Genomic DNA, 248,363 nt, shown 5'->3' with positions numbered 1-248,363 from the left:
TTTGTAGAGTGCCCTGCACCTGGTACGTCTTCAATAAATGGTCATAATGATCATGATGGTGATGGTGATGGTGCTGATGGTGGAGGTGATGATGGTGATGGTGGTGATGATGTTGACGGTGATGATGTTGATGGTGATGGTGGTGATGGTGGTGATGATGTGGTGGTGGAGGTGATGTTGGTACTGGTGGTGATGCTGATGGTGGTGATAATGATGGAGATGATGATAATGCTGATGGTGGTGATGATGGTGATGATGGTGATGATGCTGATGGTGGTAATGATGGTGATGATGGTGATGATGCTGATGGTGGTAATGATGGTGATGATGGTGATGATGCTGATGGTGGTGATGATGGTGATGATGATGATGATGCTGATGGTGGTGATAATGATGGAGATGATGATAATGCTGATGGTGGTGATGATGGTGATGATGGTGATGATGCTGATGGTGGTGATGATGGTGATGATGATGATGATGCTGATGGTGGTGATAATGATGGAGATGATGATGCTGATGCTGATGGTGGTGATGATGGTGATGATGTGGTGGTGGTGATGCTGATGGTGGTGATGATGTATGATGGTGAGGATGTGGTGGGAGGGTGATGCTGCTGGTGGCGATGGTGGTAATGGTGGCGGCAGAGGTGGTGGTGATGGTGGTGATAATGAGAAGGAGGTGATGATGATGGTGGCAATGATGTGGTGGTGGTGACGATGGTGACAGTGGTGGCGGTGGTGACTGTTGCCAGTAGTATCGGTATTATTCACAGTTGTCTGATGGCTCATAACTAGGATTAGAAGCTACTTCAAACCGATGAAAACCAAATGGAGACCCAGACTGCTCATGCAACTTGCCCAAGATCCCCTGGCAAATCAGGGGAAAACTGGAATCTAAGCCAAGACTCCAGCTCCCAGACTGATAGGCAGAAACACCTTCTCCTCCCCTCAGAACATCCCTACAACTCCCGCTCCCCAATGCCTGTCCCCTTGGCTTGCTCTCAGAGAGGAAGGGGAACAGACGGGTGGGAAAGACAAGGAAGGAAGGGAAGGGTGCCAGCAGCGGAGGGAGAACCGGTAATTACCCCAGCAGATAGGGAGAGCGAGGTTGGTGGGGCACAAACCACTCCAAAGGGAAGTCAAGACCCTGCTTCAACCACTGACCAGCAAACGCCCACCACTACCCCCTTGGTGACCTCTCTACCCCTCCTGGAAGGGTTGGGCAAGACGCCCTTCCCTCCGTCTCCACCAACTCCTCCAACACATGCATCAGCACAAAGAGATTTTATGACCTAGCCTAGTGGTACAAGGGCCTCCCTAGAGTAACCACGCTGCAGTTTTCCAGAGGAATAATGCCAGGTGCTGTGGTGCCTCACATGGTCCCTGGAGACTATCTGGGGTGGCACCTGGACCCAGCCTTAAATGTCACGTAATCATGGAGTGCTGAAGTTAGTCAATTTTCCTTCAAACATCAAGAAGAAAGTCTCTGTTGGAGTAAAGCAGCTCTTTTAAAGCTTATTTATTTTGAGAGAGAGCAAGTGAGCATGAGCCAGGGAGGGGGGCAGAGAGAGAGGGGGGGGGGAAGAGAGGGAATCTGAGCTAACAGCAAAGAGCCTGATGAGGGCCTCGAACCCACAAACTGGGAGATCATGACCCGAGCCGATGTCAGATGTGTAACCAACTGAGCCACCCAGGTGCCCCAAGTTAAAAAAAAATTATTAAAAAAATGATGGGGAGCCTTGAACAGGCAACAGAGTCCAGTGAGAATTTAGGAATGTGGTTGGGGTTTCCTTGTATTGGCAGTTTTCTTCTATGTTTTGCTGTGATACTTGTTGTCCATTAGGAACTCACATGTATTTTAATGACCAACTGAATTAAAGTCCAGTCTTATTTAAATAATAAGAGAGGCGGCTGGATGAGGAGGCTGAGGGGAGAAGGTGGTTTGCTAATAGGAACACTACTTAGACGACTGGAAGTGAGGCCCAGCAGGGCTGAGCCGGCTCAAGGCTCAAGAGCACCATGGTCAAAGCAGAGCTGTCCACCAAGCCAAGGGCACCTACACAGACTCCCCAGGACTGGTGCTTTTCAACCTTGGGTCTCACTTTGGGCTCTAAGCCTGGCCAGCACTTTAAATGCGGCACGACTCTTGGGCTTGGAGGCTGGCCAGCCACTCTATCACTTCCCACCTCTATGACCTGGGGTAAGTCACTCCATTGCTCTGGGCCTCAGTTTCTCCATCTATAAAAGCAGATTGGACATCCCAGAGGGTAGGTAGCATTGGGTTCAATCACCGAGCAGGGTGATGTTCTAGAAAGAAGCGGACAGACCATCTTCCCCTTCCCAACACTGTGACCTTGGGGAGGCCATCCCACCTCTCTGGATAAGGGGGTAGGAGTTATGAAAGTTCAAGGGGATAAAATGCATGTGTGTGCCTTTCAGGGGAGGGAGAGAGAAGCTGGGGCAGGTAGGTCAGGGTCACAATGCATAGACTTTTTATTCCTAGGATTAGAAAAACTTCGTGGCCGTCCGCCAGCAAGTGAGATGCAGCCCCTTGAGTGAGGGAGAGTGGATTTTTTTAATCCTGCACCAAAATCAGCCTCTCCTGTGGGTTTGGCAGGATCCTGAGGGGTGTAATTCCAGCCAGGAAGCTGGGGAGCCCAGAACTGCCCAAGGCCCATGATTTTGCCTCTCTCTGGCTGCCCCAGTGGCTCTCTGGGCGTTTCTGACCTTGAAAAGCGTTTTGTTCTCCGGATAATGTGCTCAGTGTCACCTGGGAAAATCACGCCGACCGTCCAGGTGCCCAGAAACCTAAATGAGGCATTATAACCTGAAACCACATCCGGGCAGGCTCCAATTAGCTGGAATCCACCTAAGGGAAGCTTGAAAGGGGCTGAACATTTTCTCCTCCAGCTCAGCATCTAACTGTTGATGACGGTGGAGGATTCTCGAGCGCTCACTATCACAAAGCCCCATTTGAAACACTTTCGGTGCCTTAGGTCATTTAAGCCTCCCGGCCACTCTATGGCAGGTGCTGTTCCGGGAACTCGCGTTTTTACAGAAGACAAACGAAGGCTCAGGAAGTAAGTGGCAAGCCCTGCACTCGGGCTCAGGCAATTGGACTTCTGACTCTGGGCCCTAAGCCCAAAGTGATGCTAAAAGGTTAGTTTAAAAGTCAGATACATACCCAGCAGCTTCCTGGGCTGTCCAGGGTTAGGGCTTGGTCAACCCTCCCACCTGATCTGGCCAGAGAGCATGCATGTTCCCAGAGGAGCCACAGCCAGCCATAGCAGGCGGGGCTCTGGGACTCGGGAGGTTAGAGGTGGCTGCTAGTTCCTTGGTATGTCCCCACCGCCAAGTCCCTTTCTTTTCCCTGGCTTTTGTGTCCTTATCTGTTAACCAAAGGGGTTGGTCATTTGTTCACTCAACCTATATGTGCCCAGCCCTGTCTGACCCTCATGGATAGAGCAGTGGACAGAACAGAGTGCCTGCCCTCTAGGAGCTTTGGGTTTTGTGGGCAAGACAGAGAAACAGGAAAGAACAATGTGGTCCGGCCATCCATCCATCCATCCATCCATCCAACAAATATTTATTGGGTGTCTATTATGTTCCAGGAAGCATTTTAGGTGTTGTAGATTTAGTCATGAGGAAAATAGACAAAACTGCTGTCCTCACGGAGCTTACAGTCTAGAAGGAGAACAAGACAGTAAGGATATAAACAAGTCAGCATATAAGATGTCAGTTGTTAATAAATGCACAGAGAAAAGTGGAGCAGGGAAAGGAGATGCCATGTGATTGGAGAGGTCATGGAAAGCCATGAGAAGGTGACCTTTGGGCAAGAACTGAAGGGGGAAGCCAGGTGGGTTTGTGGGAGAGGAATATTCCATGCAGAGGAAGGTGCGGGTGCAAAGGCCCTGTGGTAAGCAGGTGCTTGGCAAGTTTCAGGAAGTCAAGAGGTGGAGGGATGGGGGAGAGTGGAGAGCTTTGTTGGCAATGAAGATCTTTGTCTTTTAATTTCTGAGTGAGATGCAGAGTCTGTGGATAGGCCTGAGCAGGAGGGTGAGGACCTATCTTATGTTTTACAGAGATCACTGCAGCTGCTGGGGGGAGAACCAGGGCGTAGGGAGAAGAAGGGAGAAGCAGTCAGCACCTTTAGTCAGTCAAGTGAGAGACGATGGTGGATCGGATAGGCAGGCAGAGAGGGAGGGAAGGAGAAAGGAGTGGTGAGATGCTGGATCTATATTAAATGTCAAAGGTCAAGCCAACCGGATTTGCTTACAGATTTGACACAAAGTGTGACGATACCTCCAGGGCATCCTCGATACCTGGGGTGGGGAGCCACAGGAGGAGCAGGTTTGCTAGGGGAGGAAGAGGTATCTAAATGTGATGTAGCCTAGGTCAGGTTTGGGATGTGTATTTTATGAACCCATCAATCAACAGATGCATACAGACACGGCTTCAGACCAAGAGAAAGCCCAGGGCAATGTTGGGCTCAAGCACAGAGGAGGGGCGCCTGATCCAGCCTGGGGAGCGGAGAGGGGGGCAGGTGATGTCCAGGCTGAGATCTGATGCACCGGTTGGGACTGGGGAGGACCTCAACTCCCACTCCTGTCTCTTCCTCCCAGCTGCCCAGCCGGCTGAGCCAGATTTCTGCTTCTAGTCTAGGCTGCGTTCCAGGTTGGCTGTGTGAGCTTTGGAAAATCCTGCAGTGTAATGGCTCTAAGCCCCAGTTTCCCATTGCAATGGATTGAATGGGTGTGTGCCCTCAAAATTCTTCTGTGGAAATCCTGCCCCACAGGGTCATTGGACTAGGAGGTGGGCCTTTGGGAGGTGATGAGGTCATGAAGGTAGAACTCTCGTGAATGGCATCAGTACCCTTATAAAAGAGGCCCCAGGGAACTCCCTCACCCCTTCGGCCACGTGAGGACACAGAGAAAAGATGGCCTTCTACGTAGTAGGAAGTGGGCTCTCACCAGACGCCAAATGTGCCTGCATCTAGATCTTGGACTTCCCAGCCTCCAGCACTGAAAAATTTATTTATAAGCCTCTCAGTCTGTGACACTTTGTTCTAGCGACCTGAGAAGACCAAGATACCCACCCTCAGAAGGATGGCCATGTCCTAGACCAATGGGACTTACCTTTGGGAGGTGACAGAGTCCTTTGAAAATGTGATTTAAAACTATGGATGCAAGGGTGCCTGGGTGGCTGTGTCGGTTAAGCATCCGACTTCAGCTCAGGTCACGATCCCATGGTTCCTGGGTTTGAGCCCCACTTGGGCTCTCCACTCTTGGAACAGAGCCTGCTTTGGCTCCTCTGTCTCCCTCTCTCTCTGCCCAGCTCGTGCTCTCTCTCTCCCCAAAATAAACATTTAAAAAATATATTTAAAAATAATATAAAAAAACTATGGGATGCGTTCCCCGTGCAGCCTTGTGTACACACACACACACACACACACACACACACACACACACACACGTTATTTCAGGGGCTCATGGACCCCTGAAGCCTATTATGGCCTCTGGACAAGACTTTCCCCTCTCTCCCCTCCAGATTCTTCCCTCCAGACTCACCACACTTCAGGTCAAAACTCTCCAATGTGGCCTCTTCTGCTCAGGCTCCAGCTTTGAACAGACGTCTATGACCCTGTAAAATGTTCCCTTTGAAGGAAACATTCAGGTTGGTGAATAAAGCCCAGGTGGGTGATAAGCTGGTGTGGGGTGTGTGTGTGTGTGTGTGTGTGTGTGTGTGTGTGTGTGTGTGCTCCTTAAATCAACAGGCTTTCAGTCCGGGCTGCTGGAGGGGATGGACAAGGAGGGAAAAGCCAACCACAAATCGGAATGGGGTATGGGTATGGTGTTTCCTGGGTAGGAGAAGGCATGAATAGGGATTAACTGATCTACAATTAAACAGCAGTTGTTGAAATTCGTGGCACTGTGCTTTCCCTTCTGCTTTGGTAATTCTAGTCCATGGAACAGACTTACATATTTCCCTGGGACCTGAGGATCTTCACTATAGCCTGTGAACTTCCAGAAAGTGGGCACCGGATCTGAAAATCTTTATCTTCAGCATCTACCTTAAGATTTCGCACAGAGTAGGTGCTGGTCTTGTCCTTTGCTGTGAGAGAATCATAATTCAAACTGGCTCAAGTAGAAATGAGAAATGTATTGGCTTCCATAACTGACATTTTAATGTTACAGCTTTAGGCACAACTGGATCCAGGTGAATAAGCAATATCTTCTGGACTTCTCTCTCCCCCATCTCTCAGCTCTGTTTTCTGCTGAGTTGGCTTCACTCACAGGCAGATTCTCTCTGGCTTCTGGCTTCTGGCTTCTGGCTTCTGGCTGGCCTTCTGAGGCCAAAGGAAAGCAATTCCAGAGAAAAGAAAGCTTCTCTTTATACAGAGTGGCAGCAAGTGTTGTGATGAACTCTTGTGGGGCAAGCTTAGGTTACATGCCCACCCATGAACCATTCATTGTGGCCAGGAAGGTGGGTTGTTCTGATTGGCCAGACTTAAGTCCTGTGCCCTAGGATTGGGGGTAGGGGGTTGGGGACTGGTGATATGGTAGGCATGTCACAAGGTTCAACCCCCTGGGATGACATGGACTAAAGGTGGAGGATGGGGTGGTTTCTAGGAGGAAAACTAAGGTTAGCAGAGGATGTGGGATGGATGCTGGGCAGGTGAGAAAAAGAGATATCGCTCTAATGCTGTAAATGCTACCATGACAAACAGGGACACACTGGCTTGTGCTAGAGGAAGCATAAGGGTCCAGAAAATTAAGTGCAGAAAATGTGAGTGAGGCCTGAGGCCGAGGTTAAGTCCCAGCTCTGCCACCTGCACTTAGTGTGACATTGGTCAGGGCATCTCTGCCTCTCTTGACCTCAGTTTCTTTATCTGTAAGATGGGCACATCTGGAGTTGATTATTGCTAGGGATTTCCCACTCATTCACTCAGTTCTTCATTTGTTTCTTTCTCTTTTTTAATATTTATTTATTTTTGAGAGAGAGAGAGAGAGAGAGCGAGAGCGAGAGAGAGAGAGTACAAGCAAGGGAAAGACAGAGAGAGAAAGGGAGACACAGAATCCGAAGCAGGCTCCAGGCTCTGAGCTGTCAGCACAGAGCCTGACGTGGGGCTCGAACTCACAAACTGTGAGATCGTGACCTGAGCCAAAGTCAGACGCTCAAGCAACTAAGCCACCCAGGCGCCCCTTCATTTTTTTCTTTCAATCAATATTTGTTGAAAGGCTTTGGAGTTAGGGAAAACTGGATCTGAATCCCAGTTCTGATGCTTATTGGCTGTATCAGGCTTGACAGATACACCTTTTCAGGTGTGCTCAGCTGTGTCCTTCAGAGCCCCCCAGCCACACTAGCCGCAATCCGGCCTCTGCTCGCCTCTCCCTGCAAGCAGCCGGGGTCCCTTGCTGCAGCCACTTGACCAGCTCAGCCTGCAGTGCCTGCAGTGGCCTGAGGACTGGGCCAGCCTCCCCAAATCCCCAGCTGTCGTCCAAGCTGATGTGACCAGACCGTCGGCAGTGGGGGCTCGGGTGCCTCCCCTTGCAGACTCAGGTACAGCTCTGGGTGGGAAACTGGCTTCCCTCATGGCTGCCCAGAGGCACAGGTGACACAACCCAGAAGTGAGAAGCAATTGGACCCAACCATGACCGACGGCAGATAGGAGATGGGATGTGTCAGTGCGTGCATGTCTTGCCTTTGGTCCCTGCAGTAGTTCACGTGGCCTCTCTGGAGATGCCCTGAGTGCTGGAACTCCCGGCTGGCTGTGTTTTCATGAGAGGCTCTAGTCAACTTCTTGTATGCTGTATGTGCTCACGCTCTTTCGTCGCCTCAGAGTCCCTTTCCTTCACTTTCGTTGGGTTGGGATTACGCTCCCAGCTAAAGCATTAGCAAGAAACTTTTGTCTCGGGCTCTGTTTTCCAGGGAACCCAGACTGAGATACCATAGCTGGGTGACCTTGAGCAATTTACTTAACCTCTCTGAGCTTCAGATCCCCGCATCTATAAAAGAGAGGGAACAATAAAGCATCTCTCACAGGATTGTTGAGACAGCCGCAGGCAAAGTGCTCGGCTCAGGAAGTGACAGCTTCCATTTGTATCCTTGCTGGGAACCAGGCGCTGGGTCATGTCATGTGAAAACAGTTATTCAACATTCAACTCCGTGGATATTTCTTGTGTGTCAACTTTGTGCTAGTCTCTGTTCCCAAGGAGCTCACGGTCTAGAAAGGCAGGGATGTGATTGGGCAATTATACTACAGTGTTATTAGCGCTTTAGTGGTGGGTGGAAAACTGGGGGACTGCAGTATGGTAGTCAGGGATGGTAATAAGAGGTGGCTCCTTGGAGGAGGTGATATTAAAGCTAAGATCTGAAGAATATTTAGTGGTTTCTGATGATGGGCAGGTAAAGGGCCAAGTGTTCCAGACAGAGGACATAGCATGGGCACAGGCCTGGCGTTAAGGGACAACATTTCAAGGAATATACTGGCTCCCACCCTCAAGAAGCAGGCAAACTACAAGGGAAACAAAATGGTTAAGTGTGAACCAATGAAAATGCATGAATATGGTCTTTGCCAAGGAATATGTGAGTCCTAGAACTATATGGTTCAATATGGTAGCCAGAGCCACATGTGGCTATTTAGATTAAAATTAAAATTAAATAAAATTTAAAATTCAGTTCCTCAGTCGCACTGGCCACATTTTGAGTGCTCATCACTGCAGAAAGTTCCATTGGACAGAGCCGCCAGAAAGTCTGAGAACAGAGCTGCCACATCAGGGCAGACTTCCCGGAGGAGGGGACAGAGGAGGAGTACCGGGAGAGTCGCTGGGTGGCACTGTCCTCTATCCCCAGGAACAGAAAAGCCAGGGGTAAAGCCAGCTAGGAGTTGGCTCTGGAAACAGTGTACAACCTGACACCTCTTTGGTCAGGGTATAATCTCTGGGTCTGTGCTGGCTGGCAGCCTCTCACCTGGATTGGAGGACCCAGGAATGCAGGGGGAATCAGCAGAGGAGGGGCTCAACCAGGAAGTCCTCCCGCTCTCAAGGCCAGGAGCATTCTGGGAGTTGTAGTTTGGCATCTCTGGGATGCCCTCAAAGGTTGACGGAGGCAGAAGCGCTGGTGCTGGACCTGGGCTGGGCATCTCTCGGGGGAAAGACCTGGTCAGGCTGGGAATGGATACCCCCGGGTTGGGGGTTCCTGCAGGTGCTGGCAGGAGGAGGACTGTGTTCTCCCCGCTGGTGCTTACATTGTGGGATAGAGAGGTGATGCCAAGATGGAGCACTAAGCTGGCTGGGAGCCAAGAGACATTCAGTTTAATTTTTTTTTAATGTTTATTTACTTTTGACAGAGAGAGGGAGAGAGAGCACGAGAGAGCATGAGCGGGGGAGGGGCAGAGAGCGAGGGAGACACAGAATCCCAAGCAGGCTCCAGGCTCCGAGCTGTCAACACAGAGCCCGACGCGGGGCTCGAACTCACGAGCTGTGACATCATGACCTGAGCCCAAGTCAGATGCTCACCTGACTGAGCCACCCAGGCGCCCCTGAGAGACATTCAGCTTAAACAGAACCCTCAGTCCACACATTCTGGTTAATCAAGATTTGCCCAGGAGAGACAGGAAGTTCCTATAAGGTTGGAGAGGAGAGGTGGCATATGATATGCTATCAGCTGTTGGTCATTTGTGCGTTTAACCCAGTATTTACTGTGCTCAACATTTATTGAGTGCTTACTGTGTGCCAAGCCCTGCTCTAGGCACTGGGAATCAGGAGTGAACAAGAGACAAAAGTCTGTGCCTCCAGGAGGTTTCCAGAAGGGAGCAGACAATAAACAATGAATTGCCTTTGCTTCTAGAACATACACCTGTCCTGTAAAAGCCCTGGATTAAATGTGCATTTTGACAGATTTTAACTTTCAATTCAACCATCCTCCCGTCTCCTACCCCCAGGGGTGGCAGTCATATTTAAAAACCACTGACTTGGGGCCTAACGATGATGGTGTTCAAGACATCCAGATGATAGAGGAGAGTGTCTTAAGGTATTAGATCCTATGGGGCCTCTACCTCAGCATTTTGAGTCAATTAGAGAGTGTTAGGCTGCTCCTTGGTAAAATGGTGGGGGGGGGGGGGTGGTCCTAACCTCAAAAGGACTGTTGTGGGAAAGAGTTAACAGATACGGTGTGTGTCTCCTGCAACAGAGATGTATTTCCTCACACACACACACACACACACATATCAAGATGAGGCAAGTGAGCCTCCCGTCAGTTCTCCCAAAGCCACGCAGTGTGTGATGTCCTTTTTCTCTCTCCTCACCTTTATCGAGGTCTAACTCCTCTTCAATAAATGCACATGATTTTAGATCCTCCAGTTATTCATGCCGGTGCATTTCCTTAGGAGACCTTGTCACCAATGCAGTTCAATTTACTTGTGCAATGTCCCACAAGAGCCTGGAGCTTGCCAGCTGCTTAGCCACTGGGTGCCCAGCACCTAGCACGCTGTAGGTGCTTAATAAAGATGTATGGGATGGAAGATAGCGACACAGGCGTTTTCTTGTTTAGGGGAGGCTTCCTACGATTCTCTCAAGTTGTCCAAAAGTCTTCACGGGTCTGGCTTCCCACTGCAACACAATGGCAGCGGCCGTCGCACGCAGTAGGCACCCCCACCCCCCTAATGTGCTGAACAGCTTCCCACACGCCCGAAAAAGGGGTGCAGTTCCCCTGCCCGCCGCGAGGGGGCGCTGGCGCCTCGCGCAGATCCTTCTTGCTCTGGGGCTGGCACCAGCCGCCGGGATGATTCAAAGGGCGAGCCTTTACCCAGCGCCTCCAGAGTTCCCGGGCTGCCTTAGGCTCTCGGGAGGGCAGGCCCGCGGCGAGCCGGTACCCGTTGCGGGGGATCCCGGCCGGGATCTGGGGGTCGTCCCGGGAACGCGGGCCGGGACCCCGAGCACGTTCCAAGCTGCGCGCCGCGGGGTCGCACAGGCAGGCGCGGAGCGCTTCCGGGAGGAGTGTTGCCGCTGCACTCGCGACCTCTGACCCTAGCCTAGGGGCCTGCAGGCGCTCGCGGGTCTGGCCGGCCGCGCTCCGCCCCAGGCCCCTCCGCGCAGGCGCTGCCAGCCTCGGTTCCCATGGCGACGGGGGCGCTTCCCCGCGCGAGGCCCCGCCCCCAGCAGGCTAGGCTGCGCGGGGCCGCGGCGGCGCGGGCAGGTGCCGCGGGCTGCGGGCAGGTGGCGGCGCGGCGCGGGCAGGCGGCGGCGGCTGCAGGGTAGGTTGTGCGGCGGCCGCCGGCGGTGGGGGCGGGCTGTCTGCCCCCAGTCCCCCGCCCGCGGAGGGGCTGGGGAGGCGGCGGTGGGCGATGGCCGCCAAGTTTCTGCTCGGCTGAGGCCCCGGGAGAAAAGTTGGCAAAGTTGGCCCGGGAAGAGGTGGGGACCCGGTGGATCTCCCCTGGCTCCGGGTCTGCGTGGAGGGAGGATCCCGATTTGGGAGCGGGGGGATCCGTCTCCCGAGACTTGGGAGTGGATCCCGCGGGAAGATCCCGCACTGGGCAGCCAATGGATCCCGCGCCACCAGGCTGAAGACTTGGGAGTCGATCCCAGGAGTGGATCGGGCACCGGCGGCCTGGGGTCCCTCCCATTCGATCTCCAGCCTGAGGATGGCGGGGGTCAGTGATTGGAGACTGGGAGCTAGTTGATCCCTCTCCCTCTCCCTCTCCACGCTTGTCCGAGCCGTGGCAGTGGATCCTGAGAGGAAATCTTGTAGCCGGGACCTGGGGGATCGCCGGAGATCCGGGGCACCCAGTCTGGAGCGGCTAGGATCTGGACGTCCGTGCGGGTTGGAGGCCCGGAGGTGGGCACTGGGGAACGGGGGTGTCCGCGAGGCCGAGCCCGGGGCGAGAGGAGTCTGCGGGCAGCGGGGGCGTTGAAGACAGCCGTGCGCGGGGCCCCTCGGGCGCCGGGGCTCCGGACGCACCCTCCCCGCGGGGCCTGCGCTCCCCTCCGCGCGCCTTCCCAGGGCTGAGGCGCCCTGATGGGATTAAGGCTCAGCCCCCCTGCTCCTAGGCTGGCTGGGAAGGCCCTCATCTTGCTGGTGGCGCCGCCCGGAGCCACAGGCGGGGCTCTTGGGAAGGGAAGTAGCCCGTTGACCCCCACCCGAGCCCGACCTCTCCACACCCTTCTGGCACACACTCGCTTCGGAGCCGGGGCGCCGCGCCCTGAAACCCGCTCGCGTCCTGTAGCGGGGTGCGTGACCTCCGCGCTCCGCCTAGGTGGCCTGGGCTTCCTGCCGGCCGGCACTGAACTTTCTCTACCCAGGAGCAGCCATTACCTTTTGGAAGGGAAAGGGCTGTACCTGTTGCACAAAGGAAGAGCGTTTTCTTTGCAGCTTCTTGTGACCTTGGGAAAAACACTTAACCTCTCTGAGCCCCGTCTCCCCTTGGAGCAAAATGGGGTAGGATTGGGAGGGAGATCAAAATCTTCTGAGTGGCTGGCGGGATTAATAGGTGTGATCGGTATGAAACAGGGACTCTGTAATTAATAAGTGGGCTCTTATTCTGTGGCCATTTCTTTTCCCTGCCCCATCCCCTGTACTTCCCATACAGTATCCCAGGGGAAGCTCCAGAAAGGCAGCTTGCTGTCTTTTTAAACTGCAGGATTAGAGAGATGGTTAACTTGGTCTTTGCTCCAAAGGGGTTTATTGCCCCTCTGATCCCCCTCGCAGAGAGAGAAGCTCTGGAGTTTGGCTAATCAGTAACCAGGGCATTTGGACGAGGCTTCTCCCTTAGCTCAGCTTTCCCCTTTCCCAATCCATGGAGGCTCCTGGACAAACACGCATTCACCTCTAGACACTGGCTTCTCATCCCTGGGACGGTTCCCAAGGGAGTTGTGTAGACACCAGTGCCCTCTTGGTGGTTCTAAGGGGAGTCCTTTTTAAAGGATTTGCGTGCTTGACGAGGGCGCAGTTACCCAAGAGAAGTGCCAGGTTCCTGTGCTGGACACATGAGGCCGCTGATTCAGTCCACCAGTGTGTGTATTTGAGTACCTACTATGTGGCAGACACAGGGCAAATTAGGATCTGCCCTCCTGGCATTACATTCTAGCTGTGGCCCTGAGGCAGCCGTGCTGATTCTTGATGTTGGGGTTGCAACCACACCCCAGATTCTGAAGGTGGAGGACCCCCACCTTGGAGGTTCCGGGGGCTTTTACTCAAGGCTGACCTTGGCAGGAAAATGGAACAGGCCACTGTCTGATCCTGAACATATATTCCCTCGCACCATCTCCAGAATACATCTCTTGACCAATTCAGAAAAAGAACCCCAGAGGAGTATTTTAAATATACTTCATTCATTCATTCATTCGCACGTGCATGCATACATGCAATAAATATTTCAAGACATTGTGTCAAAGAGGAGGCTAGCAGTCATAACCTTGAGGGGTAAAGCCTGGTGAAAAGAGGCAGTTGTCTAGAGGGGAGAGCTCTGATAATAAGCAGAGGGGGTGATGCCTGCCTTCTGGCATGCAGCGGAATGGGGGTCAGGGGGTTAGTTTCTTGGAGAACTTGCCAGCAGGACGAGGATGGTGTTATGGGCCAGAAAAAGGGAACAGAACGGCCTGAAAACACAGGAGGAAGCATGGGGTGTTGGCAGGAGATGCTGGCCGAGGCCAGGTTCACCATTCCCAGGGGTTTGGACTTTATTCCAGGGCTGCGGGGTGCTGTGGATGTTTCTCTGTAGGAGGGGCATGGAGTCAGATGTGTGTTTTGGGAAGCTTGCTCTGCTTTTCTGAGGAGGCTGAGAGACCAGTGAGAGTGCTAGAAAAATCCAGATGAGAGGTGGTCGTTGTCTGAACTTGCATAGAGACATTGGTCAGGATTCTATTTAGGGAGCCACTCGGGTGCAGACCCCTTCCTGGAGGCGTAGCAGCTGGGTAGGCTTTCTGAGTGCCCCTTGTCTGCCTGCCCAGGGATGGACATAAACATCCAGGTGCTTGGGACTTCACACTTGAACTCACCACCTTCCTGTGTGAGGGAACGGGGCTCATTATTCCCATTTCATAGAGCGGGAATCAATAATGTGGCAAGGTCTTTGCCAGTCACTGTGGCAGAGTAGGGATTTGAACTTGCTTCCAAATTGCAACTTGTGGATGTTCGGAGTCTGTGAGGTTGAGTACAGAAGCCTCAGGGTGGTGAGGTTGAGTCAGGGTGCAGCAGGGGTAAACCCAGGGAGGCTTCCAGGAGGAGACAGGGATAGAAAGGAGGGGGGGGGGGTGCCTGGGTGGCTCAGTCGGTTGAGCGTCCGACTTCGGCTCAGGTCATGATCTCGCGGTCCGTGGGTTCAAGCCCCGCGTCGGGCTCTGTGCTGACAGCTCAGAGCCTGGAGCCTGTTTCAGATTCTGTGTCTCCCTCTTCCTCTGACCCTCCCCTGTTCATGCTCTCTCGCTGTCTCAAAAATAAATAAATAAATGTTAAAAAAAAAAATTAAAAAAAAAAAAAAAAGAAAAAGAAAGGAGGGAGAAGGGAGGATTACTGGGGGCAAACCCTGGTCGCGCCTTTCCCGGCTGTGGTCTGGGACATCGTTCTTGTTTCGAGACCCAACTTCCTCATCTGTAAAATGGGCTCATGATAAGCTACTCCCCTCACTCCAAAGGGTTGTTCTGTGAGTTCAACGAGGCAGTACATGGAAGTGCCAGGCACAGTGTCTGCACCAGTCCGTGCTCACTAAGTCATGGGTATGATTATTATCTTTATAGCTTGTCATCGGGATGTGTTTCAGGCAGGCAGCGCCTCTCCCAACCTGGTGGGGGGGGGGGGAGGTTGGGGGCTGGGCAGCCACAGGTGACACTTGAGCTGAGTCTTGAAGGATGAGTAGGAGGCAAAGAGAGGACATTCCAAGCAGGAGGAGCAGCAGGCAAAGGCATAGCTTAAGCGGAGAATTGCATGCTAATTGCTATGCCCAGAACACAGGGTGTGCTGAATGAATGAATGAAAGACCATCGGCAACAAAAAATTCTCTTTACACCCCCGGCCACTCCCTAAGTATTCAAGCAGGAAGGCTTTGCCAGCTTTGGGATATAAAAGAGGGCAGGAAGATCACTGTCTAGGAGTTCAATATTCCTTGCCCCACTCACCTATCCGTATAGAAGTGTGACCCCAGACAAGCCACTTCCCTCTTAAAACCTCAGTTGTTCCTCTGTGAAATGGGATGATTGGAGAGAATGTAAGTAAAGCACAGAACACATCAGAATACTTGCTGTTCACTGAGCCCTTCCTGTGTGCCAGGCTCTGGGCTAAACTCTTTGTTCTTTTATTTTTCACGACAAACCTGGGCGATGCCTGTTTTGGGGACCCTTGATTTTGCAGTTTTTGAAAGTGAGCCCTGGGGGAGTCCTATCCACTCCCGCTACTCAAACTCTTTTATTTATTTATTTACCAAAAATATTTTAATGTTTGTTTACTCTTGGGAGAGAGAGAGTGCGCGCGTGCAGGCTCATGCAAGTGGGGGAGGGGCAGAGAGAGGGAGACAGCATCCAAAGCAGGATCCAGGCTGTCAGCTGTCAGCACAGAGACTGACGTGGGGCTGGAACTCACGAACCGCAAGATCAAGACCTGAGCCGCAGTCGGATGCTTAACCGACTGAGTCACCCAGGTGCCCCTCGAACTCTTATCATTTAAAAGGATGCTGATACACTGTTTCAATTGAGGGACACACACACACACACGCACGCACGCACGCACATGCACACACATTTTTTTCCTTTGTGTGATGAATATTTTATTAAGCATTGTATGTGGCAGTTCAAAAGAACTTCTGCCCTCAGGAATCCACTCCTCAGGAATCTGGTCGATCACATGGGAGGAAAAGTGGCAGAGAGGCAAAGGGAGACAGGTATGCAGATGATTATGGATTGACTTCTACAGGGTAGTTATCACTGCTCCCTTTGTAAATTGCTCAGTTAATGGACCTTTGAAATGTACTGTAGCCTTGTCTCTATTATAAATATGTCCTCAAAGCGTGATCTTTGGATTTTTGCGTCACTGAGTCAGAAGTGATACACACATGTACATTTGCTGCATATATACATTTTTTTGTATTGTGAAAATAACATGTAGCACACCAGAAACTTCAAAGATGGCCAAATGCTACTGTTTTAAGAGGCAAGAGAGTCCCCTCTGCCAGCCTTTATCACCCTCTGCTGATTATCTTGGGTTACTTTTATGTTCACTCTGGAGCCACATGGAAGGAATTGAATCTGAGTTCTGCCACGTATCGGCTGGGTGACCCTGGGCAGGTGACTTAACCTTTCTGAGCCCCAATGTCCTCGGTAGTAACCAGGGGTAAATTGTGGGTGGTGAGGGTTGCTGAGCTGAGTAAATGAGAAGGGCCTGGCACATGGTCAGTGCTCCACTCTTCCTTCTCTTGTTACTTGTTGTGGTAGAGGGGTGTTGCCCCCTCCCCCTAGACTTTATGCTCCAAAAAGGCAGGAACCCTGTCTTTGCTTGTTTCTTCAGCCCACAGTTGTGGAATAAACAAATGAATCAATATGTGTAGACATATTCTTTTAACAATAGCAATTATAAAACAGAATTTCATCCATAAATCAAAAATAGATTTGGATATGTTCCCATTTCAGAATGTTTGGACTTACCCTACTCTTAAAAAGCTGAACAACACCCCCAAAGCCTGAAGGTGCTATTAGTTGTTGAACAGATCCCCTGTGGATGGGCATTGAGTTGTTTGGGTTCTTGCTGTGGCACACAGTGGTGTAATCAACATCCCTGTTCCTGTGTCTTTGCACACTTTTTGCATTCCATTGCATTGCAGTCTTGCAGGACAGATTCCAGGATGTGGAACTGATGGAATAAAGGGTGTTTGGGATGTTGATTTGGCCTGCCCAGTTTTCCTCCTGAGCTGTTGATCTTTTCACATTCCTCCTAAGGCTGTGGGAGAGAGAACCTGTTGGCATATGTCGGAGGGAGGGAACAGTGGATGACTCTGATTGGTGGCCATGGGAATAACATCTGGCGTGACAGTAGGGAAGGTGATAGTCCCTGCAGGCAGCATACTTTGCAGCCCTTGGGTTTTCATCCAACCTGCGGGGCACCGTGTCCTGGAAGATACATGCCTATTATACATAAAAGTCCACCTGCTTCTCTCTAGAAACATGTGATTTTGCATTGGTCAGGTTTTCCTATGGTAATACTGTGTAACAAGCGTCTCTCCCATTGCAGTGGCCTTTAACGACACACCGTGTGTTCCATGTTCCCGGGTCAGCGGATGGCTGAACTGAACTTGACTGGGCTTGGGCGGCCAGGCCGGACATCAGGCTTTGAGTTGGGTGCGTGTCTGCCCTATGTGTCTTCATCTTGATGCCCAGGCTGATGGTGGCAGCCACTTTTTGGTGCTGGACAGTAGACACTCAGGAGCTCAGTGGACCCCAGCGGGCCCTCCGAAAGCCTCTGCTAGGAACCTGGGGGTGTCCCTTCTGTCCTTCTTCTGTTGGTCAAAGCAAGTCACATGGCCAAGCCCAACGTCGGGCGGAGAGACGCATACTCCCCCAGTGGAGGCTGAGAGGGAGTGAGTATATATTTTCTGAGCAGTAATAACCTGTCACAGTCAGTTTTCTGACGGGGCAGGATGGAATCTGGGTGGAGGGTCTGTTCAGAAGCGGGGCGGTGAGAACCGTGGCACATGATTTGTGTGGGATGCATCAGAGCCTAAGGAAACCTGATGAGACTTAATAACCCAGAACAGGAAGTTCACCTCTCTGAGCCTCAGTTTGCTCATCTGGAAAGTGGGAATAATATGCCCTCTCCGGCAGAGCTGCTGTGAGGCTCACACGTGGTATTGGATAAGGAGATGTTTCGTGTCTGTGACATGAGGTGCAAACTTGGGGCATGACTGTCCCGAAGGTGAGTTTTGCTGTGGATTTGGTTTACCATTCCTCAAGCTGTGGTACTTACTGGTGAGGCCCGTGGAGTGGGGGAGCACACTGAGGCCAGGGGGAGCCTCGGAGGGGTCAGGTTCACATTCACATCCCAGCTCTGCCCCCTGTGGGCCATGTGACCTTCGGCCAGTCTCATTACCTCTCCGAGCCTCAGTCTTCCAGTCTGTCAAGTGGATGTGGGGTCCGTGCTTGTGACCGTTGGGATGAAGTAGAGGAGAAGCACCTGGTGCCTGTGAGCATGTTGCTGAGGTGGTCCTGCCAGGGGTGGAATGAGGAATTCTGCAGAAATGGCTCTTCCCAATACCCCTTGGGACTATCGCAGGGGATCTGCATTCAGACTGCCTGGGTTCAAATCCCAGCGCCACCACTCTGCAGCTGAGCGAGCGGCTTTGGGCCAGGCAGTTGGCCCCTTTAGGTCTTAGTTTCCTCATGTGTGAAATGGGCATGACATGAGCTCCTGCCTCATTAAAGGGGCTGATACACAGCGCGCGCCATGAATGTACAGGCATCAGCTGTTACCGTCAGTATTATCTCGTATTATCGTTAGTCTGCAAAGGCCCAGGGAGGTTGCTTCTGGTCCTGGGGACCCCCAGGGCCTTGGGGGAAGGGAGTGAGGAGAGAGATACTTTTAGGACCTCTGCTTCTGAGCAGGTGCCCTGGCCCTTCTGCTGCAGCCAAAGGAGGGCTGTGAATGGGTCCCTGTTCACATGACTTTCTTTCCCCAGGGCAGGCATTACTTGGTGGGGAGGGGCAAGGTGCCTTGCCAACCATGCTGTGCTCCCAAACCTGGGGCAGCCGCAGTCCGGCCAGGAAAGAGGCCTGGAAACTCTTCGTTTAAGGGATATCCACACTGCTGGCGGTGAAGGCACTCTGCAGGCTTCAGGAGCCCATGGCTAGGTGCAGGGTGACAGGTTACTCGCTCACTCTTTTAGTCATTCACGCGATAAACATTGGTCCTATGTGGATCGTGTGCAGGGTCCTGGCTGTGGGGAAACTGGGAGTCTGCTGGGTGTCAGGGGTTGGGTTTCTGCAGAAAACTGGGTGGGGGAGGTAGAGATTCTGGGGTGCCCCACACATGGGATTCTTGTGTGGCCCCGGGCAGCTCACTTCACCTCTCTGAGCGTTTCCTCATCCATGAGGTGAGTCTCAGACAGACCAGGATGTCACCGGAGGTGGGAAAGGACAGCTTTTGACCTGTGTGAGCCAGGTGGCTTCTGCCCGGGCCTCTGTGCCTTCAGAAATTTGGGGTTGATGACTGAGGCTGCCTTTCCTCTCTCTACTTGCTGAGACTTGGCCTTTGGGCACACTGATGCTAGTTGTAGTAAAATAAAACCAGTAAGTAGAGAGCATTCATTCCCCCCTAGGCACCGTGCTCATCAGTGTTTCATTTCATTCTCATGCCCCCATTTTACAGGAGAGACAACTGAGGCTCAGAGAGGGAGTCGCGTGCCCAAGGGTCACTACTGGGAAGGGAGGATGCAGCTCTTGTGTCCTGACCCCCACCCGCTGCTGCCCACCTGGCGATACAGCAGGACAGAGCGGGGCATTTTGAGAATTCTGTCGCCTCTCCATCATGTCATTGCTGCGTGACTTTGGGCAAATGACTTGGCCCGTCTGAGCCTCATCTGCAGGAAGAAGATGCTAAGATTTTCCGTGTGGGGGTCCTTGTGGGATTGGGTAAGATGACTGTATACGCAGCCTCCTGCATATAGTAGGCACTTGAAACACAGGAGCCCTTCCCCATACAAGATCAGCTTGGGGGTTTTAAAACAAAGGTGTGTGAGTTGCAAAGCCCAGGAATTGCTTTATAAATCACAACGTAAGTCTCTCTTGCTTGGAGTAGCAGCAGAAATAGCGATGGTAGCAATAATGGTAACAACAGCTTGGATGGACTCTTTGTATTCCAGGACACGTGGGACACGTGGGTTTGTACATCACTTTATCTGATCCTTTCCTGTATCCTCTCTTCAGCCTATGGAGAAAGGTGCTGGTGTTGGTCCCATTTTACAGATGAGGAAACAGAGGTGAAGCGCCTTGCCCACAGCTACCAGCTAGTGGCAGGCAGGGAGCACTGGAGCCCCTTTGCGCGTGAATGTCATTGGCGGTGTCCCTCCCCCCCCCCACCCCCCACCTCCCTACCACTGGGGACCCAGCTGTATTTTCAAAGGCTCCAGGTCAGGCCGCAGCACCCAGCCGACTCTGTTTATATTTATTTTCTTTGTGTGTTGCGGCCTCAGTGACAAAAGGCCTTTCTGGAGCTGGCCTGTTTACCTGTGGGGTGGTGCGGCACTCGCTGCTGGGGGAAGGAAACCCGGGGGGTGCGGGGCCTCCCAGCAGAAGGGGACGCCAGCGGGCATGTTGGGTACACCGAGGTCACCGTGTGAGCTCGCACCTGCTGACCTGCCCGGACGTGAAGCCTGGGCCTTGGTAGGCACTGTGCCCGTTGAGCCCTGCCCCGGGCCGGGGCGTGACTGGTCGGGGAACTCCCAGGGCCCTTTGGCCTGGAAAGCTGCCCAAGATCATTTTAGGCCCCAGCCCTGGAAACTCTTGTCTTTGTTTCTGGAACTGATTGCCTGCATGCTGGGGACTGTGCTTGGCACGTGAGGGCATCCTAGGTCATGGGAGAGAACACAGAGTGTAGGAGCATGGGTTCTGGGCTGGACATTGGGACTCGGCGTTCCGGGACCAGCTTCTCTGCTGTGTGTCCTCGAGGAGGCCCCTGTCCCTCTCTGGGCCTCTTTCACCAGGAGAGGGGGACCTGGGTGGGTATCTCCCAGAGCCCCTTGCTCACTCAGCGTAAGGTAAAAGTGGCAGAGTCTGGATTTGACTTCAGGCCTGCCTCCTGCAAACCCAGACTCCCCCTAATAACACTCAAGACAGCCAGTTGCCTTCTCCCCACCTCCGGCTGACCCCGTGGGAAATCGCCTCTCTCCCCTTGGAATGTCCAGCGCCATTCTTTCCTTCTCCTGGGATGGTCGATCGTTTCCATCTTTGCCCTTTGCTAAGTGCCCACTGTGCACCCGGACCCGTGCTGGGCCCTGGGTGTCAGGGCTGCCTGGGACGCGGCCCCTGCCCTCTCCAGGGAGAGAGAAGAGGAGGCAGAGGGTGGTGTGATGGTGCGTGCAGACAGGGGCCCAAGGGGTGCTGGTCTCCTGGCCACCCCCCCTTCTGTCAGCTTTGAAGCCAGACTGTTTCCCGTGACGCACCCAGGAGTTGGATGCGAGAGGAAGTTTTGGGACCAGCAGACGCCACGTTCTTCTTGGAGAGGCGACAGGTGCCCGGTCGCGGTCGGCACTAACTCGGGAAAAGCAGTGATGGTGCCTCCTGGCATCGCCTTTGTCCAGATGCCTCAGTCACAGCCCCTCTGCTTTTCCTTCTTTCGGTTCATTCAAAAGGGGGTTTTGTTGGAAGTGGGGGGCAGTTTTGAAAAGCTTCGGAGGCATTTTTGGAGTGCCCAGAAGGCCGGCTGAGCCAGCAGAACAAGTGTGAGCCCTCTGCCCCGGCTTCTGTTGGGGTCAGCCGGGCTCCCAGGGGGCTCTCCGGGTGTCCCCCAGTTCCTGTTCCGAGGCCTGAGTCATCCCCAAAGGTGGCTGTCCCGTGGACCTTAGCAGCCCCCTGAAGACACTGCCCAGGTTTGTCACCAGCCACAGGAGTGGCTTCCCTTCTCTGCCTCAGTGTCTACACCTGTGAAACGGGGATGCCGACACCTTCCTCCCAGCTTGTCCGGGAGCTCTGAACGAGGTCACTCGTGTGAACATGGGGTGAACGTGGGGTGGAAGGTGAGTCGGTGTCCATCCTGTCGGGTGAATGGTGATGTTAGGTAAAGCCCCCACTGTGTGCATGTGTCTCTCTGGAGTGCTTCTGGTTTATGGCTGGTGGGTCCTCTGCCTTATAGGGCGCTCACCTCCACACCTGGCCTGTGGTGGCTTGAGATCACTGCTTGTCAAGTGGCTCTGGTTTCATTTTCCAGATGAATAATTTTTATTCTCTTTTTGTCCTCATTACAATACATTTACACTGTATACATTTACGTTATAATACGTTTTTCCATTGTTGAACGTGTATTTATTGTTAATGTTTATTTATTTATTTTTGAAGAGGGGGTGGGGAGGGACCGAGAGAGGGAAACAGAATCCCAAGCAGACTCCGGGCTGTCGGCGCGGAGCCCGATGCGGGGCTTGTACTCATGAACCGTGAGATCATCACCTTAGCTGAAATCAAGAGTTGGACGCGTAACCGACTGAGCCACCCAGGCGCCCCTCACTGTTGAACATTTAAAATACAGATAAACCAAAAGGAAAGTAGAACTCATGATCCGACTTCTAAGGTAGCTGGTGGTAATAGTTTGAGGAGTGATTAAAAAAAATTTTTTTTTATGTTTTATTTTATACTTGAGAGACGGAGAGAGAGAGAGCATGAGCAGGGGAGGGGCATAGAGAGGGAGACACAGAATCTCAAGCAGGCTCCAGGCTCTGAGCCGTCAGCACAGAGCCTGATGTGGGGCTCGAACCCACGAGCAGTGAGATCCTGACCTGAGCCGAAGTTGGACGCCCAACTGACTGAGCCACCCAGGGGCCCCTGAGGAATGATTTTTAGATTTGTCAGACACACGATGCATATGTACATGTGATTGAAAGATGTCAGCACCGTAATCTGGGGGTTCAGAACGTTGGCTTTATCCTCAGGTGGATTGGTTCAAATCCGGGCTCTGCGATGTCCTAGCTGTGGGGCCTTAGGCAGGTCACATCCCCTCCCTGAGCCTCAGTTTCTCCTCTGTAAAGTGCGGCTGTGTGAGGATTCAGTGAGTTAATGTATGTGAGGGGATTAGAGGTGCCTGGCAGAGAGCAAATGCGTAATTTTTACTAGCTATCATTTTATACGTATGCGTATTTTTTTTCTTGTGAGCGGTGAGCGCCTTTCCGGGAAGGTCGCAGTCTACAGTTGGTGGGTTCGGACATCAGGCTGGGGGGACCCTCAGGCCACCTCCTCCGGGGAGTGCCCAGCGGTGCTCAATTTCATTTCAGACGTGGGGGCTGCTCAGAACGGGGGTTGGGCCGGGTGTTTGGGCCCACACAAAGCGCCCTGGATGCTTTTCCGAGCCAGTCCTGATCTTTATCTTTATCTTTATCTTTATCGCTCAGGGATGTTTCCTGTCCCCACCAGGGCCTGGGCGTTGTCCAAGTTAAAGCGGGCAGATGGTCCCAGTGGGCTGGAAGAGGCCCCTGTAAAATGAGCTCAGCAGGAACCCTTCCTCCTCCTCCTCCTCCTCCTCCTCCTCCTCCTCCTCCTCTTCTGGCTGCAGCTGTGGCTTCAGGATGGGCTCAGCCACACCTGGAACAAGAGGCAGGGTCAGGTGGATACCTCTAAGAAGGTCTGAAAACTAGGGAGTCACCTGGACACCAGTGGGACCCGGAGAGCCAGAGAGCGGGTTAATGGTATTCAGAGGTGAGTTTAGGGTTGGTGATACCCATGGAGGGAAGTGATGTCGCCCCTTACTTGCTCTGTGACCAAGGGGAAGTTAGACAACTGGATCTGCCCTCAGTTGCCTGGTCTGTAAAACGGGGCTAATAGGTCTCACCTTATAAAGTTGTTGGGACACAGTGTGTAAAGGCCCCTGGCACAACCAGGCACACAGTTCGTGCTTCCTCCTCCGAATCGTCTTCATTTAGTTATGTTTATAACAAAAACGCTGACTGAGCACATCTGGTGCTGAGATCTTGCTGCGGTCATCACACTGAATCCTTGTAATTAATTGTAGTCGCGGGGCCCATGGGTGGCCCAGTCGGTTGAGCCTCCAACTTCGGCTCAGGTCAGGATCTCACGGTTCGTGGGTTCGAGCCCCGCGTCAGGCTCTGTGCTGACAGCTCGGAGCCTGGAGCCTGCTTCAGATCCTGTGTCCCCCTCTCTCTGTGCCCCTTCCCTGCTTGTGCTCTGTCTCTCTCTCAAAAATAAATAACCATTACAAGTTTCTTTAAAGAAATAAGACATAATACATTGTAGTCGCTATTGCCAATACTACTACTGTCTTGCTGTCTGATCCCGCGTTGCTTGGGACTACGTTTAACCAGAGCTCCACACCTTTATTGTGTGAGAAAACACTCAACACCCAGTACGTGATCAATAAAAATGGTGCCATAGTGGTGACTATTATTTTCGCCGGTGCTCTCGGGAGCTGTTTGTATGAGAAGCAGACAACTCACCCCAACCCAGCGTTTGTACTTTGAAGCACCTGCCTGGGTGGGTCTTCTTCTGGGGCTGATCCTAAAACCACCACTTGATGTCATTGTTGCCCCCCCCCCCAGTAGTGGTCCCCCCAGGCCCTGTTCCCTCACCTCCACTGCTCTGAATGGCCCTTGAATCTTAGGAGTGCCCTTCGGATTCTCCAGATTGAATATTGTACCCATAAAATGCACATCCCAAATCTCTCCCAAATTTGGAAGACTGTCATCTGGCGGTTGTTGTAGGATGTGGTACTGAATTTGCACCCAGAAACTGTGTTTTGGAGGGGTGTACCACGGAGGAAGGAGGCTGGCTTGTAGACGGTGTTGGGAGGTCACCTGGCCTTGTGCGCTCCTGGCTTGGGCCATGGCCTGGGTGTCTCCTTGACCAGGCTGTCATCTTCACGTGCCACTGTTTCCAGAGAGGTTTCTTTGACAAGCTTCTAGGGGGAGAACGATCCTGGGGAATTTTGGCTTCTGGGGTGTCTAGTGTGAGGGGGTAGAGGAAGGGTAGGCGGCTGAACCAGGCCAGGATCCCAGCTGGTCCCTGGGTTTCCCTTCTACTGAAAGCCAAGGTGATGCTAGAGAGAGGTGCTAAGCTCTAAGTGTAACTCTGTGGGTGGAACTTGTTACAAAAACAATATAGAATTTATTGTAGAGAGTGGTTCTTATTACAAAAAACAATACAGATTTGTGGTAGGACACAAGCAAAACATACGTGCGCAAAACACTCTACAAAAATCAGTCAAAATGTTAACCACCTAGACAGAGACTCCAGTGCTTATAACTAAAAGGGTAAGATTACTGTTTATTGAGCACTTGCTACGTGCTTTACGTGCTCTATCTCATTTCACCCATTCAGAAAACCATATTCATGAGGGATTTGGACTCAGGACGCTGTACTCGTGAACACATGGTCAGAACCACGCAAAGGATCTTGCCATCCATTGATTCTTCCACCTACCCTCCATCTGCTTTTCCAACCCTTCTTCTATCCATCTTTATATCTACCCATCCATGTTATTCTGTCCACCCACCCATGTACCCACCCCCCCATTAATTTACCCATCCAATCTGCTATCAGTGCATACATAGAGCATCCAAATATCCACCCTTTCCATCCATATATCCACCCATCCCTGTATCTACCCATTCATCCTTTCTTCCACCCATCCATCCAATCATCCATCTATCCATCCATCCACCCACCCATTAATTTATCCACCCATCCATCAGTGCATATGTTGTGTATTCATTTATCCACCCATGTACACATTCTCCCTTTCTTCTGCCCATCCATCCATCCCATGCAATTATCGAGCACCCGTTTGCTTTAGACACCCCTTTACTGAAGACACAACAGGATTCCGTGCCTTTATGGGCCAGACATTCTAGTGGGGAGAAGGAGGTACATGGGCTCATTAAAAGGCAGTTTTAGTTAGTGGTTAAGAGCAATAGTGAAAATAGAAGGTGATGAGAAAAACCAGTATCTGGTTTAGATAGGAATAAGGGAATGGTTCTTTGAGGAGATTTACTCTGAGCTGAGACCTAAAGGTGACAAAGGGGCTATCTGAAGAGCCTAGAGGGAAGTGTTCTGGGCAGAGGGGCTGACAGGTGCAAGGGCCCTGAGGCAGGAGCAAGCTGGAAGTGCTGGAAGAACCAAAGGAGTAGAGGAAGCAAGCGGGGAGGTTCAGTGCAGGGCGATGTGGGGTTTGTGGTAAGTGTGGAAGCCCATCATGGTGGGATGTGGCTTTGGGTTTTAAAGAGATTCTTCAGGCTGCAGAGCAGAGGACTGACTTGGGGTTGAGGCAGAGTGGAAGCCTGGAGGACAGTGAGGAGCCTGCAGTCTTGCTGGTGGGAGAGGATGGTGGCAGGGGAGTAGAGGGCAGCCCTCCCCGACCCTCCCCTGTCCACTCTTGCCCCTCTCAGCACATAACCCAACTTGCAGTCTGAGGATTCTGTGTGCATTTCTCTAGCGTCTGTCTCCTCTCTGGGCCTATGGCCCTCTGGAGGGCAGGAACTTTGTCTCGTTCACCGTCATGTTCCCAGGACGCTCCCTGGCATACAGGAGGTGCGCTCAATAAATATTTGTCCAGTGAGTGACCGGCGTGTCTCAAAGAAAATCTGGGTGAAAATAACAATGAGTAGAGTGAATGATCGTGATGCCCAGATAATAATGGCAGCGAGCCTGTGTTGAATGCGCCATGCTGGGCTCCTGCCTGCCCCCTTGCTGGGCTGTACTGTGGGGAATTTTGGCAGCTCCGGGAGGCCCTGTCACCTGGCGGGCCCTCAGCAAATCCCTGACTGCTTCACTTTCGGGGAAAAGACTTAACCAGCCTGGGTGGGGCAGGCTTGGGCGAGGCCTCTCGACTGGGTAGGAAGTAGGACTTGTGTGCCTTGAAGAGGGAGGTTCAGACTGTGAGCTCTGCTTTTCCCAGCCTGTGACCTTGGGCAGGCCCCACACCCTCCGTGAGCCTCAGTGGTGGTGACAGGTAACCATGCTGCCGTGTGTGGATCCCCTAGGAGACGCCAGACGCTGTGGTAACTCACTTCGTTCCCATGGTGGCTCCAGGAAGTAGTAATTCTAGTTGTTCCCATTTTCCAGATGAGAACACTGAGGTCCAGTGAAGCAAAGTCATTAATTAGCCCGTATGGCCACTCGGGAGGTGGCATTTGGTGCTTTGAAGCTCTAACGTTACCAATTCGGTGCTTTCCAAGTTCCAGTCACTCTTGTATCATCTCGAAAATTGTTCCTATCTGTGTACCAGCTGCACTGTCTCTCAGTCAACCCTCTTCTTGAACTTGACTCACCTTTTAAAATATCACTTTTATTGAGACATAATTCACATACGATACAATTCATCCATTTGGAGTATACAATTCAAATTACAATTAAAAATAGAAATACCTGGGGCGCCTGGGTGGCTCAGTCGGTTAAGCATCCGACTTCAGCCCGGGTCACGATCTCGCGGTCCGTGAGTTCGAGCCCCACGTCGGGCTCTGGGCTGACGGCTCAGAGCCTGGAGCCTGTTTCGGATTCTGTGTCTCCCTCTCTCTGCCCCTCCCCCGTTCATGCTCTGTCTCTCTCTGTCTCAAAAATAAATAAACGTTAAAAAAAAATTAAAAAAAAATAGAAATACCTTACAAACTTCCAGTTATAGAATACATAAATCATGGAGGTGAAAAGTACAGCCTAGGGAACATAGTCAATAATATTGTAATAATGGCATTTTGTGACAGGTGGTGACTATACTATGTTGATGAGCACTGAGTGATGTATAGAAGTGTCGAATCATTATGTTGTACACCTGAAGTTAAAATACTGTGTGTTAATTATAAAAAAAAAAAAAAAAAGAAATACCGTTTGACCCAGCAATTCCACTTCTGGGTATTTATCTGAGGAAAACAAAACCCTTAACTCAAAAAGATATCTGCACCCCATGTTCATTGCAGCATTGTTTGCAATAGGTAAGGTATGAAAGCCACTTACTCAGCCATAAAAGAGAAAGCCATTTGTGACATATTTTGATCTTGACGGCATTATGCTAAGTGAAATAAGTCAGAGAAAGACAAATACCATAGGATTTCACTTCCATGTGGAATCTGAAAAAATCTTCCACTTCTAAACAAACAAAAAAACACCCAAACTAAGTGCATGGATACAGAGAACAGATTGGTAGTGGCTAGAGGCAGAGGCTTGTGGGGGGTGGGGGGATGGGGGGCAGTTAGTCACTAAGAGGGGTGCTTGGGTGGCTCAGTCGGTTAAGCATCTGACTCTTGATTTCAGCTCAGGTCATGACCTCCCGGTTCATGGGTTTGAGGCTCTGTGCTGATGGTGCAGAGCCTGCTTGGGATTCTCTCTGTCTCTTCTTCTTCTGTCTCTGCCCCTGCCCCGCTCACATGCTTTGTCTCTCTCAAATAAACCTTTAAAAAGTTGCTAAGAGAATAGATCCTAAAATTTCTCATCACAAGAAAAAATTGTTTTGTAGCTATGTATGGTGATGGATGTTAACTAGAGTTCTCATGGTGATCATTTTGCAGTATATTGAATCATTATGTTGAACACCTGACTATGTTGAACCCGCAATTATGATGTTATATGCCAGTTTGACTTCAGTAAAATAAAGTAAATGCAAAGAAAAAATTTTTTTACAAAGTGTACAATTCAGTGGTTTTTAGTGTATCACGGGGTTCTGCAGCCTTCACCGTGATCAATTTCAGAACAGTGTTCCAACCATAAAAAGAAATCCTGTACCTATTTTTTAAGATTTTATTTTATTTTATTCATTAAAAAAATTTTTTTTAATGTTTGTTTATTTTTGAGAGAGAGACAGAGCATGAGCAGGGGAGAGGCAAAGAGAGAGGGAGACACAGAATCCGAAGCAGGCTCCAGCTCTGAGCTGTCAGTACAGAGCCTGATGCAGGGCTTGAACCCACGAACCGTGAGATTATGACCTGAGCTGAAGTTGGACGCCTGACCGACTGAGCCACCCAGGTGCCCCTTCAGATTTTATTTTTAAGTAATCTCCACGTCGAACGTGGGGCTTGAACCCACAACCCCAAGACCAAGAGTCACATAGTCCCTTGACTGAGCCACCCCAGGTACCCCAAAATTCTGTACCTATTAGCCATCATTCCCTGCTTCCCTCCAATTACCCCAGCCCTGGGTAACCACTAATCTACTTTCTGTTTCTGAGGATTCGCCTGTTTTGGATATTTCACGTAAACGGGGTCATACAATGTGTCATCTTCGCGAGTGGCTTTTTTCACACAGCGTAAGGTTTTCAGGATTCATCCTTGTCATAATGTGTACTAGGACTTCATTCCTTTTTTATGGCTGAATAATATTCCCTTGTATGGACGTACCGCATTTTGACTTAAACAATTTTTTTTAATGTTTATTTATTTTTGAGAGACAGAGACAGGGCACGAACAGGGGAGGGGCAGAGAGAGAGGGAGACACAGAATGTGAAGCAGGCTCCAAGCTGTCAGCACAGAGCCCGACACGAGGCTTGAGCCCACAAACCGTGAGATCGTGACCTGAGCCGAAGTCAGATGCTTAACCGACTGAGCCACCCAGGTGCCCCTGACTCTTTTTTTTTTTTTTAACTTAAATAAACATTGTAAAGATGTCTGATGGGCTAGTTATAGTTGATGTAATACATGTGGAAATAGATCATAAAAGAAAGCATATTTAGTAGCGTATCATGTCCCTGCTCCGGTGTACCTGGGACCTTGCCTTCTAAACTGAGGTGAGCGGTGTGCTTGTGTCATTGTTGTATTTGGGAGTGGGTACAACGGGAAGTGGCACTTGTCCCATGAATGAGGAAAGCACGTTCCGTTGGGCTCAGTTGTGCCAGCATTGACTGCTCTCGGGCTGCACACCGTCCCCGTCCACATATTGGGTCGAAACACGAGAGGACTGGTTTTGCAGGTCAAACGGCGTTGCAGTATCGCAGTTTCATATGCTACGGCCTCCGGATGACCCCACCTGGTGGGCGATGTCGATCCCATTCTCCAGATGAGAAAACTGAGGCTCAGAGAGGGAGGTGAGCCAAGAAACACAGCCGGGATGGAAAGAACTGGGACCCATAGTCTCTGCTCATTTCATTTGGCCTCCCTGGCCTCCCTTGGCACTCGGCAGCGACATTGCTGACTCACTGGCAGAGGAGGTGCACTTTGGTTTATTTACTCAGCAGTTGGGGATGGGTTCCCCTGCACCATCCACGCTCCCCTCGCTGCCGTGTGGCACCGGTGTGCCCAGCAGCCTGTACTGGTGAGGCAGCTGGCCGGGGACTGGACAGGTTTACCAGTCTGTGGTCCTGGGGTCCTCCGGCAGCCGGGTCCTCTCTCTCCCCGCCCTGAGCCAGGGGCTTGGCCCTGCCGCAGCCGGGAATGCTGAGCCGGTGCGTCCCCCAGGGGAGGGTTGGTCCCCATTTGGCAACGCCCCATTTGTGGGGCAAGACGGCAGAATCCCCAGGGGCGGGCATTGGATCCGGGCCCTAACAAGGCTGTCTGGATTTTCGTGCCTTTCCTTTGGAAGTTTTCCTTTCTAGGGGAAGGAACAAAAGGCTTGAGGTAGATGAGTGTTTCGCTCAAGGTCACACGGCCAGCTAGGAGCCCAGCCGAACAGAGACAAGACCTCAGGATCCCTGCTTCTTAATTCATACTTCTTGCCATGTGACACCCTCCCTGCGTCCCCTCGCCATCCCTCCTCCCCCCCCACCGTTGTTGGAGAGACCTGTCCATGCTGCCCCCCTCTAGCAGGTGTGAGCTGGCTTGGGGGCGCAGTTTGCTAAAGCTCCCGAGGTGTCTGGGCGGAGGCCTAACGCCCACCTGCTGCCCGCAAGCCTCGGGCATCCCATGGGTGATGCGGAGAGCCCATCAGGCAGGTTGAAACATGAAGATGCTCTCAACACCCGGCACCGCTGTGGGTAGGGGAATGGCTTTGGGCCCCTTCCCCATCTGTTCCCCTCATGCCAGGATCCACCCCCACCCTGGTCCGTGGCCATCTGCCTCTGGGTGGGCCTGAGCCTTCTGGGCTGTGCAGGGAAAATGCCACTCACTGCCTTCCTGCCTGCCTTGCTCTGGGTGGACAAAGCCTTGGGGGGACCCTGCCAGTCAGAGGTGGGGTGACAGAAATGGGATGAGACCCACTGGAGTCACAGCCCAGTGAGGATGACCACCGCTCCACAGAGAGACCGAGTTCTAGTCTCGCCTCTGGACAAGTCACGTGTGATAGCGATGCCTCCTTCAAAGGGCCGTTGAGGGATCGAGCACATAGTATGGGAGCTCGATAAATGGCCGTGCCACTGGGGAAGAGGATAGAGTGGAGCAGGTGGGGTCTTGTAGCAGACAAGTCTGGGTTCAAGGTCTTGTCTTCACCGCTTGCTTCTTGTGTGACTCCGGGGAAGTTGAATCCTCAGCCTCAGTTTCCGTGTTCGTACAATGGGAACGATTGTAGACTCGCCTTGTGCCAGGCCGTTGTGAGGGCGAACGGACACACTGCCTGTGGAGTTGTTCTTATGCTGGCGCTGGGCATGTCTTTGGCAGCTGGTGTAAGGACTGTTATTAATGACAATAATAATGTTTCCACAGTATCAGCATCAAACATATCTGTGTGCATTTATTGGACGATCGTGCAATATTGGGGGTGTGTTTCAGCGGGGCTCCTCCTGCAGGGATTTGGGATGAGACGTTTGGTCTAAGGCCAGGGACTCTGTGTCGAGGCCAGTGGCCCGAGTGAGGCTGGTTGGTGGATGGTGGGGGGGGCAGGGGGGGGTTCCACCCCAACTCAATCCCAGAGAACGGTTCCCAGGTCTGGCCTTGGAGCCTGTGGGGCAGGAACAGAAAAGGCCTGAATGTTTCAGAGATACTCTAACCCTGTGGCTCCCTGGGGGCATCCGTCGTCCCTCACCCCACCTCCGGGGTTCCGGTGGGGCCCAGGGGTCTGATGCGCTGATTGTTGGGACCAAGGGCTTGGCTTCTCATCCTTAGATTCCCAGGAGGCTGGGGCTGGAGGAGCAGGGGTCGCTGAAGCCCAGAGAGGGCAGAGAGTTGGCCTGCGTCGCCCAGCAAACCAAGGGCAGAGGGCTCTGGGCGGGGACGTCTTACTTTGCACCACATTAACCTCTGTCCTCACCGAGTTTGATTTCCGCACTTCCCCGCATGCGGCACATAGTCTGTTCCTTACTCATAAGCGGCACCTGATACTAAACGAACCACAAGGCCAAAGATTGATCCCCCTGGACCCACATGGTCACGGGGGTGTTCTCCAAGACCTCAGAGCTCCAGCAGGGTACTGAGGGGAATGGTAACACTACCAACCACTGCTGTAACGAGGCTGTTAACACATGGAGCACATGCTGTGAACTGGGCCCTCTGCTGAGCACTTTACATCGATTCACTTCATCATCCCGACGGCCCCGTGAGGCAGGTATGATTTTTATACCCGTTTTACAGATGAGGCAACTGAGGCACAGACAAGCACGTTAACCCACGTAAGGCCCCCTAGCCAGCATGTGGTTGATCTGGGATGTGAACCCAGGTAGCTGCGTGCCAAGACCAGGTCCTGGCACCAGGTTTTTTTAAAAGAATGTATTTATTTTTAAATTGTGGTGAGAAACATAGTGACAGGAATCTGCCATCTCCATTTTTTTGTGGCATTGAATACATTCACGTGGTCTGGCCACCATCCCACCCTGTGTCTCCAGAACTCTTCATCTTCCAAAATGGAAACGCTGTACCCTTTCAACCCTAACTCCCCATCCCCCCATCCCCCGCCCCTGGCTACCGCCATTCTGCCTGTGGTCTCCAGCGATCTGAGTACTTATTCTAGGTGCGTCTGAATCATATAGTATTTGGATTTTGTGGTGGACTTCTTTCACTTGGCATCTTGTCCTCAATGTTCAGCCATGTTGCGGCAGGTGTCAGACTCTGCCTGCTTTTTAAGGCCGAATGATATCCCCCCGTGGGCACTGACCACATTTCGTTCATCCATTCGTGCGTCGATAGACCCCGGAGTTGCTCCCACACTTGAGCGACTAGACGATGCTACAGTGACCATGGATATACACGTATCTCTCTGGGGCCCTGCTAGCAATTCCTTTGGGTGATGCTCACATGTGGGATTGCTGGATCCTGGGACGATTCTATTTTTAATTCTTGGGGGAACCGACATACCGTCCTCCACACAGCTGCGCCGTTTTGTGTTCCCAACCAGGGGCAGGCAAAGGGTGCCAGGGTCTCCACAGCCACACCAGATCTTGTTCTTTTCTGCTTTGTTGTTGTTGTTGGTTTTTGTTTTTGTTTTTGTTTCTGGAAATATTTTGCACATACCACCCCCCCCCCCCCCCAACCAGGTACCTGATTGTGACCTTTCGCGGGACATACCCAGGGCCCTACAAAGGGCTGACCTGGGTTAGATGCTGAGGAAATAATATGCCCTGACCCAGGGCATGCTCCAGCATGTGTCATTTTAGGAAGAAATGCATCAGGCCTGGGTCTTAATTCTTCCAGGATTCTCTCCAGGCACGATGGACCCAGCTCCTGGCTCACTGGGTAAGAAGTAGCCACTGAGTACCCAGGACGTGGCTGTTTGGAAGAAACCTTCCAGGGAGCTTTAAATAATATAGGTGCTGGCTCTCTGGTCTAGAGGCTCCACACTCTGGGTCTGGGTGGGGACTGAGCATCTGTATTAAAATAGAAATCCATCCCCCCAGGTGATTCTCATAGGCACCTGGCCCAAGAGGCCCGGCCATGTAACATATTCCTTGACCGCCTAGAGCTCAGGGATTTATCACAGATGTGTGTGTGTCTACATCTTTGCTTGAGCGAGCGAGTGAATGAATGTATGAGTCAGTGAGTGAATGAATGAATGATGCCGAGGCCCTCAAGCTCTGTCATCCACACACCATCCTGATTTTTGCTGTGTGCCTCCCGTGTTATTATTCGCCTGATGTTTTAATAGCATAAAATATTAATACTTTGTGTCGTTATTGTATATCGGAAAAAGCAGCATCTCTGGACATCAGTAGAAGTTTACTTTGAGAATACAAAGGCGGGGTGCCTGGGAGGCTCAGTTGGTTGAGGTCCGACTCTGGATTTCAGCTCAGGTTGATTCCAAGGTTGTGGGATCGAACCTCACGTCGGGCTTCACGATGAGTGTGCAGCCTGCTTGGGATTCTCTCTCTCTCTCTCTCTCTCTCTCTCTCTCTCTCTCTCTCTCTCTCTCTCTCACTCTCCCCCTCCCTCCCTCCACCCCTGTTTCCCGTTCATGCTGGCTTTCTCTCTCTAAAATAAAAAATAAATTAAAAAATTAAAAAAAAAAGAATACAGACAAAGGAAAGCAGACAGTGTCGTCAGGTTCCAACTACATAAATGCTGCCACCCCTTATGGATTTTGAGCTGGAAGCCTTGCTCTCTGTTAAAAAGGGCGATGAGCAAGTAGGTGTTAAGTACAGTGTAGACCCAGTAGAGACTTTCTCCTGGCTGGACCGAGTTTTCTTCTGTGAGTCAGTGCTATTTAACGTCCAGCCCTGGGACTGCATGCCGGCAGTGCTTTGTAAATGCAGAGTCAGGCAGTGAGGGTGTGAGGTAGGCAGCCTGGTGGGTGACAGGGAGTGTGGGTCCTGGCGGGCAAGGCCACTTTCTTGCATGGTCATCGCTGGAACTTCCCCGTAGCCCAAGTCTGGGGCATCCCTCATCCCACAGTGGCCCCAGAAACTCAGAGGACCAAAGCATTTATCTACAGGTTCATTGAGCTGAGACAGGTCCCTGCCAAAGAGGTCAAGCTCTTGGTCAGGTGCAGAGCCCAGAGGGTATAGGCCTGGCCCCTGGGGGAGTCAGGGGGAGGAGAAGGAGCCTCTTCTGCAGGGCCCAAGCCCTTGTGGGGTGGGGATCAGCATCCTGGCTCCTCGGATCTCCAGTGGGGAGGCCAGCAGTCTGCCTGCCGGTCCCTGCCTCTCCTTGGAGCATGACCTTGAGTGAGTCCCTTGACTTCTGAGCCTCCCTTGGTGCATCCGTCAAATGAATTCATTTGGAAAATACCACTGGATGGCTGCTGTGGGCCAGTTTCTGAGCTGTTTGCTGCAGGGAACCTGGCAGCCAAGATTCCTTCTCTCTGGGAGTTTATGAGCTGAAAGAGGGGTCAGAACCTTGCAAGACAGGGCGGGGGTCGGGGAGAGGAGCAGGATACTTGGAAGAAAGTCTGGGGGATGTAGTTTCTCTGAGGGGTTGGCTCAGGCTTTTCTGAGTATACAAATAATCACAATCTGGGTGACTTAAAACAGCAGAAATTTATTCTGTCCTGCTCTGGAGGCTGGCAGTCCAAAATCAAGGTTTCCAAGGGGCTGCACTCCCCCAGAGGTTCTAGGGGAGGACCCTTCCTTCTCGCAGCTTCTGGTGACATCTGGCAATCCTTGGTGTTTCTTGACTTGTATCTGTATATCTGCATCTTCTTTTCTTTCTTTAGTTTATTTGTTTTTGAGAGAGAGAGAGAGAGAGAGAGAGAGAGAGAGAGAGAGAGAGAGAGAGAGAAACTCAAGCAGGCTCCACACTGCCAGTGCAGAGCCCGAGTTGGGGCTTGAACCCACGAACTGTGAGATCATGACCTGAGCTGAAATCAAGAGTCAGTCACTCGACCAGCTGAGCCACCCAGGCGCCCCTGCATCTTCTTTTCTTTAAAAGATACCAGGGGCACCTGGGTGGCTCAGTCCGTTAAGTGTCCGACTTCCGCTCAGGTCATGATCTCACGGTCCGTGAGTTCGAGCCCCGCGTCAGGCTCTGTGGTGACAGCTCAGAACCTGGAGCCTGCTTCAGATTCTGTGTCTCCCTCTCTCTCTGACCCTCCCCCATTCATGCTCTGTCTCTCTCTGTCTCAAAAATAAATAAACATTAAAAAAAAAAAAAAAAAGATACCAGTCATTGGATTAGGACCCACCCGAATCCAGTGTGACCTCATTAAGACCTGTTTACATCTACAAAGACCACATAAGGTCATATTCTAAGATTCCAGGTGGACATAAATTCGGGGGTGGGGGGACACTGTTCAACCCACCACATAGAGGAAGGGCCATTAATACTAAGACCTAAGGGGCGCCTGGGTGGCTCAGTCGGTTGGGCGTCTGACTTCGGCTCAGGTCATGATCTTGCAGTCTGTGAGTTCAAGCCCCACGTCGGGCTCTGCACTGACAGCTCAGAGCCTGGAGCCTGCTTCGGATTCTGTCTCCCTCTCTCTCTGCCCCTCCCCTGCTCTCACTATGTGTCTCTCTCTCAAAAATAAAATAAAAACATAAAAAAAAAATTAAAATACTAAGACCTAAAGGCTGTGTGTTTGGCCAGGGGTGAGGGGGTGGGGAGAGAGTGTCCTTCCAGGCTGAGGGAACAGCATGTGCAAAGGCTTTCCCATTCAACTACAGCAGAGGCCACTGTGAATGGAGCAGAGTCGCAAGGGGGCAGTGAGGGCTGAGGGCAGAGAGACTAAGGGACCAGGCACAGAGCCATGGAAAGGGGATGGATTTAATTCTGAGCACCTGTGAAGATTCAGACAGGGGCACGATGTGATCGGAATTCCTTTTACAAAAAGGCCATTAACTACAGCCTGGGAAGGTGCCTGGTGGTGACTGACAGTGTGCATGCTTTAAGGTTTACTCCTGAGCACATTCACCTCCTTTGAGCTTTTTAATCTTCAGACCCCTGGGAGGTAGCTAGGGCAGTACTAATATTCCCTGAGGAAATGGAGGCGCAGAGAGGGCAAGCAGGTGTTCCAGGGTCACACAGCTGGGATGAAGAACGCCTGGGGTTCTGTCTTGTGAATGGTCAGTTGTGAGCATTGCTCCTTGTGAAGGTCCTTGGTCCTTGAAAGACAGCTGGGCTTCTGGGGTGGAGGAAATGCCCCAGAACAAGGAGCATTGATTTTACACATGTTCCTGCCTGTGCTGAGTTATCTGCCCAGCCAAGGGAAGGTTTAGCTACAGGATGGGGATAAGGTGGCCTCAGCAACTTGTGAGTGTGGAATTCATTCCCTCGGTATCTGTAAGCTGCTATGATCCTCCCCACTCAGAACTGACCTCCGGAGGAGAAAAAAGGAGGCAAAGAACAGTAAACACTGATGTGTCCACTAAAGAACATTTTGGAGGGTTGTGATAAAATCTGGGGCCAAGGCCTGAAGTGCCTTGGCAGGGTATAATTGAGACCATTCCAGAACCTTTCAGCCGATGTCTCTCTGACTTTGGGATGTATATTGGCATGGAAACGAAACTTTCTTTTTCTTGGGAAGTAAAAATATGTATCTGTTCAGATATAACATTCCAAAGAGTGAACATATCAATTTTCCCCCACTGGGATGTAAAACAAAGATCAGGTGCTGTCTCCCAGGCACTTGAGGATGCGTCCTAACAGACCAGTTTATTTGCTGGATCTGAGATTCCCAGTGTAGCAGCACAAGGCCCCTATTTCCTGCTTTAGTCTCTGGTTTTTTTGTTTTTCTTTTTAGTTCCCCCTTTGTCTCTGTGCTGAGAGCGGGGAGGAAGAAGGAATTACTCTGGAGTACTCTCTTACGGTTGAGGATTTTTCTCCAACTGTGTTTTGAGAAACTGTGGTGTCCTTTTGGACTGTGGCGGGGGGTTGGGGGGAGGGGAAGCTGAGCCAGTCATTGCTGATACCCTCTGCCACCCTGGGTGCAAGATGGTCCCCTTCCCCAGCAAGGTGGAGAGATGCTGTGTGTGTGTGTGTGTGTGTGTGTGTGTGTGTGTGTGTGTGTTTGGGGGTGGGGGGTGTGGAGCAGAGAAGTTAAATTTGGTTCCGGATCTGAGGGCTGGTTTCCTTCCTCTCCTGGTGAAAGGCTCTGTGGAATGAATCACGTCCTCCCTTTAGAGTTCTGGGCCCACAGAATGTCAAGGCCAGGCTGGTGCTGTTGGAGGGACGCCCGCCCAGGGGATGTCAGATGCTGGTTTGCAACTCCATGGAGGGCTTTGGGCTACCCTAAGGGATGACGCCTGTGACTTCCCTTGAAGTGTAGATTTTCATTTCATTCATTCATTCGTTCGTTCATTCATTCACCCACCCATTGCAATCCTAAGTGATGCTCAACTCCCTCCTGGGGGCGGGGCCTTGTGTTAATCACCCGCTCCTTTATTCTTTGTGCCCCTTCATTCTTTGTGCACCTTCATGTGCCTATAACCCTATTCAGGCCCCAGGGACCCATCCATGGGGATGACAGACAAGGGCCCACACCCTAGGGTAGTGGTGGACCAACTTCACCTGTAAAGGACCAGATAGGAAGTATTTTTGGCTTTTGGACCATAAGACAGAAGACCCCATCACTACTGCTGACTGCACTTTACTACCCTAAGCAGCCAGGGACGATACGTAACGGAGTGTGTCCTCCAATCATGTTTTATTTATGGACACTGAAATTTGATTTTCATATAATTTTTATGTGCTGTGAAGTATTCTTCTTTCCATTTTTTTTTTCAATGATTTAAAAATCACTGAGTTTTTAAGCAGAGAACTGAAGGTGGAGTAGGAGGCAACCCCTTGCTGCAGGCAGTGGGAACAGCAAGGGCAAAGGTCCTGAGGTAGGAAGTTTCCATGTACAACAAACAGGACAGTTCGTGTGGCTGAAGCATAATGAGTGCAGGGGAGAGTGGTGAGGCCATTTTATTTTTTATTTATTTTGTTATTTTATTTTTTTATTAAAAATTTTTTTAACAATTTATTGAGTTTTGCGAGACAGAGCATGAGCGGGGGAGGGGCAGAGAGGGGGGGTACCCAGAATCTGAAGCTGGCTCCAGGCTCTGAGCTGTCAGCACAGAGCCCGATGCAGGGCTCGAACTCACGGACTGTGAGATCATGACCTGAGCCGAAATTGGACACTCAACCAACTGAGCCACCCAGGCGCCCCTTTTATTTTATTTGTTTTTAAAGATTATTTCAAAGTTTATTTACTTACTTATTTAGAGAGAGGGAGCGTGAGCAGGGACGGGGCCGGAGAGCATCCCATGCAGGCTCTGCACGTCGGGACAGAGCCCGACGGAAGGCTCAAACCCCGGAAACGTGAGATCATGACCTGAGCCGAAATAGTCAGATGCTTAACGGACTGAGCCACCCAGGCGCTCCTATGGCCATTTTAGATTTTTGATGAAGACTCCCCCTCTCTGCGCCTCACTTTTCCCATGACGATAATGGCACCTTTGTTAATGAGAGGGAGGCGTAGTACACAAGAGGTGTTTAGGGGACGGTGGCAGCCCGTGACGGCCGCAGTGGTGTGGGTGATCACGTTGGCATCTTTCTCTCGTGCCCTGGGCCTCGCCTCACGTTTTGCCTTCTATGTGGAATGCATCACCTGCTTGGGTGGGGGCTCCCCCACATCAGACCCAGACACGGGGACTCCAGTGCGGATCGTTTGTGTGGGAGGTGGTCGCAGGAGAGTCTGCTCAGGGCAAGCCGCACGGGGCAGGGCAAGAGGCCACTTGTGGGTGTGTTCGTCAACAGGTCACCTCAGTGGGCGACAGGGGCTCAGCCCCACTGGAGACCTCCAGGGGCTGTTCAGAACGTGCATCTCAGTTATCACCCCGGGGGTGGGGGAGTCTCCATCGCTGGCCGAAGGCTGCTTTGGGGTGTTACCTCCTGGCCGCTTCTGGCCTGTCTTGCACCCAGGCCCCCAGGGTAGAGGAAAACCCTTGGGCAGAGTAGGGCTTTTGGAAACTGTTGGGAGTATACAGGGTTGCGAAGGATATGCATCACTGCCCTGGGATTTTGTGTCTCTTTCAAGATGTCTCCCCTGCAGACACTTGGCCTCTGGCAGCTTCTGGTCCTCCCTCCTCTGGTCTCCTATATCCTCTAGCCCCCAGGTAGACCCCCTGGGGGTCTTAGTGCTTCAGGGCTCAATGCCGTCCTTCCTTCTTGGTGTGTGCCTTGTTCACTTCTGTACCCACAGGTCTCTGCGAGTAGCAGGTGCTGTGACAGTTGCCTGGTGATGATGAGTTAAGGGTGATAAGCGGGACCCCTGCCCTCACGTGCTTGCAGTCCTGCAGGGAGGCGCATGAGTGACAGGTGGCCACAGTTCAGGGAATGAGAGCACCGGGAGCCTGTGTATGAAGTGGCTGGGCATCGGAGCCTTCCAGCTCCCAGACTGGTGCTTCTCACCCCTGGATGAACCCTGACATCCCTCTGGGATTTCTTGAAAAAAAAAAAAAAAAAATACCCGAGTCTGGGCTCCACCTGAAATTCTAATTCAGTCCAGCATTGCAACTGGCTATAAATATTGATCCAGTCCTTCTGGCTTGGGGTGGTGAAGGCCTCTGCATTCGTTTCCTGTGCCTGTTTCAACAAATTGCCACAGACCGCCTGGCTTAAAACAACTGAAGTTTATCCTGTCATAGTTCTGGAGGTCAGACGTTTCATCGTGCAGAAACTGGCTACTTCCAGAGGCTCTGGGGGGAGAATCCGGTTCCTTGCCTGCTCCAGTCTCAGAGCCAACAGCTCGAGCACCTTCAGATGGCTCTCTGTGGAAGCTGTCACGTGGCCTTTTCTGCAGGCAAGTCTCCTGTGCTTGCCTCTTACAAGGACACGTATGATTGCATTTAGGGCCCATCCGGATAATCCAGGCTGTTCCTCCCCTCTCAAGATCTTTAAGTCTGTCTGCGAAGGCGCTTTTCCCACATTGTAGTGGGGATCGTTCTTCGAGGGATTAGCACATGAATACTTTCTGCAGCCGTTCTTTTTTTTTTTTTTTTTAATGTTTGTTTATTTTTGAGAGAGAGGGAAAGACTGAGCATGAGCAAGGGAGGGGTGGACAGAGAGGGAGACACAGAATCCGAAACAGGATCCAGGTTCTGAGCTGTCAGCACAGAGCCCGACGCGGGGCTTGAACTCACAGACCGCGAAATTATGACCTCAGCCGAAGTCGGACGCTCAACCAACTGAGCCACCCAGGCGCCCCTCTGCAGTCATTCTTTAGGTCCTGGGAACGGCTCTCCTGAGCCCCCAGCCTGTACAGGCATTCCCCAACAGGCTGTCGTCCCGACTCCTTCAGGGCTGGGCTCCTCTGTGCTGCACAAGTGGGGAAACTGAGGCACAGAGCAGGAGAGTGATTTTTTTTTTTTTTTTCTGAAGCTGAGCCTGGATCTGAGCCTGACCTCATGGCCTCTGAACCCCAAGTTGTGTTAGTCTTTGCTCCACTTGCCTGGGGCAGGAGAGGGATGTGTCGCAGCCAGACGTGGACAGCCAGCCCTGCTCTGCCCAGCTCAGCGTCATCTGCTGGTCCCAGGACGGGTCAAGACTCCCCCCACCAGCTCCAGCCCGGGATATGGGAGCACGTTTGTTATTTTTTTTTTTTAATTTTTTTTAACGTTTATTTATTTTTGAGACAGAGAGAGACAGAGCATGAATGGGGGAGGGGCAGAGAGAGAGGGAGACACAGAATCGGAAGCAGGTTCCAGGCTCTGAGCCATCAGCCCAGAGCCCGATGCGGGGCTCAAACTCATGGACCGTGAGATTGTGACCTGAGCTGAAGTCGGATGCTTAACCGACTGAGCCACCCAGGCACCCCACGTTTGTTATTTTTCGGGTGTCTCTGTTCCAAACGCTCTTGATGGGGAGGATTCCCATTTCTCCTTCATGTGATCCTTTGGGAAGAAAGTCACTGTTTATGGCAGTCATTTAAAACTGGTCTTCGGGGCAGTTTAACTCACCTGAGAATTGCGGGCAGGCATCGGACCCGAAGAGGAAAGGGAGCTGCTTTGCACTGGGCACCGTACTGAGGCTCTCCAGGTCTGGTTGGACTTGGCACCATTATCCCCATTTCACAGGCAAGAAACTGAGGCCTGGGGAGAGGGAGTGACTCATAAGACCATACAACTAGTAAGTGGTGGAGTCAGGATTTGAACCCAGATCTCTCTGACTCCCGGTGCTTTGGGCTGGTGTTGCATTAGCAGGCCCAGTACACTCACTGCTTCCACGCTGTGGGGGGTTTGAATTGGTGTTTTCCGGGGTCCCTTCGGTTCTGACTCCCCTTGGCTTCATGTCGTGGGGGGTGGTTTCATGCTCTTCCTACCTTCTGTGTGGATGGTCCCAAGTCACATTGTCTCTCCTCTTTATCCCCCACCCACTGTCACCTACTGGGTCCAGGCCACCCCATCTCCCACCGGGACGTGGCAGCCGGCTCCTCTTTGGTTCCCGGCCGCCACTCTTGCCCTCCACAGTTTATTCTCCACGGGATGCCCCGCGTGAGCTTCCAGAAAGGTCACGAAAGCCCTCCAGTGACTTCCAGTCCCACGTAGGAGCCGACCCACACTCCTCGGGGGAGGCTCTCTGCCTGACACAGCTCCCGCCGCTTTTCAGAATGACTTTTCCTCGCATGGCCCTGCCTCCCAGGCTTTCTTTCTGGAACACTCTTTCTTTCCCTGGCTGTTTGCATGGCGGGCTCTTTTAGGTCTCAGCTCCGATGTCACCTCCTCAGAGAGTCCTCCTCGTTTGCCCTGCTGCCACCCCAACCCCTGATTCTTACCACATAGTCCTGTGGCCATCTCCCCGATGGTCCAAGCAGCACCCGGCACATAGTAGGTGCATAATTAATGCATATTTGTTATTGACTGGTGCTGGTGAGGAAGTCCAGGTTCAAGTGTGGACCGGCTTCCTTGGATGTCAACTCACATCCGCTCCTGGAGCTCAGTCTCCTTGCTGGTGTAACAAGGGATCTTGGGCTGTGTGGTCTTTAAAATGGAAGATTCTGGGCCTCCAGGCCCCAGGAATTCAGGGCTGGTGAGGACTCATGGGGGACACACTGGCCCCAGGCAAGAGTGTGGGAGGAAGGCTGACCCTGCGCCACAGGAAAGGGAGGGTCCCTGGGTGGAGAAGAAACTATTTGGGATGCGTTCCCGGGGCTTAGCAAGAGTTCCAGAGCCCCCCTCCCCGTGGGCCCCCGTGAAAACACTTGCTGTTGTCTTAGCTGCAGTATTGGTGCTGGGAGGGTGCACGGGGTGAACGTCCACCCGCCAGGGGCCTCTGCCAAACGGGCTTTTGTTTATTTGAGATTTGAACAAAAAAAGGGCTGTCCTCGGGAAAACGCAGCTCCAGAAACCTCTTTGGGGTTTTGGGATCTGGGCGGGAGATGGCAGTGAGCTTTCCTCACGCCTTGTTAAACATTAAAAAAAAAATTTTTTTTTGATAGAACGTTGTAAATGTCAAAGAGCAGGAAGAAGTATCATCCAGGGGCCCATCCCCACTGGACAAGCCCTGTGAAATCGTGGCAAGGGGGATTTGTGTACTTTTGAAGGTACATTTGTTTTTCATACAAATGGACTGTGCTGATCATAATTGCTGTTATTATTATTATTATTACTTTGCAAAACCCCAGATCTATACAGCTCGGCAGCTTCCTATTTTTCACTCAACATCATGCCATGAACTGGTTTCTTCCATCACCAGTGTCTGTAAATTTCCTCTGGAACAAGTGCAGAAAATTGCCGAAGGGTGGAATTCGTGGTCTGTTTAGCCAGTCCCCAGTGGCTGGTCATTTACATTGTTCCACATTTCTTCGGTTCATGTCTAGAGCCTCATGCACCTGGTACCCTCTGGCCCTGGGGTGTTGTGAACGTTCAGTTTCCCCCAAGGGCCTCCTGCCTCAGGACCTTTGCACAAGCTGTTCCTGCTGTCGTGCTGCTATTGCACCTTCCTGCTGTGCTCCCTTCCCTCTCATCAGTTTGTATTGACATCTGTCTTGGGTTTTTTCTCTTCGAGTTCTGCCCGTATCCCCCCACCCCTGACTGTGAGCCGCCTGAGGATAGGAGTGCTACCTGCCTACCATTCCTTGCTGTCTCTGGAGGGGCCAGTGGTGGGGGGTGGGGAAGACACTGTTAGTGTCATACTTCCCAGACGGTCATTCTTGAGTTGTACAGATGGCACCTTGGCTTCTTTTGTGTTTCATTTGGTTGAACTGGGGGTGAATAAATGTTATGACAGGGGTGGGAAATAAATTTGTATTTTGGCCCCCAGAGCATGAGGGAAAGGTGGAGGTGACCCCCCCCACAGACACATGACACCCCATTCAGTCCTCCCTTGACGTGCTGCACAGAAATGGACCCACATAATCAGGGCGGTTGCTATGGAGACCCACAGATGTCATTGTCGCCACAGTCGTAATAAGGTGCTATTACAGATCAGGCACCTAGGCTCAGAGAAGTGCCATAATTTGCTCAGGATCACCCAGGATACAAAGCCAGGCAGGATGGTTCCAGAGTCCATGCTCTTTTTTCTTCTCTTCTTCTTTTTTTTTAAGTTTATTCATTTTGAGAGAGAGAGAGAGAGAGAGAGAGAGAGGGAGAGAGAGAGCAGGGCAGAGAGAAAGAGAGGGTCCCAAGCAGGCTCCGCACTGACAGTACAGGGCTCAAACTCACGAACCGTGAGATCATGACCTGAGCCCAAATCAAGAGTCGGACGCTTAACCAACTGAGCCACCCAGGTCCCCCCCCCGCCACACACACTGCCAAAAGTCCATGCTCTTAACTACAGCCCTGTCCCACCACACGACCACACACACACACACATACACACACACACACACACACGCATACACGCATCCATCTCTGGGCACACAGACGGCTGCTCAGATCCGCAACTGTGTACCCAGCTGGCAAGCCCCCACGACTGCCCCCCACCCTCCCATCCGCTCCCTGTCCCTCAGCTACACGGCCATCTCACTCTCTTCCCTCCTTCGCAACTGTCAGGACACACAGGTGCCGTCACCGGCAGGGCTGACCCGTGAACCTTCATGCTGCTTGCTGTCGAAACGGCCTTGCCCCCAGGGTGGTTCACAGCCCACGTATACACCTGCGTCTTGTCCCCGCCCAGCCACCTGGACCCGTGCCCACCCATGCGTACACACGCCGTGGCCCTGGGCGCTGGCGTTGGGCTGAGCCCAGCCCCAAGGTGACGGGCCACCTCTGGGTGTCGACAGGCACGGCTCAGCAGGCCCCGGCTTGCACCCTGGCCGTGCCCTTCCTTGAGGGGCGGAGCCACGGTGGCCCTGTGGTGGCCTGGCCTGGCAGCGGGCAGCTTCCAGTGTGCTGGCTTCAGACTTCTGTGGCAGCCTGGATGCCGGATTCCCTCCTCACCTGTGGGAAGGGCCCGGGGCTCCTTGGCTGTGCTGGACCCTTTTTTTTTTTTTTGGCCCCAAATGTTTATTTTTGAGAGAGAGAGGGAGGGGAGGGGCAGAGAGAGAGGGGGACGAGGATCTGAAGCAGGCTCTGCTCTGACAGCAGCGAGCCCGATGTGAGGCTCGAACTCATGAAACTGTGAGATCATGACCTGAGCCGAAGTCCGGCGCTCAGCCAGCTGAGCCACCCAGGTGCCCCTCTGCTGGGCCCTTTTCTGCCTAGGTGGGGAAACTGAGGCCCAGGACACACAGCCAAAGTCACAAGCCAGGACCACTCTGCCACAGCGCCTTGCTGCGGGGCCAGCCCAGGCAGTGCCCGTCACTCTGGCTCGCTTTGGGGACCCATTCCTCTGTGTTTTCAGGATTGTCTCCCCTCTGTTCTTGCCAGTGATTCAGCCTCTTGGCCTCTCGTATGTGGCAGGATGAGTGACCTTGGACGAGGCAGTTAATCTCTGTAAGCCTCAGTGTCCCCCTTCCTCAAGTGGGAGAACTAACAGTAACCAGTGTCGCAGGGCAATGGTGACGAGGACCAGGAGGTACTTCTGTCGAAGGTTTGAGAGCGGCCGGCACATGCGCAGTAAGCCTGGTGGGTGGGGGTCATTCTTTCCACCAGCAGGGGGAGGTGCGGACCTCCCTGGGGTCCTGCCTCCTCTTGGCCCCTCCCCTGCTTGGCACGGCCGCGTCAGATCAGCGTTTTCAGACATGGGTCTGGTGGACCCTCCCCCTCCAGAGCCGGCAGGACGTGATTCATGCTCGCGCTGGCAGACGCCACCCTTGGCACTGACCACACCCGCTGCTAACCTCCCGAGAGGGTGTCTTTGGGGATTAGGGATGTTGCCAGTGGGTTGGGGGTTAGGGGCGGGGCCTGGGACCCTGACGCCACTGAGCCTGGCCCCTAGGGAGCTGGACTCGTGAAGCATGCCCTTGCTCGGGTCTCTGCTGGCAGACAGGAGTCTTAGCTTGCAGGGTTCATGTTGTGACTGTAGGCTCTGGGCTTTCAGTGGGGCATAGGGCCTCAGATTGAGGGATGCCCCTACCGTGTGCTCAGAGAGCCTTGACTTTGGAATTACTGACTTGGGTCAGCATCGTGTGTCTCCCCTGCTGCACCCAAGCCGGCCTCATCTTGTTCACAGCCGCCTCCTGTCTCCATGTAAGGTGCTGGGTGCATAGTAGGTGATCAGAAAAGTGGAATCAGTACAGAAATGGTGCCGAGTGCTTTTATGTTCTTAGCCGATCTCTCAGCTGCTTTTGGAAGTTGATAGGATTATCAACCCATTTGACAGGTGAGGAAACCGAGGCTGAGGAAGACCAGAAACTTGTCCCGGGTCACAAAGGCAGGGCTGGAATTTGAGTGTGTGTGTTGTGAACGGCTACCAGAAGGTTTCCCTGCAGCTCAGATGCCCACTTGCCAGAAGCCAACCTCGAAGTAGCTCTCCCTGCCTCTCCCTGCCTCTCCCTGCCTCTCCCTGCCTCTCCCTGCCTCTCCTGTCCCTGCCCTGAAGCCAGCAGTTCTCACCTAGAGGCACAGGATGGAGGAGGTGACATGTGAGACACTCTCCCCCTGGGACTGGGGACCCAGCAAGGCTCCTGGCAGGCAGGAGGTAACTCCACCCTCTCCCATTTGGGAAGACAGATCAGAATCCAGCGGAGGCAGGGAGAGGAAGGTGATTCTCCGAGAGCCCCGAACGCACTCTTGTCGGCAGCCTCAGAGCCTTACAAGATGTGCCCACACCCCCTTCTCTCCAGACTCAGGCCGTGCAGCTTTCCTCCACTTCGCTCTAGCCCTGCTAGCAGAAATTTCTCTTCCTTCGATGCCCTGAACTCTTTTCTGACCCTGGCCCTCATGGTCTTCCCTTGGCTGGCTCCCTCTGATCGTTTAGGTCGTGCAGCTGAAATGTCACCTCCTCCAGGAAGCCTTCCTTGATCCCCTAGCCTCTGGGGCCCAACTGCGACTGGCATCAGAGACCCCAATCCCGTCTCCTCCCTTGCCGCATGCCGCCATCTTTGTCCTGGCGTGTTGGCTTCTCCATTCCCTGTCTTTTTCACTCCCCAACTCTAAACTCTGTGTAAACAGTGACTCTGACTTTTCAGTTCTTTCCTGTGGCCCCATCACCAAGCACTGGGTCTGGCACACAGTGGGTCAGTACGTTTTCTTTTGAATAAATTGGTAAAAGAGCAACTTTTAAAAAGCTGGCCCGTGCAAACAGTAGAACCTCACATGGTCTCGGCAGTCTCTCGGGGGTTGTGGACCCATTTCACAATGGGTATGCCTCACCGCTGTGTCAGACACCCTAGAGGAGAACGGGTGTTCTGAGCAGATCCTTCTCTTATGAGTCAGATTCTGGGAATGAGGGGTGCCTTAAGTCGGGCTCCCCCAGAAGCAGAGCCTGAGTCAAGGACGCAAGAACAAGTGGCTTATTTGGGTGGAGGTACACCATGAGAATATGCTAATGAGCAGGTTACCCCATGGGCAGCTGGGGCTGAAGTGCCCTGGGAGCCTTGGGGAGACTGTAGAAAACGCGTCTGAATTGTAACACCACCAGTAGAAAGTTGTTCACCTCTGCCCAGCAGATTCGGATGAGGCTCCAACAGCATCTGCTGTGATGGGGCGGGCGCTTCCCTTGGTGGCTGACGTGCAAGACGTGGCCAGAGGGCGACTGTGGCTCAGGGGTAGTATAGCATGTGCTCAGAGGCTGGGACAAGTGAGAGGTTACTGGTTCCTGCTTCTGCCATGGGTCTGGGGCTGTTGCACAAAGTTGCCCAAAGTATCCTTTTGGACATCAAAGGATCTCTGACCCAGCGGGGTCTTTTTCTTGGGTTCACCTTCTGCTTTATAATAAACAGAGCTCCTGTATGCTGAGCGCCTGCTGCATACACGTTCCAGGTGTCTTTGCTTCCTTGTATTGTTTGAGACGCCGCACAAAGCCTCTCGCTGCTTCCTGCTGCTTTCCTGCACCTGTGCAGAAGTCCAGTGGTCCAACTCCGCACGACCCCCCCCCCATGCCAGTCTAAATGACGAATAATAATACTGTCGATGAGGACAGTATTATGGCGACGACTTTGCACGTGTGATCTCATTTAATCCTCACAAAAGCATGTGAAGTACATACCCTCAGCTGTACTGTACAGACGAGGAAGCCGAAGCTCAGAGAGGTGGAGTGACTACCCAAGGCCACACAGCTAGTAGAGGCTGACAGCCGATTGGACATCCAGCGGGTTGACTCCAGAAACCCACGCTCTGAATGGTCATACAGAGGGCCACAGACAGGGCAAGGAGACCGGCGGCTCTTGGCCACCAGTCCTGCATGCTATCCCCCAAACACGGTGTCCTCTGAGCTCTTAATAACCGGTGATTACGCTGGGCAAAGTAGGGTCTACCGACAGCAGGTGGTGTTTATCCAAATTTAGGAGATTGTATAGTGTTTTCTGTAACCTGGCCTGGTAAGCTGCCTTCAGGGGAGGGGCTCACGATGACTCATGGGGAACCGACCCCCGCCTGCCCGGGGGGCTGTTCTAAGAGCTGAAGTTTGAGCAGGATATCTTGGTGGAGGGCACTCTGTAGGCTCAGAGGGACATTTTAGAGCTTTGCTGCTGGTGGCTGGAAAGCAAGGATGTTCAGATGGGGTCCTTCTGAGTGTCTTCTAGAGATAAAGAATAAAGGGCTTTGGGAGCAGAGGGGAGAGCCCCCCCCCCCCCAAAGCATGTGGATGTTGCCTCTCCTTATGGCCGGGCTCCTGGCACGTCCGGAGGTCATGCACTGTAGACTTACATTCAGGAGGCAGTGCCTCTGCTGTCTGTACCCCAGGCAGGTAGTGCAAAGCCTTGGGTTCTGTGTCAGGTCAGGGTCCCAAGAAACAGAGCTTGAGATGCACATTGAGGAGGAAATTGACTGGGGCTGTGCTCTCAGGAGGAGGGGGCGTGAAGGAAGCAGGAGGGGGCAGAGCAGGGCTGTGATCTCTATCAGGTTGAGCCTTAGCCAGATTACCTGGGGACCTCTGCAGCCACAGAACAGATCCTGCCTGGGGACAGGGGGAAGCAGCCTTGTGTAGCCCCATAGAAGTCTGTCACTGGCAATGGATCTCCTTGGTTTTTGGGGGGCTTACAGGAAGGGGTGGGGGTCTAGGGCCTGCCAGTCGGAGGATAGCTCTCCTGGAAAAGGGTGTACCTGTGAACTGGTAGCAGACAGCCCTCCCAGTAGGTGAGGGAAGGGTGCAGCACTGTGAGGGAGAGGGGATCCCATAGGAGGAGGGTGCAACCAGGTCCCCTGGAGGTTCTGTGCTGAATTTGTCCCTAATTGGCTGTGTGACTTTTTGCAAACCACTTACCCTCTCTGGGCCCTATGTACACTGAGGTGTACATAGAACCATTATTTACTCCATCCCATTCTTATCCTCCCTCAGATCACTCATTTCCTCGTTCAGACATACATTTGTTTCAGCGAATGTTTATTGTGTACCTATGAGTGCCATGCGCCTTGCTAGGCTCTGGGGAGAGAACAGGGAGTGCCCCAGAGGGGTCTCAGCCCACAGGGGGCAAGGCAGACAAATAAGCTCAAAGCAGAGAGGTCAGTGTCCTAAAGATGCAGCGAGTTGTGGGAATCCTAAGTGGGGCTGGGGTCTGGGAAGGCTTCCTGGAGGAAAGAGGCGTCTAATCAGGGAGCCGTTGGCATTAGCATACGTGGGTAGTGACGTCACTCAGGAAGAAGGGAAGGTGATTGGCCAGTCCCTGCAGGTCTCTTTGCCTTCTGAGGGTGGATTTCTTTCTAGATCCGGACACCCTCCCTGTCAAAGCAAACTGTTCCCAGGACGAGTAAGTTTGGACCCAAGAGAGAAAAAGGTGGGGAGGATTTGGCACGAGATGAGTCCTGGGAGTGTACGGGGGCAGATGACGATCACACAGAGCTGTGGTGAGGGGTGTGGCTTTATTTGGTGAGCACCTGGAGGCTTCTGGAAGTTTTAGGCTTTGTTTCCTTAGCTATAACTTACTTAGGTAAAGTATACAAACCTTAAGTACAGACTGGATGCATGTTTATGTGTGTACATTACATGTAACCACCCCTCCTATCAAGATATAGAACATTTCTAGGCCCCCAGAATGCTCCCTTGTACCTGTTTCAGTCCACAAGCCTCAAAGATCATTGCTGTTTTGCCTTTAATCATCATGGGGTAGTTTTTACCTGTTTCCTGAACTTCATGTAAGTGCACTTGTGCACACACGCCCTTTCTGGGGTGTGCTCTGGTGGCTCACCGTAAAGTCTGGGGCATGTCGCAGTAGTTTGTCTTTTTCATTGCTGTATGATATTCCATCATCTGACTGTGTCAGAATTGATTTATCCCGTCTACCGTTGATGGACACTTGGGTGGTTTCCAGGTTTGGGCTATTATGAACGAAGCAGCTAGGAACATCCGTGTCTGTGCCTTTTGTGCAGCGAGCACTCGTTTCTGTTGGGTGCCCAGCCATGGGGTGGGTGTAGATCGGCCTTAGGGGCCTCTACCAAATGGTTTTACGAGGTTTAAAACCAGTCCCACCTTCTGCATCCTTGAAAGCACTTCCTGCTGCCTGTCTTTGTAATTTTGGCCATAATGGTAGATGTGGGGATAGTATTTCTTTTTTTTTTTTTTTTTTTTTTAATTTTTTTTTAATGTTTATTTATTTTTGAGACAGAGAGAGACAGAGCATGAACGAGGGAGGGTCAGAGAGAGAGGGAGACACAGAATCGGAAGCAGGCTCCAGGCTCTGAGCCATCAGCCCAGAGCCCGACGTGGGGCTCGAACTCACGGAAGCGAGATCGTGACCTGAGCTGAAGTCAGACGCTTAACCGACTGAGCCACCCAGGCGCCCCGGGGATAGTATTTCATTGTGATTTTAATTTTGCTTTCCCGATGACCAGTGAAGATGAGCGTTTTTTCATGTACTTATTGGCCATTTGGAGACTCTTTTTCTGTGTGTGTGTGTGTGTGTGTGTGTATTTGTATTTGTGTATTTTTGAGGTGTTCTCTCAAGCCTTCTGTCCTTAAAAATGAGCGAACCAACCAACCTGATTCCAGGTCCAAGTGGATGGTTTCCAGATCATGTCTGTTGTGTGGTCCTGTGCGCAGTTTCCCCAGGCTTCCTGTAGCTGGGAGAACCTGCATTTATAGACTCCTTGGGCCAAAGCAATTTCTGTGTCATACAAATAAGTATATATTTGTATATTACATAGATATGTATTATATAAACTATTTAGTACATATAAATGCATATAATATGTATGGTAATATGTACCACTCTATTATATATAACATATATAAGCAACACATAGTTTTATATAGTTATATATATAAGTTTTTTATAGCTCTATAAAAATTACATCATAAATCAGGAACCCCAGATTCTAGTCGGAATTCTGACTGGCTTGTGTCCAACCTCTGGGTAAGGAAAATCATTCGTCTCTCTGGCTCAGACGTACCTGGGATCACCTCTTTGCCATTTTCCTGTGTAAAATGGGAGGGGGGGTGGATACTCCCTGCCTCAGGTTGCAGGGAGAAATGAGTGCTTGTCGGTGGGGTGTTTCCCACAGAAACCAGCTACACATTTAATCCACAGAAGGTGCTCTGTTGTTACTAGAAACTGTTAGGAGGTAAAAAGAAGATTAAAATCCCCTGTGGTCTCATCCTCTTGCATTTAGGAGTTAACCTCTGTGAACGTTTGTCATACATTCTAATACTTAATGTATTCGTATATTTGTATTTATAGACCCATCCATGTGCACCTATATAAAACAAGAGTGGGATCTTAACGGTCCATATTGTACCTAAACATTTCAAGTTGTAACTTTTGCTTATTTATTTGGACGGGTAATACACTTACAAGATGTTACCAAAGTGGAGATGGTGAGAAATCTCCCTCCTTCCTCGTTCGCTCCATGTTCCCCCCTCCCCCTCCCCCTTCCCCTCTGCAACAGAATGGATTTCAAGCTGATTTTTAATTGTTTTTTTTTTCTCTGAAAGTCTTTGTAACTGCCTCTAGCTGAGAAAGTGTGAGTTGATTATACTCCTTATAACTCACTGTGTATGTCACTCAGTGACTCCCCAGAGAATTCCTTGCAAGTGGTAGGGGTTACCTTAGACATTGAACTGTGTTGGGGCGCCTGGGTGGCTTGGTCGGTTAAGCGTCCGACTTTGGCTCAGGTCATGATCTCACAGTTTGTGAGGTCGAGCCCCCGCGTCGGACTCTGTGCTGACAGCTCAGAGCCTGGAGCCTGTTTCAGATTCTGTTGTCTCCCTCTCTCTCTGCTCCTCCCCTGTTCATGCTCTGTCTCTCTCTGTCTCAAAAATAAATAAACGTTAAAAAAAAATTAAAAAAAAAAGAAATTGAACTGTGTTACCCTAACGTCTTCATCTGGTAATTCCGGCCCCCGTTGATAGAGACTTTCTTAGTGCCCTGTATGCCAGGAAATAGATGATGGATCTGGGCGGTCGCGGGGCCCACGGTTGATCCCTGGAACATCCTCAGTCTCAACCACAAACGCTTCATTCCCTGGAACCTCTGTTAAGGCAGAACCTTTTATTAACCGAGGCTTCTCCTCCACCCTCCTCGGGGCGCACCCTGCGTTTAAGGAAGAGGCTTAAGGAGGTCAAAATAAACTGTTGTCAGCCCTGCTAAGGTTCATGACTCCTTACAATGGGTGGGTCGTTTGGGGTTCAGCTAAAAAAGGTTGAGCCTGGGGTGGCCACGGTCAGCTCAGGGATAGTGCCACGGAAGCATTGAGTTCAAAATGGTATTTAATTTTAATTAACGGAAATGTAAATGTCGGTAGCTCCATGGCAAGTATAGTGCTAAGAACAATGGAGGCCTGAGCTTTGAGGTTATTCAGGCAGCTACTCAGCTGCATGCTGCCTCCTCCAGGAAGCCCCCCTCCCTTCCTCCGCTCCCTTTCTCCTCAGCCGCCTTAAGCTCTGTATGAGTTTCCTGTGACTGTTGTAACAAAGGACCACAGTTCAGTGGCTGCAGCAAGTTTGTTGCCTTACAGTTCTGGAGGTGAGAAGTGCAATATGGGTTGTCAGAGGTACATTCCTTCTGAAGGCTCTTTCCTTGCTTCTGTCAGAAGCTGCTGCGTCCTTGGCTTGTGGACTTGCATCACCTTGATCTGTTCTCTTCATCACGTTTTCTCTCTTTGACTCTGACCCTCTTGCCTCCCTCTCAGAAGGACCCTTGTGACGACCCGGGGCCCATCCAGATAATCCAGGGTAATCCTCCCCATCTCAAGAGCCCTCATTCAGACTGCAAAGTCCCTTCTGCTGGTAAAGGTAACAGATTCAAAGGTATGGGGGGTTAGGGCCCTGATGTCTTTGAGGGGCATTGTTTTGTCTGTTTTGCCTGCTCTAAGCTCTTTTTCCCGTGGGCCTCAGTCTCACCTCAACGTCTTGTGTCCACATCTGCCTCCCCCGCTAGCCTGTGCTTCCAGAACCAGTGCACCGCGCCCCCCAGACTTGCCAGAAATCTGCTCTGAGCTGGGCCAGCCCAGTGCCAGGTGGTGGGAGTGCACGCCCAAATGGCAGAGCCCCTGTACCCCGGGGACAGACAGCCTGAGTACGGTCCCAGGTCTGGTAACTTACGAAGCAGTTGATCTCAGCAAATCACCTTGCCTTTGCAACCTCAGTTTCCTTACCTGGAGAATGGGGATAATAACAGTGTCTGCTCCAGGAGGTCATTGAAGGGACTGACAGAAATTATGCACAGAGAGCCCCTGGGAGAGTGCCCAGCACACGGATGGCACCGCATAACACAGCAGCTCTGGACATTGCAAAGATGAACAGGGTGGGGTGGGGAGTGAGGCCGCCTGAGTTCAAATCCCGGCTCCACTCCTTGGGCAAACCGTTAAGCCTCCCCAGGACTCCTGGTCTTCATCCATCAAGTGGGGACTCGTCGTGCAGCCCACCTCAGAGGGTGGATTTTAAGGGGGGAAATGCATTCCCTGTGCCATCTGGCACGGAATCAGAGCTCAGTTAGTGTTAGTGATCGGATGTTGGTCGTTATTCATACCAGGCTTTCCCAGGGCTCAGCTCTTAAGAGGTTGGAGGGGCACACAACTGAATGAACTTGGAACGGCTCACTGGGGGTGTCTTCTTGGTAGTTGGGCCAGGTACCGTCATGCGGCTACGCGGAGGCCCAGCTTCTGTGCCAGCAGTGGGGCCTGTCTGTTGTGCCCCGAGGCCGTCAGCGCCAGGCCCTGACAGGTTTACGGGGGTGCTGGGAAGCTGGTCCAGGAGGAAGAGGCATGGGAGGCACAGTTATCCTCCTGGGAAAACCAGGAGGGGACATGCCAGCTGTCCCTGCAGGTTTACTGCCGGGGACGGGGACGGCTCTCCTATGACGTGGGCGGAATGGCTGGTGGGCGTGGGGTGCGGTGGGGCCTGGACACCACTGACATCCCCAGGACCTGGGTTTAGTCTTGACCATCCTCTCAGACCTTTCTCTGGCACCCTGGTTTCGGATGATGCTCTTGGGTATTTACATTGTTGTGGCACTTCCTCTGTGGTTAAATATGGATTGTGTGGGGTTTTTTAAAGGTTTTATTTATTTCAGTGATCTCCCCACACCCAACGTGGGGCTCGAACTCACAACCCTGAGATCAAGAGTCGCAGGCTCCACTGACTGAGCCAGCCAGGCGCACCCGCTCCTCTGTTGTTAATAAGGCTTGTGTAGACGACAGTCCCCTGTCGGATGTTAGGCCGGCCTTGCGAACGGTTGCCCATCCTTCCTCTCGCCCCAGGCGTGACAGTGGGTAAGGGTAGACTGCCCCGAATCACTGTCTGTCTCAAATTCCTTCAGTAGAGAGCTATTCCTTTAGGTCTTAAAGACTTTAGATTTCTCCGCTCACAAAACAACAACAACAACAACAACAACAACAAAACACCAAAAAACCCCAACCCACCAACCCACAAATACCTCCGTTAGGGCTTCAAGTTCTGTTTGCCTGTTTGCTCCTTCCTTGATCATGCGTTAACAGAAACCTACTATGTGCCGAGTCTCCTGATAGGTGTGCTATTCCTTTGATCATCAGAATCCTTCGAAGGGGGTATCACTGAACTTTACTTAACCTGTGAAGGAACTGAGCTTTAAGAGGTGAAGTGGCTTGGGGCGCCTGGGGGCTCATTCGGTTAAGCCTCTGACTTTGGCTCAGGTCATGATCTCTCGGTTCGTGGGTTCAAGCCCCGCATCGAGCTCTGTGCCGACAGCTCCGAGCCCGGAGCCTGCTTCGGATTTTCTGTCTCCCTCTCTTTCTGCCCCTCCCCTGCTCACACTCTGTCTCTCTCCCTCTCAAAAATAAACATAAAAAAAACTAAAAACAAGGAAAGCTACCTGAGAGCTTGTATCTTCATGCTTTGACTTTGATTCTATATTCTTTCCTTTTTACTAGTGATTTCCAGCCTCATGGGCTTTTGCCATATCTACATAACCCCTGTTACTATTATTTTCTTTGTAAACATTTTGCTTTTCCTAAAACTAAATAAATTGGTAAATTTATGGAAACCTGAAATTTGAACCTTTATGGAAATCTTTCTTTCTTTTCTGAAAAAGGAAATTTGAACCTTTTTGGAAGTCTTTCTTATAAATAGTAAACAAGTGTCCCTTGTCTCAAATAGAAAATAACAGCAAAATTAAATACAATCAAAATAAAATAATGTTTAAAAATCTACTGCTGCAGCTGATGGTCTGAGTTTTTGTTTTGTTTGGTTTTGTTTTATTAAACTGGGATATTACCAGATCATGGAAATGTAAGCCTTCAAGTCATGGTGACACCAGGCAGAGACCATCTCAGGGACTTTGTGAGAAGACTCCCGTGAGAATCAGATGGGAACAGCTTTCACACATTGTCGTTCATAGCGGCTTAATGCTGTGCCTGGACATCAAAGCATCCTAAGTGTTACCTAAGACCATCTTGGGTCCTACATGGGCTCTCTCCCACCTCTGGGGAACCCAGAACTCTCATTGTCCTTTCTCTACGCCAGGTATCAGCTAGGTTTGGGGAAGGAGAACTCAGAGTGGAAGAGTCTATGCCCTGGGTGGGGTAGGGTGGGGGTTCTAAATCTTGAAGGAGGAAGAACCTCAGCCTTATCTCTGATACAAAGCATTAGGATTAGGTAAATTGCCAAAGGTGGGTGGAAGTCACTTTGGCCTGGGAAGGCAGCCTGGGCTTCATGGAAGAGGTGTCCCTTAAACTGCTCTAAAAAGATGGCTGGGATTTGGGCAAATGGCAGTTGTCCTCTTTGTAAAAAGCTGTCTATGGAGAAGGAATAAGGGAAAAAGACACTCAAGTCATGGGACCCATTTGGGAATCTGGGAGCATCAGCAGGGCCTGTGGTATAGACCCAACTTAGTTTTTTTTTTTTTTTAATGTTTATTTATTTATTTACTTTTGAGAGGGAGAGAGAGAGAGAGCAGGGGAGGGGCAGAGAGAGAGAGACAGAATCCCAGGCAGGCTCCACACTGTCAGCACAGAGCCCGATGTGGGGCTCGAACCCTCAAACTGTGAGATCATGAGCTGTGCCAAAACCAAGAGTCGGTGCTTAACTGACTGAGCCACCCAGGCCCTCCCACCCCCAACTTAGTTTTTTTTTTTTTTTTTAATGTTTACTTACTTACTTTTGAGAGGGAGAGATAGAGAGCAGGGGAGGGGCATTGAGAGAGAGAGAGAGAGAGAGAGGGATTGAGAGAGAGAGAGAGAGAGAGAGAGAGAATCCCAAGCAGGCTCCATCTGCACTGTCAGCATAGAGCCTGATGCGGGGCTCGAACCCTCGAACTGTGAGATCATGGCCTGAGCCAAAACCAAGAGTCCAGTGCTTAACCGACTGAGTCACCCAGGCCCTCCCACCCCCAACTGGGTTATTTTTGGCGGGCCTTTGAATACCTTGCCCAAGGCAATGGATGGTGAGAGCCATTTATTTTAGAGCTGCAGAGAGACAGGATCACACCTTCCCAGGGTTTGAGCTTTGCACATAAGGCAGCTCTTGGGCCAAAGTAAGCTAATTCCTCCAGAAATGTATTTGTACTTGGAGGGAAAAAAATTTTTTTTTCTTTTTCTGAAATGCAATATGCACTTCTCAGCCTCCCTAAAGAGACACAGTGTGTTGTGTGCACGTCTTTGTGAGTCCAGCCGGCATTGTGCTGTGTATTGTGTTGAATTGAGCTTTGGGGTTGAGTTTCCTCTGCTGTGAACATCCGTTCCGGGGCTGGGTCTTCCTTCCTGCTCCCTCTTCCACTGCCAGGCTAGACACAGCCTCTGGGCTGGGCCCGGATTCCCCTCCCTATGTGAGCTGTTCTAATTGCCCTTGCAAACCTTATAGTCAAGTCTGTGATAATCTGGCCATAAATGAGAGCCTGTAAAGCTTCGAGTGAGGGCATGGCCAGCCAGGGGCCCTGGTTTATTGCTCATTAGACGTCTTTATTGGGTTTGCCCCAGGGGAGAGGTTGAGAACCCTGACCTCCTAAGCTTTGAATTAAGTCAGCATGGGATGTGTTTCCCTTAGGTGTGAAAGTCCATTCTGCATATATCAAAAGCTCTAAAAAAGGTGTACATCCTTTGAACCTGTCAGCCCACTTCTAGGCAAAATTTATCTTGGGAAAATAGTTGCATGTGGGTGTTCATTGCAGTGTTGGTTTTAATGGTCAACGTTTGGCAACAGCCTAAAGATCCTCTACTGGGGGATGGATTATCTAATGATGAGATACCCATATAATGGAAGGCTCCAGAAGCACTGGCAAGAACTGTGTAGGCTGTACAGTTATCAATGTGAAAGATGCTTATGACATGTTTCGAAATTAAAAAAAAAAAAAGAGGCAAGTTCCTAAATTGCACGTCTGATTCCATTTTAGTTTTGACAGAAAGTTCCCATTTACAGTGGAAATGCCGCCCAGGTTGATGTACATCAGAGTGCTAACAGGGGCTGGTGGGTGGTAGGATTTAGGATTATTAAAAATATTTTTGCTCATCTGTATTTGTGAAGTTTTCTGTCATTATGTGGAGCACCTGACGAGATGTAATGGAAAGGCGGGTCTCAGCCAGAATAGTGTGAGTTTTGACTTATTTAAAGAAGGGAATGTCACATTCTTGGGGAAGGTCCAGTCTCAGGGGACTGAGTGCTCCACAATCTAGGGCAGGGGTCCATAACCTCTCTCTGTAAAGGGCCGCATAGTAAATATTTTAGGCTTTCTGGGCCAGATGGCCTCTGTGGCAACCACCCAGCTCTGTCTTCCTACCTTGGGAGAAGCTGTACATAACACAGAAATAAAGGATCATGGCTGTGTTACAATAAAACTTTATTTACAAAAACATCGTGGGCCGGATGTGGCCTGCAGACTGTAGCTTGCCCATCCCTGATGTAGAGAAAAACAGAAGAAGCAGCTTGATTAATAGCTTCAGTGAGTGCTGCAGCCAGTCCAGAAATAGCACAAATAGTAGGAAGGAACAGGCTAATGAGGATTGAAAAGGCGGATGTTTAAATAGAGGCGTAAAGATAAGCTGTACTATTCTTTCTCCAGATCCGCATTTGCACCTGGACGAGGGGTGTTGTTGGGCTGAAGAAGTTTGGGTTATGCTTCGGGGGTGGATGTGTCCTGCCCACATCTGGTGCTGCAGGGCAAGTTTGGGAAAAGCCTCCTCGAAATCTTCCTGGGATCCGGGAGTCCGGAATGTCAGGTGTGCTGACCTGGAAGCCCTTGGAACTTGAAATTGACAGAAGTGGAGCCTGTGCTAATTAAGGCAGTTCTTAAAGAGATAGTGCACACTCACTAGGAAGCTTTACTGTCACTACTTTCGTCAGTAGGGGAGTAAAAATTTTATTTAGCCCTTTCACAGCCGTTTACTGAGCACCACCTGTTAGTAAGGAACCATGGGGGCCCAGGAGGTTTAGAATATGCATCTCAGGTTCCAGAAAGCTGGGCTCCGTGGTGGATGCAGGACCAAGCGCGGAGAGAAGTGGACAGTGCAGCCCTGAAGAGTCGGAATGGCAGAACCTGTAAAATCCCAGGGGATTTAGTGACCCCTCGTTCAACCTCTTGTTTCACCAGTGGGGAAACTGAGGCTCAGAGGGAGGCAGGGACTTGCTCAAGCTCTCATTTCAAGTTAGCAGAGGAACTGAGATCAACTTTAGGGCGAGGGGCATACTGTTGTGATTTCCATTTTTTTTTTCTTTTTTTGTGATTTCCATTTTTATGAAATACCCGTAAAGGGCAAATCCATGGAGGCGGAAAGCAAAAACCGTGGTTGCCAGAGGCTGGGGGGGAGGGGGAGTGGGGAATGACTGCTTAAGGGGTTCGGGGACTCCTTTAGGGGTGATGAAAACGTTCTGCAACTAGACAGAGGTGATGGCTGCCCAATGTGGTGAGTTTACCAGATGCCTCTGCACTGTATGCTTTGAAATGGGCAAGATGATGAATTTTAGATTATGTGATTTCTACCACAATTAACAACAAAAAAGTAGGATGATGGAATAATTTATCCTCCAAACCTGGGCGCTTTTTTGTTTGAGAGAGAGAGAGAGAGAGAGAGAGAGAGAGAGAGAACCCTCGCAAGTGGAGGAGAGGGGCAGAGAGGGGAGAGAGAGAATCTTAAGCCAGCTCCACACTCAGCATGGAGGCCAACGCGGGGTTTGATCCTGAGACCCTGGGATCATGACCTGAGCTGAAATCAAGAGTCAGATGCTCAACCCATTGGGCCACCCAGGCGCCCCCAAACCCAGGCACTTTTAAGGGATCTGTTCCAGAATGTGTGGTTACCTTGATGAAAACCCCCCAGTTCTGACTCCCAGACCAGTGGACTCTCCAGTGGGATTCTGACTCAAGAAGATGCAGGAGTTTTAGGAAGTTGTGCCTCCCAGACTTTCCAGCAAGATAGCCCCACATTGTCCCAAGGAGGACCATAAAATAGGCTCATGCTGTGACCATTTCTCCTGTACCTTTGGATCTGCGCACATGCCGTTTCCTCGGCTGGCCCTGACTTCTTCCTCTGCTCGGCGGACTCCTGCCAGGCCCAGTTGAGATGTCACCTCTTCCAGGATGGCATCCCTGACTTACTCCTCCCTTGGGCTTCTATATCCTCACTTTCTGCCCCCATCAGGGCACCCTGCAAATTTTATGGTGTATCATTCCTCCCTCCTCCACTAGACTGCATCACCCATTGTGATCAGGAGCGGGGTCTCCTTTGCTTCTTGCTACATTGCCAGTGTGAGGGGGCATGGCCCAGTGTGGGCCAGGAGGGCCTTTAATGGAGATTTGCCTGAAGCACACAGGTCCCCATGAGCTGAGTCCTATGGTAATTAGAGCTGAAGCATTAGGTTTTACTTTACATTTGTTTTTAGTTTCTTGTTTTTGTTTCTAAAGATCTTTATTTTAAGAGAGAGAGTGTGCGTGAGCGGGGGAGGGGAAGAGAGAGAGAGAGAGAATCCCAAGCAGGCTGTGCATTGTCAACGAGGAGCCTGACACAGGGCTCGAACTCCCGACCCATGAGATCATGACCTGAGCCCAAATCAAGATCTCCCCAACTGAAACTCTGTCCCCATTAGATACTAGCTCTCCATTCCTCCCCGACCCCCCAACCCCAGGCACTCACAATTCTACCTTCTGTCTCAACGAATTTGACTATTGTAGGTGCCTCCTAGATGGGAGATCATACGGTATTTGTGTTTTTGTGACTGGCTTATTGCACTTTTTATAATGTCCTCAAGGCGCATCCGTGTTGTCACGCATTATCAGAATTTCCTTCCTTTTTAAAAGAATTTTTTTTTTTACTAAAAAAAATTTTTTTAAACATTGATTTATTTTTGAGAGAGAGGGAGAGAGAGAGAGACAGAGTATGAGGAGGGGAGGGGCAGAGAGAGAGAGGGAGACACAGAATCTGAAACAGGCTCCAGGCTCTGTGCAGTCAGCACAGAGCGCAATGCGGGGCCCAAACCCACAAACCGTGAGATCGTGACCTGAACTGAGGTCAGACGCCCAACCGACTGGGCCACCCAGGTGCCCCAGAATTTCCTTCCTTTTTAAGGCCGAATGATACTCCATTGTGTAGAGATACCAAATTTTGTTTATTTCTAGACATTTGGGTTTTTTCTACCTTTTGGCTATTGTGAATAATGTTCCTCTGAACATTGGCGTGCTTTCAGGGGTGGGATTGCTAGGTCATATAGCAATATAGTGTCTTTCAGGGGTGGGATTGCTAGGTTCTGTGTTCAGTTTTTGAGGATCTGCCCTGCTGTTTTCCACAGCCTCTGCGCCATTTTATATTCCCACAGTGGTGCACAAGGGTTCCAATTTTACCACATCTTCGCCAACACTGCTTGTGTTCTGTTTTTTGCATTTTTTTTTTTTTATCATAGCCATCCAAATGGTTGTGAACTGTCCTTTACTTCTGAACATCATCAAAGCAGTTATTCTAAAGCCCATGTGGACTCTGGAAGAAATCTGACAATGAGGTGGGTGGGGTCAGCGAGACTCCAGCTGCCCCGCCCCCCCCTCCCCCCCAGGCAGGATGCTTCCTGCTCCGGCTTTATCTTCCTCATCTGTAAGGTGGGGGTCTTAGCAGGATCCGCTTCTGTGGTGAGACAGGATTCTCGTGCTGCTTGCTCATGATGACCTGGGCCGGCTGGACCCTGGAGGTCTGGTTTGCCTGCTGACGTTGCAACTTTTTTGATCTTTCAAATAGCCTAGGAGTCCCAGGGTTTTTTTCAAACAAGGGTTATGACCCTGAATCAAGAGTGGTTGTTGCTGTGCTTTTGCATAGATAACACTACAGTGGATACCTTTGCAGGGATGGCTTTCTCTTCCCTTAGGTTCCTTCCATAGGATACGTTTTTAGAAGCAAGGTTACAGAATCAAAGATAAGTGCAGGGCACCTGGGTGGCCAACTTCGGCTCAGGTCATGATCTTACGGTTTGTGGGTTCGAGCCCTGCGTGGGGCTCTGTGCTGACGGCTCAGAGCCTGGAGCCTGCTTCAGATTCTGTGTCTCCCTCTCTCTCTGCCCCTCCCCTACTTGCTCGCGCACATGTGTGCACATACTCTCCGTCTCTCTCAAAAATAAATAAACGTTAAAAAAATAAATGCATGCTTTGGGGGGGGTGATGATATTGGGGAAAAGCACTTGATTTGTATTCAGAAGATTTCAACCCTAGCTCTGCCCTTCCCTAGCATATGATCTGCCTCATTGTCAGGACTGTGTTTTCCTCATCTCTAGAATGGCGGTAATAATTCGAGAAACAGAGGGTTACTGAGAGTATTAGATGGGAGAAGGCAGAAGGTGCACAGAGTCACGTAGCATGGTGCCTGACTCTTGATGGAGTCTCAAAAAATATTAGTTGAGAGTGAATATTGCCAAATTGCTTCTATCCGTTTCCTTGGTCCTGGGAGCAGATAAGCATATCAGTTTTCCCACAGCCATGCCTACACTGGATGCTGTTACTTTCTTCTCTCAGGGATGGTCTCCCTTCAAATGCTTTTTCTGCCCACTGGCTTGATATCCCCTCTGGCATCAGGCCCAGGGATATAGCTGTGAACCGGACCCAGGACTCAGGTCCAGCAGTTGAGGGGAAGAAACAGAGGCAGTCACCACATGTGTGATCAAGTGCCAGGCAAGGTGGAAACACCGAGACTTTGATAGACTTTGAGCCCCTGAACCGCCCTAGGGCATCAGGGAAGGCTTCCTGGAAGAGGTGGCATTTTGGAGCTCAGGACTGAGGGATGAACAGGGAATGGCCAGGCAGTAGGAAATGGCAGTGTAGAGGTGTGGAGGCGAGGAAAAGCATAGCGTGTCTTGTGACCTGTCCAGGGGCTCATCATGCTGAAGTAAGGATGTGAGTGCGTGTGAGAGACAGACGGATGGACGGGGAGGAGGTGAAGGGGATCCGGCTCCTGCTGGGTCGCGGGGAGGGAGTTTGACACGCGTGTGCTCTGAGCAAGGCGGGGTGGCGTGATGGCACTCGCCTGTCATAGCCTCGTGCCACGGCTGCTGGACTAGATGGGAGGAGGCTCCAGCAGCCACGGGCGTGTCGGCCAGGAGGCGGATTTCAAATGTCCCTTCTTTTTGAATTTTCCCTGGCCATTAACCTCTTTATTGTCACTTGTCTAACTTTCTATGCACCTTGCTTATTTCCCATCTTCCTGATTGCCAGGGCTGTGGGGACAGGGCTTTCTCCACGTCTTATTCACTACTGTGTCCCTTGCACCTGGCCCAGAGCTCGATACCTGGTAGGTGCTCAGTAGTGGTGTATTGGACGAAAGGAATGGATGAATGAATGAACGGATGAGCTGGGGCCGTTGCCATGGGGACGGAGAAGGGAAGATACATACGCTCTGGTGACATTGGACGTTCTGGGCGGACGCGGGCATGCCCTTGGTGCCTGGCGCAGGGCACCACGCAGGGCAGGTTTGCAGATTTGGGAGGCCAGGTCACATCCCGGAAGCCACTGGAAGGTGTGTGGACTGGCCCACACCCCTCACCAGACGGTGGCATTCCCGGGAAACGGCACCCAGAGACGGCTGAGTGAATGACGGGTGAGCTCCCAGATCGGATTCAAGGGTGCAATTACGAAAGCTCTGCAGCAGCTGTTAGAATGGATCCACGCCTCTGAAGCTGAGAGAAAAGCTGCCAAACTCTTTGGTTTTGAATGGAGGTGTTTCTCTTGCCTTCTCCCTGTGTGGTTCTCTCGGGAGGGGGCTGTGAGCGCCGTGGCTGTGCCCCCGGCACCGAGCCCAGTGCCTGGTCTGCAGAAGGAAGGTCAGAAGGATGGTGCACAGATGCCCCGAGTGACTCCCGCCTCATTTCAGCAACTAATGGTCCTGGTGACTCAGTTCCCAGGAGAATGGGCTCCTTTGCATAAATTTGCAGGAAGTGGGCATTTCAACCTTTGGAGATCCATTCAGGGAGATCAAGCCCGTACACTGGGCAGGTTCAACGGCACGGACTTACCCGTTGCTACCCGCCCCCCCGCCCCCCACCAATGCTTGAGGTCAGACGGACATGCTCTGGCCCCTGATCTGCGGTGGCCTCCTGACCTCCCAGATCAGCCTGGATTCACAGAGATGCGCCCAGAGGTGGCTCGCACTCTGTGCCCCTTCTGGTTTCAGGGAGCCCTTGTTCACTTGGCTTTGGCCATGATGCTAATAAGTTTCAAAAGAACGAGCGGGGCCACACAACACACAGCAGCTGGCCTCTATGTGAGGGAGCTTCTGAAGTATGTTGGAAGAGACCACAGTGTCTTAAATTAAGCATGACATATGTGATGCATTTAAAGCGAGGTTTCAAAGCGTACGTTTCAATCGGTTTCCTGGCATTTTGTACAACAGGTTAAGTGAAACCCTGAGAGTCACGTGTTTCTAGGTTTGGGAGAGACTTCAAAATGTTAGTTATTAAGCTGTCCTTGGCGGTGCTTAAAAGACGTCTCCCCCCCACCCCGCCTTTGCTCACTGAGGTAGTAATTAATTCGTCGAATCGGTGGTGCAGCCATATTTACATACCAGGTATTTGCCAGGCATTTTAAATGGAAACTCGAGAGGAAGCCCAAGATGGGGAGATTGCAGATAACAGAGACACTGTTCCGGTTAAGAGGGTTACGGACCAAGAGTCTTTCTTCCCTTGTCTTCCCTGCGGTGCGGCCCGCGAGGTGGGTTCCAGGATCCCAGAGTAGGGCCACACGCGTGCGTCGCCGTTGATCCTAATTTAGCAGCGGTGGCTGTTGGTGACTTCCTTCCCAGGAAAAGCTGTGCAGAGAAGCGTTCATCCCACGCTTGGGCAGATGAGCCGGTGACACGACCCGTGACCGCGTGGGGTGGATGTGGTCACAGCAGGTGTCTGACAGGCGCCTGTCCTAGGCAGTCGAGCTCCTCCCTGTGGTCCGGTGACACTCGCGGGGCTCTTGGGGAGGCAGGCAGCCTGAGCTTCCAGCTGGGCTCTTCACGGCTCTTCGGTTCCGTCACCCGGCAGCAACTGACGTGTGGTAGGGTCAGACCTATGGTAGGTCTTGCCAGCGCTTGCCGGAGCCGGAGTAACTCCTATGTCCTAGATTGCTTAGTGCCATGAAGCTCGTGGTACCTGTACTTATTCAGAATCTTAGAGGAGTGGGAAGCAGAAGAATATTCCTCATTCATCGACTTATTCATTCAGCCATTATTTTTGTACGTACTCAGCAGTTATGTATTCAGTGCTACTATATGCCAAGCTGCTGTGCTAGCTACTGGGGATTCAGGGTGCCCTCTGGGGGCTTGCCATTGAACGGGAAAGACTGATAGGACATGAAGGCTCATGCAGTATTCAACATGCCCGTGTTACTCTGACGAGTCCTGCCGAGCACCTCTGGCACTCCATGGACGTGTAAGAGGACTGTGCCAGGCTGGGGAGGTGGGGCAGAGAGGTCTGAGCTGTGTTCTGAGGGGTGGTCCTGTGTCTGTATGTGAGTGAGAAGGGCATCCCAGGAAGCAGGTACGGCAGGTGCAAATGTCCCGAGGTGCATTTCAGGACCTCCAACAGATGCAGTGTTCAAGTACTTCTGAGGCAGGAGAAACAGCTCCCAAATTAGCCAGCACCTTGGGTTCTCGGAGTCATCTCCCAGCCTGGGGACTCTTCTGGGATCACCATTCCCATTTCCAAGCAGTTAGTACTCTTCCTGTGCTCCCACATCCCCCTGTATACACCATGGTGTTTATTACTCAGAGTTGTAAGTGCTTCTTTGTGTGTGTGTGCGTGTGTGTGTGCGTGTGTGTGTGTGTGTGTGTGTTTCTTACACAAGACTGTGAGTTCCCTGAATGCAGGGGATTTTTCTTGTTGCTCCTTGTGCACATGGTAGGTGGTCAGTAAACACGTTAGCAGAGGAACAGGGCAGGGGAGCAGATTTTTATTGAGCTCCCGCTGTGGACTCAGCCCTCTTTATGCTACAGTATCGGGAAGCCGAAAGGAGCGTGTGTTTGACAAGCTGGAGATGCCAGCAGATCCAGTTGGGGCTCTGGAGCTCTGTGCCGTCTGTGCACATATTGCCGGAACTCCGGAACCGAGGCTGTGGTCCTGTGTCTCCCCAGACCTGCTGAAACCCAGCCCTGCGGGAACGAGCCTCCCTGCCCCCGTCCGCCTCTGCCATGGGAGTGTGCGGCCAGCCCCGTTCGCGATGAGACGTGACGCCGTTGACTTTCTCAGGCAGTCACACATCCCCAGCCGGCGCCTGCCAGCTCGGGTAAGTGGGGCCGGGGTGTCCGGGAGGTGGAGGGCGCCTGTGGGTTCTGCCGGGGAATTTTCTCTCCGTCCTTTGTGTTCTGTTACTGCCCCTTGTCTCATGTCCGGCTCACGTGTGTGTCCCAGGGCAGGGTTTCCAAGAGGTCACGTGGACTGGCCCTAAGGGAGACCAGTCCTGATTTTGGTCAGGACCCGACATGCCTTAGAACTCTGCCCCCGGGGCCTTGGCAGACTCTGCCATTCTCTGATTCTCTGGTTCTCCCTATCTGTCCCTCTTCTGCTGCCTCTAACCCTGTCTAGACAGCGTTCTCCGGTTTGGGGAGAAGAAATCTGTTAGCACCATCGAGCGTGTAAGGAAGAGAAAATATCAAAATCTGTCTGCCTTTCTTTCCTGCAGGCTGCTGAGTGAGTCAGAGCCGGGGGCAGCAGAGTGGGGCCCCAGGAAGGGAAGCAGGAGGCTTGCGTTGAACTGAAATACCTTCTGCTTTTATTCCATCTAGATGGGGGCAAGCTGGGGGCAGTTTTGCAGGGAGACAGAACTCGGACATGAAAGTGGTGGGGGAGGGCGGGGGGCGGGGATGAAGAGCAGTCACTTCAGAAACGAGAAAGGAGTGAGATATAATGTTCAAGGAGGCCGAGGTGAATGGGGTGAGGACTTGAGGTCAGGTTTCAGCTGTGTGATGTAAGCAAGTCAGGAGACCTCTCTGGTCCCTTACTTTTCATCCCCATAATGGAGATGGTTATAATCCCTGCTTCTCAGGGTTGTGCCAGGATTAATGAGAGAGGAGGGCTCCTGCCTTGAGAGAACTGCAAAGGCAAACCAGGAACGACAGCAGGTTGCGTGAAGAATGAAGCGACTTTTTGTTTTAAGGCATCTGGAAGGCTGTGGTGGGGGAGGGAGGTGGAGGTAAGGGACAGTCTAGAGGGGTTGGGGGGCTGAGCCTGGGACCTCAGGGGCCACGAACGAACTTATGTGACCTCAGGGACTCCAGCTTTTGGTAGCTGTGTGAGCTGGGGCTGGTCACCTACCCTCTCTGAGCTTGGTGCTCAGCACAGAGTTGTGAGGAGGGTCACCTGGGAGGTGGGAGAAGGGCTTGGGGGTAACAGGAGTGAGGGGATGTGAGGATGCTCTCAGTGGGGCTCTGGCTGGGAGTGTGCGGTGTGCGTTTGGGGTCTGACCCGAGTTCGAATCCTGACTTCGCCCCTTACTCTCCAAGTGATCTCTGAGCTGGTTTCCTTATCTGTGTAGCAGAGATAATGACTTTTTACCTAAGAGCTGACCTTGAGATTAACCGAGGGGGGGAACCTCCTAGGGAATGTTGCCACCCTTTCCCCACCCTTCTTGGGCCTGGAACAAACTTTAGAAATGGCCCTTTAGTCCACCGACCTTGCCAAGAGTTCAGAGAGGTGGAAAGGCTGGCCTGGACTTGCCCGGTGAGGTCAGTGGAGAGTGGTTGTCCAGTACCCGGGGCGCTGGGTTCCTGGGCCCGTTCCCCCGGCCCCCTCTGCTTCGACACAGACACCGCCTGAGATTTATTTTATTTTATTTTATTTGTTTAATGTTTACTTATAATCCGAAGCAGGCTCCAGGCTCCGAGCTGTCAGCACAGAGCCCGACCCGGGGCTCAAACCCACGAATAGTGAGCTCGTGTCCCGAGCCGAAGTTGGACGCCCAACCGCCTTGAGCCACCCAGGCGCCCGACTCGGACCGAGATTTAAATTTACTTTTTTCCCCCCCTCCTTTTCTTTTTTACTTTCAGTGCTTGCTTCTCTGGTTCGGATGTTCTTAATCCCCATGGGCCCACAACCGTAGCCATGGCGACGCGGGTTGAGGTCGGCTCCATAGCTTCCCTGACAGGAGTGCCAGGCCTCGGCGAGATCGCCCAGGAGGAGACCCTGAAGCGGACCTACTTCCGCCAGGCCGGTGACACCCCCGGGCCACCCTCCCCGCTGCTCTTGGAAGGAAAAAGCCCCCTCAGGAGCCCGGCCCGCTTACTCCCGCTGCCCAGACTTGCCCCCAAACCCTTCTGCAGGGAGAAGGTCCTGGACGTGAACCCCCCCGTCCCATCCTTGGGGCCCGGCCCAACCAGCCCGTCTCCCTGTGGGCGCGCCCAGGACGTGGTGGCAAAGGACCTGGGCGAGAGGATGCCTGGCTTGGTGGGGCAGGAGGCGGGGAAAGGGGAAGGCCTGAGGAGAAGCTCGTCTTCGTTCAGCAAGGCTGCCTTCCCGCGGCCCCGACCCAGCACCATGATTCTCTTTGAAACCACCAAAGCCGGCCCCATTCTGGGGAAGGGGGCCAATGAGGGGGCTCGGGAGGCCACCACGGGTGTGTCTCAGGAGCCCGTGTGGGGCTCCCGGCCCGAGGTGGCCACCAAGCCCGCCCTGCCCGCCCGAAAGCCTGCGACCCTTCCCCGACCGGCCTCCTTGTCACAGGACACCAGGCCAGCTGCCCCCCAAGAAGAGAAAGGCCCAAACGAGCCTGTCTCAAAGGCCAGTGGTGTGGAGGACACGGGTGACCTCGCTCTGGAGCCCAGGCCTCTCCAGAGGAGAAGGCCTGTGTCGGCCATTTTCATCGAATGCATTCAGCCTCAGAAGCCAGGCCCAGGCGGGGCGGCCGCGGTGGGGAAAGCACCCCCCACCCCGCCTGAGAAGACGTGGGTGAGGAGGCCCAGGCCCCTGTCCGTGGACCTCACGGCCCGGTTTGAGAGCAGAGAGGCCTTGCTGAAGAAGGCGGCCGATGAGGCCACTGCGGGTTCCACTGCCCAGTGTCGGGGGCCCGAGAGGTCCGACCCAGAGCCCAAAGTGGATGGGGAGTGTTTGGTCAAAGCAAACCTTCGCCTTTGTGACCCAGACTCAGACTTCCCAGAGGTAGCCAAGAAGCCCCGAGAACAGAGGGAGAGGGTGCTTTTTAAGCAGGCGGAGACGGGCAGCCTCAGAAGTGCTGGGGGCTCCAGGGGCACCCCCACGGTTGACCAGCACCCCAGGGAGGAGAAAGTGAAGCTGCTCAGGGAGCCGGAGAAGGTGCCTCCGCCCCTCTCGCCCAGGCCAGGAAAAGACCAAGAGATTGCTGAGGTCAAGAGCAGAGCCGCCGACGGGGAAAGCCGGCTGGAGGGTGGATGGACCCTCAGGGGCAGCATCAAGAAGGGCATCAGCCTGTTTGGGGAGGAGAGCACTTTGGCTTTGGCCGCAGAATCGGAACACCCACCGGCCACCCCTGAGCCCCCGTTGGCTGCCCCAGAGCGTGGGAAAGCGGTTGTGAGCGTCCAGGAGCGGATCAAAGGCTGGGCCGCTGAGAGCTCAGAGGCAAAGCCAGAGATCAGGAGAAAGCCCTTCCAGGCACGGCCATTGTCGGCGGATCTGACCAAACCGTAAGTGGGAATGTTCCACGGGCTTCGCTCAGCCCCCAGCTGCCTCCGACAGCCTACCAGAGAGGCCCCTCAGGAAAGAGAACCAGGCACCAGGCTCCGTGCTAGGCACCTTGCAGCTCCCCCGCCCTTCTTTCTCGGTTTACCCACAGCCCCCCAGAGGAGGTGGCGTTGGGTTCCGTTTCTCAGATAAGGAGCTGAGGGGCAGAGAGGTAACACGGCTCCCCTCCGGGCTCACTGTGTGCCAGCAGCTCCATTTCTTTGTCCTTTCCCCGCTTTACACTTCGCAGTGGGGAGATACCGTGCCCATTTCACAGATGCGGATAGGAGAGGGGAAGTGCCTCGAGGAAGTCTGGAGCCCTGTGTAATTCCAGTGCAGCCTGGGTCCGTCGCTAAGCTTGCCTTTCCAGAAGCCTGAGGATGTTTACTGTATAGCCTAAGCCTCCATGAGTGGCCCCCGAATAAAATCAGATGGGTCAAGATAGCTTGAGCAAGTCCCCTTCCCTCTTGAGCCTCGGTTTGTCTCTAAAACCGAAACCTTCCTTGAAGGATTAAGGCAAAGACTAATAGATAATGCTGTGAATCGCTCTGCCCATGGGAGGCCATCACTACATTGTAGCTGCAAATGATATTATTAATCCTGTTAGTTAACGATGATTTTCTAAGCTCAGCCAGGCCTCTGATATCTCTTGCTCTTTTGTTTTCCCACTAGTGGCTCCCCGGCTACAACAGGCGCGTTAAAGACATGCATGCCACTGGCATACTTTTGTGGGGAAGGAACTTCCAAGGGCCACCTCTGGGCAGACTGCCCTCCCAGCCCTGGGAACCAGGACAGCCGGCTGGGCTTGGGTTCGATCAGTGGCTCTCAGCATTTAAAATCATCTGGAAAAAAAAAAAAAAAAATACCGGTGCCTGGCACTCCCCTGCCCCCATCCAGAGATTCTGATTCGGTTGATCTGGGGAGGGGCTCATAGCCTGGTCGTTTTTCAAAGCTTCCCAAGTGATTCTCACGTGCAGCCAGGCCCGAGCTGAGATACCAGAGCAAGAGGCACCCATGCAAGGGACCTCACACACCTTTTCCTGCGTCCTCCCGGTGCCTTGGATTATTCTTATCTGACAGATGGGGAAACTGAGGCTCTGAGTTTGGAAACGACTCACCCGTGGCCTCATGCCTCCTGGGTGGCAGACCCTGGATTGCAGAATGGGGCGAGTTTAAGTGGCTTGTTTCTCTCCCCTCCCTGGTCTCTGTAGCCCTCAGCCCTGAATTCATCTTTAGGCATCCACCCCAGGGAGCTCTTCAGAGACGGGAAAACGCTAACACCAGAACACCCTTTCGTTCTCTTCCCCTTGGCAAATGGAGAAACTGAGGCCCAGAGAGGGACAATGACTTGGCCAAGGTTACCCAGAGAGGCAGAGACCTGCCCATGCCCCCACACATTCCACGCGGCCCCCCACCCCCAGGTCCCGTGGCAGGTCTGTGGTGGGGCTGCTGTTGTGCCTGGGGTTGCTAACAACAACCATTAATTATCCCTCCTGGGGCATCTTTACTCTTCCTTAAACGCCCTCACATAGCTATTAGGGCCTTGGGTAGCCTCTTATCTGCCCTACAAAAGACGATGGGGAGGTGTTAATTATCCCCGTTTCATAGATGAAGAGACAGAGGCTCAGGTGAGGCCACAAGCACAACCCAAGCTCCTGCAGTGCGGAGGCAGTAGAGCTGGGACAGCACCTAGGTCTCTTCTTCCAAGCCTGGGGCTCCTGCTACCCCAGTGATGCTGTGTTTAAGGTAAACTCTCCCCACTGGGCCCTACTCGGTTTGGTGGCTAGAGCGGCCACAGACACATCTTTTCTCAAAGCAAACCAGGTCGTGTTGCCTTGTTGATCTCCGTGCCGATTTCACCCCTGGGTTCCTGAGCTAGTTACGGGGCGTGGGCTGGAGGGAGTCCCAGCTCCTGGCCCCGTGCAAATAACTTGGATCTTCTGGTGCCAGGTTTTCAAGCCCAGCTTCAAGCAACGAAGTCCGATATGAGAAGTGTTCTGAGCTAAGTGGCGAGCTTCCTCAGGAACCCAGAGAAAAGGTGAGAAGCCTCTGTGTTTGGCACGTCTTGTTTTCTAGTGGGTGGCTTTACTTACTGGAAAAAGAGCTTTCAGGATCCACAAGACCCAGGAAACAATCAGAAGCCTCTCGTGAAGAAGAAAACGTTTTTTTTTTTTTTCTTTCTTGAATGCTGGGACTTTTTAGGTCCCTTTTGGGTTTGTGATTCTGCCCTCCTTAGTGTTAAATATTGTTTACAAATGTAATTGCCAGGTTTTATTTCGTTTCCTGTGCAAAGAGGAAGCGGAGCCTGGCTTTCTTATGTACGAACGCTTGCTTTTTTAAGAATTTAAAATTTAGATTAAACACTGTTAATTGGAACTCCCTCAGTTTCCCTCATTATGTCCCTGTTCCCTACCTCAGCTTGTCATCTAACAATAGCAGAAGGAGGGAAGCTAAATTGCGTAAAACTATTTTTATTTATTCTGTTTAATAAGAAAAAGCTTATGAAATCACTACTAGGTCTAACTGTTTTGTGGCTGATGCATCGTGCAGAGTTTTCATCGTTTTTTAAATGCTTATTTATTTTTGAGAGAGAGAGAGAGAGAGAGACAGAGCACGGGCGGGGGAGGGGCAGAGAGAGAGAGAGAGAGAGAGAGAGAGAGAGAGAGACAGAATCTGAGGCGGGCTCCAGGCTCCGAGCTGTCAGTACAGAGCCCGATGTGGGGCTCAAACTCACAAGCTGTGAGATCCTGACCTGAGCCAAAGTTGGATGCTTAACCAGCTGAGCCACCCAGAAGCCCCTAGTCCAGAATTTTTTATTTTTATTTTTACTTTTATTTTTATTTAAGTCATCTCTACACCCAGCGTGGGGTTTGAACTCATGACCCCAAGATCGAGTTGCACGCTCCCCAGCCAGGGGCCCTCAGAATTTTCATCACTCCAAATGGAAACTCTTAGCCAGTCAGTCACTTCCCATCTCCCACCTGTGGCCTCTGGCAACCACGAATCTACTTTCTGTCCCTATAGACACTTGCCTATTCTGGACATTCCCTACAGATGGAATCACAAAACACATATCCTTTTGTCTGGCTTCTTTCATTTAGCATAACGTTTTCAAGGTTCCTCTGTGTTGGAGTGTGAATCAGTACCCTGTCCCTTTTTAATGGCTGAATAATACCCCGTTGTACAAGTGGACCCCAATTTGTTTATCCATTCTTCTTCTGGTGGACATTTCGGTGATTTCCACCTTCTGTGAATAGTGCTGCTATGGATATAGGTGTACAAGTTTTTATTGGAACATCTGTTTTCCCTTCTTTTGGGGATCTACCCAGGAATGGGATTGGCTAGTTTGATGGTTAAGTCGTTGTTTAACTTGTTTAAGTAGACTTATTTCTTATTTCATTTCATTTCATTTCATTTCATTTCATTTCATTTCATTTCATTTCATTGTATTTTAGAGAGACATAAAGTGCAAGCGAGGATAGGGGCAGAGGGAGAGAGAGAGAGAGAGAGAGAGAGAGAGAGAGAGAGAGAGAGAGAATCTTAAGCAGGCTCCATGCTTAGTGTGGAGCCCGACAAAGGGCTCCATCCCATGACCCTGAGATCATGACCTGAGCCAAAATCAAGAGTCAGACGCTCATCTGACTGAGCCACCCAGGAGCCCTGAAGTAGACTTACTTCTCACAACAAAAAAAGGTTAAGAAATGGCTAATTCACACACGCCTGTTATAAAATCGAACAGAACTGAGGTGTGTAAGAGGAAAAAACGATGTTCTCCTCATTCCTTTCTCCTGCTCTGATGCCCTTACTCACTGATGAACTTTCTTCTCCCTTGTTTATCTACCTGTATATACACATACACATGCAGTTGTTTAAAAAATGGAATCGTTTTAGAAATACACTGTCTGCAGTCTGCTTTTCTCCTGCCCACACAACAGTGTTTTGTGTGTTGTTAGAGATGACATCGGGACCCACCCCCTTCTGTGGAGTCAAGTGCCCTGTGGCATTTCATTGTCTGCATTAGGTCAAAGCTCGTGCCCTACAGATGGGTACCTAGGTTGTTTCTGTGTTGGTGTTGTTTCCTCAAGTGGTGCTCCCTGAGCCTTCTCATTGACGCCGACTTGGGCACACGAGCCAAGAAAGAGTCTTGGCAGGAAATTGGCCAGATTAAAGGAAACGCGCATTTGAACATTTTTATGTTCTTGCCAACAGTTTCCAAGAGTGTCCATTTTCCCACATCCTCACCCTCACTGGGTGTGTTGAGTCTTTAACATTTTATGGCATCTCACTGTTGTGATTTTATGTATTTTTATTTTTTAAATAGTATTTTTTGTGTGTTTTTTTTTTAAGCATTTATTTATCTTTGAGACAGAGACAGAAAGAGCACCAGTGGGGGAGGGGCAGAGAGAGAGAGGGAGACACAGAACCCGAGGCAGGCTCCAGGCTGCAAGCTGACAGGTCAGAGCCCGACGTGGGGCTCGAACCTATGAACTATGAGATCATGACCTGAGCCGAAGTCGGACGCTTAACCTACTGAGCCACCCAGGTGCCCCTGTTGTGATTTTAAAAGCAGCTGTGTTAATCACCCACCTCTTCCTTTCCCTTTCAAAGTCCCTTAACGTCAGTTGCATTGTTTCTTTTATTTTCTTTTTTTTTTTCAGCAAAAGGAAGGGCATGTTGTGGATAGAGCATCCGTCCTGAGAAGCTCCTGGAAGCCTGGAACACTCCGAGAGAAGTCGAGGCAGACAGAGTGGAAGGACAGTCCTAACCAAGTCCCTGGCAACCATCGGGGTGAGAGCTCGGTGGGGGCTCTGAGCCCTTCTGACAGCACTCCAGAAGATGATGGAAGCTTCCAGACCGTGTGGGCCACGGTGTTTGAGCATCACGTGGAGAGACACACAGTGGCTGACCAGTCAGGACACTGTCCCTCGGCCATGGCCCCCAGAGATGTGGCTGATGCCAGTGTCTCAGAGTTCAGACCCAGGCGCGAGAGAAGCTCATGGCTGGGGAAGGACCTGCCTGAAAAGACAGCCCTCAAGAAACAGAGCTCCAGAGGGTTCGAAAATCCTGATGCAGAGAAATGGGGACAGACTGTTGTTTCAAATGGTGAACCCATACAGTGTCACGTGCCCTTCCCGGAAGAATACCCTTTGGACGAAAAACACAATAAGAACCCCTTCCTCCAACGTGCTGAAAACCCTCCCTCATCCCAGAGGGTCGAGCCCAAGTATGACATGATGCACACAGTGGGCAAGTGTGCGCACAGTGAGGCCGTCTCCGTGGCGTTGGAGGAAAGAGCCATGACCCTGAGAAGTGGCAGGTCTCGGCTGTCACCAAAGGGGAGGCAGCAGTCCCGTGAGGTCACCCCTGCAGAGCCAGAGTGCAGGCTGGAAGGTCAGGCGGGGTCCATCCACAGGGCCAGTTTGATTTGGGAAGCTCAAGGGACTCATGAGGTCAGTGAGCCAAGGCCTGACTTCCGGGAGCCAAAGGACACGTTTGGGGGCAATTGCCTGTCACCCAAATGGACAGGGGGGGCGACCTTGAACTGGCATAAAGCTACCGTGGTGGCCAGTGAAGAGAAAGGCTCGGAACTGAGCCCCGGGGCCAACAGCGAGCGCTCAGCCAGGTCGTGCGGCTCCGAAGTCCCCTCTGGGAGGGCCATCCAGGTGGCCGTCTGGGAGGCCCCGCACGAGGGGCCCGCTGGGCCCAGAAACAAGTCAGGAGGCTGCAGCTCAGCGGGAGAAAGGGGTCCCCCCCGGGGGTGCCCTCTGGATCCTCTCTGTCTGGCTAAGGACGAGCCCTCCGACTTCCGAGCCCGACCACATCCAGAAGCGCTTGTGCAGAGAGGGCCCCTCACTGTGGCTTCCGGTGAGGGTGAACCCAGGCCAGCCCAGGCACCAGAGCCTGAAGTCAAGATGCGGAAGGCAGGTCCCGCGGACCAGAGATTCGAGAGGTGGCGACGGCGGACATTACCGCACGACGTGAAGTTTGAGGAGTTCAGCTTCCTGGCCCCAGAAAACACCTCGAAGATGGAGCAGAGGCGAACAGACCGTTTGAGCCCCACCGTCAGTGCCTTAAGAAAACCCCAGCTCTCCCACAACAGGATGGAGGCCCAGGAGGAGAACCCAAGTGCTTCACAGGACCAGACTCGCCCAGCGGTGAAGCAACGGTTCTCTCTGGAACCCAAGGCGACATTTTTTGCAGTGACATATCAGATTCCTGATACTCAAAAAGCAAAAAGTACTGTTAAGTCAGGGCCCGAAAACTTGACGGAACATTCTAGAAAACCAGCACCGCCTCCATCTCCTCATCCTCGAACACCTACCTTGGCTTCTCTTCACCATGAAGGGCCACTGGAGAGCAAGGGCAGTAAAAACTGGACTAAGGGCAGAGAGCACGACCACACAAGCTTTTCAAAGCCTCTGAAGCCAACAGACCGTCTGTCACCTCTTGGAGACAGGATTCTGGATCCTTCTGGTGAAAGAATCACGGATGCCGACGCCTCATGGAGTCATCGGGGACCAGAAGATGGCACCGGTTTTCAGAACAGTTGGAAGGATTGTGGGACCAAGACGTCCCCCAGCGGCACTCCCAAAACGCCCCCGGCTTCCAAAAGTCACCCAGAAGCCAACGATCTCCTCGCCAGAAGGGGCACTGAGGTGGTCAGTGCAAGGGTCCCGGGTAAAATCAGAGATGGCTACAGATCCAGTGTTCTTGACATTGACGCCCTGATGGCAGAGTACAAGAAGCAGGAGGTGGAGGAACCCCTGGAGGGGGCACCCTCGGTGCCCAGTGGCTCGACTCAGGAGAGGCCAGCCCATCTAGGCAGGGTGGAACCAAGAAGGAGGAGCTGGAAGGAGAGGCCCGAAGCCGAGGGTCTCCAGAGACAAGCAGGTTTCACCGAAGCAAACCACAGTTCCGCTCCTGACCCTGGCAAGCCGCGGGCAGAGACCCTGGGGGCAACCACAAACACCAAATCCAGCTCTCCTCTGTGGGCTCTGCCAGTCTCAGCTCCTTCTGAAAAATATCCAGGGGTTTCTTCAGGCCCCACTGGTCCCAGGAGAAAAGTCTCAGGAATCCCCGAGGATGACAGAAGGGCCTTTGCTAGTAAACATCAAGGTGCAAAGTATTCAAAGTACCCAGCCGAGTCAAAGCCCCCGACCTGGGAGGATCTGGGCAGTGGGGCCAGCGTGTTGCCCAAGTCGTCCCCTGCTCACCAGAAGAGAGGGACCCCGAGGAAATCCATCAGGACGGAAGAGGAGGCCAGTGTGTTCCAGTGGGGTGGTCACCCTTACGACCGTGACAGGTCACAGCTGGATGTCAAGAGAGCCTATTCGGAGAAGGGTCCGCCTGCCAAAATCCGAGAGGGCCTGTCTGCCATGCAGGAAGCCAGAGAGAGGAGACGAGAGCAGCCCCAGGGGAGGTCCAGCCTCCCCGGAGACAGTTCTGAGGTCAAGGAGACCAAAATGGGGCTCTGTCGGCGAGAGTCGGGGACTCGAGACCCTCAGAAGGTGAGTGGTCAGTTTTGTAAGGTGTTGATTAAACACATAGGCCAGGGGGGGGCTCAAAATCCCATGCGACATGGGCCAGGTGGGTATGTACATGAGTGGCGGGGATTGTGGCAAATAGGGAGCTCAGTTCCGGCCAGTTCTTGACACGCGATGCCTCCATTTAGTCCACGGGGCCACCAGTTTGAAACCTCTGGCCTAGAATGATGGTGACGATCGGTATCATTTATTGAGCACCCTCTGTCCGTTCCTGTGTGTTGTCATCAAGTTCATTGTCGTGTCCTGCATATTCAGCATCATGCATGACATTTTGTGAGCATTCAGGGAATACTGGCTGTTTCAATGTTTAATTATTTATTTTGAGAGAGAGAGGGTGAGCAGAGTGGGGGACGGGCAGAAAGAGAGGGAGAGAGAATGCCAAGCGGGCTCCCAGTCATCAGCACAGTGCCCTACACAGGGCTCGATCTCACAAACCTTGGGATCGTGGCCTGAGGCGAAATCCAGAGTCAGATGCCTCACCGACTGAGCCACCCAGGCGCCCCGAGTGAGTGAGCGATCTTAGGTGAGTCTCATGACAATCCCTCTTTTGTGGGACAGTTGGAGTTTCCACAGAGGCAGGCCTTTGCAAGTAGCTGTTTGAGGAGGTGATTCCCCGCTGGGATCCCCAGTGGAGAAGTGAGGCAGGTGTTAAAAGTGCCCCTGTGGGTATCTGAGGCTCATTCTCGTTGGAGCAGTAGCATAGATCACCCCTGAGTTGTCCTGTCCAAGAAGCAAGGAGCCTGGCATATGTATTTTCCATTTCCCTTCTGTCCTCACTGGGGGCTGTTTCTGGGACTCTCAGCATTCAGACTCTTCCATTATGCTCAGTGGGGGAGAGAAAACTGCCCACGCGGCAGGACCCCATTGCCATCGGCAGGTCCTTGAGCGCAGGGCTGGGCGCCCACAACGTCTGCTGCGGGTGCAATCGTCTTGTACCCTTGAAAAAGCCCAGGCTCAGAGAAGTTAAGTAACGTGTCTCAGGTCACACAGCACCAAGTGGCAAAGCTAGTATTTGAACCCAGGTCTGGCTCGATACCCAAGCTTTCACGTAGGCTACTCGGTGGTAAATGAGGAATCTTGAAGGTGGGGAAGAAATCTGAGGCATGGAGCCTGCCTTCGGGAAGCTTATGATCTCTGCGGGGAGATGGGACACGGTGACCCACGGCCAGGAAATGATCAGGCGCGGAGGTGAGGTGCTGGAGAAGAGGCCCGGGAAGGCATCCTGGAGGAGCTGCTGGCCGGAGCCCACGCTGGGGGGTGGTTATGAGTTTGGATGGGCTGGTTCGGGGGGTGAGGGCATTCACAGCAGAAGCACAGCACGCGCAAAGGTTTGGAGGTGGGGACCAGACATGGCAAGCTCTGGGAGCAGTGCGGAACCTTGGTCCCTGCACTGCCACTCATACGCTGTGGCGTCAGCCAGCTGGCACCCAAGTCCCACATCTGCCACCCGGACCGAGTGACGAAGGGCAAACCCTTTCCCTGAGGCGCCCGAGCCTCAGTTTCCTCATCTGTAGAAAAGAAAGCAGAGGGTCCCGCCTGGGAAGGGATGTTGTAGACACGAAAAGAGTGGGATAGTGTCACCATCCCCCCGACCCACGGGGTCGACCGGGGTTTTCCAGTTACCACGTTCAGACTCCTCTGTGCCGCTCACCAGCTGTGTGTAAAGCACACTCCTCCGCGGAGGTGACCGAAGTTTCTGCCCAGCAGCCCTGTTGGTAGAAATGGAGAGACCGAGCGGGCCGGGCCCCCGGTGGGCGTGGGCACAGGACCGGCCCGTGGGTTGTGCGGATGCGCTGCCCGAGGAGGGTTTCACGAGGCTGTTATTGTGGGAACAGCAGGAGAGGGGAGGGGGCAAAGAAAGGTGACACCTGGTCCTTTTGCCAGCGCCTTGCTCGGGGCCTGGCGGCAGCGGGAGAGGAAGGGCGTTGTGGGGAGGGGGGCCCCGGCCCGGCCTTGGACGCCCGCCCGGGGTGCGCAGGCCCCACGAGTGCTCGTTGTCAGGGGATCTGTTTTCTCACTGAGGGATTGGGAGGCCTTGGACCAGCTCCCTGTTTCCCTTCCCTCCTGCCTGACCATCGCTGGTTCTTGATCTTGAAAAAATAAACAGAAGCAATACAGAAGGACAAGGTGTTGGTTGTTGAAAATTCAGACCTTACCTGAGCGAATAAAAAAGCATACCCCTTGAGCCCCCTTCCTGTCCCCGCCCCCCCCCACGCCAAGATGCAACCACGGTCACCATGTTTGATATGTTGTGGCTTTTCCTAAACACCACAGAGCTGCTTGTCCATGGTATGTATCTTTATTTGTAGCTGTTGTATTTTTCCTTATTGCAAAAGGAGTGAACGCTTGTGTGAAACTGAACCGTGTGGTGGAAACATACAGTTCAGAAGGAAAAGCTCCCCTAGATGATGGGTCTGGGGCACAGCCTTCCAGACCTGTCAGTGGTTCTCAGCTACAGGCAGTTTTGCCCTTACGGCACGTTTGGCAAAGTGTAGGACATTTTCTTCCTTCCTTCCTTCCTTCCTTCCTTCCTTCCTTCCTTCCTTCCTTCCTTCCTTCCTTCCGTCCTCCCTCCCTCCCTCCGTCCCTCCCTCCCTTTCTAAACGTTTATTTATTTATTTTTGAGAGTGAGAGAGAGAGAGAGCAAGAGGAGGGCAAAGAGAGAGGGAGAGAGAATCCCAAGCAGGCTTTGCCCTGTCACTGCAGAGCCTGATGTGGGGCTCGAGCCCGTAAACCATGAGATCACAAACCGAGCCAAAGTCAAGAGTCTAGGATGCTCAACTGACTGAACCACCCAGGCACCCCAAGTGTAAGACATTTTCTTTGTCACAACCAGGGAAGAGTTTTCTCCTGGCTTCAGTGCAGATTGTCCCCTGCCCGCACCCGAGGCTCATCCAGCCCCTTAGTGTGCGTCACTCCGTGGGTAAGGAAGCCCCCGTCAGATACAGACACAGGTATAGCATACTCTTTTACAGAAACATGGTAATATTCTACAGGAAATCTTACAACTTGCTTTTTTTTTTTTTTTAAGGAAAAAAAAAAAAAAAAAAAGAAGCCTGATGCAGGGTTCAAACCCACAAACCGTGAGATCATGACCTGAGCTGAAATCAAGAGTCAGACGCTTAGCAGACTGAGCCACCCAGGCTCCTCAAGACTAAGCTTTTTTTTTTTTTTTTTATACACATACTTTTTTTTTTTTTTAATTTTTTAAAATGTTTATTTATTTTTGAGAGACAGAGCATGAGTGGGGGAGGGCAGAGAGAGAGGGAGACACAGAATCCAAAGCAGGCTCCAGGCTCTGAGCTGTCAGCACAGAGCCCGATGGGGGGCTTGAACCCACCAACCCTGAGATCGTGACCTGAGCCAAAGTCAGATGCTTAAAAGACTGACCCACTCAGGCACCCCAATGTTTAATTTTTTTGAGAGGGAGAGACAGAGACAGAGACAGAGACAGAGACAGAGGGAGAACAGGGGAGGGGCAGAGAGAGAGGGAGACACAGAATTGGAAACAGGCTCCAGGCCCTGAGCTGTCAGCACAGAGCCCGATGTAGGGCTCGAACTCACCAGCTGTGAGATCCTGACCTGAGCTGAAATCGGACGCTTAACTGACTGAGCCACCCAGGCCCCCCTATCCACATACATAACTTTGTCCCAGGCCCGATTGCAGTGTTCCATTTAATTAAATGATTTATTTTCATTTCAAAAGAGAGAACCTTTTCCAGAGGCTCCAAAAATACTTGAAGGCATGGAGTATAAATCCTCTGCATTCCTCCCATCCCTTGACCACTTAGATTCTTTTTTGGTCCGAATTCATACAGCGTCTCTTTCTGAAAATACAAGCAAACATGAACACATATTCCTAATTTTGCCTCTGGTTTTTTTCTCCGTCAAAGAGCGCATTCTCTCCAGGTGGTTGGAACTTTGGGTGCACATGGGAGTAACCCAGGCAGCCCTAAAAGAGAGCGATGCAGGGGCCTCGCCCCGGACCAGACTGGTTGGAATCTCTGTGGTGGGGCCCACCCTTGTTAGATTTGACTCTTCCTTTTTTGTTCCCCCTGTGTGAGTGTCCTTGGGAGCGTTTGGATTCAGCCCATAGAGGGTGTCCTCATTCTTTTCGATTGCCATATGGTAGACAGGGCGATATTTCTGATCTTTGGCTATTTACAAACCACGGGCAGACGTCACTTTTGCACACGTGCAGGTTTGCCCGTGGGTTGAGAATGGCGATAGTCTGAAGGTGAATGCAGTTGTAATCTTGCGGGATTGTGCCAAAGTGCCCTGTGTCGTCCGGGGCTATGCCCTTTTACAGATAGCCTCGCCAGCAGGGGCAGGGCCCCACGTCCCCTCAGCCTGACCAGCCGGGTGTGTTACCAGACTTCTGGATCTCCTGCCCCTGATGAGCGCCCCACCTGTTGTCACATGGATGAGGCTCCTTGTATTTCCTTCCTGTGACCTGCTTGCTCAAGTCCCGCCCACTTTTCTTTTGGACCATGGCCCTTTTCTCATCGAGTTATTGGAGTTCTCTATTAGCGAGGTGAACCATTTGTACGTCTATGATTTGATTTCCCCCTGGAGGCGGCCCCGGACTGCCTCTCGGGCAGACTCGAGATCAGGCCCTAGCGTCGTTATTTATTAGCTGTGTGACTCTGGGCATCTCGCCAGACCTCTCTGAGCCTAAATTTCCTCATCTGTGGAATGCGAATCCTGCCTGCTTCGTGGTTTGTTGGAGATTTATCATGAAATAATGTGTGGTCAAGACCGCGGCCCAGGGCCTGATGTGAAGGAGGGTTGACGGAATCTGGAAGAAGCGCCTCCAGACCTCCGCTCATTTACTACATTTAATAAATGCACTAGCCCTGAGCCAGGCCGTGATCTAGGCACCACGGCTGCTGGAGGGACCAGCCCACTGTATCAGGCTGTGTCACACAATAAGGCAGCCACCAGTCACATGTGGCCATTTAAATGTAAATCAGTTTAAATAACTTTAAAAATTCAGCTTCTCAGTCCCACTTGAGCCATGTTCAAGTGCTCAAAAGCCACAGGTGGCTCAGGGCGACTGTTATCGTACAGCCCGAATAGAGAACATCTCCATAATCGCAGAATGTGCCCATGGATGGCTCAGGTCTGGGGGGGCAAGCAGACCTCAAGTGAGTGAGAGTGCTAAGTCCTGGGGAGATAGAAAAAGAGGCGATGGGGAGGTGACTCTAAGAGGGTGGCCAGGAGAAGATCCCCAGGGAAGGGGACCTGAGTGATGGCCATCATGTGGATGAGCCGGTCCCGTGGATGCTGGAAGGGTGCCAGTGGGCACAGGGGGCAGGAGCCAGAGCATAAGGGAGCCACTGATTCCCAAGATCATCTCACCATTGCACATTGTGTCAGCAGTGCATGAAGGCTGGTTTCTCTACATCCTCGCCAACACTTACTGTCTCTTTGGTTCAGCCATCCTACCGGGTATAAAGGTATCATCGTGGTTTGGATTTGCATTTTCAATGGCACATCGTGTCATGTGCCTGTTTGACCATGTGTATCCCTTCTTTGTCCATTTTTTAAGTTGGGTTATTGTTCTCTTTTATTATTGATTTGTAATTGCTCTTTATATATCCTGGACCCAACTGCCTTCACAGACCTGTGATTTGCAGAAATTTTTCTCCCATTGTGTGGGTTTTATTTTATTTTTCACTTTCTTGATGGTGCCTTTTGAAGCACAAAAGTTTTTCATTTTGGTGAGCTCCAATCTATTTTTCCTTGGTACACTTGTGCTTTTGATGCCATATCTGAGAAACCATTGCCTCATCCGAGGCCGTGAACATTTACGCCCCTATTTTCTTCTGAGAGTTTTCTAGGTTTTGCTCTGGCCTTGAGGTCTTTGATCTATTTTGAGTTGATTTTGGTTTATGATGTGCGGTTTGAAGCGTGTTTCGAAGGCAGAGTCTCTGCTTCGTTGATGAGGTGGACAGAAGCAAGAGACTGGAGGGCGACCTGAGGGTCTTAGCTGGCACGGCTGGGTGATGGACAGGGCAGGGGAGGAGCAGTTTTGGAGGGAAGGGAAGGGGAGGATCTGTTTGGGGCATGTGGAGTCAGAGATGAGTGTGACCGGTGCAGGGAGATGTTGTGGGGTCCCAACGTGGACAGACAAAATCTGGAGTTGTCTGTGCACGCTTGGGATTTATTTAAAGCCAGGGGGTGTTATGAGAGATCCCCGAGGGAATAATGAAACAGGGAAAGAGAAAGCTCTGGGGCTGGCCCTAGGTGAGTGGACATCCCTCTGAGATGCGGGGAGCCTGAGAAGGATCAGGAAGGGAGGTAGGAGGAAACACAGAGGGTTTCAAAAAGAGGCTGTGAGGCAAGGGATCCAAAATCCAGCCTTGTTCTTCACTCATGTTGTGTGTTCTTAAGCAGATGTCTTCCCTCTCTGCGCCTTCCTATCCTTGTCTGTGCAGAGAGAGTGTAGGGCTGGCTGACATTTATGGAGGGCTCCCCACTTGCCGGGCATGGGGGGAGATGAGCCTGAAGCCAGCCAGGTGCCCAGGACTCGTCGGGCACACTGCCGCCTGGTGGCAGCACTGTGTCACTGACTTTGCGTGCGCTGCTCTCACTTGGTTCTCCCCTGAGCCTAGAAGCCGAACACTCTTATTATGGGTCTTACCCCACATGGTCAAGGCTCAGAGAGGTGAAGGCACTGACCTGAGGTCACACAGTTATTAAGTGGCCGAGACTGGGCTGAACCCAGACCCCGTAGATTACCTCCCATCATCAAGGCAGACCGTTGTGGGGTGGGCTTTAGTTTTCGTTTTGCTCTTTTAGGTACAGAATGGAGTTTCTCACCATGACAGATTTGTTCTGTAAATGCAAAAGCCCCAGGAAAATCCTTTGCCTGTGTTCTATGTCTCAGGTGCTGCCACAAGACCCAGAGAGGGAGGATGCCCCGCAGGACAGTGAGCAGCTACTCTGGCAGGTGTCCCCTGCAGCCTCGGGACCCCGGAGAAGTCACAGTTTCTGCAAAGACAGGAGGAGCGGGCCTTTTGTGGTGAGTGACGCTGGTGCGGCCAGACTGGAACTCGTGAGGGGGTGGGACACCGCTGGGACTGTGGTTGTATGGACAGTCATGGCTGGCCTGGGGGCCTGAGGGGGTCGCGGAGGGGCAGGTGGCTGTCCCGGAATCTGATGTTGGCCACGGTTCTCGACGTGGAGGGTGTTTGGTGCCTCTGCCAGGAAGCCTTTGCTCGTCTTGGGTTTCCAGCCCAATGCAGAGAGGTATCTTGTGCCTGGCGTGGAGCAGATAAGAGAACAGGCCATGGGGCCTTGAGGTTCTGGGTTCGAGTCCCAACACCGCCCCTCTCAGTCTCTTTCAGCAATTGGCTTCTTTCCCTGGAAAACAAGATCATGATTTCTGTTTCTTTTGCGCCGTTAATTTAACCAGGCTGGTCCTGGAGCCAGGTCACCAGGGCTCAAATCCTAGCTCTGCGTGCAGACGGGTGTTTGGCCTCAGTTTCTTCATCTGTGAAATGGGGATAATAACAGCATCTACTGTACAGGGCTGCCATGGGGGCTCAGAGAAGATGGTGCAGGGAGCGTTTGGCATGGTCATGGGGACACAGTCACACTTTAATGAGTGTTATGGTTACCATTGTTATTATTACTCTGGTTTTCGAGTCTCTCTTTGCCTGTCACTGAGTCTGTTTCTTTGGGCCAGCACTCGCCCTCTCTCTTAGCCTGTTTCCTCACTTGTTAAGATAGGTATTTCTTTTTTTTTTTTTTTTAACGTTTTATTTATTTTTGAAACAGGGAGAGACAGAGCATGAACAGGGAAGGGTCAGAGAGAGGGAGACACAGAATCGGAAACAGGCTCTAGGCTCCGAGCTGTCAGCACAGAGCCCGACGCAGGGCTCGGACTCACGGACCGCGAGATCATGACCTGAGCCGAAGTCGGCCGCTCAACCGACTGAGCCACCCAGGCGCCCCAAGATAGGTATTTCTTTAATGAGGCAACCCCAGTTCTGCTCACGAGGTCATTTGGATCACAAGCTCTGTGTATTTCAAGGACACTTGTGCCTGGTCTCGGGTCTTGGAGATATGGGAAGCTCCAGGATTTAAATCCCAGGTTCCATCCCTTCTGGCTTTATGGTCATGGGCAAGAAGTCACTCTTCCCTGAACTTCGGGTTCGTCCTCTGCAGCTCGTGGTGAAGAAGGATGCCCCCCGCAGGGTTCTTGATGGGAGAATGTCTATACCAGAGTCAGGGGGGCTGACTATATGTCAGAGCGGGAGCTCACGCTCAGACCTCAGCTAACGTCTGCTGAGCAGCCCCAGAAAGCTTGGGTGTTCAGATCCCAGCCATAGACCTGTGTACATTTGAAACCGCCTGGTGTTTTTGTTAAATGTTCCCTTCCAGTGATTTCTTCCTTACCCTTTTCTCATTGCCTCTCCGGTGGCACCGACTCAGCTTATCTGATTGTACTTGAACTTTCGTGTGTGTAAGCCAAACAGAGGTTATGGAGAGAAAAGCATTTAAGGCCTATCTTTTTATAGTCTCTGCTTGCTGGCATCTTCCCTGGTGGCCGGGCTTCCCCTCTTCCACTCTCTGTCATTGAGGAGCCTTTGTCCTTGGAGTCCTCAGGTGGCTTGCCTTGGCTCTCTCCTTGTGGCTCCCCGAGGCCTCTGTCCCGTTGCAGCCTGCTTGATTTCCTCTCCTCAGAGGCGGGTGGGCAGGGTGGGGGCCTCAGACCTCATGTCTCTGCTTTGAGGACTCACACCTGCAATTCCAGGGAGTGGCCACCAGGGGGTGGTGGTGTTCAGCTCACTTTCTGATGGCTCCAAAAGCCTCACTCCGAGGACCTCAGCATTGGGCACTGGAGGCTGAGAAGTGGGCTCCACTTCCGGCTCTGTCACTGTGTGACCTTGGGCAAGTGATCTGACGGACCTCAGTGTGCCTCAGTTTTTTCTTCTGTAAAACGAGGATGGTCCTATCTGACCTCAGGAGCATTTTTGTGAGCTGTAATGAGATCGCTCAGCACTCAGAGGAATTGATCCTCAATGAATACCAGGGCTGCAGTGACAGCTTTCCCTTCATTCTCCCCCTTCCCCTCCCCTCCCCCCTTTTTTCAGCTCTCTCATTGTAAGAGGGGAAACTGAGGCCCAGAGAGCAGGCCGGACTTAGTCAGGGTGACCCTCCAGGTGAGGACTGGGGTCCTGAGCCCTCGGCCCTGCTGGCCGCCCTTACTTCTCTGCAAGTTGTCAGACCTGCATGTTGTATTTCCTGAGGTGCCTGAGGGGGTCCCCCCATAAACGTTGTCTACAGTTCTGGTCACTCTTGATTACTGACGCCGGGCTGCGGGTTCCCAGTTTGGGTTCTCCATGTTTTGAGCCTGGTCTCGGGCCTTGTCCATCCCAATTCTACCCCCCATGGTGGGGAGTATGAATCCCATTTAGCAGAGGAGGGAGCTGAGGCCCAGAGAGGTCAAGTCGCTTGCCCAAGGCCACACAGTTAACATATGAGGGAGCTGGGATGGAGACTAGGCCTCTTCTGCTTCCAGCCTCTGACCTGGGCCCTGTCTGCCCCGGGACGGTGTCTTTGGCCTGCTACCAACCCCTGCCAGCCCCTCTCTGGGCCTGCAACACTTGGTGCCTTCACTCACAAGGGAGCAAAGACAACCTTGGCCCTGGGGGTGAGAATGTGATACTTGTTCAGCCCGGGGTTGGCCGCCAGCTGTTCTGCCGCGGCCGCCCTCTGGAGGGTGCCTGGAACTTGCCCGGCCTGATGCCCCGCTAATCTGCACAGCCCCGCCCCCACCTGGCTGACACACAGCCCTGAGCACTGATAGACCAGTGTGGCCCTGGCTCTTGATCGAGGCAGTGGGCAAGTGAGTTTACCACTCGGGGCCTCTCTTTTGGGAATCATGGTAATAATAATGCCTAATAAGTTACGGTGCTTAATGCGTGGTATAGTTACTAGTATTATCCCCATTTGACAGATGGGAAAACTGAGGCCCGGAGCCATTAAGTATGTCTCCCAGGTTGGAGCTGTGATGCCAAGATGTTCATAAAGCACTGAGCACAGTGCTGGGTGGAGAGGAACTACCTGATAAATGTCACCTGCTGTTACTCTATCGTTAATTATTATTTGCCGTCAGTTTCTTTTTCCTCTACCTTCTCTTGAAGGGCTACTCGATGGAACAGGAAGGCGTCCCCAATCTAGAAGTTTCTCTGCTGTTGAGGAAACTGAGGCCAAGCAAGGGGAGATGTCTTGTTCAGGGAGGGCCCCGCTGCAGCCAGGACAGAGCTGGGACTATAGACCCTGTTTCTGGACTCCCTGGCCAGTGCTCCCCTCTTGCTTCCAGGGCTATACTTAGTAGGACGTTGGGTCCTTGTGGCAAATCCGAGCCCTGTGCCGGGCCTCGTCCCTCACCCTTCCGTGGATGGTCATGCCCTCCTTTCCCCAGAAAGTGAGCCTTTGGTCTGCACTCAGGCAGGTGTCCTAAAGCACAGTGACTCGGTTGTGGACCATGGCCTTGGGTCACAGTTTGCCCCAGAGGCCTCTCCCGTGACTGAAGGTACACATCCACCAGCTGTGGGGGGTTCCCTGTAATGGGGCAGGTGGCGGGCCTCTGTTGACCTTGAGAATGTTCTCCCAAATCTCCAAACCCTGGGCCAGCATTTGCGGGCTCCTTCTCTCACGGGCCCACTGTGTGCCAGGCCCTGGAGATTCTCCCAGCTTCCTGGGGCTACACTTCAGTGGGACCTGCAGGTAGCCTAGGAGGGTCTAGTTAGTTGGAGGAGGAGGAGAGGAAGGACACCAAGGAAGGAGGAATTGCATATGGAGGTATGGAGGTGGGGTGATGGAGGAGGCATGTTTGGGAAAGAGTGAATAGACCAGTTTGGCCGAGGCGGAATGTTGGGGGGTGGTCTCAGTCTTACTTCTGACAATTTTGTAAAAAATTCTATTTACTTGTTTTGAGAGAGACAGAGACAGCACAAGTGGGGAAGGGGCAGAGAGAGAGGGAGACAGAATCGCAAGCAGGCTCCCCAGCGCAGAGCCCGATCGCGGGGCTCAAAGCCACAAAGCCGCGCGATCATGACCCGAGCCGACATTGAGAGTCGGACGCTCAACCGACTGAGCTCCCTGGGTGCCCCTTGACAAATATTTATCTACATGTCCTTGGTGCTGTGCTGGGCATTGGGCTACAGTTATAAACGAGACACAGATAAATAAGAAGGTAGATAAACACTTGCAGTGGGTTCTAAACGCTCCTGTTCATTGAGCACTTACTATGTGCCCGGCACCGTGCCATGGGCCTTCCCGGCATTCCTCCCTTTAATTTGTTCAAGGTTCAAAGGAGGGACACTTGTTTGAGGTCTTGAAAGATGAACAGGTGTTTGCCAGATGGGTGTGATCCGGGAAGAGGTGGTTTACCCGCCCCCCTCCCCCCCACCCCGTGGAGGGAACAGCTGGGGCAAAGGTTCAGGGGTGTGAAGCTGTTCTATGCACTGAATGTGATCTAGAGTCCAGGAGACGGTGTGGAGGCTTTTACACTTTGATGCTTCATTCCCGGACACCCCCAGCGCATTGCTTTAATGCCAAGTTCAGACTTTTTCCTGCATCTCTTGCTGAGCAAACTGTGGCGCTTGCTTCTGAGGGGTGGCGCCACCTCCTGGCAGCTTGGCCTCCATGCTGCCCTCTTTGAACCAGACCTGCCAGAACAACACTGAAAGCTTTGAAAGCACTTGAGTCTGATAACTTCGTTAACATGACTGGAGAATGGAGGGAAAAACCATTTGGGATTCTAATGCGGAGAGTTGTGAAGGCCGTCAACTCGAGGTGAGGTAAGCGGAGATTTGTGAAGTGGCCCCTGGTGGGTACGTTGTTGGTTTGGGCTGGGTATTCTCTTTGAATTTTAGTTGGTTGACTAGGCATTCAAGTGGGAAGGGAAAAAAAAAATCAAAATGAACGAGTATATGTGAGCTGCTAGAAATAACTCATCAAAGATTGTGCTTGAAAAACAAGCTTTGAGTAAAGATTTTGTGTGTGCGTGCGTGTGTGTGTGTGTGTGTGTGTGTTGTTTCTCTTTTTAATCCAGGATGTGGATTCTTCTCCCAGTAATGTGTTGCTTGGCATTTCCATGTTTGATGTTGGGCCTGTGTTGATGCCATTCGAATGGAAAGCCTTAGGATTGTGGCTCACTGGCCTGATTGAAAGGGCTAATTTGTCATACACAACAAGATGTTCAGAGGTGGGCAGCTGTTGGCTTGGCTCAGCATCTCTGAGAGTCTCTTGGGGTTTCCCTCCTGCTTTGAGCCTCATGGTCCCAAGATGGTGGCTGCCACTTTTCCAAGCATTAAGTTCACTCTCTGGTAGGAGGAAGTGGGAAGCCAGAAGGGCCGTGCTGGCTGAGTCTGAAAGAAAGCAAAGGCTTTTCCCAAAGCACCCTCCAGAAGATTTTAACTTACACGTCACAGGTCACATGGCCCCTGCTAGCAGCAAGAGAGTCTGGGACAGTCAGTGCTCAAGACTTCTGGCCTCCATCATGGAAGGTGGCCAAGTGGAATAGGGCTATTGGTTATTCGAGAAATAGCATTGTTTAATACACAGCCTGAAGGGAAAAAAATGGGGATTTTCAGGTCCTCGTCAAGGAAGCTTTGGTCTCCAAGTCAGGATTTGGGACAAGAGAGAAAATCTGCCCAGGGTCTGTACGTTGTGACGTGAGATGTGTGCTAGTCACTGGGCCTCTGGGATGGGAAGGCACAGTTCTGCCCTCCAAGGCCCCCATTCTGCTGGGGAGCAGGGCTCAGAGAAGGGAAGGAAGGCTGAGGTGGAAGAGACAGCTTGGGTGGTAACTGGTCCAGGGGCCAGAGTGCCACTCCCTGCCCGGGTGAGTTCAGGGTCACATGCCAGCTTTAGGAGTGTGAGTGTGGAGCTGAGCGGTGAGAAACTCGTTGACGCCCTCTGCCCCTAGGAGGTTCAGGAATCCTGACTTGTGGCTAATTCCATTTGTTAATTGTTTCTTGTCTGTCACTGCTGGGTTGAAAGGACTGGAGAAGGCTGAGTAATTTATGTCTCAGCTGGTTAAAGTTCCTTTTCTGGATTAAAACCAGCCAGGCCAGAAGGCTTTTTTTTTTTTTTTTTTTTTTTTTAATTTTAATTTTTTATTTTCTTATTCCTAGGTCTTAAATGCAAATGACCAATTGTGCCTAAGATTTTGTATTGGGTATATTTTGTATTCATACACTTATCTAGCTTCCACCCACCCATTCATCTGCTTATCCATCCATCCATCCATCCATCCATCCATCCTCTACCCAGTTATTTATATATACAAATCTCTAAGGATATAAAAATGAGTAAGTTAATTTCTGTCCTCAAATTGCTCACACTCATAGACTATAAACAAGTGATTATATAATCCAGGATGATAAATACTAGTCATTCATTTATTCACCCATTCATTCATTCAAGAGATATTTATTGAGCACCTACTACTATGTGTCATACACCGTTCTTCGTTCTTCAGGTAGAGCAGTGGACAAGACATAGGTGGCTCCTGCCCTCCCAGAGCCCATACTTTAATTCCTTTTTAAGTTTATTCATTTTTGAGAGAGAGAAAGACAGAGCATGAGCAGGGGAGGGGCATAGAGAGGGAGACACAGAATCCAAGGCAGGCTTCAGGCTCTTAGCTGTCAGCATAGAGCCCGACGCGGGGCTTGAACTCATGAACTGTGAGATCATGACCTGAGCTGAAGTCAGACACTTAACCGACGAGCCACCCAGGCACCCCCCCCCCACACACACACACACTCCCCCTGGAGCTCATACTTTAGTGTGAGAAGACAGACATTAAACAAGGAGCCAGACTCAAAAGAGAAAGACCAAGTACCAAGTGCTATGAAGAAAATAAAATAGGGTGTTGGGAGTCAAGACTGGTTGGGGGATTATTTCCTAATGGGGGTTAGGGAGGGCTTCTCTGAGGAGGTGACATGAGCTGAGACTTGAAGGGGGAGCACCTAGCCATGTGGAAGAATCAGGGCAAGTGTCAGGCAGAGGAAAGGGCAAGTGCAAAGATCCTGGGGCTTATCATGTTTAATAATACTAATCCTACTACTACTAATATTAACTGATAATACTAATTCTAATGATAATAATGATGCTGATGGCATTGGTACTGGAGCGGACAGTGAGGAATGAGGGAGCTGGCAGGAGTCAGGTCACACCACCTTGATGGCCACTGTAAAGAGACTGGTTTTGGGTGAGCACGGGCTGCTTTGGTGAGTGCAGAGGAGGGAGGTATCATACCGTCTGGAGGAATTCAGAAGAAAGTCCGAGCCAGACTCCATGGAGGAGGGAATTAGCTAAGAAGAAGGGAATCAGGTGAGGGGAATGGCACGTGCGTACATCAAGAGGCATAGGAGAACAGGGGGTTTTCCAGGAGCTGCGAGGGGGGGCGGTTACCTGGAGAGTGGTGGAGAGGAGGCAGAAGGCGGCTGCTGGAGACCCAGAGGAGTGGAAAGAGAGCGCCTCCTAGTGGACGTTTCAAAAGGGGTTGGAGAGGGTGAGCTGGAAGCTGGGATACCAGGTAGGAACCTGTTGCAACAATCCGGACAAGACCATTAAGAACAAAGCAAAACAGAACAAAAAACATTAACTTATTGTGGTTAAATGTATGGAAATAACATAAAGCTTACCTTTTTAGCCATTTTAAGTGTATTACTCAGTTTCATTAAATACATTCACAGTGTCGTGCAGCCATAACCATTGTCTGTTTCCAGAATTTTTTCATCATCTCACCCAGAAACAATGTCCCCGGTGAACACTGACCCCCTGTTCCTCCTCCCGCAGCCCCTGCACCCTCTGTTCTACCTCCTGTCTCTGTGAATTTGCCTGTTCTAGATAAGGCAGATAAAGGGAGCCATGCAATACTTACCCTTTTGCGTCTGGCTTATTTCACTTAGCGTAATGTCTTCAAGCTTCATCCCTGTTGTAGCAGGCATCCTGATTTCCTTCCTTTTGAAGGCGGGATAATATTCCCTTATATGTATAGAACACATTTTGGGTATCCGTTGGTCTGTTGGTGGACCCCTGAGTTGTTTCCACCTCTAGGCTGTTGTGAGTAGTGCTGTGAACGTGGGTGTGCAAATATCTGCTTGAGTCCTAGCTTTCAGTCCTTTTGGGTGTGTGTACCCAGGAGTGGGATTGCTAGGTCATGAAGCAAGTCTGTTTAGCTCTTTGAGGAAATGCCAAAACCGTTTTCCAGAGCGCTGCACCATTTCACGTTCCCACCAGCAAGGTACAAGGGTTCTAATTTCTCCCCACCCTCACCAACACTAGTTGTTTTCCATTCTGTGTTTTTGATAAAAGCCATCCTCGTGGATATGGAGTGGAATCTCATCGTGGTTTTGATTTGCTTTTCTGTAACAGCTAGTGATGTTGAGCATTTTTTCATGTGCGTGTATCTTCTTCTGCCCATTTTGGAGTTGGGTTGTTCATTTTTTGTTGCTGTTGAGTTTGTTGTAGGGGCTCTTTCTATATTCTAGATACCAGTCCCTTATCAGTGATATTGTTTACAAGTATTTTCTCCCATCTGTGAGCTGTTTTTTTTTTTTTTTTCACTTTCTCGATAGTGTTCGTTGATGCACAAGGGCTTTTAATTTTGATGAAGACCAGTTTATCTAATTTTTTCGTTGGGGCCTGGAAAATAATTTTTAAAAGTGATGTATAATATGCATATAGAAAAGAGCACGTATCGTAAGCCAGATGGCCTGGGTTTGAATCCCAACTCTGCAGTCTACCAGCTATGTGACTGAGTGGGTTAACACCTCTGCCTCAGTTTTCCCATATGTAAAACAGGGGTAATAATGGAGCCTACTTATTAGAAATGCAGTGAGGTTAGATGAATTAATGTATTAATGTATGAATTAATGAATTAAGGCCCTCTGATCGATAATGGGTGTCACTTGTTAAGTTATCACTTTTAAGTTATTACTGTGACTATAGTCCATATATTGAGTATCTGCATGATAGACACTATGCTAAGATTATTCACTGTAGAAACATTAATCCATGGTCCCATTTACTCCCCACAAACCCCAAGAGATGGGTGTATTTATTCATTGTCCCATATTGTAGATGAGGAAACAAGCTCGAGCCCTTCTGAGGTTTGCCGAGTGCCATTTCCTGGCACTTTTTTCTAAAGTGACCTCACTATATCCTGAGGTGCTAGGAAGATGCCCATCTTAGAGATGCTAAATGCTTAAGGAGGTGAGTGGACCAGGCACACACAGCAAGGAAACCACAACACCAACACCTAGATTGATCCCTGGCCTGTGGACTCCTCCCTTGCAAGTGAGGAGGGGGTAGGTCTCTCCATGTGGAAGAAGGGGCCACTAGGGCTCCCAGGGACTGAGACCTCAGAGGGACCCCAGCCAGGTGTCCACAGGAGGCTGATGAATGATGAAACACCTGTTCCCCTTGCAAAACCTGTCTGCCGGGGCCAGGCGGGTAACGTGGTGAACGCGCCCCCTGGTGGAACTGCGCGGGATTGCAGGCGCTGCGCCCCCGCCCCCCCCCCCCCCCCCCCCCCCCCCCAGTGGGATAAGCCAGAGCTTAACCATTTTTCTGTGTGTTAACCCATTGAGTGTCACTGCAGCCATCTCGTGGGTGAGGAAACGGAGGCCCAGGAGGGTGGGTGATGACGATCTTTCTAGTCCTTTTGTTTCTCCTCCTTGAGAAAGCGTGCCGACGTGTGACAAGAATGCTAATTCGTGGTGAGCTGATGCTGACTTGACCCTTAGTGTGTTTGAGAAAGTGAGTAACAAACGTATATGCACTTTCCCCTCCCACCCGGCTGAGACGCACCGCTCGCTGGCGAAGTTGCCGGGGTCCACACCTGTTTCCACCTCCCAGGGTACGCACACGTATACCAACACACTCGCACGGAGCAGGAACAAACCCCACGGGACCCAGATTCTCATCCGGGCTCTGTCCCCTGCCACTCGGTGGCTTTGCACAACTCCCTGAGGCTCGCTCTCCTCGTCTGTGAAATGGATGAGAGAAGCCAGCTCTGTGCCCCACGCAGGCTGTCACGAGTGGGTTAAGGCAGACGTCAGAAAGCTGTCTGTTGCCAAGGAGGAGTTAGTAGCCAAGGTCTTAGGCAGACTTTATAATTCATTCCAGCAACGTTTGCTGAGCACCTGCTGTACGCCAGAGCAAAGTCAAATTCGCACCTCTTCCCGGAGGATGAAATGCCATCTGCACTCAGGATCCAGTCCAGTGTCCATATGATGGCCCACAAGACAGGGTGTTTCTGTCCTAGCGCAGGTCCTGTGCTCACTCCACTCAAGCCACATCGGCCTTCAGAACGGTCCCTCATCACGTCAGGTGTGTTTCTGCCCCAGGGCCTTGGGACATACTGTTTGCTCTCCTCCAGATTCCCTCTTCATTTCCCTTGCTCTCTACTTACCTCTTCTCAGGTCATCTCTCAACTCAATGACACCCCTCGGCGGGGCCTTCCCTGGTGCCATGTCTATAGAAGGACCCCTGGCCCCCAGTCTCTCCCAGTGCGCCCCTAGTCATACGCAGTGTCTTCTCATTGCCCAGAGTAGAGTCTCTGAGAGGCAGAGAACACCAAGCACATTGTAGGCGCACAACACATATGTGTGGAATGAATGAATGAAGTATCACCCCCACGTTTTACAGATTTTATTTACTTAAAGCAGCTTCAGGGTCACTGCAAAATTAAGAGGAAAGTGCAGAGATTTCCCGTATACCCCCTGCCCCGACACACGCATAGCCTCCTCCATCATCAACGATCTCCACCAGAGTGGGACGTTGGATACAACGGATGAACCTACAGGGACACGTCGTCATCACCCAAGGTTCGTGATTTACGTGAGGGCTCACTCTTGGTGTGGTATGGCCTGTGGGTTTGGACAAATGCGTAATGATACGTATCCATCATTATGGTATCCTACAGAGTAGTTCCGCTGCCTTGAAAATCCTCTGTGCTCTGCCTGTTCATCCCTCTCCCCCCACCAAACCCCTGGCAGCCTCTGCTCTTTTTTCTGTCTCCATAGCTTTGCCTTTTCCGGAATGTCCTAGAGTTGGAAGATGCGGTCAGCGTCCGTGGACAGGTTTTTGTGCGGCCCCAAGTTTTTAGCTCCTTTGGGGAAACAAATGCCAAGGCGCACAGTTGCTGGATAATATGCTAAGACTGTGTATCATTTAAAAAAATTTTTTATTAAAAAATTTTTTAATGTTTTTATTTAGCTTTGAGGGACAGAGAGAGACAGAGCATGAACGGGGGAGGGTCAGAGAGAGGGAGACACAGAATCTGAAACAGGCTCCAGGCTCTGAGCTGTCACCACAGAGCCCGACGTGGGCCTTGATCCCACGAACTGTGAGATCACGACCTGAGCTGAAGTCGGAGCTTAAACAACTGAGCCACCCAGGCGCCCCATCATTTTTTTAAGTGTACAATTTAGTGACTTTTCGTATACTCCCAAAGTCATGCATCCACCAGTCAGTTGGAGAAGATTTTCATTACCCCCCCACCCCCCACCCCCCACCCCCCCGCAAAGAAACCAAGCTCCCGTGAGGAATCAATCCCCAGCCCCATCCTTGGCAATTCTGCCATTTATCGACCCCCTCGGCTGTGCCAGCCTCCGTGCTCAGTTCATTTTCAGGGTGACTCCACAGGTGGGCGCGATTCTTGTTCCCATCTACTGGATGACAAAGCTGAGGCCCAGAGAGGTGAAGTCACTTGCCTGTATCACTCAGCTAGGAGGGGTGGTGCTGGGATTTGAACCCACAAGGAGCCTGTGCTTGGCCTCAATGAGATGTTTCCCAAACTCTGGTCATTCTGTCACCTTGAGTACTTGTCATATTTGTGAACCACCCGGACTAATATTTAGTTCATATTTTACTTGAGCTTGCTTTGCTTTTTTTTTTTTTTTTATGTTTATTTATTTTTGAGAGAGCTAGAGAGAGACAGAGTGTGAGAGGGGGAGGGGCAGAGAGAGAGACACACACACAGAATCTGAAACAGGCTCCAGGCTCTGAGCTGGCAGCACAGAGCCCAACACGGGGCTCGAACTCACAAACCGTGAGATCGTGACCTGAGCGGAAGTCGGACGCTCAACCGACTGAGCCGCCCAGGTGCCCCTTGATTTGCTTTTTTTAAACATAGCACCTTTATTGAAATATAATTCGCACGTCATGCAATTCGTTCTTTGAAAATGTACAAGTCAGTGGGTTTTCGTACATTCACGGGTTTGTGAGACCATCAGCACAGTCCCTTGAGAACATTGTCCTCGCTCTCAAAAGGAAGCTGCACCCATTCGCTGCCCCCCCTCCCCACCTCCCGCATCTCCCCTCCTCCCAGCCCTAGGCAAATGCCGTTCCGTTTTCTGTCTATGAATTTACCTGTTCTCGGAACCTCAGATAAATGGGACCATCCAGAATTTGTGCTTTTGTGTCTGGCTTCTTTCACCTGCAGCATGTTTTCCAGTCATTGCCCCCCTCAAAGAAACCAAGCTCCCCTTAGGAATCAATCCCCAGCCACGCCGGAGCATGGGTCGGATTTCCATTCCTTTTTATGGCTGATTCATGCCGCACTGTCTGGACAGACCACATTTCGGTGATCCGTGTGTCGGTTGGTGGCCACTTGGTTTCTTTCCACTTCTTTTGGCTGCTGTGAACCCTCCCCGCCACTTTATAGTCCCGTTGTGCGGGTTTGATGTCCTGAAAATTCTAACCTCTCTCTGCACTTTCTGACGAATTGCAGGATCGCAGAGCTGTTGATTCGTTTGTTCACTTCCGCGTTGACCGTGCAAACCTGATGCTCAGTTTGCTGAAGGAGTGAGTGGGTGGGTGGGAGAGTCAAGAGAGAGACCTACCCGGGGAGGAGTCCCCTGGCCTGGTTGTGAGAGAGGGCTCAAGGTATAAGCAAAACTGGGTCTCGAAGGGGAGAAGTCGGCCCGGTGGGGAGAGGCGGGAGGGGCCACCAGGCAGAGGGCCCAGGCTGAGCTGGGCTTGATGGCCTGTGTTGCAGCCCTGATTTGTTATGCTCGCCACATACTGTGGGGGGGGGGTACCCCCGTGCTCTCAGGGAGGCCCCTCCATCACTGAGCAGAGAGAAGGGCTTAGAGGAAAAATGGAGAACTGAATAACGGGGCGGGGAGGAGGCAGGGGCCAGAGTTCCCCGGACCGAGTCCCTCTCCCCCCGCCTCAGAGGTCTGGTGATTGCTAAATGCCCAGCTCAGGGGCCACCTCAGGGCTTCTGAGTCCAGGTTTACAGGCGCTCTTGTCTACATTCTGCCTCAGGAGCTGCAGGCAGCAGGCAGGGACGGAGATTTAGTGACAAACGGGGAGATAGGAGTATGCACGGCTGCCTATTCCAGCCTGTCCCTGCCCTCTGTCCAGTGTTTCAGGCACAATGCGTGATCTTAATCTTCATGTGACATCTCACCATTGTTTTAGAAATCGAAACTTGTTTTTATTTCATTTTGTTTTCTTAAATGTTTGTTTATTTTTGAGAGAGAGAGAGAGAGAGAGAGAGCACGTGCACACGCATCGGGGAGGGGCAGAGAGAGGGGGGACAGAGGATCCAAAGCAGGCTGCACACTGTCAGCACAGAGCCCGATGCGGGGCCCGAACTCACGACCCATGAGATCATGATCTCAGCCAAAGTCGGACGCTCAACCAATTGAGCCACCCAGGCGTCCCTTATTTTATTTTTTTAAGATTTTATTTTTAAGTAATCCCCACACCCAGTGTGGGGCTTGAACTCACAACCCTGAGATCAAGAGTTGCATGCTCTGCCTACCATGCCAGCCAGGTGCCCAAAATCTCACCATTTTTATGTGTTGGAGCAGGAAAAAAAAAAAAAAAGAATCAACATTTTTTTCTTTTTTAATTTTGATAGAGGTACTGGTGAAGGTGGGTGGGTGGGTCAGGCCACACTCAGCTGCCTTCAGTTAACCCGCTGGGAATTGGCAATTTTGTTTCACACACATCACCTCAGTGAAGCTTAGGGAAGTGAGGTGGCTTGGCTCAGGCTCATACGGTGGGCGGGGTGACAGGTGGGACTCAGTCCAGGGCTGTTGGACTCTTCTGGAAACCTCCACATTCGGGGGGCATCAGAAGTGACCCGAGTGTCCTGCAGAGGGTTTTCCAGTGCAATTTTTCAGTTCCAGCCTCCTCCTCGCATCCCTGGCCCTGTCCCTTGTTCCTGGTCCCCCACCACTCCCCATCCTCCTAACATTAAAAAAGGCACCATTTAAGGCCAAACAACAACAACAAAACAACAACAACAACATAAAAAACAAAAAGTCACGGGGCGCCTGGGTGGCTCAGTCGGTTGAGCGGCCGACTTCAGCTGGCGTCATGATCTCACGGTCCGTGAGTTCGAGCCCCGCGTCGGGCTCTGTGCTGACAGCTCAGAGCCTGGAGACTGTTTCAGATTCTGTGTCTCCCTCTCTCTGTCCCTCCCCTGTTCATGCTCTGTCTCTCTCTGTCTCAAAAATAAATAAAAAAAATTTTTTTTTAAACAAAACAAAAAGTCACCATTTTCCTTGTGCAGTACTCAAAGGCTACCACCAGAGGGCGAGACGGAGGTGATCTAGTTCCAACATTGTTTTATTATTCATTTTTACCCCGCCTTTTGCATTAGGGCCTTTGCTCTGAAGAAGCCAAGTCTTCTGTGACCATTTGGATTTTCTTTTCAACACATGCCACTGATTTTGGTACACGTGTCACTCAGCTCCGTTCCCCATTAGGTCCCCTTACAGTTTCTATTTTACAAGCCTTGCATGGAGTTCCTGGGCTGAGGTGGGGACATTCTCCTTCAGCCTGCACAGCCCCAGCTGTGCCGTTTGTCTTTACTTATGATGTTTCTCTTCTGAAGGAATTACTTGGTGGGGAAAAAATTCTGTTTTTATTTATTTCTAAAAGGAGTGTGGCAAATGTGTGTGTCTGGGGGATGGGCAACCCGTGATGACAGCCCTGTGAATATAGAAATGGCATTTCTGACTTGAGCAGACGTATTTCCAGAGATGCTAAATCTTCTAATTGAACACAGGGTCCCTTGAGAAAAGGAACATTTGGTCATATTTCAATTGACTTTGGTTCCATGCCACCTCTCCTGAGAAGCCCTCCTGGGTTGCATCCTTTGCGGTGAATTCCTGGCCCTCTAGCCCCCCCAGTGCTGTAGTGGTTTTCTCCCATAGACCATGCGCTCCCTGAAGGCAAGGATCCCGTTTCACTCAGGCTGACTCGGTGTCCCCTCTGCTCTACATTGAATCCTCAAGGCATCCAGTGGCTGCGCCCTTGCGGTCTGACACCACCTGGTCTCATCCTCACAAGAGCCCCACGAGGGAGGAAATTATTATCAGCCTCGCTTTACAGCTGAAGAAACTGAGGTGCCGAGAGGAGACACAGGTTGTCCAGGATGATGCTGCGGGCAGGATCGGGCTTAGGGTTGGCACGCAGGCTTGTCTGAGTTCAAGTCGCTGCTCGACACAGCTTCTTGACCCTTCTCCCTGCAGGTGCTCAAGCAAGGCTCCATGAATTAGCGGGGAGGGGGCTCTTCAGCTGGGGTCTAGGGGCCTCTGGGCTCACATGTGCCCACCTTGGGGATTTTTCTCTGGCTGTGACTTCTGTGTTTTATTTATTTATTTATTTATTTATTTATTTATTTATTTATTTATTTAAGTTTATTTTACTTATTTTGAGAGACAGAGAGAGCACAGGAGGGGCCGAGAGAGGAGCAGAAGGAGAGAATCCCAAGCAGGCTCTGCGAACTCACAAACCGTGAGATCATGACCTGAGCCGAAATCAAGAGGCAGTCGCTTAACCGACTGAGCCAGCCGGGCGCCCTCTCTGCCTGTAACTTCTTCCCTCAGTCCTTTGTTGTTCTCCCTCCTCCTCCTCTCCATCCTCCCTCACCTCTTTTTTCTTATTTTTTCTCCTCCTTTTCCAAAAGCTTATTGGAATATAATTTGCATACCATGAAATTCACTCATTTTAACTCTGTAATTTAATAATTTTTAGCAAGTTTACAAAGGTGTACAGCCAGTGCCACGAATTCCAGAACCTTTTCATCACCCAGAAAGAAACCTCCTACCCATTAGCAGTCATCCTCCACTCTCCGCCCACCACCCCCCCTCACCAACCACTGACCTACCCTGTGTCTCTACAGTTTTGCCTTTTCTGGACATTTCCTATCAGTGGAATCGTGCACAGCGCGTGGTCTTTGCATCTGGCCTCTTTCCCTGGGCAGCACGTTCTTAGCCATCTTAGAACATGTATCAGTGCTTTTTTTTTTTTTTTTAATGTTTGTTCATTTTTGAGAGAGAGAGAGAGAGAACGAGCAGGGGAGGGAGACACAGAATCTGAAGCAGGCTCCAGGCTCTGAGCTGTCAGCACAGAGCCTGACACGGGGCTCAAATTCACGGGACTATGAGATCATGACCTGAGCCCAAGTCGGACGCTTAACCGACTGAGCCACCCAAACGCCCCAGCATGCATCAGTGCTTTGGTCCTTTGTGTTGGGCTGGCTCCTTCCCATCCATGGGTGTCTCCCCTGCCTTTCCCAACCCTGTGTGCCCCTCCATGTGGTGGACGGAACCCACTGGGGCATGAGGGGCCGTTGCTGGGTCAGGCTGGGTGGGAAGGGATGAAAACTTGTTCTGCCTTCTACCTCCTGCTCCCCAGGTGTGTGCTTTAAATGTTTTTGAAAGTCCTGCAGTTGATAATGGCCTGTGGGTTGGCTTTGCCCTGGCCAGAGGGTCTCTGAGGTGCCTTTTGGGGCGGGGGGGGGGGGGGGGGGAAGATAAGCCCATAACCTGATGAGCCGACCCCAGCTTGGGCTCCTGCTGGCTTCCTGCCAGCCAGGGTGACTGAACCTAATATGCCACTAGCCAATCGTGGCCAAGGTGCTTTGAGCCCCTGCTGAGAGCCCCTGAGCACTTTACACATAGTACCTCATTTCCTCCTCCCAGTGATGCTCAGGGGCAGCCACCGTCATCACCCCTATTTTATACTTGGGAGCCGGGGCTCGGCGAGATTAAATAACCAGCTCAGTATCACATAGCTAGCTACTGCTGGGATGAGGATTTGAACCCAGGCTTGTCTGCCTGCAGCACCTACGCCCTTCACTGGCACCCCGGGCTGCCTCTGTGAGACCTGCTACCTCTTTCCTGGCTCTCAGTTTCCCCCTTGGATAGCCTTCCGCCCTGTCTGTGCCCCGCTGCTTTCAGAGGTTGTCAACTTCAGGAGCACAGGGGCATGTGTATGGCTTCTGTGAGTCCCTTTTTTTTTTTTTTTAAGTTTATTTGTTTTGAGAGAGAGCGAGCGCGTGCATGCAGACGCATGAGCGGGGGAGGGGCAGAGAGAGGGAGAGATCGAATCCCAGCAACACAGGGCTTGAAACCACAAACCGTGAGATCACGATCGGAGCCGGAACCAAGAGTCAGACACTTAACCCACTGAGCCCCCAGGCGCCTGTCTGTGGGTCCCTTTTTTGGTGGCTGACAGGGTGCCGGGCACGCAGTAGGTCCGCCCTCGGTGTGTTATGGGCACACAGAGGCACGTGTGATTTCTTCGTCAGCAGGTCTAGTGCTGGGAGCAGTGGAAATTCCCAGCCCTTTGGGAAGTGGTTACAGAGCACCTACTAAGCGCTGGGCTGTGGGCCAAGGCCCTGCCTGTGGGGAGCCCAGAGCCCTGTGGGGGAGATAGGCTCCCATCCCACCGAGCACCCTGACACACTCAGAGAGGGGACTCAGTGACTCCTGCTTGCTCAGAGGGCTTCCTGGAAACACGCTGTTTGCATTGGGCTCGACAGATGGTTGCACTTCCAAGGCTGGCATGGGCATTCCTGGCCGAGGACGCTGTCTGAGCAAAGGCCGGGAGGCTGAGGGTCCACACGTGCTTGAGGAACAGGTTTGGCTGGGGCAGTACGTGGAGGCCGTATGGGTAAGGGCATCGAAGGCCAAGCCCGTGGACCCTGAGGGACGACAGGCTTGTGGGGCAAGCAGGCCCTTCTAGCGTCTCGGGTGGTGGCCACATCGGCTTCGTCCGTGTCCGGCCCAGGGCCTGGACACCACAGGCGCACGGGGAGCGTGCGATGGGTGACTGGGCTGCCCGGGCTCCTACGGGATCACAGATCCGGATGCCTGTGAGGGCCGGGGCCTGGTCCAGGCCTGGGTTGCGGGGAGCAGGAGGCACGTGGCCGCTCTGGTCCCCGGGCAGCACCACGTGGTTCTGCCCCGTCCGCACAGGAATGCCGGCCCGGTGGGCCAGGCAGTCCCGTGTTCCTAGACAAGCCGCAGCTCAGCATGGCTGCACGTGGCTCCTCAGATGCACGGACGCTGGCAACTCGTCCAAGTAAGAGAGCGCGGAGCCCCTGCCTTCCCTCCCCCGCCAGAAACCCCAACACCCAGACCGTGCCCAGGGGGCTGCCACTTTTCAGTCCCTTCCTTCCCGAATGCCGACAGCAAGTTTAAGCCCCCGCCCCTTGTGGGTGATTTCTGCCAAGTGCCGATCTCTCCGGAGGTCTTACATGGTTGTGGTACCATCCGTCTGTTCTTGGATGAACGAACAACGTTAGTAAAAGTTGCCCTGGGACCTGCTTTGGCCGGATGTTGCTCCTGGACGGGGGGAGACAGGCTGTCCAGGGGTGGGCTCCCGGGGACGAGCGATTGGAGGAGGGATGGCAGAGAAGCAGAAAGTTCTGCCAGAAGAGGCACTCTGGGACGCTGTGTCTGGGGGCCCGCCTTTTGCCCGGGCTGGGGGCTACCGGGAGGGGCAGGACGGTTCCATCTGAAGCTTCGGGGTCAACGTGAGCGGGAGGGAACCAGGTGACAGGGGAGGGGGGAGTATACTCATTCTTCAGGACCCCCAACGAACCACCACATACTCAGTGGCTCAAAAACGATAGAAACTTGCTCCCTCGCAGCTCTGGAGGCCAGAAGTCTGAAATCCAGGCATCGGCAGGGCCAGGCACCCTCCGGGAAGATTCTAAGGGAGGCTCCTTCCTAAGGGAGGCTCCTTCCTGGTCTCTTCCAGCAGTTAGTGGCTCCAGTCTGTGACTCTGTTCTTACATCACGACCTTCCCCGAGGCTGCAACTTCTGTTCCTCTCTTTTAGGGATACGTGTTAGATTTAGGGCCTTGCCCGGGTCATCCAGCATGGTCTCATCTGCAGACCTTTAACCTGATTACGTCTGCAAAGTCCTTTTTCTAAACAAGGTCACATTTATGGGTTCTGGGCGGGCATATCTTTTTTGCAGGGGCCACCTTCAACCCTCTGCGGGGAGAAAGATTGCTTCCGACTCAGGAACAGCACAAGCAAAGGCCCTGTGGGCACATGACTCACCAGGTGGGGGAGGGGCTGGTGTAGGGTCAGGCAGGCAGGGGCCTGGAGCTGGGGGGATGGGAGCCAGGGATAGGAAGGCATTCAAGGTATGTGTGCATGTGTATGTGTGGGGGGGTGCCTTTGTCACATGTATGCAGGTGGCTTCCCTGCCAAGTGGAGATCAGTCCCATACTAGGGACTGACGCAGACTAGGTGGAGGTCACTTCCAGCCTGGAGAGGGGGCGCTGCTCCAGGGGGCATGCCCTGGTGACTGTGACCATCTCTGGGTTGGGGCTTTGTGGTGTTCCAACTTTGGTGGCCGTCCACCCCCCACCGGCCTGGTCCTGGGTCAGCCCTGACTCCCATCTTGGACTTGGACTTGTCTGGCTTTTTCACTTTTTTTTTTTTTTTTGAAGTTTGTTTATTTATTTTGAGAGAGAGAGAGAGACAGAGAGAGCAGGGGAAGGGCAGAGAGAGGGAGGGAGAGAGAGACAATCATAAGCAGGCTCCGTGCTGTCAGTGCAGAGTCCAACGCAGGGCTCGAACCCATGAACCGTGAGATCATGACCTGACCTAAAGCCCAGAGCCTGGTCCCTTAACCGACTGAGCCAGCCACCCAGGCGCCCCTGGCTTTTTCACTTTTTATTCCTCCCACCCCTGCCCCTGTCTTCGTTGTCTCTGTCCCCGCTCTCTCCCCAGCTGTGCTCTGTTGTCTCGTCCCTGACGGTCTCCTTGCCCCTCTCGGGCCATCGGTCTCCTTGCTTCCTCCCTCTTTCTTTGCGCTCCTCTCCTCTCCTCTCCCGCCATGCCCCTTCTTCACCAGATAGGCTTTGCTCTCAGGAACCGTGCTTCCCCCGTCACCGCCCCATCCCTGTCTCTGTCATCCCCTCTGCCCCGTCCCACCCTCTTCCCTCTGGGTCCTCATCCTTGTCGGGCCAGTTGGAGACTGCATAGGAATAGCCTCCCCTCGCGGGGCTGGTGGGTAGTCAGTCAGCGTGTCACTAGGCAAGGGCCACCTGTCCCCCTGTTCTGTCAGCCCCTCAGTTAGGCTTGACTGTCGTTCAGTCCCTCAGTACGCCACACACACCCTAGCTGTACAGCCAGTGGGGATCCGGTCTCCAACTGGGCCGTTAGCCAGCGAGCGGGGCCCTGTCCCCTGGTTGTGCTGTCAGGATGCGGCTCTGTGCCTGTACCATCAGCCAGTCGGTCAGCGAGCGGGGACACGGGCCCTACCTTCCCCTGCACCCTCCGGGAAGGAGGGACCGGCCCTTGACTGACTGTCAGGCGGGCAGTGAGCTCTGCCTGCCGGATGTGGGATGTCAAGAACTTGTGAAGCCACGGGCTTGCCTTTGAAGAGCTTTGAAGTTCACCCCACGTTCTCCTCAGCTGCTGAGCTCAGCTCTCCCCTGTGGCGTTCAGATGAGCTTCCTGTCAGCCGCTCGGCCCAGCACTGGGTTGTGGGGCTGGTGTGGGTGCAGATGGGCCCAGGGGTCTGGGGGGTGGGAGCCTGGCTCTGAGCCAACGCCTCTGCCCAGCACTACGCCCCCACCCTCCAAGGAGAGGCCTCAGGCCTGGCTCCTGTGTGGAGGGCTCACTGTGTGTGCCCGTCTCTGGTCCGGGCCTAGGCCGGCAGGTGGTCTGGAGCAGGGGGCTCTGGGTCTGCCTCACGGCTTGGTTGCCCCACTCACCTGGGGCAACTGCCTTTTGCCTTTGGGAGCCTCGGTTTCCTCATCTGGCTGGCGGAGATGATAACGCCTCTCCCGTGGAAATGCTGTGGGAATGAGACGCGAGGTTTTGGTATCATTGTACCTCACTGAATTTGCAGAACGCTGGAAGGTGGGGATCATCCATCCCATTTTACAGAAGGGGTAACCGAGGCTCAGGGAGGTGGAGAGACTTGCCACCATCAGCCTCTTTGAGAGGAAACATCCAAGAAGGGTCCCCCGGGAGGGCCTTAGAGGTGCTATAATTTGCATTTTTAATCTCTGCAAATGGATGCTTCTCCCACACCCCCACGTCACGCAGCTGGCAGATGGCGACTCTGGGAGCTGGTCTTTCCTTCCCTCAGCAGTCCTGACTGCCCACAAAAAGGACAGAACCCAGAACTCATGTTTGGGAAGCCCAGGTTCCAGGTTTGGCTTGGTTTCCAACTCGTGTAGCCTTGACCAAGTCTCTAGCCTTCTCTGGGCCTCAGTTTTCCCCTCCCGTAAAATGGGGACAACCAGGCCCTCCTTCCACTGCGAGAAGCTTTGTTGAGTCAGAAGGAACTTGATCGGAGCCAGGAGGGGCTGTGGATGTCAACTGATGGGATCCATCTGAGCTGATTTATTTCCTTTCCATGTGAGGAGCTGGGTGGGGGAGCTCCCCCTCACTGTGTGGTCTGCCGGGGAGGAACCACACACGCTTGTACTCGCACATTCACTCACTCAGACGCTCATGCACGCGCACACACACAAGCACAAACACGCCCTTTCGTAAAACACACTCAGACACACACAATTACACTCACACACGGAGAGGTGCACGCACACAGGCACACCCTGTCTCTTCCTGCCTCACGGCTGAGCACCCGGAGAGCGGGGAGGGCGGCGGGGTCCTCCCCCTCCCCCCCTCGACCCTGCAGCTGGGTTTGGGAGGAGTCGCCCCTGGGCCCGCCCCCCTGGACGAGCCACCGGAGATGTTCCAGGCCGGGCTCACGGGACTGAGCAGTGACATCCCCACCCCAGAGGTGGCTGTGGCCATTAGCGGGGCCGTCTGGCCGGTGTCCTGGCTGTCAGCCGGCCTCTGAATGATTCATGCCGCCTTGAACTTGACTCCGGCGTGACCAGCCGAGCGGGAAGAGCCGCCCCCTCCGGAGAAAAACTGGAAGCGCACACAGTGCCGGCAGCATAACCCCGGGCGTCTGAAATGGAGTATTATTACTGTCCCAGCCTCCTGAAACTCTTGCAGTACCTCTGGGTGAGTGCGGCCGCCCGGACTCGGACTTTTCTTTTTCTCTCCCGCCTCAGACCAAGTTGGTCTTGGGCTCTGTCTGGCCAGCAGTGTCTCTGTTGTCTTAAGAAATGGTGGCTGTTTTCACGGAGGAGGGAGCGTTGGGGAAAGGGATGGGGGTTTGAAGAGCACTGAGTCCAGAGTCTCGTGATCACTGGTTCCCCAGGGCCGGGCACCAGTGGCCTCCCCTCTGGTCCTCAGGGAAACCAGAAAAACAGGGACAGCACTAGTGAGGTTTTCAGAAAGTGACATTTCTTTGATTTAAAGGACTATTCTTTTTTCTGAAATTATATCCCTCTTGCCTCTGTGGGTGAAAACATCCTGTCTTTTATGATGAAAAGAACAGATTTCGGTCTCCTTTCAAGGAACTTTGTAAGCAAGGGTAAAAAGTTAGAATCCTTTCATTGCGTTCTCTCCTCTGTATAACAAAGGGGGAAGAAAAAAACCCACAACTTTTTTTTCTGGTGAAATACCAAAGTCGGGGAACCCCGCGGAAGTGCTTTGTGGGGTACCAAGTGCTTTTTCGGATCTTCTGACACTGAAACTGACCGGGCTGTGTGTGCCCAGGAACGTTGCTTCCCTCTCTGGGCCTCTGTTTCCTCATCTGTGCAACTAAGGGGTGGGTGGTAGGTGATGGCGGGTTGAGTGACATTCACCAGGCCTCTGTGAACAGAGGGGCTTAGCAGGGAATTGTCATGAGTGGGTCTTGGAGTTTTCCAGAACGCTTGCCACCAGGTTGAAAACGCCCAGGAGGGAAAGACTTGGGAAATATTATTTTTCCCCCTGCTGAATGTTTGCAAATACTTCAGATGCCTTCTCACCCAGGGAATTTTCTGGAGCTCCTAAAAATACAACTTTAGGAAACATTGTTCTTCACCCGTCTCTCCCCCAGCGTCTGTATTCCTCCTCAGGCTCCTGGAGCAGATGAAAAACAGGAGACCCTCCTGGTCCGTATCCTTTGACCACTGATGTTTGAATATTGTCATATTTTTTAATGTTTATGTTTCTTTGAGAGACAGAGAGACAGAGCAGGAGCAGAGGACAGAGAGAGACACATGCACACAGAATCCGAAATAGGCTCCAGGCTCTGAGCTGTCAGCACAAAGCCTGAGGTGGGGCTTGAACTCGTGAACCATGAGATCATGACCTGAGCTGAAGTCGGATGCTTAACCGACTGAGCCACCCAGGTGCCCCTGAATATTGTCATATTTTAAATGTAAGGCAATATTTATTGATTTATTTTTGTCTTTTTAATTATAAAAATAATATATGGAGGTGGTAGAAAACTTTTGAAAAGTCCTAAAGGACATAAATGAAGGAAGAAAATAAGTCACCCATAGTCATGTGTATTTTTGAAATCTGTCGTCCACAGTGACCCAATGACCTTGATGTGCCCAAGTGTGTGTCAGGCTCTGGGCTTGCTGTTAGGGAGGCTGTGATATTGTGATTTTTTTTTTTCAGAAAAACATTTTTTAAAAAATTTTTGAGAGAGAGAGACAGCGAGAGCAGGGGAGGGGCAGAGAGAGAGGGAGGCACAGAATCCGAAGCAGGCTCCAGGCTCTGAGCTGTCAGCGCAGAGCCTGATGCGGGGCTCGAACCCACAAACCCCAAGATCATGACCTGAGCCAAAGTCGGATGCTCAACTGACTGAGCCACCCAGGCGCCCCTGTGATACTGTGATTTAAGTAAGAAATACGTATTTGGCCTTCCTTCCTGTTTCTGGCACAGAGTTCCTAAAACCCTGGAATTTCCTAAGTGATAAGGGGGCAATAAAGGTGTCCTGAGATTATGTTAATGATGTGAGTTTTGGACCCCACCTAAGGATGGGGACTGGTTGCCAGGGGAACCAACTATGGGATTAGAAAGTTAGAAATCTCAGTCCCACACCTGACCTCCAGGGAGGGGAGAGGGGCTGGAGGTCACAATAATCCCCAGCGGCCACAGATTTAATCAGCCATGCCTATGTAATGAAGTCTCCATATAAAACCTAAAAGGACAGGGGGTGCTTCTGGGTTGGTGGGCACGTGGAGATTTGTAGACAGGTGTATAGGCTAGCTCAGAGAACACGGGAGCATCGCACCCTTTCCCCAGACCCTGCCGTGTGCACCTCTCCCATCTGGCTGCTCTCTGGTTCCATCCTTTCATAATAAGCTGGTGATCTCGTAAGTAAAATGTTTCCCTGAGATCTGTGAGCCACTCTTGCAAATCAATTGGATGCAAGGAGGAGGTCATGGGAACCCCAGGTCCACAGCCAGTCTGTCAGAAGCCCAGGTGGCAACCGAACCGGGACTCGTGATCGGCGTCTGAAGTGGGGTGGGAGGCCATCGTGCAGGACCGAGCCCTTAGCCCAACCCGTGGGATCTGATGCTGTCTCCAGGCGGATAGTGTCAGAACTGAGTTGAAATGGTAGGACACCCAGCTAGTGTCAGAGAATTGCTTGGTGGTGTTGGAAAAAAAAAAAATACGCGTTGGAATTGGTGTCAGAATCAGAAACGCAGAGCTGATAGCTCTGTGTGGACTCTGGGCACATCAGCATACGTTCACTTGACACACGCCGAGTGCGGTTTGGAGCTATAGACAGGGCCCCTGAACCTTGCGGGGTCACGGGCCCTGCACAAGGGATTGGGACAGACAGCACAGGTGTGTTAGGAGGGGGTGGTTCACAGAGCTGTGGGGGACACGGTCTCGTCGGGGGTCGGGGGGTCCAGGAGAGTCTCCCGGGGAAGCTGAACACTAAAGAATATGTAGGAGCTGGCAGGTGGATGCTAGGGTAGGGCAGGGGGAAGGGTGTGCCAGGGAGAAGGAACAGCATGTGCGAAGGGCTGGGGTGGGTGATTGAAAGGCATGCTTGAGACTGGTCCCAGAAACCAGCACAAACTCAGTCTGGCCGGTGGGAGGTGAGGGGGACGTCGAGGAGGACGCTGTCAGCCTCGCAAGGGCAGCTGTGGGGGACAGGTGGACAGAGATGCAGCTCCTTACTTGGCTTTGCCCCCAACTCCCGGTGTGGCCTGGGGCAAGTCTGGTTCTCTGGGCCTCAGTCTCCCCATCGGAACCATAACGAGGTGGTTTAGAGGGTCTTGCCAGGCGTGAATCCCAGAGATCTGGTCTTCACTGCCTCCTGTGGGTGACCAGGTCCTGGAGCATTGAGGCGCCGTGTGTCCTCACTGCTGGCTTTGCGGCTCACCCACATCTCCCTCCCTCCGCCCCACCAAAGACAGCCTGGCGCACGGATAACAGGATTAGCCCTGTGTCTGGAACGCGAAGCTGGAAACCCTTGCTTGTTGAGCTTCTGAGAAAGCTGGGGGACGTGGAAACCCCTCAGGCTTCAGATCTGGATCGTGTCAGAGCCGCCTGGCGTCGGGCAGGCCAGTTGACCTCACTGGACCTCAGCTTCCTCATCTGCGAAGTGGGGACACGTCACCTTCCTCATTTGCTTGTTGGGACCATCCCTGGGAACCCTCTTAGCTTGAAGGTCTAGAAGTCGCTGCTCAGCAAATGCGAGCTCTTCCTCTCTCCCAGGAACCTACCATCAGATTGAGAGTGACCACCTGGCCGCTGACTATCGCACGTGTCTCTGGGTGGTGGGGGGGTGGGAGAGGGTGCCTCTCCCCATCCCCGCCATAGAGGCGAATCCACCTTCCCTCCGCCCATTCATTGTCCCATGACCCTGGTGTTTTAAAGTTACTTTTTAATTTTAGAATACTTTTAGATTTATAGAAATGTCGCACACATAGTAGGGGAGTTCCTGAACCCTTCCCCCCATCTCCTCCCATGTTCACGTCTTGCCATAACCACCATACATTTACCCAAAAGAAGCAATTGGTTCAGTACTATTAACTAAATGATCAATTTTACTCCACCGGTTCCCATCCATGGGCAGTTTTGACCTTCAGGGGACACTTGATGACCTCCTTTGACTGTCACAACTGAGGGAAGAGGGTTGGTACTGGCATCTGGTGGGTACAGGCCAGGGATGCTGAACAGGATGGCCGCCCACCCCCCAAGCTCCCTCCACAGAGAGTGATCTGGCCTGAGACGTCCACTAACCCCAAGGCTGAGAGAAACGTGCCTGATTCAGGTTTCACCCGATTTTCCACCAACATCCTTTTTCTGTTCCAGGACCCAAGCCGGGATCCCACCTTGTATTTTGCCTGTGAGTTTCACCCGTAACAGGGGCCCGCTGACTGCAGGCTGCGCGAATGAGTGCTTAGATATCCACATCGTTGTGTGTGCCCACTGATAACGAGAACGTTTGCCCACACCACTGAAAAACACTCTGTAAACGTGCTGTTTGATGACTGCTTAGAATTCGCACGTGTCACCAGCCTTGGCTATTTGCCATCTTCCTGGGGCTTTCACGATACGTACAACTTAGTGATGGTTGTTCTCAGCCTTCAATGTTTTTTTAAGTTTTTATTTAAATTCCAGTCGGTTAACATACAGTGTGATATTCGCTTCAGGTGCACAATGTAGTGATTCAGCACCTCCACACATCACCCGGTGCTCATCCCCAGCGCCCTCCAGCCTTAAATGTGTATTTACCTTTCAGGTTATTTCGAAAGTCAGCTTCTTAGGGGCCAGGCGTCGGCTGCAGCAGGTTTCTGCAAAGTTGTCATTTGTTGATGGGATGTCAGTGGCTTCCTGTTGGTGTCTCGAGTCCATCACATAGCTACAGGTCTTTCTGGGGGTGGGGGGAGAAACCGCCGGCCCCCACCATCCCGCCCTGTCACCAGCCCAGCGTCAGCTGGGACGCGGGGGAGGGAAACTGTTTCTGTTTCAAATCATTAGTAACTGTAGCTGATGACTGAGCCGCCATGGCTGTTTTGAGTTACTTAATCTCCTTTGTTGCCGAGATAGATTAGCCAGACAGTCCCAAGGCTGGTGGCCTTTTTGGGGCACTGACATCAAGCTGGTGTGGCTCGAGGTTGTCAATTGCAACAGTAGTAGCATTGATGGTAGTAATAATTAATAATAATAATTAATAACGGCCAGCACCATTCCTGCTGACCATTTACAACATCCTGGCTTAGTGCCTTTCGTGGATGTCTCATCCTATCCTCACCAGAACCCCATGGGTAGATTTCATGATCGCCTTTGTTTTGCATTTAGGGAAACGGGCCCAGAGAGGTTAAGCAGCTCATCTAAGGTTCCCCAGCTGGGAGTTGTCAGAGCCCAGATCTGAGTTTAGGTCTCCAGTGTGTCGCTTTAACTACTTCACTGAGCCTGTTATTCTGGTTTCTCTGGTGGGGAAACTGAGGCCCATGGGATTGAGGCAGCTTGCCAGCCTACTGGTTTTTATTCACAGCAAGCTTTGCAAGGTGGAAGATGATAGAAGTGTGTTGCACTGGGCCAAGCAGGTCTGGAGAGAGAGAGAGAGAGAGAGAGCCCTGGCTCAGAATCCCGACTTCACCAAAAAGCAAGTCCCATTACTGCTCCGGGCCTCAGTTTCCCTATCTGTAAGTGGAAGTCGTCGGCCCCACCTAGCCGGGCTCCACTGAGGATTCACTGTGATAAGTGCATTAGTATTCTTGGTGCAGGGCTGGACTCAGAATGGGTGCTCTGTTTCGAAATGTTCTTTTTTGGGGGGATGGGGATGGCTCTGCTATAATGGCAGAGACGCCCTGCACCCCCCACCCCCCAACACACACAGACTTTCCCAGGCTCAGAGAGGCTGGAGGCTGCCTCGTGGCTGGCCACCTTCCTCTAGTCTGTGTCACCCACAGCTAAGGGGCTTATCAGAATGGCACTTCCGGCAGCTTCTCCTGGAAGCTGCCACGTGACATGGAGTCCGAGATCCAGGACAGTCCCCTGTGCTGTTGGTTGTGGGTCCCTCCCCTGCCCCTTCCGGGGTTGGTGGTTCAGTGGCTTGGTCTCTGTGGAATGAGAGAGGGAAACCACTTTGTTTCCCCTTGTGGTTGGTAAGATTCATCTCCCCTCGCTTGACTCCATGACCGGATTTTTTTTTTTTTTTTTTTTTTTATTGGGAAAATGTCCAAATGTCTAAATGTGGTTAAATTGGCTGTTCTTTCCCTCCGGCTTCCTTGCTGCTTGTTTGCTGAGCTACATCCCTCGCTCAGCTTGTCACCACGTCCAGGAGATAAGGGTACCCACGAACCGTGTTTTCCCCCAGGCCCACCACCCACGGGCGGCATCATGATAATCCTTAGAACAACCCCACGAGGTCGGTGTTGTCGCCGTTTCACATTTGAGAAAACAGAAATTCCAAGAGGTTGAGTACCCACCCGATGTTAAAAGGCCCGTAAGGGCGGGGCTGGGCTTTGAACTCGGGAAGCCTGACGTCGAAGCCGATGTGCTTGGTCACTGCACACGGCTTCCCTCGGCCTGTCCTACTCACCGTTGAGTCCCCAGCTGCTGGCACCGTGTCTGGCACCTACTGGTTGGGCACTGGACGTGGGCCGATGGACCACGCGACCGGCCCAGTGTGTCACAGGTGTCGTGGGACGAGCTGCCCGTGAGCTCCGACGTGGTGCCCGGCGCTCAGCACAAGCCCGTCAACGGTCGCTGCTGCTACTGTCGTTATTTTCATGACTAGTTCCTGCATCTCAGATCTTGGCGCCCTCCGTGTGTGCTGAGGCCTGGTTTGTCTTCGCAGTGTTTGTGGCCAGAATAGAAGAACTGGCTATTTTTGTGCTGTTTGGCTTGGGCCTGGGGTTTGGGCCACGGGACGCCTTGCGTCACGAGAGGTTTGCATCTGACTCAAGCCGTGATCAGGAAGCCAAGTTGCAGAGCTGAGAACGGGGTCTTGGAGCCAGGCTCTCCCGGCTTCCAGCCCCCACGGAGCCGCTTCCTAGTGGAGTGTGGGGCTTTGAGCAAACCCCTTCACCTCGCAGAAAGTCAGCTTTGCCATCCGTAGAGTGGGGATGATGACAGCATCTCCTGGCGGGGGGGTGTCCTGAGGACTCAGTGAAGTAATGCAAACAAAGCTGGCCCGTAGTAGGTCTTGAATAAGTGCTGATGACTGATGTCAGCACAGACACCTAATGGGCCCTCAGTTCGGTTCAGGTAAACACATGTGCCAGGCCCTGAGCGAAGGGCTTGGGATACATCGGTGAACAATGTGGTCAAAGATCCCTGTCTCAGGGATTAACATTCCAGTGGGTTCAGGCAGTGAACAATGGGCATGATACATAAGAACATGTATAATGTGTCAGGGGGTGGAGTGTGCTGTGGAAAGAAGGAAGTAAGCAAGTAAGAAGGCTCAGGAGGACTTGGATGGGTGGGACTGGGGGGCCTACCTAAGAAGGTGACATTTGGACAGAGACTTTGGAAGAGGGGAGGGAATAGGCCAGGGAAGCTTGGGGGAAGAGGCAGCAGCCGGTGCCAAGGTCCTGTGGTCCGAGTGTGCACAGGTGCTTTCGTGAATCTGGAGGGAGGCCAGGGTGGCTGCCGAAGAGTGAGTGAGGGGAGCAGAGTTGACAGCAAGGTCGTGGAGGTCACGTGAAGGACTTTGCCTGGTGCTGTGAGGGTGACGGAGCCGTGGAGGGGTGACACCTCGAGTGACACAACCTGATGTGGTTTTGAATGGAGCCCCCCCCGGTTGCCACACACGGAGCAGACTGAAGCGGGACCAAGGCAGGACGAGGAAGCGCAGTGAGGGACCCCCGCAGGTGTCCAGGGGGGAGACGGTGGTGGCTCAGACCAGGGGCAGCGGAGGAGGTGGGGAGAAGGGGGCAGGTTCCGGATCTGTTTTGAAAGTTGAGCCACAGGATTTGCTGGTGGATTGGATGTGGGGTGGGAGGGAAGGAGAAGAGTCCTGAAGACACTGAGGGTTTGGGGCCTGGCCGTTGGAAGGGTAGAGGTGCCGTTGACTTTCTTCAGGAAAACTGTAGGTGGGTGGGTTTGCGACTGAGGCAGATCAGGACTCGGCTTTGGACTTGGGGGGTGGAAAGAATGTCTGTCAGACACCCCATGTTGTCACGGTTCCCCATCCTCTCCCCAGCCTCGCTTTCCCTGTCTGTACAACAGGAACGGTAACTTCTGCCCTGCCCATGTCTAATGGTCGTTGAGATGCTTGGGTGGGAACCTTTATTTTATTTTTTTTTTAAAGTGTATGCATTTATCTTGAGAGAGTGAGAGCAGAGGAGGGTCAGAGAGAGAGGGAGAGAGAGAATCCCAAGCAGGTTCTGTGCTGTCAGCGTGGAGCCCGATTCGGGGCTTGAACTCACAGATCCATGAGATCATGACCTGAGCTGAAATCAAGAGTCAGGTGCTTAACTGAGCCACCCAGACGCCCCTGAGTGGGAATGTTAAAGGGCCTCCTGGGAGGGTCAAAATACCAAGTCCGCGTGGTGAGATTTTTTTGGCCCCTTAGATAATTCCTGGCATTTCTGAGCCCCCACTAGGAGGCCCTCAGAACCTTTAGACACAAGCAGGCCCTGCTAACCCCCATTGTAGGGTTCACAAGAATCCACCGGGCACATCCATCATGGTGACAGTTCCCGACTCTTCCCTGTTAGGGCCCCTCCTGGCAGGACCACCATCCCATCCCCCCTGTTAGTCTGCAGGATCCTCAACATAAAAGGAAAAGAGAACCTTGTGATGTGCGTGGCTCCCCCCGGCTCGTCGGGCCCTTCCCGGGTCCTCGGTGGGCCTCAGCCACACTCCCATGCCTTTGGGAGTTTCGTGCTGACCGGATGAGATGAACCCTGCTCTTGAATGGAGGGCTTGCAGGCTGGCAGCCCTTGCCATCCCAAAGGAACCGTTGCTGAGTTTCAGACATTCCAGGGCTTCAAGCATTTGGAAGGGGCGTGCCAATTCTGTGACGGCCAAAAGGAATGATAAATGCAGGGTAGAAGCTCTGGAGGGGTGGGCCTGTGAGCAAAACACTTCTGGGAGCCAGGAGTCCCAAGCGTGATTGCTGTGTGACCCCAAGGCAATTGCTTGCCCTCTGGGCCTCAGTTTCTCTATTGGTATAATGAAGTATTGGACTGGGTTCTCCTTAAGTATTGGACTGGGTTTTTTTTTTTTTTTTGTTTTTTGTTTTTTTTTTTTTACTGTGCACAGTCTCCCAATTCTATGAATCTAGTAAAGAACGGAGCTTTGGGGTCAGACAGGCCTGAGTTTAAATCCAGCCTTCCCTGCTGTGTGACCTTGAGTGAGGGGCTTCATGTCTCTGAGCCTCAGTTTTCTCTCTGGGGATGAGAAATCCCCCTTTCTCAATGGGGATTATGTAAGCATCTCATTGCAGAGACCAGCAGGGAGAGCACCTGGCACGCGGTAGTAGTCACTGTATAGGTGGAAACATTCCTTCCCGCGAATATTCTATGAACCACGTAGTATATAGGATGCTAACTGGCTGCCTGACTGGCGGAATGATTTCCAGGTTGAGACGCTAGAGGGCGCTCCTGTTCTAACAAATCACCTAGCTCTGAGGTGGACTTTTAATTTTTATTTTACTTTATTTTATTTTATTTTATTTTATCTTGTTTTGTTTTGTTTTTGTTTTGTTTTGTTTTGTTTTGTTTTTTTGTTAGTAATCATGGTTTTCTTTTTTCTTTTTTTTTTTAATATAATTTATTGTCAAATTGGTTTCCATACCACACCCAGTGCTCATCCCAACAGGTGCCCTCCTCCCTGCCCATCACCCACTTTCCCCTCTCCCCCACCCCCCCATCAACCCTCAGTTTGTTCCCAGTATTTAAGAGTCTCTTGTGGTTTGCCTTCCTCCCTCTCTGTAACTTTTCTTTTCCCCCTGCCCCTCCCCCCTGGTCTTCTGTTAAGTTTCTCAGGATCCGCATGTGAGTGAAAACATATGGTATCTTTCTCTGCCTGACTTATTTCACTTAGCATAATACCCTCCAGTTCCATCCACGTTGCTACAAATGGCCAGATTTCATTCTTTCTCATTGCCAAGTAGTATTCCATTTATATATAAATCCGTTTGTCAGTTATGGACATTTAGGCTCTTTCCTTAAAGCAGCCACATACCTGAGTGTGTGTAACCCTCTCCAGAGAGGCAGGTGCTTGAATTATCCCCATGTTGCGCATCGGGTCGTTGAGGGAAACCTGACTTGTCCAAGGTCACATGGAGAGAAGGCATCAGAACCTGGTTTCTGGGGCAGGGCTTTTTCGCCTGGAGCCCACGGTCCCTCTTTGCACCCCGAGGTCTCCCGCAGCCTGAGTTCTGGTGCCCAGGAAGGAGGAGTCAGGCCACTCGGATCAGTCTTGGTGGGATAAGCTGGGCCAGCCCCTGAGCCCTGGTCCTTTCAGCCCAATATTGAGAAGGGGGTATAGTGTAGGATGTAAATGATGGAGGGGGGTGGGGTGGGTACATTTTGCTGAATCCTAGGATGCTGGTCCCTGGAGAGAAGCTGTACCTTTTTTGTTTGTGTGTTTTGGTGGTAAGTCTGGCTTCAGGCCATCAGTAATGGATGAGTAAACAACTAATTGCGGGTCAGTGCCTGTCCTGCTGCCCACTTTTGTCACTGGTGGGCAAAGGACTTTTCCAGAGCTGAAAAGGGACTTGGATTTGGGACTTGCAAGCTGAACAAATATAGGGTTTCCATGTTTGAGGCAGAACGGATACGTGGGAGGCAGCCTGGGAGCCAGGATACTGGGGTCTGGTCCCACTCTGGGCCCAGCGACTTCGTCTTTGAAAGGCACTCACTGGCTTGTCTCAGGGTCGGCTTGCTGTGCACGTGTACTGAGCGCCTGCTCGGGGCTGGGCCCTGAGCTGGGTCTTAAAGCCTGAGCAGGACCAGCGGGGAATGGACATTCTGGTGGCAGGACCAGCTGGTGCAAAGGCCTGGCAGTTCTGGAAGAGGTGGGAGATGAGAGGGTATCTTTATTTGGAGCCTAAAGGACATAATATCAGTATTTCCTCAAAGGGGAAGTGATGGTATGCGTGAGAAAGTTGTCAAGAAATTTGGTTCCAATTATTCATTTGAGAAAACCCCTTGCTTTCTTTTTAAGGAAACCTCTCTTTATTTTTTATGGAGAAATCCTGAGGTAGGGAGGGAGAAATGTTTGTAGATCTATTCTGTTCAATGTTATATTAATATTTTGTATTAGCCGTGCATTCATAAAACGTAAGCACGTTCATGTGGTTAACATAATATCATTTTATAGTCACGATGTAAATGCAATAACACGGTAATAGGAGGTGTTTTTTACCTTCTCTTCTGGGGCCAGGGTATGTCTTCGCCAGGACGGCCAGATTAAATTACCGTAGCCCAAGTGGCCTACACGACAGAAATTTATTTTTTCACGGTTCTGGAGGTTAGGAGTCCAAGATCAAGGTAGGTTTGGTTTCTCCTGAGGCCTTTCTTCTTGGCTTGCTGACGGCTACCTTCTCGCTGTGTCCTCACACGGCCTTGCCTCTCTGCTCATGCACTCTGGCGCCTGTGTGTATCCATATGTCCTCTTCCTATGGGGACACCAGTCAGATGGGATTAGGGCCCACCCTGAGGGCTTCATTTTAACCTAATCACCTCTCGAAAGGCCCTGTGTCCAAATACAGTCACATTCTGAGGTCCCAGGACCAGGGCTTCCGCATTCAAATTTTGGGAAAACACAGTTCAGTCCACAGCAGCCAGGCACCACGCAGAGTGCTTCGTGTGGCTTTATTTTACCCTCGCGACAGTCCTGCGAGGGAGAGGCTGTTACCACCCCCGTCTCACAGATGATGACACTGAGGCTCAGAGACAGGTAAAGTCGCTTGCAGAAGACCACACAGCGGCTCAGCCGTGGATCTGGGATTCGATCCCATACGGTGTTGCCTCAGAGCCTGCACTGTGTTAGTTCACGTTTTTAAATTGACTTTAATCCTGAGGATGCCTCTTTTAATCTTTCACAATTCTGTCGAATTTACCGGACGTTTCCTGATTGCCAGTCTGTACTCTGCCCTGTCCTTGTTTAGGTGCAGTTGGAGGAGACCCAGACGGGGAGGAAAGGCCCCCCCACCGGACCCTGGTCCTGTCCCAGCTTGTTGGCCTGTTGGCCACCTTCCCAGGGGGGCGTGCCGGGGGCCGCCCGCTCCCTGCTCTGCTCCTGACTGCCCGTGTTTGCCGAGAGCAGCCTGGGCCCATGAAAGCAGTCTTTGTCCTCCTGGAGGGATGACCTAAGTCCCGTCTGGGGAACAAAGCGTCGACCTGCCACGTGAGTTCAGGTCAGCCCCAGTAGCCTGCAGAGTCTCTCAGGCTGCCTAGGGAGGGGGCAGCCTTGGTCACAGGGGGCTGATTAGGTAGGCTTAGGAAAGCCGCAGAGCCCTCCGGCGTCCTGAGCGCTGAAGCCAGGGGCTGCTGTGTGCACAGAACTTTACAGCTTCTAAAGTCCCCCGCTTTCTGGTTTAGTGCATCCTTTCAGATGGTGCAAGGTCTACAGGTCAGGGACTCAGATAGGCAGGTACCAGGTGTTTTGGGGAACCACTTCCAAAACATGGGGGTATAAACCAGCCACTATTTAATATGCTCATAGTATTTGGTAGGTCAGGAAAATCGGACAGGGCTCGGTGGGGACAGCCGCTCTGTGATTGTTGGGGGTCAGCTGGGAGCTCTGAATGGCTGTGGGCTGGAATCATCCGGAGGCTTCTTCTCACCTCCCTGCTCGGTGCCTGCGATGAGCTGGGAGCTGGGCTTCTGTGGGACTGTTGACCGGACACCTAAATGCGGCCACTGCAGCCTGGGCTTCCCCAGCCACAAGCCCACGAGGCAGGTGTCATCCTTTATGATGGACACAGCCCCCGGGAGTCACTTCCACCGCTCCTTGTGGATTGAAGCAGTCTCAAGCCTCCTTCCCCCTGGATTCGAGTGGAGGGGACACGGACCCACCTTCCAGTGGGAGAAGTGCCAATCTGCAGTCATGTTGCAAAGCCACCCTGGCTAGAAGTAAAAGAAAACGTGACTAGGTATCATTTATTGAGCACTTACTGTGTACCACGGCTTCATGCGGATTAAACCTATAGGATCCTCCCCACAGCCCCCAGGAGGGGGTGGATTCAAAGCCTGCTGTTTTCCTGGCACATTTGGCCCGAGAGGGTGGGGGAACCGAGGGAAATCAACATCGGTGTTGAACTTGCCACAGTCGGAAGTTGTGGGCTGACTTTTCCCCCCTTCCTTTTCCAAACTTAGAATATCCCTCAAGTTCTTGAAAATTCTCACTTAACTGTCTGATTCATCTCGTCCCCACTCACCCATCCTTGCTTCTGGCGCTCAGTTTCTCTCTCCGGGTGCTGAGTGTCCCCCCCCCCCACCGCCGCACCCCTAACCCCTTCTCCACTCTGTAGCCCTGCGGGGAGGGCGCACTGCACACCCCCATCCCCCCTCCCCATCTGGCTTCCTCTCTCAGAGCTTTTGAGGAACCATCGAGTGGGGCCCTGTGGTCCTGATGGAGGAACCAAGCTGTTACTCACCCCTGTGCGAGTGCCACGTTCTCTGTTCCTCCAGGGCCAGCCTTGGGGCTCATTTATCCGCCTTCCAGGGTCTGACATTCGATAGGTGCCCAGTATTTGTTTGGTGAACTGAACCCATCAGTGGTGAAGCGGGGAAGGATGGCTGGCTGGTCAAGGGCAGAGGTTCTCTCTTATCTGTGTCCCTGGCACACAGAGGGTACTCAGTAAGTGCTCATTGTACCAGACGAATGAAGCTGTGAAGGGGTGGATGGGGCTGAGAGCGGTGACTGTGCCAGGTATTTGTACCCTTGTCACACCGCACAGTGCTTGCCACCTGTTCACTCTGTTCATGAACGTTAAGCAGAATTGAATGAGTGAAGGAAAAGCGAAACTTCTTGAGAGTAGGGACGCGTCTTGATTATTTGTTTCCCCAGTTCTTAGAACAGGGCTTGGCATACAGTGGGTGCTCAATAAATGCATGCTGAACTGAATACATGACTGAATGAATGAATGGCAAATGAGTGAATAAACGAAACTTTGGGAGGTGGTAGGGCCCGTGTCTTGTTCATGTCTTTCCTCAGGTCCTAATGCAGGGCCAGGCAGACAGCAGGTGCTTATTAGCACATGCTCCCTGTGTTGCCCTGACCTTTGTAGGGGCGTCTGTCCCTGAGGATTGAGAGGGGAAGGCTGGCTGGGTGGACCTTGCCTGTCTTGATTTGCCCCCCTGCCCCGCCCACCGGGCCCCACTGCAGACTTTTCCTGTTGTTCCAGTGTGCACAGGTGGACAGGAAGTCCCCGAAGGCCTGCCCGGGAGCTGCTTCCCCTATTTTCTTCATGCCAGGCTGGCCTTGAGTGGGACCAAGGCACCAGTCCGAGCCCCAGCGCCGTCGTCTGGCTGTGGAACAGTCTCCCACCCCCCACCCCCCCCGCCCCCCCAGGAGTTTTCTTCCTGACCATGTTAGCGATTCTATTTTAGAGCTGGCTGGCCAGCTTACGCCCGGCAGGGGAAGCCTGGGAGAATGTTCTGCACAGAAGCCAGCCCCTAAAATCGCCTTGTTCTGATGCCGGCCGGGCAAGTTAACCCCCCAACAGCTGAGCCTCCGGCACAGAACAGAGTCAAGGCTTTGGGGGTCTGAGAGAGCAGGATTCAAATCTACCTCTGTGACTTTAAGTAAATGGGTGTAGTAAACCTTTTATTATATTTGTTTCAGGATCCTGTTTCCCAATCCAGGGCTATGCATGTCTGTTGTTTTTTTCAACTCCTTGTGCTGAGGCCACGCACTCCCAGAGATATGGTTTCAGTGGATTCCCAGCAACTGTGTTTAAAGAACTGTCTGCCCCAGTTGAGATCGAGAGACAGTGTCTCAGGCTGTGTCCTCGTGAAGCAGAGCCTGAGACAGGGATTCACGCGTACGGGATTTAGCGATGGAGAGGTCGAGTCTGGGAGGAGTCTGGGAGGGTAAACAGCACCACCAGATAAGACCCGCCTTGAAGCAGGTGGGCAGCTCTTCCTTTATCAGCCAAGGTCCCCAGAACCTGGGGGACGGGTGCCTCAGCCAGTCCAGGAGACTTGAGTGAGTGGCACGGACAGCATTTACGACAGCCAGCCAGATTTGAGGGTTACTGACTCGATTCAGCAGGACACTGGGTGTAAATTGGCTGGCATAGGGTAGTCAAAGCTTCATCAACAGTAGCTTGGTAAACACGAAAATCTGTTAAGGAAATGAAGGTGGATAAATCAGAGTTGATGATGTTTATTCTTCAAAAGCCCACAAGGAGCCAGGTTCAAAGAGTGGGTGCAGAGGTGAGGCCCCCACATCCTCTGCCTCCGAGGAGGGTGGACACACTCATAAATATTTATTTATTTTTGAGAGAAGACAGAGAGACGGAGCACAAGTGGGGGAGGAACAGAGAGAGAGGAAGACACAGAATCTGAAGCCGGCTCCAGGCTCCGAGCTGTCAGCACAGAGCCTGACGCGGGGCTCAAACCCACAAACTGTGAGATCGTGACCTGAGCCGAAGCTGGACGCTTAACCGACTGAGCCACCCAGGTGCCCCCGGACACACTCCTAAATGGATACATGTGCGGTCGTGCCGTACCTTGAATGTCTCCACGCACTGAGGCGAGATTCGGTAGAAGGAGGAAAGTTTTAACACAAGCGTCCAAACATCAAAGAACGAGTTTTTTTTTTTTTTAATTGGAAAAGCGATCCATACGCACACACGGTCAACATTTCCAAGAGAGCAAAATTGTATTCTAAGGAAAAATCGGGCTCCCTGCCACCACTTCCAACCTCAGTCCCTTCCCAAAACCTGGTGACCATTTCCATACGTCTCCTTTTAGAAATGTTCTCTGCACACGAAAGACTGTGTCTGTGCATGTACCTGTATCCTCCTGTATACACACACACGCGCACACACACACACATTTTAAAATAAATCAGACCTTGCTGTGCTATATGCAGCGTCCTAGGCCTTGATTTTTCTTCTTCTCATAGACCTGACGTCTTTCCCTACGAGGACAATAGGTCTACTCTATCTGATGGCTTTATGTTTTTTCCTTGCACTGTACTTTATTGATCCGGTCTCCTCTGGGTGGACACGCAGGTTGTTTCCAATTCTACCTACCATAAACCGAGGCTGCGGTGAACACGCTTGTGCAGACCTCTTTGCGCCCTTGACGTGTTGCATCTGCGGGAGAAGTGCCTAACCGTGGACTTGCTGGGGCGTTTGGAGGTTGAATAGAGGTCTTCCAGGTGGCCCGGGAGAGAGGGGGATGGGGAGGTGTTCAGGCAGAAAGAACGGTGTGTGGATACAGGAGCTGGAAGCTGAGAACAGGGCGGCCTCTGCCCTTGAGCACAAGTGTGGTCTGAGCCCCCATGCCTGGGGCTCTGGCCTGATGCTCTAATGCCCCATCATGGGCCAGGGTTTTACGTCAGCTCTAGGGATCCAGGGCGTGCAGGTGACCGGTTATGAGGGTTCTGGCCCAGTGGCCTCTTAAGACCCGCTCGTGGGCGTCAGGGTTCGCCTCTGGGCACCGTGCACTCTGGAGCCCTCCGCTCCAATGCTGTCTCAGTTGAGAGATCTCAGCGTTTCTCTTTAAGTCTCCAGGGCCCTGGCCTCCCCGAGCGCATGGGTAGTTTAGTGAGAAGCCCACCGTGGCAGGTTCTCTTGGAATTCCTCTGCTCCCAGTTCCTGGTTCAGCCTGGCTTCCCACCTAAAACGTTCCCAGGCCTGTAGCCCCCAGCTGGGCACCCGGGTGGCTCTGGGACTAAGTCAGCTAATGGCTAACCCCTGTTTCTTCTCTCCCTATCCTTGTTCCCCACGTGTGCTCTGGGAGTTGAGATCTCTCTCAGATGTCTGCTGGAGTCTCTCGGTCCCTTAGAGCATGAACATTCCTTTGGGAAAATCTCACACCCAGAGAACCTTTCTGAGGCCCCTGTGGACAGACAGCCAGAGGCTGGCTCCCTCTTCCTCTATAAGGCAAAAGAGGTTACTAGTTACTGAGTGCTTGCTGTATCCAGGCGCCACACAAGGCCTTTCCTGTCGTCTCATTGGGTTCGCGTAGCACTCCCAACCCAACAGTATTGTCACTGCCATTTTATCACAGGCTCAGAGAGGTGCGGTGACTTGCCCAGGGTCACACAGCCATCGAATGAGGGATGTACATTGGTCCCACAGTTAGGTCCTTTCTCCTCTACCATGTTGCTCCCTGCTGTTTCTTGCTGGAAAATCCTTGCTGGGAATGCTCTTTCGCTGGATGTCTGTCCCATTGGGCCATAGGCCCCACCAGGGAAGGGGTCTTCATCTGCCTCATCCACCTGGCTGTGTCCCCAGAGTCCAGCTACAGGGCCTGGCACATGGTAGGCACTTAGTGAATATCTGTTGAATGACTAAGCGAACTCAGGAAGGTTAAGGCCTTGGTCTGTGTGCTGACAAACAAAACTTTCATCCACTTGTAGTAGTATTTATGATGATAGCTTGGTCCCTAAGTTCAGAGTGAGACTCGCATTGTTAAAAACGAAAGCCCTCCCTCTGCCTCTGCACACCAGTTTGCCTCGTAGGAAGCTGGCGTTTTGCAATTTGTCCTCCGGGAGCCAAGCGAGGATTGTCTCTTCTGTAGAATGTCACCAGAGAAAGGAATCTGAACATTTCCTTTAGAAATTTCTGCGTAAGACGTGAAAGTGCGCGGGAGACGCGTACTTGAAGGTTTCGGTTGCCATGGCTACCGGGCAATACAGGGATTGCGTCCTCACCCACAGTCTCCGCCAGACCTTCAACCGCTGTGTCTCCGTTACAGGGTTTTGGCTTTGAAGTGCGTTTTCTGCAGTGAGGGGCTGGGAGGGATTCCTGCTGCTGAGTCTCTGCCGGCTGACTTGCTTTCGCCAGCAAGTATTGGTGTCCTGTGCCCGTGTCCATCAGGCTCCGTCTTCTGCGCACCAGACGCTGGTCTTGGCACTGAGCTTTAGGAAAAGCGCAGCCCCTGCCCCAGCCGAGTGCGTGTTCTAGTGGGAGATACAGCTAGGGCACATGGACAGTGTGGCAGAGATTGGAAGGAGATGTGGCCGCAAAGGGCTCTAAGAGGGCATGGCATTTGAGCAGAGGTCTGAAAGAAGGAGGCTTCGTGCGGATGTCTGGGGGAGGGGTGTTTCAGGCAGGGGAAACAGCACATGCAAAGGCCCTGAGGTGGCAGCCAGCTTGGAGGGGTTGAGGCCAACAGGGATGCCGACACGGCCAGCCTACTAACGAGCAAGTGGGGGGAACGGGTGGGGGTCTTGAGGGCTGGGGCAGAGCTTTTGGAGTTTATTCTGCTCGTAGTGGGGAGCTGAGGGAGCGCTGTCAGTGGGGGTTAACATGATGGCATGGAAAATTAGAAAACTCATCCAGGCTATTGTGTATAGGCAGGTGCCCTAGAGGGGCAGGAGGAGGAGTGGAGAGGCCAGAGGTGATGGGGGCTTGGCTCTGGTGCTGAGGCAGGATGGGGGAGTAGGGAAGAAGCAATCTAATTCAGGCTGTAGTTTCGAGGAGGGGTTAGTGAGGAGAGAAAAGAAACTAAGGAAGGTTCCAGGCTTCTGGCTGGGACAGTGGGGTGGGTGGTGGCACTATTTGCTGTGACCAGAGAGAGGAGAGAGCTGATTTCAGTCTGGGCATCAATGATGCCATTAGATTTTGGGACAGAGAGGGGGTTGGGATTGAAGGAGGTTTCATCTGGCTTTTTAAAAAGATGGGTGATGTTGAAGCTTTCCCGGAGGGGCTGGCCCGGCAGGAGGGGAAACACGGGGGCTGCAGGGAATGAGAGACAGTTGGATGCCGGGCTGATCTCCTGGGGTTGGTGGGAGGAGGTGCCTTAGGGCACAAGAGGAGGACACAAGCTGGCCCGGGCTGCAAGGAGGCCCCTTCTTTTCGTAGCGGTGGAAGGGGAGGTAGGCTGGCCTCCTGGATGCAGGGGGCAAGAGAGGCTGGGGTCTTTCTTCTTCGACTGCTTGGATTTTTTTGCAATGAAGGGAGAGGTGAGCTCACTGGCTGAGTGTGGAGGGGGAAAGGAAGGGAGACTTGGAGATGAGCAGAAGGAGTGAATTGACTAAGGTTGGAAGCGGGCAGGCGCCTGGGTTCAAATCCAGCCCTCCAACCACTGGCAAGTTACTAAGTGCCAGCATTCATGCAGTGCTCTCTACACGCTGAGCAATGCCCAGGCAGCCCTCCAAAGCGCTTTACAGACCAGGAGACTGAGATTCAGAGAGGTACAACTCCTTGCCCAGGGTCACACAGCTTATCGGTGGACAGGCCAGATTTTGAGCCCAGGCACTGTGGAATGTGCTTTCCAGGCTGGAAACCAAATCTGAGGTCCACATGTCTCCTCTTTCAAGAGGAGACGGGACCTCGGGGAGGTTTTGGTGGACACCGCGTGGCCCACGGTAGGCGCGTGAGTGATGGCCGCACCACCTCCGCTGACCTGTTTCTGTTCACTTGGTTTTCCACCAAGTGACCCTTGCTGCTGGCATCTCATCACTGCACACATTTTCAGTTGCTCAGAGAGGGCCTTCCTCTGAAGGGTCTCATTCAGTCCGTTTTGAAATGAGAGACTTGGCAGGGGGGACGGAAGGTGGCTACGGTGGTTATCGTCACAAGTTGAAAATAACTTGTTTGGGTAAGAACCGGGTGGCACGGGGATCTTCCCCGACACCCTGGCCCCCGCCCCCTCTCCCCATTCATTTCTGCTTCTGCTTCTGACCTCGTCTGCTTCTGACCTCGTCAGCCCCTGCCTCGCCCCTAGCAGGACCCCACTGGGGAGGCAACTGCCTTGTCATACGCAAACCGTCAACTCAGACCCTCCTGACAAAGGACTGGATTCATCAGAACGAATAGGACTTTTCATGGTGGGATGAAGGATGGGGCTGGTTTAACTACCCTGTTTGATTGATTGATTGATTGATTGATTGACTTGTTTGCTTCAAGTTTTTATTTAAGTTCCGCTCAGCTAACATACAGTGTAATATTCCTATAAGTTTCAGGAGTAGAACCATCCTGTTTGAACAGAGGGTGGGGGCGATTCCGCCCACAGCTCTGAGCTTTCTGGAGGGGCCCAGCGCTGGCACATGTGGACCCTCAGGGTGGTTCTGTGGAGTAAATGAGTGGGTTGGACCAGAAGGGCTCTTACGGATTGTCAGTGGCAGCCCAGAGATAGGAGAGCAGAGGACTCCCCGAGGCCACATGGCAGTCCCGGCCTCCCACCTTCAGCCCAGAGACGGGGGGAGTGACGGGTGAGCACGAGCAGGACACAGCTCAGCGGTGCACCAAGAAGGGGGACCTGGGTCATCTCAGTGATGGCTGATGAATGCAGTCCCCTCCACCTTCCCCCAGTGGCCTCTCCAGGCATCCTTCCGTTACTGGAAGGACACAGGGGTTGGTTTAAAGCTCAGGGCGGCGTTGTTAGAAAATACGTCCTGTGGGGGCGCCTGGGTGGCTCAGTCGGTTGTGTGTCTGACTCTTGGTTTCTGCTCCGGTGTGGTCTCTTAGTTCATGGGTTCGAGCCCCCGTGTTGGGCTCCGTGCAGGCAGAGCAGAACCTGTTTGGGATTCTCTCTCTCTCCCTCTCTCTGCCCCTCCCCTGCTCTCTCGCTCTGTCTCTCTCTCTCAAAAAATAAATAAACATTGAGGCTCCTTGCTGGCTCTGTCGGTTAAGCGTCCCGCTTCGACTCAGGCTGTGATCTCGCAGTTTCTGGGTTCGAGCCCCGCATCGGGTTCTGTGCTGATTCTTTGTCTCCCTCTCTCTCTGCCCCGCTTGTGTTCTCTCTCTCTCTCTCTCTCAAAAAGAAATAAACATTAAAAAAAATTTTTTTAAACATAAAAAGACTTTAGAAAATATGTCATGTGTTTTGAGACAGTTGTGAAAATGGACACTCTAAAAAGATGCCTTGATCAGGGATGTGTCCTGCATTTGAAATACGACTTTGTGTTTCAATGACCCCAGTCTTGTAGCCTGGGTGGGTCTGGGAATACTGGGTTTCCAGCCCTCCCTTCTTTCCCTTCCCGTCTCCTTCACATCCTTGCTGAGCCCTGACCCTGTAACTGGCCCTTTGCTGGTTCCACTCATTCATTCCACAACTACTTGTGGAGGGTCTTAGGGGCTGGGAATCCTGCGGTAAACGGGACAGCCGTGAGTGTGCCATATCTTGCGTGGGGTTGTTGAGACTTTGATTAAAGGCTCACTCCAGAACGTGTATACGAAAGGACATCAGCCTGCAAACCAGACAGACCCAGGTTCCAGGCCCAACTTTGCCGCTTCCTAGCTAAGTGACCACAGGTACCACACTGAACGCCTCTGAGCCTCAGTTTCCCCGTCTGTAACAGAGGCACTGCCAGCTCAGAGTGTGGTTTTGGAGATTCTGGGGAGAAACGGTACGTGTGGGTTTTACAAAAGATGGGGGGCTCCATGTGGTCCAGTCTCTGCACTGAATCACATTCCAGCATCCAGGAGTAAAACATTAAAACTGAAATACTGTCATGTTTGTGTGTGTCTGTAAAAGAACATTAAAGCACATGTAAATAATAAGCCCCAGTAATGCTGATGAGTTGTGCATCTCCCCTGACCCATCCCTGCACGTCTGGTCTATACATATGTGTTTCCTCTCCTTTTCGGGCTCTGTCTCTGCCCTGACCCTTTATGGTTTAGCTTGACTACAGTCTGGTTAGCCTTTAGGTGTGCTTTCTCTGGCCGGGACAGAAATTACCTCTGAAGGTGCTGTCCCTGGGGGAGGAAGGTCCAGTTTGCTGCCAGACCCGCTGGTGGCGATCCAGCCGTCCCCGGGATCAGAAGGGGAACTCAGAGAAGCACACCAGACTTGTTCCCTGCCTGCTGCAGATGGCATTCGGAGAACGAAAGCTGTCGTTCCCGTCGTTCTGTCTGTGCATAGTCTGATCAGACGGGAAGCGCCCTGGTGAGTGAGCCCAGCACCCGCACACCTGCTCCCTCGCCTGAGAGTCCCAGGAAGAACTTGTGGGGTGCTTGGCACAGCCACATGGGTCCTTGAGGCCGGAGTGGTGGGTGAGGCTGCCTGTCCACAGGCCACCTCCAAGAGCTGCCTCTGGGGCCCTGGTGACCGAATTCAGAACGTGCAGCGGCTTCGTTTCGCTTGTCCTCAGCCACTTTATGGAGCTGGCACGGCCGGTCTTAGCTTTCACCCAAGACACACGAGGTCTCCTGGAGCCTCTGGCTTCCCAAGCTTCCCTCCCCACCTGCTTCTCTGCTGGTCCCACTTGGCCAAAACTTACCCACCCCTGGTCCCTCACCCTCAGAGTTGTGCTCATTCTAAGAGCCACCACTGTTATATTTTTTGAATAGCTTTATTGAGCGACAGTTGATACACGACACATATTTAAACTGTGCAGTTCGATGAGTTTTGGCAGGTGTGTTCCTGAGGAACCACCACCCCAATTAATATCACAAACATATTCATCACGCCCAAGAGCTTCTTCCCGCCTCTCTCCTCCCCCTTCCCCCCTCCCTGTCCCCCAGCACCCACTGATCTGCCCTCTGTCATATAGATTAGTTTGCGTTTGCTAGGATATTATACCAATGGAATCATATACCGGGTGCTCCCCTTCATCTGGGTTTCTTTCACTTCACATAATTATTTTGAGATTCATCCCTGTTGTGGATGTTAGTGGCTCATCCCTTCTCATTGCTGACGACTGTTCCGCTGCGTGGATGTCCCCATCTGGATATCCATTCACCTGTTGGCAGATGTTTGGGCAGATTCCAGTGTTCTTATGAACAGAGCTATTGTGAACCCAGGGCACCTGGGTGGCCCAGTAGGTTGAGCATCTGAGTCTTGATTTCAGCTCAGGTCATGATCTCACAGTTTGTGAGGTCGAGCCCTGTGTCAGGCTCTGTGCCGACAGTGCAGACCCTGCTTGAGATCCCCTCTCCTTCTCTCTCTGCTCCTCTCTAGCTTTTGTGTGCATGCACTCTCTCTCAAAATAAATAAGCTTAAAAAGAAAAGGTGTCTGGTTAAAAAAAAAAAAGCTACTGTGAACCTTCGTGCTCAAATCTCTGTGTGGATGCACTCTCATTTCTCTTGGGTAAATACCCAGGCCTGGAATGGCTGGGTCCCATGGCATGTGCATGTCACAATTTTTAAGAAACTGCCCACTGTTTCTGGCACAAAAACAGACACTCAGATCAATGGGGCAGAATAGAGAACCCAGAAATGGACCCACAAACATATGGCCAACTAATCTTTGACAAAGCAGGAAAGAATATCCAATGGAATAAAGACAGTCTCTCCAGCAAGTGGTGCTGGGAAAACTGGACAGCGACATGCAGAAGAATGAACCTGGACCACTTTCTTATGCCATACACAAAAATAAACTCAAAATGGATGGAAGACCTCAATGCAAGACAGGAAGCCATCAAAATCCTCGAGGAGAAAGCAGGCAAAAACCTCTTTGCTCTTGGCCGCAGCAACTTCTTACTCAACACGTCTCCGGAGGCAAGGGAAACAAAAGCAAAAATGAACTACTTGGACCTCATCAAAATAAAAAGCTTCTGCACAGCAAAGGAAACAATCAGCAAAATGAAAAGGCAACTGACGGAATGGGAGAAGATATTTGCAAATGACATATCAGATAAAGGGTTAGTATCCAAAATCTATAAAGAACTTACCAACCTCAACAGCCAAAAAACAAATAATCCCGTGAAGAAATGGGCAAAAGACATGAATAGACACTTCACCAAAGAAGGCATCCAGATGGCCAACCGACACATGAAAAAAATGCTCAACTTCACTCATCATCAGGGAAATACAAATTCAAAACCACAGTGAGATACCACCTTACGCCTGTCAGAATGGCTAACGTTAACAACTCAGGCAACAACAGATGCGGAGAAAGAGGATCTCTTTTGCATTGTTGGTGGGAATGCAAGCTGGTGCAGCCACTCTGGAAAACGGTATGAAGGTTCCTCAAAAAAGTAAAAATAGAACTACCTTACTACCCAGCAATTTCACTACTAGGCATTTATCCAAGGGATACAGGTTATGCTGTTTCGATGGGACACATGCACCCCCATGTTTATAGCGGCACTATCAACAATAGCCCAAGTATGGGAAGAGCCCAAATGTCCATCAATGGATGAATGGATAAAGAAGATGTGGTATATATATATACAACGGAGTATTACTCAGCAATGAAAAAGAATGAAATCTTGCCATTTGCAACTACATGGATGGAACTGGAGGGTATTATGCTACGTGAAATTAGTCAGAGAAAGACAAATATCATATGACTTCACTCATATGTGGAATTTAAGATACAAAACAGATGAACATAAGGGAAGGGAAGCAAAACTAATATAAAAACAGGGAGGGGCACCTGGGTGGCTCAGTCGGTTAAGTGTCCGACTTCAGCTCAGGTCACGATCTCGCGGTCTGTGAGTTCGAGCCCCGCGTCGGGCTCTGGGCTGATGGCTCAGAGCCTGGAGCCTGCTTCCGATTCTGTGTCTCCCTCTCTCTCTGCCCCTCCCCCATACATGCTCTGTCTCTCTCTGTCTCAAAAATAAATAAAACGTTAAAAAAAAAAAAAAAACAGGGAGGGGGACAAAACATAAGAGACTCTTAAATATAGAGAACAAACAGAGGGTTGCTGGAAGGGTTGTGGGAGGGGGGGATGGGCTAAAGGGGGTAAGGGACATTGAGGAATCTACCCCTGAAATCATTGTTGCACTATATGCTAACTAACCTGGATGTAAATTAAAAAAACAAACAAACAAACAAACAAAACACTTCTAGGGAAGAGAAAAAAAAAAGAAAACTGCCCACTGTTTTCCAAAGTGGTCACACCATTTGGCTTCACACCCCCTGAGAGTTTCGGTCGCTCCCCATCCTCACCAACAGTTGGTACGTCACCGTCATTTGATGGGCAAGGATGCTGAAAGAAACAAAAAGCCCCATAAAGATGGGTCAAACAATGTGGACATGTATCACTTGACATAATTCACATAGTGGTTGGGGGGATGCAGTGCAAGGTTCAGCAAATTAGAGCCTGTGAGCTAAGAATGACTTTCGCATTTTTAAAAGGTTGTAAAAAACAACTGTAAGAAACGTTTCCCCCCTGCCCCTGCCCCAGGCCTTTCATGGGAGGCCCAGGGTGGAGGACAGTGTGGCATCGTGGCCACACAGGGTCCTTGCTGTGTGATCGTGGCCAAGTAGCTTGGCTTCTCTGAGCCTTACTTTCCTTATCTATAAAATGTGTACAAGATGGTCCCCCCCGCCCCCACCTTACAAGGCAATGCTGAGGAGTCCATAAATTATCTGATTCAGAGGGCCCTGCCTGGGCTTGCTGTGTGGTTGGGGGTCTAGAAGTTTTAGCTGAGCCGTTTACTCTGTGCCTGGCCTCAGGATGGGCCCTGGAGATAAAGAATGGAATCGACACAGCCATGACCTTCAAAGTGTTCACAGCTGGTGGAAATTGGCCCTTATAGTATGGCATCTAGAGGACACAGTGATGGGGAAGCCTGGGGGTTGGGGAGCCCAGAGGAGACACTGAACTGAGTAGAGAAGGTGGCAGGGAAGGCTTCCTGGAAGCAGGGACATCATCGTGAGGTCTTTAAAGATGAGTAGGAATTGGGGCACCTGGGTGGCTGAGTCAGTTAAACGTTCCGACTTCGGCTCAGGTTGCGATCTCATGGGTTCGTGGGTTCGAGCCCCGCGTCGGGCTCTCTGCTGACAGCTCAGAGCCTGGAGCCTGCTTCGGATTCCGTGTCTCCCTCTCTCTCTGCCCCTTACCCTCTATTCTGTCTCTGTCTCTCTCAAAAATAAATAAACATTAAAAAAAATTTTTTTTAAAGATGGGTAGGAGTTGGCCAAGGAAGGAGGAGAAGAAGGATGGGATTGCAGTAGAAATACAGTAGTACTTCTTCCCTCTCCTCCCCTCCCCCCCTTCACTTCATTCATTTAGTCATTCATTCAACAAACACTTACTGAGAGCCTCCAGTGTGCTAGGCACAGGGCAATAGCAGAGAGAATAAGACATCCGGGTTCTGCTCCCAAGAGCCTTCCTTAGAGAGATAGTAATAAATGGTCAGGAAAATGCCAGGGGATGGTAGGCATTACCATGTAAAGGAAGGGTTACAGTGGTAGAGAGGGCCTGCTTTGGGCAGCTCCTTTGTGTTGGGAGGTCAAAGGGAGAGTCTACAAGGAGCGAAGACTCAGAAACTAGAAGCACCCCAGTAAGAGGGGCTGCAGTGAGGTAACCTTAGCAGCGGGAAACAGTGGGGAGGGGGCAGCTGGGGGTCTCCCCTTGATTGCCCCTGCAAGCGCGGGTGATGCGAGCCTTTGAGTCCAGCCTTTGAGTCCACCCCACAGGGGTGAACACACCTTCGTCGGAGGTGGACCAGCTGAGGCAGACCAGCTGCCCCTCTCCCTGCCCTCCCTGCCCTCCCTGCCCGGCACACGGTGGCTCCAGAAACAGCATGGGCAGAACAGCGTGCATGTAGAGATGAGTGGCCCTGGAGAATGGACCTCCAGCTGGGTCGGGAGACGGCCGCTCCTCTGTGGAGGCAAGCAGGGATGTTACGGCAGCTTTGACAAGAGAAGAGGGCTGAGGGCTGGCAAGCTGGGTGACAAGAGTAACGGGGGCCAACATGGGAGGGCTCTCTCCGACTCCGTCTCCTCCTCTGTACAGCGGGGGCATTTGTTGTGCTCTCATGAGATGGGCAGACACACGTCATGTAACTTTCAGCACCACCTGGGAAACAGGGGACCATTTTCATCCTGTTTTAAAGACAAGGGAGGACAGGGCCAGAGAAGGCCAGCCACTTAGCCAGGGTCACACAGCGAGCAGCCTGTCTCGGGAGCCCTGCCCTTGACTGTGTCTGTGGGGATGACACGAGATGGCGTAGGGCCTGGCAGACCGTCAGTGCTTAGGAAACACCAACCGTGTCCTTGCAGCGTTCGAGTAGATGTGGGCTTGCCCTTCGGAAAGGCCATTTCTCTTCAAAAGTTTATGTGAGCGGTCTAGCCATGGGCACCCCCCATCGGAATCTGACACCATCTCCCCCCCCACCTTTGCTGGGGGCCTACTTTGTGCACACCATTGGCACTTTCCCTGCGAGGCAGATGTCAGGATCTCCATCTGTGAGATGAGGCGGCTCGGGCAAGAGAAGACCACGTGGTATTTGAACTCAGGTCTGCTGGGCTCTCAAGGCCAGGTCGGGTCGCCTTTGAGAGGGGATGACTGGGGTTTTGAGCCAGACTTCCCCGTAATCTTCTAGTACAGTCTCCTTGGGGGGGTCAAGAGCCATAGGGGAGGGGGCACTGCCTGAGGACCCCGAGCAACAGAGGGCAGAGCCTAGGCAGGCCTCAAGCCTGGGTCTGCCGGCCCCGGGTGTGCCCACTCCCCCTCCGTTCCACCAGAGCAGGTGGATGCACGGTGCCCTCTGAGGCTGCCGGGTGGATACAGCAGAGCCCTTGTTGGAAATGAGGGCAGGAAGGGGGGGGGGGGTCTCTGAGGCCATCTTGGGGAACCACGTGCTCATCACGATCAGGCTTTCCTTGGGGTTCTGGCTGACCCAAGCCCGAGGAAGCGACGTGGAAAGCAGGAAGGAGGAACACAGAGTAAGGTGTTTGTCCCCGCGACCATGTCTTCAGCACCCCACATGCCTGCCTCAAGCTGGCATAACCGGAAGTGCTCACCAGGGCAGGGTTGCCTGGGTGGGGGAGGGTAGGAGCGCAGGCGGTGGGCTCAGCCAGACCTGGGTCCGAGTCATGGCTGCGCACGCAGCCGCCGTGTGACGTGGGCTAGGCACTTTGTCATTTGGAGTCTCTGCCCCCTGGTCTGTCCAGTGGCCGTCATGACCTTCCCGGGCGACTTGGGTCAAGGCAGTGACAGGGGGCAGCGTAGGCCCTTGGCAAATGGCAACTCCCGTGATTTGTCATTGCACTTGCTGTGGACTCCAAATCACACTGTTCCGGGAGCCCCGGGGTCGTCTCCCCAGCCTGGCGTGCCGCAGGTGCTCAAGCAGATGCTTGTTGAAGTCACAAGGGAGGGAGGCAGACAGCAAGGAAAGAAAGGCCTTTTACCCATGCTCCTAACCTTTTATTAGCCTCACGCCAATGCTTAAAATCTTGGGGTACTGCTGAGGGGCAAGTTCAGCCAAGGCTAGCGAGCTCCCTGCTCAGGGGTACATTTCCTAGGGGTCGTCACGTATCCCTCGTCCCTGTTCTGATTTGTCGCTCCCCAAGAACATCTTGGTTCTCTTTTGCTAACTGATCCCAAGATGCAGAAATTCAGCTGCTGTGCTGGAAAGAAACGTGCTGTCCAGCCCCAGGCAAGGCAGCCAGAAAGAGTACAGAGGGGAACCCCCTTCTTCCCAGGGAGCCCGAGGAGTGGAGGGTGGCTGTGTGACAGGGGCCTCGTGGGCAGCCCAGCCCGGTGACTCAGACCCTGGTTTACAGCTTCATCAGATGCCCACTGTCTCGGGAGAGGGGCTCTAATTACAGACTGGCAGGCGGGGCCACACAGCCGGCCCTTCGAAGCGTGGAGAAGGCTGTTCTTCCCTTGAGCTCAGGGCAGGGCCTGATGAAGGAGGGTCATGAGACCCTGGCTGTTTCTAGAAAGATTTCCTTTCCGGATGATTTTTTTCCCCCTCCCCTTCCAAGGTTAATTAAGGGCATCTTAGGTCATTAAAACGGCTTTTTGAGTAAGAATGTGATGGATGGACACAAGGAAATAGTCTTGGGCTTGGTGTATAAATAACCTGGGGTTGACTTGTGAGATCAAGCCATTTCTGGGTGGTTGTTTGTTTTTTTTTTTTTTCCATATCAGACTTTTCCCTGTTGCCTTGGAAACAAGCCTAGTGAGAGGGCTGTTGGGAGTTGTAGGACTCAGGTTCAAGCCACGGTGGTTCCTTCATTTCGCACTAGGCATGTCTCCTGCCTGCTGAGTGCTGCAGGCTGTGAATCAGGGTGAATGGGACCCACCCCGTGGTGACATGATATCGAGTAGAATAGAATAAGTACTTCCCCTGTGGCTGTCATTTACTGTCTTGTACGTGCTGGGCAAGAACCATCTCAATTGGTTCTTTGCCACAATTTTTCGAATGGGCAGGTTGTCTGATCTTCAGTAGGGAAACCAGGGCTCTGAGCCGAAGGGCGTCAGCCCTGGAGGGAGACCCCGAGCCATCTGCTGACTTTCAGAAAGCATCGCTTATCTGAGGGGGAGAGAAAACAGGTTTAAACTGTGTCCACAAGCCACGTGGTCCCAGGAATTATTCTCCAAGCCTGGTGGGGAGAAAGGAAACCGGTTGATTTGCAAGCAGACCAGTCTTTCTGCGTGCGTTTCTTGCCCGTGCGATGCTTGACTGCAGGAGGTCTGGGGACAACCCAGAGAAGTGTGTGGAAAAGTCACCATCCTCATGCCACGGGGCTTGGGGCAGAATTGGCCACTTTCAAGGGTCTTAGAGGTATGGGTAGAGTCTGGCTTCTGCGTCAGGGGGGGCTTTGGAATCAGACACCCGTGGGTTCAAGTCCCAGAGCCCCCCTTACCAGTTCAGTGACCTTGGACAAGTCCCTTTGGCTCTTTAAACCTCACAGTCTTCCTTTGCAAAACGGGGATAAGTGACATCAGAACTGACCCTGCAGGGCTGTTGTGAGAGCTGAATGAGACGAGATGTGTGAGTAACTAGTTCCTGGCACATAGTAAATCCTCAGTTAATGGTTGTCGTGATTTTCACCGCCATCACCTTCCCGGCCACGTGATGTTAGCGTACTTCTAGGCCCCGGAGGCACAGTTTGGGTATGTGCAATGTTTGGGGAAGCAGGATGTGAAGAGGGTCACTTTCTGGGGCTGGTATGGAAAAGGCCGAAGCTGCTGAAGGTGGTCTTGGGGTGAGGGAAGGTTCAGTAGAGGCGGGAGACTAGGGGAAGGCAGCTTCAGAGGGATGCAGCAAAGCACAAAAGCCCAGAGGCGAGACTGAATATGGTCACGCCGCTGGCCTTTGCATAGGGTTGGTCTTTATCTCTCCCTTCCTGGTGTACTCCTATTCATCCTTCAAAACCCCACGCAGGTACCCCTCCTCCAACTGCAGATCCTTAGTAAACGGTCATCTTCCCTTTGCTCTTGTTTTCTCAACAGCCCACTTTCTTGGGTTGGTTTGGGATCCCTCTTAGTTCCCACAGCGTATTATCCACTTGACACTCGTGTTACGATTGTTCTTTTTTTTTTTTCTGGCTTTTTCTTCTACCTGAGGAACTCTCTACAGGGTGCCTTTGGGATCAGATTCTTGGGAGAGAATGTAGCTTCCCGTTTGAGGCGGTCCGCTGGAACGCCCTCCCCGCCCCCTTCGTGACTGAGAATCAGAAAGCTACCCTGAGCTGTTCAGGGACCGTCGGTCCCCGTCCGGGCCCCCACACAGCTTGCGCACAAAGTAACCGCACAAGGAATGTTTGCTGAATGAAGGAGTGACCGACATTCTCATTCCGGTGACCGCACACGCTTGTCTGGAAATGGTGATCTCTGGGTCCCACCTCACGCCGTGGATAAGATTCCCATTCATTTCCTGGATGTCAGCAGTTAGGGGATGGCTTCCTTTCCTTTTTCATGCCCAGCAATGTCCCAGGAGTTTCCTGGAGAGAATAGAAGAGTTTGCAGAAAGAGCCCTCTGGGGGGAAAGTGCTTGTGCTGTGTCCCAGTTTTCAGGGAGCGACGCTTTTTATAGTCACACATTCAGACCACACTGTACCTAAAGGGAGCCAGGAGGGAGCAGGCAGGCAATCTGGCTTTTCAGCTCATTTCCATACCACTCTCCCCTTCTGGAAGGAGGTGGGGCTGTGTAGTCCTGCCTCCTCTGCTTGTCTGGATGCTTATCTCCTATCCAGACTGATTTGGTGGGGCCAGGAAGGACATCCTCTACCTTGTCCAAGGTGGGAGGCCAGGGTTAGCAAACGCCACCGCTTAATAGCCGTTTGCCCGTGGGCTGGTCGCTGAGCTTCCCCACGCCTCGGTTTTTCCATCTGTACAAGGGGGCTAATAATCATAGCAGAAACCTCATTTCGTTGCTGGAAGGAGCAGATGATATAACAATGATATAAGCAATGATGTAACACAATGCCTGGCACCCAGGAAGTGGTACCGACCGTGTCAATAGCGATGATGAGTTTGATGATTTCATCTCTGAAAATCAGAGAGGTCGAGCAGCTTCCTCGGCGTCACACAGCTAATAAAAGCTAGAGGCAGGTCTCCACATCCTTCACTGTGATACTGTATTGATTTAGCAAACCCAGGGCTGGACTAGGGCGAGGGGACCGAGGCACACACCTACGGTACAAAATTTAGGGAGGCACACAAAAACACCAGTGCTCAAGATAAATAATGTTTTGATGTGGTATTTTAAAATTTTTATTTATTTTAGAGAGAGCACTATGTGAGTGGGGGGAGAGGGGCGGGGGGTGGTGGGGAGAGAAAGCGAGAGAGAGAATATCTCAAGCATCTCAACGTGGGGCTTGCTCCCATGACCCTGGGATCATGACCTGAGCCGAAATCAAGAGTCGGACGCTTAGCTGACCAATCTCCCAGGCGCCCCTCAATGTGGCATTTTTTTTTAAAAATAAAAGTTAATGTAAAAAATCCATGAACAAACCATTAACCTCATAAATAAAGACAGGATCAGCATTACCGACTTTTTTTTCCCTCCTTTTGGCCCTGACATCAGTATGGCTGAACACAGCACTGAACAAGTCCCTTTTTGTTTCACAGTTAGGCTCTTACTAATTTTTCACAAATATAAAACTCCTATCTGACCATAATAAACATCCTTGTAGCAAAAGGTTTGTGTGCCTTCTTTGGCAATGAGAAGGTTTCTCGGTGTGAAACTGGATCGTGAACCACAGGGTGAAAAGGCAGGCACATCCTCCTACCACAGTCATAATTTTCAAACATACAGAAAAGTTATATTGGGGACAGGGGGACTCACATACACTCACCAGCTAGATAATATAACTGCTAACATTTTGCTAAATTTGTTTTATAAAAATCTAGCCATCCATCCATTTCTTAGTACATCTTTTTTTGTTTTTCCCCTGCATATCAAAGTAAGTATAGACATCAGTATGCTTTTGCATATAGGTCACTAGCTGGCAGCTATTGTTTTTTGGGTTTTTTATTTTTTAGTGTTTATTTACTTTTGAGAGAGAGGGAGAGAGAGAGAGAGAGAGAGGGAGACAGAGTGTGAGCGGGGGAGGGGCAGAGAGAAAGGGAGACGCAGAGTCCGAAACGGGCTCCAGGCTCTTAGCTGTCACCACACAGCCTGATGTGGGGCTCGAACTCTTGAACCGTGAGATCCTGACCTGAGCCGAAGTCGGAGGCTCAGCCGACAGCCACGCAGGCACCCCAGGCCATTGTTTTTAACACTTTTGATCTTGGATGTTAAATTCCCTTTGGAATTATATACTGATTTCCTTTTCTATCTGCTGTGGGTAAGAGTGTCTCTTTCCTCACAGCCTGGCCAACGCTGGATATTATCATTTTAAGGTGATTTATGTACTGCTTTGATTGAACTTTTTTCCCTCCCAAAGGTTCCCAGATTTCCCAGCTCTGTGTCCAGATGGTCTGTTAAAAAGCTGTGTCCTTTTTCAGTGCTTTAGGTATTTCTGGTGTCGCTTTGCAGGACCCAGGTGGGAAGGAATCAGCTGTTCCCTATGTCTGCCCCCTCCCTGGCAGTTCCTAGCTTGCTGAATGAGGGAGCAGGGCTGTGAAGTGGTCTGCCCGCTGCAGGAGGCTGACCATGGTCACTCCATGTGAGGAAACAGGCAAACTTTGAGACCAGAAGCCCTGGAACCCTGGAGGATGGAGGGGGTGGTGGGCAGGGCTTACACACACGTATGGAGGTGGAATCGGTGCCCCATGCACGTTTCCTCATCAACCAGGATGGGGTAATGCTTCCTAACATACGGGACCCGCAAGCTGCTCCAAGAACCCCTCATCAGCCCTTCTTTTTCCCCCTCATTCTGCGTCAGCCCTTGGTTTCCCGATGAGCCAGACGCTGTCCTGCCTCTCGTGTGATTTCTGTGGGTCAGGAATGTGGGAGCAGTTGGGCTGGGGGTCTCTGGCTCAGGGACTCTCATGAGGTTGAAGTCAAGGGCAGCGGTCATCTGAGGGTTTGACTGGGGATGCGGAATCTACTTCCGAAGTGGTTCTCTCGTGTGGCTGGCAAGTTGGTGCTGGCTGTAGACTGGGGGCCTCAGATTCCCTCCACAGGGGTCTCCCCGTAGGCCTGCTTGGGCAGCCTCACAACATGGTAGCTGGCTTCCCCCAGCACCATCTAAGAGAGGAAACTGCTACTGTTTCTGCCCTGGCTTTGGAAGTCACGCCCTGTCATTCCTGCCTTATGTTCTTGGGCTCGGAGACCAACTCTGATTCATTGTGGGAGGGGACCACGCCAGGGTGTGAATGACAGGGGCCAGGAGCATTGGGGGCCATCTTTGAGCTCCTACCACACTGAACAACCTTAGCAGATGAACTTCGCCTTTCTGGGCCTCAGTCTCCTCCTCTGTCAAATGGGTGCATGAGTTAATTCCTGTGAACACTTAGAATGGCATTGGGAACCCAGTTTTGCTCTCGGTAAATATTAGCCACCGTCATCGTTGCCTGCTTAGTCCTCAGTGGCAGGGGCCGTACTTAGTCTCTGTACCCAGTGCCTGGCCCTGAGCAAGTACTCTCTGAATGTTGGAGTGAATAAGCGACTGAACGAATGCACGAATGAATGAACAAATGAACAGCCATAAGGACTGGGAATCCAGGGTAGAAAGAGATCTGTGTCAGCTGTATCATCAGAAACGCTTTCATAAAAAAACCTTCTCAAGTGAGGCCCTTTCATCAGCATCTAGCAAATATTTATTCAAAACTGAGGTAACGTGGGTGGGGGAAGGCGTTTGGGAGGCAGTCAGACCTATCAAGGTATCAGTCTTGGACTCGGCGTTCGAACAATAAATATTTATTGAACTCCAACTCTGGGCTAGGTGCCCCGTCACACCCAGCAAAAACAGGGGGGTCGGAACAGCCTCCGTCCGTGCCCTGGTGGTATCTTTGCTGTGTGACTTTGGGCAGGTGAATCTACGTCCCTGAGCCTGCATCTGCTCACCTGCAGAATGGGGGCATGGGTCCCCTCCGGAGGGAGAAAGCTCCTTCAACAAGTGTGCCTCCCCTCTGTCATCCATCCTTTCCTGACAAACACCCCCTCCGGTCTCCGTCTTGTCTGCATCCCCCACTGACTACTCCAGCTCCGCAAGGGTTAAAACCCAGGCGCTCATGTGACCCAGTGTAAACCATGAATCATTCCCATTGCTCCCGGTGCAGAACCTCCCGCCCAGGATGGGGCAGATGCTGTACCCCGGGGTTGCCATGGCAACCCCGCCTGCACTGAAATACAGCCCAGCCCAGTTCCTTCCTTGGGGGACCTTGGGGCTGTTTCACCTGGCTGGGTGTTGCTTTCCAGGGAGGGAGGGAGGAAGGGAGGGAGGGAGCGAGAGAAGGCTGGAGAGGAGAGAGAGAGACACACACAGAGCCCAGCTTGGGGACAAACAAGTGGAACTTGAGACGCGGGGAGGGAGCAGAAGAACCTGACCGAGAAACAGGCCACCAGAGGGAGACAGACTGACAGCCGAGAGCTGAGGAGGTCCCGAGATGCTGCCTGTCACCCCAGAGGCAGTTTCCCAACTGTCCCAACCTTCCCGGGGCTGCCAGATCTCCAACAGCCACGCGCCCGGATGCACACACGTGCAGCCCGCAGTGAGGGCACAGGGCGGGTAGGCTGTTGGCACGTGAAGTCACCGTCAGCCCCGAGGGACGGTGAGCGAGTTGGGACTTGGGGGAGAAAAAAAATGGGGGCGGACGTCAGCTCCCTGGGCGGCCGCCTCCCCGAGGCCCCTCCTGCATTCCTGGGCAGCGAAGCCCCTCGCTAAGACGGGGACTGATGTCATCCTGGGCTGCCGAGCCAGGAGAGAGCCAGGGGACCCGGGGGCCCTGGAGGCTGGCTCCGGAAGTGAGCTAGCTGCCTGCCGGCCGGCAGGTTTGGAGTCAGTCTCTGGCCAGAGGACGAAACAACCTGAATGGTATGGGTCAGGTGAGCAGGGTCCAGCTGGGGGCAGTGGCAGGTGGCCTGCCCACCTGGTCCTTCCAGTGTGCGCTCGGGAGGGGCCGCCTCCCCGAGGGACAGTGAGCACTGGGGGGTGCCCAGGGCCACCGCCTCTTCCTCCCCCACCTCGCGGGGACCGTCACACCCTGGAGTGAGTGCTGCTAGATTTCCCCAAGCTCCCGTGAGTGCCGCCGGGGCTGAAGCTGGGACCGCCCAGCGTGTTGACTTTACAACTGGGGTGGGTGGACTCCCAGCCTGACCCTGACCTGCCTCCGAATTCTCAGCGAGACCCGCAGGTGCCGCCGGCTGCTGGCTCAGCGATGGTTATTTACTCCTGGTTTGGCTGAGGAGAGCTGCCAGCTTTTCTGTCCAAGCGAGCCCAGAACTTGCAGGAGCAGAAAGTAGAAAGAGGGAGAGGACCCTGGCACTGCCATTGCTTTCTCCCTCGCTCACCTCCTTCCTCCCCTCCTCCGGCCCCATGGATTACCTGGGAGACAAACTTACGGTGGCCCAAACCCACATGACCCAGTGGATGGGCACGGTGAGGAGGTCCTTCCAGGAAGCCCTCAACTTAGTGACCACCACGGTGGGCCACGAGCGGGCGAGTGGAGAGCCCGCCAGCCGGACCCCCTTCAAGCGCACCTCCTCCTTCCGATACCTGGCCTCCCGGAGTCGGGAATCTTTCCGGCGTCTCTCCGCCCGCAGCCAACAGAGATTTTCTTCCCTGAGGAAAAGGCAGACGGACTCCGAGCCACCAGACCTTGTAAGCTTATTACGTTGTTTTTTGTTTTTTGGGTTTTTTTTTGTAAAATATTAAAGCAACAGTAAAAACTCCTCCCCTCCCGTGCTCCCCCGTAGTAGGGGAGGGGGGTCCCCCTAGATCCAACCAGGGAAGTTGCCTCTTCCAGAATCATTGTCAATCAAGCCCGGCCGCTTCCTGTTCCCCGTGCCTGGGAGAGAGACATCGGTGGTGCTGATTCCCCTGACGGTGGAGTCACTCTGTCTCCCGAAGCGGTCAGGAAATGTGTCCCCAACCGGGGAAAAATGAGGACGGGGCTGGCACGTGAGTCGGACCCACTGTGCCAGTTGATTTATCTGTAAGTGCCGACACTCTGGCCCCAGACACGAATGCTGGAGCCCCCCTACTTTTAGGGGGGATTAGTTAGCACCTGCTTCAACTCCTCTGAGCCTCCCGGCATGGCCAAGTGTCCGTGTCACGTGCAGGTTGGGTTTGTGGCTTTGGTTATGTTGCCATCCAAGCAGAATCGTGAAGTTGTCTCTGACTGTCCAGGGAGACCCGAGGTGGTGGGCAAGTGCACCTGCTGGCCCGTGAGCCTGGGGCGCGCTGTGGGTCCTGGGGCTCTGTCGTCTCTCTCACTCAGGCAAGCTCGGTGGGATTTAGGAGACCAGGGTGGAATGACTTCCAATGATTACATTAGAGGTAATGCTAGAGGATGGTGCCGAATCGATCTCAGGGAACTCACTGATGATCGAGAGAGGCGGGACCGGGGCCCAGAGAGGGAAAGGCACTCTCCCGGGGTAGCACAGTGAGTGAGCGGCGAAGCCAGGGCCAGGATCTCGGGCTCCGATGCCACCCCCTCCACTCCAGGCTCTCTCTAGCTAAGCCCCTCCTTTTTTTCTCCAGGCCTTCCTGATCACTTCAGGGACGCCCACCTGACTGGCTGAACTCAAAGGGAGGGCTTTGTGTTTTCACGAGGGAGCCTTCTGCCACCTGACCGTGTCAGCTCAGCTCAGAGGGGCCTGAGGGCGGGTGAAGGGCTGGGCCGGCTGCTTCTCTGGGCTCGGCATGGTACACGCAGATGGCACGTTGCCCCAGCATTGGGGGATGGTGCCACGGGGGGCACACCAGGCTCTGGGCTGGCCCTCTGCACACTCGAGGTCACTGGAAGCTCACAGCTGTCCTGACAGGTGCAGGGACTCAGCATCCCCCAGAGAGGTGTGGTGACTCTCCCAGGGTCACACAGCTACCGGAGCAGTCAGATGGAAACACACGGGTCCCGTTAATATGACATGTTCTCTTGTGGGTCTGTGCTGCTTTGTAGCCCTGGGATCAGTGGGGCCTGAATTTGGGACATTTCCTCCCAGCCACCCACTGGAAGGGGTTCCTTGGGCCAGGGGGGGAAGGCCTCTTATTCATTCTTTCCGTCTCTCTGTCTCTGTCTCTGTCTCTGTCTCTGTCTCTGTCTGTGCATATCTCTGGCCTCTCTCCATCTCTCTCTGCCTGTCTCTGTCTCTCTCTTGTTCCCCTCTGTGGCAATGCAGTTAAGGGCACGGGTTTTGGTCATACATTCAGCTCTCCCGCCCTGAGAGTCGTATGACCCTGGGGGTTGAATCCCCCAGGCCTGGGTAACGAACGTGTCAGCACCACTCTGTGGGCTCCCCACCCCCCAGCCTGCTGAAGGAATGAATGAAGTCAGGCTCTGCCTCCTCTGCTCACTGTTGCGTCACAGTGCCTGCAAGGGTGTAAATGCGTGCTAAATAACTCCGGGCTCTGGGTTCCTGCCCATTTAGCATCTGGCGTCTACAGAGTGGTGAGCACCAGCCGCACCAGGGTTGAGAGCTTGAATCGGACTCGGCCACGTCCTGGTTGAGGGATTTTGATCCTTTACCAGGCCTCAGTTTCCTCCCCTGTCAAATGGGGTGAACCACGGCATTGTGTGGAGGTTCATACGAGCGCCCGGCACCGTGCTGGGAGCAGAGGGTGTCCACGCGCTTGTAAATTGCCTTCTCCCCGTCGGATGCAGTGATCTCAGGGTGTTCTGACTCGGCAGGGTGAGGGCAGAGCTGAGATGGGGGCCCAGGTGGTCACAGAGGGGGGGATTTGAGTCCCAGCTCTGCCACTTCCCAGCTGGACTCTTCCCTTCTCTGTGCCTCAGCTTTCTCGTCTGTGAAATGGGGATTATCATCACTTCATGTTTCCGTTCCCCATTATTACCGTTTGCGGGCGTGGACGTGCCTATAAATGTGGGACGCGTGCGGCCATGCCTGGCGTGTGGCGTGTGTGCCTTCAGATTCCGCTGTCGCCGTTGCGACAACCAGACCTTTTCTCTCCGGCCATCCCTTCAAAGATTCCCGGTGAACTGGAAAATCCACACACGCCCCTTTTACTCCGGGACCTCACTTAAATATTTGTTTTATAGGAGGAAACTTTTTAAAGCCACACAGACGATGACTTAAGAGTTTGGGGACGAGGGCCGTATCCGTGCTGGGGTGGGGAGGGGAGTGGGATTTTGGTCTTCGCCACTTGAACTTGTACGTGACTTATCTAAAAAGTCTATTCAGTTCCAAGTCCTGCCTCGGGCTCGAATTTACTCAGAGCACTCTGGAAGAATCTATCACAGGCCTAAAGTAACCCTCAAAGGCGTGCCCCGAAATGTTTTCTAAAGCCAGCCTTGAAATAATTTGCTAATGGCTTGCCTCTGTGTCCAAGGAATAAAAGGGGGAAAGAGGGAAAAACAAACGCATTGTCTCCGAGCGACAAAGGCAGGAAGAGGCACGTTTGTGCTGCAGCCCAGTGTGAGCCTGAGAACGAAGCCCAGCAGACGAGATGGACTCCAAGTAGAGGCCAGACAGAAAGTTCCAGAACCCAGGAACAATGGCAGTGCCACAGAGGCTGAAGCTGAAAGAAAAGCGGGAAGCAGGGGGTCTCCAAGGTCATAGGATACTACACAGAGGGCTTTGGAACGGGACAGACTTGAGATCGAGTCTCAGGTCTTGCACGAGCTGGCCCAGTGATCTTGGGCAAGTTAAATCACCTCCTTTAGCCTCAGCATCCTCATCTGTAAAATGGGGATTCGCCTGGGACTCATCTGGTAGGTGGCCCAGCAGGAGACAGTTAAGTAAGAACCAGCACGACCCTGGTGTCTGTTAAGCGCCTGGGATACGGGAAGTGCCTAACAAGTGTGCATCTCATGTCACTCTGGGGGCTCAGGGGTGGTGTTCAGACTCTGTGGGGGTAAGTCCCACCCGCCCAGATGGCCAGACTGGTTGCTTTAGGAAAGAATAAGAATCTGGCTGGCGTTCCACGGGCATTTGCCGTGTGCCAGGCTCTGCACTCAGCATGAGGTATATATCATGTGTGTATCTTCATTCATTCACTCACGTGTTCAGTCCACCTGTGGTTTACTGGGCACACCCCAGGGTGCGGGCACCGGGGAGGTGGCTGAGAACAGACACACACAACTGCTGCCTCCCTAAAGGTGCTTTCCAAGGGGGCAGAGGATATCAAAGACCTGTGTCTAACTTCAAACTGCTGCTGTATATCAGAGCTTCTCCATCTCACCACCATTGATGTCTTGGGCCAGGTAATTCTTCGCTTGCGGGGAGGGAGCTGTCCCGTGAATTGTAGGATCATCCCTGGCCTCCCCGCCATGAGATGTCACTAGCACCCTCCCAGTCGCGACAACCAAAAATGTCTCCAGACATTGCCAAGTGTCCCCTGTGGGCAAAATGGCACCTTCTTCCCTGGTTGAGAACCTGGCTGTATATAATTTGGTTTGGGGGGACTGTCAGTGCAGCCTGAGTGTTTCCCCAGTCACCAGAGTCGGGGGGAAAAAGGACAGGGATCTGACATCCATCGAGCACCTGCTACTTGCCAGAAACGGGGGGTCGTTGAATCTGCACAACCACCCCCAGGGAAACTGGGGGAGGAGGGAATAGTCCCATATTTCATGGATGGGAAATCTGAAGCACAGAGAGGTCAGGTCGCAGGCAGGCCTGGGGTCACAGAGCTGGAATGGGTGGGTGAGGCTGGGACTCCAGCACTCCCGGCATGGGTCTGCCTCACGGGGCCCACGGCCCTGCCCTGGGGATCCACTGTTTGAGCACTGGTGCTGTGTGTTGAGCCCTCCAGCCGGAGGCTGAGTGGGAGTATTTAGTTCTGCATCAATTATGGAGTGAAATGGATGCTTAAAATATTCAGCAGAGCCCAGCGTCTCCCCACTCCACACACACACACACACACACACACACACACACACACACACACTTTTTTAGCAAGTGGCAGGGATTTTGAAAGGAAAGGGCTGTTGGTGGCTGTCATCTTCAGAAGCCCCAATTTCATACATGCCTCGTTCATATTAGTTTCTTAAGGCTGTTGTAATAAATGGCCACACACCTGGTGGCTGAAAACAAGGGAGATTTTCTCTTGAAGTCCCAGAGGCCAGAAGTCCCCAGTCCAGCGGTGGGCAGGCCACACCTCCCGCCTAGGCTCAGAGGAGGACCCCTCTCTCTTGCAGCTTCTCTAGGTCTTCCTTGGCCTCTGAGGCTGCCTCTGTTTTCATGGGGCCTTGTCCTTTGTCTCTTATAAGGACACTTATCACTGGATTTAAGGCCCACCAGATAATCTAGCGTGATCTCGAGATCCTTAATTACACCTTCAAGGACCGTTTTTCCAAGCAAAGTCACATTCACAGGTGCCAGGGCTGGGATGTGGACGTATCCTTTCGGGGGCCATTATTCAACCTACTACCCCCTCCACATTCCGGCCTTTTCCTCTCCAGTCCATTTTCCATCCAGCAACCCATGGGGTCAGATCATCCCCTGCCTCGCCCTGGGCTTAGAAAGCCCCAGCTTCTTACCGTGGGGGGCGCCTGGGCGGGGGGAGGGGTGTCCGACTCTTGATTTCGGTTCCGATCATGATCTCGTGGCTGTGAGATTGAGCCCTGCATCTGGCTCTGCACTGACAGCACAGAGCCCGCCTGGGATTCTCTCTCTTTCTCCCTCTCTACCCCTCCCCCACTCATGCTATCTCTCTGTCTCGAAATAAGTGAATAAACATTAAAAAAAAAAAAAAAAAAAAAAAAAGAAGGTAAAGCCTGTGAGGCCCGGGGTCTTCAGCTGGCCTGGTTCGCCTTGGTGTAGGAGCTTATGCTGAGTCTGCCTTCCCAAAATCCCCTCTCCTTCATTTTTGTGTTCCCTTTGTGGCACCGTCTCCCTTTGTGTGATCTCCGTATCACATATGGCTAAACTGAGGCCTGCTACACACCTTCTAGAAGTGGACACCAGGAGTCCAGCCCAGGGAGGTCTGGGGTTCTTCCCAGGACCCAGGGCCTGTGCCCTCATGGCTCCCCCTGCCTGGAGTACTCTTCCGCTCTCCACCTCTAGCCACCATTTATTGAGCACCTACTGTGTGCCAGGTACAGGTTTTGGGGGGGTTTTGTTTGTTTGTTTTTGTTTTTTATTTAAGAGAGAGAGTGCAAGCGGGGGAGGGACAGAGGCGGGGGGGTACAGAAGATGATCCAAAGCCGGCTCTGTGCTGACCGCAGCAAGCCCAACGCCGGGCTCAAATCCACCAACGGTGAGATCGTGGCCTGAGCCGAAGTCGGGCACTCAACCGACTGAGCCACCCAGGTGCCCCAGGCTTCCGGGGTTTTGTGCTTCTCCTGAGACTGGCATATAGGGGAGTAGGGTCCAGCTGCCATGACCCCTTGGTCCATCTCATGAGGCCAGTGCCAGTGCTGCCTGCCAGGGCACGTCCAGTGCCCCATCAGGTGCCCTGCTCTCAGGCTGCCCCTTAGGGCGTGGGGCTGGTGTGTTAGACTTAACTGCAGCCCCAGAAGCCAGCGTGAAGTGGCTGGCCGCACCCTCTCAGGGCTCCTTTTCACCCTGCAGGCAACGGAATGATGTCACCCTGAGAACAATGGCCCCTTCACGGATCCAGCGGGGCCAAAGGCTGGGGCCAAAACCGGGGCCTTTGGGAGAGACCTGGAGAGACACGCAGGGCAGGATAAAGGGCTTGGCGGCTCCACAGGGCTCTGCTTGTGTGAAATAATGTTGATCCCTGCTCCCCTCCCCCCAACTAAGAAAGTGAGGTGTGCTGGTCTCATATTTGGAAAGTCTAGAAAAACTGAACAGAAACAAAATCCACCCATGATTCTAACATCAACGAGAACCGCTCTTGGCATTCAGATGCCTTTCCTTCCTGTCTTTTTTCTTCCCTCTCTCAAACCGAACTGCCAATCCTCTGTGTCTTTCTAACCTTTCAAGAATGCAGCAGGGTTTTTTTTTTTTTTAATGTTTATTTATATATTTTGAGAGACAGAGAGAGAGAGCACGTGCATGCGTGAGAGGGGGAGGGGCAGAGAGAGGGAGAGAGAGAATCCCAAGCAGGCTCCACACCGTCACCACAGAGCCTGATGCAGGGCTCGATCCTACGAACTGGGAGATCATGATCTGAGCCAAAATCAAGAGTTGGACGCTCAGCCAACTGAACCACTCAGGTGCTCCAAAAATGTAGCAGTTGTATGTATCTTTAGGGAAGAAAAAAAAAAAAAAAAAACGTTGTCCATGGCCATGCAGCATGCTGCATGGTTTATTGAGTGCCCTGGCTGGACATGTGGGTCATTTCCCATTCTTGGCTATCAGGAGTGACTGCAGATGTGGATCGGTTTTGCCCTCTGTTGTCGTGACTTCAAGCCATCCCTGAGGTTTAAACACACCCACCCACTCCCTTTCTATCTCTGTGACCCGAGGGCCCCTCTGTTACTCTTACTTTTTCTCTCTTAGCGTTTTTGAATCTCACGTGTTTTGTTCAGACAAGTGCCTCTAGCTTCCTCATCAGGAAGTCAAACATTTCAGGAAGGAACTCTGGATTGATACGTGTCACAGGGAGTGTTATATTTGGGGGTTTCATGAAGAATGGGGTCTTCAGCAAGGAGTCATCAAGATAGTTCCCTATGAGAGGAAATGACGTACTGAGCGAGTTACAGTGGTTTACTGGTAGATGCCTTACAGCTGGGTCTTTGGGGGGGTGGGGAGGGGAAGCCTGGATTTGTAGCATCTGCCTATTCCGGTGGTGGAAATACTCCCACCAGGGCCAAGCGCAAGCTACGGGCTCTCCGTCCCTGCACACGGAACCGGGAAAAGAAACTCGTGCATCCTCGTTACGTACGACTTACACCGTGAAGAGTCAGTATGCGGCAGTGACCCCAGGACCGTACTTAATAGTAAAAGGTGGGAAGTAGTGGGCCATTGATAAGACCTAACCATTTGTTACCCGTGCTTTTGACGCGGTTGGTTTCATGGCGTGTTCCTTCAGCTTAGTGGCCGCGTTGAACCAGTGGCTCGCAACTGACTCCTGACAATTTCGCGGTTGTCTCTGGGCAGCAGGGCGGGCCAGCTCCAGCACACCGCTGTCGGTGACGAGAGCGAGCTGTGGGGTCCCAGGGCTGTGGGTTGGAGTCCCGGTTCTGCCTGTCCGTCGCGACGTGACTTTGGGGAGGCTACTTAGCCTCTTTATGCCTCCTCTTCTGTAAAATGGGACGATGGTGCTACCTCACCCCATGGCTGTGGCGGAGATCGTATGGAGGTAACACACACGGATCGCCGCACAGCGCCCGCCGGGCACACGGGGGGAACTCGGGAGATGGCTGCTGTGAACGTCGCCGTTGTAATTTGATTAGTGCTAATCACTTGCCTTGCAGGCAGGGCACAAACACACATGGGCGGCCCTTCTGACGTTCACCATTGTGAGGTCGCCTCCCCCGCAGGACCAGGTCGGTGCGCGTGACCGGTAGAATACCGCCAAAGTGACAGCGTCACTAAGTTACAAAGACGCTGCAGCTCCCCTCTTGGTTACTCTTTCCCTTTTTGGAACATTCGCTCTGGGGGAAGCCAGCTGCCAAGCCTGGAGGGTGCTGGGGCAGCCCCGCGGAGAGGCCCGCGTGGCCAAGGACAGAAGCCTCCGGTCAGCTGCCAGCAAGGAGGTGAAACGTGCCATCAGCCACGTGGGCGAGCTTGGAAGTGGAGCCTTCAGCCTGCGGGTGAGGCTGTGCCTCTGGTCAACAGCTCGAGTGCAGCCTCACAAGACACCCTGAACCGGAACTATTCAGCTAAGCCCCTCCTAGATCCCTGACGTCCAGAAACTGTAAGAGATACCACGTGTTTGTTGATCCGGGCCAGTACGTCTTGGGGCTATTTGTTACGTAGCAGTAAGTAGATAACGAATACCGGCTTCTTCTCTTTTATACCCACCACAACCGACGGTCTGAGAATGGCCAGGGAGTATTACTTAATCCTTCTTCGCACAGAGGAGTAAATTGGAGTGGGCCGAACTCAAGTGACCTGCCCAAGGCCTGTAATTTGGTAGCTTTCTGTGTTTCCAGTGGATGCTTTTCTCGCCTCGTAGGCTCTTGCTCGTAAAGGAGGCTGCTCAGCCAGGCTGGGTTGAGGGTCCCAGGGGCTCGTGAGCAGCACACCCTTTTAGGAGTTGGCGCGAATCTCCTGGCGGGGGACGGAATCCATTTCTTGGATGCTAAGTGGTCCTCACCCACATTTAACTCATCAAACATTCATCATAAAGGCTGAGCCATGCACAGCAGCGAGCTCTGTGCTCCGATTTGGGAGCGTAGTATGCAAGACTGGCTTTTTTCCAGCGTCAGTGTCTAGGCCAGGGAGCACTCCAGACTGCCCTGCTCCATGAACGGGAGGGTCCTAAAACATCTATTATTACTAGGAGTTAAACATTTCAAAGTCTGTGAACAAGTTGTTCAGTTTTTTAGAAAGTTTATTTATTTATTTTGAAAAAGAGAGTGTTGTACAAGTTGGGGAGGGGCAGAGAGAGAGAGAGAGAGAGAGAGAGAGAGAGAGAGGATCCCAAGCATGCTCCACACTGTCAACACAGAGCCAAACATGAGGCTCGAACCCACACACCGTGAGATCATGACCTGAGCTGAAACCAAGAGTCAGATGCTTAACTGACTGAGCCACCCAGGTGCCCCTATTTTGGTTTTTAAACATAAATCTGCTTATCCTTGCTGCCTTTTCCTGATTAAGGGAAAAAAAAAAAACAAAAAAAAAAACGGATGCAGGTAGAATTAGGTCAATCCAGTTAAGAGCTTTGCTCTCCTTTCAGGCATATCTGAGTTTGAATCCCGGCTTTGCCACTAACTAGCTAAGGGACCTCAGACAGGTGACTTGACTTCTGTGAGCCTCAGTTTCCTTGTGAGGCACTTAGCACAGCACCTGGAAGCTAGGCGGTGTGTAATAACTATCAGCTGCTTTGTACTCCTGAGCTTGGTGTATTTGTCAGGGTAGGTAGGGCATGTTATGCTGCGGTAACAGACCGCCAACTCTCAGCGGCCTTCACCCAAAATGCTTGTTTCTCGTGCGCACAAAGTCCACTGCTGGCCCAGCAGCTCTCTCCAGCTGCCACTTCTCCAGGCCGTTTGTGTCTTAGAGCGAGGCCATCTGGGAAAACGTGACGTCGGTGTAACCGCGTCGGAGGGAAAAAGCTTGAGTGTCACTCCAAGGCATAGACTGTTGTTCCGTTTCACAGGTGGGGAAATTAAGGCTTAAGGAGTAACACCTCTCGAGCACTTCCCACGTACCAGCCCCTGAACAAAGCACACTGTCTTATACTCTCGTGGCATGTGCCTCCCCTCCCCCGCTGTGAGGAAGGTGTTATTTTTTGTTATCCCTGTTCTACAGATGATAGAACTGAGGCTTAGGGAGAAGGTGGGACGTACTTGCCCCGAGTCCCCAAGTTTACAACCTGGACTCCAGCCCAGGTCTGCTGATGCCTCATTTCTTGTCCCTCCCGATCAAGACAAGGGATTGAAGGACGTGTTGTGCCTTTTGTGAGAGGTGCCATGATGTAGACCAGGGTTTCACATCACAGCGACCTCGACTCTTGGGGCTGGATCATTCTCTGTGGTGGGGGCTGTCTTGTGAATCGTGGGATGTTGGGCAGCACCCCTGGCCTGTATATAGTGTTTCCAGATTAAAAAAAAAATTTTTTTTAATGTTTATTTATTTCTGAGAGAGGGAGAGAGAGTGCACTGAGCAGGGGAGGGACAGAGAGAGAGGGAGCCGGCTCCAGGCTCTGAGCTGTCAGCACGGAGCCCGACACGGGGCTCGAACCCACGAACCACAAGATCACGACCTGAGCTGAAGTCAGACGCTTAACCGACTGAGCCACTGGGGCGCCCCTCATGTTTCCAGATTTTACCAAATGTCCCTTGGGGACAAAATCACCCACAGTTGAGCACCACTGATATATGAATGGTAAGAGCCCAACGTGGGAGCCAAGAGATGTGACTTAAGGTCCCTGCCAGGCCCCGGATAACCATGTGGCCTTAGCTGACAGACTCTGGGAGAAGCCAAGACGTTAGTAGGGCCTTGGAATTTCCTAACTTTTAGGTGAGATAACCTTTGACTCCCGGTGTAATTTTGGGCAGGTCTTTCTACTCTGATAAAGCATTTTTCCCCCCTTTGGCTACGAAATGGAGCAGGTGGCATATACCAACAGAGGTGTTATGACACAACATGCTTGTCCGGTGCCCTGCATGGCACTCGGCACACAGTCAGTGCCTTGTTGTCATTCTAGCTGTGACCTGTCACACGAGAGGCGGGCAGGGTCACAGTCCCAGCATTTGAAGATATTTTCGTGGTCTGTTGAATTCCTGGTCCTGTGTCATCAGGCTCCACGTCCAAATATTTGCTTTCTGCCAAAGCCAGAAATTACCTGCCAGCCCACATTCCCGTCACTCACCAGCTTGATTTCTAGAAACGGCCCTTCCCTAGGCACACCTATAATTTGACATCTGTAATACCTCAGTTAGTGGCCAGAAGTCTGTTCTTTCTTCTTGGTAATTGCCTTCTGCTCCAGGGAAGGGGAGGGATAGATGTGGGGCTGTGTTGAGGCAGCTGCCCCCCCCCCCCGTGCCATCTGGGCAGGAAGCACCCGGAAGGCTCTAGAACCTCTGGTGCTCAGTTCAAAGAGTATACCGAGGCAGCTGCCCTGGTAGATGATGGGTAAACAGAGTTTCGTTATCCATAAAAGTTTTTATATGAGCCCTGGAAGCAAGTATAAACAGATCACTGAGGGACGGGACTTTGGCATCGATTTCCTCTTCCAAGAGCTGCTCCTGAGCTTTGGTTGTCACGACATCTAGATCATTCCATCCCACCCTTTTCGTGTTGGGGGAGCCAAAAAGCCCAGAGAGGGAAAGAGACCTATAGAAAGTCACACAGCAAGTCAGTGACAATCCAGACTGGAACTTGAGGTTCCAAATTCAAAGTTGGGGTATTTAGGGGCTATGCGGTTCTGAACCTTGATGTCCTTCAGAGCTGAGTGACAGACATTTACAGAGCTCCTATTGTCTGCAAAACTCTGTGTGAGGCATTAAAGGTCATGAGACGGTTCCTGCCTTTGGGGAGTTTTCCGAAAAGCGATTAAGGGGAGTATCCAAACCGTGCAGCCTTGAGCCCACCTCTTCTCCATGGCATCTGCTGTGGGCCTCAGTTTCCCTGTCTGTAGATGGAGGCTCCGGTGTGGCCTTTTAGGGCCTTCCCAGGGGCAGCGGCCTGGATTCAAATACCCACTCCCCCATCTGCTAGCTGTGTGACTTTGCCTAAACCTCAGTTTCCCTGTCTGTAAACAGGGAATCGTAGTACTTAGGACAGCGAGAATTCCTTTGTAACAAGCGTAAAACGCCCAGCAGAGCACTTGGTGTGTGGTGAGTGCCTGATCGGTCACAGCTGGTAATCACATGTGCTTCACTGTCCCCGGCCTCCCTTTCCACCCACCTCCTCCTGGCCTTTGCACAAGCCAGTCCCCTGCCTGGGATGCCAAGATGGTGGCACGGGCTCCCTCGGAATTTTGAGGAGAGCTGGTGGGCCTGGCTCCCTGCCTCCCTCCCAGATTCCTTTGCTTGCACTTGGCTTCCCCACCCACCTCGCGGGACTCACCCCTTTGAGCCCCCCGCCCTCCCTGAGTTGCTACTTGATGAGGGGAGCATATTTGGTGGTTGGGTGGGGCTGGGGGTCATCCACAGCCACCGCCAATTAGGGAGAAAGTGGCTGCAAAGGGTTAATCAGAGGCATTCTGCTCTATAACCGAGGGAACAACAGTTGGAGGTTTTTCATATCCTACGCTGGAGATTTTTTTTTTCTTTCCTCATGCATAAATACGAGGCCTTTTGGGGGAGGGATGAAAAAAGGAACAGGCTGTCAGAGCCCTGCTTAATGAGTTTCCTAAGCTTTTCATATAATGCAGAGCCCCGTGGATTTTCAACAACTCTGTGCCATCAGTGGAAAAATGTAATCCCTCCAGGTTTCTGAGCCGAATCGTGGGGAAGAGTCGGTGCTGCTTCAGCGGCATCTGATGGCCGAGGCAGGTGGGGAGGTGGAGGAAACGCAGGGGTGGGACACTCAGGAAGGCTGGGTTCGAATCCTGGTGCTGCTCCTTCCTGTGTCTGGGGCCTTGACCTCTTTGAGCGGTGGTTTCTGCCCTTGCAAAAGGGGGCTAACAGTGAGGACCAATGTCAGACTTTGACCAGCGCCTTGAGCTGGTTCAGTGAGAAGAGTCTCGGGTGGGGATCTTACGGGTCTGATGTAGGCCCCAGAATCTGCCTGCATAGCAGGAGGCCCGGGTGGAGACAGTCATGTGGGTGCCACCCTCGAACGAACAGTTCCTTAAAGTGGGTCACTCAGTGGGAATGCAAGCTGGTGCAGCCACTCTGGAAAAAAGTATGGAGGGTCCTCAAAAGACTAAAAATAGAACTACCCTACGACCCAGCGATTGCACCACTAGGCATTTATCCAGGGGATACAGGTGTGCTGTTTCGAAGGGACACATGCACCCCATGTCTATAGCAGCACTATCAACAATAGCCAAAGTATGCAAAGGAGCCCAAATGTCCATCGATGGATGAATGGACAAAGAAGATGTGGTATCTAGATACAATGGAGAATTACTCGGCAATCAAAAAGAATGAAATCTTGCCATTTGCAACTACGTGGATGGAACTGGAGGGTATTATGCTAAGTGAAATTCGTCAGTCAGAGAAAGACAAAAATCATATGACTTCACTCATATGAGGACTTTAAGAGACACAACAGATGAACATAAGGGAAGGGAAGCAAAACTAATATAAAAACGGGGAGGGAGACAAAACATAAGAGACTCTTAAATATGGAGAACAAACTGAGGGTTGCTGGAGGGCTTGTGGGAGGGGGGATGGGCTAATTGGGTAAGGGGCATTAAGGAATCTACTGAAATCATTGTTGCACTATATGCTGACTAACTTGGATGGGAATTAAAAAAATAAAAGAAAAAAGTGGGTTACTCAGCAAACGTGCCGGCTACCTACTGTGTGCCAGGCACAGTTGGAGGCCCTGGGATACATCAGGGAACAAGACAGAGACAGTCCCTGCTCTCAAGGACAGTATGTGGTCACAGAAGGGCATGCTGTCTAACATCTTGTACTTAAATGAATGAATGAACAAATGCATGGGTTGTTAACACCCCTGTTCTTTTTTTTTAAGTTTATTTATTTTCAGAGAGAGAAAGAGAGTGCGCGCGCGCGCGCGCGCACACACACACACACACACACACACACACACACACGAGGACACGAGGGTGGGGGAGGGGCAGAGAGAGAGGGAGACCCAGGATCCCCATGCTGTCATCACAGACCCTGATGTGGGGGCTGGATTTCACGAGTTGTGAGATTGTGACCTGACCTGAGCTGAAACCAAGAGTCAGATGCTTAACCCACTGAGCCACCCAAGCATCCCGTTAACACTCCTGATCTGATCTTGGAGGTGTTTCTGCACTTTCCTCCAAATTCTTCCCGGTGATTCTTACTAGACCGTAAAGCAACACTGAGAAGTATTTGCCCTTTCACGTCCCCAGAGCCCAGCACTCACCTGGAGCATTCTTGCTACTCGTAAATACCTGACAGACGGATGAATGAGCGAATGCAGACATAGACCCATGAATGGACTCTAAGCCCCTGAGTGGCCGCCAGCCAAATTCGTTGAGTGGACCACTTACAGGGCTCAGTAGGGCTGGGCTTTCTTGCCAGGAACAGTTTGGGAGGCTCAGGATGGCAAATCAGAGTTCTCTGGACAGCAAGCAGTGTCTTCCTCTTGGGGTCATGCCTGAGTCTGTGGACCACAGACTCGGGGGCCTATGCCTGTCGAGTCTCAGGAACTTGAGAGTCAGACCTTGTCTTGAGCAGCCAGAGAAAGTCCAGCTTTATTTTCACTCAGCTCCCCTAGCTGGTACCCTCCAGGCCACTTGGGTTTTCTGTGGGTGCCCCTGCCCCATCTCTGGGTCCCACCCCCCATAAGCCATCTCTCTGGACCCCAAGATTCTCACAGTTACTCTGGGCTCACGGTCTTTGTTTATGTGGCCATGTGGGGTTGGAGTCAGACAGCCTTCCCCAGAGCTAATCTGGAATCCTTTCTGAACGAACAGGAGGTATGGCCAGAGAAAGGTTTCTTATTAGCTGGTTTGGAGCCCACCTTCTGCTCATTTATTCAGCTAACCTGTTTTAAGAACGTGCTATGGGGGGCGCGTGGGTGGCTCAGTTGGTTGAGTGCCTGACTTCGGCTCAGTTCATGATCTTGCAGTTCATGAGTTGAGCCCTGCATCAGGCTCGCTGCTGTCAGCACAGAGCCTGCTTCGGATCCTCTGTCCCCTTCTCTCTCTGCCCCTCCCCTGCCCCCCCTCTCTCTCTCAAAAATAAATAAACGTTAAAAAAAAAAAAAAAAAAAAGAACGTGCTGTGTTCCAGGCATGGGGCTGGCGTGCATTCATGTGTGTGACATCACTTTCCTCCCACGATCACCCTGACGAGTCTCCAAGGGAGGCACACACTTAGTGGCCGGGTCCCTGGCACGCTAAAGCTCGGGCTTCTCCCTGCTGCTTTCTCCGCACCTCTGCTCCTGGAGCTGAGATGCTGAGGTGCTTTGCTGTGGCTCTCCCCGAAGAACGTAAGTGCTGTGAGGACAGTGGCCTCCCTTTGGTTCGTTGAGAGTCAGACAAGGCGAGTTAGATAAAGCACAGACTCTGGAGCCTGATGCGTCTGTTCAAATCCCAGCTTTGCAACCTGTTCGCTGTGTAACAGATGCAACTTACTTCACAGCTCTGTGCCTCAGTGTGCTAATCTCAGAGGGCGATCGTATCAGTCCTTCATAGAGTTGTCGGGAAGGATACATCGGCTGACACGTATCAGAGCACCCAGGGCCGTGCCTGGCACATAGCTGCTCTAACCGTGCTTAGTACTGATACTAATATCATTCTATTCACTGTTGCAGGAATGTCATAAATTCATAAAATATTATAAACATTTTGGAGGTATGATTTACGTGCAGCAAAGGGCATATATCTTAAGTGTACAGTTTGATGAGTTTTGACAAATGCATATGCCAGTGTAAGGACCCCACACCTCTATCAAGATCTAGAACATTCTCACCACCCCCCAGAAAATTATTTCAAGCGCCTTCCAATCATTCTGCCTTACCTGGCACTTAATAAAACTTCTTGAATGAATGAATGAGTAAATGAATGAATGAACGAAATCCATTTTTTTGATCCCAAACCTCTCTTTTATTTTTTAATGTTTATTTATTTATTTTGAGAGAGAGAGCATGAGCAGGGGAGGGGCAGAGAGAGAGGGAGGGAGAATTCCAAGCAGGCTCCACACTGTCAGGGCAGAGCCAGATGTGGGGCTCAGTCCCAGGAACCCATGAGATCATGACCCGAGCCGAGGCTCAACTGACTGAACCACCCAGGTGCCCGGATCCCAAACCTCTTTATGCCATTTGTGCTTGTAATCATTGTTGCTTAACTTGATTAGTTGTTATGTAAATGTATGAAATAGGAGTGCAAAAAGAAAGCCATCATGCTATGAAGGCTTCAGCGTGCTGAAAAGATCTCATAAAGGGAAATTGCTAAAAAAAAAAAAAAAAAATCCCACGCTATTTGGGTGGAGAAATCTCAACCTTCTGGATGGGTTCTCCACTCAGGATCCCCGTGTGTCCGGGCCTCCACCGAGAACTCGAGACACTGCCTGTGCCCTCCCTGGCCCCTGCAGCAGCAGGGGGACCCCATCCTCTGGGCTGAGAGCCCTTTCTCCACCGCCCTTCCAACCTGTCCTGTCCTAGGGAAGCAGAACTTAGTGTCCCAGACCTACGGAATAGGGGAGGTGAAGAAGCTTGCACAGCACGTTCTCCTGGTGGTTTTCGCGGGGATGAGGGTACCAGGAGGTCCCCGCATGGCTCTGGCCCCACACCTTAGCCACCACACCCCAAATCCCAGTTACTCCTTGATCTTTGTAATAGATCGGACTAATGTGACATTGCTTTAAGAGATTTTCTAAAGCTAAAAGAAGGAAAAGGAAAGTGGAAATTGGGCACTGTGGTGCCCTCCACTGCCCACCCTCAAGAGACGAGGAGACGTGCAAACAGGGCCAGCCTTGCGAGTGCTACACGGCGCTACAGGGGCAGGTGATGTTCTGAGTCTGGGCTGCTAATCCTGAGTTCTGAGTCTTCCACCCTGGTCCCTCTCTGGAGAGCTGAGACTAGGGGGCCTGCCCGCGGCCCAGCCCACATGATGCTCATTTAGGGATCGTGATGCACAGGAGCGCAGCCTGCACCTGCTACCTGGTTAGCCCGCAGGTCGTGCCTGATCCCCTGGGTCTCAGCCGGGTCCAGCTGCTTTGCTTCTAAGGAGGGCTTTGGTCCGGCCTTTCTCTGCCTGGCAGGCAGCCCAGGGCTGCTCATTCCCTTTGGAGAGGTGGTGATGAAGTCACCCTCCACGCCCCTGCGCTGTGTGGCTGGTCAGGTGAAGGGGCCATTTGTACCCGCTCAGGCTGATGTCATCCCAGGAAACCATTCAGCGCTGGGGGCCACCTTCAGCCCTGGCTGCCTGCCCGCCTGTCGCCTGGGTCCTGTTTTGTTTGTTATGTGGGGCGGGCTCAGGGAGGGCCCTGTGGTTGGTGAAGACACCTTCTTCACTCTGCTGTCTGAGAACAGGGTGACGCAATCCCTTCTGTCACAGAGACCCTTAGGGGTGTGCGGCAGACTGGTTCCAGGTTCAGACCCCAAGTATGCCACCTCCCAGCGGGATCTCTGAAAGGGGGTGACGGGGGCATCACCTCCCAGGGTTGTTTGGTGATAAGTCTGAGGTGATGCATCCAAAGCTGCTTGGTGCAGTGCCTGGGCCCTCAGGAGCACCTGTCGTTGGCCACTGTTGTGATCATGGTGGTGGTGGTGGCTGTCACTTTTATTGTAAGGGAGATGGTTATGAATGACATTTGTATTATTCCCAGAATTAAGTCCAGCTTGTCAACCAACGCAAAAACAAACGAGACATACTTGCTCCCTCCTGGATCCCCATTTGCTTTAAATCAGTGCAGTTTAACCAGACCCATCGTCAGTAAACGTGATGTGGGTCACTCCCCACACCTTCGCTTGGGTAAGGCTCTCAGCCTCCCAATTTGCAAAACCCCGTTAGAGAACTGAGGTTCCCCAAAAATGCAGGGTCCCTGGTCTCTGGACAGTCTGACATAATTGGTCTAGGATGCTATCCTGGAAGTTAGAGTCCTCAAAGCTCCCCAGGTGATCCTGCCAGGGCCTGCGAACCCCTGGGTCAGGCAGGGTAACCTAAAGAACCCAGGCTCCTGAGTAAGACAGACACAAGATCAAATCCTAGGTCTGCCACTTGGCTTGTGGGCAACCGGGCACAAATTCCTACGCCTGTCAGAGCCTTGGTTTTCTTACCTGTAAAATGTTTCGAGAAGCTGTTGGGAGGGCCACAAGACCAATGTCAGAGTGGACATTTCACAGATGTGTTCCTTGGATATCAGGGTGGGGCAGGGAAGGCACCTGTCCAACCAGCCATTCCCACCTTGTCCCTCTTGCGGATTTCTGTTCCTGCTTTCTCCCCTCACTTTTCCGTTCTGAGAGGTTCCCAGAATTCCACTTTGCTACACTTAACACGTTGATAGGTGCTCCATGCATAAAGAATACCAAGAGATGATACCTTTAAGAGTCACGTGGTTAAACAATGTTTTTAACGCAGGACTTTTCTGAGCCTTTTATTTATGCAAATATACATTAGTTTCCTCCAGAGACTGTCCCTGGCATCTTGTTTGTCTGGGATCTCAATCAAGAGAAGTGCCTTAGGTTTGCTTGCTGACCTGATGGGGAAGTCTCATGGCAGTGAATCGACACGCCAGTTGTGAGACATCCACTTTCCGAAACGCCAAATCTGGGGGGGTGGGGGAATCTGCCTCCAAATGGAGGAATTCAGTAGTATGCGTTGGCTGTGGAATTTACAAAGTGCTCCGTCTGGATCGATATCTTCATTTCCCCGTCTAGAATTGTATACATTGGTTTCCAATAAGGGACCGTTCTCCAACCTGCCTTTTTGAAGTGGACAATAGTACATTCTTTCCTCTATTTTTTTGGGGGGGGGTGGAGAGGAAGGTACATGTACAGATGTGTGAATCACTCCTGTCCAGGCATTGATGAGACAGGCCTAAGAGGGCCCCAAAATTCCACAAGGGGGGACTCTCCATCTGGGCTGGCGCCTCCCTCTTTGTTCAGAGAAGGGGCTGAGCCCGGAGATGGACATGATTTGGCTCAGGTCCTCCAGCCCCTTAGGGGCAGGCCTGGCATCCAGAATCTCAGCCCTGGACCTGGGATTTTTTTGCTCTTCTCCACCTGGCTGAGTAGCTTGCATGCTGTTTTTACAGCCTGAGCCCGGTTGGCCTCCGATCATTATTGAAATGAGTGGAGGTTTCCGGGAACAGAGCAAATCCATAGAGTTTAATTAATGAATGTGCCAGAGGGCCTTGGCAGCTGGATTCCTGTGTTTACCACAGGCTTGGCTGGCATGCGGTTCAGGAACTGCAAGGAGGGTGGGGTCCGTCTCCCCATCAGTCCCTACCTTCCCGGTGGTGGCGGTGTGTGTGTGCAAGAGAGAGAGAGAGAAAGAGAGAGAACCTGAAATCTGCCTCCCCCACCCCCTTTAGAGCCCCGTGAGACTGCATAAGGTTTTCTTTATCGCTTTGAAAAGCACTGGCATTTCGTTGTTAGCAGAGCATTCTTTATCAATTTGTCTAAACAGAGTCGGCCCTCAGAGACCCTGGAAATAGAAGTGGCTCTCACGTCAGCAGACTCAGCAGCGATTTTGTTAGTTCTGTTGTCCAGCACATTAAGCCAGGTCGGGCTCCTCTGGTGAGCAGTAAAGCTCAGATAACCTTGTTGTGCCGAACGGGGATGAGGGAGGCATCTGCGAATCACAGCTGAGCCTTGCCGAGTGCTTTGTGGCTCTGCGAGGCAGGACCTCAGCATGGCTGCAGGGCTCCGAGTCGTGCAGACCCGAGTTTGAATCCAAGATCTGCTCTGTATCTGGGATGGGCATGCTCCTTAATGTCTCTGGATCGCAATTTCTTCTTCTTCTTCTCTTTTTAATGTTTATTTAACTTTGAGAGAGAGAGAGAGAGAGAGAGAGAGACACACACACACACACACACACACACACACACACACACAGAGTGCGAGTGGGGGAGGGGCAGAGAGAGAGAGAGAGAGAGAGAATCCCAAGCAGGCTCTGAGCTGTCAGCACAGAGCCCAACTGAGGGCTTGATCCCACGAATGCCGAGATCTTGACCTGAGCTGAAACCAAGAGTTGGACGCGTAACTGACTGAGCCACCCCAGGGTGGGACAGGTGCCCCAATGTCCTCCATCGCATGGATTTTGTGTGTTTCCTCTAGTAGCCGTGGCTGCTTGTTTTTCCCTCTGCATTCACACTTCTGAAATTTCCTTCCCACTCTTGAAGTCTAAAGAATCAAAGCCAGACGTGTGACTAATTAACACCTCTTAAGTGGGGGAAAGATGACCTTTTAGATGTCATTAAAATGACAGCCGCCAAAAGAAGGTGACTCTGCCCCTCTGGTGGGTGTCAGCTCCGGAAATGGACCACGCAAGTTTTCTCTTCTAGTCCGCCCTTGCATTCTGCACCTTCCGGTTCCCTGGGTGGAACTAGACAATAGAGCAATGCTAATGGCAGATGACATTTATTGAGTGCTGACTCTGTCCATGCACCATTCCAGCTTCTTCACGGTGCTTAGATGCTTTTCATCCTTACAGGCATCCTGTGAGAGAGGTGTTATTATCCCACATTATGCTGGTGGGGACTGGGGCTCGGGCAGGTGGCATGACTGGTTCAAGGTCATGTAGCTGGGAGGTTACAGAATCTACATTTGACCAAGAGCTTTGGACTTGAGCCCATGAGCATAACCATGGTGCTATCCCCGAACTATAAACCCTGCAGTAACCTGAGTTCTGAGTTGGAAACTGCCCTTATCCTGTTCAGAGGAGGAAGAGGGGAGGGAGCTGATATTCTTATGTAGCTACTCTGGGCTTTGTGTACCAGATGGTATGAGCCCCTTACATGTGTCTACCATTCCCTTCTCTTTTTATATACCCCTTTCTGCCTCCCTCCCCCCTCCCTTTCTCTTGCGTGCATGTGCATGCGTGCATGTACAAACTCTCCCTCTCTCTCTCTCTCTCTCTCTCTCTCTCTCTCTCTCTCTCTCTCTCTCTCTCCCTCTCTCCCTCCCTCTCTCTCTCTCTCCCTCTCTCCCTCTCTCTCTCTCTCTCTCTCTCTCTCTGTTTGGATGACGAAATCAAAGCTCAGACACATAAGGGGCAGATTGCACAGCCTATAAACGCCAGAGTTGGAACCCAGATCTGGTGATTCTGAGCCCATTCTTTTTCCCCACACTGAGCCAGATTGTGGCATCTCTGATCCTGTCCCCACAGAGGAGAAGGGATAATGTGAATCCAGAGCTTGGCATCATCAAAACAGCCCTAGACCAGGAGTCAGGAAGCCTGGTACTTAGTCTTACTCTGACAGGACACCACTGTGGGGCCAGAGAAAATCCCTGCTTTGGTCTCATTGCCCCATTTGTACCACAAGGGGTTGGTCTCCCCAGTTTCTGAGACTTTTTTACATGCATGTGTATTCTGATTACAGCAGAAGATGCCTCAGTGTTTACCCTGGAGAAAATGAAGGTCAGGGCCGACCTGCAGACCTCTGAGAGATGGTCCCTGTGGTAGGGGAATGAGGCACCTCTGTCCTGTGTGTCTTTCAACAGAAAACTTAGACGAATAATGGGGTTTTACTTAACAAACAAGAAACTCTTCCTTGGCAGCAAAATAGACAGGTCCCGTCACTGGGGTACATTTTTGAGGCTGTTGACATTCAAGCTTATACAACCAATGGCAGGCATTAGGCATTGTAAAATGGTGAGTCTCCTGTCTCCGGAGGAAAGCAAGCTGAGGCTGGGTGTTCTAGACACAAGGCAGAATGGCCTCTCAGATACCTTCCAGCTCTGTAATCCCAGATTCTGATAAAGGATTCTGAGAAAGGATAACCTGCTGGTGAGCCTATGGCAGGGTACCAACTAGGCTTCCGCCCACCTGCTAACTCTAAGTGACTGTCAAAGGCTGCCGGGCTGCACTGTTGCAGATTCTCAGGGCTCCTGGGGCCTCAGTTCTGTAATTGATTATTGATGTCTGCCACACGCGTTGTGGCAAGCCAGGAGGTGTTGTTACCACTTTCTACTTTTATCTTTGCCGTTTTTCTAAGGAGTAGCAGTTTGTGTTTCCAATATGAGATTATTACTATGTATTTTAAAATCCAGGGACAGGAGGGCATGGATGTCAACAGCCATAATAGCAGCAGCAGCCATAATAGCAGCAACCCCCCAGCTCCTGCACCCAGAATTCTCCATCCCACTACTTTATCAGGTCTATGGGGTCTCTCTGTGGTCAGAGGCTTTGGGAAAGTGTCAGGGAATCTTGGAGTGCTCGTTACTCAACTGATTTCCCTCAGTTGGGAGAAGTTGGCAGTAGCTGGTATTTGAGCCTAGCAGAAACAGGTGTAAACAAGGATGTTTGAGGCTCACCCCTTCTGTGTCTTGAGGGGACCCTGCTATATGCCTGCCTAAGTTTCCAAGCCCATCACCCAACGATAGGTGAATTGCACATATGCTGGAGAATCAAGATGGGCAAAGTTGACTACTAGCTTCTAGAAGTCTCTTTTCCTCTTCCTGCTCGATTACTATTATGATTAGCCATCATACCCTCCTCAAGTCATTTCCTTTCAAAGCAAAATAAAAGTTGCAGAACCTTTGTTGGGAGAGTTTGTCCTCCTTCCAGGACCTGTGTATAGCCGGAGAAGTTTCCAGCAGATAAACGATTTCAGTGGGGAAGACTGAGACCCAGAGAGGTTAAGACACCGGTGCCCATTGTCTTAGCTTAAAAGCAGCAGAGCTGAATCTGCCTGCCCCGCAAAGCTCCTGCTCTTAAATATGTCAGGTGAATGGCTGTGTCATAGTAGGTATTCAATACACCACGGCTCAGTTTCCTCCTATTTGTCTCAAAAACGGTTTGCCTCTGTATGTCAGGATAAGCCAGGTTATGCCGCAGTAACAGACAACCCCCAGAACTTCAGTGGCTTAAGACAGAAAAACATATTTTTTTTTCTTGACTGCTCTGCACGTCCGGTGACATTAACTATGTCTAGGTTTCATGTCATTGTCACTCTAGGGCCCAGGTTGGTGGAGCAGCTTGCCCTGGGACCCAGCCTTCCACACGGCCAGCCATACACTGGCTCTTAAAGTTTCTGCCTGGAAACAAGTGACACCACTTCTGCTCACATTTCATTGGCTAGGGCAAGTCACGTGACCACACCTGCGCTCCAAAGTGGTATATAATGTTTATACAGAGAGAGTTAGAAAATATGTACGCCTTATAATATACTATGCCTGCCACCATCTCAGTGTGACCTTTATGGATTTGTTTGTAGAATTGATCTGACACAGGCCCATTTTTTCCCCCCTTCTTGAAAGTGTAAGCCAGCCTTCTGAATGAATTCTGTCCTTGTTTCTTGGATTTATCAAGGAACCCTGAGTCAAATGTGTCCCCATTCTCAAGCGCAGTGCAATTTCTTTTTTTCAAAAACATGTATTTATTTTCAAGAGACAGACACAGTGTGAGTGGGGAGGCGCAGAGAGAGAGGGGGACAGAATCTGAAGCAGGCTCCAGGCTCCAAGCTGTCAGCACAGAACCCGATGCAGGGCTCGAACCCACCAACAGTGAGATCATGACCTGAGCTGAAGTTGGTCGCTTAACCAACTGGGAGACGCCAGCGCAGGAGACCCCCAGCGCAATTTATAATTCTGACATTCCATTCACTTATTCATCTGTTGGTTCATCCCAGACGACGGCCAACCTGTAGCAGAAAAAAAAAAAAAAACAACTTTGAAATACCAGAGTTCTTTAACGACCTTCGGGCCTGTATTTCTCCGGCCCACTGAAGGGTTGCTGACTTCACCCTTGGGTCCTGCATCACCGCAGGTAGATTGTGTCCCAGACGCTTCTGTGCCAGGATCAGACCAGTCTGTGGTGACATGGCTGCCTCGGGAGGGTGTCAGCTTGCTCAGGGAGACGTTACATCTTTGGGGGCTTGGGAATTCTGTCTCCTGCCTGCTTCTCCCTTTGAGGGCAAGGGTACGCCGGCTTCAGTGCTCAAGCAGAGAGAAGCCCCAGTCAGCCGTACCGCGCATGTCCCGGGCCCTGACTACAAAGCCTTGGAGAAACTATGAATATGGAGGCTAGGCGTCATCTTAAGGGGCCCCCTGAGCATTTATGCCCATTCGTCTCGGCTGGGGATTCTGGGGATGCTGCTCAGACAATATTTATAAAAGGAACATTTATTTCCTGGCGGTACTCGGGGAGGCGATTACACAGTAAGGAGGGGGAGTCGAGGCCCCCTTGATGTGGCTCATTTGGGAGGACTTTCCCTAGCCTCCAGGCATGCTCCCAAGGGGAAGATCCTGATCAGAAGCAGCCCTCCCTGGTTACGGGGTGGAGGTGGGGGGGTGCTCCTAGAAGGTGGGTGGGGAGGCTGTACGGTATGTCAATGGGGGTTTGACAGGCTTGGGCTTGGATCCTGAGCCTGCTACCTGCTTACTGTGTGACCTCAAGTAAGCCATGCTGCCTCTCTGAGCCTTAGTCTTTTCTTCTCTTTAAAAAATAACTTAGCATTGTTCAGTTGTCAAAGGTGTTATCAGGCTTCTTTTTTTAAGTGTATTTATTTATTTGAGAGAGAGAGAGAGCAGGCCAGTGGGGGAGGGAGAGAGATTGGGGGGTGGAGGGAGAATACCCCAAGCCGGCTCTGTGCTCAGTGCAGAGCCTGACACATGGCTTGAACTCACAAACCGTGAGATCATGACCTGAGCCAAAGCCAAGAGTTGGACGCTCAGCTGACTGAGCCACCCAGGTGCCACAGTGTTACAAGGCTTTAGGGAGACCATTCATCTCTTCAGCAAACACATCTTGTGGAACTACTGTGTGCTGGGGATATATCAGAGGACAAGACAGACATCGCCTCTACCCTCATGTAATTTACTCTCTTACTGGGTTGGGGAAGGGACACAATAAAGAATAACAACAAAAGAGATTCATCAAGTGGTTGTTAAGTGCTGTGCAGAAAAATGAAGCAAAGTCAGGGGATAGAGAGGCACAGGGAGCATGTGTGCTTTACATAGATGGTCAGGGAAGCCCTCTTCCCGGAAAGGGGCATATAAGCAGAGACCCGAATGAAGGTGGAGCCATGCAGGTGCAGGGTCGGGGGGAGAGCATTCCAGAACTGGAAACAGCAGGTGTGAAGTTCCTAAGGGGGGGGGGGGTGCAGTGCTTAGCTTGTTTCAGAAACCCCATGGAGGTCTGTGGCGGGGGCCAGTGAGTGAGGGGGCAGGTGGAGGCTGAGGAGTGGAGCAAGGGCGCTGTATTAGGCACTACTCTTTATAACAAACTGCCACAGACCTAGTGGCTTCAAGCAATACAAATTTGTTTTCTACGGTTTTTATAAATCAAGAATCCAGGCACAGCTTAGTTGGGCTCTCTTCTTATGATGTCACAAGACTGTAATCATAGTGCGGGCATGGGATGCATTCTCATCTGGAGGCTCAACTGGGGAAGAATCCCCTTCCATGCCTATGGCTCTTGTTGGTAGAATTCAGTTTCTTGCAGTGAAGGACTGAGACTCCTGGCTGTTGACTCCAGGCCACCCACAGTCCCTTGCCAGATGGCTTTTCTCAACATGGCCCCTTACTGCCTCAAGACAGCAGAGAGAATCTCTAGAACAAATCAGCTAGCAAGATAGAGTCTTATATACTATAATCATAGGAGTAAGATCCCTTCCCCTTGGCTGTTTTCCATTGGTCAGAAGTAAGTCACAGGTCCCGTCCACACTCAAGGGGAGGGGGTCACACAAAGTGGGGATTGTCAGGGGGGCACCTTAGAGTCTGCCACCAGAAGTAGATGAGGGGGGTTTGATACTGGAGACATGGGAAGTGAGAGGCAGTGAGGAGGGCCGAGTAGGACACAGGGAGGACTTTGGGATTTGTTCTACACTTGATGGGCAGCCTTGGAGGGAGGCTCTTGAGCAGGGAATTGGCATGAGAAATTGCACTTGCTTCAAGGTACACATTCCATAAATGGTCATTGTTGTTATTAACAGTGCGGCTCCTGGTCAGGACATTGGTCAAATATATATGGGAGGGAGAGAGTGAAGGAGAATTGGAAAAATAGAGCTCTCCTTCAGGCTTCCTGAAATGTGCTGTGTGGCTTTGTAGAAGACCATCACCTCTCTGAGCTTCTGGCCCTCATGAGACTATAAAACAGGACACAGGGCTTGGCACCTAGGAGTCCCTCAGCTTAGTGGGGGAGAATCAAACGTTATGCAAATCATCACACTGGCAAATCACCCCTGGATTCTGATGCCAGCTTTGTGAAATAATGACCTGAAAACTGACAGGGAGTAAATTTACCCACATTTTAAAATAACAGTGATTCCTATGGATGACAGGATAGTAGGTGGTTTTTATTTTCTTCTTTATAACTTCCTATTGTTAGTATGTATCTTTGTATCTAGATCTATATTTATATTTCACAGTGAAAATGTGTAACTTCTATAATCAGAAAAAAACCCTGACTGCCGGGACTTTTTGGGTGACATATCTCTTTTCTCACTGCCCTCCCCACAATGCTCAGCATGGCTGATTGGGGGGGGGGGGTGTGCTGCACATCTCTCCGCATTTATCTTATTTAAAGAGATGGTTCATCAAAGTAGGTTTCCATTTTCCAACCTTCTGGACCGTCATTCCAAATGAATCTGTTTAGACCATGAGTTCAGGGGTCTGTCCAGCATCTTCCAAGGTCTATAGTGCAGTAGATATGAATTTGAACCCTGGCAACATCATGTACTGGCTCCGTGACTTTGGCAAGCCCCTTTCTCCCTCCAAGCATCAGCACCCCAGCTTTAAATGGGGTAATGACAGTCCTTGCTTTGTAGGGACAGACAAGGGGGAAAAGGCAGTGGGCTGGGTCTCGAGGAAGCACCTCATGAACTATGAAACACCAGGAAAGTGGTGGTGATTTGTTCAAGATTAAGAATTAATGAGCTGCAGACCTTTAACATCTGTAGCACCTGGAACACTCCACCCTCCAGTACCGGCGGGGGCGGGGCAGGGGGGTGCTGGGCAGGGGGCGGGGTGTGCGCCCTGGCAGCAGCCCCCGGTCGCCTAGCAACAGGGAACCGAGAGTGGTGGGTAATTCTAACTTGTCAGAACGCTGTACCCACTGAGGTGGCACCGATATCCAGTTACGTGGGAAGGGGAAAATGAGCAGTGTGTACAAACCTATCCACGAGTTGCAGAATCCGATCCCTTCCCAGAGCCTTCTCCAGCCAGGAGCAAGAGTTTGGAGGCCACAGAGAGGCCAGGAAACTGGTTCGTTCACTGCAGGGAGCGCATGATCCCCACGGATATTCCAGCGGTAGCCAGCGAGCCAGCCCCAGCTGCCCTCTTGGCTTGTGGGTTTTGGGGCTGAGACGAGCAGGATATTGTCTGCCACTCTCAGTGCATATGGGCTCCCTTTAGACCAGGTGGATGGAAACCCAAGCTGTTCTCATGCCTTTTCCTGGAAACTGACCAGGGAATGCCCCTCTCCACCCCTACCACCTTTAGAAGCGTAGTTACTGGCATCTCTGGTTCTCTGGGAACCTTCCAGTGGGAGGTATCCTTATTGGTGTCGTCTGGACATGTGGGGGCTGGAGGGGTCTGCCTGGGTCTTTTCCCTGCCCTCCTGCCTTCCTTCCATATCCACTCACAGATGACCCTTGAACAACGTGGGGGTTAGGTACGGTGACTCCCCAAGCATTCAAAAATCCACGTTTAAGGGCGCCTGGCTGGTTCAGTCGATAGAGCATGCAACTCTTGACCTCAGGGTCGTGAGTTTGAGCCCCACATTGGGTGTAGAGATTGCTTAAATAAATAAATTTTTAAAAATCCACTTATAACTTTTTAGTCCCCCCAAACTTAATTACTGATAGCCTACTGTTGACCAGAAGCCTTGCCGATAACATCAATAGTTGATTATCACACATTTTATATGTTATATGTATCATATGCTGTATTCTTGTATTCGCTTCAGCAGCACGTATATATACACTATTTTCTTACAATAAAGTGAGCTAGAGAAAAGACTGCAATTAAGAAAATCACAAGTCAGAGAAAATACATTTACAGCACTCTGTTTTAAAAAAAAAAATCTGCATGTAAGTGGACCCGCACAGTTTAAACCTGTTGTTCAAGGGCTAACTCTATTAACAAGTATTTTTGAAGCTTCTCCCCTGTCCCAGGCACTGGGCAGGATGCTGGGGAGACGGTGGTGTTTGGGATGAACCCCTCCCTCATGGAGTTTCCAATGGGCCACAGGAAGACAACAGCCTAAGCCCATGTGCACCTGCGACCGGTGAGGAAGAAACAAGAGCTAACTCCGTTCATTCAGAAAGGACTGCCTTTTATTTGGAAGTGGCGTTTGTCATTATTTGAGGGTGTTACAATAATCCCCAAACCCATTTTGGATTTTTTTTTTTTTTAATGTTTGTTTTTCAGAGAGACAGAGACAGAGAGCGTGAAAGGGGGAGGGGCAGAGAGAGAGGGAGACACAGAATCCGAAGCAGGCTCCAGGCTCCGAGCTGTCGGCACAGAGCCTGACGTGGGGCTCGAACTCACGAACCGTGAGATCATGACCTGAGCCGAAGTCGGACCCTTGGCCAACTGAGCCACTCAGGAGCCGCTCCCCCACCCCCCAACCCATTTTAAAATGAACTCTTTTTGGGGGTAGGTGGGTCCTGACTTAGCAGATTAAAGCGTTGGCAGTGTAGTAAAGCCCCTCCCGTTGGCCTTTCCTTCCTTCTCTCCCTCCCTCCCTTCCTTTCTGTGAATTATCATGGCCATGAAACGCTGTTCTCCACTCATCTGGCGCCAACTTCTCATATCCGGGTGTCCCCGAGTCTAGGCATGGCCAGACCTCAGCCTGTGTCTCACACCTGAGTTGTCAGCCCCTTTTACTCCGCGCTTCAGCCAAAGCAGATATGCCCCCAACCCTGGCAAAGCCCTGACAACACAGGACAGCTTGGTGGTCTGGCACCTTGGGTTTGGGATTAGACTCGACCAAGTTCGTCCTGTTTCTGCCATTAATGTGTGGCGCGACCTTGGGCAAGCGAATTAACCTCTCTGAACCTCGGTTTCCGTGTTTGTAAGATCAGAGTAATAATAATAGTACCTACATCGTAGACTTTTTGAGGGGATTCATTGTGAGAGCGTCTTCCTTTCTCTCTCCCCCTCTTTTTTGGTACGAGTAGCTAGGCTTTTAAATGCTTCGAGGTTTTCCATTTTCCAGACCTTCACCACTTGGCTGAATGATCCCTTCTCCATGGAAAGCTCTTGCCCCGGCCCCTCATCTTTACTTCTTGCCAGCGTCCCGGACCATCCTCGAAGGCCCAGTTCACATGCCTCCTCTTCCCTGCTTCATCTCCCACCAAACTAATCTATCCTCACCACGTGTATTTGCCCACCCATCTGGCCCCCTGACACTCCTTTGATGGGACTAGCATCCTGTTCGGTAAATGTTGTATCGACTCCTGGCCCCTGGCTCTCTGTTGGGCCCAGTTCAACAAATGATACTCCCCCACCCCCGGGGCCCCTCGGCAAGCTCCTAAAGCAGTTCTAGAATTTGGCAAAATAAGAGTAGTGACTTCGAGCTGGGATGCTTTTGCGGAGTCCCGTGCCTTCCGTGTGAGGAGCATCAAACTCGCTGAAGCAAAGTGAGGGTGATTGTTATCTCCAATGTACAGTTGAGGAAACTGAGGCTCAGGGAGGCCCAAGGAACTTGCCCAAGGCTCCCACTACTAGACACCTGGGGCAAAGCGGGGCTCAGAATCCAGGCCTGTGTCCCCACTCTGAACCTCCTTCCCCCCTGAGAAGCCCTGTGCAGGCCTCACTCGCTGTTGATTAGCCCCACCCTTACCAAGATCCCCCTGTGGCTAAAAATATCTGGTGATAGTTCCGTGCAAGAATAGAGAAGGAGTGGGGCGCCTGGGGGGCTCAGTCGGTTAAGTGTCTGACTTCGGCTCAGGGCATCATCTCAGTTTGTGGGTTGGAGCCCCACATCCCGTGTCAGACTCTGTGCCTGGAGCTCAGAGGCTGGAGCCTGCTTCGGATTCTGTGTCTCCCTCTCTCTCTGCCCCTCCCCCACTCGTGCTCTCTTTCCCTCTCAAAAATGAATACACATTAAAAACAAAAAAAGAGGGGCGCCTGGGTGGCGCAGTCGGTTAAGCGTCCGACTTCAGCCAGGTCACGATCTCGCAGTCCGTGAGTTCGAGCCCCGCGTCAGGCTCTGGGCTGATGGCTCGGAGCCTGGAGCCTGTTTCCGATTCTGTGTCTCCCTCTCTCTCTGCCCCTCCCCCACTCGTGCTCTCTTTCCCTCTCAAAAATGAATACACATTAAAAACAAAAAAAGAATAGAGAAGGAGCAAGGTTGTGTCCCCCTTGGGAGGTCTGTGACCTCTGTATTCAGGGGGAAATGCCCTTTTACACTCACAGTGCTTGACTAACCTGCCTTTTAATCCCCCTGGACCCTGGCCACCTTGGTCCAGGTGCAGCTAGGAATCCCTTCCCTGTAGGGACAGCGAGTGGGTCCCTGAAGGTCTCCAGAGCCACCTGACAGCCACAAGGCCCACCTGAGGCCTGGAGCCTAGTGTGGGAACGGTTCCCTAATTATTGCTGGAAACCATCCCTCGCCTGTCAACACGCTATAAATAGGGAGCCGGAGGAAGAATAAAAAAATGCCGCTGGCTCTTTTCCTCAGTGGGGGTGGGTTGAGTTAAAAAAAAAACATCGGACCTGCCGCTTGTTGGTGTTGGAAAGCCTGAGGGGGTGGAGTGGCCGCAGCCCCAGGCCCGGCTACATTTCCCATTGTTTCCATTCCCTTTGGCAGCAGGGGCTGCAGAGCTGGGTTTTAAAGAGGAAAATCCTCCAGCCACCTGCCCCTGGGCGGCGACCGTGACCGTGATTTCTCTAAGGCTCCTTGTGGCCCCCGCCTGACCGTGTCCCTGCTGACATGTTGCAGGGACTTGGCGTAGGAACATTTTGGATTAGGAGGGACCGGTGCTGGTGACGCCCTAAACAGACGCCGGTGTCCTCTTTGAACACTGCTACCGCCAGCTGTGTCACCTGCCCAGCCCACTTCCCCTGTCTGGGCTTCTGATCCCTTGTCCCTAAACTGAGGGTCCCAGGAAGCTCCAGTGCACTCAGTGGAGAACTCAGGCTGGGGGGCCGAGCCATCCTCTGCCAGTGCTGTGCGTGAGAGTGTGCACCCGTGTGCGTGTGATTCTCTTTACAAACCGTGTTAAAAAAAAGAGGGGGGGCGCCTGGGTGGCTCAGTCGGTTGAGCGTCCGACTTCGGCTCAGGTCATGACTTCGGCTCAGGTCACGATCTCATAGTCCGTGAGTTTGAGCCCTGAGTCGGGCTCTGGGCTGATGGCTCAGAGCCTGGAGCCTGCTTCCGATTCTGTGTCTCGCTCTCTCTCTGCCCCTCCCCCGTTCATGCTCTGTCTCTCTCTGTCTCAAAAATAAATAAATGTTAAAAAAAAAAAAGGGGGGGGCGCCTGGGTGGCTCAGTCAGTTGAGCGCCTGACTTCGGCTCAGGTCATGATCTCACGGTTTGTGAGTTTGAGCCCCGCGTCGGACTCTGCCGACAGCTCAGAGCCTGGAGCCTGCTTTGGATCTGTGTCTCCCTCTCTCTCTGCCCCTCCCCTGCTTGCACTCTGTCTCACTCTGTCTCTCAAAAATAAATAAATGTAATAAAAAAAATTTAAAAAAAAATCCCAGTGAACACAGAAGGCTACCTCTGAGAAAAGTCAGCGTCTCATGGGATGGAAGGTCCTTGGTGGGGTAGAACGTAATAATAGTGTCAACAATAACGATAACAGGTGTAGTCCTCAAAACCAGGCACGCGATCAGAGAGGTGAAGCAAGTTGCGCAAGGCCGCACAGCAGGTGTGTGGCAGAGGCAAGACATAGCCCGGATGTGTCTGACCTCAGATCTACCACGAGCCTTGGACTTCCACATCACGTAGCTTTTCCAAGGTGTGCTGCTCAAACACATCCCTTGCCTGCACTTCTTTCTTTAAAGAATCACTCCGCCTTTCCCAGCCTTGCCCCAGACCTCACCAACAGATCACTGAAATGTTATTTATGATGAAAACTTCTGAGGACAATAGCAGTTCCCAGGGCCAAGGCTGCCACTGTTGCAGCGTTGCTTAAAATAAGTGGAGGGAGGTGCCTGGGTGACTCAGTCAGTTAAGCATCCGACTTTGGCTCAGGTCATGATCTCACAGTTCGTTGGTTCGAGCCCCACGTCGGGCTCTGTGCTGACAGCCCAGAGCCTGGAGCCTGCTTTGGATTCTGTGTCTCCCTCTCTCTCTGCCCCTCCCCCTCTTGCGCTCTGTCTCTCTGTCAAAAATAAACACACATTAAAAAAGAATGTTTTTTAATGAGTGGAGGCTAGGAAGCTAACCTAGGAGACAGGATTGAATCTCAGCCACCCTGGTATGATTCCCATGTGTCCCTGTGCACATCAACCTCCCTTTGAACCCGTTTCCCCATGTGGAAAAGAGGATACGGACGGTGGAGACTGTGCTCCCCTCCCCCAGTGGGAGCAGAATATCGGAGGCTCCCAAATTTGGTTTTCACATTTGAATTTTTTTTTTAATTTTCTTAAAAATTTATTTATTTTTGAGAGACAGAGAGAGCATGAGTTGGAGAGGAGTGGAGAGAGAGGAAGACACAGAATCCGAAGCAGGCTCCAGGTTCTGAGCTGTCGGCACAGAGCCCGACGTGGGGCTCGAACCCACAAACCGTGAGATCATGACCTGGGTGGAAGTCGGATGCTTAACCGACTGAGCCACCCAGGTGCCCCTGGCTTTCACACTTGGAGATGACATTTCCGAATGCACCCGGCAAAGGGTCTTGCATGTAGACAGTTGGTGCCCAATCAGTGTTTGCAAGTCAGAGAGAACCCCGTGCAGCAGTTTGGCAACCGAGAAACTGGATGAGCCCGGCAGACCTCAGCCCCCCGAAGGTCCTGGGTGCGTTGTGTCCTGCCCTTCAGGGATAAAGTAAGCACCTAAGGCTTGTGCACTTGTTTCGTGTTTTTATATGGGGAGCTGCAGATTTGAGAGTGGGCAGTGGGGATTCTAGACTTAGAATGTGATTTGGAGCTGGGGTGCCTGGGCGGCTCCATTGGTTAAGCGTCCGACTCTTGATTTTAGCTCGGGTCATGATCTCATGGTTCCTGAGGACAGGCCCCATGTTGGACTCCGTGCTGATAGCCCAGAGCCTGCTTGGGATTCTCTCTCTCTCTCTCTCTCTCTCTCTCTCTCTCTGCCCCTCCCCTGCTTGTGCTGTCTCTCAACATAAATAAATAAACTTAAAAAAAAAAAAAAGAATGTGCTTTGGGGAAATGGGTGCTTCAGCCTCGACTCCTAAATCAGCACACCAAATGTTAAAAACGCTGTCTGTAGCAAAAGCAGCATTTAGAGCGAAGCAAAAGCAGCATTTAGAGTGATAGTCTGCCTCCAGCCCATTGTACTGGCCTGTCCGTCCTCCTGGGTATCCTCCTGGCTGTCACCCCCACCCCTTCAGATCTCTCCCCTCAAATGTCTCAGAAGAGAGATGTCCCCTGACCCTGACAGCCCTGTTTAAAATTGCCCCCCCCCCCCCACCAACTCCTCCTCCTCTCTGGCCAGTTTTATTTTCTCCCTGGCACCTATCACACATTGCGGTATAATCTGTATTCTGTGCTGTGGTTTGTCTGTCTCCCGTGCTAGAATGTCAGCTCCCCCCAGGGCAAGCACCCGCCTTCCTCATTCCCAGTGCTGCACACAGTAGGTGCTCAGGCAAATGCACACACGGAGGAAAGGCTTCCTGTGTGCCAGGCAGGGCATTTGTACTGATTATTGCATTTAATCTTTAACAGCCTGGAGAGGTGGGTTCTCCTGTCTCTATTTTCATAGATGAGGACATTGGAATGCAGTACCTTATTAGTGCTTTAGTACCTGGGTACCTTCTTTGTATTATCTACAGCCTAGGGCTTGATTCTTCTCTCCTTCCTTCTTCCCTCCTTCCTTCCCTTACCCCTTCCCTTCCTTCCCTCCTCCCTCCTTCTTCAAACATTCCCTGAACACCTACATTGTGCTGGGCCCAGGGTTTGGCCCTAGGAAGACAGAGGTGAGCCCGATACAATCCCAGCCTCAGAGGCGCTCAGTCTCGGGGTGGGGGCAGTCAGAGCTGATACAAATCCCCTCCGCCCCGGTCCTGAGCACTCTAAGGAGAGCTGTGAGTAAGGATGCATGCTCCCCTGTGCTGTGAAGAGCTGGGTTTTGAAGGTAGGGTAAGAGTTTGCCCGCAAAAGAGGCAGGGACAGGCATTCCAGGTGGAAGGTCGTACCAGCTGAAGCAGGATATGTACGAGGAGGAGGGAGGAAGCGCCGTGAGCAGCAGGCATGGGAAGTGTCCTGGGCCTACAAGTGCCCGAGCAAGGAGTTTGGACTTTCTCCAGCCAGCTTCAGCCCCAGGAGGGATGTCTGCCCAGGAGCTTCCAGCTCTCCTGGGGTTTTTGCCCCCGGACCCTGGCGAAGGCTTGCCGCGGTGGGGAGGCTCAGCTGAGGTTTCTGCCCTGCCCAGGATTCCCCGCAGTGTCGTGTGTCTCGATTGCCTCTCACACCCGTAATCGCTTGGGTTTACCCTCCAGAGAGGGTAAGTTAGAGTTAAGGCCTTATTTTCTGGAAGCTTAAGGGTAGTCTTTGCCGTAAGAATCAGACAATTCCTATAACTTCTGCCAGCTCCTCTGGGTGGGGTGGCGGGGCGGGGGTGGGGGGAGGTTTGGGGTGCTGCGGTGATCTATACCATGGAGTCTGAAAACACCTAATTACTAAGAGCTCCTTGTATCATCCTCTTTGGCTCTGTGTCTCTTGCTGGTTTCTGAGCCAGAGAGAGATGATTCGGCCTTACGAGCATCATAATCATTGCATTCATTTCCTGACTACCTACCATTTGCCAAGCACAGCGCCCAGCCCTTTGCATAGGTCATTAGCCCATGCGACGCTGGCATCGCTGCTGGGCACGGGAGTGATTCCCTGCTATCACTGAGGCTCAGAGAAGTGGAGTGACTTACTCAAGGCCACACAGCTTCTAAGGGCCAGGGAGCCGGGATGGGAGTCCGGGTCTGTTGCGGCCCCGAGACACCTGCCAACCTGGTGTCTCTTCCCTGAATCGCTGGGACCTTCATGGTCTGCAGCTAACATCCCAGCCCCTCCAAGGCTCAGAGGCCTGGGGCACCAACCCTTCACTTCTCTGTAGGAATTCACTGAAGGCGCAGACAGGCAGCAGGGAGGAGGCGAGCTGCATATTGATTTCTTGGGACGCCGGTCGCCATCTCTGCCTTAAACCCTGTCGCCTCCCCTTTCCTGGAATTTCCCTTCCTGCCTCTCCCCCATCTCTTCCCCAGCATCTTGCCTCCTCCCCAGCGCCCTTCATCCTCACCTCTCCCCGAGGTGGGACGGTGGGGACCCTTCGCACATTCTCTGGCCAAGCTGCTGGTGGCAGAGGTCCACACCATTGCTGAGTCTGGAAGTCAGGGCTCCTCCCAGTTGCCTCCCTCAGCTGCCAGGTCCTGCTGGCTTCAGCTCCTTCCTTTTTTCCTAAAGCCTTGTGCTTCTCAGTCCCTTTGGTGTGCCCTGGGTCAGGCCTCCGGGGTCTCTCGCGCCTGGATGGTGGCATAAGTGTCCTCTCCACTGCCTCCCCCCCACCCGGCTTCCTCCCTTGCCCCCTGCAGTCCATCCTGCACACAGCCACGGGGGTGTTCTCTTCTGCTTGCAATGATGCTTCTGATGTATACATTGTCCCTCCCCAACTTAAAGCCCTCCAGCGGCTCTCCATATCACTCCCAGGATAAACATTCCCTCAAGGCCCCACCTGGCCTCGCCCCTGCCTCACTCCCCTCACTTCTGACTTGATGCCCAAGGAACAAATACTGTGTGTATTAAATAAATAACCGCCTCCCTCCTTCCCCTGGCTAACTCCTACTCCTCAGGAAAAGCTCAAGAGTCACCGCCTCCAGGAAGCCTTCCTGACCTCCCCCATGCAGTTCCTCTGTTCTGCATCCATTTCAGTCCATGACCCTTCTGCACACACCCTGTTGACATGACTTGCTTATGTGTCCACATCCCTGCTCGATTTGAAGCTTCCCCCCCCCCCACCCAAGGGCAGGTGTCTGAGGCACCCATGGCATCCTTAGCAGAGTGCTGGCATACAGTAGGTGCTGAATAAGTGCTTGTTGTCCTGGGCAAACTCCAGGCAACTTCTGAGCCCCCCTTCTGTTAGGAAGTCCCAGAGCCCACGGCTTGTGCAGCGGACATATTTTTTTCCCTCCACCTTTCCCCTCATCGGGCAGTGGTTGTGTAGAGAACGGGGCCCAGCAAGCCCGAGCAAGCTCTGGATGATATCCTGACCCAGTGGCACAACCCCAGTGATGACCCCCATTTTACAGAGGGGGAAAATTGAGGCCCCGAGAAAGTGACCCACTTCAGGGCGCACAGCTCATAAGAGGCCCAGCCAAGGACTCGAGGTGTGTCTGAGCTCTGATGGCCCCTTCTCTGTGCTGACCCAAGGAGGCGGGTCAGGGTGCAGTCCCCGCGGAACCAGGGGGTGGAAATTCTCTGGGTAGCACTGCCCGTGCTATGCCCGGGCTGTTCCCCCACCCACCCCCACCCCCACTCCCTTCTCTGAGGCCTAATCCGCCTGCTGCCCTCCTGGGTGTTCGCCTCTTGGCTGTCTGGCCCTGTCTCATATAACACCAAGCCTGGGAGACAGAACCTGGCTGGCAGCAGTTAAATACCTGGGCTTGGGGTCTGGGGCCCACAGAGCCGTGACATTAGATAGAACCCACTTCACAAGTTGGTAGGAGAACCTTCGGGGGGCTGATGCAGTGAAGCACGTTGCGGGGCACCTAACCACAGCGCGCTCACCCAGGATGAACCCAAATGCTGAGTGCCTGGGTGTGGCCCCCACACTGAGGTGGGCCTTCCCTAGGCTGCACATCCTGAACACATGTCAGCAGCCTCGTGGTCACCAAGTCTGACTTCCTAAGCCCTGCCAAGTGAACTCTGACCCCGAGGACGTTCTGGGCTTCTCCAGTGTCCCCAAAAGCCTGCATGGGCCCCGGCTCCTTCCAATGAGTCTGTTGTTTTGTTTGTGGGCTTGACTGAGGTGTGGTGTCTGCCCGAACTGCTCTCTGGGCTCTGCTGGTGGGCTCGTCTTTTTCAGGCAGCTGATAAGCTGGCTTTGAGTGCTGCGTGGGGCCTGACCCTTGCATCCTGGACCCCCAGCTGAAGCCGTGAGCACTGTCACCAACTGGAGACCCAGTGAGTCATGTGCTGAGCAGACAAGAATACCACAGAAGGCAGATCCCCGACTTGGGGCATTTTCCAGGGCCTCTGGCTTACCGAGGGCAGGATCAGGAAGCAGGGGGTGGGTTTAGCTTTCAGTTAGAACAACCAGCACCCTGGGCCCTGGACAGGGTCTTTGAACAAAGCCACAGGCTGGGCTGGGCACCAGAAGGAAACAGAGCTCTTGGCTCTGTCCAGAGCGATGGAATGTCAGCCCAGCCAAACTGGTTTTCTTCCTCCACCAGGCCTGGGTGTTTAACAAAGGAGCCACCGTGCCCATTGGATGACAGTGAACTTCCCGGCTAGGCCCCTACCCCTGCCTGGGCTCCAGCCCAAGGAAGAGGCGCTCCATTCAGGTCCCGTGCTCCGAGCTCTCCCCTTCTCTGCACACCAGACCCTTGTCGGCAAGGGGGATGCTGGGCCTCCCGTGCAGCACCGCTGTGCAGGCTGGATGGGACGGACAGGGCTGTCCTGTGCCTGTCCTGTGCCTGGTGCCACAAGAGAACAGGCTCTTAGTAAAGATGACATTCCGCTTCCTCCCGCCTCACCTTTCCCCAGGCTGTTCCCTCGCCTCTGCTGCCTTCTCTGTTCATCCCCTACTGGCCACATCTGACCCACTTTTCAGGGTCATGTCGCACACCCTCCGTGAAGCCCTGTGTCACCCACTACCCCGGACCCTATGTGCCCACTCCCCCTCCTCCTCTGTCTCAGGCCCTAAGGTATCCGGGATAGGACACCTTTATTAATCATAGGGCCCAAGATGACCAAGGGGGCGATTTCAGGCAGACTTTTCTGCTCCTTGCTCTTTTTAACCTTATCCACCAGGGCTTTGACACCTTTCCATATCAGCATTTAAAATTTGACTTCCATTTTTAAAAAAAAATTTTTTTAATGTTTATTTTTGAGAGAGAGAGAGCATGCGTGCACATATGAGTTGGGGAGGGGCAGAGAGAGAGGGAGACACAATCCGAAGCAGGCTCCAGGCTCCGAGCTGTCAGCACAGAGCCCGACGCGGGGCTCGAACTCACGAACCGCGAGGTCATGACCTGAGCCGAGGTTGGACGTTTAACACACCGAGACACCCAGGTGCCCCTCGACTTCGGTGATTTTAATGGCAACACAGTATTGCCTTGGAGGGATAACCCCTGGTTTACGCCCTTATGCAAAGGCAGCTGGGTTTTTGCTGTCACCAAAAACAGCGCTACTGTGAACATCCCTGGGTGTGTGTGTGTGTGTGTGTGTACGTTTGTGTACAGTTGTGTATTTCCGCGCGTGTTTTTGCACGAGTGTTTCGCGTCGTATGTGTTCTTTGCGTGTGTGTACTGTCTGTGTATTTCGTGTATAATCATGTGTGTTTTGCGTACGTGCATCTGTGTGTGTATGTTTGTGCGCATATGTTTTGTGTTCTTGCATTCATGTGTCTGTTTTGCAGACACATATTTGTGTATATGTATTTGTGTGTATTTGCTCGTGCGTGTCCTTTGGCGTACGTGTGCACGTTGGTGTGCTTGTGTGCGTAGCTCGTGGACAAGCCACCGGGAGCAGGAGTGGCAGAGCTGCTGGCGCGTCCTGCGCGGGGGAGCGACGCCAGAAGCCCCGGGGACAAGGCGTGGGGACCCGAGGCAGTGGACAGGCACACCCAGCCTCCTGCCTGTTCGTCAGGTCCACACCTATGTGTCGGGGCTACAGCTCCGTCACCTGACAAGTCGAGCTCCGGCCTGAAATAAACATGACAGGGACGTTTCGACGTGTGATGTTTCAACAAAAAAAGAACTCAAATTTGGCTTAGACTGTTTTAAAAAGGAGCCAAGTCAGGATGGGCGGGAAGCCAGTTCCATGAGGAAGAAACGCAAGGAAGCCTAAGACAACTATCTATTTATACGGAATTGTACATGGTGAACGTCTATTTTTTTTTATTACTAACCATAAATGTGACGAAATTCAAAAAGAGGTAGAATAGGGGCGCCTGGGTGGCTCAGTCAGTTAAGCAGCCGACTTCAGCTCAGGTCATCATCTCGCGGTCCGTGAGTTCGAGCCCCGCGTCGGGCTCTGTGCTGACCGCTCAGAGCCTGGAGCCTGTTTTGGATTCTGTGTCTGCCTCTCTCTGACCCTCCCCTGCTCATGCTCTGTCTCTCCCTGTCTGAAAAATAAATAAAACGTTTAAAAAAAACCCAAAAACCAAAAAGAGGTAGAATAAAAAATAGGTCTCCCCGCCCCCCACCGCCCCTTCCAGAGACCAGTGTTATAGTTTTCCTGTGTCCTTCTCCAGGATTCTGTGCCTTTTCAAATATCCACATATATTTGTGTTTTTACATATAGAAGAATATGCTTTTTTCCTCACAGACAAATGGCAGCCCCCTTCCACCTGCTGCTGTGTGCCTTGCTTCATTCACGTGCTAATAAGGGCAAGGGGGGCGTTTCAGATCAGTGCATTTATATCTGCCTTATCTCTTTTAACACCTACTTTTAACAATTAAGTAGTATAGTATTCTGGGTCATGGCTGTTCTGTCACTTGGGTTAAACACATTTAAAAAAATTTTTTTTAATGTTTATTCATTGAGAGAGAGAGATAGACAGACAGAAGGCGAGTGGGGGGAGGGCAGAGAGAGAGAGTGAGACACAGAATCTGAAGCAGGCTCCAGGCTCTGGGCTGTCAGCACAGAGCCTGAGGTGGGGCTCAAACTCATGAACCGCGAGATCATCACCTGAGCTTAACCGACTGAGCCACCCAGGTGCCCCTAAACACATTTTTTAAAACCCTAAATTCTCTTTTCCCTGGGTGCATCTTAACCTTAGAACTATACACCTTTTATTGACAGAAGCTTAGACTTAAAAGGGAAACTGAGGGGCACCTGGATGGCTCAGTCGGTTAAGTGTCCGACAGCCCAGGTCACGATCTCACGGTTTGTGAGTTCGAGCCCCGTGTCGGGCTCTGTGGTGACAGCTCGGATTCTGCTTCAGATTCTGTGTCTCCCCCTCTCTCTGTCCCTCCTCCACTCATGCTGTCTCTCTCTGTCACTCAAAAAATAAATAAACGTTCAAAAGTGAAAAAAAAAAAGGGGGAAACTGAATTTGTCTGTTTCCATGCAAAGGGCATCTCAGTACTTCTAGAATGTTCTATGCTGCTCTTCTCTCCTGCCCCCTGCAGGAAGGTTCCTTGTTTTTTGAGGATTGTCTTCCTTCCCTGGATTAATCTCTCCTATTTTGTACCTTAAAAAAATCCGCTTTCACAGTTTGTCTGCACCCTGAACATGGTGTTTGAGTTTGTCTTTAAAAGTAATAAAAATTAAAATGTAAGGGCATATATAAAAACAGATGGTCTGAAGATGCATCAAGAGTCTGAGTAAACAGTAATATCATTCATGGGCATTAGAAAGGGAGCAGGGGATCATTTATGAATTCACTCATTCATTCATTCATCCGTCTATCCATCGTCAGTTGCTTCCTGAACACTGTGGCCATCTCAACTTGGCGCTGGGGTTTGAGGGTGAATGGATGCCCCAGTGCCTGCCCTCAGGGAGCTCACAGTTTGGTGGAGACAGTCAGACAAGCAGTAAGCACAGCACAGCCTGTTAAGGTCTGTGATGGGCTGAGCATGGCGGGGGGTGGAGCATGGGTCCCAAGGAGAGACTGAGCCCAGGTGCAGATGGAAGCAGTCAGGAGAGGCTTCCTGGAGGAGGTGATGCCTGAGCTGTGTTTGAAGGACACATTGTGGCCAGCGGCTGACAGACTGTACCAAGAAGTCTTCCAGAGGGTCATCTCTTGGGTGGCATTTCAGTAGGAGTTGGCAGAGTGGGGGTCACAGGTCCTAGACTCGGAGCCTGACCACCTGGGTTCGAATTGGGCTTCTCCACTCCCTCATGGGACCCTGGGCAAGTTTTCTTTCTCTGTGCCTCATCTTCTACCTGCTTCTTACGGTGGTTGAGTGGACAAAATATGGCCGCTGGGCAGGCAGGCAGAGCCATATACGTGTCTGTTGGTGATGTTACTGTTCACCTATGAGATGGGCCATTGATAGTGTCTACTCTAGGCATTGAACTAGATGACCCACGTAAGGAATTGACTTGTTCCCAGACACACGGTTGGTGCCCCTTAAGTGTTCGCGGTTATTACATTCGTTTCTACCTCTTAACCACCTCTGACATCCAGAGCAGGGCCCTAGGGTGTCATGGACTTCTGGAGTTTGGGGGAACCCCACCTCTGCAGCTCACGAGTCCTGGGCCCCCCGACCCCACCCCAGCCCAGCTGTCATTTCTATGTATAGCCTCAGAGGCCGTCGGGAGAGCCAGGAAGCCCTCGCTCTGGAGTCTTGCGGGCATTCCCAGCCGAAACCAAACACGCCTCTCCCAAGCACCAGCTGCAAACGTGTGTTCCTGTCACTTTGGGTGACGCACTTGTCCCGTGGAGACGGCGTATCTCTGCCAGACCCGTCACCTTGCAACCGGCACACCCTGGTGGGGGGCTCGGCCCCGAAGGGCAGTAGGTCTGCTGGGCCGAGCTGGGGTCCAGCTCATTGCGTTTCGTGGTAGAGAGGAGCGGCCGACTCGTGGCCAGGTCAAGGGAAACACTCTGGGGTCTGGCTGAGGCAGCTCCTTCCAGCCCCCAGCTGAGCGATGGGACTCTTTGGCCTCATGAGGGCCAGATAGCACATTATTAACAGTGTTTATTAAAATGATATGTTTTGGGGGGAGCCAAACAGTGGACATCACCGCCATCATCAGGCCAGGTACAAGCTCTCGCCAGACATTTCCCAGAATCCTCCCAACATCCCGGCATCCTCCCCATCCCCTCTGCACAGATGGGAAAGTCGAGGTTTGGAGACATTCGAATCACAGCCAGCAAAAGGCTGGGCTGGCTTTGCCTCTTTTCTGCCGAGTCTTAGGACCTGTCCTGCCTCCAACTTGACAGAGGTTAGTGGAGTAGGTCAATTTCACACCCGCAACCTACAAGTTTGTGGCTTAGGGTTGCTAACCACCAGGGGGCTGTTAGGTTATCCAGAGTGTTTATAACCACTGGGTCTAATCTAGCCCCAAAGGAAACTGAGCCTCAGAGAAGGGAGGGGCTTGACCACGTAGGGTCAAGAGAGGGGGAGCCATGGCTGAGACTAGTATCTGTGCCCACGACCCCAGGTCAGGGGATGGAGTCCAGATCAGTGTGTCCCTGTGGGCGAGACCTCAGAGCCACAGTCCAGGTGGGTCCCTCAGGTCCGGGCACACATCCTCCTCTGCTTCTCGGTCACTCTTGCCCGTGTGTCGCTCTCTGGTTATGTGTGTCCCCGTGGTTTCTCTTGCTCTCTTGCTGCTGCTCTGTCTGCTTCCGTTTGCCCGTCTGTCTCTGTCCTTCGCTCGCTCTGGCCTCCCTTCTCCACCCCAAGCTTGCCACCAACCTTAGAGATGACCTCAAGATCTTCCTGCCCCACTGACTGATGCCTGTGGCGGGTCCCGAGTGGACTGTGGCCAGGTGGCCAGCCCACACCCTGAGCCATGCCCCCATCCAGCCCCATCCACACCTGGCCTCACCTGACTATACCTGCACCGTTGTTCTCGGAGCCCATTGGGAGGGCTCAGCAGCTGGTATCCTACCGACTTTCCCTGGGAAGTGCCACCCCCACGCTACTGGGCAGGGCAGGGGCAAGCCTGGCTTGTGCTGTAGCCCTAGGTGGCATTGTGGACATCCCCTGCGGGGAGTCCACAGGGAGGGGACACTGTGTGAGTATGTGCTGGCAGCACCGGGCATGTTCTAAGGGCTCTGCCCGGCCCCACTCCCCATCGAGTTCCTCCTGTCTTTCCCTCTCCTTTCCTGTCCTTCCCTCCTTCCCTCCCTCCTCCCTTCCTGCCTTCCTGCCAATGTATTGAGCAGTTACGAAGTGCCAGGTCCTGTAAATAAGCACTGTGAATCCAAAGGTGAGAAGAAAATGCAACTCCCACCCGCCCCCCTCCCCATCTTGGAGATTCTTTTTTATCTCTGGAGGGACAAGCATCCAACAACTCCCACAAGTGATGAGAACCGCCAGCCGAGATCGGGGCTCAAGGAGAAAACTCCGGCCAGGACTCAGACTTGGGCTAGGACAGGCACCCCCCTGGAGCTGACGGGACCTGGCTGGGCAGAGTGAACAGCATGGGCGAAGGCCCGTGGTGGGAAGGTGCATGGTGGGTTTGGGTGTCATTGTGGCCGTGGGGGTGGGGGCTGGGGGGACGGGTGAGGATAAGCAGATGTGGCGAGGAGAGCGGACTCTGGACCTTGGGGTTCAGAGCAGACTGAATTAAGACGGACAGTGCTCTTACGAAGAGAGCCTGGGGGCGCCTGGGTGGCTCAGTTGTTTAACTGTCTGACTCTGGATTTTGGCCCAGGCCGTGATCTCACAGTTCGTAAGGTCAAGCCCCACATCGGGCTCTGCGCTGACAGCACAGAGCCTGCTTGGGATTTTCTCTCTCCCTTTCTCTTTGCCCCTCCCCTGCTTGCGCTCTCTCAAAATAAATAAACTTAAACATTTTTTTTAAAAAGAGCCTGGACCGGGGCGGGCACAGTGTGGATGTGACAACTCCAGCTCATCCTTGACCTGCCACCCCACCCCCCCGCCCTCCTTCTCCCCTTCCTGGGCCTGCGACCCCATGACAGAGGCTGCTAGAGATGGACTGTAGTGACAGGCACAGGCCAGGGAGTCGTGAACCCTGGAGGCCAGGCCTGGCGGGCATCCCTCCCCGTCTCCGGCCCTTGGTTTTCTCATCTGTGAAATGATCACAGAGGACCCCAACAAGCTCTTGTGTCAGACCAGGGCCAGGAAATGCAGCACGGGCTGTGGGGAGCACCGGCTTGGGCGCCAAGCAAACCCAGGTTCAAATGCCAGCTCCCCACCACGTAACTCCGTGACCTCGGGCATGGCAGGTCGCCTCTCTGGGCCTCAGTCTCCTCCCCTGTAAAATGGATCCATGACATTCCTACCACATAGGGTTGTCTGGGAACACAGATGGCAGAACGGAAGAGTACATCGCCAGCCCTCAGCCCTCAGGAGTGTTCGCCCTCAACATTGATGTTGCTCTGATTTCTCGGTTGTGTAAGGCTGACCTGAGCGCGAGAGAGGAAGGCGCTGCGGGCCCTCAGGGCAGAGACGGAGCAGGTGTCACCAGCCAGCCGCCCTGCGCAGCTGACAGTGTAGAGTTGCAGACGGGGGAGGGGTTGCACATCTTGAATTCCTCCGAACTGCCCTGTCAGCTGAGCCGCTGAGCGCCGTCCTGACTCAGGGTTCTTTTCCTAGGTGGACGTGTCAGACACCCCAGAATACACGCAGGCGTGGTAGTTTCTCTTCTCCCCGCCTCCTCCCTAACGCCGTTGCTTTTCTGGTTAAGTTCGCACGTACCCACTGCAAAGAAAAGTTATCTTTGGAAACACCTTCCTCCAACAAATATTTATTCAACAACTACCATAGACCGGGTATCGTTCTAAGTGCTGGGGGTGGGGGGGCAGCACTGGACAGGACAGTCCCCATTTTCACGCAGCTGGCTGTCCAAAGCGCATCATAGGTCAGGGATCAGCCAGGTGCCTGTGGGGCCCAATCTCGCCAGCCACCTGTTTTGTAAGTAAAGTTTTATTGGAACACAGCCACACACAGTGACATACTGCCTGTAGCCCAGTAGTTGGGACACAGACTGAATGGCCCCCAGGGCCCCAAAGACTGACTATCTGACCCTGCATAGAAAAAGTTTGCCCGGTTCTGATACGGATTAACACATAAAGATTTCTGATTTGTTCTTCACTCACGGTGCGTGTGCAATACGATCGTATTGGAGGCGTGATTGAATGGGTTTTATTTCATTTTATTAATTTGATTGTCTGATTGTACCGGGATATAAAACTACAAGTTTGGATATTAAATAAAATCATCATGAGTAATAAACACCCTGTTTATCACTCCTGTCTGTTACTCCCCACTGACAGTTCCACTGTTAGTGGTTTGCCATGGGACCTTCCTCGTACGTTTATGTGTTTGTTTTTACAAAACTGGTGTCATAAGACACATACACACGTGCCGTTGTGTTACCTTTTTTTTTTTTTTTTAAATGTTTGCAAGTATAAGACAGGTATCTTTCTCTGACAGTAAACATTTCTTTCTGAGCATCATTTTCCCTGGCTGTCTTTATTCCATTGTGTGGATATGCCACATTGCATTCCACTGATCCCCATCTTACCAGACATCTAGGTCATTTCCAAGATTTTGCAGTGGTGCCTCCAGTATTTTGCAACGATATTTCCAATATTTTGCGATATTTGCTCTCCTGCAGGGAGCCTTCATGTTCATAGATCTTGGCAAGTGTGTCTAATGATTTTCTTGAGATAAATTTCTGGAACCAGAATTGCTGACTCGAGGGATATACAGGTTTTTAAATTTCAGGATGTGTGTTATGGCATGTTTAAACACGGCCCTTAAAGGCGTGTGTTAGCCTGGCCTCCCCAGCATGGCTATTATGAAGTTATCCATTATGGGCTCTGGGCTAAGACAGTCATCTTTGCTTGTAAGACAAGGGCCCAGGGTCTTCATGCGCCTGAGGCTTGGGGCTGGGTGAGCTCCTAGTCCGAGCAAGTGTTTTGGTTTTTTTGTTTGTTTGTTTTCATGTTTATTTATTTTTGAGAGAGTGAGCAGGGAAGGGGCAGAGAGAGAGAGCGGGACGGAGGATCCAAAGCAGGCTCGTGCTGACAGGACAGAACCCGATGCGGGGCTCAAACTCACTAACCGTGAGATCGTGACCTGAGCCAAAGTTTGACACTCAGCTGAGTCGGCCACCCAGGCAAGTGGTTTTTATTTTTATTTATTTTTTTATTTTTTAAATTTTTTTTAAAATTTTTTTAACATTTTTATTTTTATTTATTTTTTAATTTTTTTTTAATTTTTTTTAACGTTTATTTATTTTTGAGACAGAGAGAGACAGAGCATGAACGGGGGAGGGGCAGAGAGAGAGGGAGACACAGAATCAGAAGCAGGCTCCAGGCTCTGAGCCATCAGCCCAGAGCCCGACGCGGGGCTCGAACTCACAGACCGTGAGATCGTGACCTGAGCTGAAGTCAGACACTTAACCGACTAAGCCACCCAGGCGCCCCCAAGCAAGTGGTTTTTAAACCTGCCAAGTTCTTGAAATTTTTGAGAGCATTTTCACACACATTTCCCCATTTTTGCATACACTTCCTCATCGGAGCCTCTTGAAGCATCCTGGGAAAGTTGGGGGCAGGTGGATGTTGGGGGCTGGAAGGAGCATGGGATAGGAACCCTGCATCCCAGAGGTGCCCGCACTGCCTCTCACTCACTGTGAAAACTAAAAGCCAGACAGCAATTCCTGTCTCTGTGCCTCGGTTTCTCATCTGAGAAAGGTCAACCGAATTGACTCAAGAGTCCTTCTCACTTTAAATGATAAGATTTGGTCATCCTCATGTGACAAATGACAACTGAAATGCGGCTGTGGGCATCAGGTGGCTGTCCATCGGGGACGCACGTCAGAAAAGACTGGCACGTGTTCCAGACGGGGGACTCACTGGGACACATGCGTGTCATTCATTAGTTTGTCATCTGTATTGTCGGCGTCTACTTGCCTGTGGACGGTGAGGGTTTTTGTAGCAGCCTGTGAGGCAGGCCTGAATTGGAAGAATATCCTGTCTTAAAGCTAATTAAAAGTCTGACTTTGGGAAAGTTTTTATTAGAGTTTTGGGGCCTTTTGGTGGTTGATCTCGAAGCCTCGCAACCCGGGGAGCAAAGCTCAGGCCTCACTTGATCTGAGTGAGGGTCTGCCAGAGGGAGGAGCCATGAATAACTTGCAGTGCATGCAAGGTTTCCAGGATACTCATTGGAGAAAGTGCTGATAAACAGCTCGCTTTCTTAAGCCTCATTTACAAGATGAATCCCCTAGATAATCCTACCCCCTGAGTTACTCCAAACTTGGGGGTCTGTGTTGAAGAGTAGTGACTGTGATGACATTCCGCCAAATATGTAACGTTTGCTTTTTGGTCCAGACAGCGAGGCACAGAGAGGTTAAGTAGCGTGCCCAAGATCACACAGCTACTGTGTAATGAATCCAGACACTCTGGCTCCAGAAGCAGGACACATCCAAGGGAGACTGAAAAGAGGTCAATTCTAATTATTACACTGTGGGAAGTTCTACAGCAGTGCCGTCCACTAGAACTTTCTGCAGTGATGGAAATGTTCTGTATCCATGCTGTTCAACATGGTAGCCACATGTGGCTATGGACCCCTTGAAATGTGGCTGGTGCCACCGAGGAACTGAATCCTTTGTATTTTTTAATTTTAACAAATTTACGTTAAATTTAAATAGCCACATGTGGCTAGCAGCTATGTATTGCCCAGCACAGATATAGAGACTTGAGATCTAGGGCATGGTGAGAGCCGTGGGGCTCCTGAGCCAGCCTTGGTAGGGGTGAGTTCAGAGAAGGCTTCCTGGAGGAAGAGCCCTCAAAGTTGAAATCTGAAGGTTAGCTGGGAGGCGGTGGCTGCTCCAGTGGGTCTGGAGGTGAGAGAGAGTGTAGTTGGGGGCACATGAGGCGGGAGTGGCCAGTGGGAGGGCCCAGGATGGGCAGGAGATGGTGGGGAAGGAGCCCAAGTAATGATGATCCCACAAGCCACTTTGAGGAGTCTGAACTTGAGCCTGACGGATGTGGGCGATGAAAGGGCTTTGGCAGGAACCTTGCGGGCCCAGATTATGGTTTTGTAAGTATAATGGGAAGAGCCAGAGGTGAGGGAGGCAGGGAGACCCTGGAGCTGGCCAAGGCCGGACAGAATGTTCTGGAAGGAGACTTTGAAGGACCGGGTGTTGATTTGATGGTGGGAGTGAGGGAGAGAGGAGTCAGGGGTGCTGCCCTGGGGAATCTCGAGTCTGGCATTAGGCGGCGCAGGGAGAAAGCGTGTATTCCTGCCTGTGGTGATTCCACATCCCTGAGTGTAAATCCTAAATCCCTTCAGGGGGGCCCACAGACCGGGATGGATGGAGACCTACGTGTCGTTGCTGAACGCCATTGACATCCAGCCCCCGTCTCCTGCCCTGATTCCACCCTCGGCATCCTACCCACCCGGCCGTTCTGATTTCCAAAGGCCCCACCTCCACCTCCCTTCTCCATCCCTGAGCAATGAAAGACCCCCGTCCTTCCGGGGGAGGGCCGTGAAAATGGTTCTGAACACCTGCAGCTCCTGTCCCCTCAGCTTGGTGATTTCCGGAGATTATGTCCTTGAAGCCACAAAACAACCCCCGTTTTTCTAATGGGGAAACTGAGGCTTGAAAGGGTGGCGTCACGTGGCCAGGCCACACAGCTGAGACAGAGCGGAGACAGCAGCACCCCCCTTCTGCCTGAGCTGTGACACAGAGCCGTCACCCCTCTGCCTCCCACCACGCTTGGCACACGCCGCCCCGTATCCAGCGGGCAGCTGTCTGCAATGTGCTCAGGACAGCGACGCCGAGCCCACCGGCAGCAACCCCCTAAGGCCCCAGCCTCTGGCTTCTGAATCTGACCCGTGTAGGGGATTAAGTTAGGGAATGCCTGATTCTGTGACATCTTTGAAAAACAGTGAGCAGCTGGGGATGTGCTCAGATGGCGACTTCCATTCCTGGGCCCCAGGGAGAATTGTGTTCAGGGTGCAGGGCATCTGAGAATGTCAGGTGATCTTTCAAGGCAAACACGTCCCCAGTTTCCCCGAGCGGGGACTGACTTCATCCCTAAAGCGTGCGGACAGCCACCCCCACATGCTGCCCATGGGCCTGGAGATTGGGCAGACTGTCCCAAGACTGGCTTGCTCATCAGAAGCCAAAGCCTTAAAAATATGCCACCCCTTGACCTGGTGATTCTATACTTAGGAATCTCTTCTGTGGGAATAATCACAGACATGTGTCACTGTAGCCTCGAGGACGTTCGTCATGTTGTTGATTATAACAGGGAGAAATATGCAGCAACCTAAATGCCCAACACTTGGGGATTGGTTAAATGAACGAACGGTGCTGAGTGCATCCAGCGGGATCTTCAGCCATTAAAGATGAGGCATGGATGGGCACCTGGGTGGCTCAGGTGGTTAAGCGTCCGACTCTTGAATTTGCCTCCATCATGGTCTTGCAGTTCGTGAGATCGAGCCCCCCCCCCCCCCCCCCCCCCCCCCGTCGGGCTCTGTGCTGACAGTGCAGAGCCTGCTTGGGATTCTCTCTCTCTCTTTCTGCCCCTCCTATATTCTCTCTCTCTCAATAAACAAACGTAAAAAAAAAAAAAAGAAAAAAGATAAGGATGTCGATGAATTGGCCCAGGGAAAGTTCTGGATGGGACTATGCCAGAATGTTGTCAGTGGATGAGGGGTGTTACTCTTTGCGCTTTTCTATCATTTCTAAACGTTTTACAACAAACACGTGTTATTTTGTTACCTCGTCAAAGAAAAGCGTTCTGCAGGCAGTGGTGTTGGGGGTGTTCGGACATTAGCTGTTGTTAGGGTCTTCGAGTGTGGCCGTCTGTGAGGTGACAGAGGGCTTTCTTCTGAATTCCCATTCTTGCATATATCCCCGCACAGCATCCCCTTGAGCATTGTGGGGCACACAAGTGTCCCCAAAAGCTGAGAGGAAGAGAATGGGGAAGGGGGTAGGCATAGGAGCCGTCACATGGGTCCCGTCCTTGGCATCCGTGCCCTTAGCGTGGCGACCGTGTCCTCACTGGACCCTTGTAGCTTCTCTGGGCCCCAGGTGAAATCCCTGAGGTCATACAGCTAATAAGCATTTCCCCGGGCCTGTGTTCGTTCTCCTGGACCCTATAAGCTTGTTCAGCCAAGAACGGTTCTGCAGAAGCCGTGGAAAAGCGTAGAGTAAACTAAGATGATGGAGCATCTTGACCTTGAAGAGCGCATCAGCTGGGTCACAGAATCTCAGGGGTTGTGTCTGCTGTGCTGCGATCCCCCACCCCCGGTTCCCTGGTGCCTGGCACATAGTAGGCGCTCAGTAAATACCTCTTGAGGAAATACCTTCTATGTCAAACTTTACCTGGTACCACAGTGAGTCCAGCATGGGCAGGAAGGGTTCAGCAGGAGGAGAGATCGCCGTGGTTTGCAATGGCTTTGGCTGAGGAGGATGGTAGGAAGGAGGAGGGGCGCAAGCAAAACCACAGAGGCTGGGATGTGGGAGGCTTGTGTGGGACTCAGTGGGGAGGTCAGGGAGGGTGGGAGGAAGGGTTTGTTTGGGGTAGGAGATGGCACACTGGAGAGGAAATTTGGGGCTCCATTACAAGGCGTGTTGGATTTCAGCTGGAGGGCACTAGGGAGCCACTGAAGGTTGTTGAGCAGGGAAGGGGCTTTTAACTTGCCAAAGTGAATAAGGTGGGGGAAGCCAGCAGTTCAGCCACTTAGGGGAGGTCTACAGACTGCCCACCATGTGCCAGCACTCCTTCCAAGCGCCCCGGCTGAGGGCAGAGATAGCAACTGAGTAGGTAGTGAATACCCAGCGATCCAGGCTGCCTGGGATGCAGTGGTTATCCGTTTGGATGTGGGGTCCCAGCCTCCTGCCCGGGTTTGGGTTCCACTTCACCGTGCACAGGCTGTTTGATTTGGGGCCTGTCACTCGACCGGCCTGAGCCTCAGTGTTCCCATCTGCAAAACAGGGATTGTAATAAAGATTGCCATGGAATTGCTGTTCAGCGAGACAAAGTGCACACAGCTTGATTGCCGCTGGGCACAGTTAAATGCTCCACGAATGCCATATTGGATGATGCAGATGGGAAGCCACTGGCGGTGGGAACCTGGGGCGGGGGACGGGTGAGGGAGCATCCCTACCAGGTGGACAAGTCCTGGGAGACAGGAGATGGAGAGAAGATCATCCCGCCTGCAATGCCAGGCGGAGAGGGGCCCTGAGGACGGGCAGCGTGCTGGGGAGGGTGACACCTTCATCTCAGCACTGCTTGCTTGCCTTCAGCACTGACGCTCCTGCATCCTGTGATGCCTTGGGCACATTGGCGCAGCTGGTCGCCCTAATGCCCACCCCAGACATTTGGACCCGTCGCTGAGCACAGTCGGGAGCTGGGGCGGGTTTGAGTCAGGGGCAATGCCATGTGATCTGTGTCAGCTGGGGACCAGGTTCTGAGCATTTTCCCCTGATAGAAATCTTCCCTCTGGCTTGTCCCCACAGGACCAACTGAAGCAGTGTTTCTCCAGGCGGCCCCCCGAAGCCAAGGACACCGACACCCTCGTGCAGGAAGCCGACAGCCAGTATGGGACGTGGACAGACCAGCACCAGAGCGGGGAGAGGTAGGGCGTCCCAGGGCTTCTGGCTTCGAGGTGGGGCCCCTGGATGGCAGTGTGGCCCACCTGCCCCCTCATTTCTATATAACTAGAACCTGTTTTGTGTGTAAGTATGAGAGTAATCCATTCTTGTTGTAAAAAAGAAAATTTAGAAAGTACAAATTATTTTATTTCATTTGTTTTTTAAAATTTTTATTTTTGAGAAAGAGAGAGACAGAGCGTGAGCAGGGGAGGGGCAGAGACAGAGGGAGACACAGGATCCCAAGCAGGCTCCAGGCTCTGAGCTGTCAGCTCAGAGCCCGACGCGGGGCTCGAACTCACGGTGAGATCATGACCTGAGCCGAAGTCAGACGCTCAACCGACTGAGCCACCCAGGCGCCCCAGAACATACAAATCATCTTAAAATAATGTATGAAATGTCCAGATTAGGTAAGTCCATAGAGATGGAAAGTAGGTTAGTTGCCAGGGGCTGGGGGTAGGTAGGTAGGTAGGGGCTGACATTAACAAGTACCAGGCTTCCTTTTGGGGGAACGAAGAAGTTCTCGAATTACATTGCGGTGATGGTTGCACAGTGTGCTAAATGTCACTGATGGAAAACTTTATGTTATGTGTGTTTTACCACAGTGAAAGAAATTACGAAGAAAATGAAAAATATGTATCATCCCAGCCCACAGATCATTAATGAGGGCATCAGTGTTTTTTGTTAGATGTCTGTCTAGACTTTTTTCACCATATCTGGGTATGTTTACAAATCTAGGAATGTACTATACCTGTTGCCTTATTAGCTATGTCTGCATTTAATATCACCCCAGTTAAACTTTTTTTTAGCTTATTTATTTTTTGAGAGAGAGAGAGAGAGAGAGAGAGAGAGAGCAGGGGAGGGGCAGAGAGAGAGGAAGAGAGAATCCCAAGCAGTGCAGAGCCTGATGCAGGGCTCAAACTCATGAACCATGAGATCATGAGCTGAGCCGAAATCAAGAGTCAGGACGCTTACCTGACTGAGCCACCCATGCACCCCCTTTTTATACAAAAAATTTTTTTAGTATATTTATTTTTTGAGAGAGAGAATATCGCCCCAGTTAATGGCTTGGAGGGCCCTCAGAGGTCTGCCTGGTTTTGACTGTGGCAGAAGGCTTCAGGTTATCAAGAACAGCCTGGATACAAGAGGCAGGCACCTCTGAGTTCTAGCTCAGCCCTCGCTGGCTGTGGGACTCTGGCTAAATTAGCTACGTTTTCCCAGTTTTCCGGTCCTCCTCCTCTATGGGAAGGGAACGACGCTTATAAAAACAGCCAGGGTTTATTGAGCCAAGCACTGTTGTAAGCACATGAAGGTGTTAACATCTAATCCTGTTGCCCTGTCTTGCGGAGGCCAAGGCTGAGGCAACCCATCACAAGGGGTGGCTGGGAGGGGAATCTGTACGGCAATCAGCAGATTTCCTGGCACATAGTAGGAGTACCTGTTCACTGCACCTGTTTGTGGTTTTAAAGATACAATATTTCTTCTCTGCCTTGGGTGGGACATCTGGGGTGGACAAGGCTGTGTTCTCAGCTCATGTCTTCCCTAGCCGGGGGCCCCAGGATCGCGTGGTCATGTGACCACAGTGAGGGCCGCGTGGTCTTTTAAAGTCACAGAGACCTGGGTTGACTGCGGCACGGCCCCTTGCCAGCTGTGTCACGACTCAGTTTTCTCGCCTGTGGGTGGCATGCCCGGGGCTGGGGTGGACTGAGCCCCAGGTCTCCCACCTGCTTCCCCCGCCTTCTCAGCTGGGGGGTGGTCACAACCCTCTACTGGGTAACGTCCCACAGCCCTCGATATAAAAGTTGGGTGGAGGTGGATGGAAGTAAAAATGGGTATATGGCGGCGGGGTGGGGGTGGGGGGGGCGCCTGGTGGCTCAGTCGGTTAAGCAGCCAACTTCAGTTCAAGTCGTGATCTCACGGTTTGTGAGTTTGAGCCCCGCGTCGGGCTCTGTGCTGACAGCTCAGAACCTGCTTGGGATTCTCTCTCCCTCTCTCTCTGCACCTCCCCCATGCTCTCTTTCTCACAAAATAAATAAATAAACATTTTTTAAAAAATGGGTACGAAGACGAAAATGGGAAGCAAAGGTTTCTTAAAGCTCCTGTGAAAGTCTTTTCTCCCCTAACCCTTGAAATGTGTTTTATTAATGAGCCTACTTACCTGTCACTAGACTTAACTTAAATTTCCTGCAAGAACCCTCGGGACGCAGAAGGCTGCATCTCCGTCTTGCGTCTCTCACGCTCCCTAGGCCTCTGTTACCCCCAGAACCTAAGGCCAGGTGAGTCCCGGCCTGGGGGACCTGGGACCTCTCCTGTGGGTGGACGCCCCCTTCTGTTCCCCAGAGGCACTGCAGCGCCCTCTCCCTGGCCGGACCAGCAGCCGCTGTGCCCCCAGCCCTGGGCAATGGCGCCATCTGCTGCCTCCTTGGTGGTATTTCCCTCATGGTTCGGGGACTTGCTTCAGTCCCACCCATAACCCAACATCCTGCCCCTTCCGAGGAGTAACATCATCCCAGGGCTGACAGAGCACGGCTGTGCCCCCCGGGGTGAACCACCAGTACACCTGGGTCAGAGGTTCTGCTCAGGGGTGTAGCTCGGGCAGCTTCTAGGGCTGCAGACCCCTTCTATCAGCGATGGTGGCTGGGTGCCTGACTGCCCTTCCTCCCGGATAGCTCTCCCATGCTCTTGACTTTGGTGTCTTTTTAATGGGAGGGGGGAGACTTTTTAATTTAATGGCTTATTTTTGGCTTAAGTGATTTACAAATTCCTATCTTATGTGGTCCCAGTTATCCAAGCCATACTTAAATACATTACCACGGGCAGACGTTCCGGAAGTCGGAGAAGGGTCAAGGGCATGGATTCCAGAGTCCGTTCTGGCCCTTTGGGCAAGCTACTTCACATCTCTGTGCCTCGGTTTCCTCATCTTTAGTGGGATCAATATTTAATTTCCTGAGGTGAATCCCACCTGATGGCCTTGTGGTGGCTTCAAGATCAGAGGGTGACCCTCACAGGATTGGAAAGAGGATTCAGGGACTCAGTTTTTAGCATAGTGCCTGGCACAGAGTAAGTGCTCAGTAAATCTTGATCGCATGCATGCCTGAGTGAATGAACAAATGAATAGAGCCACGTGGAAGATTCCCCCACCTCCCACTCTTCCTCAAGTGACTGCTGGCGATTTTTTTTTTTTATTGACATCAGCGCTTGTCCAACAGAAATACAGCTCGAGCTGCAAAGGTGAGGTGTGGGTAACTTAAGATATTCTCGTAGCCACGTCAAAAGAGTAAAAAAGAAACCAGGTGGAAATTAATCTTGACAACTCAACTTAAATAACACTGTTTTATTGAATCCAGATCTGAGATGTTATCATTTCAACGTGTAATCAGTATTTTACATTCTCTCTCTCTCTCTCTCTCTTTTTAATCCAAAGTGTTGGGAATCCCGCGTGTACTTTATACTCTGGGCTCACACGTGCCACATGGGGATGGCCCAGTAGCCGCGTGTGACCAGTGGCTCCCTCACTCCTGCCCAGTACAGGGTCGGAGGGTCTTGAGCGGGGCGAGACTGACCCCTTCCATTCCACACCTGTGGAATGTTCTGGAGGCATCATGGGCAGCACCTGGCTGTGCCCAGAAAGGTTATCCCACAGGGATGTCCTGGGTCTTGTTTCCTGGCATATAAAACACACCCCAAACCTGCTTTCTGCCGCTTCCTTTGCTCGCACTTCAGTTCTCTGAAACCACCTGCACAATCATATCTCCCTTCCCTCCTTTCTCGTAGTCTGGCTCCTGAGTCCCCGTCCCCAGACAGCAGTGCCGTGTCGGTGCGGCAACAGTTGCCCGGCAGCCGCCTGTCCTCCCTGTCCTCCCAGACGGAGGCCACCTCGGCCGGGGACCAGCACAGCGGCTCCAGGGACCAGCGGAGCACCAGCGTGGACCAATCCAGCACTGACCTGGAATCCACCGATGGGACGGAGGGGCTGCCCCCGCCGGACGCTTGCCCTGCGAAGAGCGTGGACGACTTCTCCTTCATTGATGTGAGTCAGGAAGTGGGAACGTGCATCGGGAAGAGTCGTTCCTTCTGAAAGGGCTGCTCCACCATCTCCCAGCCAGTTGCCCCTCCCGGGGGTAGAATCTGCGTGCCCGCGACCCCCGTGGCAGGTGCAGAGGGCACAGTCTTTGAGATGGGACCGATGTCTGCCTGTAGCTGGGACCTACCGTATGCCCGCAAATGTCTTCACCTCTCGGAGCCTTGGCTTCCTCATCCGCTGATAACCAGCACGATGGGCTCCATGACCTCAAATGTGATCGCGTGTGTTCACGTTAAAACCGATCGTAGCCCGTACCTGCTAGGTCAGCGGGACGTCTGACGGGGGTCTGCCTGAGTTCGCCATTCCCGGCATGCCAAGTCTGGAGTTTGCTCAGACCCATTCTGCTGGGTGTCCACACCGAGGTCTGGCTTGGTGCGATGTGTCTCTGGTCCCGGGGGATCCCAGTCTCTCTAGAAATGCATAATAGCAGTTCCGGGAAGCAGTCCCCCCCCCACTCCGCCCCCGGCACAGACAGCCCTTATGTGGGTCCCCAGCCTCCTGGATGCCAGCCACCCAGGCCCAGAAGCATCCTGCTCCAGCCCCTTCCAGACCAGCGTCTGTCCTCTTTCCTCCCGCAGGAGCTGCCCCCCTGCAGGGGTCACGGACATTTTCCTTTTCAAACATTGAAGTCTTACTGTTGTCCTTCTCTGACATTAGGCCTATCCCCCGCCCGCCATCCTGTGGATGCATCATCTAAATGATGCAAAATGTAAAAGCAAGCCGCTGTCTTGGCCTATACTCTTAGGGATGGCGGCCTGGATTCTCCCCAGAGAAGGAACACTGCTGCTTGAGGAGAAAGGTCTCCCTCTGGGTCCTCAGAGGGAGCGCCCCCTCCTAAGTATGGTCCGGGTCTCTCGATGGCACCTCTGGGTAAGGAAGGGCAGAGACGGGAAAGACACAAGTTCAGTCTCCATTGGGCCACCCCCTATATAAACATGGACTAAGGATTGAGTTAGGTGATATATTCAGTTATTCATTCAACAAACACTTAACTGAGCTCAAGCTATGCGCCAAGCATTGCTGTAGCTTCCGTGCTCGTATGATGTCACCGTGACATAATCCTCTGGACTTAGCCTTCTAGAACCCTAAGCAATTCTTTCTCAGTGGCCGTTATAAATATCAACAGCAATGTCAGCGGCCACTGGTCCCTGAGCGTCAGTCCCTGGACTGCTTACATGTCAGTAACCCCAAGAGGCAAAAATTCCTGCCCCATTTTGCAGCTTAGGGAACCAAAGTGGCCACTGAGTGGCTCAGATGCAGGTGTCCCCGAGCACGGGTCCAGCAGCTGGCTGAATGCACACTGAGGTCTCCAGGCACTGCCCACCACAATTTGGGTCTCCCGTGGGGGCTGTTTGGAGGTTGAAAGGGAACCAGCCACCCCTCTCGGTAGTTCCCCCGCCCCCACTGTCTCTGAGTCTGAAACACTGGCTCCGTGACTTGTGTGTCTCCCCTTCTTGCCCCAGCCCCATCAGGTCCCACCGCTGGACGCCATTGTGACCAATTTGAGAGGCAGGTGCACAAACATTAGCTCCCTCCTCCTGTCCCCGGTGTGGTGTGTGCCACTTCCCAACTGTGGGAAACGATTCACTGAAATTAGCCCGTCATCGCTCGTCTAGCAAGGCCTTGGGTGATGGAATTTCTCCAAGGTAGACCTGAGAGGAAGAGACCAACATTGCAGGCAAGGACGCAAGCTGGCCGGTAACAGCTCTTGCCTGTGGGAGCCTTTCAGACCCTGTGTGAAAGCAGGGCTTTCCATACCTGGGCTCACCGAATTCTCCCAGCTTCCCATAGGAAGCGGATATGATTGGGGTCCCCTTTTTACAAAGAGGGACACCCAGGCTCAGAGAGGTGAAGTCCCGCCGCTCGAGGTCCCACAGCTAAGCTTTGAACCGAGTGGGACTTGAGCACAGAGCTCTGAGTGCCTCACCACCATCCCCCCCAGGCGATCCCCGAATGAGTGACTGCCCGTCCTCTATGCTGGGCCTACCTGGGTGGTCTGCATCCCCGGCCCTCGCACCGTGGGAGGTGATGAGCTCGGAAAGCATCACTGACCGTCTGCCTGCCTCCACTCGGAGCGTGAAGCTTGCAGACGAGTGCTTGGTGCAGGCGCGTTGCCCTGCCCGCCCCTACCTGCGCCCTGAATTATCATGAGCAAAGGGGGAACCACGCAGAGAGTGCCTCAGCTCATGGGCCCTGCGCGGACAAGGTTCCTACAAGGATTCGGTGAGATGATGTATTCGGCTATTCGTTCAACCAGCAAACAAACACGTATCAGGCTCCTGCTGTATACAAAGCGCTGCTCTAGCTTACCTGCTCCCATGGTGTCACGAGGACGGGAAGGGCACTTTCATTCCTGTCCACCAGGTGGCTGGCTCCGTGCTAGGGCGTTCCGCCTTCATTGGATTCTTGTGACCAGCCTACATGGTATGTTTCGCAGAGAAATTCAGGCTCCCGGGCTCAGGTGGCCCACGTACCACCTAAACAGCATCTCGGGCATCAGGGAAGCTACGCACGCCTCCCGCGGGTGGTACCCTCAGTTAATGGTCCCCGTGCTTTTCTCCTTCCCCCTCCCTGCTGCTCCCAAAGCAAACCTCAGTCCTCGACTCAAGTGCCCTCAAGACCCGGGTGCAGCTCAGCAAGAGAAGCCGCCGCCGGGCTCCCATCTCCCACGCCCTCCGGCGCAGCCGAGTCAGCGAGTCGGAGAGCAGGTCTCCTTTGGAGGACGAGGCTGACAATGCGTGGATGTTCAAGGACTCAACGGGTATGCCATGCACCCCTTTCTGCCCAGATACCACGTTGAACAGCAGGATGGATTTGGGTTAGACACTGAGCAGAACTTCCTGCCCTTATCAGTTGTAGGACATTAGAACACAGTTACAGAGGAAACTGTGCTCTCTTACTCTACAGACCTTATTAGAAACCAGGTGAAAAAGGCTTTTGTCAGGATGACCTATGAATTTGGGGTTGCACAGGTTGCAAAGGACAGAGGCACAACTTAATAGGATTTTATGTTTCTGCCTTTACCGTTATTAAATTTACTCAGACTTCTTTCCATTTGTTTGCTGGTCTGAGCCCAGATTCCCGAGTTGGGACATCAGTTCTATTTATCATCTGCCATTTTTGTTTCTAATAAATTATTATTACTATTTTTAATGTTTATTATTTATTTTGAGAGAGAGAGACAGAGTGTGAGCAGGGGAGAGGCAGAGAGAGAAGGAGACACAGAATCCAAAGCAGGCTCCAGGCTCTGAGCTGCCAGCACAGAGCCCAACGCGGGGCTCGAACCCACGAATCGTGAGATCATGACCTGAGCCGAAGTCAGACGCTTAACTGACTGAGCCACCCAGGCACCCCTGTAGCAAGTTATTTAAGGCTACACATTTTCCTCTGAGGACTTCTTTGGTTGAATCCTGTGAATTGAATCTTAAGGAGCCAACAGGAATTAGCCAGGGAAGGGTATTCCAGACAAAACTATCAATGGGATCAAAGGGGCAGGTGTGTAGAAAGAACATCTGTGTGTGTGTCACGGGCCTAAGTGGTTTGGGGCTGCTCAAGCCGGGAATAGCGGGGATCATGCCAGAGAGGTGGGCAGAGGCCAGCTTATGGACAGTCGTGATTCCTTGCTAAGGAGTTCGACTTTGTGGCTGGGGAGCCATGGAGGCGCATGAAGAAGCAAAATCTCTTCTTATAATGGAAACCATAGCAGGTGACACCCCCCTCCCCCCCACTCTACACATACACAGCAGTTAGTCCCACACACGCCATTGCAGGGCCTTCGTCCTCTTGGGGTTCACCCATGGCCAACAGTGGGGTGTAAGACCTCTCTGCACACTTTCCTGGGTTTTCTGAGCCAAACTCCACCGAGCTGCCTGGAGCAAATAAAAACCAATGTGGGAGGGGCACCTGGGGGACTCAGTCCATTAAGCATCCGACTCTTGAGTTCAGCTCAGACCCTGATCTCACGGTTCAGTCCATGAGATCAAGCCCTGCATCAGGCTCTGTGCTGATGCTGCAGAACAAGCTTGGGATTCTCTCTTTCCCTCTCTCTCTCTGCCCCTCCCCGACTCATGTACACACACACACACACTCTCTCTCTCTCTCTCTCAAAATAAATTAACATTAACAAAAAAACCCAACAACAGTGTGGGGACAGAAGCACACCAGTACCCCCAGCTGGAACATGGCAGCATCCTTCTGGTTCCCAGCAGCCTTGAGGAGGCAGCCTGGGGCTGGGGAGGCCTGGGGGTATGCCTTCTGAGCCCACCCCAGCTCCCTGCATGGCCTGGGGGATCCAGAGCAGCAGACCTTGCCTGGTTCTCCCCCAGCCCCTCCCCGCACTCCTCACTGCTTCCAAGCCCGTGCCAGGGCCCCCCTGGAAGGCTAAAGCCCCTTGCTCCTAACTCCTGGAGGAGTGGGGACAAACAGTCCACACCCCCCAAAGTGTCTCCTACGAGGCTGGAGCATGGCCATGCAGTTAAGTCCCTGAAAAGGGGGCTTGGGCTAAAGGAAGCAGCTTCCTGGTCCAGCTCTGAGCGGGCCTCCCACAAGACACACGAAGCCCCCAACCCCGTCTTTTAAGAGCGCGGGCCGCACGCATTGCTGGCTGAAAGCATTTCTGTGTCCTTTTCTCCACCAAAGACTTCCTTCTCTCTCCCTGCCTTGGAAGGAGCTGGGAGCCTGGAGGTGGGTCTGACTGTCCCTTCTCCCAGGAGAGCACCCATCATACTGTATTGCCACTGATAAGGCACCTGAGTTTGTCCTCGTCTGTAAACTGGGCCAGCGATCCATTCCGTACAGGGCCGGTATGAGGACCGCGTGAGGGACAGTGTGCGGGGGGCCTGCTGGCCGCCAGTGACCTCGTGCTCTTTTCTTTGCAACAGAAGAGAAATCTCCCAGGAGGGAAGAGTCCGATGAGGAGGAGAAGCCACACAGGGCTGAGAGGACCCCCACCGGCCATCCCCAGAGGATGCCCGTGTTTCCAGGCATGGACCCGGCCGTGCTAAAGGTACCACGCTTCACACCCGGAACGACCCTCAACCATGGCAGCGCAGAGAACGGGTCCCGTGTCTCTTTCCCTCCCTCCCTCCTTCTCTGCCTTTCTTCCCTCCCTCCCTTCCTTCCTTCCTCTCCATTTTCCAAACCGTTTGACTCACAAGAAGTCGCGAAAATAGTACAGGGCGTTGCCCTGCGTGCCTCGCCCGGCTTCCCCCGGTGATGCCTCACGTGACCACAGTCCGAGTCATTTGTCGCAAGAACAAGAAGCCAGTAGACGGCAGATGCATGCTGGTGCCTGTGGTTGATTTTATAGGCCTTCAACATGGCAATGTCTTAGTTTTTTGGCTTTATTGTCCAGCATTGGAGCAAATGCTATCTTACAGGGCAGCGTAACATAGCAGGTGGTGAAAGGCTCCGGGCTCCCAGGTGGACGCGTGCGTTAACTCCCGAGGCCAGTCCTTGGGTCCCTGGACACAGCTCAGATCCACTGCGCCCTGTGAAAACGAGGCCCTTGCAGTCCATTTGCTTTGGTTAGCATGAGTTCCTTGAGCCCGGTGGCAGCCACACCTGCTGGGGTCACTCCTGGCCACAGGCGACGCTTGGTCGTCAGTTACCATCAAGGGAGGCCAGCAGGCTCATTCTGGAAGGAGCCCTGGAGTTGGGGGTGGGGGTGGGCAGACCCGGGTGAATGCCAGCTCTTGAAAACTGTGACTCTGGGCGAACTGCTCGAGCTCTGACCTTTTGGCAACTCCTCTGTGAAATGGGGAAGCGGGCTACTGTGTGTCACGTCAGGCCTGGTGGAGCCCAAACGGGGGGCGTCCTGTGCACAGAGCCGTGAGGCGGACGGTAGTGAGGGGGGCCGTCCCAGAGCTGCCTCAGAGACAGCTGTCACCTGCCACTGTCCCAGCCCCGGTACCCCCGAGGTTCGGAACTCTGTGCCCACCGTACTGTCGCCCCGTCCCCAGCCAGGCCCTCCAAAAATGGGTGAAAATGCACCCTGCTTTTTTCCTGCGGGAATCCGATGGTGAAAAACCTCATTTTATTCATGTGGACACAGGACCAAGGAGCTTGGCAGAGCTGAACGTCCTCTGCAGGATGAGGCCATTACCTCCATGGCCGGGTTCTCGGGAAGTTAAAGGAGACAGAACGTCCTGACCTGAGAACATGCAAATGGTGACTTTTCCATCAAAGACAACATGATTGTGTGGGGTTTTGATGGTGGTCCTTTGATCCTAGTGGTCAAGGGTGGCTGCATGGACCACAGGCCTGGCCTCCAGTTTCTCTTAGCCTCCGAGGTCAGGCTGTGTTTCCTGCCTGGGTCCAGTTCAGGTGCTGGGGGGCCCTGTTGTCACCATGCAGCGATGATGCCATCGGATGGGACCCTTTCCCAGACCAGAGGCAGTTACAGACTCGGCTCTCTTCTCTCCCCAGGCTCAGCTGCACAAGAGGCCAGAGGCAGACAGTCCCGGCGAGACCCCAGGCTGGACCCCCCAGCCCAAGACCCCCAAGTCCCCCTTCCAACTGGGCAGTCGTGTGTTGCCCTCCAGCATGGAGAAGGACGACAGGTGAGGGGTCCTGCAGATGAGGCCCCCCCCAGCCCCACTCAGGATGCACTTCTGGGGGGTGCTTAAAGCAGAACACAAAGAGAGTTTCAACTGTTTTCTCCCTTTAGAAGCAGAACTTTGATCACTGGAACTCTCAGCAGCCTGATGTCTAAAAACACACTGAGGTGGGGCACCTGGGTGGCTCGGTCGGTTAAGCGTCCAACTCTTGGTTTCAGCTCAGGTCATGATCTCACGGTTCGTGGGTTTGAGCCCCACGTCGGGCTCTGCGCTGACCGCTCAGAGCCTGCTGTGCATTCTCTCTCTCCCTCTCTCTCTGCCCCTCCTCCATTCGCTGTCTCTCTCTCGCTCTCTCAAAAGTAAATAAATAAAAATAAAAACACACGGAGGTGGGGGTAGAGGACCAGGAATCAAGGCAGCTGGCCTCACTCTTTTCCTCCTCTCTCCACGTCCCCCATGGAGGTCCAAGGCTCTGTTGTGGAAAGACTACCGAGCTAGTCCAACCTTCTCCAGACCGATGGGGAAACGGAGGCATCCTCCCTCCTCTTACCCTCCAGGGAAGGGCCTTCGTCTCAGGAGAATCAGGGAGACCCTGGAAGATGGATGGTAGGGCACAGCCAGGCTGAGCAAGACAGCTTAATTCAGCTGCCCTGCATCGAGTCACTGCCCCCATCCCAGGCTGGGCCAGCACGACACAGAGACGAGCCCAGCACGGCACCTGCCCCCTCCCCCACCCAGGGGGCTCCCAGACCAGGTGCTTCAGCAGCTGGGGGTGGAGGTTACAGAGCACGCTCTAAGGGCACTCAGGTCACACACATCACACAACCGGGCTTCATCCCAGAGGTGCGGCTTGAGAGCTGCGTGGCCTGGGAGAGTCCCTGGGCCTCTCTGAACCTCAGTCTCCTCATCTGCAAAATGGGTTGACTCAACCCCCCTGACCTTCCAGGGCGGTCATGAGGATGAACTGGGGAAGTGTGTGCGGAGCCCTTCTGCACTGGCTCAGGAAAGGATAGTGGGATTCTCGTCACGAGTTAGCACATAAAAGTTAGGGGTTGTTCCTGCTAGGACTGTAATGTCGTAAGTGCTGTGAGAGAGCAGGGGTTGGCAAGCTGTAGTCCACGGGCTGAATTCCGCCCACGGTCTCTTTTTGCAAATAAAGCTTTATTGGCACACAGCCACACCTATTCCTCTGTGTATTGTCCACGGCTGCTCTCCTGTTACAGGCTGCAGGGCTGACTAGTCATAACACACACCTCCTGACCCACAAAGTCAAAACGACTTAACTCTCTGGCTCTCTATCGGACCCCCGTGCTAGAGGAAGGACTCATAACCCAGACTTGGAGAAGGAAAGTGCAGGAAAAGGCTTCCAAGAGAAGAGGTAGCCTGAGCCGAGTCACGATGGACAAAGAGATGGCAGCGTGAGGGGGGCCCCAGGCTGAAGGCACAGCACGTGCAAAGGCCTCGAGGCACGATATTACGGGGAGCTGCGGGCAATGCCTATTATTAGAGCACAGGGTGGGGCTGTGGGAAGCAAAAGACAAGAGGTTGAGAGAGAAACAGGCCACAGCTGAGAGGGTGCCTCTCATGCCCTGGGGACACGAGAATCGCTCTGGAGTCAGCAGAAGGTTCTGGCATTTCTCTGGGGCTGGAGGAGCCCCCAGACCAGACCAGGGTCTCAGAGGCAGCTCTGGAGGCCGGGTCTTGTGCCTCCGCCATCAGGCAAGGCTTGCCTGGGGTAGCCCAGAGCCCTGTCTGCCCAGGGGACCTCTCCTTCCTCATAGACCCCCCATCCCTCTTTCTGGGTCACCCAGTTCCCCGAGCCCTCTGGGGCCATGGGGTCAGGGACTCTCCCTGAGAACAGCGTAGATCAGGTCTTGTGAGTACTTGTGTTTGAATTATAAAAGTAGTGTATATGCCCACCATAGAAATTTTGGAAAATATAAAAAGAATATAACACAGAAAACAAAATCACCCATGATTCGCGCCTCCCCCGCAAGACCACCAGTGTGATGCTGGGGTCTCTCTCCTTCCATTTGAATGTAATTTTAAATGTAACTGAGATTACGTGTGTGTACGTAGCTCATTTTCCCGTTAACGTGTTTCATGTGACCGTTTTCCCAAGGCCATTAGACAATCTTCATAAAAACGATCTTTTTCTTGAATAAAATTTCAAACAATGATGACTTTATTGTTTTGTTAAAATGGTACGTTCTCATTACAAGCAGTTTGGAGAACACAGCAAAGTCCGTGAAGAAAGTAAAAAATAAAATACTCTGAAGTGTCACCATTGAGACGGTAGCTGCTCAAATGTATTCACTTAGATGTTTCAACCTGTGCACTTGTGGTTTGAGTACTTTTCTGGGTGTGTGTTCTTAAAAAAAATTAAAACAAATCTTGACCTCTTCCAAACAATCATTTGTTACCATTTGGTAAACATAAGGCATCTATCTGTGTCATACGGGCGACATATTAATCAGTGTCTTCCAAAGAAATAGAACCAGTTGGATGTATATATACACATGCACACACAGAGTAGGAAGAGACAGGGGGAGAGAGGGAGAGGAAGAGGGCGGGGGATGGGAAAGGGAGACAGCAAGGGAGAGAGAGGGGGAAAGAGAAGGAGGGAGAGGGAGAGGGAGAGAGATTGATACTTATTTTAAGGAACTGGCTCACACGATTGTGGATGCTGGCAACTTCCAAATCCATAGGGCAGGCCAGTAGGCTAGAGACTCAGGGAAGAACCAGTGTTGTAGTTTGAGTCCCCAAAGCAGTCTGTTATCAGAATTGTGGGGAGCTCAGTCTTTGTCTATTAAGGTCTTCAACTGATTGGATGAGACCCACCCATAACATGGAGAGTAATCTGCTTTACTCAAGGTCTACTGATTTTTTTTTAATACTAATTTCTTTTTTTTTAATTTTTTTTTTTACATTTATTTATTTTTGAGAAACAGAGGGACACAAAATGTGAGCGGGGGAGGGGCAGAGAGAGGAGACACAGAATCCAAAGCAGGCTCCAGGCTCTGAGCAGGCGGTCAGCACAGAGCCCGATGTGGAGCTCGAACCCACGAACTGTGAGATAGATCATGACCTGAGTCGAAGTCAGACGCTCAACCGACTGAGCCACCCAGGCATCCATCCCAATACTAATTTCTTTTTAGAAAATACCTTCACAGAACCATCTAGAATAATGTTTAATCAAATACCTAGGTACTGTGGCCTAGCCAAGTTGGCACATACAAATAACCATCATGGGCATTTCCATGGGTGGAGAGATAGAAGGATGGAGGCACGCCTGGGTGACAAATGGATTGATGGATGGAAATAATTCTGTGTCAAATGACTTCACAGCTGCAGATTATTTCATAGAATGGGCATACCACGATTTATTTAATGTTCCTCGTTGTTGGGCACTTTGATTCCCGTTTCTTGCTCATCAGTCACGTTAACACGGGCACCTTTCCTACCTGCGAATGCCCAGCTCAGCAGGGCCTCGGCACAGAGGGTTCGGAGTCTGGTACCGCATAGCCCTGCCTGCAGGGAGTCCTCAGTCTGGCTCACGCTTGACTCTCACTGGCTTTGTGGTTTCAGGTCGGAAGAGCCCTCTCCCCAGTGGTTAAAGGAGCTGAAATCAAAGAAGAGGCAAAGCCTGTATGAGAACCAAGCTTGAGCAGGTATGAGACGTGGACAGAGCCTGCAGTCTGCAGAGTCAGGAACCTAGGCCAGAAGGCAAAGGGTTGGAGACTTTCGGACCCTAGGAGAGAAAAGGGGAAATGGGTGCGGGTGTGCCAGGCTCGTATAAAGAGGGCTGTGGTGACCTGTTTCCTCTTAGGGGAAAAAACCCAGGTGGACAGCCTAGGGGAAGAGCCAGATAAACCTGGGCTCTGGGCTCATGCACTTGGCTAGCTCTTCTCACTGCATCTCAAAATGCTTTCATAAAGTGGAATGGTGAGACATCAGAGATTAGCTTAATCCAAAATGTCCCCAGTTTTTGCATTCATATACAGCCTGCATAATTAAAAATTAATTTGGAAAAAAAAAGATTAAAAAAGTCAGATGATTCGATATGCCCCAGTGCAGGTCCCAAATGACTTCAGATCTCGAACTTCAGTTTCCCCATCTGTAAAATGGGCTAATCGCGTCCATGTTGCCAAGTGGTCCCCAGGGCTCAGTAAAGATGCACTAAAGTGCCGGTGGTTAGTCCTAGGGGTAGGAGCGTGGGGTTCATGCTCCCTAAAAGTCTGCTCTGACATGAGTAGCACAGGAGACCCGCCAGCCCCTTACCCACCAACCTCAAATCCAGAAGACACCGACAACGAAGCGTTTTCATGACCTACTTAGAGGCAAACCTGACCTGCATGGATGTCTTTACATTACACTGCAGGTGTGATAGGGGCTTTGCATAATCTATATGTATGTTACATAATACATATATGCATGTATATACGTTTGTATAATAAACGTCCCCCCCGCAATTCTAAATTCCCATCTAAATCTGTGCTCAGTTTTAGATAAGGAATCAGAGCCCGTGTTTATTTTGTGTTTAGGGCTATACATGTGATATCTCAGTTAAACTCATAGAAATCCATATGAGGAAACTGAGGCTGGAACCCTGACCTGACCCTAAATTTCACATTTGTTCCACTGCATCTGACCACCGGCCACCTTTCTCACCCCACTCCTCCAAAAAACAAAACGAAACAAAACAAAACTCCAAACTCATCTTTCCTAACCTATGGCTTGTGGGGATGGCCGTCTTGGAGAATACCCAGAAAAGGCTTTAAGGCTTAATGGCAGAGACACATAGGGTCACATGTTCCCCTTGCTGACGTCAGGACTGTCTCTTCCTCTCCAGACAGGGGACACTGCCACGTCTAATGAACAGAAGCCTTAACTGTCAGAACCCGAAGACGAGGCCACGCTGCTGCCATTCGTTCCTGCACATGGTTACCTGCCTGGGCCCTTGCAGTTGGGTGGAGAACACCGGCTGGGGCCTCCTGGCCCTCCGCAGGCTCACCCCGGATCAGGGCGGCAAGACCCACCCTCCTCAAGCAGTTGCACGTCTCCCCCAGACAGCGCTTCAGGCTGAGAACGAAGCCAGGCTGCCCAGAATTGTCCATGTTGGTGGTTTTGTGTTTTCCATAAAAATGTGCATTTCTACCCACTTTTAGACACCACTCCAGGAACATGGGTTTGAGGCTGGACCATCTCCCTGGGTTCTGGAAAAACACCTGTATTGTGAAAGCACTTCGTCCTCCAACCCCAGGGCAGGTCTCTTTCAAGAGCATATTTCCAAGGAAGAAGAAACCATCCGTTTCCTGCTGTAACTGTGGTCCACGGCAGTGTTACAGGGTTGGGGTTTTGATTGCTTTTTTGGCAAGTTCTGTCTCCCTCCCTCTCAAAGAATCAGCAGTTCCGATTTTTTAAACACACACGTCTTTGCAGTGTATTAATCCTTTCAGCGGGGCTGTGTGCACAGTTGACCTGTCTCATTATACGTCTTTTTTGTTGGCTTTAGAAGGCGTTAAAGCAATAATTCAGCCAATTTTCTTTGAAATTAGATATGTACATATGTTTTTTTATGTTAAAGAGCAGAAGGAAAGATATGTGAAGAGTTTGCTTGACATATTCGATCATCTCAGGTTATCTCATCCCTACCCGATGCTTTTAAAACAAATTCTAATTGTCACCCTTGTATACCAATCTTCTTGGTTCCTTTCCATCTGAGCTCTGATTTCTATGGAGTGACCTTTGTCCCTTGGCCTCAAATGTTCATAAATTGCAGCCCAAATGGCAGTGCCTTTTCACTCAAAGATCAGACCTGCCCTGAGAATCTTTATCTCCAGTCGTTTTTGAACATCACCCGCAGTGCCGGCATGGAAGAACCTTTCCAAATAGATAGGTCTTTGAACAAATGCATGAATGGGGGGTTCTTTTTTTTTTCTCTTCACCTCTTCCTTCTACCACTCCTCCGTCCCCCACCAACTCCACCTGACCAAGTGCTTATTTTAGGTCCAAACGCAGGAAGTGAGGGTCTTGCTGAAACTCTTCTCTGGACGAAAGTGCTGGATGCTAGGTGACAAAGTATAAGGTTCACCTTGCCTCTTTTTTTTTTTTTTTTTTTTTTTTCTTGATAGCACTAAGCTCACTCCCAGGAATCTCCAGGACCTCTGGGGATCGTTTTTCTTTTTGGAGATTCTCAACACCAGCCTCCTCCACCTCTGAAACCCAAGGCTCCCGCAAACATCCCAGATATGCTTGACTGGCCACCTGCCATGCCTGCAGTCGCCATAAACTTTGTGCCAACCTTGCCTGGGCTGTTCACAGGGCACCCTGTGACCGCTGAGGGGTGCCAGAGCTGAGTTTCCTAAGGCTACATATGGAAGGCTGTATATGGGGATTGAGCACATGTACGCCCACCCCCTGACTTCCCAAGATGTGAAAATCTTTCTTGATAAATCCATTATTTGCAAAGGGTGTCAAAACATACCATACCATCCTTCCCCCTGGCCATGTCTCCAGGGGTCTCCATTTGTCTCCCCATCTCTTCTTCCTCCCTCACCCTTTACCATCTCTTCCTTCTCTTGGGGGGTGGTTGTGGGGGGTGAAGAGCAATCCTGTTTCTTCAGGTTAAGCCAAACATCTGGGCCCGGAGGGCAGTTGTGGTTCAGCACCACGGACAGGGGCCGAAGCCCCACCCCCTTCCCCCCCCACCCCCCACCCCGCCAGTCCTTTTGGCTGAACTTTGGCTACTGATGGGCAGTTGTTGAACCATGTTACCCACCCAACCTTTTGCATCTGGACGCCTCATTGCATCTGTGTCTAGAGGTTTGGCCCTGCTTGGTAATAACTTGAATTCCTTTCATTCCCCAAGTTAGTGGTCAATCAGTTCTCTGGGGCATTGGGTGGGATGCATCTAGGAACTGCTGCTTTGTGTGATTTTCCTTTTTCCTTTCCCCTTTCACTTTCCCTTTCCTTTCCTTTTTTTAAAAAAATTTTTTTAGATCCACTTAATGTTTTAGAACAGTTTTGATGCAATGGCTTTCCAGGTCAATAGATCCCCTTTAAAGACACTCCGCATGTTCTGACCCTGACTCTTCCTGGCTCCTGCCTTTCTTTCCTTCAGGCGGGAAGGGTCCCTTGATGCTTTGGACAGTAGGAATTTACCTGCTCAGTTCAATGAGAATATTGATACCATGAAGAACTTTCCAAGGTTCGGTTCTGTTTTAGCGCAGTATATCCAACAGGAAAGAAGAACACTTGAACGTGAGATTAATCTGGAGATCTTTTGCCTATCCTCCCACACCTTGATTGGAAATAAGAATCCATTTAATTCCTTCGTGATTAGGATGTACAAAGTCCGCCCCCCTTGAAAGTGACTAGAGCAGCCTCACCTCTCCACTGTACAAACGACCATCACAGGGGGTCAGGAGCCACCGTCTCTCTGCAGGCTCCCCATGAGCTCTGGATCCCACTATGACCAGCGCAATGATGTTAGAAGTGACTGATGCTTTGGAACTTTTGCAAATAGCTGGGCACGTGTGTCATTGGTTTTCTCCTCTTTCTAAACTGAGTGAGCTCTGGCATTAAGTGGACAGCTGTATGCTAGTTTCTTGAGTTTGCCTGGGCCACCTTTGGATATCTGTGTCTTCTAAAACTAACTTAATATGCCTTAACCATTTGTATGCAATCAAGTCACCTGCCCTCATCCAACCGCCTTCCTGGGGGCCTTTGGCTCTCCTTAAATGAGAGCCTTATACTGAACACAAAACCCTATGTACGCACAGTCTCTCCCTCTGTCTACACACACACACACACACACACACACACCCTTTGCATGTCAGCATTTTGATGGCTGGTCTTTTGATCGAGTCTGTGTGTTTCTCCCCTCCAGTGGGTCCCCTTCTTCATGGTCTTTTGCCTAATGAAACAGAGGCCTTTGGCTTGTGAAATCCCATGGTGAGACCTCAAAAATCAGTGTTGTGGGGAATTCCTTGGTGCCATCAGACAAATTCTCGTGAACTCAAAGGCTTGCGTTGTTTCGATGTTGGGGGTTTTGAATGACACTGACCTGACAGCCTCAGGTTGTCCAGGATTCAGGAAAAGGACAATGAGATGGGGAGTTTTTCCAGGGGGACAAGCCATCTGTTGTGAGACAAATGTGTTTCCCTTTATGTGTCCTGGGAAGTGAGGCCAACTCTAGGCATTGCTAAGGAGCGAGAATAGAAACAGGCACAGGTCTGAGGTCCCAGAGTTTAGGGGCTGCGCAAGGTATTGGGGGGAAACCCTTGATGTGCTTTCCCCACAGGAGAGCTCAGCTGCTCCCACCCGGTGCTGTGAACTGCCTCATCCATTTATGCTTGTACATGTCTTTGTCACAACACCCCCAGATTGCCCCAGGAGCTAGGCATAATCACAAAGCTGAAAACCCACAGGCACATGGCCAGATCCCCTCCCAAACTAAACACTTTCTCACAGGTGACTCGGGCCTGCACAGAAGACAGTGTCCCTCCCAAGGAGAATGCTAGCAGGCCTGCCTCTCCCTCATCAGTTTCTGTTTCTTCCCCCTCAATCCTTGTGTTTCCCCCTGCCCCATAATCCTGTCCCTTAACACAGGAAGCTAGGTTCCTGTCCCTAGAATTTCAGGGCGAGCCCGAGGGGAGAAGTAGAGGCAGGAGAAGATCTCTGTCCATTGGGGGATACCCTCCCCCCCTTAATTCACGCCGTGGCAAAGTCACCACCGTAATGGAGAAACCTACAGCCTCAATTGTGCCTTTCTTCCACCACCATGTATTAAACATGGAAGCAAAACTCCCATGGTACCATGGTTCCGTGGGGTGGGAGGGACGGCACTGACCTGGAGGGAGCCACCTGGAAGAGGTAGGACCCACTCCACATGTGGAAGGGAGTCCACCTTGGGTTACACCCACCTAGGAAGCCATGGTTCCGGGCTCTGCTGTGCTATGAGTCAACCCCACTGGGATTCTGGGCAAGCTGAGGTTCTGGAAATGTAGGGCCACATAGAAAGCCAGTCAGTATGTGAGTGTGACAGGTGTTCGCCAACCTCTGTCCTTTGGTTCCCACCATCCCACCCGTCTAGAATTTGCTTTCTTATGTTTGGATTGATTCCTGTGGGGAGGGGTGCAGAAACCTGGGTTCTGCAGACTCAGCCTCAGGTTCCTGGAGAGCTAACCCTTAAAATCAATCAGCTTCTCCCCGAATCTTCTTAGTCACTGTCCAACCTGGTGCCGGACCATCTCCCTCTATGAATCCAACTGGCCCCTTTTTTTGACAATCTCCAGTGGTGTCACGCCTACAAAAAAAAATTGCTGTTGTCTAAAGAACAATTTGAGCTTTTTACTGGTCTCATTTCACATAGCCTTATACATCCTGTAAATAGGGGGCTCAAAAATAATATATTGTGTTATGGAAGATAATTTTGTACTGTGCTGTTTCCTAAATCATACTAATATCCTAGAAACGATGTACTTCCCCGATGGATCTGATCCTCAAAACACTTTGTAAGATGGAGGGAGTGGAAATATATATAAATCCACTATATATTTTCCTAGCCTTTCTTCTGGGTCCCTTCCTGAGATATTTGAGTCACGGTAGGAAAGAAACTCCAGTCCTGTGTATAGGTAAGTTAAACCTGCCTGCTGGTGTTCTTGCAATTGCCTTATGAATTCACAAGCTCTAGGGGTTCTGAACAGAAGGTGGACGACAGGTACTTTATCCAATCCCAAAAAGAGTCTCTAATCGCGTGACTGAGAATTCATCTAGAAAAACCTATATTTTTAACGTTAAAACAAATGGGGGCTTCCTGGACCTCACAGAGTATTGGATATCTACAAGTGCTTTTATATTTTGTAACTGTAAAGAGGTTTCATACGCACAGAAGAGCAGTTGGGAATCTGGCCAACTGCCATTAAATAGGATGACCTTTGCATGTACAAAGATGTTGCATTCAGACTATGAAAATAGCAAATAAAGCTTCGATGCAAGTTGCACTGGAGAACTCCGTGTGTCAGTGTGCAGATGAATGGACTCTCCCATGCATGCACCAGCTGAGTCGGTCTGTTGTCTGTGCTGAGCTGGGGGCCACCGGCAGGAAGGGGGGGAGCTGAGGTCCTGGGAAAGGGGACCCGTGGGGACAAAGCAGGATTTCCATTCAACGTGGGGTTGAATCCTCGTTCTGCCTCCTCCCGGCTGTGGGAGTGCTGATAGTGGCATTAGCGGGCAAGAGTTTAAGCCAGTGGTCCTCAACTGGGTGGACAGCGGCCCCCAGATGACACCTGGCAAAGACAGGGGACATTCTTGGTTATTACAAAGAGGGACGGGAGGTGCTTCTACCATCTAATGGGTAGAGGCCAGGGGTGCGGATCAATATCTCACAGGGCACAGGACGGCTCCCCCCACCACCAAGAATTAACTGGCCTCCGATGGCAATAGTCCCGATACTGAGAAACTTTGAGGAAACGTGGCATGTGAAAGTGTTGGGCCACACAGCAGGTCCTTTTAGGATCCAGAGATCCTAAAGGATCGGATGGGAGGAAGTCACACCAGATCCCCCTTAGACCTTCCCCCCTAGATCCCTAGCAGGTGGTGACTGCATCCCAAGTTAAGGGGGCAAAACCAGCTCTGGGTCCCACGATGGCCAGCAGGAAGTAGTCCCTTGGTTTGAACTGCCCAGAAGGATCCTCCACGGACAGAAGCAGGAAAGCCCCAGTCTGAGTGTTTTGCTTCATGATCTCTCCGTGGCTGTCCATTTGCAGATGTGGCTCTGACCTCCAGCAGCGCCCCCGAGGTCACCTGCTTCCGGAGGCCAGCTGCAGCTGCCACCCAGCATTCCATCACCATCTCCAGAGACGCGGGGTCACTGGGCTCTAGGCTAACGAGGATTTTAGCCAAAAATGACAAAACCAACCCCTGTTTCCTAACAATTCACTCCTTGGCCCTCTCCTCATTTTAGTCTCCCAACCATCATTAATCATACTTTAAAAATGTATGGGCCTAGGGTTTTGGTTTGGGTTTGTTTTTGGCTTCTGTTTTTCTCTTTGGGTTTTGTTTCATTTTTTTGTTTGTTTGTTTTGGGGGGGCTTTTTTGGGGGTCATAAATAAGGTAACAATCATGACTGCCTTTATTTCTATTGAGGCTAAGATCTGGGCCCTGGGTCAAGCCAGCCTCTCCACCTCTCTGCTGTGTGCTTCTGGGTAAGTGACTTCACCTCTCTGAACTTAGTTTCTGAATCATCTATAAAATGGGGATCATAATTCCTTCCCTAAAGAGGTTTGGGTGGGGGGTGCACCTGGGGGGCTCAGTTGGTTAAGCATCTGACTCTTGATTTCGGCTCAGGTCATGATCCCAGGGCTGTGGGATCAAGCCCCATATCGGGCTCTGTGTCAAGCAGGGAACCTGCTTAAGATTCTCTCTCTCCCTCTGCCCCTCTCCTCTACCCCTCTCTCAAAGAAGGAAGGAAGGAAAGAAGGAAGGAAGGAAAGAAGGAAGGAAGGAAGGGAGGAAGGAAAGAAGGAAGGAAGGGAGGAAGGAAGGAAGAAAAGAAGGAGGGAAGGGAGGGAGGAAGGAAAGAAGGAAGGAAGGAAGGAAGGAAGAAAGCAGGCAGGCTGGGTGAAGATAAAACATAATGTTCATGAAGTTGGCACATAGCCTTGCACATAGTAGATCTTCAATAAATGGTAGCTGTTAGCCATACATGCCTCTATATGGAGAAAATAAATCTTTGTTGGGTCTGTTACAGCATCCCGTGGACACCCAATTTGGGGGTTATGTTTAGGATGACCTGACTTAAAATTTAGGCCGTAATGACACATGGGAAAATTGATTCCGGGGCCCCTTGCTTTAAGAACTGGTATCATTCCAAAAATGTCACTTAGCGGATTAGGAAGGTGGTGGCTCCAGGAAACCAAAGAAAGGGAGTTGGGGGGCACTGGAGAGCTTTACACCCCGATGCCCGCCCGTCGGCGCTGTCAGGCTTCCAACAAAGCTGATGAGGTCCGTCTGCCCCCAGGAAGCCATCAGGGGCCATGGCGGAGGACACAGGCACTGGGGCCTCCCTGGGCCCACTATTGGAGTGAAATGGCCCGAACGGAATCGGGTGGACGGGGCGCTGCCTCAGCAGGCTGGGATGTGCTGGGCTGTCGAAAAGCGCCCATAAATAGGACGCTCCGAGCAAAGGCAGACTGAGTCTGCAGACGGTGCTGGCCCCTCTGTTCTTCCTGAGGCTACAGCAGCAGGTTCATTCTGGGATGGGCAGGGGAGGGGAGGCGAGAGCTGCCCCGGCAGGCCCAGACCTTTGGGGATCTCCCTGGGGCATGCACGGCTGGCCCCAGCACAAACCGGGGATTCACTTAAAGGCTGGAGCCAAGAGGGAGGAGCCGATCCAGCCACCAAGCCCAACTGATATCAGAGGGAGGTGGCCAGGGAAGAGTCCCCGGGCATGTGCTTAGGCTTCCTCCTAAGCGCAGCTGAGGAAGGGGGGTGAACAAATTGGGGGCTGCCAAGGACCCTGAGGGTCCTCCCTGAGCTGGGCCAGGCCCTGTGACCTGCTGAGGCCAGGCATAGACAGGACAAGCATCCTGTAGGATATGCATCCCTGGGCCTGTGTCCAGAGCATATGGGCTCTGCAGCTGCACCCGCCAGCAGTGGGGGCGCTGGGGCCATGGTGGGGGGCACTCAGGTGCGGGGTGTAGATGTGTGTGCCTTGTGGACCACTACGGACGTCTGAGATGGGCACGGTGTGTGTATGTGTGTGTGTGTGTGTGTGTGTGAGAGGTGGGGGGGGGGCGTCGTGTACAGTGAGTGTCATGTGACTGTGTACAAGGACCACGGGAGCTTATGTGTGTGCAAGTTGCGTGCATGTGTGTGTGCTGATAAACTGGAGAACAGTCCCCTGTGTGTGTCGCGGGACAATCATGAGAATCCTCCCACGTGACTACTGTGGGGCCTGTGTGTTGTGTCACGGTCCCCACAGGGATGCAGGGAACAGTCTGTCTGTGTCTGTCTTTAAGTGGCTGGTACACAGTAAGTGCTACATAAATGCATATGGAATAAATCACCAAACGTCTGGAAACTGGGCCAGAGCAGGTGTCCCAGGATCTGGTCCTGCATCGTGCATTCTCTGGATATCTCTCTGTCTGTCTGTCTGCCCGTCTCCCACCAGTCTGTAGTCTGCCGTTCATCCGGGTTACCCAGCCCAGGCCAGGCACCGAGCAGGTGCTCCTGGAATCTTTGGTGAACAGAGTAACGAATGAACAGAAGACCGTAGCCCAGAGCATGGAGGTGGGAGAGATCCCTGTAGAGAAACCCCGCGGAAGCCCACCCTCTGGCCAGGGTCCGGAGGTGGTGTGCCTACACAGAGCTTGAAGAACCCTGTTTTGGGGAGTAGTTGGGGAGGGGGAAGGGGGACGCGCTTCGGGGCCAGGCCCAGTCCTGTGACCCATGACAGGTGCTCAGTGAATGTTTGTCGAATGACTGAATGACCCAGTGCAGTGAGTCACGACCACGTCCCCCAAAGCAGCAAAAGGTTCTGTAGCTCATCTTCGACCTCAATCTCATCCGTACCTCGTTCGTCCCGGTGCACCCCGTGACTCATTTTCCTTTGCTTGGAGCCAGACGCGTTCCTGGCGAGATGGCGGAACAGCATGGCGCACCCGAGCAAGCTGCAGCGGGCAAGAGCCACGGCGGCCTTGGGGGCAGCTACAAGGTACGGGGTGGGAAGGGGTCCCAGCGGCTCCGGGCCTGGGGCTGCTCTTGGGCCTCAGGGTCAGCTTCCCCAGCAGGCAGCCGGCCTCCAGAAAGAGAAACCCCTGCCAGCCATCGGGGGCCAGAAAGACACTCCCTTCACGCCTTTACTGCACCCTCTCTCCTGTGTCCTCATCTGGAGAATGGAACTGGACACACGCAGCCTGTCTCAGTGGGGCACAGAGGCCCAGGGGTTTCAGGAGACATGGCTCGGACTCTCCTGCCTGACCTCAGTCCAGTTCTCTGGCTCCTCTGGGCCTCAACAGCCCCATCTGGAAAATGGAACAATGCTCGCTGTCTTGGCCCCCTGAGCCGGCGCTAGAGCTAAATGTAAAGGCCATTGCCCTGGCCAGCTAAGGAGAATTCCGACGGCTGGAATTTGTTGGCTCTCCCCTCTCTGAGCCTCCCTGGGGGCTTTAACCTGAGATGGGGTTGGAGGATAGGTTGACTAAAGGGATAACTGTAGGTGGGGGCAGTTCTGAGGATGTGCTGGTGGCTTTCATTTTTTTTTTTTAATGTTCATTCATTTTTGAGAGAGACAGAGCATGAACAGGGGAGGGTCAGAGAGAGAGGAAGACACAGAATCCGAAGCAGGCTTCCAGGCTCCGAGCTGTCAGCACGGAGCCCGATGCGGGACTCGAACTCACGAACCGTGAGATCATGACCCGAGCCGAAGCCAGACGCTTAACCCACTGAGCCACCCAGGTGCCCTGTGCTGGTGGCTTTAAAGAGAGTGGAAGAGAAGAAAAGAGGCCTTCCTCCTCTTGGGATTGGGGGGACCACAGGGTTGGTCTAGGGACTTCTAAAGGCCTTTGCAAAGCCGCAGAGGCAGTGCCCGCCTGGAAGGCAGATGCCACCACAGGCCCTTCCTGGCTCCGTGGGCCTCGTCCATAGCAGCGTGCAGGAGAAAAGAGCCAGCCGACTTACCGAATCCTGGTTCCTCTGCCTAACTTGCTGTGCAGCCCAGGACAAGTGACGTACCCTTTCTGAGCCTTCTATAAAATGACCAGAACAGATGTAACTCAGGGGCCTTCTGCAAAGACAGCTTGTGCTTCTAGGTGGATAAGAGAGGCAAAACCTTCCTCTTCCTTTGCAGTCTCTTCCTCTCTGGGCGTGGGACAGGTGAAGGTCAACTCAGACGTTGCGAGCTGCTGTTTCCTTCGTTGGCACAGGGAAATTTCACGTTAAGGGAAATACAGATTTCTGGCCTCTCTTGAAAAGTTTAAAACAGGGCCCACATTCCCTCCTAACCATAAGCGGCTTCATTTCCTTCCCCTGGGTCATTTCACCCTGTTAGTTTGGGGTCAGATAGTAGCTGCAATCCTGGTTTGAGATTCCTGGAGACATTCCCGCGTGTGGCCACGAGGGGGCAGTGCAAGCCTGCAGTCGATGCTGGATCCCAGCGCGTCCAAGACAGAGCAGATGGAACGGAGGGATGGTCCTCCTGGCCCTGCCCCAAGGAGGACCCTGCAGAGGGAGGGGATAAAGGGGTGGCCCTGGGAGCTCCACGCCGCTGGGATGCTCAGGGTGCTGCCCTTTCAGGTGATCGTATACGAAATGGAGAACTTCCAGGGCAAGCGGTGCGAGCTCTCGGCTGAGTGCCCCAACCTGACGGAGAGCCTGCTGGAGAAGGTGGGCTCCATCCAAGTGGAGTCTGGGCCGTGAGTACCTGGGCCCCCAGCCCCCTCCTCACAGCCCCGAGCCTTCCGGGGGTCAGGAGGTCCGGGTTCCAGGTCTAGGTCTGCTGTGGGGTCTTAGGCGACTCCCTTCCCATCTCTGGCCTCAGTTTTCCCATCTGTCAAATGGGGATAACACTGGCACGTGCTTCAGAGAGAGTGTCTGTGAAAATGAATGGAAACGTGCATATAAATAACAATATAATAACAATAATAATGAGGAAGAGGTGGAGAAAGGAGAGGAATTATCTTTGGATTACCTACTAGGTGCCAGGCATTGTGCTAAGAAGTTTCCTGAGCACCTACACAAAGGCTGCACATAAAACAGATTCTTTACACTATTTCCCAGGATGGTTTTCTGGCTCAGTCTCAGCGGCCAGTATGTTCCGGGAGCTCCTTTCATACCTGGACCAGGGATCAGTGGTAGGGCTGGAGGGAGGGCTCAAGGTCGAAGGTCAGCAGCTTTGGGGGCCCTTCCCTCAGGAGACGCGGGTCCAGGCCGGTTTCCTCCTACAGGTGGCTGGCGTTCGAACGCAGGGCCTTCCGTGGCGAGCAGTTTGTCCTGGAGAAGGGGGATTACCCTCGCTGGGACGCCTGGTCCAACAGCCACCACAGCGACAGCCTCCTGTCCCTCCGGCCCCTGCAAATCGTGAGTACAGCTCCTGCCCATTTGGGGGAGCTCCTAGAAGCAGGACCGGCTGGGAGCTGGGTCAGGCAGGCTCACTGTGCAAGCTTAGCTGGGGGCCAGGCTGGTACGGACCTGGCTGGGGAAGGGCCGTCTTCATTTCTAACCTAAAAGGTTGTGCGGGCTGAGAAGCAGCTGGCTATGGTCCAGTGGCCACTGGCCTGGGGACTGGGACACCAGGATTCACATCTTGACTTCGCCAGCACAGCACTGACACTTCCCTCTGTAACCCTGTTAAAATCAGGAGCCACACGGTCCAGTCCCAGACCAGCATTGTCCTTAAAGCAACGCATCCCGGAAAGTAACTTCAGAAAGTAATTGCAAAGCAGCTCGGGTTCTCCACCTGCCTTCCTCAGACACCTGGAAGGGACTCGATCCACAGCGACACTCTTAAATGTTGCTCTGCACGCCCCCCCCCGCTCCACCCACCCTCCGTGGCTGCTCCAGCCCTTTCTTCTTGTCACAGTCACTGATGCTACAGTGGGAAGAAAGCTAAGAAGACCACAGTCAGAACGTGGTTTAGTCAAGAGGGAATCCTACTGCGTTACTGATTTTTATCTCCTTCCGGCCTTTCTGTGCCTCGGTTTCCCTAGCTGCTAAATGATGGGAGTTTTAATAGGAGCCCCAAGGCCCACTCTCGGCTTCATGGCTCCCTGGCTCTAACATTCCCAAGGAGGCTGGCTCTGGAGGAACCTCCCTAGCCTCCCGTCCCTCCTGCAGGCATCTCCTGAATCGCCTCCCTCCCTCGGGCAGGGGGCGCTCGGGAGTAGGCGTTATTCTGTTGTGACTGGATTCTTTCCCACGTCTCAGAAGCCCTGTTCTGAGCGTGGGAGGGGCCGCCGGCTCACCACGTGATCTCGCCCCCAGGATGGCCCGGATCACAAGCTGCACCTGTTTGAGAACCCAGCTTTCAGCGGCCGCAAGATGGAGATAGTGGATGACGACGTGCCCAGCCTCTGGGCGCATGGCTTCCAGGACCGCGTGGCGAGCATCCGGGCCATCAACGGGACGTAAGGGACCCAACCCCCCACTCCTGCCCTGCCCTGCCCTCTGGCTTTAAATAGAATCTCTGTTCACTGTGTTTCCTACACAGAGGACGCTCCCTGCCTCTCCAGGCATGGCGGGGGGGCCCATGATGGGAATGGCTAATTGTTCACCCTCCATAACCATTAGATATCCAGGAAGCTTTGACTTGTAGGAAGTTTTATCTTTATTTTTTAATCAAGTGAAATCTGTTGCTCTTACCTGTCCCTATCTAGGTCTTCACTCCTTTGCCAAACCTCCCCAGGCCCTTGAACTGATCCTCAGGGGCATTTTTGTTTGTTTGTTTGTTTCCTTTCACAGTCCTTGCCCTTCTTACCCGGGTGAGAAGTGACGTAGTGGTTCTCTAGATATGACCTGAATAGTATACAGGAGAGTGCGTAGTACATCACCTCCCTCCTTCTAGGCTTATCTCTGTTAATGCAATCTTAGAATCATTTTCCCTTTGTCAGTGACTACATCTCTGTGGGCTTGGGATCTGGGGTTGAGCCTTAAAAGGTGCCACTCCTCCCTGATAGTAATTTATTCAACAACTTTGTGCTGAGCATTTCTATGTGTAGAATATGGGGGCAACAAGAATTACACAGCCTCTGCCCTCAAGAATTTTAGTCTGCTGGGGAGACAGACAAGGAGACAGGTGTTCACAATTTATTGTGACCAGGATTGCGATGGGAGACTCACAGGGGCTCTCTGATTCAGCCTGGGGACGTCAGCAAGGGCTTTCCTGGAGGAGGAGACATAGAAATCGAGACGTAAAGATGAATGAAAGGGGAGAGGGATATGGATGAGGCAAGGAAGAGTGTTCCAGGCGTAAGGAAAAGCATGTGTAAGGGTTCAGAGACTCCGTTTCAAGGAAAGTAGTATGAGAGAGGTTGGAGTATGGGGTGTGGAGAAGGCATGTTGAGATGTTTGGTGAAGGACCTGTGAGCAGGGTAGGGAGTTTGAATTCATCCGGAGGGCACTGGGGAGCCAGGGAGGAATTTAGGCAGGCAGAGAGCGTGGTCAGATGCCGGCTTTCAAAGCCTCGGTCTGGCTGGAGGCAGGAGGCTGACTGTCCTTACCGCAACCTTGGTACCCGGCAGGTGGGTTGGCTACGAGTTCCCCGGCTACCGTGGGCGCCAATATGTGTTCGAGCGGGGTGAGTACCGCCACTGGAACGAGTGGGACGCCAACCAGCCGCAGCTGCAGTCTGTGCGCCGCATCCGGGACCAGAAGTGGCACAAGCGGGGCTGCTTCCTCAGCAGCTGAAGGGCACCCAGGCCCCAGTGGCCCAGACCCGCCCTGGGGGGCAGCAGAGGCAAGAAGAGGAGGCTCCAGGGCCAGGGTGATGGTCTGCCTGTCCCCCCTTCCCCGGAATCTACTCAATAAAGCCTGGGGCCGGTCCCCCACCTGCCATGTTCCTCTGCGTCACTTCTTGAGGGGGCTGGGGCTTTAGGGTTCTGAGAGTCCCCAAGGTCGGCTGTGAGCTGGGCTCACCCCCAGGCTCTAGTCCTTTTAGACAAAGTCACATGCACAACTTGCACTGATCTTGTGTCTGTTTTCCTGTCTGTGTTTCCATCTGTCAGTCAGTCCGTCTGTCCATCCGTCCATCCATCCATCCATCCATCCATCCATCCATCCATCCTATTCATCCATCCTTCCTTCAATCTACCCCTCTTTCTATCCATCTTTCCATCCATTCATCCATCAGTTCTTTCCATCCATTCTCCCATTGATCCATCATCTTACCTCTCTCCCATCCATCCATCCATCCATCCACTCATCATCCATCTACTTACCCATTTATTTATCTGTCCCATTTATTTATGGATCTGTAGATCCATCCATCCATCCATCCATCCATCCATTTATCCATCCATCTGTCCATCCATCCATCCATCCATCCATCCATCCATTTATCCATCCATCCATCCATCCATCCATCCATCCATCCATCTATTCATCCATCCATCCATCCATCCATCCATCCATTTATCCATCCATCTGTCCATCCATCCGTCCATCCATCCATCCATCCATCCATCCATTTATCCATCCATCTGTCCATCCATCCATCCATCCATCCATCCATCCATTTATCTATCCATCCATCCATCCATCCATTTATCTATCCATCCATCCGTCCATCCATTCATCTATTCATCCATCCATCCATCCATTTATCCATCCATCTGTCCATCCATCCGTCCATCCATCCATCCATCCATCCATTTATCCATCCATCCATCCATCCATCCATCCATCCAACTATCCATCCATCCATCCATCCATCCATCCTATTCATCCATCCTTCCTCCAATCTACCCCACTTTCTATCCGTCTTTCCATCCATTTATCCATCAGTTCTTTCCATCCATTCTCCCATTGATCTATCCATCCTACCTCTCTCCCATCCATCCATCCATCCATCATCCATCCATCCATCCATCCTTGCATCCACCCTTCCTTTATCCCATCCATCCATTTATCCATCATGTCCCCCTTCATCTCTCTATCTGCCATGTCTGTTTTCATTAATTTATTCAGCAAATGCCAGCCCTGTCCAAGGCCTGAGGACACAGCAGGGAACAAAACAAAGTCCCTCCCTCATGGGGTTCACTTTCGAGGAGAGAGACAGTGGGCCTCTTATTTATTTACATAAATAAACAAGTAGATTTCAAATATAATGTTAGGAGTTAGCAAATGCTATAGACAAGGAAGTGCAATATTATGATAGGAGGTAATGAGTGGGGTCAGAGAACTCTGCTCTGAGGAGGTGACACTGGAGTTGAGACTTGAATAAACCATGAGAACATTCTAGGCAGAGAAATAATGGGTGTGAAGGTCCCAAGCAGGAGTGTGACTGGGTGATAGAGACATGGCAAAGACATGGCCAGTAGGTCTGGAAAGGAGTAAGCAGTAGAGAGGGGGAGTGGTCAGAGAGGGTGTGGGGCCAGGGCAGTTAGGGCTGCACAGACTCTTCTCTGAGGGAGGTGGGAGCCATGGAGAGTCTGAGCGAGGCAAGACACGATTTAACAGGATCACTCTGGCTGTGGCACAGAGTGTAGACCATGGGGCCAAGGGGGGACCCAGGGACACCAGCCGGGACGCCCCTGGCTGAGCTCTGGTGGTGTGGCCTCCCTGACTCTGTCTTTTCCCTGCATCGGCAGCCCTGTGAACCTCCCAGAGGTCTCCTGAGAACCTATCCCACCTCCTACCTGTCACTGCTTGGAGCCTCAGTGCCTTCATCTGGCCAGAGGGGGGTGCTGTGGCAGTGCCGGGGATCCATGGGCATCTCTGGCCCCAGTGAGAAGAGAAGGGAGTGTCCCCTCTGCCAGTCAGGTGACAGCTGGCTTCCTGCAGTCCCGGGGACCCGCCCTGGACCTTCCCACCTCCATGAGCCAGCCCTGCATGTCTCCCTGACTTTGTTCCCCTGTTGTGCCCAGAGCCCCTCCCAGCCACCTGCGGCCTGCCCATGGCTGATGCAGCTGGTATGTGGGAGGACTGAGGGGGCCTCAGGGAAGGCGCTGAAAAGAATACAGCAATTGTCACTTACCTCTGCTTGCATGTTTAAAAAACATATATGCACAGCCGAGAAATCACCTTGAATTATTTTTTACTTTGGTGTGCAGGGGAGAGCTGGGTGGGGCGCCAGGCTCCGGGTGGAGGGTGAGGGGCACCCAGCAACCAGGCAGACAAAAGGCGGGGTTGACTCCCGCTACGTGAGGATGGCAGCACCCCCCTTGTCCCCCATATGCCCCCCAAGACCCGCCCCCTCGTCCCTCTCGCGGACAGAGGCCTTGTTTTGCTTTATAAATGAGTCCTCGCTGAATGCCAGATGTTATCTGAATCACTGAGCCCTAAGAATGACCTTGACAGGCCAGCCCAGTTCTTCACCCCATTTCACAGATGAGGCAACCGAGGCTTAGAGAAGCAGCGTCACCTTCCTGGGGTCGCACATACCAGAAGTGTCAGAGCTGAGGTCTGTTCTCTGTGTGCTGACTCTGGGACATCCTCCCCTGAGCCCCATACACTGCGACCTGTCCGTCAGGGGCAGGGACACACAGCAGAGGAAAAAAAACCAGCGGCAACAACAGTAATAAAAGCCACCAGCCTCTTGTCTCCAACACCACGGGCTGAGCACATCACCAAGGGCTTTATGGTATCATCTCTAACCTACTGATAGGAGACACCCATCCCTGTGGGCAGAGAGAGAAACTGAGGCCCAGAGCGCTGAAGCAAATTGCCCCGGGTGCCAGAACTTCAGAGTGGTGGAATTAGGACTCAAGTTCACGTCTGCCTCCAAAGCTGTCGACTGTCCGTGCTGTGGCTGGCCAAACTGAAGCCCTTCCTGCTGCTGTAGCTGCTGGCTGGGGAGGTGGCTGCCATTTATTGAGCACCTACTGTGTTCTAGGCGTTGGGCCAGTCTGTGACTGGTCTCGGCTAACACCGAGAAGGCCCGTACGTAACCAGCTCCCGGGTGAAGGGGTCAGAGGAGGGCTCGCAAGGGGGCTAACTCAGTGCTGGCTCAGTGGGTCCCTCCCTCCCTCAGCCTGGGCTCGATCCCAGGGTCTGTAGCAGGGGCTGACTCTAGAGGTGGGGTGCCGCCAGACCCCAGTCCAAGGGGGAACAGGAAGTCACTGACTTCCAAGTGACTGTCCAGTGCTTCGGTCCCCCACTAATTGTGCCAAGGAGGACTTGCTTTTCCACCAAGTATGCCAGGGCATCTTTCCTCTAAGGCATTCAATCCTCCTAAACGGCCCGGGAAGCTCAGAGAGGGAGAGCCGGCTGCCGGGGTCGCACAGCCAGGGAGGGACAGAGCCGAGATTTGACCTCAGGCTTGTCTAACTCCAAAAGGCTCAGACTCAAATCCTAGCTTGTGCAGGGACAGGACCCGAGAGGGACAGTGAAGTAAGAGTATCTCTCGGTGACAAGAGAGTGAGCCTGAGGGTCAAGAAATCACTTTATCTGTTTAATGGAGAGGTAGGTGTAGTCAAATAACTCAGTAATGGGGTTCATCCTAAGGACGCCAGGGCAAACAAGGAAATAAGGCAACCGGGCTGCGTGGTGAGAATCTGAGCTGCAAAAAGGGCTACATGCGAAAAAGGGGAGCTGGGGGTGAGCGGGGCTTACGGAGGCAGGACTGGAACCCAAGAACTCTTGGGAGCTGGGCCGTAGGCTCTGTGGGCACTCTCCTAGGGCCCCAGCACTGGCGAGCCTCAGCGAACCCATCACCCCCCAACTCCCCACTCCCTGGGGTCACCTGCTCCTCTCTGCAGCCCTCAGTCTGGACGTCTTTCATCTGCCCCGGATGGTAGCAGGTGCCGTGCGTGTCCCCAGAGCCCTTAGAACTCACAATGTTGGGGCGCTGTGGCTCAGTCGGTTAAACATCCGACTTAGGCTTGGGTCATGATCTCGCGGTTCAAGAGTTCGAGCCCCGCATCGGGCTCTGTGCTGATGGCTCGGAGCCTGGAGCCTGCTTCGGATTCTGTGTCTCCCTCTCTCTCTGTCCCTCCCCTATTCATGCTCTCTCTCTCTCTCTCTCTCAAAAACAAATAAAACACTAAAAAACATTAAAAAAAAAAAAAAAAGAACTCACAATGTTGGTGTGCCCGGGGCAGCTGGGATTCTGGGGGAATTCACGCCAACTAGGTGTTACGACCTGTGCAATGACTCATCCAGGGGTCAACAGGAATCCGTGTACAGGTCCCCCAGGTCCCCGTCCTCAGGCGGGAACTTTGCCAAGCCGTCTTCCCCATTTTGTAAAATCATGGGGCCCGTGGCAATATTGCCTGTGGGTTGGGCATCATTGATCAATCACCTCTGGGCCAATCTGTGTGTGTGGCTGTATGATGTTCAAGATAATTCCTTGTAGGCTTGTGAACATGTCAAATGCACGTTCAGTCCAATATTATCTTCCTACCCAAACTTGCCTTTTGAAATGTTTATGTATTTATTTTGTGAGACAGATAGAGAGCAAGTGAGGGAGGGGCAGGGAGACAGAGGGAGACAGAGAATCCCAAGCAGGCTCCCTGCTGTAATGCAGAGCCTGATGTGGGGCTCAACCTCACAAACCACAAGATCATGACCTGAGCCGAAATCAAGAGTCAGACACATAGCCAACTGAGCCCCCCAGGTGCCCACCCCCCCAGACTTGTCATTTGTAAGTAGCACAAACACTTCAGACTCCTTTTGTACATCATCTGGTATAGCTGTGTCCAAACCTTTCATGTTGAAATACATATTATTACACATTTCACTTATTATTCCTTTATAATATAGTTAGGGCATTTTATTAGGCACTTATTCAGAAAGCATATATGTAAGTGGGTTACAGTTTCAGTTTTATTCCAAGAAAGCGAAGGGGCTGTCACAAAATGACTGTCATGGGAAGCAAGTGTTGGTTTTGCTAGAGTTGAGAGCCTTTCAACTTGATGATCTCGGAGGTTCTTCTTCTAGCTCAGGGTCCTAAGTGTCTAAGGGTTAAATTGTATTTGGGGACACCAAGGCATATCCTATTTGTAGCACGGTGAGGCATGTATCAGTCAGGCTATGCTGGGTAACAAACAGCCCCCAAGTCTTGGTGGTTTCACCATAATGGTTTATTCCTCATCCATGCCACATGTCTAATGCTTGTCTAATACAGGTCATTCACGGACCCTGCCTAACGGAGGCTCCACCCTCTTGCAACAATGTCATTTCAGGGCAGTGGAAGAGAAAGTGCTGGAAAGCCTGACAGCAGCACTAAAATGACCAGACACGTGAGACATCTCAGAATCCACTGGACAGAATGAATCACATTGGCTCCCACCTAATTTCAAGAAGACACCGTGGTGGCCTGCTCCCTGATACACCCCATCGGCTGCCTTCCCTTCCCTGCTGATACTCCCTGGGATGAGTCCTCAAACAAACTACCTACCCTTGGACTCTTGTCTTAGGGTCTGTTTCTGGTAAAGCCCAGATGAAGACACCTTCACCCTTCTCTTTATCTCTTACTCGTTAATGAATTCGACTGGCCAACAAATATCTTCTGAGAGCCTACTATGTGCTGGGTCTAGGCAGGCACTGGGGACATATGGACATGACTGAACCCAGCTCTGATTGGACTCATTGTCCAGGACAGCAGATGGCTCAGAACACACCCAAAGCCAAGTGCGCTGAGATGTCCCCTCTAGAGTTGTCAGAGAGAGCACAGCCCTGCTTGATTTCCGATTTCTGGCCTCCAGAACTCTGAGATGATACACTTCTGGGGGATGGGCTTTTTGGACACGATTTTTAGTGTGGTAAAATATACATAACATAAAACTTACTGTTTTAATCACTTTGAGTGTGGAGTTCACAGTGTTGTGCAACCATCACCCTCCTTTTCCAGAACTTCTTCATCTTTCCAAACTGAAACTCTGTGCCCATTGCACACTAACTCCCCATCTCCCCGTCCCCCTGCCCCTGGCCCCGCTGTTCCACTTTCTGTCTCTATAAAGTTCGCTACCCCAGGAGTCTCAAGTAAGTGGAATCATGTGGTATTTGTCATTTTGTGACTTATGTCACTTAGCATCATGTCCTTATGGTTCATCCATGCTGTAGCATCGGTCAGAATTTCCTTTTTTTTTTTTTAAGCCTATTTTTTTATTTTGAGAGGTGGGAGGGGGAGGGGCAGAGAGAGAGGGAGAGAGAGAATCTCAAGCAGGTTCTGTGCTCCCAGCATAGAGCCGGACCCGGGGCTCAGACTCACGAACCGCGAGATCATGACCTGAGCTGAAACCAAGAGGTAGGCACTAAACCGACTGAGCCACTCGGGTGCCCCAGAATCTTCTTCCTTTATGAGGCTGATTTATATTCCATTTTATGGATGTTTTGTTTATCTATTCATCGATCGATGAACATTTGCGTTATTTCCCCCTTTGGGCAACTGTGAATAACGCTGCTATAAACACGGGTGTGCAAGTGTCTGTTCAAGGCCCTGCTTAGAATCCTTTGGACTAAGTATCCATAAGTGGAATTGCTGAGTAGAAATGTAGAAATTTTACTGGTAATTTTTTTTTAGCTTTTATTTTATTTATTTATAAGAGAGAGAGAGAGAGAACAGGGGAGGGGCAGAGAGAGGGAGAGAGAGAATCCCAAGCAGGCTCTGAGCTGTCATCACGGAGCCCGATGTGGGGCTCAGTCCCTCAAACCCTGAGATCATGACCTGAGCCGAAATCAAGAGTCGATGTTTAACGGACCGAGCCACCCAGACGCCCCTTTACTGGTAAGTTTCTGAGGACCCGCCATACTGTTTCCATAGAGGCTGTGCTATTTTACACCCCAGATTCCTGTCATCTTAAGCTGCCTTAGCAAAGCTTCCTAGGCCCGTGTCAGGCCGTGGACTGGGTGGGTACCACGGTGAACCACGCAGACAATGGCTCTGCCCTCATGATGCCTACCTTCTGATTGGAAAGATGGCAAATAAACGAGTCGCGCAATCTTCGGGCGGTGAGAAGTGCAACAGACAGAAACAGCATGGCCGAGTGTGAGTGTGTGTGTGTGTGTGTGTGTGTGCGCGCACATGTGTGTTGGGGCCGTGGAAGGTGGGGGACGGCAAGTCTTGCTCCAGCCTGGTTTCCGAGCCCCAGTGCTGTTCCCGGTCTCCTGCCTGATCTGGGATTCGGTCGAGACGCAGGCTGGCTGCAAGGGAGCCATGCACACTGGAGGCACGTGAATAAAGGCCAGGTGCCCGGGGGCAGTGGTGGAGGCCACAGCAGGGATCTGAGCGGTTTCTCCAAACCTCTGGGGCCTAGGGTCCTAAGAGCACCCGCTGAAGAACAGCAGGTGTTGGGACAGCGCAGGGTATTCAGGGTGAAGTTCACTCTCCCCGGCCTGCAGGATCAGGCCCCCTGCCCCCCTGGAGCTATCTCAACCGGCCTCCGAGTCTTTTAATGGCACGCCAGCTCCTGCACATGGCCCCTTTCTGTTTGGAACTCCCTTCCCCGTCTGGTTTCCCAGGCTAACTTACCCTCGTCCCCGAGGACTCTGTCTCTTCCGGGAGCTCTCCTGGATGGTCCAGACTGGGGTCGGTCCCCTCCCTGACGCTACTCACCTCGCCCGAAACGGAGCTTGGCACTATGTGCCAGATAAATATTTGTTGAATGAATGAGTGGATGGATGGGTGGACGGACGGATGCTGGACCCTGGCAAATCGCCGTCCCCCTTCCCTTGTTTTCTTCCCAGGGACACTGAGATTTGCCTCTGTCTGCCTTTCCCCAGGGCTCGACTGACCACACCGGTGAACCCGGCGTGCCCCCGGTCCTGGCAGCCGGACGGCTGATGCATGCAAAGTGGACATCCCCTTGCCCAGCCGCCTGACCACCCTGGCGCGGCCGAATCCAAAAGCTAATGACATTATTGTGCAGAGACACAATGTCTGTGGGCATTTGCTGACCCGGGCTTTGGTGTGGGCTTAACCCAGCATTCTCGTCCTGCTTTCTGTGGGGACGCAGCGATCACCCGTCTCGGCACCGGCACTCCTGGGGAAGGTATAAATGCCACCTCCCGCTGGCTAGACTTCACGGGAGCTCTCGGAGGCTGGCGTCACTGGTAAGAATGCCTCTCTCGCTTGCCTTGCCTTTTTCTCTCATCCTTATCCCCTGTTGGAAAGTGTGGGAGACCTGGGTTCCAATCCAGGTGCCACCCCCTTTCTGACAAGGGGACCTTGGGCAAAGACTTCACTGCTGTAAGCCTCAGCCTTCTCTTCTGTTAAATGGGGAGAGGGGTCGTCAAACCTCCTTTGTCAGAGGTGACACAGGCGCGTGCTCCAGCACGGTGCCTGGCACACAGGCTCCTCTATTAATGTCAACCAGTCCATCAGCGTCCTTGCGTTGCTAGTGACTGGGGGGGAGAATCCGAGGGTTTGTTAGTGGAAGGAATCAAACCAGCGAAGGCCCAGCATCGTTTCGAAGGCGGTGAGACAGTGCTCCCCAAATCCGCAGACATTCCCGGGCACCTGCTACGTGTCCAGTCTTGGGGAGCGCTTAGTGGCCAGGAAGCAGCTGGGGATCTCTGAGAGCTTCCAGCGACAGGTGATTCCAAAGCCACTAAAGCTTGGTGGAAATGACCCTCATGATGCCATAACTGCTGCCATTTACAGAACGCCGGCTGTATCCCGGACCGGCTGCCCAGGGGTCAAGTCGTCACAACCTGTTCACAGATATCGTCGGGCGCCATGACTGTCCCCACTTTGCAGAACAGGAAATTGAGGCCCACACTGGCGACACCCGAGTTGACCTGATTGAGCTTAACCTTTAGTGCGAGGCGGTCAACGACTGGGGGCTGCATGGCGGGGCCTCTGGCCGTGTGACAGGTGCACAGGGCTGGTTACTTAGGAGAACAGAGCGGGCTTGGCCCCCAAGCTGCTTATTTGCAGTTCTTTGTGGGGGACGTCCTGGCCTGGGCTCGAGTGTGGAAGGGGCTTCTGGAAGGCTGGGCATCTTCTCTGGAGAAGGATTTCAGGTGTCTCCTGTTCACTGGAAACACGCAGGCTGGGGTCACTGCTCCTCCTGCGGGAAAGGGGAAGAAGAGTGCCAACTTCCCAGCCGTTCTGGAAAACGTTTTCTGACGTTCTCACCAGGGAAGAAATCTTCCCTGCTGCTGCCTATCACAGTGCCTGAGTTTCTACCATTATGCTCACTTCTTCGCCTTCTCGTAGCATGAGTCCATCACAGATATGGGCGCTCATGGGGAGTGGGGAAAGGTCAGCAGCAGAGGAGCATTCTGGGTAGTGGGTGCCCGGGGAGAGGGGGTCTTGAGGACGAAGTCGGGGTGAGGGCCTGGGGTTACAGGAGACTGTGAGTGGGGTTTGTGGCCCGCACTTTGCTTTTGATCGGGAACTTTCTGCACGATATGGATGGGGCTGCATTCTGCGTGGCTCCCTGTGTCCAGAGCTGAATGACGGGGACCCACCTGGGACCCTGCTTGAAGCCCCAGTTTATCACCACTTTCTTAGCAGACCTCGATTTCCCCTCCGGAGCAGTCCTGGGCACCAAGAAATGAAGCTAAGGATGGGAAGTCAGACAGCCATTTGTGGACCCTGCTGCTCTGGGACATCCTGAGACAGGGATACCAGAAGTCTCGAGGGCCAGAGTGGAGGGGCCCCGAGGCACCCAGGGGAGAAAGCAGAGGGCCCAGAGAGGTCCTCACTGCCGCTTCCCACGTATCTCCCAGGTCTTCCCTGCACAGGACCACCCACCATGGCCTCAGACCACCAGACCCAAGCGGGCAAGCCACAGCCCCTCAACCCCAAGGTGGGTACGATGCGGGGGAGGGTGGGGGGCACACAGAACTCCTCCTCCAGACTCAGTTTCCCTTCTGTAGAGTCCAAGTGGGTGTCTTCCTTCCCGAAGCTCCCGCTCTCTGCCCCTGACCCTCTCTGGGCTCCAGTCTCCCCCACTTGCACAAGGGGGCAGTGATTCCGCCCCCCTCCGCCCCGGCCCCGGCCCCTGCACCAGCCCACGACCGGCCAGGATTCCTGACACCAGCTTCCAGCTCTGGAGACTTACGTTTCTCTGCCTCACCCCATACCCCGTACCCCATTGCCCACAGGGGCTCCCCAGAGCTGGGGCGGACCCACAGTCCCGTGCGAGAGGGGGCTTGTGAACCGAAGGTGAGGTGGGATTCCTGACCTGCTGTGTGACTCGGGCCAGTCACTTGACCTCTCTGAGCCTCAGTTCCCACCTTTGTAAATTGGGGAGAATCGGAATCACGGTGCAAGGTGGGTGTGAAGAGGCAAAGGACACCAGCTCGGCCTGGCCTGCGGTGTCCAGCTAAGAGCAGCTATCACTGCCTGCTTTGCCCCCTCATCCTTCTCGCCCTCCTAGGGTCCAGTGAGGGGGGACTCATCATACCCAGTCTGCACCCAAACCTCTACCAGCCACCATTCCCCTGACTGCCTCTGCCGGGCTCCCTCCCATGGTCCCCTGCTTCAGGGACCCTGGGCGAGGGGTCCACCCGGGCACTGCCCTTTTGTCTGACATGTGGCCTCTCTGGCCAGGGAAGCTTGAGTTCAGAGAGTCGGGATGAATGAGGAAAGGAGGTGTTAGCTGAGGCGGTCAGGGAGGCCTCTCTGAGGAGGCGACACGGGAGGGGAGGCCACGTGAGTCGGGGCGGGGGTCAGGGAGAACATTCCAGGCAGAGGACACAGCGAGCGCAAAGGCCCAGAGGTGAGACCGAGCTGCATGAGTCTGAGGAGGAGCACGAAGGCCTGTGCAAGGTGTTTAGAGCTGCGCTGGCCCACAGGCATAGAAATCGAGCCCCCATGCCATTTAGCATTTCCTGTAGCCACGGTAAGAAGGTACAAAGGAGCCAAAGAAATTAGTTTGCGTATTCTATTTTATTAAACGCAACAGGCCCTAACGTATAATCAATAGAAAAATTATGAGAAAGCCCTTTGGCACTCTTTCTTGACTATCCTAAACCTTCAAAATCTGATGTGTCACCTTCTGTGACAGTGCGTCTTCATTGGGACGGCCTGAGTGCGTCCCTCAGACTTAGGTGGCCAATGAATGGCTGCAGCACTAGCCTGCATTTATTTATTTATTTATTTATAATGTTTATTTTTGAGCGAGAGAGTGTGTGAGCAGGGGAGGGGCAGGAAGAGAGAGAGACAGAGACAGAGAGACAGAGACAGAGACAGGATCCCCGACGCAGGGCTCGAACTCATGATCCGCGAGATCATGACGTGAGCCGAAGTCGAACGTTTCACTGACTGAGCCACCCCAGCGCCCCGGGACAGCGCGCATTTAAAGGATTAGATATTGCGTAAAATGTCAGCATCCGTGTGTGGATACATAGCAAGAACGGTCACGGTGACAATACTGAGCTTCCGGGCCGTCTGGGGACGTTCGAATACACGGAGAGGCTGACCTCCCTGGTCCTCCTCCTTGTCTCCCAGGCCAGGGTGATGATACGTTGGCTCCTAATGTCCCTGCTCCTGCTGCTTCTCGGTAACCCTGTAGAGTGCTCAGCCTCTCCCATTTTACAGACGGGCCAGCTGAGGCGCGAAGCAACCCAGTCGCTTGCTGAGGTTGCCCAGCTGGAGACGCAACAGGGGTGACATCAGAGCCCGTGTCTCCTGACCCTTCCGTGGTCGAGTCAGTGACCATAAAGGCCGAACTGAGCCCATGGAATTTGTCTCTGAGCCCCGCCGGGCCTCCCTGCCCTGCCTTTATCTAGCTAATCCCTGGCCTGGGAGAGAGGGACGTGTTTACACAGCCAGTGCTGACCATGTAGATTGTGCAGCTGCCCTTCCCAGGAGCCCGCTGCCCTGAGCCCGCCTCTCCACCCGGGGTGGGGTGGGGGGCGCTCCCTAGGGACGTGTGGCTGCAAACGCGCTCTGGAATCGTGCAAGGTGGCGGCTGCGAGGCCGTGGCGGGGTGGGGGGGGCGCCTTCATCTTGCAGAGATTGTGCCTCCCTCATGGGGAGCCTGCTGGCCCCCTTCCCCGGGCTGATGAGAGCCCCCTTAAGGAGGGAAGGCCCCCTAAGAAGTGTCCCGGGGGAGGAGACCTGCAGAGCCCGTGGGGGCTTAAAGAAAAGGCACAGGTATGCGGGGTCTTAGGGGCCAAACGGGGTCAGGTGTGTTGGTGGTGCCGGCTGTAGCAGGAGCAGGAGACAGCCCTACCTCTCCTGGGAGCTCGTTAGGGATGCAGAATCTGGGGCCTCATCCCCAAGACGTGCTGCCCCGGAAACCGCGTTTTGTCAAGGTCCCGGGTGCCTTGTGTGCACGTTGGCTCGCAAAGCGCCGCCCTTAACGGAAACGGCACCAGACAAACTTGGACTCCAGTTTCCACTCTGCCACTTGCCCGCCTGGGATCCGCAGGTTGTCCCTTCATTCTCAGGGTTCTGCCTCCCCCCACACAGAGCAGATACTGCGTGCTCACCGTTGTGCTTCTCTGAGCCCTTCCAGCAACCCCGAGAGGTAGGCGTTGTCACTTCCCATTTTACAGATGGGGCAGCCGAGGCTCAGCGAGGTGAAATACGGGCTCAGGAAGGTCTCACAGCTGGCAGGTGCCAGGACTGTCTGGCTTTCGCGTTGGGTCTGTGACTCCCGAAAGTGGAGCCCGTCAGGATCCCTCGAGGCTCCCTGAGCCCCCTCCCCGCCCCCAATGCCCTGCTTCCGTCCTCCGCATCGTGACCGGTCCCACCCTCTCCTCCTGTCACAGATCATCATCTTTGAGCAAGAGAACTTCCAGGGCCACTCGCACGAGCTCAGCGGGCCCTGCCCCAACCTGAAGGAGACTGGCGTGGAGAAGGCAGGCTCCGTCCTGGTGCAGGCTGGACCGTACGTACCTGGGTGGGGTGCGGGAGGGGGGCTCGCCCGGTGGGAGCTGCCAGGGTGAGGCGTATGGAGCTGGGGGGACCTGCCCTCCCCCACTGTGCTCTTAGACCCTGAAATTTGGGGCAGCCTATGGAGAGAGTTTGTGCTTTGGGGTCACAGAGAACTGGATTCAAATCCCAGCTCGATCACTTTCAGGCTGTGTGACCTTGGACCAAGAACTTCCCTCTCTGAGCCTTGGCTTCCTCCTCCGTAGGATAAGAGGAACCACGCTGAGGGGGAAGGAAAAGAACTCATAGGCAAATCCTGACACGGAGGCCAGGCACCTCCTCGAGGTGGGGAGATAAACACAGTTTCTCTCATGGGCACAGCTGCCCGTCTGTGGCTCCCGGAGCATCTGCACTCTCCTGGGCGGTTTAAAGCTAGACGTCCCAGCTCTGCTTTCACCGTGCCCTTCCCAAATTCTGGCCACGCTGGATGTCAGCAGATTCACCGGCACACTTGGGGGCCGGCAGCCTTGGGTCCCTGACCCCGGAGAGGAGGGCTGGTAGGATCTGATTCTGCCCTGCTGAGGTCATAGAGCTAAACACAGCCTGCAGGGGACTCTCTCTGTGGGTGTTGACCACTCCTTCTCTGCAAAAGCCTCAGGAATCGGGGGTGGCCACTGGTGACCCAAGAGGTCAGTGATTCTGGAGGGGTTGGGGGTCCTACGTGACCCACATCCCAACTCAGGGTTCTCAGGGGATTCTGCAGAGTTCAACAAATGCTACTCAAGTCAGGATCTGCGAGAAGAATGGCCCTGCCCGGTCGCCCTTATCCAACACGCTCTGGGCGTCTGTGCGCCCCAGGAGCGCGTCTTCCTGGACGAGGGAGGTTTTGACCATTTAAGCACTGCATCTGATTCTCAGTTGCCCCCCCCCCGCCCTTATTTTTTTTCACATTTGGATGGAAGAATTTCTCAAACAGACTTTACACTCCCCTGCTGTCTTTTTCAAAATCTAACTTTTGGTATTTTTATTAATGACCGTTGACTGTTCAAAATTAAGTTCTGGATCACTGAGGTGACTCTGCTCTTGGACTGGCGGTGTCTGGATTTTGATGGGTGAGCTGAGCAACTGTGAGCCACCCCCCTGCCCCAGGGGGCTCGAGAGACTAAGCCAGGGTCCTGCCCGAGGAAGCCTGGGGTGGCTCGACCTCCCCTCTCTCTGTCTCCACTGCAGCTGGGTGGGCTACGAACAAGCCAACTGCAAGGGTGAGCAGTTTGTGTTCGAGAAGGGCGAGTACCCCCGCTGGGACTCATGGACCAGCAGTCGGAGGACGGACTCCCTCAGCTCCCTGAGGCCCATCAAAGTGGTGAGCCTCCTGTCACTTCCTGCTTCTTCTCTTTGCTGCTTGTGGCCAGGGCTTTAGGGACCAGGAGGGAGCCTTCGTCTCCAGCATCGTGACCCTTCTAATGCACAGGGTGCGCTTCCTGGCTGTGTGACCTGCTAGAAGCCGTTCGCCTCCCTGGGCCTCAGTTTTCCCATCTGTAAAATGGGGATATTTGGCTCTGCGGCCCTGAGATTCCCACATGCCCAGCCTGAGAGTTGCCACATTGCACAACCCCAGGGGGCTCCATTCACAAGACCTCAAAATGCTCCGGCGGGGGTGCCGCTCACATTCTATTCTGTACAGACGGTGCTTTCCGGGGTTGGGAACGCATCACAGGGCAATTGCGCAATAAACAGTAGCCATCATAAACATGAAAAGAAATCCTGGGATTGGTGTGGAGGAAAAGGTAGTTCAGCTCCTGTTTGTAACTCATGCCGGTGGGGCCTTCTGGTGCATCTCTGAACCTGATTCTTTACGAGAATGTGAGCTCTTAGGGAGGACAGCGGGCCCAGCAATGCTCAGTTACACTCCCAAGCCTCCCCAGCACAGTCTAGTTCCCCCCAGAGCTTGATGGAAGGTAGGAGAACATTGCATCCCATGGACCCGGGTTCCTACCTTGGCTCTGGTGCTCCCAGCTGTGTGACCTTGGGCAAGCTGCTTTACCTCTCTGAGCCCCGGGTTTTCTCATCTGCCAGAGAGCATAAGAGTATTTAAAGGATTAAAGGGGATGACTAAGGAAAATGTCACAGGAACAGGAAGATGGGAAGAGATGTGGCGACGAAGGAAAGCCAAAGCATCTCAAGTGCCTTTTCGGGGCACCACCAGCCTGTGTCCCTGTATGTGTCGATTGTGGCTGCCTTTTTTTTTTTTTTTTTTAAGCAGGCTGAGGCTATGGCGGGGGAACATGACCTATCAGAATTGAATGTGCCTTAAAGTGTCGACTCCAGAGTGTCGCGTGCAAATAGCCTGTGGGACCTCAACAAACGGCCACTGTTTACCTGCAGTTACAATTGCACTCGGGTGGCAGGGGTACTGGGCAGAGGGCTGTAGATGGAGTGTGCTAATCCCAACACCGCAGCACGCGGATGGGGCCGGAAGGCCCTCCCTCGCTCCCCCTCCCGCGCTCACTCTCCCTACTCCCTGTCAACAGGACAGCCAAGAGCACAAGATCATCCTCTATGAAAACCCCAACTTCACGGGGAAGAAGATGGAAATCATAGACGATGATGTGCCCAGCTTCCACGCCCACGGCTACCAGGAGAAGGTGTCGTCGGTGCGCGTGCAGAGTGGCACGTGAGTGCAGACCCAGCCCTGCTCACCCCGCCCGGGAGCCCAGACCCCGGGGTCCTGAGTCTCGCTCTGCCCCGAACCCTGCTGATCTTGCACACTCGCGACCTCAGTCTTCCTGCTGGAAAATGGGCGTGGAGATCGCGAGCTTGCGTTTGGCTTTCAGCCCTTGCCGTCCCCTCCAGATCTGCCTCTTGGGCAATACCCTACCTGGGGGCGGAGAGAAAGCTTGGCCTTAACCTCAGTCCCCAGGAGCAGGACCGTAAATGGTGGTGGGGGTATAGGAGAGGTGGGGATGAGTTGCGTGGTCTTAACAGGGCTACGGGGGGAGAAAGCCCAGCCCGTGCCGGCAAAGTTAAACCCTCTGGGGGTTCACAGAGGGGCTACAGGCAGTGGGGTGCTGCAGGTGGTTGGCTCCAGCTTGCAAGAGCCGACTCTGAAGGTTTCAGAATATCTGTGAGCCGGTTGCTGAATCATCGGTGGCTCGAAACCAGCCGGGGTGGGGGTATTGACACCACAGACATTGGAAAGTGAGACACGCCAAGACCTTTTTCTACCCCGCCCCCCTCAAGAGAGCTGGTTTGACCCAACACCGACTGGCTTTTCTGGGGTTCGTCAACCTCCGAAAATGGTGTGCACGGCTCTGTGTTCATAGTCCTTTTCGTTTGTGTGTTTACTCGTTACTCAAGTGCTGGAGTCCTGCCACGTGCCAGGCGTGCGTTAAGGGCTCCGTGTGTCAGAGCGGCTTCAAGAGACCTGGCCTTTTCTTTGTGTAGCTAACAGTCTAGTTGGGGTCAACGGTTCACAGTTTAAGAATCCACACAGATCTGGGCTCCTTCCTTGAAGAAGGGACTGTTGAGCTCAGATCCCAAGAAAGAGTAGGAAGTGCGGTGTGAAGAGAGGAAGGACATTCCAGATAGAGAAGGGCATGTGCAAAGGCCCTGGGGTTGGAGGAGCCTGGTGAGTTGGAGGGACTCTCCAAAGGTTAAAGTGATGGGTGCGCAGAGATATAGTGCACAAGACCACGAGGGAGAGCCGCAGGTATACGCAAGGGTTGGCCTGGCAGGTCCTTGTAGGCCAGGGCTTTGTGACATTTTGTGTGTGGGGGCGGGGGGGGGGGGGGAGAAACTGTAACTTTCATTAGGTGCTCAAAAGAGTGGAGGATCCCCCCTAAACGGTGCTGACTTCAAATGATGAAGGGATAATGGAGGGGCCCTGGGACCTAGCCTCCTCTCTCGTTTGGCCTTGCAGCCAGGCATGGGGTTGGGATGAGGGTGGACAGAGGCAGTTAAGAGACCTGCGTTCTTGTAGGCTTAAGTGGGCTTGAGGTCACCTTTCCCTAGTAGCAGGCCTTCAGCCAAAAGTTGCTTTAGGAGATAGTGATCTCCCCACCAAGAGAAGGAAGCAAGCAGAGGCCGGAAGGGTGGCGTTCCTGCTCGACAATCAGGAAGTGTGAAATGAACGGGAAACCCACCCTTCCTCACGGCCTAAGGCTGCTCTCCTTCTCTCTCTCTTCGTCTGCTTCCCCTCCGCCCCGCAGGTGGGTCGGCTACCAGTACCCCGGCTACCGCGGGCTGCAGTACCTGCTGGAGAAGGGAGACTACAAGGACAGCGGTGACTTTGGGGCTCCCCACCCCCAGGTGCAGTCCGTGCGCCGCATCCGCGACATGCAGTGGCACCAACGGGGCGCCTTCCACCCCTCCAACTAGTGCCCCCCTGTTCCTCCTTCCCAGGGGCTAGGTCTGCTGCCCAGAATCCCCCCGCACCCCCTGGCGAGTGAATAAAGTGTGACTTGCAATTTGTGCGTTGCATTGCCTTTCGTCTCCAGCGGGAGCTGGGTGCTGCGGGCGGGCGGGCGTGCCTGTGTGCGTGAGAGAGAGAGCGAGCGAGAGACCCCTAGACCGAGAGAACCAGAAAATGTCTGGGCTGCGGCACGACAGCAGAGCCTTCGCCGAGACTCACAACTCTGCAGCTACTTCGCTGTGTGGTCTTGGGCGTGTTGTCCAAACCCTCTGAACCTCTGCTTCTTCGCCTGGTTCTCCACCACCTTTGCCGCATGAGCGGCTGGCTCGGCTGACCTCCTGGCTCCCTCCTGCGTGGCTGCTGAGTTCCCTCAAGGTCGGGGTGCAGGTGAAGGAGGCTCCAGGCCTTAAAGGTGCATCCACTGCTGGCCATCCCCCCATTAGCGTGTTATCCCCCTTGAGCCTGGCCCTTTTCTTCCATCCGCCAGAGGGACCCACAACCCAGCAATCCCTCCCGGTCCCGGAGAGAGGTCGTAATTACCTGTTTGTGCGTATGTGTGCTCATGTGTCCCTCTGTTCGCTATTTGGATGGTTCGGTCTGGATTCTAACGGCTGTTCTGGAGCCCCGGCCAGTGACGGGGGCTCAGACACGTCACTCTACCTCTCAGCCCCTCCATGGGTCTACCTGGAAAGAATGGGGGAAGAAACAGGGCCTCCCTCACTGGGTCCCGTGAGGATGAAATGAGCTAACCCAGGCCCTCTCTGTAGAAACGGGGATCATTTGCTGGCTGCCTGCAGTGCAAATGTCTGTTCCCAGGGCACAGATTCTCTTCACTTTGTATTTGATCTCTTTTGTTTTAGTGTTTATATTTTTGAGAGAGAGAGAGACAGACAGAGCACGAGCAGGGGAGGGGCAGAGAGAGGGAGACACAGAATCTGAAACAGGCTCCAGGCTCTGACTGTGAGCACAGAGCCCGACACGGGGCTCGAACTCACAGACCGCGAGATCATGACCTGAGCCGAAGTCGGAAACTTAACCGACTGAGCCCCAAGCGCCCCTATTTGGTCTCTTTCGACGTAAGTGGTTTTAAATTTTGATGTAGCACAACATCTGTCTGTTCCTTTACCGTAGAAGGTTTGTACCTTCTACGTTTTCTTTAAGAAATTCTTTCTCACCCCAGGTCACAAATGTATTTCCCAAGATATTTTTTTTCCCTAAAAGTGTTCAAGTTGTGCTTTTCACATGGAAGTTCTCGATCCTTCCGGAGCCGATTTTTGTGTATGGCATGTGGTAGGGATCTCATTTCTTTCTGGATCTCCCTTTTGTCCTGGAATCATTTTTGTTAAGAAGTCCATTTCCCCCCACGGTGGAGCAAATACTACCTTGTCACATATTTGATTGGCATGTGTGTATGGAGTCTATTGATGGGACCTCCCCTGTCTTTCTTTCTTTCTTTCTTTCTTTCTTTCTTTTCTTCCTTTTCCTTGTTTTCTTTCTTTCTTTCTCTCTCTCTCTCCCTTCCTTCCTTTTCCTTCTTTTCTTTCTTTCTCTCTCTTTCTTCCTTCCTTTCTTTCTTTCCCTTCTTTTCTTTCTTCCTTTTCCTTCTTTTCTTTCTTTCTTTCTTTCTTTCTTTCTTCCTTCCTTCCTTTTCCTTGTTTTCTTTCTTTCTCTTTCTTCCTTCTTCCTTTCTTTCCCTTCTTTTCTTTCTTTCTTTCTTTCCTTCTTTCTCCCTTTCTTTCTTTTCCTTGTTTTCTTTCTTTCTTTCCTTCTTTCTTTTCCTTGTTTTCTTTCTTTCCTTCTTTCTTTCCCTTGTTTTCTTTCTTTCTTTCTTTTCCTTGTTTTCTTTCTTTCTTTCTTTTTCTTTCTTCCTTCCTTTTCCTTTTCTTTCTTTCTTTTCCTTGTTTTCTTTCTTTCTTTTTCTTTCTTTCTTCCTTCCTTTTCCTTTTCTTTCTTTCTTTTCCTTGTTTTCTCTTTCTTTCTTTCTTTCTTTGAGAAGGTGTGGAGGGAGGGAGGGAGGGAGGGAGAGAGACAGAGAGAGAGGAGAGAGAGAATCTCAAGCAGGTTCTGTGCTGACTCAGGGCTTGATCCCACGAACAATGAGATCATGACCTGAGCCCAAATCAAGAGTTGGACACTCAACCAACTGAACCACCCAAGTGCCCCAATGGGGTCTCTTTTCTCTTCCTTTAGTCAATTTGTATGTTCCTGTAGTTTCAGTAACTGCTGCTTTGTAGTCATACATCTCAGACCATTCTTCTTATTCAGAAATATTAAAAATTTTTAATGTTTATTTATTTTTGAGAGAGAGAGAGAGAGCGCGCATGTGAGCAGGGGAGGGGCATAGAGAGGGAGACACAGAATCCCAAGCAGGCTGCAGGCTCCGAGCCGTCAGCACAGAGCCTGATGTGGGGCTCGAACCCACGAGCCATGAGATCATGACCTGCCCGAAGTTGGATGCTCAACCGAGCCACCCAGGCGCCTGTTTCAGAAATATGTTAGATATTCTTGCCCTTGTATGCCTCCATGTAAAATCATCCCCTAAAGTCTGGAAACATAGAAAACCTTGTTGAATGAGCTAAATTGGATAAAATAATTGCCATGGAGGTGGGGACTAATCAGTGTTCAGCTGATGTTACTGGTTTCCATTTGCTCATTCATTCTTCAATCAACCCATTTTCTTGAGTGTCTATTTTCTTCCTGGAACTGGGCAGCGTAGGGGATACAAGATAAGTAAGACAGAGCCCTTGCTCTCAGGAAGCTCCCACTCTGGAGAGATTGTAATAGTCAGGCAATAAAACCACAGGGATTAAGATGGGTTGAATTGCCCCCCCCCAAAAAAAAATTCACGTGTGATGTCCTAACCCCTCAGGATCTCAGGATGTGACCTTATTTGGAAATATGGCCATTACAGATGTGAGTAGTTAGATTTAGATGAGGTCATGGTTTATATACACAATGGAGTACTATGTGGCAATGAGAAAGAATGAAATCTGGCCTTTTGTAGCAACATGGATGGAACTGGAGAGTGTGATGCTAAGTGAAATAAGCCATACAGAGAAAGACAGATACCATATGGTTTCACTCTTATGTGGATCCTGAGAAACCTAACAGAAACCCGTGGGGGAGGGGAAAGAGGAAAAAAAAAAAAGAGAGGTTAGAGTGGGAGAGAGCCAAAGCATAAGAGACTCTTAAAATATGAGAACAAACTGAGGGCTGATGGGGGGTGGGAGGGAGGGGAGGGTGGGTGATGGGTATTGAGGAGGGCACCTTTTGGGATGAGCACTGGGTGTTGTATGGAAACCAATTTGACAATAAATTTCATATATTAAAAAAAAAGATTTAGATGAGGTCATTTAAATGAGGTCATAGTGGATAGGGCGGATCCTTAATCCAATACAACGGGTGTCCTTATGAAAAGGGGGAGATTCGACGCCAGAAACACACACGTGCATACAAGGAGAACACCGTGTGGAGATGCAGGCAGAAATTGGGGTGATGCTGCAGAAGCCAAGCCACATCCAGACCACGTGGAAACCACCAGAATCTAAGAGAGAAGCATGGAACAGAGCCTCCCTCCCATGCCTCCAGGGGGAGCCAATGCTGCTGACACTTGACCTTGGACTGCCGGCATAAAGAGAATAAATTTCTGTTGTTTAAACCACTCTGTTTGGGGTACTTTGTGATGACATCCCTAGGACACTAATACGGTGATGGCAAGAAGAAAGGGCCAAGGACACCAAGAGAAGGCAGGGGCGCTTTCTGGGGCATTAGACCTCCCAAAGAAGTGGGGAGGTTGAAAGAAGAGTTAGCATTTTGCAGGTGAATCTTGGGGAGAACAATTGTGGCAGAGGGAACAGAGTAGGTGAAGTCAGGGATGCAAGAAACAGCATGGTATGTTCCAGTGTTCTGGGTACAGTGGGCGCTTCAGGGTGTGGGAACATTGAAGGTTGGCTAAGCAGAAAGTCCTGAAAGATTGGATGATGTTGGTGATGGTGATGATGATAATGTGCGTGGTAGGTGGCACCAAAAGGGTTTCCATTCGTCTGTTCCTACATGCCAACCGACCTAAACTTAGCGGTAAAACTCCCACAATCATTTGTTTTGTGCACATGTGTAATTTGGGCAGGACCCAGTGGGAACAGCTCATCTCTGCTCCAAATGGAGTCATCTCGGATGGCTCAAAGGGTGGGGGTGAGTCCCACGGCTGGGCACTGGTGCTGACTGTTGTCTGGGCCTCAACTATGACTCTCAGGGCAGACACCTCCCATACGTGGACACTCCATACAGCTGCCTTGTTTCCCACCCCCACCCCCCCAGCAGGTAGCTGGATTCTGGAGCAAGTATTCCGAGAGAAAGCTGGAAGCTTCATGGCATTTGTACAACTTAGCCTCAGAAGTCACACGGCATCACTTCTTCCATACTCTATTGGAAGGGGGGGGGGGTCTCATACGTGGACCCAGGTTGAAGGGAGAAGACAAAGGCCCCACCCGTCAACGAGAGGAAGGTAAATGCATGGGATGAGATCTATTACGGTGGCCATATTTACAAAACATGCTCCACCAAGGGAAAGAAGACACTAAGAATGGGCTTTGGCAAGGCTGAGCAGGTAGCTGGGATCCACATGACCATGCGTGAGACACTTTCTCAGCCCATGATCATCCTCCCCAGTGAAAGAACAAGGCTGGGCAAGATGGCCGGTGCGGTCGCTCTTCCCCCACATTGCTGCGATTGTGTCTCTATTTTTTGTTTTATTTTTCTTTGTGTTCTCTTGCCTCTCTATCTCTTTCTACCTCCTTCTGTCTCTCTCAGGACTCATCTTTATCTTTGCTGGTATCTCTGCCTCCTTCTTGATCTCTCTCCGTCTCTCTGTTTCTCTCTGTTTATTTCTATCTCCTTCCTTTCCTATCCCTCCCCTTCATCTGCCTCCCTCCTTCTGTCTCTGTCAACTGAGGACTGTGCTCTGTGGGGCCCTCTCCCCGCCCCCCAACGCCTCCATGCATAGCTAGACCCACCTTCGCTCAGATCTCCGCAGGTGAGGCCCTCTAGGCGCACTCCCGCAACCAGCCACCAGGCGTCAGCAGAGCGTCATCCTCAGGGCTCCTCGCCCGGTGGTTCGCTGTTCGGGCCCTGATTGGAGCCAAGCCCCGTCAGTCACACCGGCTGCCAGAGGTAGGCGGGGCCTCAGAGACTGTCCCGGGACAGAGGGGAAACCAAGGCTCCAGAGAGCGAGGTCTTGATAGAGCAGCGGCAGGCCTTACTGCCCTGTTTCCTTCTAAAGCTTGCTGGAAGGGGAAACAAACTCAGCACCGATTCTTTGCGTGAGAAGGTGCTTCCAAATCACTGTCTCACCCACTGTCACTGGAAGCAACTAGCGAAACTTCGTCCTGCCGCTCAGACATAAGGCTTAGAATAGCCTTGGAGTGTGTCTCGGCCTCAGTTGCCCCTGAGATGGGGGAAATACTAGCGCCCGCTCATAGGGCTGCAGTGAGGATTCAGTGAGATGCCATGTGTGAAGTATTTGGGGGCAGTTCCAGCCACACACCAGGGACTCAGTAAATGAACACGTGTGACAAGGGCTAAGAGGAGGCTGTGCTATCGTGAGGTGGGGTCAGGGAGGACTCCTGGGAGAAGGTTTTTAACCTGGGCTTTGTGGGACGGGTAGGAGTTCGCCAGGTGCGCAAGGATGGAAGTGTCTCCGCCACATTCACGCACCGATTCGCTCATTCACCTGCATCTTCTTCCTCCTGCCTCCCTGTTCTTAACCCCCCCCCACACACACACCCCTCCCCGCCTCACTCTTCCTCTCCCTCTGCCGCCTCCTTCCCTCTCCTTCCTCTCCCTTTTTCTTGCTTTCCTCCTATTGCTCTGAGTTCCCTTTGCCCCACTTTTTCTTCATTCCCCACCTCCCTCTTGCCTTTGCTTCTCCTTTCTTTCCTCTTCTCCTCCTCACTATCCTGCCCCAGGTTCTCAGCCAGGTCCCAGCCCCACCATCCCCCTCCCTGCAGCCTGATGGGGGGAGGGGAAGGGTGGCTGGAGCAGGCGGACCCCCTAGATGTCCGGTGTTCCTTGCACTATTTACAATATAGCAAACGCGTGCAAATAACCTACAGTCCCACTGACAGATGAATGAATAAAGAAAACGTGGTAGGTGTGAAATGTTACTCAGCCTTAAGAAGGAAATCTTGCCATTTGTTGCAGGACGGATAAACTCGGAAGACGATTTGCCAAATGAAATAAACTTGTATTCTTTTCTGAGAACGTGGAGACTCCGTTTAAACAGGCCTCCCTATTAGTAAATCCCCAAGGTATGTCTGGTTGCCCTGTGGGGATGGTTCTCAACATGTGCTCCCCAGAACAGAGCAGCAACATCACCAGGGAACTTGTTAGAAATGCATATTCTCAGACACCGTGGCCCAGGGATTTGTGTTTCACTGATGCATCTGGTGTCTGAGAACCGCTGCTTTAAGGTTTTGTGTTTCTGCAAGAGTCTACCTCTCTGCATTGTTTTAAAAATAGGCAGCTGATGTTCATGAACACTTTAGGGTTAACCCTGTTACTGCATGAAATTCTTCTTCTTTTTCCATTAAAGAAGACAAACCTGAGTGGATTGCAATCCCCTTTCGCTACATTAATCCAGGAAAGAGGAAAGGCCAGCCAGGTGGGCCACATTGCCATTTCCAAGGCAGAAGTTTCGGTCCCAAATATTGATCTAAATATTGGTCAAATCCTTTTTTTCCCCCTCAGACACTGAGTAGGTGCTTTATTTTATTTCATTTTATTTAAGTTTGTTATTATTATTATTTCAGTAATCTCTGCATCCGACATGGGGCTCGAACTCACGACTCCAAGGTCAAGAGTCACATGCCCTTCCAACTGAGACAGCCACCTGCCCCAAGTAGTGGCTTTATATTCGTGAGGATCACTAACTCGTTCCGTCCTCATACGGTGTGTCTGCTCCTCGGGCCCCCCCACGGACCCCTCACCTGCTTTGCAGATGTAACTGTCGCTACCCACTGTTTGGCCCCACTCTTCCAACTGGACTGGAAACTTCATAAGGACAGGGAGGGGGTCCGCTCACATCCCCACGCTGCACCCACGAGTGCATCCGCACAGTCCTTGTTACAGAGCAGGGCGCGCTAGCTGGGCGCGTGTGTGGAGCCCCTTCTCCATCCCTCGGAGGAGCCATCTCTGATCCACTCCTCCTCCAGGTAAGTTCTCAAATACGCAACCCGTGCGATAGGAAGGAAACGTTGAAGGGGGCGCCTGGGTGGCTCAGTTGGTGAAGCGTCCGACTTCAGCTCAGGTCATGATCTCGAGGTTCCTGAGTTCAAGCCCTGCGTCGGGGTCTGTGCTGATGGCTCGGAGCCTGGAACCTGCTTGGGATTCTGGGTCTCCCTCTCTCTCTGCCCACCCAGCTCATGCTCTGTCTCTCTCTCTCAAAAATAAATACACATTAAAAAAATGTTTGTTTGTTTTTTTTTAAAAGGAAGGAAACATTGACCTGTTGAAACTGCTCTATGTACTTGATCTCCACGCAGGTGGGTGGGACCAGGGTTGCCTTGATTCAGGTTTCCCCTGAGCCAGGTGCATAATAGCCCCACTATAAATGAATGTACGGATATATGGGCAAATGCAGGGTTCTCAAGTTCCGTATTTCTTCTTCTTAGTTCCTGTCCTCCCCCCGAGTACACCCACAAATGCCTACCTCACAGTTAGGACGATGGTAGCTGGATGGTTAGATGCGGAGCTGGGTAATTACTTACTTAATGTTAGTGTCCCGTTAGCCCTGAGACATGTCTCAGTTGCTGTTGTATCACACCATTTGGTACCATGGCAGGCTCACTGTGGGCATTTGGGGCTGGCTGGCTGATTTATTCACTCTCTGACCCGTTGACAACCTGTGGGTTGTTCCCATTTTGCAGATGAAACACGGAGGCTCGGAGAGGGGGCAGTGACGTGCCCGAGCCCACACTGGTAAGAAGTAGGAAAGCTGGGGCTTAAAACCAGGGCTCTGTCTGGTGCTCCATGATCAGCCTCTCTGGAAAGTCAGGGGAGGCCCTTTGAAGCTTTTAGTACGAGAGATGCCGATGGGCGGGGCACCCCGACCCCAGCTTTAAAAATAGTCTTTCCGGTGCCTTCTCCTCCCTGGGGGTCTTTGTTGCTGGCTGGCTGGCAGGGTTGCTGGGTCCCAGTGTCCTGCGGCTGCTGAGACAGGCTCTGTGGGGCGTGCAGGCTGGAAGCCAGGCCACGGTGGGCACGGCAGCATCTTCCTAAAAGCAAAGGTTTGCCCCCGTCACGAGGAGGTAGTTCACTGGTGATGGCCTTGGCATCAGGAAGCTTCAGCCAGACCGCCCCGAAGGAGCCGCGTGCAAGGGGAAGGGTGTGTGATTTCACTGTGTTGGTCTTCTGACTCTCTGTCACCCTGTTGACCTGAATTTCTGTTAAATCCCCTAGTCCTCAGCCATCTCTGGACCCAGGGCCATATCCTCTCTTCTTCACACAGTTCCAATAGCCTTCTCAGAAGGATCCTCTCCAAATGCAAATCCGATCATGACACCCTCCTGCTTAAGCCTGCTGTGGCTCCCCATCGCCCTCGGGATAAAGACCCTAATCTCTGACTCACAACACCTTCAAGGACTAATCAACCCCTGCCTCACGTCTCCAGCCTTCT

General features: G+C 52.4%; 3 protein-coding genes across 5 annotated transcripts; all 3 read left to right on the top strand.

Annotated features, from left to right (window-relative positions):
• Positions 1–11,225: 11,225 nt before the first annotated feature.
• Positions 11,226–210,552, top strand: KIAA1671 (KIAA1671 ortholog). Of its 3 annotated transcripts, XM_042961421.1 has the most exons (13): positions 11,226–11,256; positions 65,847–65,998; positions 67,758–69,365; positions 71,353–71,440; positions 74,061–76,910; positions 83,839–83,973; positions 193,076–193,194; positions 196,982–197,237; positions 199,878–200,052; positions 202,172–202,296; positions 203,718–203,851; positions 207,437–207,519; positions 208,701–210,552. In XM_042961421.1, exons 3-12 carry the CDS (start codon positions 67,813–67,815, stop codon positions 207,513–207,515), a joined length of 5,514 nt encoding a protein of 1,837 aa, XP_042817355.1. In that variant the 5' UTR covers positions 11,226–11,256; positions 65,847–65,998; positions 67,758–67,812; the 3' UTR covers positions 207,516–207,519; positions 208,701–210,552. The 3 variants fall into 3 exon arrangements, with proteins under 3 accessions (XP_042817355.1, XP_007082561.3, XP_042817356.1); XM_007082499.2 differs by lacking the exon at positions 11,226–11,256 and having other exon boundaries at positions 65,568–65,998; XM_042961422.1 differs by lacking the exons at positions 11,226–11,256; positions 65,847–65,998; positions 67,758–69,365; ... (1 more) ...; positions 74,061–76,910; positions 83,839–83,973 and adding an exon at positions 105,981–106,240.
• Positions 210,553–217,494: 6,942 nt separating this feature from the next.
• CRYBB3 (crystallin beta B3) lies at positions 217,495–222,309 on the top strand. The gene is made up of 5 exons (XM_007082498.2): positions 217,495–217,569; positions 219,150–219,268; positions 219,800–219,932; positions 220,836–220,978; positions 222,092–222,309. The coding sequence occupies exons 1-5, from the start codon at positions 217,495–217,497 to the stop codon at positions 222,255–222,257; spliced, it is 636 nt and encodes a 211-aa protein (XP_007082560.1). The 3' UTR covers positions 222,258–222,309.
• Positions 222,310–232,210: 9,901 nt separating this feature from the next.
• CRYBB2 (crystallin beta B2) lies at positions 232,211–239,658 on the top strand. The gene is made up of 5 exons (XM_007082497.1): positions 232,211–232,264; positions 235,179–235,297; positions 236,512–236,644; positions 237,813–237,955; positions 239,490–239,658. Exons 1-5 carry the CDS (start codon positions 232,211–232,213, stop codon positions 239,656–239,658), a joined length of 618 nt encoding a protein of 205 aa, XP_007082559.1.
• The last annotated feature ends 8,705 nt before the right edge of the window (positions 239,659–248,363 follow it).

Source organism: Panthera tigris, chromosome D3 (genome assembly GCF_018350195.1).
Source record: "Panthera tigris isolate Pti1 chromosome D3, P.tigris_Pti1_mat1.1, whole genome shotgun sequence".
NCBI lineage: Eukaryota > Metazoa > Chordata > Mammalia > Carnivora > Felidae > Panthera > Panthera tigris.
Note: the sequence above shows the minus strand (reverse complement) of the source record. Positions and strands in the feature narration are given on the sequence as shown.

Coding starts and splice junctions, on each gene's coding strand:
- KIAA1671 (XM_042961421.1), top strand. CDS start 67,813: ATGGCGACGCGGGTTGAGGTCGGCTCCATAGCTTCCCTGACAGGAGTG. Junction 193,195..196,981: donor CAGCACCAGAGCGGGGAGAG/GTAGGGCGTCCC, acceptor CCTTTCTCGTAG/TCTGGCTCCTGAGTCCCCGT. Junction 197,238..199,877: donor ACGACTTCTCCTTCATTGAT/GTGAGTCAGGAA, acceptor CTGCTCCCAAAG/CAAACCTCAGTCCTCGACTC.
- CRYBB2 (XM_007082497.1), top strand. CDS start 232,211: ATGGCCTCAGACCACCAGACCCAAGCGGGCAAGCCACAGCCCCTCAAC. Junction 232,265..235,178: donor CACAGCCCCTCAACCCCAAG/GTGGGTACGATG, acceptor CTCCTGTCACAG/ATCATCATCTTTGAGCAAGA. Junction 237,956..239,489: donor GTGCGCGTGCAGAGTGGCAC/GTGAGTGCAGAC, acceptor TCCGCCCCGCAG/GTGGGTCGGCTACCAGTACC.
- CRYBB3 (XM_007082498.2), top strand. CDS start 217,495: ATGGCGGAACAGCATGGCGCACCCGAGCAAGCTGCAGCGGGCAAGAGC. Junction 217,570..219,149: donor GCCTTGGGGGCAGCTACAAG/GTACGGGGTGGG, acceptor CTGCCCTTTCAG/GTGATCGTATACGAAATGGA. Junction 219,269..219,799: donor ATCCAAGTGGAGTCTGGGCC/GTGAGTACCTGG, acceptor TTCCTCCTACAG/GTGGCTGGCGTTCGAACGCA.